Source organism: Leucopleurus acutus (genome assembly GCF_964270905.1).
Source record: "Leucopleurus acutus genome assembly, chromosome: 4".
NCBI classification, from domain to species: Eukaryota; Metazoa; Chordata; class Mammalia; order Artiodactyla; family Delphinidae; genus Leucopleurus; species Leucopleurus acutus.
Window position 1 is genome coordinate 2,079,605 of NC_139146.1, and position 228,102 is coordinate 2,307,706.

At 50.2% G+C, this 228,102-nt stretch overlaps 3 protein-coding genes across 5 annotated transcripts in view; all 3 read left to right on the plus strand.

Moving 5' to 3' along the window:
* The window catches only part of GRK4 (G protein-coupled receptor kinase 4), a 42,205-nt gene extending 34,953 nt beyond the window's left edge, over positions 1 to 7,252 (plus strand). The window contains exons 4-8 of the mRNA XM_082837687.1: positions 170 to 390; positions 4,496 to 4,633; positions 6,186 to 6,323; positions 6,777 to 6,905; positions 7,001 to 7,252. Coding sequence (XP_082693813.1) covers positions 170 to 390; positions 4,496 to 4,633; positions 6,186 to 6,323; positions 6,777 to 6,905; positions 7,001 to 7,033 — 659 coding nt within the window. The 3' untranslated portion in view covers positions 7,034 to 7,252. The remainder of the gene's footprint in view (positions 1 to 169; positions 391 to 4,495; positions 4,634 to 6,185; positions 6,324 to 6,776; positions 6,906 to 7,000) is intronic.
* Positions 7,253 to 31,901: 24,649 nt separating this feature from the next.
* Positions 31,902 to 168,699, plus strand: HTT (huntingtin). Of its 3 annotated transcripts, XM_082838801.1 has the most exons (67): positions 31,902 to 32,251; positions 44,930 to 45,013; positions 52,876 to 52,996; positions 57,396 to 57,455; positions 57,834 to 57,913; positions 59,577 to 59,715; positions 65,153 to 65,294; positions 66,015 to 66,193; positions 69,807 to 70,011; positions 71,209 to 71,256; positions 74,142 to 74,222; positions 78,910 to 79,262; positions 82,147 to 82,270; positions 82,528 to 82,646; positions 84,295 to 84,406; positions 84,658 to 84,795; positions 85,608 to 85,766; positions 85,865 to 85,962; positions 87,016 to 87,155; positions 88,146 to 88,209; positions 88,460 to 88,560; positions 90,921 to 91,067; positions 92,097 to 92,217; positions 93,813 to 93,889; positions 94,915 to 95,066; positions 96,159 to 96,361; positions 98,834 to 98,960; positions 100,675 to 100,802; positions 103,967 to 104,077; positions 106,670 to 106,747; positions 107,120 to 107,343; positions 108,459 to 108,537; positions 108,648 to 108,809; positions 111,312 to 111,367; positions 112,389 to 112,537; positions 114,346 to 114,482; positions 115,961 to 116,077; positions 118,820 to 118,942; positions 119,223 to 119,458; positions 120,536 to 120,678; positions 133,930 to 134,134; positions 140,162 to 140,303; positions 142,791 to 142,970; positions 143,100 to 143,276; positions 143,568 to 143,644; positions 144,824 to 144,962; positions 145,955 to 146,077; positions 147,571 to 147,784; positions 148,190 to 148,335; positions 149,713 to 149,890; positions 150,871 to 150,966; positions 153,310 to 153,497; positions 155,134 to 155,260; positions 156,707 to 156,807; positions 157,762 to 157,916; positions 158,276 to 158,415; positions 158,812 to 158,894; positions 159,372 to 159,490; positions 159,602 to 159,731; positions 161,366 to 161,521; positions 163,776 to 163,966; positions 164,236 to 164,350; positions 164,490 to 164,703; positions 165,016 to 165,121; positions 166,685 to 166,847; positions 167,009 to 167,169; positions 167,969 to 168,699. In XM_082838801.1, the coding sequence occupies exons 1-67, from the start codon at positions 32,022 to 32,024 to the stop codon at positions 168,180 to 168,182; spliced, it is 9,387 nt and encodes a 3,128-aa protein (XP_082694927.1). In that variant the 5' UTR covers positions 31,902 to 32,021; the 3' UTR covers positions 168,183 to 168,699. The 3 variants fall into 3 exon arrangements, with proteins under 3 accessions (XP_082694927.1, XP_082694928.1, XP_082694929.1); XM_082838802.1 differs by lacking the exon at positions 71,209 to 71,256; XM_082838803.1 differs by lacking the exons at positions 71,209 to 71,256; positions 74,142 to 74,222.
* Positions 168,700 to 176,998: 8,299 nt separating this feature from the next.
* MSANTD1 (Myb/SANT DNA binding domain containing 1) lies at positions 176,999 to 183,140 on the plus strand (the record flags this gene model as incomplete). The annotated part of the gene is made up of 3 exons (XM_082838053.1): positions 176,999 to 177,252; positions 181,212 to 181,487; positions 182,900 to 183,140. The coding sequence occupies 3 exons, from the start codon at positions 176,999 to 177,001 to the stop codon at positions 183,138 to 183,140; spliced, it is 771 nt and encodes a 256-aa protein (XP_082694179.1).
* Between the last annotated feature and the right edge of the window lie 44,962 nt (positions 183,141 to 228,102).

Sequence of the window (228,102 nt, forward strand, 5' to 3'; positions counted from 1 at the left end):
ACTGTTTCGTACGGGTGGACTCACGCGCTCTGTGGCCTTTTGTGTCTGCCTTCTTTGGCTTAACATGTTGGCGAGGGTCATCCACGTGGTGACAGACATTAAATTTACAACGTGTTGTTTGGAATTAAGTATGAGGACATTTAATTTAATTTAATTTAAATTTCCTGTGCTCCCGAAGTTCTCAATCATGAAAGGTATACATTCAGTCCTGATTGGTGGGGACTTGGCTGTCTGATATACGAAAGGATTCAGGGACAGTCTCCGTTCAGAAAATTCCGAGAGAAGGTCGATAGGGCGGAGGTGGAGCGGAGAGTGAAGGAGGAGGCAGAGCAGTACTCCGAGAAGTTCTCCGAGGACTTCTCCGAGAAGTCGCGCTCGGGGAGGGCGGGAGTGGGGCTAGGCTTCCGACCGACCGCCGTTCAGGCTCAGGAGGGGCCACCTGGTGCTCCGCGGTGCCAGGGACAGGGCCTTCCTCGGGGGTTCTGATCACGCAGAACAGAGTTCATCGTTTGCTTTCCCCCAAAGGTGCAGCTGAGAGGGAAGGGTGGTGTCGGGTCACTGTTTAGAGCACAGCTGGCCAACTTCACAGGACGCTAAACATGAAACAGAATCTTCGGGGTGCTTTGCAGCGGTAAGGTTCTTCTCTCTGCCCACGTTCCTCAGAACTCCCTTTAACTGGTCGCCAGGGACTGTGGTCCTATCGACACCCTGCCCCGATGGCCTGCCATGCGCCTGGCACTGTCAGTCCCAGGCCATCCTGGATGTAAGGGGATGAGAGAAGCTCTCCTTGTCGCTTAACTTCTCTTAAGCCAATACTCAGGATTTTCTGAGCACATTTTAAACTTCATCTGCAGCCAGCGAGAATGTATTGAGCGTCCCCCATGGGACCTTCCCCGGCACTGAGTAAAACAGGCAGTAATCCCAGCCCTTCTGCCCCCAAGCCCGGTGCTCTCACCCACTCAGGGGAGGCGGCCTGGGAGACGGGCATCTTCGGCAGGGAGGTGGGAGGGGCTGGCCGCGGGGCGGGGTGGGAAGGAGGGGCCGCACCGGGGCAGGAGGCCGGGGGCTGATGGCGCTGGGACTCCCGGGAAGAGACCCACGGGACAGAAGGAGGGGGCCCGGCCCGGGTTTTGTGGAGATTCAGGTGGGAGTCTGAGCCCTGGGTGGTGGCAGAGCGAGTAAGAAGCCGTCGGACTCCGGGTGGACGGCAAGGCCGCGCCCGCAGGATTTGTGAGCCGTGCACGGAGCGGGGAGGGGCTGCAGCAAAGCCCCGGCGCGCAGGCGGGGACTCGGTGCGGGCCGGGCAGCTTGTCCCGTCCTCCTGTGGCGCGCGAGGGTGGGAGGGAGCCGCTGGAGGTGTGCGGAGAAGTGAGGGGCTTCCGGCGCGCCAAGGGCCGCGTGGGCGTCCAGGGAGATCGGGGGTTGGTTGTGTGCAGGCAGGACGCACGAAGCTCGCAGCAGGCGGGGAGTCGGGCTTGCTTAAGCGGGTCTGAAGAAGCAGGAGAGAGGCCGCGGGGCTGGGTGGGTGCAGGGGGGCGGTTGGAGGAGCGACTGTGGGTGTGAGCGGGTCACAGAGGAGAGTGCGGACACGGGGCAGGTGGAGGCGGGCTCCTTGCCGGAGTTAGACACACGGGGGCGCGCGCTGCGGGGGGAGGGCTGACGGGGTGGCGGGGGAGTGGCAGGATGGGGGACGGAGGACCAGGCCACTGGACTGCGGCCACAGAGCGCGGGGCGTGGTCCCCCAGTGGGTGCTGGGGTCAGCCGGTGTGTCTTGCGGGAGTTGACACTGGCTGGGGATGAAGTACCTAGGGGTCCGTCTCCTTTTGTGTCCACATGTGAAGGGACGTGTGCTGGTGGCCTTTCTCGGGCTGCTCACCCTGCTTGGAGCTGACGGCATTCAGTCAGCTCCTCCGTAACCGCCTCCTGGCCACCCTGCTGTTGCTGTTCAGCTGGTAAATGTTGACCCAGTGTCTGCTGACACGTCAGGGTCCGATGGGGCTGCAGGAGCATACAGATGTGAGCAGTGGGGCCGGCCCCTCGGGAGCACACAGTTGAATGGCAAGCCTAAGTAACACGAAAGAAACTAGGGTCAAAAGCAGAGCTTGACGGGTACAAGATAGAAGCGAAGCCTTCAGGGTTTTCCGGATGAAGGGGTGCTGTTCGTGGGAAAGATGGTGGTGTCTGCGTGAAGCCCAGCCTGTGACTCAGGGCCCGGGGTCGAGGCCCAGCCTCCCACCACCACGCGCTCACCCCTCCGGGTCTCGGGTTTCTCATCTAGAAGATGCAGACGGGGGATAACTTCTACCTTATAGAATTGCCAGCAGGATAAAATGAAAGAGTGCGCGTGAAGTGTTTAGTCCCACGGGAATCCTCGGTAACTGCTGAGCAGAGCAACAGCTAGTTCTTAGAGAGTCTGTGAAATTCCAACAGACAGGGCCTGGAGGAGGGGCCACCTCAGGTGCAAGGTCGATGTGAACAGGGCACAGAGGGGGGAGCGTGGGCACCTGCGGGGTCCGGGATGTGGCCCAGCGCTGACTGCACGCGAAGGGGACGGCCCGCCTCTGCCCGTCCCTGCCGGGCCCCTGCCGTGACACCTGGCGTCGGGTACCGCTGGGTCATTTTCAGAGCTCTCTGTTTTCTCGTTTCAGCCCCACAGTGGCTTTCTAGGATATTCTCAGAGCTGCACGGTGGAAAAATTAAAAGTTGATTTCCATGGTGTCCCGTAGTCAGTGGCAGCAGGCAGCATGGGCACAAGGTGCTTTCCGCTGCCCGGCGCTGCCCGGTCAGGCCCCTGGACCGCGTGAGTTGGCAGCAGGCTTGACAGAGGCCTGGAGTCCCTGCGGTGCGGTCACTGCATCTGGCCTGACACAATGTTCAGGTCTGGTCTTAATTAAGGAAGCCTGTCTTACTGAGCCCCGCCCTGGCTCGGTGCTGGAGTTCCCACGGCAGCTGCCTGCAGAAGCTTGAGTCCCGCGGGAAAGCCCGGCACCGAGCCAACTACGCAGGTGTATTCCCATCGGTGGTGTCTGGTAGGAGCCAGCCTGGCCGAGAGACCAGACGGCCTTGGTGTGTGTGCGGCATGGCCGAGCGGGCGGGGCCCGGCCCAGGGGCTGCAGGTGTGTGCAGGGGCGTCGCACACAAGCCGGGAGCCACACGTGGGTGCTGGCTGGGAGTCGAGGCCACAGATCAGCCAGCGTTCCTGTGAGGCACCAGGTGGTGTCACTAGGGCTTTGCAGATCTCTCTCGCATTGTTCAGCTCACCATTGCAGCGCAAACAGCCACAGACCCCTGAGCTAACAGCCAGCTCTGCTCCCACAGAGCCTTATTTACAGAAGCAGGCACCGGTGCGGTACAGCCCTGGGCTGCAGCTTCCCAGCCCCTGGCCTAGGCTAGCTTTTGGAGGCCCAGACCTTTCCTGTGTCGCTTTGAGCAGAGGCAGACCTCTTTGACTGCTAATTGTGGAAGAAGGCCTATCTGAACTTTTGGCAATAAGGGGCATACCTCATTTTTATTGTGCTTCACAAATAGTGTGTTTTTGGCAGATTGAAGGTTTGTGACAGCCCTGTGTTGAGCAAGTCTATTGCCACTATTTTCCTAGCAGCTTTATTCTTTAATTAGGTACAATTTTTTTAGACATAATGCTATTGCATACTTAACAGACTACAGTAGAGTGTAAACGTCACTTTTATATGCACTGGGAAACCAAAAAATTCGTGTGACTTGCTTTATTGCAATAATCACTTAACTCTGATGGTCTAGACTCGAACCCGCGGTATCTCCGAGGTCTGCCCGTTTAAATGTATAAGTAAGGAATACTTTTGAAAGAAACACTTTATATTAATTTTAAGAATATACAACTTTTAGAGCTAGGTTTGCTAAATTTTTGCCTCATCTGAGGTCCTTAGTGATCTGTTTAATTAATAGATTAAAATAGTTTCTAATAATCAACATAACTTGGCGTGAAAGTGGTGTCTGCGAAGTTCCCAAGAGCTTCTATTTCTTGAAAAAAATCCGCTAATTTTTACGTGGGTAAACTTTTCTTAAGGATTTACTTAGCCACCTCTTTTTTTTTTTTTTTTTTTTTTTGCGGTACGCGGGCCTCTCACGCGCAGGCTCAGCGGCCATGGCCCACGGGCCCAGCCGCTCCGCGGCACGTGGGATCTTCCCGGACCGGGGCACGAACCCGTGTCCCCTGCATCGGCAGGCGGACTCTCAACCACTGCGCCACCAGGGAAGCCCTCTTAGCCACCTCTTTATTTATTGATAGCTCAAAGGCAAAACTTCAGTTTCAACTCCTTTTTGAAGCATTGCGTATTCTAAATCAGTAAAATCTGAAGTAACGGGGTTTGGTTGATGCTTTGAAATTTAGTGACTTTGTTTAGGTGGAGGTGCTCTTTGCCACCCCGATTCTTCGGCCTTTTTTGTCATGGAGCTTTCCTGGGTTTTCCCTTTTATCCTTGGAGCTTCCACTGACTCCATTTTCACTCGTCCACAGCTACTCACCAAGGATCCCAAGCAGCGCCTGGGCTGCAGGGGCGAAGGAGTGGCTGAAGTCAAGGGACACCCTGTGTTCAGGGACGTTAACTTCAAGAGGCTGGAGGCCCACGTGTCAGACCCCCCTTTCCGTCCTGACGTAAGTGTGTTGCCAGAGAGCAGCGGGGTGTTGGGGTGTCTGAGAAAACGGATGTTTTCCAGGTAGATTCAGGACCACCCGTCCCGCCCCCGGTGCCCCCTGGCCCGTCCTCACAGGCCCTCCCGGCCCGCTGCCGCCCTGGCTGGTGGAGCCCACCCAGGTCACTGCCCTGCTCAGAAACCTCAGCAGCACCTGCCACCCTCCCCGGGGCGCCCCGCCAGGGTCCCCACGTTCCCGCGGCCCCTTCCCCCGCCCGGAATGCGCTTCCCCACGCCTGGTCTCGCAAGGTCCTGGCTGCACACACTGAGGGCCCTGGAGTGGCCGCTCGAGCCTCCTGGTGAGCGCGTGGCGGGGCCACACGAGGCCACGTCCCCAGGGCCCAGCAGGCCCCGCGCACGTCGGAGCTGGGCCAGAGCAGCCCCCTCTTTGGCCTTGAGCTGCTGCAGGCCTGTGATGGAAACGTGGAGATTCGATCATTCCTCAGGATGTGATGGGGCTGAGACGTGCGGTTAAAATAGTTTTAGTTGTACAGTCAGGATTCATTATGTTTACGTGGAATGTGTTGCGGCAGCAGCGTCTCCCTTTGAGCTCGTCCTCGCAGCGCCCTCCCACCTGCTCCAGGTGCTAGAGTCACGGGGAGGACCAGCTCCAAGACGAGGAAAACCCAGCCGGGGCTGCTCAGAGCCTTCTTTCCACCAGGCCCTGCGCGCCGCGGGCTGCAGCCTTCCCTGAGGAGGGCGCCGGCTGGGGAGTGAGGGGCAGAGGCGCTGGGGCTGCTCCGGGGGTTCTCCTGCATTTAACCAGACGGCCCGGGGGCCCGCTGTCAGCAGCATCTGAGAGCGTCAGGCAGCCTGGCAAGGGCGCAGGATGGGGTTCTGGCCTGGGCTCGGGCGTCCCCTGCACCGTCTCCTGAGGGCCGGCCCCCCACTGGCGGCTCCCACCTCCCCACTGCTCTCAGAAGTTCTGACCAGGGGCCCGGGATCGGCACGCTCCTTCCTTGTCGTGCACAAGCTCGGGCGCTCAGAGCACGCATCCCTGAGCCCTGGCTTCCCTGCTCCAGAGGCGGCGGCCCAGGCTTCACACGCCCTGCCTGCTGGCCTGACTCTGCGCCCGAGGATGCCAGTGCCCGCTGGGGCTGGGGCCTGGGGGCCTGCCCAGCGCAGACGGGGGCCAAGCAGGTGGACCGCACGTGCGCGAGGGAGGCCGAGGGCTGGAGGCTTTCTCTGCCGTGTCCCAGCAGGGGCACCCCGTCCGCCCTTCTCCACCTGCAGCCTCTGCTGTGGCCCGTTTCCGTGCAGGAAAGAGAAGAGGGGGCCTCGGGAGGCTTGTGGGCGAGAGAGTGGGGAGCTGGAGCAGACGGGCCGCGGGGCCTGTGGCTCTGGGGGTTCCTAGAGCAAGGATTGGACGTACTCCACGCCGGGAGGGATGGCGAGGAAAGGAGGGTGCTGGTGTGCGTGCGGCGGCTTCCCAGGCGTCCTGAGCGCCGCTGAGGGAAACAAACACAAACGCAGCGGCGGCCGTCTCAGCCGCGCCTCTCTGTGCTCTGTGACAGCCGCAGGTGGTTTACTGCAGGGACGTCCTGGACATCGAGCAATTCTCCACGGTGAAGGGCATCCGCCTGGACAGCACCGACTGCACCTTCCACAGCCAGTTCGTCACGGGCTGTGTCTCCATCCCCTGGCAGAGCAAGGTACTGCCCGTTGCAGCACGGCCCGCCTAGCTAGTTACAACGACCAAGAAGAACCTTATGTGTGTAGAATGAACAGCTTCCTCTTTAAGATACCTTTTTAGCTATTTTACGTACACATCCATTTGTGTGTGCGCGCACGTGTGCATGTTCGGAGGTAAAATTATATGTGGCAGCTGCCCCTGGTCCCTTCACGGGGGGTGGACAGAGGTGGCCCTCTCGGGTCTGCTGGGCTTCTGCCGCCCTGAGCCCTGCTCCCTGAGCGGGGCTGGCTGGACGGGAGTTCACTGCTTTGGGGGCCACGTTGGCGGCCACGTGACCTCCCCCAAGAGGAGGTCAGGAAGCAGGGGAAGTAGGAGCCGAGGACGGGGGCCAGAGTGGCCGCCGAGCACTGGGCTGGGGGCCGGGTGGGCGGGGCCTCCACCACTCCTCTGTCCTGCCCTTCTGTGGGTGCAGATGACCGAGTCTGAATGTTCCAAGGACATCAACGAAAGGGGAAATGTGGCATTAGATCCAGAAGAGAAGACATATCAACCAGCTCCCAGACAGAAGAGAGGCTTCTTCCACAGACTCTTCACTCGCGGGGTAAGGGCGACACACGTTCTGTTATTATTATTATCACATTATAATGGGATGTGTTAAAAGGAATATTTCACCAAGGTAAAACTTTCTTTGTTCAGCTTTCTTTTTTCAGTGCCTCTTATATAAGATAATTTACATAGTTTGAAAGCCAGCCATAAGGTACAGTTTGAGCCCAGCGAGAAGAATCCTCACAGTGATGTTTGTCATTGCTGTGAAAACTGTTCTGATGCAAAAAGAAGAAATGGCTTACAACACTCGAAAGGAGATCGTCTGTCCACGGCAAAGCATTTCACACTAGACTCAGAAATCAGCATCTTGTAGAACAACCATAAAACAGTGCACATCATTTCAATTTCTGCCTTACGTGTTCTGATTCTTTTTTTTTTTTGGCTGCATTGGGTCTTAGCTGCAGCACGCGGGATCTTTCGTTGGGGCACACAGGCTTCTCTCTAGTTGTGGCTCAGTAGTTGCAGCACGCAGGCTCAGTTCCCCCGTGGCGTATGGGATCTAGTTCCCTGACCAGGGATCACACCTGCGTCCCCTGCATTGGAAGGTGTCATCTTAACCGCTGGATCACCAGGGACGTCCCCGTGTTCTGATCCTTAGAGCTGTCCCATCATTCGCCACGATCACAGGGAAAGATGATTTTCTTTTGAACATGGAAGAGTGGCTTGGAGAGACTTTCTGTGGTAGCATTAAATTTAGGAAGTTTTTCCAAGTCTCCTTGGACCAGTGGATTATCCTGCCGTGAACCCCGTCTGTTCCCGAGGGGTTTATGCCGAGGTTGTCCACTAACATCCATGGTTTTTCAGTATAGACCCAGAGTGTGTGACCACATTTCCTCTGCAAACTGGGGACTGGGCGGGAGTTAACCCCGTCCTTCTCTGGGGCCGAGTGTGTCTCGGTGCAAGTCGTCTCCGGTCCACACCGTGGGGGCCTTCAGTGAACCTGCGGCCGGTGGAATCCATACGGTCGTTCCGGAAGGAAGGAGGCGCGCACCCCGCGCTGCTGAGCTGGGTGGTGAGCGCGGGGTGAGGTACACAGCGTGAGTGCAGGACGCATGGGCGACGCCGTCTCTGTGTGAACCAAGCAGCCCGCAGGACGTGAAGCACACGGGAGCGAATTTAAGGGTTTCCCTGCCTTGAAGTCAGCACCCCGTGCCACGTTTTCACGTCCACTTAAGGCAGGTCAGCGACTTGCATCAGAAAGGCGCCTGACAGGCCTTGTGCCGGTCTTGCGGGCTGCATCAACGCCAGCCCCAGCGAGAAGGAGGGGCTGCCCTCCAGACGGCGAGCGCTCGCTGCACAGCCGGCCGGCGCCACGGAGCCCGTGCCCTGGGCTGCATCCTGCCCGTGAACTGCAATAACCGCGTGTGACACACCCTGAAACGTGCCTGATGAGTCTGTCCATTTCTCTACTTTCATACCTGAGTTGTCTTTTCACTAAAGCTGGATTGAGGAAAAGGCCTCTTGAGGACTCGTGACACCCAGAAAGCCCCAGCTGCAGACGCCTTGTGGCGGGGACTCCGCGTGTCCCCGCGGGGAGGAGGGGAGAGGCCTGGGTGCCAGCCCTGCGGCGTCTGCGCCGAAGGCCCTGCTCCTCGCCCGAGGCTCCTCCCGCGCTCCTCCCGCGGGTGGGCGTCGGTTGGAAGATCTTGGCCCCTTTCCCTTCGTGTTCACCGCCCCGGTGCCTCTCATCGAGATTCCCCTCACCCGCCCTCGGGCGTCTCCGCAGCGCTCCTGTCCATCCTTTGAAGGAGGGTGTTGCCAGGACCCTGAGGTCAGGGCTTGGCCGTCGGGGGCCGCTCTCCCTACCCCTGCGGTGTTGGACGGGTTTCTGTGGCCGTGGCCTGTGAGTGTCCGGGGCTGGGATCCCGGAGCCAGACGTGCTGGAGGGGCCCTGGCGTTGGGGCGAGGGGGCGCCCGGTGTGCACGGGCCTCGGCAGGGCCTTCTGGGGCCAGAGCGGCCTTTGGCAAGGTGAGAGCTGGTGGAGGGAAGAACCGAGAAGCCTCCCGTGTCCTGCGACCCCGCTGGCTGCCCTGCCTCCGCAGTGGGCTGAGGTCAAGGTCACTGTCCCTTGGCTTGCTGCGGAGCCCTTGCCACCTGCCGTGTGGGATCCAGGGGCCGGGCCTCGGAGACTGTAACCAAACAGCAGGGACTTGGTCCCAATGCTGTGACACCCGGAAAGCCACCGCCAGGGCCTGGTCCCGCGTCGCTCTCCCCAAGGGTCATCTGCCCCACCCAGCGCGTTCCAAGGTGTGGTTTGCATCTGCACTGATGGAGCTGTATGCCGCATGCTGGCTGCAGTGGGGAGCCCAGTTGCCTGGAGGCCTGTGTCTAGAGCAGAGTCCCTCCCAGGCGACGTACCACAGACCAGGTGAGGGGAAGGGGGAGCTGTCTGGGGTCTGGGGCCTTGATTTCGGCGGGAGGGAAGTGGCTCGGCCTCTCCCCCACCTCATCCTGCCTCTAGAGGGAAGGTGGCAGGAGTTCCCACCTCCTGGAGGCTGGGAGCACATGCAGCAGGGTTTGGTCCACGCTACCTGCCCATAAAGAGGTTACTAATCGTGGAAAAGCAATACGTGCTCATCGTAAAAAACACAGGAGCGCGTAAAGAAAATAGGAATCACCTTTCTTCCCACGTCCTGTTTACATTCTGACTTCTTCCAGGCCTCCTTCCTCCCCTGCTGGGGCCCTCCTGCCTCCCGCTGTGGATCATCTGGGGGACGTGGGAGGGCCTGGCCCGTCACAGGTGGGGAGGCTGGGGTGCAGCCCACCTGCCTGCAGAGTGAGGAGAGGGGGGACCGCAGGGACGGCCCTAGCCTGGGGGGTCGTCCGCACGCGGGGGCACAGCTACGGGAACCAGTCAAGTCCTTCTTTTTCTTTTCCTTTCTTTTCTTCTCTTTCCTTTTTTTGCTTAAGCTAGTCTGAGTTGCACGTCTCCATGCCCAAGTGAGAGCCCTGACAGAGACAACAAATCCAGGTAAGAATTTTTACAGGGTGTCTGGCAACTTAGTAGATTGAACATGTCTTTTTTTGTTTTCTTTGTTTCTGATTATAAGCAAATGTATATCTATTAAAGAGAATTTTGAAATTAAGACGAGTACACAAGGAAAATTTGTGTTTAATATCAGCCACTGTCCAGAGATAATCCCTAACCGCATTTCATTCTGTAATATATATAATTAATAGTTGTTTCTTGCCATGTCGTTTAAATAGATCTGACTGCTTCACCTTTTATGGCACATTTTGACCATCATTTATTTAAACAGTCCTAACAAATGTCGTTCCCACTTTTCTTGTCAATATGAATACCAATGGGACGGACGCCCCGCACCTACGTCTTTGTACCCACACCTGATAATATTTCTAGGGTAGATTCTCACCAGGGGATCCCTTAGTAAAAGGGTATGAACAATGGACATAAATCCTCCAAGAAAGAGCTAAAATGGTTAAAAGGGTTATATCTAGAAAGCAGGTTCACTGGGACGAGCAGAAATGGAGCAGAGGAATGCTGTTTGCTTTATAAGCACTGCACCTTGACTTTTTTCTGTTGACCACGTTCATGTATTATTAAGATAAAAATAAATGTGACATTGTAAGGATTATTTACTTTCCTCCCAATAAAGCACAGCTATGCACTAAAAAAGGTATAGGATCATTTTTAAAGAATATATATTATTTGCCTTTATGAACAAGTTGCCCTCCTGAAAATTTTTAACCATTTGCCCTCCCACCAACAATGTTTAACAGTTCCTTGCTAAGTTTCACCAAAAACTCAGTTTTGATGAAGAGTTTCACCAGAAACTAGGTATCTTTCATTTCTTTTTTGTGGTAACATACACATAACACTTACCATCTTAACCATTTTTAAGTGTACAGTTCAGTGGTGGTAAGTGCGTTCGCGTTGTCGTGCAGCCGTCACCACCACGTGTCCACAGAACCGTTTCATCTTGTGAAACTGAAACTCTGTCCCCATTAAACACTAACCGCCCTATTCTTCCCCTCCCCCAGCCCCTGGCCCCCACCTTTCTACTTTCTGTCTCTATGGATTTGACGACTCTTGGGACCTCATATAAGTGGAATCATGCGGCATATGTCTCTTGGGTCGGGCTTATTTCACTCAGCATAACGTCCTCAGGGTTCATCCATGTTGTAGCAGGTGTCAGAATCCCCTTCGTTTCTAAGGCTGAATCAGATTCCTTTCTGCTTCTCCATTCATCCGTTCATGGGCACTTGGATTGTTTCAACGTTTTAGCTATTGTGAATAATGCTGCTATGGACTTGGGGGTACAATATCTCCTTGAGACCCTGTTTTCAATTCTTTGGGGCATATACCCAGAAGTGGAATTGCTGGGTTGTATGGTAATTCTTGGTTTAATTTTTTGAGGGGCCACGATACCGTTTTCCACAGCAGTGGCACTATTTTACGTTCCCACCAACAGTGCACAAGGGTTCCAGTTTGTCCATATCCTTCTGAACACATCCTTTTTAATGGCTTTTTGGCTTATTCCAATATTGGCTTATTCCAATATTTTATTAATTTTTTCTTTTTGGCCACACTGCACGGCTTAGTTCCCCAAACAGGGATTGACCCCAGGGCCCCTGCAGTGGGAGCGCAGAATCCTAACCACTGGACCACCAGGGAAGTCCCTCCGATATTTTAAAGTATTAATGTTTCTACCAGTTCCCTATTGTTGGACATTTACGTTGTTTCATCTTCTTGATACTATTAATATTGCTTCAGTTACCATCTTTGTAGCTCCATCTTCGAATGCTCGTCTGATAACGTCCTGAGTGACGGTCCATAGGTATAAATGCTAAGTCAAATGGTTCAGGTACTTAAATCTTCTCGTATCATCTCATTTATTTATTTATTTTTTGGCCACACCACGCAACATGTGAGACGTTAGTTTCCTCCACCAGGGATCGAACCTTTCCCCCTGCATTGGGAGCCCGGAGTCTTAACCACTGGACCACCAGGGAAGCCCCCTTTAATCTGCTGACGGATCCACATCTTCTGACGTTGCCAAATTACTCTTCAGAAGAATGACAAGACTGTATTATAACTAGCAGTTCTTGCAAGGCCTTGCTTCCTGTGTCCTTATCAATCCTGGTTAGCACTCTCTTTACTCACCTTTTCTCGGGTTCTTGCTGAATCTTACTGAATCAACTTACGCTGTTTTCATAAGTTGCTAACTCCAAGTTTCCCGCCTTACCCTGGAGCATCTGAGCCAGGACTTCAGAGCCTGTGATGAAATGCCACCCAGTGTCAGACATTTCCCCTCCTGCTCTGTGCTTTGTCATCCATGAAGCGAGGCATGTGGAGTGAGAGTGTTCCCTCTGTCTCATTCCTTGAAGTCAAACTTTCCCCCTCTTATGCCCTTTGAATTCAGCGCTGAGATCTCAGGACCTCTGCTTGGGTAGGTCCTGGCCTCTTTCTCTTCTGCTTCATTGTGTTATTCCTCTTACCTGCTCACAGCTGAGTGTGAGTGAAATTCTTTAAACACTGCTTTATCACTGGGGCTGAATTCTTACTGTTTTCCATCACGTTTCTTTCCCTTCTCAACTGGAAGATGAGCCCAGCAAAGGGCCTGCATTGTGTGGCAGGGAGGTGGGGGGTGGGGTGTGCTGTGCTTCTGCTTTTTGTATTTCGTGTCTCTTACCTTGAGGGCCAGGCAGCATTCAAGTTGTGGTTTTAAATAGGAAGGAGCACTTCCAGTCTTGATTTTCTAATAAGGAAACAACTGGGCTTTAGAGTGGAGGAATGTCATACCCCATGTAGACCTCATTTTAATTAATATAGCAGTCAGTGCTGGCCAGGCATCTCCTTCAAGAAGTCCTCTTGGGACTTCCCTGGTGGTCCAGTGGTTAAGACTCCATGCTCCCAATGCAGGGGGCCGAGGTTTGATATCTAGTCAGGCAACTAGATCCCACATGCATGCCGCAACTAAAGATCCTGCATGGGGCTTCCCTGGTGGCGCAGTGGTTGAGAGTCCGCCTGCCGATGCAGGGGACGCGGGTTCGTGCCCCGGTCCGGGAAGATCCCACATGCCGCAGAGCGGCTGGGCCCGTGAGCCATGGCCGCTGAGCCTGCGCGTCCGGAGCCTGTGCTCCGCAACGGGAGAGGCCACAACAGTGAGAGGCCCGCGTACCGCAAAAAAAAAAAAAGACCCTGCATGCCGCAATGAAGATCCCGTGTGCTGCAACCAAGACCCGGCACAGCCAAATAAATAAATGGAAACAAAAACAAAACAAAAACACGTCAATCTCAATGCTTTAAAAAATATATATAAAAGAAGTCTCCTGACCCTCATTCCCAGGCCAGGTGAAGGGCCCCTCCCTGGGCTGGAGCTTATACAGGGGATCAGTTGTAGCCTTCATGTTGTTCATATTCTAGTTACCAATAACTAAGGGTAATGTCTTTGTTTGGGCTGTTATATCAGAATACCATGGACTTGGTGGCTTATAAATGACAAATATTTCTCACATTTCTAGAGGCTGGAAGTCTGAGATCAGGGTGCCAGCAAGGGTGGTTTCTGCTGAGAACCCTCTTCCGGGTTGTAGACTGCCAACTTTTTGTTGTACCCTCACATGGCAGAGAGCAGAGAGGGGAAGCAAGCTCTCCCATGAATCTTACAAGGGCACTAATCCATTCATGGGGGCTCTACCATCATGACCTCATCTAACTACCTGAGTAATGGACAAATAACATGATGATTTAAAATGAAAGTAGAGTGAACCATAGAAAGATATTGAAGAAAATCTTCATCTTATTACTGGAGACTAAATTACCAGGTTCCCAAGAGATAGAACTTACGACATTTTGGTCACAGTACAGTACAAAGTACAGTAATAGAGGCGGCAAAGAGGGGAGGAATGGAAGCAGTCAAGAGAACAGAAAATAGTAAATAAGAACAAAAAGGATCAGAGAGAAAATGAGAGCTACTCTGATTTTACATTCTTTGTGGGATACATTTTAAAGACATAAAGAAACTTGTATACGTTTGAATTGGATGCACAACAATGTGAATGTGAATGTACTTAATGCCACCGAACCGTATACTTAAAGACGGTTAAAACGATCAACTTAGGGACTTCCCGGGTGGTCCAGTGGTTAAGACTCCGCACTCTCAGTGTAGGGGGCCCAGGTTCGATCCCTGGTCAGGGAACCAGATCCCGCGTGCTGCTACTAAGAGCCTGCATGCTGCAACTAAAAAGATCCCACAAGCCACAATGAAGATATTGCATGCGGCAATGAAGATCCTGCGTGCTGCAACTAAGACCCAGCACAGCCAAACAAATATTTTTTTAAAAATGGTCAACTTTATGTACTGTATATTTACCATAATAAAAAAATGAAAAAAGTTGAATTGAGTTTAAACTCATTATTTCCCAGCTCTGTGCTCTGAAAGGGAGCACACCTGCTGCCTGGATCTTGGTTTCTAAATACCATTCTCCAGTAAAAGGAGTCAGGGCTCCTCGAAGAAATGGCTGGTTCCACGTCTGAGGAGGCAAAGATGAGCCTGGAACATCTTGTGATATAAAATAAGAACGTGCTTTAAAAATAATGGGCATGTCAAAAGGACACAGAAGTCACCTTGAAGTGGCTTCCAATGAATTTGGGACAATTCGAGCATTAATAAAAGAATAATGATGAAATTGATAATGATATATATATTTTTAAGTGTCTATAGTAAGATTCAAAGAAGAAAAGGAATAGATGTGTACGGGGAGGAAAATGCTTCCTCATGAAAGAGTGCCAGGCGGTTAGGGCAGAAGGAATGAGGGGTTAGGACACTCACCAATCTGCAACTCCCAGCGTGAGTCAGGCCAGCAGCATCAAGAGTGCCAGACCCACTGGTGGAAGGCCTTTGGGGAATAGGGTATTCTCACAGGTCCAGAGAACTATCCCAAGTGACATAGTAATTACAAAGAGAAGAGGTACTTTCATATTGGAGAGATCTGGCAGTCACCCCCTTGACTGAGTGACCAAACTTAGCCCCACAGACCAAGGGCAGCCTGACACCAGGACAGGCCCACCTGTGAAGCTTTCTTCCTAAAGGGTTTGATGGAATCTAGTCAGACCCCCAGACCAGAGCTGTCCAATAAAATATGTAAGTCACACATGTGAATTTTTTAAAGTAAAAAGAAACGGCTTTGAATAATTTTTTAAATTTAACCCGCCATATCCAAATATCATTTCTATATGTAATCAGTATAAACATAATAAGACATTTTACATTCTTTATTCTGTACTAAGTATTTGAGATCTGGCGTGAATTTGAAATTTGACAGCACAACTCAATTCAGACTCGCTATATTTCAAGCGCTCAATAGCCAAATGTGGCTAGTGGCTAAAGCATCAGGCCATGCAGCTCCACACCTACCTTCCAGGTTACAGGGACATAGGAGCAGGTTAAGTCACAGCATGAAGAGGCAGTCAAATCACAATGAGGGTGTTCTGCAAGAAACTGGCCTGGAGTCGTTAGAAAGTCAATGTCCTTTAAAAAACACCACCACCACCACCACCACCACCACCACAGGGGAACTATACATAAAAAGATCCAAACAACCAAGTGCAGCGCAGGAAACTTGATTAGATCCTTGTTTTAAAAGAAGCTTAAAAAAGACATTTGGAGCCATGTGGATATTTGACTCAGGCCTGGATTTTATTTCATTCCATTCCATTTTATTTATTTATTTTTTTGCGGTTCGCGGGCCTCTCACTGTTGTGGCCTCTCCCGTTGCAGAGCACAGGCTCCAGACACGCAGGCTCAGCGGCCATGGCTCACGGGCCCAGCCGCTCTGCGGCATGTGGGATCTTCCCGGACCGGGGCACGAACCTGCGTCCCCTGCATCGGCAGGTGGACTCCCAACCACTGCGCCACCAGGGAAGCCCCATTTTATTTTATTTTATTTATTGGCCGCGCCGTGCAGCAGGCAGGATCCCAGTCCCCCGACCAGGGATCTAACCCGTGACCCCTGAAGTGGAAGCGTGGAGTTCTAACCACTGGACTGTCAGGGAAGTCCCAGGCCTGGATTTTAGGTGATATTAGGTAATTAGGGGAAGGTGGTATCATGGCTCCTACTTTTGGAAACATCTGCTGAAGTATTGAGGGCTGGAGTGTGACAATGTCTTCAACCTATTCTCAACTGATGGAGGAGGGTGTCTACATGCAGAGAAAGCAAATATGACATGATATTAATAGTTGTTGAGTTTAGAGGAAAGGTGTACTGGGTGGTCCCTGGGCTATGTTTTTTTTAAATTTTTTATACATCAGGTTCTTATTAGTTATCTATTTTATACATATTAGTGTGTGGGCTATGTTTTTAACGTTTTGTGTGTATAGGAGAGAAATAAAAAGCGCCCCCAGTCTGTCGTGTGGAGGACGGAGTTGAGGCAGCAGGAGTGGACGTAGGGAGCTAGTTAGGACTGACAGTGGCCTAGGCCAGCTGGACACGTGGAGCCCGAGGAAGTGGACAGATTTGTGCTACACTTTGGACGTAGAAGCAGCAATTTACTACAGTGCAGCCTCATCCACAGGGCTGTAAGCTCCCTAGGGACAGGGGTTTGTTATTTATATCATATCCCCAGCACCTGACACGTAGTAAGGACCCACAACTGGTTGCTGAAGTCAACTGAACTGCTAACCAGTATTTAAAGTAAAAACTAAAGGATGGAAGTTATCCAAAAGGGAAAGTGCTTTATTTTTATTGTATCGATATTTTACTCCCCACCCACATGTCTAGGGTGTAAACCTTGTTTCTGTCTAAAAAGTAACGAGGCCACTGGCAATGGAACTGAAACCACGTTGACAACAACAAATCAAACAAACAAAAACCGAGGAGCCCCAGAGAAACCTTTAGAGGCGATGGTGTGTCTGTTGCCTTGGCTGTGGTGATGGTTTCACCGGTGTTTGCACAGGTCCAAACTCATCAAATTGTATACATGAAACGTGCTTTTTTTTTTTTAAACATCTTTATTGGGGTATAATTGCTTTACAATGGTGTGTTAGTTTCTGCTTTGTAACAAAGTGCATCAGTTATACATACGTTCCCATATCTCTTCCCTCTTGCGTCTCCCTCCCTCCCACCCTCCCTATCCCACCCCTCCAGGCGGTCAAAAAGCACCGAGCCGATATCCCTGTGCCATGCGGCTGCTTCCCACTAGCTATCTACCTTACGTTTGTTAGTGTGTATATGTCCATGACTCTCTCTCGCCCTGTCACAGCTCACCCTTCCCCCTCCCCATATCCTCAAGTCCGTTCTCCAGTAGGTCTGTGTCTTTATTCCTGTCTTACCCCTAGGTTCTTCACGATATTTTTTTCCCTTAAATTCCATATATATGTGTTAGCATACGGTATTTGTCTTTTTCTTTCTGACTTACTTCACTCTGTATGACAGACTCTAGGTCTATCCACCTCATTACAAATAGCTCAATTTCGTTTCTTTTTATGGCTGTGTAATATTCCATTGTATATATGTGCCACATCTTCTTTATCCATTCATCCGATGATGGGCACTTAGGTTGTTTCCATCTCCGGGCTATTGTAAATAGAGCTGCAATGAACATTTTGGTACATGACTCTTTTTGAATTTTGGTTTTCTCAGGGTATATGCCCAGTAGTGGGATTGCTGGGTCATATGGTAACTCTATTTTTAGTTTTTTAAGGAACCTCCATACTGTTCTCCATAGTGGCTGTATCAATTTACATTCCCACCAACAGTGCAAGAGGGTTCCCTTTTCTCCACACCCTCTCCAGCATTTGTTGTTTGTACATTTTCTGATGATGCCCATTCTAACTGGTGTGAGGTGATACTTCATTGTAGTTTTGATTTGCATTTCTCTAATAATTAGTGATGTTGAGCAGCTTTTCATGTGCTTCTTGGCCATCTGTATGTCTTCTTTGGAGAAATGTCTATTTAGATCTTCTGCCCGTTTTTGGATTGGGTTGTTTGTTTTTTTTTAATATTGAGCTGCATGAGCTGTTTATATATTTTGGAGATTAATCCTTTGTCCGTTGATTCATTTGCAAATATTTTCTACCATTCTGAGGGTTGTCTTTTCATCTTGTTTATGGTTTCCTTTGCTTTGCAAAAGCTTTGAAGTTTCATTAGGTCCCATTTGTTTATTTTTGTTTTTATTTCCATTACTCTAGGAGGTGGATCAGAAAAGATCTTGCTGTGATTTATGTCAAAGAGTGTTCTTCCTATGTTTTCCTCTAAGAGTTTTTATAGTGTCCGGTCTTACATTTATGTCTGTAATCCATTTTGAGTTTATTTTTGTGTATGGTGTTAGGGAGTGTTCTAATTTCATTCTTTTACATGTAGCTGTCCAGTTTTCCCAGCACCACTTATTGAAGAGACTGTCTTTTCTCCATTGTATATCCTTGCCTCCTTTGTCAAGGATTAGTTGACCATAGGTGCGTGGGTTTATCTCTGGGCTTTCTATCTTGTTCCATTGATCTATGTTTCTGTTTTTGTGCCAGTACCATATTGTCTTGATTACTGTAGCTTTGTAGTGTAGTCTGAAGTCAGGGAGTCTAATTCGTACAGCTCCGTTTTTTTCCCTCAAGACTGCTTTGGCTATTAGGGGTCTTTTGTGTCTCCATACAAATTTTAAGATTTTTTGTTCTAGTTCTGTAAAAAAACGCCATTGGTAATTTGATAGGGATTGCATTGAATCTGTAGATTGCTTTGGGTAGTATAGTCATTTTCACAATATTGATTCTTCCAATCCAAGAACATGGTATATCTCTCCATCTGTTGATATCATCTTTAATTTCTTTCATCAGTGTCTTATAGTTTTCTGCATACAGGTCTTTTGTCTCCCTAGGTAGGTTTATTCCTAGGTATTTTATTCTTTTTGTTGCAATGGTAAATGGGAGTGTTTCCTTAATTTCTCTTTCAGATTTTTCATCATTAGTGTGTAGGAATGCAAGAGATTTCTGTGCATTAATTTTGTATCCTGCAACTTTACCAAATTCATTGATTAGCTCTAGTAGTTTTCTGGTGGCATCCTTAGGATTCTCTATGTGTAGTATCATGTCATCTGCAAACAGTGACAGTTTTACTCATTTTCGCATTTGTATTCCTTTTATTTCTTTTTCTCCTCTGATTGCCGTGGCTAGGACTTCCAAAACTATGTTGAATAATAGTGGTGAGAGTGGACATCCTTGTCTTGTTCCTGATCTTAGAGGAAATGCTTTCAGTGTTTCACCATTGAGAATGATGTTTGCTGTGGGTTTGTCGTATATGGCCTTTATTATGTTGAGGTAGGGTCCCTCTATGCCCACTTTCTAGAGAGTTTTTTTTTATATCATAAATGGGTGTTGAATTTTGTCAAAAGCTTTTTCTGCCTCTATTGAGATGATCATATGGTTTTTATTCTTCAGTTTGTTAATATGGTGTATCACATTGATTTATTTGCGTATATTGAAGAATCCTTGCATCCCTTGGATAAATCCCACTTGATCATGGTGTATGATACTTTTAATGTGCTGTTGGATTCTGTTCGCTAGAATTTTGTTGAGGATTTTTGCATCTATATTCATCAGTGATATTGGTCTGTAATTTTCTTTTTTTGTAGTATCTTTGTCTGGTTTTGGTATCAGCATGATGGTGGCCTCATAGAATGAGTTTGGGAGTGTTCCTTCCTCTGCAATTTTTTGGAAGAGTTTGAGAAGGATGGGTGTTAGCTCTTCACTAAATGTTTGATAGAATTCACCTGTGAAGCCATCTGGTCCTGGACTTTTGTTTGTTGGAAGATTTTTCATCACAGTTTCAATTTCATTACTTGTGATTGGTCTGTTCATATTTTCTATTTCTTCTTGGTTCACTCTTGGAAGGTTATACCTTTCTAAGAATTTGTCCATTTCTTCCAGATTGTCCATTTTATTGGCATAGGGTCGCTTGTAGTAGTCTCTTAGGATGCTTTGTATTTCTGCAGTGTCTGTTGTAACTTCTCCTTTTTCATTTCTAATTTTATTGATTTGAGTCCTCTCCCTCTTTTTCTTGATGAGTCTGGCTAATGATTTATCAATTTTGTTTATCTTCTCAAAGAACCAGCTTTTAGTTTTGTTGATCTTTGCTAATGTTTTCTTTGTTTCTATTTCATTTATTTCTGCTCTGATCTTTATGATTTCTTTCCTTCTGCTAACTTTGGGTTTTGTTTATTCTTCTTTTTCTAGTTCCTTTAGGTGTAAGGTTAGGTTGTTTATTTGAGATTTCTCTTGTTTCTTGAGGTAGGCTTGTATTGCTATAAACTTCCCTCTTAGAACTGCTTTTGCTGCATCCCATAGGTTTTGGATCATCGTGTTTTCATTGTCATTTATCTCTAGGTATTTTTTGACTTCTCTTTGATTTCTTCAGTGATCTCTTGGTTATTTAGTAACGTATTGTTTAGCCTCCATGTGTTTGTGTTTTTTACGTTTTTTTCCCTGTAATTGATTTCTAATCTCATAGCGTTGTGGCCAGAAAAGGTGCTTCATATGATTTCAATTTCCTTAAATTTACTGAGGCTTGATTTGTGACCCAAGATGTGATCTATCCTGGAGAATGTTCCGTGTGCACTTGAGAAGAAAGTGTAATCTGCTGTTTTTGGATGGAATGTCCTATAAATATGAATTAAATCTATCAGGTCTGTTATGTCATTTAAAGCTTCTGTTTCCTTATTTATTTTCATTTTGGATGATCTGTCCCTTGGTGTAAGTGAGGTGTTAAAGTCCCCCACTATTATTGTGTTATGTTGATTTCGTCTTTTATAGCTGTTAGCAGTTGCCTTATGTATTGAGGTGCTCCTATGTTGGGTGCATATATATTTATAATTGTTATATCTTCTTCTTGGATTCATCCCTTGATCACTATGTAGTGTCCTTCCTTGTCTCTTGTAACATTGTTTATTTTAATGTCTATTTTATCTGATACGAGTATTGCTACTCAAGCTTTCTTTTGATTTCCATTTGCCTGGAATATCTTTTTGCATCCCCTCACTTTCAGGGGAAAAGATATGTGTCCCTAGGTCTGAAGTGGGTCTCTTGTATACAGCATATATATGGGTCTTGTTTTTGTATCCATTCAGCAAGCCTGTGTCTTTTGGTTGGAGCATTTAATCCATTCACGTTTAAGGTAATTATCAATATGTATGTTCCTATGACCATTTTCTTAATTGTTTTGGGTTTGTTTTTGTAGGTCCTTTTCTTCTCTTGTGTTTCCCACTTAGAGAAGTTCCTTTAGCATTTGTTGTAGAGCTGGTTTGGTGGTGCTGAATTCTCTTAGCTTTTGCTTCTCTGTAAAGCTTTTGATTTCTCCAGCGAATCTGAATGAGATCCCTGCCGGGTAGAGTAATCTTGGTTGTAGGTTCTTCCCTTTCATCACTTTAAGTGTATCAGGCCACTCCCTTCTGGCTTGTAGAGTTTCTGCTGAGAAATCAGCTGTTAACCTTATGGGAGTCCCCTTGTATGTTATTTGTCGTTTTTCCCTTGCTGCTTTCAATACTTTTTCTTTGTCTTTAATTTTTGCCAATTTGATTACTATGTGTCTTGGCATGTTTCTCCTTGGGTTTATCCTGTATGGGACTCGCTGCGCTTCCTGGACTTGGGTGGCTATTTCCTTTCCCATGTTAGGGAAGTTTTCGACTATAATCTCTTCAAATATATTCTCGGGTCCTTTCTCTCTCTCTTCTCCTTCTGGGACCCCTATAATGTGAATGTTGTTGTGTTTAGTGTTGTCCCAGAGGTCTCTTAGGCTGTCTTCATTTCTTTTCATCTTTTTTCTTTATTCTGTTCCGCAGCAGTGAATTCCACCATTCCGTCTTGGAGGTCACTTATCCGTTCTTCTGCCTCAGTTATTCTGCTATTGATTCCTTCTAGTGTAGTTTTCATTTCAGTTATTGTATTGTTCATCTCTGTTTGTTTGTTCTTTAATTCTTCTAGGTCTTTGTTAAACATTTCTTGCATCTTCTCGATCTTTGCCTCCATTCTTTTTCCAAGGTCCTGGATCATCTTCACTATAATTATTCTGAATTCTTTTTCTGGAAGGTTGCCTATCTCTACTTCATTTAGGTGTTTTTCTGGGTTTTTGTCTTTTTCCTTCATCTGGTACATAGCCCTCTGCCTTTTCATCTTGTCTATCTTTCTGTGAATGTGGTTTTTGTTCCACAGGCTGAAGGATTGTAGTTCTTCTTGCTTCTGCTGTCTGCCCTCTGGTCCAATTCTTTTTATTAGTGTTTTCAAAGAACCACCTCTTGGCCTGGTTATACTTCTCTGCCTTAATAGTTCTCTGATGCTTTCAAATAGATGATTTTTAAAATTTTGTCCCCTAGTTTCCTTGTCCTTAGTGGGAGTAGGGTTTGTCTCAAATTGCCTAGTTCACCTCCCAGCGTTGGAAGGTCTCCTGCAGAGGCAGGGCGTGGCTGTGGCTCATCGTGGGTACAAGGACACTGGCAGCAGAAGCTCCGGGAAGCACTCTTTGGCGTGAGCCCTCCCAGAGTCTGCCATTAGCCCCACCATATATAAATGGTCTTAACTCACCAATTAAAGGGAGATTTTCAGATTGGGTCACAAGGCAAAACCCAACTCTGTGCTGTATCTGAGACACACCTAAAACAAAGTGAGTGAGAAAGGTTACAATTCAACCATTGACAATGTATATCAGGAAAATGCAAACAAAAATAAAAGCAGCAGTCACAACCTTAGTATCAGACAAGATAGAATCCGGGCCACAAAACGTTAAGCCAAGCAGAAGGGGCATTTTGTAATCGAAGGTACAATTCTCAAACAAGATGAAATGGTCAGAGATAACTTCACCAACAGCCATAGCTTTCCCAAAGCAGAGCTGAGAGGTTTGACCCAGCTGTCAGTCCCAGACAGATCAGACCGAAAGAGCATGGTAAGGTGCATTTTATGAACATGTGTGTATGTGGATGGAAGGATAGATGGATAGATAATGTATTGATGTAATATATAGGTAATACATTCTATATTGATACTAAAAAATGCACTTTCTTTCCAATGCCCATGGAACATTCATGAAAAGGGACCGTATATTGTGGCACAAAGAAAATCCTCATGGGGACTTCCCTGGTGGTCCAGGGGTTAAAACTGTGTGCTCCCAATACAGGGGGCCCAGGTTCGATCCCTGGTTGGAAACTAGATCCCGCATGCATGCCGCAACTAAAGATCCTGTGTGCTGTAACGAACATTTCACACACGTCAACGAAGATCCTGTATGCCTCAACTAAAACCTGGCACAGCCAAATAAATAAATATCTTAAAAAAATATTCTCATAAAAAAGGGGGAAACAATATCCTAACAAAAAATTTAAAAAGATTTAAATATAGTCGAGTATGTGATTACAAATGCAGTAAACTTACAAATTAATAACAAAATCAGAAAACAAACAGGCGTTGGCACCTGGAAATTTAATAGCCTCTTTTAAAGTTCTCTTGGGCCAAAGAGGACATATAATGCAAAACTGCAGAACAACAGGACTTATATATCTGATGCATGGGATACAACTAAAATATAGTGCTCATGGAGAAAATGTATAGCTTTTAATTATATCAACAAAAATAAGTGCCTGGAAATAAATGAATTTGGCCTCTAACTCATAAGGATTGAAAAATACATTTAGGAAAAGCAGAAGGAGGAAAGTAATAGGGAAAAAACAAACTAATGGCTAGGGCTTCCCTGGTTGCGCAGTGGTTAAGAATCTGCCTGCCAATGCAGGAGACCAGGGTTCGAGCCCTGGTCCGGGAAGATCCCACATGCCGCAGAGGAAATAAGCCCGTGCGCCACAACTACTGAGCCTGCACTCTAGAGCCTATGAGCCACAACTACTGAGCCTGCACTCTAGAGACCGCGAGCCACAACTGCTGAAGCCTGAGCACCTAGAGCCTGTGCTCCGCAACAAGAGAAGCCACTGCAATGAGAAGCCCACTCGCTGCAACTAGAGAAAACCGGTGTGCAGCAACGAAAACCCAATGCAGCCAAAAATAAATTAATTAATTAATTAAAAAGTTCACGCTGACTTTTTTTTTTTTGTGGCTATGTTGGGTCTTTGTTGCTGCACGCGGGCTACTCTTGGTTGCGGTGTGCAGGCTTCTCATTGCAGTGGCTTCTCTTGTTGTGAAGCATGGGCTCTAGGCACGTGGGCTTCAGTAGTTGTGGCACATGGGCTCAGGAGTTGTGGCTCATGGGCTCTAGAGGGCAGGCTCAGTAGTTGTGGTGCACGGGCTTAGTAGCTCCGCGGCATGTGGGATCTTCCCGGACCAGGGCTCAAACCCATGTCCCCTGCATTGGAAGGTGGATTGTTAACCACTGCGCCACCAGGAAAGCCCCACACTGACCTTTAAAAAACAAGTCTATACCAACTTCTTTTATGACTATTAATGCAAAAGCCCTTAAAATATTAGCAAACAGTATCCAGCAACACATTAAAATTACTACATCAAGGGACTTCCCTGGTGGTCCAGTGGTTAAGACTCTGCACTTCCACTGCAGGGGGCATGAGTTCGATCCCTGGTCGGCGAACTAAGATCCCACATGCCACACAGTGCAGCCAAAACAAACAAACAAAAGTACTACATCAAAATAGTGGGTTTGTTTTAATAATGCATGGATGGTTCAATATCAGGAAATCCAGTAACATAATACATCATGTTAATAGATCCAAAGCAAAAATAAAAGATCATTTTCATAAAGGCATTTGACCAACTTCAACCCACTTTTTTACACAGTCAATAAAATACATTTGACCCTTGAAGAACACAGGGTTTGGGGTGCTGACCCCCGCACAGTTGAAAATTCGCATATAATTTTATAGTCGGCCCGCCGTATCCATGGTTCCACATCCGAGGAGTCAACCAACCGCGTATTCTGTAGTACTGTGGTATTTACTGAAAAAAAGCCTCATATAAGTGGAGTTGTGCACCTCAAACCCATGTTGTTCAAGGGTAAACTGTAGATCAATCAATGCTTCTTTATCATAATAAAATATATTGACCATCCAGAGGCAGCATCTTACCTGATGAGGGTTTACTCTGGAGGCATTCATGTTAAAATCAGGAATAAGAGAAGGATGACCACTCTCAATAGCATCCGATTTAATATTTACAGGAGGAACTTCCATGTACAGCAAGGACGGACTAGAGAATACGGATCTACCCTCCTGATGAAAATAGCTAATAAAGCTCGGCAAATATCTACGTCAAGAGAGTCAGCAACTTCCGGGGCTGAAAGCCAGGAGAGGGTGGCACCTAGAGAGATGAGCCAAACGCTAGGGCTCCTCCTGCTCTGGGGGGGTTGGAGTCCTGAAACACCCGAAAGGCCGAGCTAAGCTCAAGGCTAGGAGAGCAAAAACCAAACCCAGGGCAGGCCAGGCGGGGCCCGGCCAGCTCACACTCCACTTCCGGGCCCAGCCCGCCCAAGGGTGACCCAAGAGTAAGGGCGACCTGGGGGAAAACCAGCTCTCTAAAATGGGTGGCCTCGACTTCCCCGGCGGTCCAGTGGTTGAGACTCTGCACTCCCAATGCAGGGGTTGCAGGTTCAATCCCTGGTCAGGGAACTAAGATCCCCCATGCTGCACGTGCAGCAAAAAAAATAAATTAATTAATTAAAAAATAAAATGGGTGGCCCAGAGGACTCCGAAACTGGAATTTGGATTAACATGACCTAGAACTTCTAGTGTCCCAAGGAGAGTAGCATTGCAAACAAAAACCTTGCCTGGAGGAAGAAAATACCCTAAGCTGTAAATCTCTTCTATAATAATTTTCAGATACGATGTCCAGTATATAATCAAAGATAACCAGGCACATGAGATGAGGCAAATGAATGAAAATTAGCCAAAACTTCAGACATGAAAAACATTCCCTTGGGACTTCCCTGGTGGTCCAGTGGTTAAGACTCTGCACTTCCACTGCATGGGGCACGGGTTCGATCCCTGCTCAGGGAACTAAAATCCCCCATGCTGTGCGACACAGCCAAAAAACAAACAGGACAAAAAAATTTCCTTAGAGGCTCTAGATAATGGAAATATGCGAGACACAGACTCTTAAACGCTGTGCTCACTATGTTCAAGGAGAAAAGTTGCATAGCTTGACAATTTTGACAGGAAGCTAGAAACTATTTATAAATAGTGACATGGCATACTTTAGAAAGAGATATAAATTCCAGTCCTGAAAACTACAAAATTCCAGAACTGAATGGTTAACATTAAGGGTTCAGCAGTAGAATGGAAACAGCTAAAAAGAGAACTAGTAAAATAAATCAGATGAAACTATCCAGAATAAAGCAATGAGAGGAAAAAAAAAAGAAAATAGAAGATAGGTTGTGGTGAGAACACCAGGAAGAGAGAAGAGAAACGGGCAATATTTTGAGATAATGACCGAGCAGTTTCCAAAACTTGGAAGCCATTAGTCCACACGTTCAGTAGCCAACTATTTCCAAGCAGATTAAATGAAAAGAAATTCTACTGTTAAACCAAGCCAGGGTAATAACAAACACCATAAACAACACATGGTGCAGCCGTAAACTGGAGCCAGTGGGGGAACTTGGAGGCCAAAGGTCATCAGAAGAAGCACCTGTGAAGAGGGAGGAGATGTGGGGATATATGTGTATGTATAGCTGATTCCCTTTGTTATACAGCAGAAACGCACCATTGTAAAGCAATAATACTCCAATAAAGATGTTAAAAAAAAAAAAAAAGCACCTGTCTCCCGAGCTCTTTGCATCCCACGGAGAGTTGTGTTAGCCCCGGGCCCAGATGGCCACAGGATAGGTAGTGCCCCAGGAGAGGGACCTTGCTCCCTGTCGTTCTGTGTATTTATAGGGGAATTGGAAGGGGACAGGGAGTCCCTGGCCAATCCTGCAGCCATGGCAGATTTCAGGCTGTGGGGGAATGGCTTTGCTGGTGAAAAGACCATCCGGATCCCGGACATCTTTCACCAGGGGAACGTGTGCTTCCAAGACTTTCAGAACTGGTCTTGGCCGGTCTTTTGGGTCTTTTGGGCCCTTCCTGCTGAGCAGCCTATGGGGAGATCACTCGACAGGATCCCCAGGGGCATCCTGTAACAAGTGATTGTCTCCTTACACACCCAGACATGGCACGCTGAAACCACAGAGAGCCAAAGACAGAGAGAAAATCTTAACAACAGTCAGAGGGAAAAAGACACTTACCTCCAAGGGAGCAAACATTAAGTCAACTGATTTCTCAACAGTGAGAATGAAAAGCAGAAGACGTGATGTCCGGATCTGTAATCTGCTGACAGAACATACCTGCCAACCTTGAATTATATACCCAACCAAAAATCCGCTAGGAATGAAGGCGAAGAAGAAAAAAGATATTTTCAGATAAACTGAAACTGAGAGGTTTCAGCAATAGAAGATCCACTGTAAGAGAAATTCGAGGGTGTTTTCCAGGCAGAAGAAAATGATCCAAAATGGAAGATCAGAGATGCAGGCACGGATGAAGAGTAACGAAAATGGTACATCTGGGAGTCAATTTAAACAAGAGCTACTGTTCAAAACAACAGTTACTGTATCTACATCTTTGGCAGTTTGTGTACTTATGTAGAATTAAAATAACGTGGCAATAATTCCCTCTAAAGTGAGAGAACCCCTTGGGGGTGACTGGTGGGAGGCCACCGAAGCACCCTCAGGAGTTGCCAGTCCACTCACGGTGCTGCTTCACGTCTCCTTTTTATGACCCAAGGCCTCACCCGCAATGAACTCCCACCTGGTTTTGGATTTAGGGCAGGTGCCTGCCCCCCAACTGGAGTGTACCCCGTTTGTGGGTGTGTTGGGTTCCCTCTTTTCCTGGGCAGAATCAGTCACAAGTGTGTTGCAAGGCTTTCATTTTTAGTTCTCCACTCAAACTTTTACATGTTTTTCCCCTGAATAGTACACATTCATTGCTGAAGATTTGAAAAATACAGAAAAGCAGCCAGATTAAATTTCTTGTAATTGCCCTGCACAGAGAGAGTCACTGTTTTAGACTTGGTGAGCAGGTCTCTTTCTATTTATGTATCGTTTTTCTTTAAAACGAGGGGGGATCGTGCTATACACAGTAGTGTAACCTGCTAATGCATTGCACACCTTTTTCCATGTCATGAATGCTCTTCTAAAACAGGATTTGAATAACTGCACAGTTTTGTCATATGGATATATCGTGCTTCATTTAGCTAATCTCCTTCTGTCCATGTTTCCTTTTGTTTCTTTTGGTCCTAAATATTGCTGTAACCAGTGACCATCCTGACACACACGTGATTCTTTTCTGAGGATAAATTACTGGGAGTGCATTTGCCGTTCAGAGGCTACGTTCATTTTAAGGCTTTGGAGAAAATAAGGCTTTGGAGACAAGAAGCCAAACTGCCTTCCCAGCTGTGTAATCTTTGATTAGTCTGCGACGATGCCAAACTTTTCTCTGAATTAAAAAAATCTGCCTTCTGGACGGTCCCTTTCAATAGGCTTTCCTCTAAGACCTCTTGTCAGGGGTATAGTAAGTTCTCAGCAGACGAGTTTCTTCTTGCCTCAGGTAACACAGCCTGATCTGTTGTGGCCATATAAGGTCTTATACTCATACCCTCATACCCAGTGACTCATACCCTCTCTGGACTGGTCAGAATTTGGGTTTAGGAGCCCATAAACAGAATAATCCGAAGTAAAAGTGGCTTAAACAACATGGAATCATGGGGCTTCCCTGGTGGCGCAGTGGTTGAGAGTCCGCCTGCCGATGCAGGGGACGCAGGTTCGTACCCCGGTCCGGGAGGATCCCACATGCCGTGGAGCGGCTGGGCCCGTGAGCCACGGCCGCTGAGCCTGCGCGTCCAGAGCCTGTGCTCCGCAACGGGAGAGGCCACAACAGTGAGAGGCCCGCGTACCGCAAAAAAAAAAAAAAAAAAAAAAAATGGAATCACGTTTCTCTCCTATAGATATTTGTCTGTGAGAAGTCCAGAGATGGTCTGGCCAGGCTGGAATGGCATCTCCACCCAGTCCTGCCAGCTCCATTGTCCTGGGATGTGGCTTTCATCCTCATGATCCAAAATGACTGCTCAAGTGCCAACCACTATCTGCCCATTCCAGGCAGCAGGAAGAAGACAGGTGTACCCCTTCCTTTTAAGGAGATTTTCTAGAAATAACACACGTCACTTCTGCTTACATCTTACCAGCCAGAACTTACTCAGTCACATGGCTACAGCTAGCTAAAAGGAAGGAGGGAAATGTGGTGGAAAAGTGCCTGGATAAAAACTGAAGTCCTACTATTGAAGGTCAGAGTGGCTATGAGGAGACAACTCTACTACTTAGTGTGATGGGCTGAATTGTGTCCCCTGCAAATTCATACGTTGAGTCCTAACCCCTAGCACCTGAGAATGTGACTGTATTTGGAGAAAGTGTCTTTAATGATGTAATTAAGATAAAATAAGGTCATGAGGGTGGGCCCTAATCAAATATGACCATTGTCCTTTAAGAAAAGAGGATTAGGACCCAGACGTGCATAGAAGGAGGAACAGGCGAGGACACAGGGAGAAGACGGCCGTCTGCACACCAAGTAGAGAGGCCTCAGAAGGAACCAGCCTGCTCACACCGTGATCTGGGACTTCCAGCATCCAGGACTGAGAGGATAAATTCTTGTTATTTGAGCCCCCCATTCTGTGGAACTTTGTTAGCGCAGCCCTAGCGAACTAATACACTCACCTGTTGCTGTGTAACCAATCGCATGGTGGCTTAACAACACAGGATCTCACAGTTAATGCAGATCAGGAATCTGGGCCCAGCTTAACTAGGTCCTTCACTCCCTGGTCTCTCAAAAGCCTGCCTCTCACTTGAAAGCTCAACTGGGCAGGGATCCACCTCCAAGCTCATGTGGTGTTGGCAGGATTCAGTTCTCCCTGGGCTGTTGGCCGAGTGGGCCTCCCAACATGGCAGCCTGGCTTCAAGAACGCGTGTGCAAGCCAAGAAGGTGCAGACAGCCAGCAGGACGGAAGGCTCAGTCTTTTGTTACTTAATCCCAGGAGTGCCACCTTTGCCTATTAGAATGTTAGAAGTGTCAGTGAAAATTCAATTAACAATCAAGTTAAGAAGAAAACAGAGAATTTTATTCAAGCCAAAATGAGGATTATAAGCCAGAAGGCAGGCTCTCAGAAGCTCTGAGAGCTGTTCTGCCTGGTAGAAGTCCAAGACACAATCATATATATATATATATATATATATATATATATATATATTTTTTTTTTTTTTTTTTGCAGTACGCGGGCCTCTCACTGTTGTGGCCTCTCCCGCCGCGGAGCACAGGCTCCGGACGCTCAGGCTCAGCGGCCATGGCTCAGGGGCCCAGCCGCTCCGCGGCATGTGGGATCTTCCCGGACTGGGGCACGAATCCGTGTGCCCTGCATCGGCAGGCGGACTCCCAACCATTGCGCCACCAGGGAAGCCCAATCATATATATTCTTGAGACAAAGGCTCATACATCAAAATGACATACTGACATTTTACAGAGAGTTCACCAAGGATACATAGTCCAGGTAAACTCTTACAAAGTGCGCAGTCAGTACGGCCCCCTCCAGAGTTGGGAAAGAATGCTAACCTTGTAAGAAGTTCCATTGCTAGGTCAGAAGAAAGGAAAAGTTGATCTTTACGGTCCCGCAGGCGTTCCCATCTTGGAGGAGGTCTGGTTAATGGGTAACGCAGATGCACACTGCACAGTAGGGAGGGAGGGGGCCCAAACGACATAGAGAACTTTCTGTTCAAACTTTTTTGTCTTGCTGTAAAATGTAAACCTTAATCAGAAGCCAGCCTCCAGTGACAGCCCACTCTCAAGGGGAGGGGACTATACAAGGTGGTGATCTCAGGAGGGGGTCACTAGGTCATCTGAGAAGTCTGCCAACCAGTCCCTGACAGCCTGGAGCCCCGTCGTTGTGGCCTGTCCTGTGAGGGCTGGCACATGGCTTGGCCTGTGGACAAGGACCTTATTAAATCAGGGAACTGGGACCTCAAGGCTTTGTGGCAAGTTTCTCTGAGGTCCTTCCCCTGAAGCGAGGGCAGTTGCTGTCCCCTTGGGGACAAGGCTTCCTGTGGCGATGCTGGGTTCACCTGACTGCTTTGGGACAACAGGGTCTGAAATGAGGCGGAGACGCGCCCTGTGGCCTAGAACAGGTCGCTGCCCAGAGTGGGCTCTGGAGGCTACATGCTGCTGGCCCCAGGCGGCTTCTCTGAGCGCCACCCACTCCCTGCGGGCAAGCGGACGCCGCCCCTCCGGGTGGCGAGGCTCTGGAGCCCGGGACCCTCCCACGCCGGCCGGCCTCGCTCAAGGGGAGGGCACACCCTTGGGCCGGGCAGTCATGCCGGCGGGGCAGTCTCTGGGGTCAAAGCTGCTTCTCGCTGCCCCAGCCACGGCCTCTCCGGGCAGCAGGCACCGACCAGGCAGGTTTTTGCCACCCGTCCCTGCCCCAGGCCCTCCGCCAAGTTCCTCAGCTCCTCCTCGGGCTGCAGACTGGCTCTCCAGGGCTCCGCTCCTCTCTGGGGGCCACACCTGGGCTCCCGCCTTGAGGGTCCTCTGGCTCCGCGCGGGGCGACCCACTTCCCCCTTCCTCCTCTGCAAGGCTGTCCCGTGAGCCCTCTCTCCGCCCGGGCCGCTGGGCGAGCAAGCACCCCCGCAGGGTCTCCGGCTCGAGTCCACGGCCGGCCCTCCCTGCCAGCCGCCGGGCGTCGGCCGGGGTCTCCTCGACTAGGGGCTTCTTCCCGAGGGAGCATAACGCTCACGACCGCCCCGCCCCCTCCTCGCCGCGCCCCTAGTCCGCGCCCTGGAGGAGCGCTGGGGTCTCGGTGGTCGCGGCGGTCCTAGAAAGCGAGACGGCGGGCGCGGGAGACTGGCTGGCGCCGCGCCCGGCCAATGGCGGAGGCCGCCGCCTCTGGCTGTCAATCTCGCCAGCCGGGCCCCGCCCCACGACGGAGCGTCGCGGGACGCAGGGCCGCGGGGGCTGCCGGGACGGACCCAAGATGGCCGAGCGCTTCGGTTCCGCTCCTGCCCGTGCCTCCGAGCCTCATTCATTGCCGCGCTGGTGAGCGGAACCGCGAGCAGGTCCGAGGGTTCCGGGGGCTGTTCCCGCGGGGCGGGAGGCCGCCATGGCGACCCTGGAAAAGCTGATGAAGGCCTTCGAGTCCCTCAAGTCCTTCCAGCAGCAGCAGCAGCAGCAGCAACAGCAGCAGCCGCCGCCGCCGCCGCCGCCTCAGCCTCCTCAGCCGCCGCCGCAGGCGCAACCGCCGCCTCAGCCGCAGTCGCCGCCGCCCCCGCCCCCGCCGCCGCCGCCGCCGCCGCCCGGACCGGCCGTGGCCGAGGAGCCGCTGCACCGACCGTGAGTGCAGGCCCGCTGCAGCTCCCCGGCCCGCGGCGACAGGGCCGCCCCGTGGTCCCCACCCAGTTCCCCGGCCCCGCGTGGGTCTCCGGCCCTCGGCAGGCGCGGGGAGCCTCGCCGGCCTCTCCCGGAGGCGCCGGGGCGGCCCCGGCCCCAGTCCTCTGCTCTCCCGGCTGCGAAGTTAGGGGAGGAACCGGGGCTGTGTTGTGAGCAGAACTTGGCAGAGCGGAGGCCGCGTCCCGTCCCTCTCCTCCTGGTCTGAGAGGAGGAGGGCTGGGGGCGCAGGATGCTCCGGGAATTGGAGCCGGAGTGATGCGGGGACAGTGGTGACATCATGCCTTGGGACGTCGGGCTGGAGGGCGGGGGAGCGCGCGCGGCCCAATGGAGAGCCTTCTGCGAGGGCCCCTTCAAGCAGCCTGTGGCTCGGGGCTGCAGCCTCAGGGCATTTCGTGTCGTTCGGGATCCGCGGCAGAATGTTGAGCATCAGGGAGAGACCGGCTTGTCTCAGCTCGGGTTGGCCTGCGGGCACTTGAATGAGCTGTGATTGCCAAGTAAGCGGTGAACTGACTAGACGGTTGTTGTTCACGCGTGAGAAGCAATAAAACTGGCTTAAATATTAGGAAGAGTTGACTGCCCTTTATTGCCTGTCCTCAGTTGGAAACAAATGACATGTTGCCGAGGGAGAGGTTAACCGCTGGGGGCGAGTGATGTCCCTGTCACGAGTGTCGCAGTCCAGCTTTGCCGGAGCAGTGGTGTCTGCGGACCCCACGCACGCGTCCTGTTGCTGACATGTGCTACTGTTCGGAAGCGGGGGGTCTCCGTTGCTTGTGCCAGGGAAAGTTTTTGAAACAGAAGAAGAGAGACCATTAACGACACCGTCTAAGAGAACCGAGTACTTTTCCCTGAAGTCTTGTGTGCTGGGTGTTCAGCAGAGGTCAGGGTGTGTGCTCTGCTGCAGTTCGGGCCTTTCTTTCATCTCGGGTCATTTTATTTCTGATCTGGGTGTGTACAGGATGGCGTTTAACGAGGAAAGTTTTCGCGAAGCAGCCCCTCTAAGAAGCGTACCTTCTTCAGGCTGATTCGTTTTTAGTAATGTTTTCTTCGTTATGCGTCTGATATGATCCTTGCTGTGTCCTGAGGTTTCATTAGAAACTGAGACTTTGGGGAGTAATTTTGGCTTATCTGTTAAAATAAAATCTGGAAACAAGTTAAGTTTTCTGCTAAAAGGTGAAAAACCTGTTTGGATGCTGACAGGGGAAAAATGTTGGTTTTTGTTTGTTTTTTAACAATTTGACTTTTCTCTGCAGCAGGTGATTTATAACCATAACTATCCATTCCAGACTTTTATGGTCGTGCTTTTCCTGGAGTTAGATGTCATGGAAGTCCATGCCCTGGGTGATCTTGTATAAAGGCGGGAAGCACCGAGCAGGGCTCTGGGTGGGAAGGAAGGCCTTACTTCCGTCCCTGTCTGCTTGTTCAAACACTTGGTCAGTCTGAAAATATGCTTTCTGTTTCTTATGCTGATTTGACAGAACCTGAATTAGCTTATCTTCTTCAAAATACGGGTGTAAAGAGGTTTCCTTCTTAAGCCAGCTTGACAAAGTAGATACATTTTGTTTCATTATTGTAAGGAAATGTATGATTGACTTATTTTTAAAATTTAGCCTATCATTTTTGCATAAATAATACATTAACATGGTACAAATTCCAAAATTGCAAAAAGGTAATTAAAATGTCTCTCTCCTGTTCCTTTCTCCTGAGTACCTAACTCCATTCCCAGAGGCAAGCTTCCTCCTTGTGTATCCTACCAGATATAATCTATGTATTATATATATGAAGATAGATTTTAAATTTTTTAAAAACAAAAGTACTTCAGAATGGTAACTTTGAAAGGTTCTTAGCATGCTCTGAAATCAACTGCATTGGGCTTAATTATAGTTATTTTAAATAAAATGCATAAATGTTACATTTTCATGTACTTTGCTGTTGAGAAAGCAAGTATTCATTAATTTTGAGTAACGAACTCACTGCTTACAGATTTGGATCTTGGCGTTTCTGTTCAGATGCTTCAGCTGAAAAATCCATGCCCCAAAGTAAGATTGGCCAAAAGCAATTAGAAAGTAACTGTTCTATTTTTATGGCCCTTGCTCTCTGTGGAACTGTGGTGTCACCAGCCACGCTTGGGCTTCAGGTGAAGGATCTGAGTGCCTGCTCCCAGCTCAGCGTATGGGATACAGGGGTTCCGGGCGGTACTGGCTGCAGTCTCAGCAAGGCTGGCGCGCAGGGGAGTGCCAGAGCTTGGCAGGGTCCTAACTGCAATTATGAGGCAGTTGACGTTGGCCTTTGGCACTTTCTCACTCTCCTTCAGATTCCCTCCTAGTTTGTCTCTGATTTTAATTATTTGCTGAATGTCTAATGTGTGCCAGCCAGTATCGTAATAGGTGCAGGGCTACAGCCATGAACAGATAAAGCTCTGCCCTCATGAAGCTTACATTTTAGTGAGGGACATAGACCAGAAACAGGATACATAAGAAAAATACACAGTATGTTGGACGGTGGTAAACAAAGGAGGAACAGCAGCAAAGCAGGGAACGGGGTCTAGGAAATGTCAGGGTTAATAAGGTATTGACGTTTTAGATAGGGTGTCCGGGGAAGGGCCACTGAGATGGTGTCTTTTGAGTAAAGACCAGAAGAGAGTCAGGGATTGCCATAAAGGTATGCGGAGGGGCGTTCCAGGCAGAGGGAGCTGCTCCAAACCCCGCTGACTGAGGAATAGCGAGGCGGCGGTGTGGCCCGTTGAATTAGCCAGAGGGAGACTCTTAGTAGGAGCTGAGGTCAGAGAGGTAGAGAGAGTGCTGTACCAGATAGATCAGTAGGCCCTCCCTTCAAGGTGGAATAAAGACGGTGGCATTTATTCTACGTGAGGTGGGAAGTTCTGGAGGGTTTGGTCCGAGGAGCGGCAGGATTGGAGTTCCATTTTTCAGTGAATACTGGCTGAGAGCTGAGTGAAGGCAGCATGGTGAGGAGCAGGAGACCAGCTGGGAAGCGAGCCACGTGCCCAGGTGAGATGCTGGCGAATTCTGTCAGGTTGTTGGCGGTGGCAAGGTGGGAACTGACTGAATTTTGAAGGTAGAACCAACAGGACTTGTTCATCTCTGTCTGCGAAGCATGACATAATTTAGCCATAGTTGGTGTTATCAGTTATATTCAACTGCAGGTAACAGAAAACTCTGCTGCCATAACTTAAATAGGCAGGAATTTATTATAAGACAGCAGTGTCTGCTTGAGGAAGCTCACCAGTGATTAGGGACCCAGCTTCTTTCTTATGCTTCATCCTCATTCTTTCCCATTTTTGAAGTTGGGTTGTCTTTTTATTGTTGAATTGTGACAGTTTTCATAATATTCTGGGTACTAGACCCTTATCAGATGCATGATTTGTAAAATGATACTCCCTTTCTTGGGTTGTCTCTTCAGTCTTTTTTTTGGCTGAGCCCTGTGGCTTGTGGGGCGGCTTGTGGGATCTTAGTTCCCCGACCAGGGATTGAACCCGGGCGCATGGCAGTGGAAGTGCGGAGTCCTAACCACTGGACCGCCAGGGAAGTCCGTATACAGTCTTGATTACCATTAGGTTTTTCTTTTTTAATTTTTAAAAAAGATTAATTAATTTAGTTTTGGCTGCGTTGGGTCTTCGTTGCGGTGCGAGGGCTTCACATTGCGGTGGCTTCTCCTGTTGCGGAGCACGGGCTCTAGGTGCACGGGCTTCAGTAGTTGTGGCACACAGGGTCAGTAGTTGTGGCTCGCGGGCTCTAGAGCACAGGCTCAGTAGTTGTGGCTCGTGGGCTTTAGAGCGCAGGCTCAGTAGTTGTGGCGCACGGGCTTAGTTTTTCCGCGGCAGGTGGGATCTTCCCAGACCAGGACTCGAACCCGTGTCCCCTGCATTGGCAGGTGGATTCTTAACCACTGCGCCACCAGGAAGTCCCTACCATTAATTTTGTATCACAGTTTCAAGTCATGAAATGTGAGTCCTCCAACTTTATTCCTTTTCAGGATAGTTTTGGCTATTCTGGGCCCCTTGCATTTCCATTTGAATTGTAAGATCTGATTGTCAGTTTCTACGAAGAAGCCAGCTGGAATTCTCTGATGGGTATTGCATTGAATCTGTAGATCAGTTTGGGGAGTATTGGCACCTTAACAATATTAAGTCTTCTGATTCTTGAACATTGGCAAACATTTTATGTAAATGGTACATCTCTGTAGCAACCATTAAGCTCTGCCATTGTAGAAAAGAAGCATCCAGAAGCACTATGTAAGTGAATGTGAGCCTCTGTTCCAATAACATTTTATTAAGGACGTTGAAATTTGTATAGTTTTCACGTCATAAAATATTATTCTTTGGTTTTTTTTTGGGGGGGGTCAACCATTTAAAAATGTAAAAACACTTTTTAGACTGGCCGAAACAGGTAGGCTGTAGTTTGTCCACCCCTAGATTAGATATGATAGGACCACTTTGGGGAAGCATTTCTTTTTTGGTTGCTTTTTGTTAACTAGCTTAAAAAAAATTACACATATACGTTGTAACAACATCTTCAAATAGCACAGAAGGTGAAAAGCAAAGTCTTCCTCCCTGGCTGTCCTAGTCTCATTCCCTAAAAATAACAATTGTTAAGTTTCTTTTGTTTTCTCTGATTTTTTTTTTTTTTTTTTTTTTTTTTTTGGCGGTTCGCGGGCCTCTCACTGTTGTGGCCTCTCCCGTTGTGGAGCACAGGCTCCAGACGTGCAGGCTCAGCGGCCATGGCTCACGGGCCCAGCCGCTCCGCGGCATGTGGGATCTTCCCGGACCGGGGCACGAACCTGCGTCCCCTGCATCGGCTGGCGGACTCTCAACCACTGCACCACCAGGGAAGCCCGTTTTCTCTGATTTTTTAATGCATATACAAGTCCTTTTTTTTTTTTTGCATGAATGAGCTCACACTATATTATTTCACTTAGTATATCAAAGACATTGTTTCATAGCAGTACCTATCATTCTTATTAACTGCTATATAATACTGTAGAATTTCTTTTTAAAAGAGGACTTATGGAGATGTAAAGGCAAAGGTCTTACAGTGTCCTGGCTTTCCTATTCTCTCCTCCTTCAGAGGCCCCACCCCCATTACCTCTGGTCCCTGCAAGTGAGCCAGTCACTCAGTAAACTACCTTGGAATGGAAGTCTTATTCAGACAGCAAGAAGGAAAAATGAACACAGTGCAAGTTGTGTTAACTTGAATCAGTTTGGGTGCTAGAATATGTGTTAGAGACGAGATATGCCATAGATCCTTGCTGCTCAGAGTGTGGTCTCAGGGCCAGCAATTTGGTATTGCTTGGGAGCTTATAAGAAGTACAGAATCTCTGCCCTCCCTTAGACCTACTGAATCAAGAGTCTGCATTTTAACCAGGTTTGTGAGCAATTTATGTGCACATTAAAGCTTGAGAAGCTCCACTGTCGATGATCAGGACCTACTTTTCTGTTGATATAATATAATATAAAATAATATATAATATAAAATTCCATCAGCATTTGGGAGGGAAGACTTATGTTGCTTACATCTGTCCAGGTGTAGCTGAGGCAGTATCATTTCTCTGTCCTAGGGCCATGGAGCATTTGTGTAGCTGTGAAGTGCGGTGTAACACTGACACGTAAGCTGTGGTGGCATTAAGAGCTCCCAGCTACTGGGAATGGGCACTTAAGTGGGGACTGGACTAGATGACCTGGAAGGATTCCTTTCAACTGGGTGCCTGTTGTGTGCCAGGGCCTGTTCTGGGCCCTTGGGTTACAGCAGTGAACAAGGCCAGTGGTGTTAAAGACTATGGAGAAAGACAAAACAGAATAAGGGGGAGAGGAGCTTTGTGGTGGTGTTTAGGGTGCGAAGTGCACTGAGAAGGTGAGGCTGGAGCAGGGGGAGGGGGGTGGGTATCTGGAGGAGGTGAGGTTGAGGTAGAGGGAACAGATGAGCGGGAGTGCTCTCCATGTTGCAGGAGTAGTAAGGAGGCCAGAAAGAGGAGATGAGGGGCAGCCGTTTAGGGCCTGTACCCCAATATAAGGACTTTGGATTTTACTCTGACCAGATGCTTACTTGTGTAGTCAAACAAGTGATACAGCTTACGATGCTAAGCCAACACCAGATGCTGGCTTGGAAGAAACTGGGTCACTTAGTCATCGCTGGTGGGACTATAAGATGGACAGCTACTCTGGAAAACACGCAGTGTCTTGTAGAACTGAACATACAGTTACTATATGACCCGGCAGTTGCACTCTTGGGTGTTTATCCCGGGAAGTGAAAACTTATGTTCACATAAAAACCTGTACACAAATGTTTGTAGCAACTTTATTCATAATAGCCAAAATCTAGAATCAGCTTAGATGTCCTTCAACAGGTGAATGGTTAAACCACTCAGCAATAAAAAGGAACAAACTCCTGATAATACATGCAACAACTAAGATGAATCTTGAGGAAATTATGCTAGTGAAAACAGGCAATCCCCAAAGGTTATATACGGGCTGATTCTACTTATGTAACATTTTTGAAATGACATAGTTCTAGGAGTGGAGAGTAGATGAGTGGTTGCCCGGTTAGGGGTGGGTGGAGGTACAGAGTGGAGGGCCAAGGGAGGTGGGTGTGGTTCTCAAAGGGCAGCTCAAGGGGATCCTCATGGTGACGGAAGTGTTCCATATCTTGACTCTGGTGGTGGATACACAAACTTACACATCTGATGACATTGTGTAGAACTAAATGCACACATCCGCACAGATGAGTAGAAGTAAAACTGGAAATCTAAAGATCAGTGGATTTTATCACTGTTCTGGCTGTGATTGTTTTGCAGAATGTTAGTAGTGGGGGAAACTGAGTGAAGTACACACTGTATTTCTTTTATTGATATTTCTTACAGTTACATGTGAATCTACAATTACCTCATTAAAAACTTTTTCTTAAGAAAGATTTTTAACAATTTATTTATTTATTTTTGGCGGTGCCAGATCTTAGTTGCAGCCTGTGAGATCTTTAGTTGCGGCATGCAGGCTTCATAGTTGTGGCACGCATTCGGGATCTGGTTCCCTGACCAGGGATCGAACCTGGGCCCCCTGCATTGGGAGTGTGGAGTCTTACCCACTGGACCACCAGGGAAGTCCCCCTCATTAAAAACTTTAATTAACAAAGAAGGCCACCCTGGTGGACAGGGAGCAGGAATGAAAGAGGCTATTAAAGTAATCAAATCTGATTGAAGTAATCAAATCAGTCGGGAGGCTGTTGAAGTAGTCAAAGCTGGAGGTGCGGCAGCTTGTGCCGGGCTGGGAGCAACAGTGCTGGTGGTGAGGAGTGGTCACATTCCTTCCTCAGGGGAGGAAGAGCTGCTGGGATTTGCAGACAGATTTTTTTAAAAATTGAGATTATGATTTACATATCATAAAATTCACCATTTTAAAATGTACAACTTAGTGGTTTGTAATATGTTCACAAGGCTCTGCAACCATCACTACTGTCTGATTTCTGGAACATTTCGTCACCCCAGAAAGAGAGCCCCTGTCCATTAGCAGTCAGTCCCCATTTTCCCTCCCCCGGCCCCTGGCAACCATTCATCTATTTCTGTCTCTATGGATTTGCCTGTTCTGGACGTTTCTTGTGAACGGAATCGTACACGTGGGGCCTTTTGTGTCAGACCTTTTTCACTTAGCATAGATCGCATTTTGAATTGCACCTTCGTCTATTAGTAATTGTTACAGTACTCAGTTAAATTACTAGTAAGAAAGGCTTTCACAGCCCTTTTCTGTGATATAGACTGTGTGGTGGGGAAATCGTAGGCCTTGCTTCCCCTAATCAAACAGTACTTTTTCTTTTCGGCCGTGTCGAGCGGCTTGTGGGATCTTAGTTCCCTGACCAGGGATTGAACCTGTGCCCTTGGCAGTGAAAGTGTTGAGTCCTAACCATTGGACCGCCAGGGAATTCCCTTAAGCAGTACTTTTATTTTAAAATTATGCATGAAACATAATTCCAAAATGACTTTGGTGTTCCATTCCTTCTTTAAAAAAAAAAAGATCCAAAAGAGTCCTAATCTTCTAGGAACACTCTCATTAGTATAGTACTTGGTGAAAGTTAGAGAGCAGCTGATGAGGAATCAGAAGACCTGGATGTCTGCCCGGCCATTTACTGCCCTGCTCCTGCAGGCGGGGCAGCCTCTAGACCTCAGTTTTACTCATCGTGTGGGGTGTGTAGGCACCGACTCGAAAATGTGTATGTGACAGTACCTGTGACCACAACTAGCAAGACAAGTGCAAGATAGGTGATGGTTTTCAGTTCCTGGAGTACTCAAGGTCCTCCCTTGCACGCCCTCAACCTGGAATCAGATTTTTCATACATAATTCTAAAAATAAGAATTTTGATGAGAGGGTTTGAATTCCCATTGTCAGAATTAGTTCTTTGATGATCGTTTTAACGTGTTTGTAGCATGCCTGTAGAGTCCTTGACTTTTATATGTTCCTCCTCCTTACAGATGCGTGTTTGTGTACAGATCGCTTCATTACACAGTTGGGGGGGCTGACTGTGGTTTGTTTTCACTTTGAAGGTGGAGTTAAAATAAGCACGTTTACAAAAGCAGCTGAAGGATCAGGACTGTTCTTACCTTGTTTATCCAGCTCTCACCCTGCTCATCCAGTTCCTGCCTAGAGCAGGGCGGTTCTGTTTTCACCTTAATTTCCATACTTACTCTTCTTGTAGAACAAGTCAGTTTGACAACTTAGTTCATCAGCCTAATTAAATTCCATGGGGGAATGAAATAGTTGTAGTTTTCTTAAACTTCCAAGTTGGTTTATTGGACAAAATAAGACGGGAAGGAGGTATTTGAAGCAGGAACCATGGCATGTACAAGAACTGAGTTTGAAGGTGCATGACCGAAACGACTGAGTTATTTCCAGTGGCCAGAGTTCCCACGCAGGCTTCCTGACGGAGGAGAGTAGCCTGAGGCCAGACTATACTGGGCCTGCTTAAGCCGGGTTGGTGTTTGTACTGGGTGGGGGTGTTTGTTCCTTTTGGGCTACATTGCTGCCCTGACATCTTTCAGTGGGTAGTGTTGGAAGGGTTGTTTTTTTCATTTTCTGGTATTTTTGGTTAATGCCTCTTTGCTGGGGTGTCTGAGGGTAAAGTCTGATCCTCACACTTTAAAATGTGGGTATTCTTCAGTGTGATAAGAGAGAAGATTTTACAGGATAAGTATTTTGGTAGCAGTCAGGTGGTTTGTTTTTATGCTCCTCACCCAAAATAGGTACTTAGTAATTATTGTTTAAATTTTAATAGCAAGACTAGTAACCACTGAAGACTTTGTCTATCTGAAGAATCTTATGATTTTAGGGCTATCTATTGAGTATGGAAAAGACAAAAATTTAAATATACTACGGTAGGTTTTTTTTTTTCCCCCTCAAAAGTGTTTGGATTGCTGGAAGATGATTGTGGATGAGTTAGGAAGAGAAACTTAAAACATGTGCTTTCTTTGTAACTGACCATGATAGAACGTGTGCTGCCCTCTTTCTGGCAGTGAAGTCGTGAAAGTCAGGGTCATCAGACGTGTCGTGGTTGACGTCTTGGTCACAGCCAGAGGGGCTGAGGGCTGCAGCTCGGACTCCACAAAGTGCTTGAACTCAAGCCTGTGGGGTTGCCCTACAGTTTCTCTCTTTTTTAAGCTTTGCTGTTTCTACGTTTCTTTCCATCTCTTGGTTATGCAAACTCAAGTTTAAAGCAATTATCATTTATCTTCTGAATCCTGTTTGTAAGACTGACTTAAGAACTTTTGAGTCAGTTTTAACGTGTATGTAACCTACCCTCCTACAGCAAAAGCTTACTTATCCATTCCTTTGTTGTCTGTCTGAAACACCTGCTCCAGTGTAGGTGCTGTGCTGAGTGCCAGTGAGAGAGACACGATGTGGCCCTTGCTCTTAGTGAGTCTGTCATCCCTGGGGAGGAAGTTGCAGGAACGGTTACTACCAACGAGTGTGATGGGGGTGCTGGCTGATGGCCGGGCCTAGGGCAGGGTCCTGGGTGAATAAGGCAGGCTTTCCCCACCAGGAGCTCGGAGGAGGAGCTAGACCCAAACAGACAACAGAAGCATGTATTTTTATTTTGGTGGGTGAGACTGATATTTTCTCTTTGACTTTCTGCTAGTTTCATAAACTTTTGCTCAAGTTCTGGCTTGGGGGAACAGCACAGTAGGTCTTAAGGAAACCAGGCGGCAGGTGCAGAGAGCTGTATTGTTTATTGTTACCTGTATTCTTGTGGTTTACTCCACACGTGAGGAGGGAGACAAGGTTCTTTTTGAAGCTCACATTTGTATTTATCACTTTTCTATTCTGACCATCGTTAAGTAGTGAAGTCCACTCAGTTTAGTGTTTGTCGACCTTTTTCTGATTACCATCCCCCTAGGAATCATTTTAGACCTCACGGTAAGAGGCTACCCAGGGAGGGGCCACTACCTATATAGCTAGGAGCCTGGGTGTATGAATTCAGTTCACTTAAGGCCTCTGACAGATTCTCACTTTGGAAAAGAGTAGTGGATAAGTGAGTTAGTTTGCTTCCTAACGTGCTTGGAGTGGTCAGTGTTCTTTAATTTTCTTGATGGCTGTCTTAAACTAGGTAACCTCTGAGCTGCTGTAATAGAGACTTTAATGTGGTGGCTCAAAGAAGAGAGCATTTAAATTCTCATAGCGCTTTCTTCTTTAAATTGAGGTATTTTATTTATACACACACACACACATATATATAGTAAAATGTACCCTTTTTAATGTACAGATCAGTGAATTTTGACAGTTGCGTAACTACTGCCACAATCAAGATTTAGGACAGTGCCATCACCTCCTAAAGATTCCCCCTGCCTCGTACCTCTTTGCTGTCAACTCCCCCCTCCTCCGCCAGGCCCCTGGAAATTACTGATCACCTTATGTTCCCCTGGTTTTGTGTCTTCCAGAACGTGGCATAAATGGAATTATACTTATGTATCTTGAAGCTGATACGTTGAGATTCATCCTTGTGTGAATCAGTGGTTTGCTGCTTTTTACTGCCAAGCAGTGTTCCGTCATTCGGCTGTGTCATTTATCCATCCACTGGGACATTTGGGTTGTTTCCATCACAGTGTTTTTGAAGTGAGTGACTCATGAGGGTGGGTGGTGAGGGGCCTCTGCCTCTTGTGGTCACTTGGGACTCAGGCTCCTTCCATCCTGTTGCTCTGCAGCCTTCTTGTTGTCTTTATCTGTATAATCAAAAACTGGGTGTTAGGAATGTTTGTTCCAGTCGGAGGGAACTAAAAGGGGGATGCCCAGGGCGAGCCAGCAAGGCAGAAGCTCCACCTGCTACTTCTGTTCCCATTTCATCTGTGAGAACTAAGTCACCTGTCTATCCCCAACTGCAGGGAAGCTAGGCTGTGGAGCTTCTAACCAGGAGGCGTGTGTCCGAGAAGGGAAGGCTGGCATCTTGGTGGGTGACTAGCAGTCCGCAACATAGCTTATCAGTAAGAGTCTCTTTTAGGAAAGAGACCAGTGGGAGACACACAGACACCAGTCCACGTGGTGATGGACTCTTACTGACCAGTCATCGGGAAGCCCCTCTCCGCATGCCTTGGGCTTGTCTTCTCATTCAGGCTCTGTCTGTTCTTCATTTTGGACCCTGACTTTCCCCTTTGGAGACTCTTCCTTGTCCATTTTCTTCCCTGGCCGCATCTGTAGTGCCTTTTGGAGGGTATGTCTTTCGTGGATTTGCATAATTGTAAGAGCCTCTTCCTTCAGGTGTACTTGTTGGAAACTGAGGTTGCATTAGGGATTAGATATAGGTGTTTGTTGGTTAGTTTTTAAATTTCTTTGGTACTAGAATTCCCTCCAAAACTTAGTAGTCTTCTGGTTTAGGTGTTTCTAGTTAGTACCATGTACTGGTGACCTGCTAACACTCAGATCCTTTTTGGATGTAGTTATCAAGCCTGATTTATTTTTTGGCTTCCTCTTTGGATTGACCCTCTCTACCTTATTTCTGTGGTGCCTACCTCAGAGACATCTCAAGTCATAGGTTTGGGTGGGAAGCAAGCACCTTTTATCTGATCTTCTTGACCAGGCTGTTTATCTCCTTTTTTTTGGGCTTAGAAGTCTTACTAGGAGGCTTTTGAGAAAGTGTCTGGGCAGGGGGCTTGTTTCTAGCCGTTTGGGGATAGAAGCAGTTAGCCATTGTCTGAACGTTATTTTACACCTAAGAGTGTGAGGTCTGTGTGGTATGCTGACTGTAGTCAGTACATAAGACTTTGAGAAGTGGCAGCAGCTTGGAATGTAGAGTATTGTGTTGACATCCTTGTGTTTCATTGAATTGCACACTCCGTCCATCCATGTGATCTTGGGTGAGCGCTGTTTGCACTGCAGTTTCTCCTTCTCTAAAGTAGAGAAAGCAGGTGCGTTAGTAACACCCCTTGACTTTTCTACGGAGCCCTGTCCTGTAGGGAACCCTGGGTTAGGCTCATCCCCTCTTCCCTGACCTCAGAGCCACCCTGCCCCCAGCAGGAATGGGTGGTTTACTTCTAGGAGTCAAGAAGCACTACTGAATGAATGAATGCCTTGTAGAAATAGATGGAGCAGATAACACAACACATGCAAACTTCCTTTACTCTTTTTTTTCCTTTTAGAAAGAAAGAACTCTCAGCCACCAAGAAAGACCGTGTGAATCATTGTCTGACAATATGTGAAAACATAGTGGCGCAGTCTCTCAGGTAACTGTACTTTGAACTTCCTAGTGAAAATTAAAAATTTCTGTATTTTCATTCTTAATGGGCTAGAATATTCTTTGTCTCCCCAATTGTTTTAAAACCTTTACAGGACCCCCTTCCCCATACTTCTGGCTACATATGTGGAGGATGTCCAGACACTGTAATGAGTAATGTTTCCATAATCTTACATAGTATCATTGTAACCATTATGATAATTGAACATGTTTATATTTTACTTCTTGCGGTATTTGGAACAACAAGAGCCTGTCTAATTGTAGTGGTCTTTTTTTTTTTAATTGGAGTATAATTGCTTTACAATGTTGTGTTAGTTTGTGCTGTACAATGAAGTGAATCAGCTATATGTATACATATATCCCCTCCCTCTCGGACCTCCCTTCCCACCCCCATCCCACCCATTTAGGTCATCACAGAGCACCGAGCTGTGCTTTATAGCATGTTCCCGTTAGCTATCTATTTTTAAAAAAATAAATTTGTTTATTTATTTATTTATTTATTTTTGGCTGCGTTGGGTCTTTGTTGCTGCTCGTGGGCTTTCTCTAGCTGTGGCGAGCGGGGGCTATACTCTTCGTTGCGATGCACGGGCTTCTCATTGAGGTGGCTTCTCTTGTTGCAGAGCACGGGCTCTAGGGTTCATGGGCTTCAGTAGTTGTGGCACGCGGGCTCAGTGGTTGTGGTGCACGGGCTTAGTTGCTCCGTGGCATGTGGGATCTCTGGACCAGCGATTGAACCCGTGTCCCCTGCATTGGCAGGTGGATTCTTAACCACTGCCCCACCAGGGAAGCCCCACCACTAGCTATGTGTTTTATACATGGTACCCCTATGTTCATTGCAGTACTATCTACGATAGCCAGGACATGGAAACAGCCTAAATGTCCATCGACAGATGAATGGATAAAGAAGATGTGGTGTATATGTATATGATGGAATATTACTCAGCCATAAAAAGGAAGGAAATTGGGTCATTTGTAGAGATGTGGATGGACCTAGAGTCTGTCATACAGAGTGAAGTAAGTCAGAAAGCGAAAAACAAATATCGTATATTAATGCATATATGTGGAATCTAGAAAAATGGCACAGATGAACCTACGTGCAGGGCAGGAATAGAGATGCAGATGTAGACAACGGACGTGTGGACACGGGTGAGGGGTGGGATGAATTGGGAGATTAGGTTTGACATAAATGCGCTCTCGTGGTCTTTTGTTTGCTTTTCTTCAGTACTTTGCCCTCGTCCGACACTGTGGGAGTGCACGTGCTCCCCCCGTGGCTGCTGCCTGCTCATTAAGGCTCTGGGACCAGTGGGATCACGGGCATTGACTGGAGGTCTGCTTCCCTGGCTCGATCGTTCCTCTGTGCTGAACTAGCAGCACCTTCTGTGTAGCTTCGTTGCTAATTCTCCTCATTCTGTTTCCTTTGGACTGTCGGTTTTTCTGACCATTGTTCATAGTAGCTGTGGATGGTAAATATTTTAAGCCTGTTTCTGATGGCTGAGTAGGAAACAGATTTACTTATGATTTCAGAATTCTGTTACCCACATGGGCATGTGTGAAGTACTTCTCTCTTGGCTTTTCTTTCCTTTGGAATAAATCATTCATGTTATTCTCCTGTTGGAAAGAGCTCTTTATAATCTGTTAGAAAAAGCTCTGAGAATAATCATCTTGATTTTAGTACTGACAGAAATTTGGTGATTCATTTAATTTTAATGTCACCTTGCTTTTGTATTTCATACTTTCAAAGCAATTTCACAGTAGAGTATTTCATTTTAGTTGAACTCATTCAGTTTGTGAAGGACAGTGGATGATTTCTGTTTCTATCTAATTTGTAGAAATATTGTGGGAAGAAATGAAGTGACAAATGAGAATGTGTGCTGAGAATAAAAATATAAAAATTCTAAGTTAGCACACTATTGTTAGCATAGCTTAGAAAACAATACGAAGATAAAAGTAGGGGGGAGAAAGCTTGAATTCTATTTCCACTCCTTATAAGCCAGGTGGTTTTAGATAAGTTTAACTTCTTGGAGCCACTGTTGCCTCATCTATGAAATGTAAACCCAATTTATAAGGGTTCTTGTGGGGTGAAGCGACACCCGTGAAACACTGTTGAGATCTACATAGATGTGTTCTTTAGCTACTGAGAGCCAGAAATACATCCCGTCGTGACGCACATTGTCCTACAAACTGTCATTACTTTTGTATGAAATGACGGTAAATGCCCGACAGGCCCCTGGTGCCTGCTGCTGCTATAGCACTGCTGTGCTCACCTGATCCCCAGCATCCAGGTCTCAGGGAGTAACACCTCACTTTGAAAGCTTATGGACCCAGGAACTAGATCTCTTCCAGTCTTAGTGCTTCATGCATTATACTTAGTTTGTTTCTTGACAGTTCCCAATGGAATTGATGGGATGTTGGCTTAGATTCACACATTGGTAGTAAAGTATGTTGAGATGTGTTAAGACTGATTTGTGGTTCAGTTTGCCATCTTAAATCACAGTAGTGACTGATAATAGTTTTTACATTCGTATGTCTATTATGTTTGTATGGAGTAATGCTGATAGTCATTATACTGCTTGTTCTACACAGCAGCATATGAATAGGATATTTTTTGGACCCAGAGAGGTTGTTTCTGGTCCCGTCAGATCAAAGAACAAGTTTGTTTTAAGATACTCTCCATACTTTTTAGGAATTTTGGAGTGTAGAGCTGAAGTGGATGTTTTATATGCGTGTAATGATTTATGAAATCTTCTCGATGGCTGGTATTTCCTGTTATCTCTCCTGAGTGTAATTAACCTCTGGCACGTTCTTACAGCTTCTGTGATACACTGACCTTCTCTCCAGTGGGGTTATTCCGTGGCAGCTTCTGAAGTCTTCATTGTGTATTGTGACTCTTAGTCTACCTAAGCTCTCAAGTTGGTGGTCTGTCCTACTGGTTCCTAAATACACATGAACATCAAAATCATCCGGAAGATTTGTCAAAAATATAGTAACGAAGATACCTCACTGCCCTCTTTCCCCAGCACACTTATATTTTCTGTTCAGGTGGAGTGTGGGGATTTGTTTTTTACAAGTATCCTCTTGGGAATACTTAGGAACCCTCATCTAAGCAAGTGTACCTTGATAAAGTGGTTGGGTAAAAATAAGTATACAGGAATCTATAGATTTCCCCAATATTAGCATAAATCAGTTAGAAAATGTAGTGGTTCAAGATCCAATTCATAGTAGCACCAACATATTAAATTTCAAGGAATTGACAAGGGACGTGCAGAAACTACATAAGGACGGCTATTGACTTTCCTGAAAGGTACAGATTACTACTTCCCTTTCTACATGGGAAGATTTCTTTATCATAAAGTTAAATTTTCTCAAAATTAATCCATAAATTTAAAATGATCTTGATCAGAATTCTAGTAGAGATGTTTTTGAACTTGTTCATCTGCAAGAATCGATACATCACTGTTGCAAAGAAAATCTGAAACCATCAGTAATATGGTGATACCTGGTGTACATGAAATTAAAATAGCTGTTAGACATTAAAGAAGGTATAGAATAGAAAGTGGGAAAGTGTATGTGTGTATCTGTGTGTATGAATTTATGATACACATATAGCATCTTGTATTAGTATGGAAATGATGAACCACTTGACTATTTAGTGGGGGGTATTATGTTTCTTCTTCATATTGCAAACAAACATAAATGCCAGATTAATTACCTAAACACAAAAAAGTGAAATCATTACTATAAAAAGAACATTGAATCTCAGGCTGTGGAATGCTAGCAGTATAAAGGAAAAAAATGTTTTATCTGGAATGTAGTTCAGTATGTCAAAATCCACTTTAAACTGGAAATTACATAAATGTAACTTGGGGAAAGTATTGACAGCATATATATCAAAGGTTTAATAGCTTCTATAAAGAGCAATTATAAATCATGAAGAAAAAGACTATCATCCTAATAGGAAAATAGGCAAAGGCTATGAATAGGCCTTTTGGAAAAGAAGACATGAGGTGGGGCCCGTGAGCATATGGCTGACACTTACTTTGTGCTTCCTGTGGAGGCAATGCTCACACTCACTGGTGGTCAGTGGGATGAGACTAAAACACGAATAAGAACAGTTTCACCTGTCAGAGTGCCAAACACTAAAAAATATTCAGGGGTTTTTCAGAGATGATACAGCTTTTTTAAAAGGCAGTTTGGCAAACACTACCTGTTTGACTTAACTGTTTCACCTCAGGAGTTCATCCTGAGGAAAGTGTACAATGATGTGCAGTGCTATTCATCCCATTAGAAAATTAAAAATAATCGTAATGACTTACCCACAGAATTGAAGAATTAGGATACATTTATAGAAAGGAATATTAGCTAACTTTATAAAAGGTGATTTATAGATATTTATATTTGTGACCAGAAAAGATATTAGTAATATGTTAAAAATTACATTTAAAAAATCATGAAAGATTTTTGCTTCTGGCTGAGTGACAAGGACAGGATCTACCTTCCTGCCTAAAGCAATGGATAATGGATAAAATATATGTAACAATGGTTTTCAAGGCACTGGGCATCAGGCAGTTGTGGAAAAATGGAAAACTACTGCGATGAGCATTATGACTTCCCCAGGTTACTGCCTGGAGGGAGTTTCCCAGCCAGGATGTGAGGAGGGGAAACCCAGGCAGAGCCCAGTGGCTGCTGAGATGGGGAGACAGAGCTGATGGCCTCAGGAGGCAGGGTGGCTGGGGCCCATTGGGGAGAATACCAGAGAGGGGGGAGCGGCAAGGAGCCATCAGCGAGACCTGCAGGGGTCCCTCAGTGCCCTGGGGCTGGGGGTGGAACCACCTGAGGGGATTGGAGGGAACAGGTGCTAAACTCAGACAGGTGCAGGAAGGGCTCCTGTTCCCCCCAGCCAGAGTGGAAAACCCCGTCCTTCCTGGGGTGTTGGGTGGGCTACTCAGAAGGGTTTGCCTTCGCCAGAGGGCTCACTTAGCCCTAGGCTAGGATGTCATTCCAGTCCTGCCTAGTAAAGCTTAAAAGCAAAACCCAAGGTGATCACACTCTTTCAAAGTAACTTAATTGCATTCCAGAGCAAAGTTCAAGAATATTTATCAGAATTCAGAAGTATATAACACCCAACAAGATAAAAGTTACAAGGTCTGGCATCTGGTCAGAAATTATCAGGAATGCAAAGAAGCAGGAAAGCATGATTGACAGTGGAAAAAATCAATTGAAGCTGACCCAGAAATTGCACAGGTGGTAAAATTTGTACACAGAAACGTTAAAACAGTAACTGTAACTGTTCTTCTAGTTCAAGAAGCTAGAGAAAAGATTGAATATGTTAAGTAGAGATAAGACATGAGAAAGCCCTAAAGTGAACCAAGGTAAGAGTGACAGTGGATTTCTCACTGGAAAAAAATAGTGCCAGAAGTCCGTGCAACATCATCTGTGAAGTACCGAAACGGAAAAAACCCTAGAATTCTATACCCTGTAGAAACTTCTTTCTCAAAGACAAAGGTGAAAGAAAGACTTTTTCAGACTTGGAAAAGCTGAAACCATCTATGTCCAGCAGGCAACTACTATAAGAAATACTAAAGAAAGTGTTTCAGGTAGAAGGAAGATGGTACCAGATAGAAGTCTGGATCTACATACAGGATTGGAGAGCAATGGAAATGGTAACTGTAGTGGGTAAATATAAGACTTTCCCTCTTACTTTTAATCTTTCAAAAATATACTTGATGGTTTACAGCGAAAATAATAACGATGTATTTTGGGGTTTACACGTAGGAGTGAAATATATGACAGCCATAGCACAAAGGGTGCAAGAGCAGAAATGGAAATGCAGTTGACCTTTGAACTACATGGTTTTGAACTGCATGGGTCCACTTGTATGCAGATTTTTTTCAAAAAATGCTGCAGTACTACACCACGCGTGGTTGGTTGAATCTGTGGTTTCCAGCCTGCAGATAATTTGTACTCGGGTTTTTGACTTTGTGGAGGGTCGGCGCCTCTAGCCCCTCCAAACTGTCGATATAGGTTGTATCAATATTAAAAGGATAGTAAAGGAATATTATGAACTTCAGTAACTTAGATGAAATGGACAGTTTCTTGAAAGAGGAACTTCTAAAGCTCTCTCAAAGAGAAATAGATAACCTAATTAGCCCTGTATCTATTTTATTAAATTAAAATCTAAAAATCAATATTTGATTAGTTATTGGAGACCTTTTAAGCATGGTTAGAAATGGTATATAAACCTACTTTTTTCTTTTTTAAAAATTGAGATGTAATTGGCATATGACACTGAGTTTGAGGTGCACGTGTTGGTTTGATACATTTGTATAATGCACTATGACGGCCGTAGTGTTAGCTAACACCTTTATCATGTCACATCATTATCATTTCTTTTTTTGTGTTGAGAACAGTTAAGATCTAGTCTCTTAGTAACTTTGAAGTTTAAAATACAGTATTGTTGACTATAATCACGAAGCTGTGCATTAGATCTCCAGGTTTTATTTAAGTAAACCTACTTTTTCAACTGTGAATTTTATGGAGTCTCTATACAAATAAAATACTTCTGATGAAAATTTTGTGCTTGAATTGAGATGTGCTGTAAAAAAGATTGTTATATATCCCAGTAATTTTTTCATATTGATTACTTGTTAAAATAATGTTTTGGATATATTGGGTTAAATGAAATATATTATTAAGATTAATTTTACCTGTTTCTCTTTATTTGTGTGTCTATTAGGAAGTATAAAATTGCACTTGTAGCTCACATTGTATTTCCGTAGCACCACTTTGAGCAGCGCCTGGATGCTGTGCCAGCATCCCAGGGACCTTTCCTCTTTATTCACAGGAGTATTCCACAGAGATGAGGTCTGAAATATCGCTGAGGGGCACATTTTTTTTCTTGCTCGTACTTGTTTGTTGATCACTGCTAATGTGGTTCTTTGCTTTCCCTTAGGCTCCTGGCTCTTCTGACTCTTGGTAGGAATTGTGAGGTAGAGAGAGAGTGGGGAGGAGGCCCTTTATTTCAGAGGACTCTAGACTGAGATGTTTCAAGAATAGCAGCTTTGTCCAGGGGCTGTATTACTGCTGGCCCATCCCTCACTGTGCTGTGAAGTCAGTTTCATGCACATGGCCATGGGTCTCTCTCTCTTGGCTGTGTTTAGCCAATTGGATCACAACTGCCTGACAGGCTCTCTCAGTGAAACTTTTAAAAATCATTTACAAGCATCGCCTAGATTCCAGTTCTTGAGACTGATGGAGCAACAAAAACACAGCCTGACCATGATCATGTTGAGTTTGGAACATACTGAAAGCAAGATGAAAAAGGAGTAAAGGAGTTATATTGGTATATTGATTTTCTAGGTTCTGAGAATATTGTAAGAGTAGAAGTAACTTGTTGGCAGAGGGCGGATGGCTGTCTGAGATTTAAGTATCTGAAGCTGTGTCTTTTTTTCTTTTTTTTAATTGAGTTAAAGTACATACAAAGACAGTGTCTTTTTAAGATTTTTTGACTAAAACTCAAACAAAATAAGATTGTCTTGCAAGTACACTTCTATTTATAAGTAATTCTTAAATTTTAGAATAGTTTTAGATTTACAGAACAATTACAAAGATAGTATAGAGTGTTCCCATAAACTCCACATGCAGTTACCCAAATTATTAGCATCTTACATTACTGTGGTGCAATTTTCACAATTAATGACTCAATATTGGTATACTGTTAGCCTTAATTTTTATGTAATGTCCTTTTTCTGTTCCAGAATCCCACATAGGATACCGGAAACTTCACTATGTTTCGTCGTCATGTCTTCTGAGGTTCCTTTTGGCTGTGACAGTCTCTCTTCTTTTTTTACTTAGAAATTCTCCAGAATTTCAGAAACTTCTGGGCATTGCTATGGAACTTTTTCTGCTGTGCAGTGATGACGCAGAGTCAGATGTCAGGATGGTGGCTGATGAGTGCCTCAACAAAGTCATAAAAGTAAGAGCCCTGTGGACGGTGTTCTACGAGCTGTGACCGTTGTAGCTAAGAGAAGAAACCATGACTTAGGGTTCTTTTGTTTTGAAAGTCCCTTAGGACATCTGCACTGTTTCCATTTATGGTGTGTGGTTTGGAGGCTCTCTGCTGTGTGCCAGCGTGCCGGCTGCACCTGCCCCATCAGAGGGAGTGGGTTTACCCTCGTGCCTGCGCAGGGCATAGGTCAGGGGTGGGCGCTGATGGGGGCCACTGGGTGCTCTTGGGGAAAGCATCACTTTGTTGAGAAACCATGAGGCCTTGAAAGGCAGGGGGACGGGGAGTGGGATCCGCTTTTGGTGTCTTCGTCTCCTGAGACCTGGGTCAGGCAGTACTGTTTGCAGGTAAAGACGTGCCTTCTCTGGTAGCTGCGCTGGAGTTAGTGTGACGTGACTGGAGAGACAGGAGTTCCCAGAAAAGGTTAATGAAGCCAGAAAGCCAGAGCTACCTGGGTGGTAGGTGAGGTAAGGAGTGGGCGGGGGACACCTGTCCTCCCGGTGCAGAGTTAGTACCCAAGACCACTGTAGCTTTAATCCACTTTTCCCTTTTTTTGTTTTCTGCTGCCATTGAAGATAAAGTCTTTCTTCCATAATTCTTACGGTGTTGGAAAACAATCCTTGTTTTTCTCATTCTGCCATTCTCCTAGTTTGTATCCTCAACCACCCTGGGCACCTTCTTGCAGGTCACCTTTGAGTGTGCGGATGAGCCTTTTGAATCTTGTGTCTAAGCTCATATATTGTTCCCACCATAGGCTGACCGGTGCTGAGGAAGCTTCACTGACATAGTTCTCGATGCTTTCTCCAAAAACGATTTCTTGGTAATGGTTAAGGAGGAGATGTATCCTGTTCCCTCCTCTGCAGGGAAGCCCTGCTAATTGGATCTTGCCAGTGCTTCCTGATTTTTCCCTTACTGTTTTGAGTTCCACCCATGGAATTGAGATAAGGCCACATCTTTTCATTTTCCTGGAAGGCTCTCTTCCTAGTAATACTTACTTGGCCAGATGAGCCAAGAACTCCAGCCTAACATAGGCTAGTTGAATATTTCCCTCCTTATTAGGATCTTGAAAACCAGAACTGTTCTTTGGAGTCTCCCCAAGGGCTTTCTCTGGAGAGTGGTCACACTTTACATTGGCCAAGAAATTGTCCTTCATTTTTCTGTCATGCGTCCAGCTTCCTCGGGAAGACGGTCACCCTTTACTCCTGCGTTAAGGAGGTGGGGCACAGGGAGGTTCTGGAGTGAAGGAGGCCTGCGCTTGAACCTGGCCTCTGCTGCCCGCTCGCTGAGCAGCTTCGGGAGATGTACTTCATTCTGCGAGCCTCAGTCTCCTTAACCACAGAGGGAATCGGACGCGGGTTTGTGGTGTGCGTGGGTGTGAGGATCGGGTGCAGTGACGTGCGTGACGGGTTAGCGTTATCCTGCCCCTTGCTGGGCCTCGGAGTGGTAAGGGGCGCTCTTACAGTGAGATTCCTGCTTCCTTAACCAGAGAGGCCGAGGGGCATGCCAGAGCCCCACTGCTCCCCGCTTTCTGGCGTGTGGATCTGTGGGCCATGCTGTCTATGCTCGGGCGCCAGCTTCCCTGCAGACACAGGGTTCTGGCTTCTCCATTGGGAGTTGCCTGGTCTTCTCCCTCCACCTGCATTTCACGTCTCCACACGCCCCCCCCACCCCCCCACCCCCGCAGTGTTGCAGTGGCCACGGCCATTTGACCTTGTTCTCTGCCCGGCAGTGTGTGGGTACCACTCAGGTGTGATGGGTCCACAGCACGTTTGGAGGTGGACTTTTTCACTTACACTTGCTTTTCTCTAGGCCTCAACATCCTTGCTGCTTTTTTTTATTCCCACTGGCAGGACCAGGCTAGGCTTTTTCTGATATTTCAGTTCTTGAGCTCTGATCCTCAGAATCAGGAAACCTAAAGAAGTCACCACAGGTTGCCTTGGTCATGACAAGAACAGGTGAGGAGGGGAGAGAGGACAATATGGCCCCAAACACACAAACAAAGAAGGTGGTCATTTTACCTGAAGGCACATGCTGCAGGGAGAGACCTGCTTCTGTAACTGCCGTCCAGCTAGCCTGGTGTGTGTGTTTGGGGGCTTGGGCCATGGCCCGGTCAGAGCTCTAGGTGCTGGCTTCTCTTCCTGGCCACCTCCCTACTGCCTTCCTATTTCCTCTGCCTTGTTCTGGCCTCCCAGTGCAGAGGTTCCAACTTCTCATGTTGCGCCCCTGAGCGTAAGACGAGGTCAGTCTCTCAGAACCTCTTCTTTCTTCTTAAAGTCGGACATCCTGGGCTTTGGCTGTGCTCTGATGTCTGCTTCCTCAGATGCGCAGGTCTTCAAGGCCAGCAGGCTGGGGATGGGGTCAGGGTCTGGCTGATGTGCTCTCACGGTGGCAGAGGAAGGACAGGCTCGGGAGAACTTGGATGGCGTTAGGCCCGGGTGTCAGGGGTGGAGAGGAACACATGGATGGTCGCTCAGGAGTCAGGTCCTGGACTTGCGCCTTCTGTTTTTCAGAGTATCATTATATGCTTAGGATGAGGACCCAAGAAAATGGGGCATGCTCTGCTTTTCACTTGTGTAGCAAATGCACTGGGGATGTGCTTCAGCTGACAGCATGCTCCTGCCTTCAGATAATTTACAGTCTTGGGGAGGGGGAAGCATGTTTGTACAGGAGTGGCTTAATGCGTGGTATAAGTTCCGAGACATGCTGGCAACTCATCGTGGCGGTCAGGAAGTGGATGTGATTTCTGTCTGGCGAGGCAGAGAAGGCTTCCTGGAGGTGGTGGCTGTTAGGTGAGTGAGGAGATCAGGACCGTCTTAACCCCTGCAGACCCACCTAGGAGGGTGAACGTGTGTGCTAGCAGAGAATGGGAGGTGTTGAGGATCCATTCAGGGGGTTTGTACTTCATTTGGTAGAGGATGAAGAGGAAGAGCTTGTGAAGGTCTTTAACCTGGTCAGAGGAGTGCTTTATTTAGGAAGAGTAGCCTGGGGATGCCGTGTAGCCTGCCTTGGAGTGGAGAGAGACTGTGCACCCAGAATCCCTGCGAGAGGCTGAGTAACCCGGGCAGGAGCGATGGGGGCCTTGAACCAGGGCGGCCTGTGAGGCACAGGGGGCCGCGATGGGCTGGACCCGGCTCTGTGTGTGTTCGCCTCAGTGTGAAGGTGGGGTCAGGAGCCGGGAGGGGTCAGATGGCACCTTCCCATCACCCATGACTGCGAGGGCCCGTTCAGTGCTGTTCCAGGGGCTTGGGGTTTACGTTCCTCCTGTAATAAAATAGGTTTGATATCAGTTTATAAAACATTTATAAAGTAAAATAAAACTTTGATATGCCTTCTGGTTTTATCGGCAAAGTAGTGCTTTAATATATGTTTGTCCATTTTGGTGTGCTCATTTAAGGAATTTCAGTACACGCTGAAACAGCAGAACTAGGATTTTAAAATTTCTGAGACATTATTTGGAACCTCCCAGAAAGTGACCCTGGTTTGATTCTCAAGCTTGCTGAACCTCCGTGAGTTTTACTAAGACCAGCTTGGTTTATAGACATCACATGCTGTACGTCTTAGGAAAGGAGGAGGGATTTTCTATGGAGGCTTGGTTACGTCTTTCTGCTCTTCTTGTGGACGAGACATTGGCAATACTGTTTTGGAAGAGAGGGTTCCCGTGGCCGAGAGCAGGGCACAGAAGTCTCTCCTTCCTGTCTTGAGAAGCCGCCTCCAACGGGGACTTTGTGTCACTGGCGGTGGTTGCCATCAACCATTCTTACTGGGTTGAAATTGGCTGTGTGGCCATTTTTTGGTTTGGCCCATAAGTGAGCAGAAGGGTCAAGAAATGGCTCTGAGGAGCCTACGGTTCCAGCAGGTTCGGAGCGTTGCTGCTCCCTGGGGAGCACCCGTGCATCACTGGTGGACCAGACCTTTGGAAAGGACTTGGGCTTCTGCGTGGAGAGGAGTATTCCCACGCCAGAGCTAGGGGCTCTGATCTGGGATGTCCACCCACCGCCCTGCTGGCCCTGCAGACTCCAGGGCATTGCTAATGTTGGATCGTCCAACAGAATGTGCTTTAATTGAATGTAAGAGCTTTAGAATGAGTTTGAACTATCTACCATTTAATTTTGATACTGTATAGTATTTGATTGTAATGAAAGTTAAATTTTTTCCTTCCATTTTTAAAATTAAAGTGAATGACCTGTATCTAGTCTGTTTGGTAACTTCCTGCATACATATGCTTCTTTCTTAAAGAATAGGTTCTTAGTTTAGTTGCTATTATATTCTGCTTTGCCCCCAAATTGAAATTTTAGCTGCCTTTTCGCTTTCTTTAGAATTGCTAGTAGAATGTGTCTTCCGTGAACAAATCTCTTGTATTTTGTTGTAGGCTTTGATGGATTCTAATCTTCCGAGGTTACAGTTGGAACTCTATAAGGAAATTAAAAAGGTAGGCTTTTGTTTTCCATCATTGAAAAAGTGCTACTGATTCACTGTGTTGAGCAGTGTATGTGAAATTTTATCTTTTATTTGATAAGGAAGTAAATGCTGTTTGGTAAAGTAGACTTTATTGTTTTACTTTTCTTCAAAAGGTTGCTCCTCATTATTTATTAGATGGGATGGGAACTAAAATGGTAGTTTTAAAAAATATCTTTATAATTGCATCCCATTAGACCTTAACATTTCAAAAGTAGTTACACATTTAAATGGCCTTTTCTCTAAAAATAGAAATTAGCAATGAAAAAAATGCTTTTGTTTATTTGAAGTCCTCTTGGTGACTCGTGTCTGCGACTCTTAAATGTAACACGCTGCTTCTTAAATCCCTCAGAACGGCGCTCCTCGGAGCCTGCGCGCTGCCCTGTGGAGGTTTGCCGAGCTGGCTCACCTCGTTCGGCCTCAGAAATGCAGGTAAAGTGGACACTCTGGGTTATTACTATTATTATTATTTTGGGTGGGGGGCCAGCTGCGGTGGATTCTTGCCATCTTGGCTCAAATGTCATTTCTCTAAAGGTCTTCCCTGTCCACTCTGTCTGAAGCTGCCCACCTCTGCCTCTCCAGCTGCAGTACAGGTTGTCCTGATCCTTTTCCTGCGTAAAACTTACGGCTCTCAGGAATACTGTCGCACACTTCATCAGCGTGCTTGTTCGTTTTCTGTCCCACCCTCCCCCGAGAGCTGTAGGAGATGTACGTCTCAGGACAGTGGGGGCATCCCTGTCTGGTCCCTGCTGCAGCCCAACACTGATAACGGCGTCTGCACGTGGTACTTGGCGAAAAGATACTTGCCAGGTGGTTGAAGGTTGAATACTACCTCATTGTTGCTTACTCTAGGGATTATAGAAAACTATGCCTTTGTCTATTATGTGGGTTAAAAATATGAGTGTTAAACTGTGAATAAAGTTTTGACTGATTGAACCAGTTGTATCTTAATGGATTGAAAAACAAAAGAAGGGCCACAGTTTTCAACTCCTTCCTTCTCTCCTTCACTGGCAAGACGTGCTGACATCCATGGAGCCCTTGGCTCTGTCCCCGAGGAACTGGTGGAGTGGCAGAAACCCTCTCTTTTAATATGAAACAGTGATCTGTTCCACTGAGCCTGACTCTAATAAGGTCTTACATGATTGCACACATACAGTCACTAAGGAAATTTCTTTTTATATAACCTTTTTCTTTTACTATCCTTGTTTTGAAAACTTTGTTATATTTCTAAAGCAACACATCCCTAGTTCTCCACATAGAAGCCAAAGTGACCTTAAAAAACTATGATTGGGTCATGTCATCCCTTTACTTAAACTCTTTACTCATTTCCCAGAGCTGTTCAGATAAATCCAGACTCCTTACCAAGGCCCAGGGAGATCTGGCCCCCAGTGGCCCCCGTCACCTCAGACACTCCGTTGACTCATTGGCCTGACTTTGAAAAGTTGGGCATGTCTTCCTTCTGATGTCTGGTTTGTTTTCCCTTGGGTCATCTCCTTAGAAGGGCCCGCCTCCCTCCCTGTACAGTCCCAGGGGTGCACCTGCTTGCTGCTCGTCTCTGCCACTAGAGGACGCCGCCGTCGCCACCAAGTTCTTGTCCCGTGGCCTCGGCTTATCTGTCCTGTGACTGCTCCTCTCCAGTCCTGCGTGGTCTGCTGCTACTCTGTAGAGGGCCAGGCTTCTCTCTAAGGCCTTATTCAGGTCAATGCTTAGAAAAAATTTTGTAATGCTCCCTTTTCAAGAAAGCTTTATTCTTATTTCTTAATTTACTTTTTAAATGGTGTTTTCTTATATTATCTGTTATTTTCTCATTTAGAATCTGATTATTTTAATAACTGTTATAATTTACTGCAAAGAATTTTTAAAACAAGCTTTTGAGAGTCGTGTGTGTGACTAGAGGAGAAACAAAGGATGAGAGCCTCCCAGCGTTTGGGCTTCATCTGCCTTTAGTCTTCTAGCAGAGGTTTGTTTACCTTCCAGGAAAGACTCTCTTGCATGTAAAAACTGGTTTTTCCCTAACAGACGCTGAACTAATCGCTTGTGTTTCTCATTAAGGTAGGCCCTGGATGAGTAATTAGTGTCCCTCTCACACGTGCAGGCCTTACTTGGTAAACCTTTTGCCTTGCCTGACGCGCACAAGCAAGAGGCCCGAGGAGTCTGTCCAGGAGACCTTGGCTGCAGCTGTCCCTAAGATTATGGCTTCTTTTGGCAGTTTTGCAAACGACAATGAAATTAAGGTATGATTGCTGCCTCAGGTCACAAGCGTGGGAGTTGGGCTTTTGCGCAGGCAGACATTTGAGAGTACTTCTCGAGGTAGGCTGTGCGTCATGGTTTAGATTAAAACCTTTTGAGCTCTTTGGAGGCACACTGAGAGTTTCTTTCCACTTCTGCTTTCTTACTGTCGGGTGAAAAGAGGAATAGGGAGAAGGCATTTTGCCAGAGCAGACTGGTTTTGGGGTATAAGATTGACTGCTTAGCCTGGCTGAAGAAAGGCCACCGTCCCTGGACTGCAGGCAGGAGAAAGCTCACCGATGATGCCTTGTGTGTACGAGTGCCCTGCAGCCGTTGGGAACCACTTCCTGTTTGTTTTTGCCCCAACCAGCAACCTTCAAACCCTCTTTAGTGTTTTGTCTATAATGTCCAGAAATCATGACCCTGTCACATGGTCTGAGGATTACAGATTCTTGACTTCATCCTTTTAGCGGGTCAGTCCTGTGTTAGTGTTTTTCTTGGTATTTCCCTCCACATTTCTAAATAACTTGCTTATACTGCTGGTTTTGGATTTTTTTATTTTTTACAATGGAAAAGATGAATTCAACTCTAACCCTTCTTCCCTCTTTTTACTACAGGTATATCAGTATTCAGTGTGTACATTATTATGCCTAAGTAAATAGTCACAGCTAGTTATGTTCTGTGCCGTGGTTATGTTTCTGTGTATAACTCTTTGGTATTTCCGGAGTCAGTAATTGCCTCTTTTTCATTTGCTTATTATTCTTTGGCAATTTCCGTCTTCTCACACCTCCCACCAGCGCTGTGTGTCTCAGTTCAGTTGTGCACATGATGGATAGTTTCCTGGACCCGTTTCCTCCACTGGGGTCGTCCTGGGCTCTGCAGCTGCTGCTCCAGCCTGGTCAGGGCGCCCCTTAGGTCTGTCGCACGGTCATGTCTTGGCTCCCCTGTCCGATGCCTGATTCCTGGCTGCCATGTCTTTCTCTCTGTAGGCTTACTCCTGGAGACGGGGCTTCCTGAGAAAGGCTGGCTGGCAAGTAAATCGTTTGAGATTCTGCATTAGTGAAAATGCCTTGATTTCTCCCTCACGCTTGGCTGGGCGTAGAGTTCTGGGGTGGAAGTCGTCTTCCCTTAGGAATGTACAGGCTTTGCCCCTTTGTCTCATAGTCTCCAGTGGGGCATCCGAGAAGTCGAATGACCTGATCTCTTAGCCTCTGAATGTGTCCTCCTCTAGAAGGTTTTTGCTGTTTTGTGTAGGGGGGAGTGCTGGGTGCTTGATAGACCTTTTAATTTGGAACGTTCTAGCCTTCAGTTCTGGGAGTTGTCCTTATACTTCTCTGACAATTTCCCCCCTTTATTTTCTCCGTGCTGTCTTTCTGAAATTTGTTAGTTAGCTGTTGGTCCTCCTGGACTGATGCGCATTTGTACTATCTTTTGTTTCTATTTTCCATGTCTCTTTTCTGTACTTTGCTAGGAGATGTCCGCCTCAGACTCTTCTCTGGAATGTTTCTTCCTGCTGTGGCATTAATTTCTAAGAGCTTTCTCGTGTTCAGAATGGTCACGTTTTCTGGCACCCTCTTCTTGTTTCATGAATACACTCTCTTATCTTTCTGAGGATACTGATTATAGTTTCTTGACAACTTCCTTTGACCTCCACGTTGTGTGTTTCTTCTCACTTCCTCTGTTCTATTTCCTGTCTTTCTCTTTTATGTCAGCAGTTGTCCGCATAGATTTGAGTGAGCCCCTAAAAAGCTTATTGGAAGCAAGTGTGTGGCAAGCTTTGTCCCCTGGTGGACTTCCTCAGGTAATGGGTAGTGAACCTGCTTTTCCACTGTGGGTCTTTAAATGTCAGTGTCAGTAAGTCTTTTCCTCTTGGGCCAGTCAATATCTCTAAAGAAAAATCCCTCATTCTCCTGCTTGGAGGCATCAGCCCAGCTGCATTTGTCCTGGGACCCTTGGATGGAAGGGTGCTGACAGTCTCACTGGTGAGAATGCAGACTTCTTCTTCATTTCTGTTTTCTGTCTGTGCCTCGTGCCTGTCCTCAGCTGTGGCAGCATCTCTGGGGATTCCCTGTCTCTGCGGGAGACGGGGAAGTGAAGACCACATCCCGGGCTGCCTGGGTGGGAGCGGGGCTTGGCAGTTTACCCAAGGAGCTGTTAGATGAGCAGCTGTTTCGTCCCCACATCCACGCCACTTTCAGATGTCTCTGGTACTCCTAAGCCTGAGCTTTTCTTGGATTTCTGTGGCTTGAGTGAGCTTGCCTTTGGTTGGTGGCTTTCAGTCCTTCTCCCCAGCTCCCAAAAAGGCTTGCGTGGGAACTTCTGCCTGAGGGCTGCAAATCAGTCCGTTACCACTTGTTTACTTTCTAGCTTCCAGAAATTTGCTAATGCCTCTAGTCTGCGCTTGTCCCTGTTCTGTTCTTTTTGTCCTTGTAAGTTTATGCTTTTTAAACCTTGTACATGTGATTCTGGTGGGGTGTCTGGGAAGTAGAGGTTCACGTGTCCAGTACAGCATGTTTGATCAGAAGTTTCCTAACAGGAGCCCTGCGGCGTTATTCTCAGGCTTGCCTGTTAAATATTGAGACTCCCGAGCCTTTTATTTGGCTGGTGTATAATGTACATACAAGAAGCATGTAAATCATACATGTACTCCTTGATGAGTGGTCACAAAGCGAATCTGCCCTCACGGCCACTGCCTAGGTCTGGACATATGGAGTATTACCGGCACCCGGGAGCCTCCTCCCCCTCTCCCTGTCACTACGCCCTCCTTTCTCCACAGGGCTGATCACTGACCTGGCTTCTAATGCCATAGGGTCTGTTTTTAAATTGTAAATATGTAGGACCATACAGTATGTATTCTTTTCGTCTGGTTTCTTTTGCTCAGCACTAAGCTCGTGAGATTCTCCCACGTCACTGCGTGTGTCACTAGATCCTGTGGTTTTTCCCAGCTGTGTAGCGTTCCCTTGGATGAATGTGCTCCAGCTCATCATTTTACTGCAGCTGGACCTTGGGTCGTTTGTAGTATTGGCTGTCGCGAGCGTTACTGCTGTGCCTGTCCTTGTACGTGTCTCTTGGAGCACAGGTTGTGATAGCTAGAAACGGAGATTGTGGGGTTTGTATATGCCACCTTCGGTAGATGCCTCCAAGCAGCTTTTCTCAGTGGCTGCACGAGCTTACACCTCATCAGCGGTGTGTGCGAATTCCAGCAGCTCCCTGGCCTCGCAGAATTGGAATTTTGGTCATTGTAAGTTTAGCCGTCTGCTGAGTGTGTTCTGGAGTCACAGTTTGGTTTAATTTCCATTTCCACTCCTTAAGTACTCTGACCCTGAAGTGGAATGCAGTACTCTTAAATGTATGTCCTGCCTGTGTTTAGAGAAGTGGAGCTATCTGCCCTGTAGTCTAGCGCACTTCCTCCGCTTATGAGAAGAGCTTTTAAGGGTGGTCTAGGTAACCTCCGGCCAGCAGCCTGCTACAGGGCATTCTCGGGACTGTGGGACTTAGACCCAAGGAAGCCCCCTCGAGCTCTCATTCCATTTTACTATTATTCCAAGCTTTAAGTTCACCATGGGCTGACTCTTCATAGTAATGTTTAGCTTTCATTCTGCTTAGAAGTTTGGACTAATATAGGATGCTTCTTTATTTACCGTTTCAGTGGTGTGTGTGTGTGTGTGTGTGTGTGTGTGTGTGTGTGTGTGTGTGTGTGTGTGTGTGTGTTCTCACTCAAAGCAGTTCTTTAAAATGTATCTTTCCTTGAAGCTAAAAAAGTTTGTCAGAGATAAGTTGACTGGTTTCTCCGGATATTGTCTCTGGGGAGAAACTGGAGGCCACAATCCACTGGGGGTGTCCTGTGGCCGGGGGTCTGGTCCTCCACCTCTCTGGTTCCAGAGGTCTAATCTGTGAATTCGCTGAGCGTTGATGAGCCTCTGAGAAACAGTTTATGCCAACACGCAGTTAGGGAGAAGCTTGTTTAAGTCAGATGCCAGGCTGTTAATTGGCTGCTCCTTTGCCGATGGTTAGACTCCCCGGTAGGGCCCCAGTGGTGTCCCTGACTTGCCCAGCGAGGCTCCGTACACGCCCAGCAGTAGCTGGGCCAAATCATTGCTCAGAGCATAGCTTAGAATGGTGGGAAGTAGACGTTCTTAAGTAACATAGTCACCAAACTCCTGCAGCTGGATGGTCACCCCCTTTCATTCTTTGGATAATTTTGTGAAGACTTAAACGGTCATCGTTAGCAATATAGCACCCCTAGAATTATAGCACCCCTCCTTTGGGTTTTCTTGGAGGCACGGTAACAAGTCTTATTCTCTGATTTCTTAGGAAAATAGCTGTGAGGGGTGTGTGGTCTCAGCTCAGTTACGCTGCACACGTTTTCCAGACCTGGGACTGTCTCTTGGTGGCATTAGCAGCACGTTTACAAGCCGTCGTTCAGGCTGGGACCTTGCTGCGATTGGCTAGCACTTTTCTCCTGGACTTCATTATTTACTGTGTGTGGTTTTGTTTTTTTTTTTGCGGTACGCGGGCCTCTCACTGTTGTGGCCTCTCCCGTTGCGGAGCACAGGCTCAGCGGCCATGGCTCACGGGCCCAGCCGCCCCGCGGCATGTGGGATTCTCCCGTCCTGGATCGGGGCACGAACCCGTGTCCCCTGCATCGGCAGGCGGACTCTCAACCACTGCGCCACCAGGGAAGCCCTGCATTTATTTTACATAGTGTTATTCACTGACCCTGGCCCCAACTATTGTGGGGACACCTTTTCTAGAAGTGAAGGCTTTCACTCTCGTGTGGGGACGTAGATGCTGAGCAAGTCCCCACTCAGTTTATAAGGAAATAAATCGACTACATACTTGCAAACTGCTCTGAAATATCCCAGATTTGGTGTGCTTCCTTTCAGCTCTAGGAAGGTCTCAAATTGTTAGTACTTTATGCTCTGCACGAATTTGGAGCAAGTTATGCTTTTTGAAATACATGATGGTTTCTTTTTCTTTTTTTTTAAAAATAGATTTCTTTATTTTATTTTATTTTATTTATCTTTGGCTGCGTTGGGTCTTTGTTGCTGCGCGCGGGCTTTCTCTGGTTGCAGCGAGCAGGGCCTAGTCTTCGTGGCGGTGTGCGGGCTTCTCATTGCAGTGGCTTCTCCTGTGATGGAGCGCAGGCTTTAGGCACACGGGCTTCAGGAGCTGTGGCTCGCGGGCTCGGTAGCTGTGGCTCGCGGGCTCAGTAGCTGTGGCTCGCGGGCTCAGTAGCTGTGGCTCGCGGGCTCTAGGGCGCGGGCTCAGTAGTCGTGGCTCGCGGGCTTAGCTGCTCGCGGCACGTGGGATCTTCCCGGACCAGGGCTGGACCCCGTGTGCCCTGCGGTGGCAGGCGGGTTCTTAGCCACTGCGCCAGGGGAGCCCGTGATGAGTCTCACAGGAGCTTCGTCTTCCGCCTACTGGGACTTGCCTCCACAGGCTCTGCTGAAGGCCTTCATGGCGAATCTGAGGTGCAGCTCCCCTGCCGCGCGGCGGGCGGCGGCGGGCTCGGCGGTGAGCGTCTGCCAGCACTCCGGGAGGACGCAGTACTTTTACAGCTGGTTGCTCAGCGCGCTCCTAGGTAAGGCGCCGGCCTGTCAGCGCGCCCCCCGTGGGGCTGGCCGCTAGCGTTTGCGTGAGACAGGCCTGTGAAATTCTTTCAAGCCAGGCAGCCCCTCGGCTTCTGGACCGGGCCCCTCAGCGCTGGCCGGCTGGGAGACGTGAACGCGCCCCCGTGGGGTCTGGGTGAGGGTTCCAGGAAGGCTCCTGCCCCTCGGTGCAGCGGTGCGGATGCGGCCGGCTGCTCGGACAGCTGGCGGGGCCGTGGCGGGAGCCTTCCCGGGCTTGGCCCTCTGGCAGCACACCGCACCACCTCTGCGGAGCCCCTGAGCGCAGGGAGTCCCCGTGGCCGGAAATTGAGGCTCAGGTCCCTGTGAGGGGCCTCTCTGGAGGGCTGTAGGCCCGGTGAAGGCTTCTCCTCTACTGGGGGCAGTTGTGGAAATCCGTGCTGGCAGGTGCTGCCGGGAGCACACGGACTGACAGTCGATGTGAAAGAGCTGCGTGGCTTTCAGAGGCAGTGAAACTCACTCACTGCAGGGCCTCGCTGAGCTGAGGCTTTAAATGTTGCCCCTTAGAGCCACTCCTGGATTTTGGCCGCTACCGTGATGTTTGTGCCATCTGTTGCCCTCCCTGCCAGCCTCATGATACGGTTCTGCTTTGGATCTCTTCCTGTGAACAAAGGGAGCCACAAGTCTCCCAGCAGCGAATCCGATGTGACAGAATCTTGTTGCTGCCTTTGTAGGTTTGCTGGTTCCCGTGGAGGAGGAACGCTCCGCCCTTCTGATTCTCGGAGTGCTGCTCACATTGAGGTATTTGGTGCCCTTGCTGCAGCAGCAGGTCAAGGACACGAGCCTGAAAGGCAGCTTTGGGGTGACGCGGAAAGAGATGGAGGTCTCCCCCTCGACGGAGCAGCTCGTCCAGGTGGGCGTCCCGCGCTTTACTCTAGTGCTCGTGCGCACGTGACCCACGTTCGGAGACTCAGCTAGTTTGGAAGAGAAGTGGCAGAGCCGAGGCTTAAGAGCGTGCACTCTGGAGCCAGACCCCGGGGTTCAGATCCTAGGTCATGACCCCACCTGTGTGTGGTAGTGATGTCAGGTAAAAATGAAGGCGTCCCTTTACAAGGTCGCCGAGGGTGCTGTTTACGTGGACCTGCTCGCAGCAAACCCCAACCATCGTATTATTTTACTGCAACTATTTCATATGTGTCCCTATAGATGAGGACTCTTTTTTAAAAATTTTAATGACAATGCCCTTGTCATACCTAAAAAAAAGAACACTTTCTTAACATCAAACACCCACGTATCCCCTGTCAGTTTGTTCTTCTGCTCTTTGGAATCAGTACCCAAATAAGATTGGTTGATAAGGATTGTGATTCTCTTTGATCTGACGGTTGCCTTCTATCCCTATTTTTCCCTTAGAGTTCATTTTTTGAAGAAACAGATTGTCCTGTGGAACTCCCGGCAATCTGATTTTTTATTAATTGACCCTCCGTTGTATAAATTAACATGTTTCTTTGTTGTCTGTATTTCCTGTAAACCAATAACTGGAGCTAGAGACTTGTCAGATTTGGTGCATACTTTATAATATATGTAATATCTGAGTTCGGTAGTACCTGTACAGTATTTTAAAATAAGTATTATTGGAGTTGCATGCTCAGAACTTTTTTCTGATTTTTTTTTTTTAAAAAAAGGCTGCTTAGTCAAAAGTTTGGAGACCATTGGTCTAGTGGGGGAAGCAAGCAAACAGTCACTGAATAGCAAGGCGGGGAGTGTAGGGTACTGTAGAGTACATGGCAGGGGGCAGGGGGTGTGCATGACCAAGGTCAGGGAGGCATGCTGGGCAGGCTGTTACGAGCTGATGCTTTTGGGTGAGTAGGATTTGAGCAGACACAGGGAGCTGGGAGAAGAGTTTTATAGACAGAAGCTGCAGCCTTTGCCAAGTCCACAGAGTGAGAGAGTGAGAGTGTGCGGGTGAGGGTGAGCTGGATCCTGTAAAGGTCTCCAGGCTTTCTCACAGGTCAGTAGGGGTGCTGGGGGGAGATGCGTCTAGAGGGATACTGAAAACTGTGTTAAACTAAGAGAGCAGTAATCCTGGGAGGATGGAGTGAAGGGGTATGGGATGTGGTGCTTAATTAATTACAGATTTTCTTAATAGTTAATGTTTCTTCAACATGGTTAAACAACATGGTACCTTGTTGCATTAGCAAGCTAGATAAAATTGTCTGTAAAACATACCTAATCTATTTTCGTTTGACTATTGGCCATTTTGAATTAAATTATTTTGATTAAGAAGTTCAACTCAGCTAATGTAATAATAGTTTGGCTAGCTATATTTAAATAGAATTTAAAATAATCCTGAGCCTGGCTAAACGGTTAAGCAAGTGTGGGCAAAATATAGATACTTTGAGATATGTAAGAATTCAGTTTGCTTTTCATGTGCACTTACATTTTTCATGTATGCTTTTTGAAAAAATTATTTGAAGATGTATTCCAGCAAAATGAGAAATAGATAACAAAAAAAGAGGAAGTCCTGAAAGCCAAGAAACAAAGCACCTGACCCAGGAATGTGTTAGAAGCAATTCTGAGATGACTGGTACTGTGTGCCATTCAGATTAGAAACAGGGAGTCCAAGGAGCTCCTTGTGACCAATGTTATGATTAAGTGCTGGGAAAAAGGGAAGGCATGTGTGTATGTTAAAAGGAGGGGAAAACCAGGAAGATTTATAAAAGTAAGTTATCCAATTATGAAACAAATTACAATGTTGAATAATTTTAAGCAAGTAAGAGATTATGATAAAAGAGAATCCATTTAACGGTTATCCTTGGGACATTCTCTTTCAAGTGACACAGGACTAGTAATAATGAAATACTTCTTTCTTTTTGGGTCCAGTCACATTAATAGGCTTTGCAGTGAAGGATGTTAATGTACACGTGATGAGACACATACTGATTTTTTTTTATTGGAGTATAATTGCTTTACAATGTTGTGTTAGTGTCTGCTGTACAACGAAGTGAATCAGCTGTACGTATACATATATCCCCTCCCTCTGGGACCTCCCCCTCCCTCCCATCCCCCCCATCTAGGTCATCACAGAGCACCGAGCTGAGCTCCCTGTGCTATACTGCAGGTTCCCACTAGCTACCTGTTCTACACATGGTAGCGTACTTACGTCAGTCGTAATCTCCCAATTCATCCCACCCTCCCCTTCCTGCCCACTGTGTCCACACGTCTGTGCTCTACGTCTGCGTCTCTATTCCTGCCCTGCAGATAGGTTCATCTGTACCATATTTCTAGATTCCACATATATGCGTTAATATGCAATATGTGTTTTTCTCTTTCTGACTGACTTCGCTCTGTATGACAGATGCTCAACATCTAGGCAGAGCACGTGCGATTTTAAAAGTTACTACATAAATGTAACCCTTAATATAAAAGTACTCAGGTTGCTAACAGAATTTGGGAGGAGGCAGATGAGGTGAGGGAGTGTGGGTGCCCATTTCCCCCATTTACATAGTAAGAAGTCAAGAGATTCTTTGCTCAGAGCAGACGGCTCAGGAATCGCGGTGTAAAGCTGGTTACCTAGAGCAGGGCTCATGGGCCAGCTACTCAATCAACTCCAGCACCGTGGCAGGAGAGCAGCCACAGACAGTACACACACAGCCGTGCTCCAGTAAGACTATGTGCAGAAACAGATGGAGGGCCACATTCGCCTGTGGACTGTGGTTTGCAGATCTGTGACCTAGAGTGACGGAGGTAACCGTCAGAGGAACCAAAAACAAGCCAGTCAAAGTAGCCACCTTTGAGACTTTTACTTTTTATTCTATAAACCGCTATACTGTCTTTTTAAGAAACGTATATATGACTTTTATGATATTAAAGGTAAGGCTGCCCAACTTGGCAAATAAAAATAGGGGGTACCAGTTATTTGAATTTCAGATCAATCATCAGTAATCTTGTGGTGTGAGTATGCCTGAAATTGCACGGGACACAGTTACACTACAAAATTATTTGTTTATCTGAAATTCAGGTTTGGCTGGGAACTCCGTATATTATCTGGCACCTCTAATTAAAGGGAAAAAGGATAAGTACACTATGTTCATGTAATGTGATATAGTATTAAAAGCACTAATGAAGTTTAATGCAGTGCCTTTAAAAGCTTTGGAAACCCTTTCTCAGTGGCACTCATGACAGTACTTCTCGCGTATGACATGTGTGTTCGAGTAGCTGTGCGCTCCGTGTATTTGGGGCTTTACTCTCCTTTACTGGTCGCCCATTTACGGAGCTGGGGCTCTTCACTAGCCTGCTTCTGCTTTTGTGGAAGTGCTCTGTTTACCTTTAAGGAATTAATGTAACAGTGAAAAAAACGCTGGGACTTTAGAAAACAGCACGGAAGCTATGATCACACTGGTAGAAGGGATAGAGAAGTTTCTAGAGAGTGAAATTAAGGCACAAATTTTCCCAACGTAAGACAAAAACCTGAAACCTAGGACACATTTTAAAAACCATGGGAGTGACACTGGTGTTTCTGTTTCTAGGTGTACGAACTGACCTTGCATTATACTCAGCACCAAGACCACAATGTTGTGACTGGCGCACTGGAACTCCTGCAGCAGCTCCTCAGAACCCCTCCACCTGAGCTCCTGCGAGTGCTGACCACGGCGGGCGGCATCGGGCAGCTCACTGCCGCTAAGGATGAGCCCGGTTGCCGAAGTCGTAGCGGAAGTATCGTGGAGCTTATAGGTAAGGTGTTAGGAAGGTGACTCTTGGAGTCCACCCTGCAGTGTTATTGGCCCCTCTCCTGACCCTTGCGCCGATGCTGTGCTGAGCAACGGACAGCTCAGTTCCTTAGGAGACTTGCGATGCAGGTGTCGTCCTTATTGTGTAGACGGGGGCAGGGCTGAGGTGGGAAGGCTAGGTGGCAGGGTGAGGCCAGCACGTGAAACCCGCCTCCTGCATCTGACTCGGCTGCCTCTGCGTGGCATTTCATCTGTCGTGAAGTGGAAGCATTCGGGAAGGGATTTCCAGGCGCTGTGTCCCTTTGCCAAAGGTGGGCTCTTCAAGTCTTCCTGGAATTCTGGACTCCTTTTCTGCCCTCTGGGCCCTTTTTGCTGTCGCGCCTGATTCTGGAAAACCCCTTCTGTTCCTCGTCTCGTGGCACCTCCTCCGCCCCATCTCTGCTCTTCTTCCCCATGCTCTTGGGCACTGGGCCCTAATCCCGCCCCCGGGTGCTGTGCAGACCTAGCAGTCTAATGTGGAGCTGCCCCTGGGGAGCTGGAAGAGATGGGTCCCTGAGTCGCAGCCTCTAAAACTGGGTCTGGCTCAGCGGCAGAGGCTTCTTTCTGCAGCCTTTGCTGACTGCACGGAGTAGGCGTGGTGCATGGGGTCCGTTTAGTGCAGTGTGGGTGCGGTGTGGCCTTTACCCACAGCATCTGCAGACCAGGGAAGGTTGGCGGGAAGTCTGACTGCTGCCTCGTTTGAACACAAGTGTTTGCCTGAACCATGAGTAGAAAATGTTGATCTGCCTGTCCACTGTCCTTTGTACTGAACAATCCTTTTCTCTGTGGAATGCATGCCTCACAAATAATTGCTGGAAATACTAATTTCTAATGACTGTTTCTAATGAAAATTTGTATTTAATTATTAGTTGACCAAATAATCCGAGATTTCTAATGTTTTTAGTTTGACCTTTTAAATGCACTTTGAGCTCTTTTGCATTTTAGAACTGTATATTTGAGTGTTAATATAATTTTCACGTTGAAATTAAAATTGTAACATGCAGTTTTCATGTTACAGTATGGTAGTTAAGCACCACCTGTAGAAATATGTTCACATATTTTCTAGTTTTAAAGTTGAATCAAGCTTAAAGATTTTCTAATTCCTTCTGGATTTTAGTGGCTTGTTACCTTACTTTCATCTGTCATTTTCTGTGATTTACAGCTGGAGGGGGTTCTTCATGCAGCCCTGTCCTTTCAAGGAAACAAAAAGGTGATTATTTCAGAAATGATTCTTATTTTCAATTTTACTGCTTTTTCCATATTTCTGTAATGTAATTGGCTATGCCTATAACTCTTCTCAGCAGGGTGATTATATGTATAAATGTTGCTGGAATCTGATAACCAGGCCTGAATAGTCCTGTAGGATGGCTTTTTAAAGAATAAATAATTAATTTATGGCTGCATTGGGTCTTCGTTGCTGTGCGTGGGCTTTCTCTAGTTGCGGCGAGCGGGGGCTACCTTTTGTTGCAGCAAGCGGACTTCTCATTGCAGTGGCTTCTCTTGTTGCAGAGCACAGGCTCTAGGTGCACGGGCTTCAGTAGTTGTGGCGCACGGGCTTCGTTGCTCTGCGTCATGTGGGATCTTCCCGGACCAGGGCTTGAACGCGTGTCCCCTGCATTAGCAGGTGGATTCTTAACCACTGTGCCACCAGGGAAGTCCCTAGGATGGGTTTTAAAAGTTGCTTGTGTATCAGAATTAGTTTGTCATATATTTCCTTTTTTTTTTTTTTTTTTTGGTTGTACCATGTGGCTTATGGGATTTTAGTTCCCTGACCAGGGATTAAACCCGGGGCCCCAGCAATGAGAGCACCGTATCCTAACCACTGGACCACCACAGAATTCCCTGTCATAAATTTCTAATGCTTTAGGCCAGGGGTCAGCAAATGTTTTCTGTAAAGGGCCAGGTGGTACACATTTTAGCCTGTGGCCCTTACTGTCTCTTTTGCAATGATTCAACTCTGTCCTGTGGCAGGAAGGCAGCCATAGACAATACTAAGCTAATGGGTGCAACTTCATTCCAGTACAACTTTATTTTACAGAACTGGGTGAGCTGGAGTTTGCCTTCTCCTGCTTTAGGGAATGTTATGTTTATAAAGGTAACTCATCTTCCCAATGAATTTTGTTTAGCATTAGGAATAATGTCTGGTTAATTATTTGGTGAATTTGGGCCTGGCTGTCATTTTCAGACATATTTAGCTTCGTACATACCTAAGTTTCTGATACAGTTTGTTTATTTTTATTTAATCGAAGTGTGTCTGACATGATCTGATAGCTTTGGTACACGTCATCACTTATAGCACCAATTATGTTCTGTTCCAGTCTAGATTTCCATAGGAAAGAATTGCTGTTGTTTTCTATTTTGAAATCCTAAAAGACTTATACTGTTTTTGGGTTTTTTTTGATGTATAATTGACATATAACAACTAATCTTTTACATACAACATACTAATCTTTTTTGTGTGTCATGAGTTGAATATTTAATTGAGAGCCTAATGCCTAATAATTATTTGTAGTATCGAATGGGATCTTAACAGGAATAACATTCTAGCCTTAACTGGATTAAGTAAGCATTTCCTAGAAGTACTTAGAATTAATAATATTTGGGCCATCGTAGTGTGGGATACTTGGTCAAGTTTGAGGTTTTGGTGAAAACACTGAGACTGCTTGAAAACTGAAAGGGTTCCAGGAAAAGCTAGCCTTTCTATTCTTGGACTGGGAAGAGATTTTCAGGCATGCGACTAGATTTCTCCAGCACTTGCCGTGTTTGTTTCTCGGTCACTTTTTCTGATGATGATACAATGACTCGTTGACTAGTAGAGATGTATTTTGTTTTCTTGGGGGCTAGGACGTACAATTTGTCCTCAATCTCTTTTTTGTTTTTCAAGTGTTTTGTTGTTGTTTTTATTTAGAGCTGCAGTTTTCACAGTTTCCTGTCATAGCTGCAGAATTCTTTTTTTCAAGTGAAATCTGCCAGTACATAGGAGAGAGAAAAACAGAGTTGTCGTTGTTGAATGTAAGGGTGAGGGCTGGGGGTTGTGGGCTGGCATCCTGGCAGCAGCCTGGCCCTTGCCCACTCTTCGGGAGAACTCCTTGGAACAGATTTGCAAACTACTGTTTCCAAAGACAGAGACTGATTTCATTAACTCTGAATTCACAGGTTGGAATGTTATTTGCTTTCTCAAGGTAAATCACTTGTTCTGTAATAAAGGACCCTGTTATTTAGTAGATAAGCGAAGTTGCTGTGTTAGTTTCATCTAGATTTTGAGTTTCCTTTGCTTTTTTCTGGGGTGGGGGGAGGACTTTAACATCACATCAGTGTAGATTTGTGGAAATTATCACCCCTATGACTTAATCTTTGAAGAGCAGTGAAATCAGAAATTGGAACTTACCAGTAATTATATTGATAGTGTTGTTTAATGACATTTATATGTAATATAACCAAAATGATTTAATGATCCCAGTTAAATCATGTTAAGACTTTTCTTTACTTTTTTTCTTATTAATATAATTTAGAAACCATGAACTGTGAAATGTATTTTTAGGATTTTGCAAAAGATGAAATATTATTCCATCCTCATAGATCATAACAGTACCTGAGTACTGATTATCAATGATAGAAATCTAGCAGATTAAAAGATAAAATAAAAGTGACTTTTAGCTATAAAAGTTTTATATATAAGTTTTGATGTGCCATTGGAGATATGACACGAATATTCCAAAGGCTAATAGAATTGGTTCTAGCCATAACTTACCATTTTTAAGATTAAATAAATAGTAATATAAATTATTTAACATTAACAGTAGTCTAAGTCAATAAATATTAATTATTAAAGTACTTTGTGGTACAGATTGAGAATCGTTGCTTTTAATTCTTTTTCCGTATAGGTTTATTGACTTTAATAATACTCTAAGTATGATATCTCTGCATTTTTTGTGTTTCACACTCTAGAGGTATAAAGGAACTTATATATAATGATGGACTGAGAGCAGGAGTTAAATATACTTACGATATTCCTCTTGGAATGTACATTTATTTGATTTTCAAAGTTCGTCCTTTTAGCAAGCTTAAAAGGACTCTCGCTACATCATTTCCTAGGGAAAGTGCTCTTTGGAGAAGCAGCAGCCTTGGAGGATGACTCTGAGTCAAGGTCAGACGGCAGCAGCCCCACCTTTTCAGGTAGCTCTCTCGGAGTGGCCGTGGTGTCCTCCTTGCTCTCTCCCCTGCTGCGCCCACCTCCTCCCCCCCCGCACCTCCATGGATCTTGCTCCTGGGAGGCAGCAGTGAAGCCAGCTTGCTCAAACGGTGGATGATTCAGGAGTCTTTTATAGTGTTCACTTTGAAATGTGTGTGTTTTCTTGCATCAAGTGTTTGCTGTTTTCCCTGGTTTAAGCTGTTTTAAAATTAGGTTTATACTCCCTGAGTATAAGTCTTCTTGAGAAGAGGATGGTGGGTAAAGTGTCTCATGAATTGCATGGGTTGTGAGGGGGAAAATGGGATTAAAAATTGTCTGAGGCTCTGAACCAGGAAGAAATAGAAAATATGAACAGACCGATTATCAGTATTGAAACTGAATCAGTAATTTAAAAACTCCCAACAAACAAAAGTCCAGGACCAGATGGCTTCACAGGTGAATTCTACCAAACATTTAGAGAAGAGTTAACGCCTATCCTTGTGAAACTACTCCAAAAAATTGCAGAGGAAGGAACACTCCCAAACTCATTCTATGAGGCCACTGTCACCTTGATACTGAAACCAGACAAAGATACCACAAAAAAAGAAAATTACAGGCCAGTATCATTGACGAACATAGATGTAGTCAAATAGGATTTATCCCAGGGATGCAAGGATTTTTCAGTATCCACAAATCAGTCAATGTGCTAGACCACATCAACAAACTGAAGAATAAAAACCATATGATCATCTCAATAGATGTAGAGAAAGCTTTTGAAAAAATTCAACATCCATTTATGATAAAAACTCCAGAAAGTGGGCATAGAGGGAACATACCTCAACATAATAAGGGCTATATATGACAAGCGCACAGCTAACATCATACTCAATGGTGAAAAGTTGAAAGCATTCCGTCTAAGATCAGGAACAAGACAAGGATGCCCAATCTCGCCACTTTTATTCAACATAGTTTTGGAAGTCCTAACCACAGCAATCAGAGAAGGAAAAGAAATAAAAAGAATCCAAGTTGGAATGGAAGAAGTAAAACTGTCAGTGTTTGCAGATGATACTATACATAAAAAATCCTAAAGATGCCACCGGAAAACTACAAGAGCTCATCAATGAATTTGGTAAAGTTGCAGGATTCAAAATTAATATACAAAATTAATATACACTAACAATAAAATATCAGAAAGAGAAATTAAGGAAGCAATCCCGTTTAGCATCTCATCAAAAAAAGAAAAACAGAAACCTAGGAATAAACCTACCTAAGGAGGCAAAAGACCTGTACTCCAAAAACTATAAGACACTGGTGAAAGAAATTGAAGACAACATAAACAGATGGCAAGATATACTGTGATCTTGGATTGGAAGAATCAATATTGTTAAAATGACCATACCCCCAAGGCAATCTACAGATTCATTGCAATCCCTATCAAATTACCAGTGGCGTTTTTCACAGAACTGGAACAAAAAATTTTTTTAATTTGTATGGAAACACAAAAGACCCTGAATAGTCAAAACAATCTTGAAAAAGAAGAATGGAGCTGGAAGAATCCCTCCCTGACTTCAGACTCTACTACAAAGCTACACTAATTAAAACAGTATGGTACTGGCACAAAAACAGACACATAGATCAGTGCAACAGGATAGAAAGCCCAGAAATAAACCCACACACTTATGGTCAATTAATCTACAACATATGAGGCAAGACTATACAATGGAGGAAAGACAGTCTCTTCAATAAAGTGGTGCTGGGAACACTAGACAGCTAGATGTAGAAGAATGAAATTAGAACATTCTCTAAACCATATATGAAAATAAACTAAAAATGGATTGAAGACCTAAATGTAAGAACAGATACTATAAAACTCCTAGAGGAAAACATAGGCAGAATACTCTTTGACATAATCACAGCAGTGTTTTTCTGGGTCTGTTTCCTAGAGTAATGGAATTAAAAGCTTTTGCACAGCAAAGGAAACCATAAAGAAAATGAAAAGACAACCTACAGAATGGGAGAAAATATTTGCAAGTGACGAGACCGACAAGGGATTAATTTCCAAAATATACAAACAGCTCATACAGCTTCATGTAAAAAAAATATACAATCCAATCAAAAAATGGGCAGAGACCTAAATAGACATTTCTCCAAAGAAGACATAGAGATAGCCAACAGGTACATGAAAAGATATTCATTATCACTAATTATTAGAGAAATGCAAATCAAAACTACAATGAGGTACCACCTCACACCAGTCAGAATGGCCATCATCAAAAAGTCTACAAATAATAAATGCTGGAGAGGGTGTGGAGAAAAGAGATCCCTCCTACACAGTGGGTGGGAATGTAAATTGGTCCAGCCACTACGGAGAAGTGGAAGTGTGGAAGTTCCTTAAAAAACTGAAAATAGAGCTACCATATGATCCAGCAATCTCACTCCTGGGCATATATCCAGAGAAAAGCATGGTTTGAAAGGATACATGCACCCATATGTTCACTGCAGCACTACTTACAATAACCAAAACGTGGAAACAATCTAAATGCCCGTCGACAGAGAAATGCTTAAAGAAGATGTGGTACATATATACGATGGAATACCATTCAGCCATAAAAAAGAATGAAATAATGACATTTGCAGCAACATGGATGGACCTAGAGATTATCATACTAAGTGAAGTAAGTCAGACGGAGAAAGACAAGTATCGTATGTTAGCACTTATATGTGGAGTCTTAAAAAGATGATACAAATGAACTCATTTACAAAACAGAAATAGATTCACAAAGAAAACAAACTTATGGTGACCAGAGGGGAAAGAGCAGGAGAGGGATAAATGGGGAATTTGGGTTTAACAGATATACACACTATTATATATAAAATAGATAAACAAGGACCTACTGTATAGCACAGGGAACTATATTCAATGTCTTGTAATAACCTATAATGGAAAAGAATCTGTAAAAAAAAAAAAAAATATATATATATATATATATATATGCATGCATGTAGCTGAATCACTGCTGTACACCTGAAACATTGTAAATCAACTATACCTCAATTAAAAAAATTGTCTGAGGATAATTTAACTTGAAAGAAATTTACATTTGTTTACAAATAGTTATCTAAGCTCTTTATTCATCTTGTGAAAGATGAGTATTTAGTAAGAAACTAATAATTGGATTAAATGAGAGTGGTTTGGGTTGTATAACCCTGTACAAAATAATATTTTTAGATAACTGAAAATGAGGCTGAAATACTGGGGAAGGAAAATCTGAATAATTTCAGTGGTGATTACTTATTTATTGATTTAGTCTACAAAATAGAAATCGGTTTTTTAACTTACAAAAATAAAGTTAAAACAACAAAAAAATTACAGCTATACACAACATTATAAAGCCCAAGTGCTCATTGACCCACTGGCCTACAGGAGTGACACTGCTAACAGCTTGGTGTAGATTTTTATGTAGTGGTAGTGTATTTATTTATTTATTTATTTATTTATTTATAAATAAATAATTTTACTTATTTATTTATTTGGTTGCACCGGGTCTTAGTTGCAGCAGGTGGGCTCCTTAGTGGCAGCTTGCCAGCTCCTTAGTTGTGGCATATGAACTCTTAGTTGAGGCATGCATGTGGGATCTATTTCCCTGATCAGGGATCGAACCCAAGCCCCCTGCACTGGGAGCGCAGAGTCTTAACCACTGTGCTACCGGGGAAGTCCCCATAATGGTGTTTTGTTTTGTTTGTTTGTTTGTTTGTTTTTTAAATGGGAATTTAAAAACTAAACTAGGAAAATGTGAAACTTTACGCTCCCGGAGAGTAGGACTGGCTTAGAGTTCTTGAACAGGGTCTGGGAAGAAGGAAAGCCCACCTCCAAGAGCACTGCTTGCTTAGAGCTCTGGGCATTTGGTTTTTTTTTGTTTTTTGCTTTTTTAAATAAATTTATTTATTTTTGGCTGCGTTGGGTCTTTGTTGCTGTGCGTGGGCTTTCTCTAGTTGTGGCGAGCGGGGGCTACTCTTAGTTGCTGTGCGCGGGCTTCTCATTGCAGTGGCTTGTCTTGTTGTGGAGCACGGGCTCTAGGCACGCTGGCTTCAGTAGTGTTGGCTCTTGGGCTCTAGAGCGCAGGCTCAGTAGTTGTGGCGCACGGACTTAGTTGCTATGTGGCATGTGGGATCTTCCCGGATCAGGGCTCGAACCCTGTCCCCTGCATCGGCAGGCGGACTCTCAACCACTGCACCACCAGGGAAGCCCTGCTCCAGGCATTTGTGACCACCCAGCCTGTGCCCCTGACCAGGCTGCCTAGGAATCGCCTAAGTCTTGTCTCTGCTCCACGCTCAGGCTGGACCAGTTGCTTAAGAACTGGAGGTGGTAATGTTGCTGGGCAGGGTTCAGGTTTTGCACTGAAATGCCGTTTGAGAATATTCACAGCACTTAAAAAATATCTACTTGTGATCCGTATTTTATCAATACTGTAATATAGTAAAAGGTAAGTAAACAATACAGTAAACATGTTTGAAGGATGCACTGTTGCCTTGCTTTTGAAATTGAGTAGTTCATGTTTCCACTGTATTTCGGGGCTCTTGCGGTTGGAACATTTGCTGCTCGTGAGCTTTGGGGTGTCTTGCAAACCTCTGGCCCCATGCTGGATGCCTTTCCTGGCCCTGTGAAGAGCGAGTGTTTCTTTTTGTCTTCAGCCTCAGCCAAGGGTGAGCCTGGTGGTGAGCTGGCTGCCTCTTCTGGGGTCTCCACTCCTGGCTCAGCTGCCGGCTCTGGGGGTCACGACATCATCACTGAGCAGCCCCGGCCACAGCACACGCTTCAGACGGACTCGGTGGATCTGACCGGCTGTGACTTGACGAGTGCTGCCACTGACGGGGACGAGGAGGACATCTTGAGCCACAGCTCCAGCCAGATAAGCGCCGTCCCGTCTGACCCTGCCATGGACCTGAACGATGGGACCCAGGCCTCCTCTCCCATCAGTGACAGCTCCCAGACCACCACCGAGGGGCCCGATTCAGCCGTGACCCCTTCCGACAGTTCTGAAATTGTGAGTGGTTGGAGGGGGCAGCCCGGTTTCTTCAGAGGGGCCTTCCCTGGAGGCCCAGACCTGGACCCTCCTGCTGGTTCACTCCATTCATCTGACCCACTGATAACAGTGTAGAGGTCACCAGCTCAGATCCTTAACAGGCAGCTCGGCCCCACCTGAGTCCTTCACTGAAGGAAACAGCCCAGTGTCTTTTGTGCCGAACGTGGAGGTCACAAGTGCATTAGAAGTTTCTTAATATCTTGTTGGGCACAGGTTAAGTCATTCTTTTGAAAGTCCTTGAGGAGCCTGTTATTAACAGACCTGTGGTCTTAATGCAGGATGATTAATAACATTAATACTGTGCGTTATTTTAACCCTTTTTGACTTTTCAAAACCTTTTACAACATATCCCATCTTGAGCATGGCTCTGAGGGCCTCTTATCTCTGAGTTAGTGGACGAGAAACACCTCAAGAGTGGTCTAAAGTTTGGTACAGGTATATACCAAATTTTACAGCCCCATTTTATCGAGACAGTTTGTACTGTTGTTTTGCTACTATTGAATGTATTTTATTAAGAATACATATATATATATTTTACTTAAATGAATACAGAAACTGTGCGTTGCAAATCATGAGCTAAAGCACTGGCAGCTCTCCACTTGTCACGTGGATGTGGTTCCTGATGGCCGAGTGGATTGCCGCTTACTCGGCTGGAGAAGGGGGCTCACGGTTGGGGTTTTTAACTAGAAGACCTGGAGGAGGATAGGACAGATAACGGGAACGGTGGGAAATGATTTTAAGTCAGGAAAGGGTGAAGAGTGCTAACCAGTAGGCTGGGAGAAGAGATGGTTGGGAAAGTGCTGGGCTCAGTAGCACGTTAAGTGTGCGGAGGAAGTTTCTGTTGTTTGCTTATTGCACCAGCTTTCATCTTGCCTTTTCACAGTAGATAATTTCTGGGCAGGTTTGCTAGAAGTAGGACTGAATGACCACAGGAGGTTGTGGAAGCCTCCCATCTGGGAGTGCTGCAGCAGCTGTATGTTGTGTGGTAGGGCTGGGCCAGGGACCCACGCCGGGCTGTAGCCTGCAGGGAACTAAACCTCTTCCCTTGATGCTTCTCACACTGGCAGAGTTCTTTCTGATTTATGAGGTGCTTCCATGTCCTTTATTTAGTTATTAGTTATTGGCTGAACAAATGTGCTGAGCATCTGTTATGTTCCAGGGATTGTCCTACAAGCCGCAGATGAAGTAGAGGGCACAACATACAAAACTGCTCACACAAAGCTAATTTATATATTTTTAATTTAATTAATTAATTAATTAATTTAGTTTTGGCTGTGTTGGGTCTTCGTTTCTGTGCGAGGGCTTTCTCTAGTTGCGGCAAGTGGGGGCCACTCTTCATCACGGTGCGCAGGCCTCTCACTGTTGTGGCCTCTCTTGTTGCGGAGCACAGGCTCCAGACGCGCAGGCTCAGTAGTTGTGGCTCACGGGCCTAGTTGCTCCGCGGCATGTGGGATCTTCCCAGACCAGGGCTCCAACCCGTGTCGCCTGCATTGGCAGGCAGATTCTCAACCGCTGCGCCACCAGCGAAGCCCAAAGCTAGTATTTTAGAGTGGGACTCCTCAAACTCTTCCCATTTAGGGCCAGATAATAAATATCTTTGGCTTTGTGAACCATATGACCTGTGTTGTATACTCATCTGTGCTGTTGAAGTGCCAGAGCAGCCGTAAATATGTAAGTGAACGAGCATGACTGTGTTCCAATAAAACTTTATTTACAAAAACAGCTGGTGGGCCAGGTTTGGCACACCGACGTAGTTTGCCTGCCTCTGTTCTAGAGTGTGTGCCTGTGTGGGTGGGGCAGATGATGAGCCAGTAATCAACAGGTAAATAAACACATAGTCAGATAGCGATAAGTGCCATAGAGAAAAATAAGCCAACTGTAGGGGGTCGGGATTGTCCTCATGAGATAGCCCAGTGCGGGGCTTGTCTTGGAGGGAGCCCACCACGACGAGAATTCTGGCTCGGCCATTTACTAGCTGTGTAGCCTAGCACAGTTACGGCCCTTCTTGCCTCAGTTTTCTTATCCACGAAATGAAGAGGATGACAGTACTTACGTTGTTCAGGCTTATGAGGATAAGGGAAATAATACATGTAATGACTTTTGAGCCTGCCTGGGGTGTAGTATGATATTCAAAACATGTTGTTTTTCATTGTGGTGAAACTTCTCATTTTAACCTGTGTGGGTTCTTTTTTTTAAACAGTCTGGAGAGTGGAGGAAATCGTTTCTTTCTTGGTTGTTTTTGAGCAAGTAGCTCAGTTTCTTTTTAATTTAATTGGAGGGATTTGGGATGATTTTTTAAATGATACAGAATTTATTCCAGTAATAATTTAACTTGCATACTGAAGGTACCTCACTCAGTTTTTCAGGTCAGTTACAATTGGATGTGAAAATTTTTTGCTGTATGAAATCATAACCCACATATATGGCTAAATATATGAAATATTGTGCCCAGAACTTAGTTGGGTCATTTCTAACAGTTTAGGGGATAACCTATTGGTAGACTTTTGTCTAAAAGATTTTTCCTCATTTTTGACTTACTGTAAAATTTGCTTGTGAACACAAAGACTTCTGTTTGGATTTTTTTTCTTCTTGTAATCAATTGGAATTGTTTTGGAATTTTTAGAGTTACAAAAGCTTTTTATAATGTAGCAGTAATGCGTGGTCAGTCAGCTCTTGATAATGTGCACGCACGCACCCACGTGTACTTGAAGAAGTGACCTTCGTGTTGGCGTGTGAGATGGGGTCCGTGTCATTTGTGGGGTTTTGCCTTTGCCTTCCACGTTGGAGGGCTTGCCCCTCGGTGGTCGCACTCCAGAACCCTCACAGCCCCTCTTGAACTGTTTAGGTATTAGATGGTGCCGACAGCCAGTACCCAGGGATGCAAGTGGGGCAGCCCCAGGACGAGGACGAGGACGCTGCTGTGGTTCTTCCTGATGAAGACGCGGAGGCTTTCAGAAACTCTTCCATCGGTACGTTGACTTCAGGCCATGTACTACGGAGCGGCCTTGTCTTCAACCCTGACCTCTTATGTCTCAGCTTCTGAGAAGAAATCTCCTGGTGTCTTTGTTTCCTGAGGTGTAAATAGCAAATGAGGAAGATCAATTGAGAAGTTATTATCCTTTTTTTAATCTAAATCCTGTGGTTTCATATTGACTTTGTGTAAATATGTGTATTTGTGTTTTAATTGGAAACTGGTCACTTAACCTCTCTTTCTCTGATTTTGAAGCCCTTCAACAAGCACATTTGTTGCAAAGCATGGGCCACAGCAGGCAGCCCTCCGACAGCAGTATAGATAAATTTGTCTCAAGAGATGAAGCTGCTGAGCCAGGAGATCCAGAAAACAAGGTGAGACACTTAGGGCCGAGACTGCTCAGCATCCCGAGCTCCCGTGAGCATTCGGCAGTGCCCTGGCTGCTGCCTGTCCACCACGCTCTGGGCTTTCCCGTCGCTGAGCTTTTGCTCAGCTGTCTCCCCTTCGCGTATTGACCTCTTCCCGGGTCTGCTCTGCTTTTCTGCCTCTCCAGGTGTGAGCGCGTCCTCACCATCTGGTGGTCATGCATGGCCTTGCAACATTCTTGGTTTTGTTCCATTGAATTGATTTGTTTGTTTGTTTATTTACTGTGGTAAAATACTCATGACAAAATTTACCGTCGTAACCATTTTGAAGTGCACAGTTCAGTGGTACTAAGTGCATTCACACTGTTGTGCAGCCGTCACCACCATCCGTCCACAGAACTTTTCCCATCTTCCCAAACTGGAACTCTGTCCCCATTAGACACTAACCTCCCGTTGCCCCGGCCCCCGGCCCCTCTCACCCACCATTCTGCTTTCTGTCTCTATGGATTTGGTGACTCTAGGGACCTCATATACGTGGAACCATGCGGGATTTGTCCTTCTGTGACCGGCTTGTTTCACTCAGCAGAATGTCCTCAAGGTTCATCCGTGTTGTAGCAGGTGTCAGAACGTGTTTACTACATTTTGCTTTTCTTTCTCCTCATCTCTTAATGGACACTTGGGTTACTTCCACATTTTGTCTGTTGTAAATAATACTGTTATCAGTGAGTGTACAGATACCTCTTCAAGACCCTGATTTCATTTCTTTAGGGTATATGTCAGAAGTGGAATTGCTGGATCATGTGATAGTTCCGTTTTTAATTTTTTGAGGAAACACTGTACTGTTTTCTGCAGCAGCTGCACCATTTTACGTTCCTACCCACAGTGCACGAGCGTTCCATTTTCTCCACATCTTCGCCAGCACTTGCTGTTTTCTGCTCTTTTTGAGAGTGGCCGTCACACTGGGTGTGAAGTGGTATCACTGTGGCTTTGATTTGACTCTCCCTGATGATTAGTGGTGTTGAGCGTCTTTTCGTGGGTTTGTTGGCCACTCATGCGCCCTCTTTGGAAAATGCCTGTTCAAGCCCTTTGCCCATTTTTGAATCAGGTTGTTCGGGTTTTTTTGTTGCTGCTCACTTGTCCATTGAACTGTTTGAAAGTTACCTCTCTTGCTTACCTTTTCCATGTAAGTGTCCTGTATTCCCAGCTAATGTTAAATTGCTTGAGGGCAAGAAGTAGTGTTTTGTACTTAGTCCCTCCATGATGCTCAGTCGCTGTAGCGACCTCGGCTGTTCCTCCTGGGCCCCCTCGCACCAGGCCCACCCCTCGCGGCTTTGGGCTCCCCCAGGCTCTTTCCTCTGCCCGAGGAGCTTCCCCTGGATGCCAGGTCTCAGCTGCCCTCCTGTGTGGCTCCCTCCCTGCACGTTGGGCTCATCCCTGCCACAGCCCGCACGGCCCCGGGTCAGGACTCCCTCTGGCTGGTCTGATTCTGCTCTGCCGTGGCCCGTGAGGTTGGGCACCTGTGGGTGAAGGTAGGCGTCTCTGAATCCCAAGCGCCTGGCACAGCTGCTGTTCTGGAACTATTTGTTGGATGAACTAATGAATCAATGGGTGGGTTCCGTGATAATAAGACAAACAAGTGTCAGTTTTTCTGTTCCAGCCCTGCCGGATCAAAGGCGACATTGGCCAGTCCAGTGATGAAGATTCCGCTCCTCTTGTCCATTGTGTCCGCCTTCTGTCCGCTTCATTTTTGCTAACTGGGGAAAAACACGGTAAGTGTAGAAAGGCAGGTGCAGAGTTGAAGGGAATGACTTTAGGTTTCAGAGGTCATCTTGGGAACCAGCTTCGTGCCTGTTTGCAGCAGACAGAGTAGAATCTGGGGACGAGTTTTGGTTTTCACTGACCGGAGCGGGAGGGAGGGGAAGATGGGAGCAGCTGGTTTCGTGGGTCTAGTTTTGTGTATTTGGAAGCTAGATATGTGCTGCTTTGAAGCTGAAGGTGACCCAGGTGTATTTGTTTGCAGCCTTGGTTCCGGACAGGGATGTCAGGGTCAGCGTGAAGGCACTGGCGCTCAGCTGTGTTGGAGCTGCTGTGGCCCTTCACCCTGAATCTTTCTTCGGCAGACTTTACAGAGCACCGCTTGACACCATGGAATACCCTGGTACGTTCAAAGTTTGTATCTTATTCCTCACGTTCAGTCATTATTTTGAAAACTGTTTCAAACCGTCTTGACTGTTTTAGTTTTAGAGCACTAAGTTTTCTTAGCTAATTTGCGGCATTTGAGGTGTGTTCTCCATAAAACACACAGTCCTGTTTTTAGCTTCCTGGACCCCCTATAGATGCAGCGTTTAGTTGAAACACACACAACAAAGCGATGGAAATCTGGGAACGGCAGAGCTTATTTGCATATGAATTGGATTTATACCCAAAGCACAAATTGTATATAATCAAAATGGCTTTGGGCCACACCACCCAGGCCAGGTGTTCACACTCAGAGCCGGTGGGCACCGAGACCAGCTGGGGCAGCAGCGAGCCAGCCTCCTGTCATGCACGTTCTGGGGCGTATTCTCACGATAGGGTGAACGGTGGGAAGACTCGCTCCCCTAAAGTCATCCTCCCGCCTGCTCTCTGTCTTTCCTTGGGCAAGGGGACAACCCATGCTTTTGAATTTATATTAGGTAAGTATGGACAAGTTTGAGGTTCTCTAATAATTTTTTGAGATGAAACCTTGGAATTTTGATTATTGGCTGACAACCTGGAATTATAATCCAGAAAATCTATTGTGTTGAAGGATGAATATAGAATCTTTAAACCCCGAAACGTTTTTACAACTGATGGTTATTATATTCAAGACTTTTCTAGATTAGGATCACTGCCTCGCCCTCTTTTTCTTTCCTGAGAATTCAGCCTTTGCCCTGAGTTAGAAAGTTGACGGTAGGGACTTGTACAGTGGCCGGCCGTCTCTCTCCACAGAGGAGCAGTACGTGTCAGACATCTTGAACTACATCGACCATGGGGACCCACAGGTCAGAGGAGCCACAGCTATCCTCTGTGGGACCCTTGTCTCCTCCATCCTCAGCAGGTCCCGCTTCCACGTGGGCGACTGGATGGGCACCGTCAGAACCCTGACAGGTAACGTCGAGTGTTCAGCTTTCAGTGCTGTCTCTTCCAGATGGCAGTCTCATGTTCAGGTTCACATGAAGGTGTTTGTTCCTTGCTCTTCCGATCAGGAAATACATTTTCTCTGGCGGACTGCATTCCCCTGCTGCAGAAAACTTTGAAGGACGAATCTTCTGTTACTTGCAAGTTGGCTTGTACAGCTGTGAGGGTGAGCATAGTCATTTGTGGAAATCACTTCTTTGATTAGTGGAAGTTTTACCAATGTTACAGTTAAAATTGGAGCTTAACATTAAATATTTCCAGATATTCTAAACAGTAATAAACATCTGTGTATCCACCACTCAGCCTTAGAAGGAAAACATTGCCAACAGTTAAGGTTTAATAGACTTTGATTTAAATCTCAGAATATTTGTTTGAAGTATACCTTCCCTAAAGGGTGTCTGTACCTTGCTCACATTAAGTGTAAAACCTGTTGAATTAAAAAAACAACACCTCTTTCAGTCCCATAGAATGGATAGAGTTAAAGTGAGGCATAGGGGTTATTTAATCCCCTTTGTTTTTTGTGTCGAGGGAGAGCCCCAGTCCTTTATGTGGTAGGAAACTTTATATCAGCTGGTTCATAAATCACAACTGGCTAGTCAACAGCAGTCCAAGTTAACCAGTAAAAATCAAAACAAAAACCCTACAATTGTCGGATTTATGGGATACCGTCCCTTTGGCCCGGCCAGAATTGTTCCTCAGTGCGAGTTGTTTGCCAAGTTTCAGTCAGTCTGTCTTTGCTGGAGCAGAAGGAAGGGGGTTGGCGGCAGGCAGCAGGCCGTGAGTGGAACTGCCCACGAGTGTGCTCAGGGCTCGGGGGAGGGTGCAGCCTCGGAAGCCCCGTCCTGTCCGCTCGTGCGGCCAAGGGCAGGGTCACGTCAGGAAGGGCTCGGGTGCTGTGTCCCGTGTGCTGGGCGCGCGGCTGAGCTCGGGTTTAGCGGTGGCGGTGTGGCGCGTGGTCGGTGATGGCGAGGCTGGTGTCCGGGAGGAGAGGCCAGGGTAGAGGCAGAGACGGGGGGAAGAAAACGGTTTTGTGGAAGGGACACATTTACTTTGCAACTCGAGTTTATGGAGGTGAGTGTATATGATAAGTGTTTCTGAGAGATGTGGAAACAGGGCAGCATCCCTGTCGCTGTTAAAGGAAGACGGAGCGGGGACGGTGGGAGGGGTCGGCGTGGGAGGGGTCGGCGGAGGCCCACCTGCCGCCCGCTGTGCCTTCCAGCTCTGCGTCATGAGTCTCTGCAGCAGCAGCTACAGCGAGTGGGGGCTGCAGCTCCTCACCGACATGCTGGCCCTGCGGAGCAGCTCCTACTGGCTGGTGAGGACGGAGCTTCTGGAGACCGTGGCAGAGATCGACTTCAGGTGAGTGAGTCGGGCTCGTTGGGTCGGCGAACCACAGCCGCTCCCAAGTCTGAACAGGCGTTGAAGGCCCGGTCCCCTGGTGCCAGTAGTGACGCTTATCAAGTGACCCGTGTCAGCATCGGAGTGGTTTGCACGGCTGCCGCTGCCCGTCTCCTCCTCGACTTTGCCCCCTTCCTGGAATGTTTACGTACAGGCAGAGGAGTGGGGTTTTCCAGTAGTCTTAGTCATCTAGGTGTTCTGGGTGGTGTGAATAAAAGAGCTCGAACTTCTAAGGCAGTGAAGCTTGTGTCACTTGTGCTTGTTTAAACGAGTGTACTTAGCACTGTACTGAACTTAGCTGATGTGTATTGTGTTGCAGTTAAAAATAACTTCTGATGCCTTGCAGTTTTCATTTTCTAAGAGTAAGTTTCCTTTCCAGATGATTTCTCTCCGTGCTTTCTTTAGACGGGAAATGGTCCTTTATTGTCCGGGAATATTGTGCTTTTAAGCCGCCATTTATAGAGTGCTTGTTGCGTGCCAGGCTGGGCTAGGTGACCTCTGTGGGTTACCTTCTCTCATCCTCACAACATCTCCATGAAGTCGGGGTTGCTTTCACCTACGCCTCACAGACAGGACCCTGAGCGGGGCGGGCGGGGACCTTCCGGTCTTGGGGAGGCGCCAGAGTCTCAGCCCCCTCCCCACAGTCTGCCCCTCTGAGCTGATTCTGTAGGGCACTTGGGTCTTTCAAAATAACAGCTGCTTATATCCATTTTGAAGGAAAATAGTTTCCTGAGTAGTGTCTGACTGAGTCCGGAGTCAGGAGAGCAGTGTAAATTCTACTTGTTTGGAAAACATGAGTCTTTCTGCTGTTTTAAGCAAGGCTGCCTCAGAGCTCTTGGTTAATGTGCTGGAACCGGCCGTCTTCCTTGCTCTGTCAGTCGTGCAGGCCATCAGCGGGTGTTTGTTCAGTAACTAAATTGTTTCATTGTGAAATATGTTCTTTTGTGTTAGGTTGGTGAGCTTTTTGGAGGCAAAAGCAGAAAACCTACACAGAAGGGCCCATCATTATACAGGGGTAAGCCGTTCATTTTTGTGAGGCCATGATTTAACTTCCAGGAAGTGCACTCTCCTAGTGGAGGAGAATGTCTTGGAATGCATTCTGTCCTAGATTTATTTCACATGAAGTATTTATTGACATCATGAAAGTTGTGATTGTATGCGTGACTTTAGGACTAGTGATGTTGAGTTCTTCCTCACTGGCTTTCCAAAATATCTGACCTAAAACTTAGTTAATATATCTGTTTTTATTATCCTTCTTTCCAAAGCTTTTAAAACTGCAAGAACGAGTGCTCAATAACATTGTCATCTATTTGCTTGGGGATGAAGACCCCAGGGTGCGCCACGTTGCTGCAGCTTCGTTAACGAGGTACTTACCAAGTATTTTATCTCGTTTCACTTTCTTGGTTAAAGTACTAAATGATATGAGAATGGGAAGAGAGGGGAAAATTCAGAGGACGTGGGGCAGTATTCCTAAATCTTTTGAGCTCACAGTCAGCTACTCTTAAACTATCAAAAAAGGTATTTTTCACTACCTTAAGGGTCTAAAATGGAAATTTAAACAACAACGTACTAGCTTCATATTATAAAAGTAATGCACTTTCATGGCCAGAATTTTGAAATACGGAGACTAGCACTGGAAAAATCACCTTCGGTTCTACGATTGGAGATAACCACTGTTAACATTTTTTCCTGTATATCCTGTGTACAAGTTTCTTTTGCAGAATTGGGACAAAATGTACATGCAGTTCTGTTATCTGATAATTTCCACATAATGTATTATTAGCATCTTCCTGTTGGAAATACTCTTCTAAAAAAGAAATTTTAACTGGCATTGTTGTCTGGGGCGGCACCCTCTATTCAAATATATTCATATTTCTGTACTGAAGTGCATGACATTTCATATAGTGTGAGATAAATAAAGCCTGTAAATATTGTTTAAAAAGCTTTTTAGTTAGTGGCCACCTTTTCACTATGTAGTTGTGATAAATTTTTATATAAATATTATTTGGTTGGATATTAAATCTTTATTGATTTAAATAATGAATAATGGTTCAGTGACTGTTGTTATACGTAAATGTTTATGTGTAATTTTTTTTCTTAGAATTAATTCCTGGAAGTTGAGTTACTAGTCCAGGCAAGCTTTCTGATTTTCCCTAGTAGCTTTATTGAGGTATAATTTTATATCTCTAAAATTTACTCATTTTAAGTGTACCGTTAAATGAGTTTTGGTAAATTTACAGAGTTGTGCAACCTTCACCACAATCCAATTTTAGAACATTTCCATCATCTCAAAAAGATCTTTTGTGCCCATTTGCAATAATTCCCAATTCCCACCTGACCACAGGCAACCACTAATCTGTTTCCTGACTTTAGAGGTTTGCCTTTTCTACATGTTCTATGTAAATGAGGTCACATAATAAACAGATGGGACTTTGGCGTCTGGCTTCTTTTGCCTAGTTTTTGAGATTCGCCCATGCTACGTGTTGTGTTTGTTCCTTTCATTGTTGAATAGTATTCTGTTACACAGATAATACTCTAGTTTATTTATACATTCACCAGGGGGTATTATTATTTTCGCTTTTTGACTACTACGAATCATGCTCTTCATTTCTCCTGGGTAGATACCTAGAAGTGGATCTTTATGGGTTTTGGTACTTGCTGTGAAATTACTGTCCAGAAACAGATCAGTTTACGCTCCCACTCCCAGAATAGGATTGTGCCTCATTCTTCTCACCAAAACAGTATTTCAGAAGAAGTTAAATATGTGCCAGTTGTTCAGGCACTCATCGGTATTTCCTATTAAAGTAACTTTTATCTTGTTTTAAAAGTAATGTTTACTGAACAAAATTTAGGAAAAATGTAAAGGGGGAAATAAAAATCTTTGTAATCAAACTGCTCAAAAGAAAACCAGTTACATTTCGGTGGATATTCTTTTCGGTTTTCAATGTGGTCATTTGCATTTCTTTGATTACTTGTGAGGTGTACCTTTTCGTGGATTTAACTGGATTTATATAACTTACTTGATCAAAGATCTTGGATCTTTACCGTTTTCTGTGAATGATAGTAGTTTATTAAACCTTAGGAAAAAATTATACTTACGACCAGGTCTTCATGGAGGAAAGAGACTTTAAGTAAAGACACTGGGTTTGCAAACTAATGTGATAAAGCAGTTGACTGTTTCTAAAAGTTATGGGCCCGTCTGTAGGTGTGTGAGTGCTCACACGGGGCGTGTGCCGAGTGCTGATTGCAGGGAGGAGCCCATGTGCCCCCTGCATTCTGCCTCTGAGTTCACTTTGGATTTGTGAGGGACCTCAGCTGGAGCTCTGCACCTGGGAGCGTGTGGGACGGTTTTGCAGACAAAATTGCAGAAGAGAGTAAGGGACAGCCCCTGGCATTCAGATCTGCCCTGTACTCAGTGCTTCCTGTGCACCTTGGCTTCACGCACTTGTTGACGCTGATCAAGATGGTTAGAAGGAGAACTTTCAAGGTTTTTTAAATCAAAGCATTTAATTATGTGTAGAGAGATGTATGTAACTGTATGACAGACAGGAAGAGAGTCCAGCGCCTGGTCTTTTCAGAGCGGGTGTGTGGGGGAGTAGCCCTGCGATCGGAGCCTCTGCTCTTAGTTCCCCTGACGAAGGAAGTGTCTTTGGGTGGCCGGAGGGAGGGGATCACAGGTGGGTTTCAGGTACTTTCTAAGGAAAATAAACCTTGCTTTTATGTCAGGCTTGTCCCGAAGCTGTTTTACAAGTGCGACCAAGGACAGGCTGACGCAGTCGTGGCCATGGCGAGAGGTCAAAGCAGCGTTCACCTGAAGCCTCTCATGCACGAGGCGCAGCCTCCGTCTCACTTCTCCGCCAGCACCATAACCAGGTACCCCTGCTAGCCGAGGAAAGCGTGCCCTGGGCTCACTCTAAAGCCTCGTGTTTCCTAGAGAACACGCGTGGAATAGGCGCTCCTCCCTCGATGGGGCGCGTCTCTTTTTCAGGGTCTGCCGCCCCGCCTCTTTATTTAAGCTCTGCTGCAGCCACACAGCAGTGGCCTCGTAAATCGTATGATCGTTTGTTACGGGCCACATACCGACAGCTGTATTTTCCTCTAGGACTCTAATGCTGTGTCTTCTCTAAAAATTTGTCCTTAAAATTTTCACTTTATTTGTGTTACCTATGAAGAGTATAGTTATGTCATGACGTTAATGTTTAGGTGAGCAGGTCGTTAAAGAGTGTCAGTGTTATTTAGGGTTATCGCTAGTTCAGTGATGTGCAATTATTATTATTCACATTTTTTTGTGAGAGTCTTTTAAATACAATTTCAAATGGTTGTACACAGCCCATTCTTTTCGGTGTCTTTTAGACTAGAAGACTAACGTAGACTGTGTTTTTTATTGTTGAGGACAGGACACTGAGGGAAACAAAAGTGAGTCAACGCTAATCCTGCCTGGGCTTCATTTATGTAGTTGGGGAATTAGAATTCATATGTAACTACAAGGAGGGATTGAAATTGACACGTGCCAGGAATGGGGTATGGAAAAGTGGCAGCACTGTAGTGGGAAAGGACTTTCTTTTGTCCAGAATCAGGAGTAGATTCATGAAGGATTTCTTTTAACTTAAAGCTTGAAAAATGGGCAGCTTTGGACACGTAGAGAGATTGCAGGCAAGGCTGTGTTGCAGAGAGCATTGCTCCAGTGCTGTGGTGTTGGGAACTGGAGGAGGAGAGGGGTGATTGCAGCCATTTTCCTAGAATAATGACCACATTTATTCCCAGTCTTTCTTTAACTTAAAAGTCAAGACTGCTTTAACCTCTTGTAGCCTTTAATCTTAAAATTTTAAGTGCCATTTGAATTTTGAAAATGTCATAAGCTTCAGTGGTAGATGATAAGTCTCCACGTCTCTTTCTCATTAGAATATATAGAGGCTATAACCTACTACCAAGCATAACAGACGTCACTATGGAAAATAACCTTTCGAGAGTCATTGCAGCAGTTTCTCATGAGCTAATCACATCAACCACGAGGGCGCTCACAGTAAGACTCTTTTGGTTGGTCTTAATGAGGTTACTTTTCAGTAGTTTGTGTGGTCAATTCTTAACGGTAGGATGCTTGTGTTAGAGCTCTTATATGTGCGGCTTAGTAAGAAATTGTGCTTCTGTGAATAAAACCTGGGTTTATTCCAATGGGAATGGAAACAACTTTTTTTTTCCCTGAACATTAAATATGTTCATTGTAAAAAAATTCAGCCAGGGGAACTCCCCAGCGGTCCGGTGGTTAGGAATTGGCGCTTTCACTGCCGCGGGCCTGGGTTCAGTCCCTGGCTGGGAACTAAGATCCCACAAGCCGCGCGTCGCGGCCAAAAAATTAAAATCAGTCAATCAATCAATCAGCCAGTCTAGGAAGACATAACAAAGAAAAGAAAAACTACCATAATCTGAATTGGTAGTATATCAGAAGTTTAAAATATCTCTAGACTAATTGACTCAGTGACTTTATAATACATACGAAGCGGAAAAAAATCAGAAATGCCAACAAAGATTTTTGTGTAATGTGATTATCTGTATCATTATTTGTGATGCTGAAATTGTAAAAGAACCATAATGTCCAAGAGTCCAAAACTGATTAAGTTCTGATTATAACTAAATTCTGTATAGATGGTGATATGTTTATTATGCACTTATTAACATGATGCTTTGGAGGATTTTGAACAATCTGTAGAATGGCCATCTGGATTATAATGAGTGAAAAAAGGCGCAGTACAAAACTGTGTATGCCTGTGCACAGACAGATCTTGCTTATGAAAAATAATGTTCACATTAAACACATTTCTTACATACTTAAGAAAATGATTGGCAGAAAAAATTTCCAAAATAAATTTTAGGATTATGAATGATTATGCTTTTTAAGATATTCACAAATTTTCTAAAATGAACAGGTCTAACTTCCATAATCAGAAAAAAAGAATGTTACACGAAAGTAGTGCCAATTTGCTGATTACCAGGTTAAATCTTGTCATTTATTTTATGTGACAGAAGGAATGCTTTCATGTTGTGAAAACTCAGGCAATTATGGTTAGACTATCTTGATAAGGATATAAGTGCCTTTCAAACTTAAATATTGTTTGGGCTGTCTGCAGTTTGGTCTTCCCTTGATTTGTTCAAAATATCATAAACATTATTTGTATTTGTTGTGGCCTACGTATGTCAGACAGTGTTCTAGGCTTGGGATGTAAAAACAAAGAGGATCCCTGCCCTGTGGTTCTTCCAGTCTGGTTAGGAAGATGGACATTAATCTGCAGGAGCAGATGGGGTGGGGTGAGCTGGGGTAGGAAGGGCATTCCTGGTGGGGGCGGGGAGCACGATGGTTAAAGTTCGAGCCAGAGGAGGTGCATCACTCCTGGCCTCTCCTCACTGGGATATAATCGACCCTCCTTAAACCTGTATCTCAGTTGTCCAGCTGTATCTTCTAAGGTATGAACTTGTATCATGGGAGGACAAATGTCTTATCGTTAGATACAGATAGCAATTTTGTTTTCATTGTTCGTACTCTTTATAAAGGGAAAAAGGAGGTTCAATTTAATAAACTTTTTTGGTGTTTGAGTGTGATTTTCTCATTCCTTTCTTCTTTAGTTTGGATGCTGTGAAGCTCTGTGTCTTCTTTCAACTGCCTTTCCAGTTTGCATTTGGAGTTTAGGTTGGCATTGTGGGTATGTATTTTCCTCGGCGCATGGCTGTCTACAGTTATGTGATACAAACATAGTTATACGGATCCCTTTCTTCCTTTCTTTTTAAGTCTCACCTTAACAGTTTCACCTTTTGGAAAAATACCCATTGGAATATTTGCTTCTGCCCTGTTAGTTGTGTGGGAAGCTAGAGAAGGAGCTATTGGGAAATACTGAATTACTTTTGATTCTAATGGATGTCAGATGCTCACTCTTAAGCATTTTGGAGGATCTGAGGGTATGATTTGCAGGTTAATTTAAGGGAATTTGCATATGCTGGCAAAAGACTTTTCTAATTGGCTTGATTCTCTCCAAAATTATTCACTATTCACTATGTATTAAAAACTTAGAAACATTTTTCGTTTGAAATCAAATGTGAGCTATCGTGCAAAATTTTGTAATCAATTACAAGAGTAATTTAGGAACTATTACATTTATATTAGCAGTTCTCATTTAAAAATGATTTTCTTCCAGTAGATGGCCCTCATAGCATCTGTGAAATAATTCTGAGTCTTCTACAGCATTAAGGAGTAAGCTTTTGTTATGTATACTGATAACTGAGACAAATTTAGTAACTCACCGTCACATTTGGAAGGAAATCTGCAGATTTCTTGTGTGTGTCAGCGTATGGCCAACTAATTTTGCTTGAAGTAGGTGCGTCCTCTGGTCCCGGGTGATGGCTTTCCTGTGTCGTAGATGCAGCATTAGACCTGACTTCAGAGCAACTCTGGTGTTGGGGTAAACGTGCTAAGTCAGTCGAAAGAGAGTTAAAAGTTATCAGAGTAACCAGTTCCAATACTTCCAGTCAGATCTGCTACCTGATTTCCTTGTCTCGGATGACTTTCATGGGACTGTGGTTACAAGAAAGATGCTAGTTCACAGTAGTAAAATCGCTTTGTGAGCTGGCATGAAATGAACAGTGACGTGCCTTCCTTTTGGTTCATAAGAGAAAGCAAGGCTGTTATCTTAAAATTTTTCTGTAATTCGATCTTGCAAACGTCTGCTTTCAGAGTGCCCCCACTGAGCGCCTCTGATGAGTCTAGAAAGAGCTGTACTGTGGGCATGGTCACGATGATCCTGACCCTGCTTTCATCAGCCTGGTTCCCACTGGATCTCTCAGCCCATCAAGATGCTTTGATTTTAGCCGGGAACTTGCTTGCAGGTATTGGTACTGAGTTGAAAGAGGGATTCTAGGTCTTTAACTTTTGATTTCCTTTTGGGGGGTGGCGGCGGTGAGCGCATGGAGGAAAAGTATTGAGGTCATTGCCAGGGATGGCTTGTTCCTTTAGTCAGAATTTCAGACATTACCGATAGGCATAAATGTGTACTGCAGGCAGCTATCCTGTGCCGAGTATTTTAAAGCAGCCCTTTCCCGATCTAGCCCCTCAGTTAGCTATAGGTAAACTCATTTCTAATTTCATTTTAGCGGGCACCCCGTGCAGGTACTGTCTCAGGCACGGGGCCCATGAGAAAGTATGGCTTGTGGGCTCCGTTCTCAAGTTGAATGTAGGTTTGTAGCGACACACGTCAACAGAAGTTCAGTGGCCGCACGGAGCGGCTGTAATCACTCTCTGTCGGGGATCAGGACAGGAAGCGACATTTATGGGCTGGCAGGAGAGGGAACACCAGACGGGGCACAGCACACGTGAAGGCATGCAGACGTGAGAGATTGTGTGACGTTTGAGTGCTAAGTAATTTTGGATATTGTGTGAGGGCGAGGATGACGATGGAGAATGTGGCTGGTGAAGGATCCGTCTCCGTTAATGAGGACTTAGTCTGTTTGCTCTGGGAGGTCATCGAAGAGCCTCATGAAAGGGACTAACAATCTGGGTAGTATTTTAGGAAGATCACTCGGCTGACGTGAATGTGGATTGGAGGAGAAGTTAGGGAAACCTGTACTTAAGGCAAGATCAAGGGAGTCTGAACAAGATAATGGCTGTGGGTTGTGTGGGAAGAGACCCATTAAAAGAGAGTGAAGGGGGCAGAGTCAGCACATCTGGATCACCAGTTGAACTTCAGTTGTAAAGATCAGGAGGGGCACTGTCACATCCTGGGTGGATATGTGACGGCAGCCTTCATGGAGGTTGGGGACACAGATTCGGGGGGAGATGTCGGTTTCCTGTGGAACCTGAGGCATCAGTGGGCCCCCAAGTGGAGGTGTCCAGCAGACTCTCGACGTAGACGGGTCTGAAGGACTTACGTCTTGGCCCCATGCTGTGGAGCTGGGGAGGTAACGTGTGTGCCCGTATCACAGCCAGTGCCCCCAGATCTCTGAGGAGTTCGTGGGCCTCCGAAGAAGAGGCCAGCCCCGCAGCCACCAAGCAGGAAGAGGTGTGGCCGGCTCTGGGTGACCGGACCCTGGTGCCCATGGTGGAGCAGCTCTTCTCCCACCTGCTGAAGGTGGTCAACATCTGTGCACACGTCCTGGATGATGTGGCTCCTGGACCAGCAATAAAGGTAACTCCTTGCTTGGGCAGCTGTTTTCAGCTGGTGCAGATGGCTCCGTGGGCCTCCAGGCATGCCTCTGTTCATTCATCTGTCCCTTCCTTATCCTCTTTTGCTTTAAATAAACAAAATTGCTCATATCGTGCCACTAGATTTAACACCTAGATGTGCTCATCCAACTTATAGCCCATTCGGTATCGTCTGTCATTTACTATCACCTGTGAGAGGGAAATACCTGGCTTTATTCTTGGGCTTTCAGCGTTGGCCGAGAAAGCTCAGCATTGAAGCCGGTCTCTCCCGAAATGTTTTGCTTTTCTTTGAAGTACAGTTCAGTGAAAACTATTCACACAGTGAATTTAAGATGGCTCAGTTCACTTGTAATTGTATCTGATGGTTCACTCTCTCTCCTGTCTCTTGCACCTTGACAGCTCAGGTTCTCCTCTAGCTGCCAATTTGGTCCCCCTGCTGCTACAAGCTTCTCTCGAGTCCTTTCTCCCAGCTTAACCCCTGAATTAGTGAACTGCTTCTCTGACACTGGCCTTCTTTGCAAAACCTCTCGGGCCCTGGACTCAGTCCACGGCTTCGGCCGTCGATCCTTTAACCCCTGCTGGCCTGATTGCTGCCAGTTCCCCACAGCAACGCTCCCTGCCAAGACCCGCCTTTGACTCTCGTGGGTGCTTCGCAGACCCTGTCTCACCTCCCCTCTGCGTCTCCCAGGACCACCTCTCCTGTACTGAGGCATTCTCTCTGGTTGGCTTCCGAATCCTCTGACCCCCTTCTACTGCCTGGGTACTTCCTAGTTTAGTCTTCTTCCCACCATCCGTGCTTTCCGGGGCTCTGTTCTCAGTCGACCCCTCTCCATATTCTCCGGCCCAGGGCTGTCCAGCACAGCTCTCTGTAAGAATGGAAATGTTCCATCTACACCAGCCGGGACAGTAGCCACCAACCACGTGTGGCAACCGAGCACGTGAAATGTGGCCAGGGCAGCTGAGGAACTGAACTTCTAATTTTGTTTAATTGTCATTAAATTTAAGTAGCCACCTGTAGATCGTGGCTCTAGCGTGGGACCGGGCAGCTCAGTGCAGTCAGGTCTACTCTCAGGTCTTCAATATCTAAGCAGGGCAGACCCCAGACCTGTCTTCGGAGTCCAGTGTGGCCAGCTGCCACGGGTCACCTCTACTTGAGCGATCCATAGAAATCTCATTCGGTCTAAATCTGGACATCTTGGTCTCCTCCCCAGCCGGTGCTTCTCCCCGTCTCTCACTCCCTATTTTTCAAGCTAGAATATGGGAGTCATCACAGCTCTTCATCTTGCTCACCAAATTCTTTGTTTTCTCTCCTGAGTATCTTGCAGAAAGCCCATATATGTGTATGCATACACGCATATACATTTACACACATCCATACACGCACATGTAGATGTACACACTTTTCTCTGTGCTCACTGCCGCCGTTCTGCTCCAAGCTGATGTAGTGTCTCCTTTGCACCACTGCAGTGGCCTCGCTGAAACATTATTAACATATCGTACAGTTACAGTGCAATTCACACACCGTGCACCTCACCCATGTAAAGTGTATGACTCTGTTTTAGTACACCCAGAGTTATTTGGCCATCACTACAATCCATTGTAGAACCCCCAAAGGAGCGCTGTACCATTTGGCTGTCACCCCCCAGCCCTCCCATGTCCCCAGCTCCAGGCAACCACTGAGCTACTTGCTGTTTCTGTACATCTGCCTGTTCTGGACATTGCATGTCAGCGCAGCTACACAGCTGGCGTCCTTTGTGACTGGCTCCTTTCACGTAGCGTGTTTTCCAGGTGCAGCGGCTTCTTTCCCGGTCTCTCTAGCCCTTCCCTGTCAGCCACTGTGCCCTTTGTGCAGACAAGGCTCCGAGGTGTAGGGTGGCCTCTCTCAGATCGCGGAGGGGGTGAGCAGCAGAGCTGAGGTGCCCACGCCACTGCCTCCTGCCGTGTGGGGCTGGGGCGTTCTGTACTGTCCTGTGTATGCAGAGCGTGGGCTTTGTGGAGGGTCCGGGTTTGTTGCCTCCTGCCTCTGCTTCTTGTTAGCTGTGACCTTGAATAAGTCACTTCATCATCGCTGAGCCTATTTCCTCATTTGAAAACGGAGTTCAGAGCCTTGCTCTGTACCCTGTTTCACGCCCTGGCTCCCAGAGAGAGCCCCATTGCTTGCTATTGGAGGTGGCATGCCGGGGCTCCGGGGGCCTCCTGAGACCCCGCCTGACTGCCTGAGGGCTCCTCCGTCTCTGAGCGTTCATGGTGCTCCCGTTAGGAAGTGCTGGGTCAGTTCCCGCCACGTGCAGTTGTTGTGTGGGCTAAAGTGGATGGTACGTGGACGGAGTCTGAGCTTCATAAATGTGGATTCAAAGGAGAGAAATGGATTGCACGGGTGAATGGTAGAACCACATACCATAGTTTTCAGTCCTGTGTTGGTTACTCTTCCTTCACAGTTTGTTTTCTATTTTAGGCAGCCTTGCCATCTCTAACAAACCCGCCTTCTCTGAGTCCAATCCGACGGAAGGGAAAAGAGAAGGAACCCGGAGAGCAGGTGTCTGTACCCGTGAGTCCCAAGAAAGGCGGTGAGGCCAGTCCAGGTGTGAGGCCACGGCGGGGGAGTGGGAGGGGGCGGGCTCGGGGGTGCCTGTCTGTATTACAGTGGTTTAGGACTAAAGCTTACGTTCATGTCAAGGTTAATAGTACAGCTTGGTAGTTTTTGGAAATAAAATACATAGCAATGAAGCCAGAGAAATGGTTTCCCCAGGTGTGGTTTCAGGTATTGAATATTACTTACTGAGTGTACACAGACCACATTTTGGTCTTACGCACGTCTGAATGTTGCTTGCCAATGTGGGGTCCCAGCCGTCTGCAGGCGTCTGGCCCACAGCAGGGCGCTGTGCCCCGTGCTTCCCATGCTGTGCCTCCCCGCTTCTCCTCTTCTCACTGACTGATTTTCAGTAAGGGAGGGGGTGTAGACGGCTAGGAATAGAGTGGGGTGACATCGTTGATTCTGATGTGTGGAGAATTCTGAAATAGGAAATGGAAATTTTACCTGTGGAAGGGCTGAGGGAGAAGTAAAGTGGGGATAAAATCATCTGAGTGAGACGAACCTGAGAAATTGACACACGCTTGGAGGGGAAAGTCTTGGAATAGAAGGGGCCAGAGTGACCATGTGACTCTGCCTATGACGTATGTGGTCCGTGCCACTCTTGGTGGGCACAGAGCAGAGGCGACCAGACGCCTGTCTGCTTGTGCTGCCACCAAGTCCGTTCACATGCCACCTCACAGTGCCGGGGCCGGACATGATTCTCCCGTTCATTTTGCTTATAAAGCGTTTATGTTAAGCATTTTATTAATTTTAAAACTTTATTTAATTTTTTGGCTGCACCACACGGCTTGTGGGATCTTAACTTCCCCGACCAGGGATTGAACCTAGGCCCCAGCAGTGAAAGCATCAAGTCCTAACCACTGGACCGCCAGGGAATTCCCTATGTCAAGCTTTTTTTTTTTTTTTTTAAGAGTTCTGAAAATGCTTATTCATTAGTTCAGCAGTAAAGCATTTTAAAAGAAACTATTTTCTAAGTATTGATGACAATACCAGTGGAAGATTTACCAGCTAAAAAGCTTCAGAACTTTATAAATGCAGTTATCAGTATGTGACTGATCATCGTTCTGATGCATTAAATAAACTAAGGACCCCAAATCATAAATCTTTAAGATCTTACACGGTGCTTGGCATTTAATATTTAGTATCAGCTCAATGATAGTGTGCGTACCTGACAGACTTCAGAGCGTGTTCACATCACCCCTGTTGGACTGCTTACAGGGCTCATGACCTAAGTCGACCAGAGGTCAACCCCATCGTGCCCCTGGGAGCCTTGTGCTCCGAGGGGTTTTGAGATTGACTGAAGGTCACGTCAGTCGTTCCTCTGACTCACAAACAGGCAGCCAGGCCAAACCAAACACATAACAGCATCACACTGCTCTTCTTCTTTTTCTTCTTTCTATTTTATTTTGTCATCTTATGGGCGGTACTCAGAGTCTACTTATGTTCATCAGTCAATTTCTTGTTATTGTGAATTAATCAAAGAGTCAGGAAAAATTTGAATTTCATCCCACTAGAATACAATAAAAACAATTATTACTAGCAGGCTTTTTTAAACTTGGTGTGGAAAAAATCAAAAAGTCAGGAAAAATTTGAATTTCATCCCACTAGAATACAATAAAAATAATTATTACTAGCAGGCTTTTTTAAACTTGGTGTGTGTTTCCTTTTGATCTAAAAGTTTATCTTGTGTGGTGTGTTTAAAGCCTCTCGACCATCTGAAACCTCAGGGCCTGTTGCGGCAACCAAGTCCTCGTCACTGGGGAGTTTCTATCACCTTCCTTCTTACCTTAAATTGCACGATGTCCTGAAAGCTACACACGCAAACTACAAGGTACTGCTTCTTTTGTAAAAATACACTCATTCACACATTTCAGAGGATTGTCAATGTTTTTCTTAAGACTGGAGCTTATAGACATACATATATAAGTAAGTAAGTTAGACCTTTGGGATATGAGTTGCAATTAGCTTTTTCAGCTTTGTCTTTCAGCTTTGTTTACGGTAGCTTCCGTCATACAAAAGTTTAGGATTTTCATTGGGAAAGTGATGTCTTTATGATTTATTGATGCCGTGTCTGGGCGTCCCAAGATTGCCCACGTTCAGAGATCCGCTAGAAGGTCTTGTGGGACTGAGCATGTGGTTGTACTCACAGCGAGGGTTCCTCATGGCAGGGTGGGGAGGACACACAGCCAGCCCCTGAGGGGAAGGATGCCGGCGGAGTCTGGAGCAACCTCTGCCCCCCATGAGGGCCACTCGGAGGACCCCACCCGCCCCCGCCCTCAACTAAAGTGCAGCCGCGTGCTGGTTACAGAGGCTCCCTCTGCCTTCACAAACCAAAATTCACACTCACAGAGGAGAGCAGGGGTCCAGCATCAACACATTGTTTGATAAGGCAGTCCAGGCACAGTGAACCACCCTTAGTGCTCAGGGCGAGTCTGACGTCAGTCTAGGGAACTGTTTACTGGCTGAGTTCCCAGGCACCCCCGAGGGCCAACCTTGCAAGCAGCTTTCTGGAAGGATAGCGGCCTGCTCTTTTGTTTCTCTTGCACAGGTATGTTTCTTACTTAGGACTTTCTCATTCTGAGATGATTATTATTATTATATTTTATTTATTTATTTTTTTGGCTGCGCCACGTGGCTTGAGGGATCTCAGTTCCCTGACCAGGGATTGAATCCTGGCCACAGCAGTGAACGCCCAGAATCCTAACCAGTAGGCCACCAGGGAACTCCCCTTATTCTAAGATTATTAAGGAAAATCTCCCGCGGTTTCATTTAGAGCTTTTCATTGTTTTCTTCCATTCAGTTTTTTGTGTGTTTAGACTATTCTGTCTGCAATTTGTTAGATATGAAGTATGCATCTAACAGGTTTTTTTTTCCAGCTGCCTAACCAGTTGCCCCTACAGTTTCCCAAATAGTCCATTTTCTGGCACTAATGGGTTTTGAAATACTACCTTTGTCACATACTAAATTCTCATAGTTCTATATTTCCATTTACTCCTTTATTATATCAGTCTGTCCATCTGTTCATCCATTAGAAGCACACTTCCTGATTATTGTAGCTTCATAATGTATTTTTGAGGAGATCAGTTACCCCATTTTACTTTAGAATTTCCCTGGATATTCTTATTTATTTTTGCATATGGACATGAGAATAAGCTTATCTAATTCCAAAGAAAGTTGAGAGTTTTTCCATTGGGATTGTGTTAAATTTGTAGATTAATTTGGGGAGAACTGATATCTTACATGCTAAGCCTGCCCGTCCAGAGTGTGAGATGCTTTTTTTTTGTGTTGGAAACTTCCTGTTTCCTCAGAAAGGCACATCAGAAGCACATGAAATTTAAAGAATTTTAAAAGTAATTTTAAAAGATACTTCACATAGATCTTGCACGTTTTTTCATAAATGTGACCCATAGTCATCCTTTTTTTTATTACTAATAGATACATCTCAAGTTTTTAAAAACCATTTACAAACTTTATCTGGTTTGTTTGCTGAAGGATATAGATAAGTTTTAAAGATAAAAGATTTGGAGGCTCTCTTTAGCCGGATGCTTCTCATGTCAAGCTCTAAAGTAGAGGAGGGTATGTTTAAAATCCCACACAGAGAAGATGTTTCCTTTCCACCTGTTCTCAGTGTACGTCATCTTCAGTTCTGGGGGACCCCCCGCCCATGTTCTCTGCAGCATCCCTCCATCCTCTCCTCCCTCTCCATCGTCTCCCTTCCTGAATGCCCTGGACTCCAAGGTGGACCCCTTTACTTTTGGCCTCCCTGGAGTCTCAGAGTGCCGCCTGCTGGTTGAGTTGCTGTGCACAGACTGTGTGTGTGTGTTTGGAGCGGCTGGCGTGTCCTGAGATCTTCCATCACTGCCTCCTCACCTCCTCTGCTGCCCCACGGGGTGTCCTGCTCTCCCGCTCTCCATTGTTCGCTTGACCCTTGGGCTCCCCGCTGCGTTATTTCCCTGTCTCCAAGTCCTTCTTCAGCTCTCCTCAGAGCCCTTTGACCCCAGTTCTCACATCTGTTCGCTATTCAGGAAAGGCCTTCCCTGCTCTCTCCCCGACCCCCACTCAACGTCCTTGCCTGCTGGAGGTGAACCCCTGCCCTCCTGCTTTCCCTGGGACCTGGCGTCGTGCAGTCGCCTGTCCCTGGGTCTTTGGGGGTCTTGCTCCTGGATTTTTCCTTCCTTCCTTGGCCTGTTGTGAACACCCTCAGGTTGATGTGACGGTGGTCACAGTGTTGAGACCCACTTACATGTTCATTTTCTGTGTCTGTCTCTCACCTGCTTTCCTCTCCCTTTGCCCAGAAAGTGTTTCCTCTTTCATCAGGGGTGGTTAGATTTTATTTCAGTGAGCAAATTCCTATCTACTTATTGTAATGTTTTTGTAGGATTTTTGCCGGTTTTTATTTTCATAGTCAATGCCTCCCCCTCACCCTTGTTCTTACATATTATATCTTTGGCCCTGAACCTTCTCCCAGTCTGTTAAATGGGGGAAATTGCTACATAATGTAATTCAGTTGGGTCCTTTAGGATCTTAACTTAATACCTCTTAAGACTAATTTAATATTTTGTTGTAGCCAGACTGAAAGGTTGTGTCTGAATTTGATAATGATTTCCCCCAGGGATCTTAATGGGTGGAAGAAGACATGTGTTTTATATTTTTTGATATGCTGCTTATCAGGCACTGGTTATGATGGGCATTAAACATTCTTTTTCTCATTATGATAGAAGGTTAGGAATTATTTCTTTCAAGTAGCGTCACTATACGTTGGAAGACGCCTTTGAAAATAGTGTTTATATAGCGATCCGGAAGAGTAATTTCCTTTCCAAGGCATTTCCCAGTGCTAAAAACAAGCAAACAAACAGAACCGCCCCCCCACCATCCCCCCATGGTGAGTGTCGCGCTGCCTAGGGAACACACCACAGCAGACAGTGTGCGTCTGTGTTGGGTGACCGGGATGCTGCCAGCAATCATGTGTGCCTTCTCTCCCACCGCTTTCCCGAGGTCACCTTGGATCTTCAGAGCAACACCGAAAAGTTTGGGGCTTTTCTGCGCTCCGCCTTGGATGCCCTCTCTCAGATTCTAGAGCTGGCAACACTGCAGGACATCGGGAAGGTTTGTGTTTCCCTTCTTCTCGTTGAGCTGCAGCTGGCACGCTTGAAGTGCACCCTGGGCCGAGTGCCTCCAGGGCGGAACCCCACCATCCCGGCACATTCACAAAGTGGGGAGAAGGTTCCGCAGTCTGGGCACTTGAGTCTGATTCTTGTCTTAGCCTGAAGTTGCCGGGGGCGGGGTTCTATTTGTATCCTGTTTCCACTTTTTGCTGTAAATTAGCTCAGACCCAGATGAATTAAAAAATTGGTGGGTTTAAAGCTGTTGACAGAGTCCTTTACTTTATTTGACCTTCGCACATGGCAAGGTCAGAGCAGTCTCTGGGGTGTGGCTTGTTCCTCTGGTGCCTCAGGAAGCAGCAGAGCTGTGCTTGAGGCTCACGGACTTCGGTTCCAAGCCCAGTAACCTCCCTGCACCACCCACATGTTGTGGGGACATGTTCAAGCACACGGGAGAGTTAAGAGGTCGTGTGGTGAGTGCCCGTGTCGTGTCCACAACCAGATCCAGCAGTTACTGTTTTGTCCACTTGCTCTGCTGTGTTTGGATCCACCTGTCCAGCTACCGGGGCATCTTAGTTTCTAATGAATTTCAAAGTGAGTTACCAATAGCCCTCGTTAAACATGTGTCTCTTAGAAGTGGAATACAGTGAAGTTCCTTTGTTTTCATTTCTCTCCATCTTTTTTGTTTTCTTTTGTGGTATTTGGGCCTCTCACTGTTGTGGCCTCTCCCGTTGGGGAGCACAGGCTCCGGACGCGCAGGCTCAGTGGCCATGGCTCATGGTCCCAGCCGCTCCGCAGCATGTGGGATCTTCCCGGACCGGGGCACGAACCCGCGTCCCCTGCATCGGCAGGCGGACTGTCAACCACTGCGCCACCAGGGAAGCCCCATTTCTCTCCATCTTTTTCTCGATATGCATAAAGCTTACCTGGCTTTAATCACTGTACACATTGTCTTCTGTTTCTCCTCACTGTCCCTTTTACTTTTTCCACATGTCAACTCAGTGGTTCGGAGCAGTGCTTAGTCCAGGGCTAATTCTTCCACCACCGAGGCAAGGCCTCCCTGGTTCTAGCCGGCGCCCCATAAACCCGGTTAGGGAGAGCAGTCACTGTTCCAGCCCTCTGTGAGTTCGGAGCGCTGTGCCCTCTGACTCTTCCTTACGCACGTGTTGAGCGGCTCCCAGGGCCTCCCCCGGTCTACAGAGTCCTCTCTGGGAGCTCTCTCTTCTTTGGAGCCCTCACTGTTCCCGCTTCCCCAGACTCTCAGCTCCTCCTCGACTCGGGGGGTCCCCTGAGCTCTGCTCTGTCCCTCGCCCTTGTGCCACCACCCAGGAGCTCTCTGAGGGCAGTGAGCAGGGCAGTCATAGGGCTGACTTGCTGGTTTCCCATTTCTCAGGGGTGCCTGTCCTCCAGTGCCTCCTGGTTACTGTCTTGGAACTGTGGTTTCATATATTCATATATTGGGTTTTTTGGGTTGTTTGGCTATAGGGTAAATCTGGTTCCTCTTACTGCATATTGGCCAGGAGTGGAAGTCTCCCTTCATTATGTTGTATGTTAATATCCATGCCCGGGACTTGTTTCCTTGAAGGCCACTAACAGCAGCATCCTCTTCTCACCTGTTTTCAGCGCCTATAACTCAGTTTCTGTTGCACACGGAGCGTTTCATATGTGTTTGTTAAGAGACGTGGTTCTTTGTTAGGCAACTTGTGATGTGAAGGCTCTGGTTGTGATTCTTCTGGTTCGCACTTCTTAGTTGCCTGCTATGAGCTAGTGAAAACAAGGTGACGTGGAACAAACTCAGCCCTGCAGAGTATAGCCTTGGATATCTAGTCCAATAGGAATAAATCAGAATCTTAAAAATACCTGGTCCTGAGTATTTGAAATCAACAGAAATCTGTTGCTTTTTAGTGCAGGAAATATACCAAACAAATGGAGTGAGAGGCTTTTTCAATGTAGTTGGTCTGATAGAAGCAGTGTCTGGGGACCAGGTGGGCGGTGAGGGGGGAGCTGCTGATGCTGGTGCCTGGACCGTTCATGTCTTCAGGGACCTTGGATAACATGGACCTCATTTCTGAGGCTGGTAAAAACAGTTTGTGAGAACAGTCGTTTGAAGGCAGTCATTTTGGTCGTTTTTGCAGGTTGCTGTCGGACACAGGACCTTACGCTAAAGGGAAATGTCTAGGGCTTTTTGTGGTAAATCACACTTGATGTAGTATGTGCTACGTTCAGCTGAACCTCTGCAGGGGCCCCGCAGATGCAGAGCTTTCACCCCTTTGTAGACTCTGAGCTCCTGCCCTGACAACAGGGCTGGATGCCGAGGGCACAGCAGATCCTTGATGCACAGTTTCTGGATGAGTGAGAGAAAGAATGTATAAATGCGTGAAGGGAAGGGTGAGACGTGGCTGCTTAGATTTCCATGCTTTTTACTGACTTTCTCTGCTGGCAGTACGCGAAAAGCTTCTTCTGGCTGTCCTGTGATGTTTACTGTTGTACACAATTTAAACGGAAGCCGTCCAGTGGCCTGCTCTCTGTGCAGAATTCACCACCACAAGTATCTGTGAATTGCTTACTTTAATGTCTTGCTGCCTGTCCTCTGCAGTGTGTCGAAGAGATCCTGGGGTACCTGAAATCCTGCTTCAGTCGAGAACCAGTGATGGCAACTGTTTGTGTCCAGCAGGTCAGAAAGCAGTTTCTTTTAAGCCCTTCACCCCGGCACGCTGATGTAATGCTGCCCGTCGTTCAGAAGGTGGTGCTGGTGGCGCGTCCGGCAGCCCCACCTGTCCCGCCTTTGCTCACTCCGCTGTTCTCCGGCCAAAAGGGCTGCTCCTCCCTCATGGTCCCTGAGGAGGACGCTCGCCCCCATGGGGGCAGAGGATCTCAGAAGCTGTGCTGGCCTCTTGTCACTTAGCTGGTGTCCTGGTATCCCTCCACTGTCCCGTGCAATCTGAAGTTTTGCTAACATACCCAGTTATATATAGGTGGATGTGATATTTGTGTGGGAGATTCTGTGTTACTTCAGATGTTGATGGCTTCAATTCTTCCACTCTAGCTGTTGAAGACTCTCTTTGGGACAAACTTGGCCTCCCAGTTTGATGGCTTATCTTCCAACCCCAGCAAGTCTCAAGGCCGTGCTCAGCGCCTTGGCTCTTCCAGCGTGAGGCCGGGCTTGTACCACTACTGCTTCATGGCTCCGTACACCCACTTCACCCAGGCCTTAGCCGACGCCAGCCTAAGGAACATGGTGCAGGCAGAACAGGACCACGACACCTCAGGGTAACCTTCTGATAGTCTCCTGTGTTCAGAGAACTCTAGAAAATGTGGTTGCTGCAAGGATGCTGAAGGCATGGCCCTGCCTCCAGAGAAGCATGTGGTCCAGTGGGTGAGGTTGCGGGCGCCTCAGTGTCTCGGCAGGGCTGGGCTGGGGGAGAGGAGTGCTGAGCGGGCTTCCCGGGAAGCGCACTCACTGCTGATTCGTCAGCCAGCCAGAAAGGGGACACGCTACTACCCAGGGCGCATGACGACATTTCCCTTTAGAGTAAGTTCCTGTGTGTTGGTGGCGCTTTGGGGGCCTGTAACTCAGGTGGCTCAGTAGTGCTAGTGTGTAGAGGGCATAGGTATTATTACTCTCTGTTTTGTAACTTTATGGCTAAAAGTCTATTTTCACTCAAATTTATAGTTGTTTACGGTGCCTGGAATTACAGTAGTTGTTTCTTAAATTACCATCAATTATTAGTGCATATTTGAGTTACTACTCTGTAGTAACAATAGAATTCCTGGTTTTTCTTTATATAGATGTAGTGATAAAACAGCTATAGTTAAAATACTAGAGTATTTTAGGAAAATGTCCACGTTTTGGGCTTTAATTGGTCCTGTACTTACTATTTTTCCAAGTCTCAGGAATAAGATTCTTTAAATACTTTGTCTAATAATATGGGGTATAAATAAAACAAGCAAGTGTCTGATTACTGTCATTTAATATTGTGTTTCTTAAAAAGAAAAGGGTATAATTGATGTAAAGAAATTTTTTCCCAAGGAAATCAAGTGGTATCTTCTAGATCCCTGAATCTTTCAAATGACCGTCACCTCTCTGGCCCCACTACACACGGGCTGAGTGGTGAGTTTCCTGTAGCAGAGGAAAGCGCTGTCTCGGGTAGCCTGCTGCAGGTGACAGGTTTGATGGCTGTCGGTCAGCTATAAACTCTGTTTCACCTAATTATCTTCACTGAAGGAAGAGCTTGATGCCGCCACACTGAGTGGCTGTTATAGTTCTTTCTGACTCTAAAACGCTCTGATTTTGTGAATTTGAATTAGTTTGACCTGGAGTATAGCTGGATACACAGGAGAGTATTCAAGGGTATTCTTTGCTCACCTTTCTTTCTGCCTGGCAGGTGGTTTGACGTACTCCAGAAAGTGTCTACCCAACTGAAGACAAACCTCACCAGCGTCGCAAAGAACCGCGCGGACAAGGTAACCGGGAGCCGGCAGGTGCACGCTGGGCACGTTGCAGGTTGGGGCCTCCAAGCTGCCTGCAGTGGAAGACTCACTCACGGATTCTTGCTCTCTCTTTTTTTCCGTAGAATGCTATTCATAATCACATTCGTTTATTTGAGCCTCTTGTTATAAAAGCTTTAAAACAGTACACGACAACAACCTCTGTGCAGTTACAGAAGCAGGTTTTGGATTTGCTGGCGCAGCTGGTTCAGTTACGGGTTAACTACTGCCTTCTGGATTCGGATCAGGTTCGTCGCTTTTATCTTTCGTCTACTGCACCTGTTCATAAGTTAATAAAAATGAACTTGGAAAGACGCTGAAGTCTACCTTAAAGAAATGCGCCGTTTTTTCCCCCCACCAGCGGCTGCGTCTCATCTGTCTCACCCACTGGTTGACACGGAAGGCCTGGCGTGCGCAGGCCTCAGCAAGCGTTGCACCCTCGCCCCAAGCTCTCCAGGCGGGGCTCAGCCTTTACAAATCTGCCCGCGGCTCTTCCCGGCCACTCACCCTCCCCCACTCCAAGGTTAATCCGAACTTACATTGTCATTGAGATTTACTGCTGGGGGGACATTTCTGCAGAATCCAGAGTCTTATTTTAGACAGCTTATCAAGGAAGATCAGTTTCAAGCGATCTAAAGTTAGCTCACCTATTTGAAAGGGAATGTGATCTGTTGGGCAGTGGCTGGCCCCCGGCCCCTGGGTCCCCGCGTGGCGGCTGTCTGGGCCGGCCCTGAGTGTCTGTGCTTGCTTCCACCAGGTGAGACCTCCGTGCCACGGGTACGACTCTGGAAAGCTGTGTCATTTTGTGATGCGAATTCTCTTAAAGCAAGCTTCATGCCAGCCAAGTTCACTGCAAAGAAAGTTGCCTTTAGGTCGTCAAAATGTGACTGTCATGGTTGGGCTGTGATTTGGTGCTACTTTCCTATGAGACAGGAAATACTGCAGTTCTCCATTCCCTTCTAGACACCGCTGTATCTGCGGTGTAGCACTGTCGTTGAGGTATGCCTGCGTATCAGATGGGGACTTCAGAAAGATAGAAGAAAGCAACAAAAATCGCTCCGTTTTGGAGAAGGGCTCTGTGTGGCATGACTGAAGAGAAAATTTGATAAAGGCCTGTCTGACCAGTGTACGGTTGAGTGGGGAGCTGTGCTCTTTCTCTGTCCACTGACGGCAGCCCCAGCAGAGACTGGTCTCTAACCACCCACCGGCCACGCACCTTGAGAAACTCACCAGGAGAAGCGAGCAAACACATTCAGGACGCTGGTTTCCCCACAGGTGGTGTTGGGGGGTCACCTGATGAGAGCGGGCTTGGGGCGGGGGCTCTGTTTTGACCCAGCATTTTCATTGTCCCGCCCTCTGCTCTGGTTCTCCGAGGAAAGTCGTCCAAAGAGCCGTTTCCTTCCTTGGGGACGACGCTCACTGCGGGACGGTTCCCGGGCTCTGACGCAGGGGCTTGGGTGGAGAGAAGCCCTCATCTGAAGTGGGGGGCAGCCGTGGCCGAGAGGGAGGCAGGCGCGGACACGCGAGGGGAGCCTGGGAAGGTGGGGCCTCCCCGGGCTTCCCCCGCGCCCGCCTGCTGCTCCAGGGGAGAGCAGAGCCCGGGCTGGCTGCACTCTCAGAGGACACGGGCCACCTTTCTCGGTTTTCCCCCTTCTGACTCGTCGTGGGAGGAAACTGATTCTCTCAGGTGGTGGTCGGTCTCTGCTGGGGCTGCCGTCAGTGGACAGAGAAAGAACACAGCTCCCCACTCGGCCGTACCCTGGTCAGACAGGCCTTTATCAAATTCTGTCTTTAGTCATTCTACACAGAGCCCTTCTCCAAAACAGTGATTTTTGTTGCTTTCTTCTCTGTTTCTAAAGTCCCCATCTGATACGTAAGCGTCGAGAGAGAATTCCGTGCTGTGTCCGTCTCTGCGCACGTGCACAGGGGGTCTGATGTGCAGGCCTCGCCGCGAGCCCAGCACTTTCTGCCTCTTACTTGGTGGCGTTAGGTTTTCTGGCCATGGGCGCTCTCTCCCCACGTTTGTTCCGATTTGTTTCTGTCACTCGGTGCCCTTTCCCCCCAATTCTTAGGGTTCAGTACCTTGACAGTTTTTATGGACAAGGATAGAAAACTATCAATAGAACAGGCAAGTGATTTAACTCAGTTCAGATAGTGATTTACTGAGCACCTGCTGTGTGTCTGTATCACACCCGGGGGCGAGGAGGAAACTGGAGATAAGCTCCATGCTTCGGGTTGGAGAGTGAATTTGGGCACTTGGAATGTGACACAGAACTGGCTGTAAGCCAGTCGTGAGGGTCCTGCCTCTGCTTCTCAAGGCCACCCTCCCCTCCGCACCCCTCGGTACCCAGCTCCTTTGAATGTTGGGGGCGCTGAGGGAGAACTTGGACTCACTTGGGCATCTTTATTCCTAAGCCAGTTTCAGGAAATCTGTGCTGTGCGGCTTGCCGTGAGCTGGAGCGCACGAGGCCTGCTGCTGTGCCTTGTGGGTGCTGCCTGGGGCTCCTGGAATTCATCATCTGTTTCTCCCAACAGGTTTCACCTCAGTGTTCAGTAAATGTGTTTAGAGGGATTTCTGGAAGTGTCTTGAAATTATCTAGTCTGACAGTAGAATACGTTGGAGTCCTTGTGCACAAACAAATTTACTGTCAGGAAACTTGTTAAAGGTTTATACAAATGAGTATGAAGAAAAATAACCTAGTTTGCACATTTTAATTATTGATGTAAAAATTTTATATTTCTGCCTGTAGGTGTTTATTGGATTTGTGCTGAAGCAGTTTGAATACATTGAAGTAGGCCAGTTCAGGTAATAGCGTTTTGTTATTTTAGATTGCTTGTCCTTGTTACGTGATTACATGGAATTTTATGTTATGTTATGTTATCTGCCGCACTGCACAGCACACGGGATCTCAGTTCCCTCGACCAGGGATCGAACCCGTGCTCCCTGCAGTGGAAGCACGGAGTCTTAACCACTGGACCGCCAGGGAACTCCCTACATGTAGGATGAGCATTTATCTTAAAAGGGTTGTTAGGCATTTTTGCTAAGCATTATTTTTAATGGAAATCTGATTAACATGCTGTGGATTTTTGTTTCTAATAAAAATTCATGAATAAGCATCTCAAGACGTGTTGAGAAGTAGTTCTGCATCTGATAATCACGTGTTGTCAGTTTTCATTTCATATTTCAAAGCATTTAATTATAATAGTTTTCTAAGTGAACTCTCATTTGGTAGAGCACTAATTTTTCTAATCTTAGAGAAGACAGTTTTTGGATATAGTTGTCTTTAATAAAGGTAATTATTATGCACTGTACTTATATTAATTGCAGTTTTTCTTTGCTAGACTGTAAGGTTTGAATACTTCCTCTTATCAGTATAATTATAGAAAATTAAAATTGTTCAGTTTCTGAACTAACTGATAAGTAGTTAGGGAAACATAGTGCAGAGGGAAGTGTTCTGAGAGTCCCCTGGGTCTGGAGGCATAGTTTCTTGTTCTTGACCATGTGATTCGAGGCAGGTTACTTTTTCTCCTTTGGGTGTCAGTTACTTTTTCTCCTGTTGGGCGCCTTCTCCAGGCCCTCACTTAGCCCAGGCGCCCCAGAAGACGTGCTGGCCCCACCCCGAGCCGGGAACACGGGAGGACGTCAGCTGGACTAAACTGGGTCCCGAGGGTCCTTTAGCTCAGCGCCCACTCATCCCTCCTCGCGCTCTCCCGTTTTCTCACATGTGCTCTCTCAACCCTGAATCGAGAGTAATTTCATGCTGTTTATATTGGTTATGTTTCTTCATTTTAAAAGGAAGCGTCTAAATGGATGTTTTTGTTTCTAGGGAATCAGAGGCAATTATTCCAAACATCTTTTTCTTCCTGGTATTACTGTCTTATGAACGCTATCATTCAAAACAGATCATTGGAATTCCTAAAATCATCCAGCTCTGTGACGGCATCATGGCCAGTGGGAGGAAAGCTGTGACACACGGTAACGGGACAACCTTTCACTGTGGTCTTCAGTGGTCATCATGTGCTGACGCCACCTTCCACCTGTGTGGACAGCTGCCCAGCGCTCTGTAGGCTGTGCGTGTGTACGCGTGCGCATGTGCACTCTGGTTAGAGATGTTTGAAAAAAGGAGAGAGCACACTCTTTACTCTCAGGAGTATATGATCCACTTAGGTAAACACAGACAGTGAGATAATCTAAGGTGCACGCAGAGTCTGACATAAATACTCTTGTCTAGCCATGTGAAACAAAGAATTTTAAAGTCCAGCTTCTGTAGGGACATTGGATTTCTCGTCCAGTGGTATTGGAAGATATAGTTTGGCCTTGATTCAGGGCCTTCTGTTTTGCCTGGTTATTTCGTAGCAGGTTAAGTGAGGTCCACTGACGACAGTCAGCTGCTCAGGCAGCCTCCTTCCCACCTGTGGAATGAGGTGGTGTGCTTTGGGAAGGAGCTGTGAACCTTTCTTTGCAGTTTTTAAGCTGCTCTTCCTACCGACTCCTCTCTGGCTCCATCGTCAGGAACCTGTAGGCTTTTGAACTGTGATTGGGGTGCCTCCCAAGACCTCGGCTGGCTGCTGCACCCCGGGTCCCCGTTCCGCGTACCGCAGTAGGGTGACCAGCGAGCCGTGGTGCCGGGCATGTGGAGGGGCTGGGCAGTCACCATTTCCCACTCTAGCAAGACGTTCACCTTAGCCATGGCCTTGCTGGGGCTCAAGTCCATGCCTCAGCACGGGGGTGCATGACTGCACGTATGGACTTGGGGTCGCTGGATAGAGTTGAAAGTGCAAACGGCAAATAGAGAGATGACTGAGGTTTCCCAGATCAGAGGGTCTTTGGAGAGAAAATTGATGGGCAGCCAGACCGCCCCGCTCTCTACTGGGAAGCCTGGTTGTCTGTAGAAAACTCAGCAAGTGTGGTGTGTGTGTGTGCGTCACTGGGGGTGAGAGAGTGTGCCTTTCAGTAATCGTGGTGACATGACTGGGCTGATCCTTCTTAATGAAAGGCCTTTCTTAGTTTATTCAAGTGGTGGTGTGAGGCAAATCATTTACTTTGCTCTTTTGGAGAAAGACACGACTTGGGGGAAAACACATTGTCTAATGAGAGAGTGACTTTAATTGCTTGAAACAGTATAGAAATCCAATACTTTGACTAAATGTTTTCCATTGAAAAAGCATTTATTCTCTCTTCAGGTAGATCTTTAAGTAGATTATGCATGAGGATAGAATGTTGCTATTTTTGTTAGTTAGAAGGTTTTATTATTTTGAATTTGACTTTGTGTCTCTTTGTGTCAGAAATAATGTTATGTCACAGAAATCCTAGTTTTTCTGTTTATTATTATTATTTTGTGTGTGTGTGGTACGCGGGCCTCTCACTGTTGTGGCCTCTCCCGTTGCGGAGCACAGGCTCCGGACGTACAGGCTCAGTGGCCATGGCTCACGGGCCTAGCTGCTCCGCAGCATGTGGGATCTTCCCGCACTGGGGCACGAACCTGTGTCCCCTGTATCGGCAGGTGGACTCTCAACCACTGCGCCACCAGGGAAGCCCTGTTTTTTTGTTTTTTAAAATCTTCACAACATTATCAAGTGTCAGAGGAAGACCCATGGCCTTCCAGGATGGTATACAGGTAATTTCACGGCACTCATTGATAACCTTAATTTATGTCTTATCACAAAGCCAAGTATGGGTCAGGGTTTTCTTTATTTCTTGAAAATAATTTGGAGATGTTAGTGCTGTCTTCCGAATGCATCTGTCACATACTGCCTTCTTAGTGGGCCCTTTTGTGCCTACAGCCATACCAGCCCTGCAGCCTATAGTCCACGACCTATTCGTTTTACGAGGAACCAATAAAGCTGATGCAGGAAAAGAGCTTGAAACCCAGAAGGAGGTGGTGGTGTCCATGTTACTGAGGCTCATCCAGTACCATCAGGTAAGAGGAGGTGTGGGGCGGTCGCTGAGCCCTCCTTGTCCCTGCAGGGACAGGAGGAAATGCCACGTGGCTGCTGCCTGTTGTCAGTGAGGGTGGCTTTGTGCCGGCCCTGGGCTCTCGGGCGGTGAGACGCAGGGGGACATAAGGCTTGGTGGGGTCTGTCTTGAAGGCAGTGTGGCCTGGCCGACGGTCACGAGGTCGTTCAAGGCGGTAAGCATGGTGGAGGCCCTCTTTTCCAAAATGAGGACCAAATACCAGTTAACAGTGTCGATCAAAATGGTAGCGTTCTAAAGAATGATTTTTAAAAATCTCAACGTGAAATAATTTAACGACTTTATTTGTACATTTATTTACCACTACGTTGAGGGAGGGCCAGAGGCTTTTTCTTGGCGCTGATTTCTGGCTTCGTTTTCCTTAAGGTGGAGTAGGAATTTCAGGTGGTGTGTGAGGCAGTCTGAAAACAGAAGTCTGGCTTTTTAATGAATTCTCTTCTGTAGCTGGTACGGTTGCCTAGCCCTCACTTATTTTGGTAATTCTTTTTAGCTATTTGTCTTTGAATCTTCATAAAATCGTAAGATTTTCTCGTAGAAACACTTTCTTTGTGCATTCTCATTTTGGTTAATCTAGGTAATGTTTAATGAAATGCTTTTAGTGTTTAATTAAATCCCGTAATTACAATAAAATGTACGACTACCATAAAGAGGTTTGAGAACCAATAACCGACTCTTGGCAAGCATGCAGTTTAGTGGGAGACCTGGAGGGCGGCTCAGCCGGCACAGCGTCCCCGGAGCTCCCGGCCTGGTTTACGGAACGAATGGAGAGGGCGGGTCTTGGATTAGGAGAGTCGGGATGAGCGCAGAGTGGTCCCTGTGGTGCAAGTGCTGCCCGAAGTGCCTCCTGAAGGGAGAGGCAGCTGTGGAGGCGACCGGGCGGCTTTCCAGGGAGCGGGCTCAGCCTGGCCAGCACGCTCACAGATCAGGCTGCGGGCTTTTCTGCCAACAGGCGGGTGACAAGCATTTTCAGCTTTGCAGGAGCTCCTCGTGTCTGCTGTCGTTCTGGAAGCCTTCCCGGCAGCATTTTCACGGTGGTCGTGTGCCAGGGAGACCGTGTTCACCAAAACAGGCTTTTAGGGGTCCCTGTTTAGAAGGGATCACTAACAAACTCGTGCTCACCCAAGGCCAACTCTTCTGAAGTATGGTGTCCTCAGTAGAAGGTGACCTTTGCACAGATGTTAACACACACGAAAGCCAGAGGGTGTCTGCACAACAGTTTAGTCAAGGCTGTGCTTGTGTCCTGCCAAAGGTTGAGATGAGTTTGGCTTTCCTTTCGTGCCTTTCCTCTGGTTGTCAGTCTTGTAAAGCTGTAGAGATGACAGTGCTGTGGTCCTCCTGCGTGTCCCGGGGCCAGGGCTGCATCGGCCCTCCTTGGGGGCACGTGGGCTGGGGTCTGAGTGTCTTCCGGCCGTTCCGTCTGTGCAGGTGTTGGAGATGTTCATCCTGGTCCTGCAGCAGTGCCACAAGGAGAGCGAGGACAAGTGGAAGCGGCTGTCTCGGCAGGTAGCCGACATCATCCTCCCGATGTTGGCCAGGCAACAGGTTTGTCCCCCGCCCCCCGCATGTGGGGTCACCGCGACACCGTGGAAGTGGGTGAAGATGCTCGTGAGAGGTGGGCGCTCGGGGTGGGCTTTTCGTCAGTGCGTGGTGTGTACATTTTATGGTCGTTACTGGTGCCATCTGGGCGAGCGCGAGGCCAGAGGTAGAGACGTCCCCTGGGTCCCAGGGCGCCCCTGGGGAAGTGCTTCCAGGGCTGCATCCTTTCTTGCTCACACCCTGTCTCCCTCACTCTGCTCAGCCGCACGTCCTCTGTTTGCTCTGTAGGGGAGTGTTTTTCCTTATCACGTATAAAGTAAGTTGGCAGTTACCCGTCATTTAATCAGGATTTCTGTGGTCAAACGATGCAGTCAGTGGTTTCCACAAGCGCACTGGAAGGCACTGGTCTGGCTGTGTGTGTAGGATGGAGCCCAGTAGTTGTACGGCTTCTGAACCACTTCTGCCTCCGCCCCCCGTCCCCCCAACCCCCAGCGTCGAGGGCAGGACGCTGTGCTCTGGGTGCTACACCACCCTGGGAGCCGGGCAGCAGGGACGCTCTGAAGACGGTCCCTCCAGGAATCCGTCCCAGCTGCTGGCAGAGCTCTGGGTCTGAAGCACTTTGGGTACAGTCAGCAGATGCCTGTTCACCTGGGTCGGCCTGGCTAGGGAAGCGGGTGCTCTCAGAGTGAGCGTTTAGTTGGAACGGGGTGGGGAGACAGACAGCAGAGGGGAGTAAGCTAGTTATGTGTATAAAATGTCAGATGAGAGTGCTGGAGGGAGGGGAGGTGTGTCGGCTGGGGGTGACACTGTTGAATGGGTGACATCCACGGGGACTTGAAGGAGGTGAGGGATGAGCCGAGCAGATGCCTGGGGAAGAGCTCTCCGGGTGGAGGACTTGGGGGAACCCTCGGAGGGCTTGGTACGAAGGGGGTCAGGGTGAACTTGAGAGTGGAACAGGCGGGCGGGGGTGTAGGGAGAGCCACTCATGGCTCAGGGCCTGTGTGGACCGGGGGTGGGAGCGAAGGGGCGAGAAGGGGTGTCTGCTGGACGCAGCTCAGACGCAGAACCAGTGAGCTTTGCTGACGGCTTAGGTGGGGTGAGGGATGTGAGAGGAGGGGCGGGCAGGTGGCTGTAGCGTGATGGCTTTGGGCGGACCGTGGAAGGAGCGGGTTTCGGGACGAGGTCAGAGCCTGGTTTGGATGTGTTTGGTTGGGACACTGGGTGGCGCCAGGGAGGCTGGAGGAGGCCTTTGGGGTGCGAGCTGGAGGGCAGGCCTGAGGGTGGACGAGGTCGCTGCGGGGCCCAGGGTAGCTGGGCAGTGGGAGAAGGCCAAGCCCCGGGAGGCGAGGGGGCCCATGGACGAGACGGGCAGGAGCAGGTGGCGTGGTATTCTTACAACCGAGGAGAAAAGGTGTTTCCCGGAGAAGGGACTGATCGCTGGGAGCTGCTGCCGGGCCAAGCAGACGGGCCCTGGGAACTGACCCGCACTTGGCCACACGCAGGTCCCTGGGGAGCGGCTTTGGTGGAGCGGAGGGAACAGAAGCCCAGCCGGCGTGCGCGCTGGTGAGAGGGCAGGAGGAGAGAGGGAGAGACGTGGCGGCAGCCGGCCAAGCTGGGGGGCACGAGGGCCAGTGTCCAGCCTGAGGGCAAGAGCAGAGGGGCATTGCCTCTGCAGGACAGGCGGCCGTGCCGTCGTGGCGTCCCTGAGCACCACCAGACCCAGGGCTCCGTGGCCGCGTAGCCAGCAGGTCACGGCCAGAGGGCCTTGCCGGCGGGTGGGCCCCGGCAAGAGGCTCATCTTCCCACCGCAGAGGGGCGGCTCCACGCCAAGCAGGGCGCAGACCTGCACCTTGAGAAAATCGCCCTCTGTGGAGATGTTACTTGTGTATACACACTCGTTAGTAGTGACGAAAGTCATCAGTAGGGGAGTGGTTGAGTGTACTGTGGTAGAGACTTAATTTGGAATATTTTGCAACCTTTAAAAATAATGTTAGGAGGATCTCCCTGCCGGTCCAGTGGTTAAGACTCTGCCCTTCCATTGCTGGGGGGGGGTGGCTGGGTTCGATCCCTGGGTGGGGAACTAAGATCCTGCATGCTGCACGGAGAGGCCAACAAAATTTTAAAAATGTTAGGTTTTAAAACCTGTTGCCTTGGGAGTTCTCCATTATATTTTTAATGGAAAAAAGCAGAGACATTTATAACATGATTTTTCAAAACAACTTAAACAAAAATCTCTCTACATGTATAGGAATGTGGAGAAAGTTAACGAGAAATACACTAATTTGCTAACATTTGTTACTACGTAGCGGGGTAGGGATGGGGTGCCAGTAAAGAAAGAAAAAAGATACAGTATGTATGATACCCATTTAGGTACATTAATTGTGTGTAAAGAGATGCAAGAGAGGCTGGTTCCTGAAGTGCTGATGGTGACTGGGTCAGCGCGGTGTGGTTTCAGTTGATATTTTTCATACTTCTACATATTTGAATTTTTTACAGAAAGCATCTGTGGTTTATTTAATAAAAATCTAAATGCAAAGATTTCCATCGTGGAAAAAATACAGCTGTCTTACAGTGTTGTTCTAAAAAATGTTTACTTGGTTCACTACTGAAGTTAAAATGCGTTTAAGTGCGGGGGTGGGAATGATGCATGGTCAAGGTTATTTGACCTTGAGACAACTGATGTGAGGTATAAAAGTTGGCATTTCAGTTGGCTTACGGGAAAATATCTGTGACGTTTAATTGCAACAGATGCACATTGATTCTCACGAAGCACTTGGAGTGTTAAATACGTTATTTGAGATTTTGGCCCCTTCCTCCCTCCGTCCCGTGGACATGCTTTTACGGAGTATGTTCGTCACCCCAGATACCCTGGTGAGTATCCCGCCTCCTGATGGCATCTTGGGTTCACCACTGTGTGGGGCACCCGGGGGTTTCTGCTGGGGCCAGGGTGGAGCCTTAGTATTTGCATTTTAAGCAGGTTCCCGGATGGTACTGATGCTGCTTGTCGGGGACCACACTGTGAGAACCAATGAGACAGATTTATTGGTGGAATTGTAAACTCAGGGTGATTTTCATAAATGAACTTGGCAATCAGGAAGAACTTAACCGTCTTTTTCCTTTAGCTATAACTTACTTGTCTTCCTTCCTCTAGGCATCTGTGAGCACTGCTCAGCTGTGGATAGCCGGGATCCTAGCCATTCTGAGGGTTCTGATTTCCCAGTCAACTGAAGACATTGTTCTTTCCCGCATTCAGGAGCTTTCCTTCTCTCCGTATTTACTCTGCTGTCCGATAATTAATAGGTTAAGAGATGGGGGCAGTAATTCAGTACTGGAAGAACACAGTGAAGGGAGACAAACGAAGGATTTGCCAGAAGAAACATTTTCCAGGTACGCTCTGTGTCGGAGCCTTCCGCGTGCGTGTCCTCAGGCCGCCGTGTGGTGTTTGGGGTCACTGGGTCTCGCTTCAGCTCTGCGAGGCGGGTTAAGGAGTCCGTGTCGGTGTGTTTCCTCTGCCCAGCCTGCCTCACCTGTGGCCCTCGATCATGCCTGTCTGCAGGAATCAGACCCTCGTTAAGACTGCCCGGTGGTAGTGGGTGGGTGCAGGCGGTAAGGGCGTGGTTGCCTGCAGAGAATTTGAAAACCTAGGAAAACCCACTAAGAGTCAGTCTTATGTTTATTCCCGCCGGGTGCTGGCCACCCTCAACACTGTCAGTAGTAAAATCCCCCTCCCCCAGGGTGGAACGCTCATACCGTGCTCCCCTGGGTGTACTTGCGGCATCAAATCACATCTGCCCTTATCAGTTCTTGGGAAGCTCCTTGAGGGTGGCGATCACAACTCAGGCACTGAAAAGGCTTGTTGTGTAGACGACTGTGTATCCACCTTTGCTGGATTCGGGGTGCACGCTGACTTATACCTCGTAGAGCGTGTCCAGGAAGCACAGTTCCTGAGAACGTGCTCCTTCCTGCCGGGTCCACCGTGATGTCCACGTAGCTGCCCGTGGTTGGTCATCAGGGCCCGGGGCGCCATTGTGTTTGTGGAGATAAATCCAGTGAAACTGCACGACACCCATTTGTCCGCAGGTTCGGCAAGGCGGCCTGTGGCTCCTGCTGTTACATGTAAGCAGGGGCTAAAGTGGAGGATGCGTTAAATTCCTGTGGTGGGTTATCACCCTACTTTATGGTTTATAAAGCTTTGAAGAAACACTGCAGGTCATTTTTCCCTCCTGACAGTCCTTTAAAGGTGGTATGATTCCTGCCATCTCATTAGTGAGGAAAGTAATACGCAGAGAGGTAAAGTGACTTAATCCAGAGGGCTGGCATTGAACACTTCATTTGACTTGCATTTTTACCCTACTGCTCTACCCATATCTACTGTGTGTATTACTTTTACGTGTGTGCCTCCCTCCCAGAAGTGCTCCGCAATAGGCCCCTACTTCACTGTCACCCTTCTCCCTTTCTTTGAAGGTTTCTGCTACAACTGGTTGGCATCCTTTTAGAGGACATTGTTACAAAACAGCTAAGAGTGGACATGAGTGAACAGCAGCATACTTTCTACTGCCAGGAACTAGGCACGCTGCTCATGTGTCTGATCCACATCTTCAAGTCTGGTAGGTGCATCACACTAGTGTTACTAGAGCATCTGTATATCCCCTGCCCTGCCCTGCACACTCGCAGGGTGTAAGGAGGTGCTGCCCAGTGCGAGCTCTGCCCTGCTCAGTGTGCCTTTGAAGACGTTGTGCTGATGAAAACAGTAAACCTGGGCGCTTCCTCCTGTTTTAAAAATTTGGAAAGACAAGATGTTTTTGTTACCTTTACATACGATTGTGGATGAAAAAAACCAGTGCACTCAAGAGAGAGGTCACAAGATCCCAGCCATGTAGCAAGCATAGGAAGCAACCTTAGGACAGTCAGTGTGTTTCAACAGGAATGAGTGTTTTCAAAAGGAATGTCTTGCTAGTTATAGGGTACAGGCATATCCTTTTCTCAGCAAGAAAAAATGAAAGGCAATTCTAATCTCTAGGAAAAGCAGACAGCAAGGAAGTCATGGTCCAAATATGAAGCAAACCTGGAAGTGGTTTGAGTCCTGGAAGTGCGGGGGTAGGTGCTCTCTTTGGGTGTGACTGCCTCTGGTGTGTTTAATTCTGTTGCCGCGTCGTGTATTTCCACGTGTCAGCTCTTTTACTGTGTTGCCTTTGTTTTCTGTGGGGCTCCTTCCCCGCGGCAGAAAGGATGGCCTCTGGTCTCAGCCCCTGCGGGAGTCCTGTGAGGGACTCGTGAGCCCTGGGTGCTCTGGCCAGCCTGGGCTGGGTGAGAGGCTGGACAGCATTCCTTTGGGAGAAGGGGTTACTTTCCAGTAGTAAGGGAAGGGGAGCAGACAGAATAACTGACGGCCCACTGCAGGTGATGAAAGCATACCAAGGCAAGTTTGGAGGAAACACCACAACTGAGAGCAGAACGATAGCAAATGGTCGCCTTAAGAGGGGTGGGGCAGGCACTTGTCAAGGCAGAAGCCCCCATCTGTTGTGGGATTTAAAAATCACGTGTGTATATTACTTCAGTACAAATTAAAACACACACATACCCGCATACATACCACTAGAGCAGAAGATAGTTACCGCCGTCAACCTTTATTCATTCAGCAAAGATGCACTGAGTCCGCCGCCACTGTGCTGGGCCCTGGGTGTGCGGTGGTCAGTACAGCTGACGCGATTCCTGCCTCTGTGGTGCTCAGTCTCGCGGGGCAGACAATACACAGATATGTCACCACAAGTCTTGCTATCTCCTGAGAAGGAAACAAAAGCACAGTGACAGCCAGCACAGGGGTGGGCAGTAGGGGCAGGTTCTCCTAGGGGCTGCTGAGCTAAGGCCTGAAGGAGAAGGAGCTGGCCCTTTGGAGAGAGTGTTCCTGCTGAGAGGGGTGAGGGCTCGGAGGGGCTGAGGGGGCGGGCAGGGACCTGGGCTCGCGCGGCCTGGGAGCAATGGAGACGGACACCTCTGCATGGTTGCTTCACGTACCTTCGGTCGCCCTCGGCACAAGAGTGTGGCCAGAATTTAATTCTGACGATGGTTTACAGCTTCCAGCCACCTTGTTTACTTACCATTGAAATAACTTTCTTTTTGAGGATCTTTTGATTTATGTCCCACCCACTGCGATAAGTCTAAAGTTGAGAAAATAATTAAGCCATATGAAGAATAAGTTGTTTTTAGTATATGGGCCATTTTAATGTTTGGCCATCGGTTGGTTTGGATCTGACACCAGAAGGGTACCAGTTCACATCGAAGGACGGCTTTCTACCTTCTTTGGATAAGAGCAGTGCATTCTGCGGCCCTAGGTGCATCTAAGTGGATTTCCATGGCGTTCCAGTGGATTTCCGTGCTGTTCACTCACCCGTCACTCTAACTTCCTCTTCCTTTTCTCAGAAATCAGGGGAAATACTTTCATGGTTTGTTGCAGTGCTGTCAAGTCCAGCTTCCTGCAGTGCGCAGATGTTTTGTGTCTGCACTAATCCAGTTGCTTCTGGCCACACGTGGCTGATGGGCACTGGAAGTGTGGTGTTGTGACTGCGGAGCTTTTATTCAGTCTAATTTTGGTTAAATTTGAACAGCCATGCATGGAGTGGAATATTGAGAAGGCCGCGCTCTGCTCCGGAGCCCGGGCTGGGTATCGGGGCACGTGGGTTTTGCCACTCGTGTCTTTGGGCATTGTTCAGTTGGTCCAGTATTTGTTAATAAGGGGTGTATGGGTGTGTACAAATGTCTGTTTCTATCTCCTCGTGTATTTTGATGCCATTTCTTTTAAAGGCACCAGGCAGCAGAATTACTGTGTTGGTTGCTTGTGAGATAAAATAATCATCCTGTTTTTTATATAAATAAGGTGTCTTTAGCATCTCAAGTTGGTAATTTTTATTTATGCATTGCTTAAACAATGACAACAGTTTCACCCCTCCGTTGAAAATCGAGATCTTTGAATTTGCCCATTTCAGGTATTATTTCTTAGAACAGGAAGTAGTCTGAGTAATGGCCTTGACCTCTCATTTTCTCTTGTTGGCGGGGGTGGTGGTTTATGAATCCCAAAGTCATTTGCCTATTTCACATTCAATCCAGCATAAACAGAAGAGCCAAGAAAGTTTCCTAGTCTCCATTTTATAGGTTCTGGGTAACTAACACCTCGTCCTCTCCACTGAGGCAGGCCAGATAGAAGCAGAAGGTGGAGCCGTGGCAGGAGGCTGACAGTGTCCATTGCTTTACTGCAGGCAGGGCTGGGTTGAGTCCTCCGGCCTGTGGCCACAGTAAGGCTTCCTAACTCCTCACCGTGTTTTCCAGTCCCCCCCGCACCTCTGCCAGCCCCCACCATGTGCCCTCCCCACTGCCGTCCAGTGCTCGCCCAGCCGAGGGCAGCAGTGGGCGGTGGAGCCATTCCTGACCCTCTCCCTTCCTTCCTCGCAGGCAGAGCTCTCTTCCCAGTGTTTTATGTGTGGGTCAAAGTAGGATTACTAGAAGGAAGAGAAAATGGTCTTCCTGCAGTGATAAAATGGGCACTGATTCAGATTCGTGCTTGGGCCAGGATGGGGCTGCTGACGGTGTTCTCTTAGGGGTGTGTGGTACCTTTTACATGATTATCTCCATCAACCCTTAGAACAACTCTATGAGATAGTTCCCCATTTCTACTGATGAGAGAATTCAGGTTCTGAACGGTCATATGATAAAACCAAGAGTGAAAACCCAAGAATTTTTTCTTGCCCATTATGTCGTGCTGCTTCTTGGGTTGGTGATGGTAAGTGTAGCAGCTGATGTTTGCAGAGCACTTGCTGTGGGCCCGGCACACACCGTGATATCCGTGTTCTAGCTGAAGTAACTGAGTCACGGGGCTTGTAATGCGTGAGCTCCCAGGTGGTGGGATGGTTGGGGGAGGTGTCTAGAGCCTGGGCCAGTCCTCGTACGTCACACACCATCAGCAGTGCCGGTTCCCCCACGAGAGTCTAGCCCCAGGCCAGCACCAGTGTCCATCCAGTTCCTCCGTCTGACATCTCGTCCCCCGTCCTGGTCCCCGTCCCCTCTTGTGTTTGCTCTTCCCATGATCAGTTCTTCCAGTTTGTGTCTTGAGCGTCTCCTTCGTTCACTCACGCTCTCTTCGCTGCACACTCCACGCGGCGAGACATAAACGTCTGTCTTTCCTTCTCACCTAGAGCTGCGCTGCTGATCCAGCCTACGAGGCAGAACAAACCCTTTCTTTGCTCTGCGGCTTCCTGAATTGTCCTCCTCTTCTTGTTTACTACACAGTTTTTCAAAAGAAATGTTTCAGTTTATTGTTGTTGCTTCTAGCGCTCTGCTTTCCCTCTTTATCTCCATCCTCAGCGGTTTGCCTCTTGATCTCATTACCAGAAATGCCTCTGCAAAGGCCACCTGTGGGCTTTCCCAGGTCCTCATCTTCCCGGACCCTGCAGCCCAGTTCCATGGACAGACTTCAGCTCACTGAAACTCCCTCGTCGCTCGACTTCTCCTTCAGTCTTCTCTTTCCAACCTCTTAATTGCATGTGTTCTTGTGCATTGTCAATCACCCCAAAGAGGAGATGTGCGCCTACTTGGCGTCCCTTACGTACTCTCCAGCAGGAAGGAGACACCTTCTTCAGTAGGCGTGAGAGCTTCCCCTACAGGCCTCTTCCAAGTCCAACTTGAGCTGAGGTTTCTGTGGTTAATTCCACACTTGTAACTGAAAGGTTGTACCTTTTGACCACCTTCACCCATTCCCCCCACCACCACCTCTGGCAACTGTCAGTCTGATCTCTGTATCTATGAGTTTGGTTTTTTTAGATTCCGCATATAAGTGAGATCAAACAGTATACATCTTTCTCTGACTTATTTCACTTAGCACAATGCCCTCAGGGTCCATCCATGCTGTTGCAAATGACAGGATTTTCTTCCTTTTTTATGGCTAAATAATATTCCTGTGTGTGTGTGTGTGTGTGTGTGTGTGTGTGTGTGTGTGTGTGTGTGTGTGTCACACGTTCTTTATCCACTCATGCTTCAATAGGCACTTGGTTTGTTTCCGTGTCTTGGCTCCTGTGATTAATGCTGCAGTGAACATGGGAGTGCAGGTATCTTTTTTTTTTCTTTTTAAGGAACACTTATTTATTTTTGGCTGCGTTGGGTCTTCGTTGCTGCACGTGGGCTTTCTCTAGTTGTGGTGAGCGGGGGCTACTCTTCGTTGCAGTGCGCGGACTTCTCATTGCGGTGGCTTTTCTTGTGGAGCACGGGCTTTAGTAGTTGTGGCACATGGGCTCAGTAGTTGTGGCTCACGGGCTCTAGAGCATAGGCTCAGTAGTTGTGGTGCACCGGCTTAGTTGTTCCGCAGCATGTGGGATCGTCCCAGACCAGGGATCGAACTGGTGTCCCCTGTGTTGGCAGGCAGATCTTAACCACTACGCCACCGGAGAAGTCCCGCAGGTATCTTTTTGAGTTAGTAATTTTGTTTCTTTCAGGTATATACCCATAAGTGGGATTGCTGGATCATATGGTAGTTGTATTTTTTTTTTAATAGATCTTTATTGGAGTGTAATTGCTTCACAGTACCATGTTAGTTTCTGTTGCACAGCAAAGCGAATCAGCCATATGCATAGACATGTCCCCATATCCCCTCCCTCTTGAGCCTCCCTCCCACCCTCCCTATCCCACCCCTCTAGGTCATCGCAAAGCACCGAGCTGATCTCCCTGTGCTATGCTGCCACTTCCCACCAGCCAACTATTTTACATTTGGTAGTGTATATATGTCAATGATACTCTCACTTCGCCCCAGCTTCGCCCTCCCACCCCATGTCATCAAGTCCATTCTCTATGTCTGCCTCTTCATTCCAGCCCTGCAACTAGGTTCATCAGTACCATTTTTTTTTTTTTTTTTTTTTAGAATCTGTATATATCTGTTAGCATACGGTATTTGTTTTTCTCTTTCTGACTTACTTTACTCTTCATGACAGACTCTAGGTCTATCCGCATCACTACAAATAACTCCATTTCTTTTTATGACTGAGTAATATTCCATTGTAAATATATGTACCACATCTTCTTTATCCATTCATCTGTCGATGGACACTTAGGTTGCTTCCATGTCCTGGCTATTGTCAATAGTGCTGCAGTGAACATTGTGGTACATGTCACTTTTTGAATTATGGTTTTCTCAGGGTATATGCCTAGTAGTGGGATTGCTGGGTCATATGGTAGTTCTATTTTTAGTTTTTTAAGGAATCTCCATACTGCTTTCCATAGTGGTTGTATCAATTTACATTCCCACCAACAGTGTAGGAGGGTTCCCTTTTCACCACACCCTGTCCAGCATTTATTCTTTCTAGTTTTTTTGATAATGGCCGTTCTGACCGGCGTGAGGTGATACCTCATTGTAGTTTTGATTTGCACTTCTCTAATAATTAGTGATGTTGAGCATCTTTTCATGTGCCTCTTGGCCATCTGTATGTCTTCCTTGGTGAAATGTCTATTTAGGTCTTCCACCTGTTTTTTAACTGGATTGTTTTTTTGATATTGAGCTCCATGAGCTGTTTGTATATTTTGGAGATTAATCCCTTGTCTGTTGTTTCATTTGCAAATATTTTCTCCCATTCTGAGGGTTGTCTTTTTGTCTTGTTTATGGTTTCCTTTGCTGTGCAAAAGCATTTAAGTTTAATTAAGTCCCATTTGTTTATTTTTGTTTTTATTTCTGTTACTCTAGAAGGTGGGTCAAAAAAGATCTTGCTGTGATTTATGTCAAAGAGTGTTTTTCCTATGTTTTCCTCTAAAAGTTTTATAGTGTCTGGTCTTATATTTAAGTCTTTAATCCATTTGGAGTTTATTTTTGTGTATGGTGTTAGGTAGTGTTCTAATTTCATTCTTTTACATGTAGCTGTCCAGTTTTCCCAGCACCACTTATTGAAGAGGCTGTCTTTTCTCCATTGTATGTTCTTGCCTGCTTTGTCATAAATTAGATGCCAGTATATATGTGGGTTTATCTCTGGGCATTCTGTCCTGTACCATTGATCTGTATTTCTGTTTTTGTGCCAGTACCATACTGTCTTGATTACTGTAGCTTTGTGGTACAGGTTGAAGTCAGGGAGTCTGAGTCCTCCAACTCTGTTTTTCTTTCTCAAGACTGCTTTGGCTATTTGGGGTCTTTTGTGTTTCCATACGAATTGTAAGATTTTTTGTTCTAATTCTGTAGTTTGGTAGTTTGATAGGGATTGCATCAGTGTCTTACAGTTTTCTGAGTACAACAAGTCTTTTGCCTCCTTAGGCAGGTTTATTCCTAGGTATTTTATTCTTTTTGTTGCAATGGTAAATGGGAGTGTTTCCTTAATTTCTCTTTCTGATTTTTCATTGTTGGTGTATAGGAATGCCAGAGATTTCTGTGCATTAATTTTGTATCCTGAAACCTTACCAAATTCATTGATTAGTTCTAGTAGTTTTCTGGTGGCGTCTTTAGCATTTTCTATGTGTAGTATCATGTCATCAGCAAATAGTTTTACTTCTTCTTTTCCAATTTGTATTCCTTTTATTTCTTTTTCTTCTCTGATTGCTGTGGCTAGGACTTCCAAAACTATGTTGAGTAAGAGTGGCAAGAGTCTTGTTCCTGATCTTAGAGGAAATGTTTTCCATTTTTCACCATTGAGTATGATGCTTGCTATGGGTTTGTCATATATGGCCTTTATTATGTTGAGGTAGGTTCCCTCTATGCCCATTTTCTGGAGAGTTGTTATCATAAATGGGTGTTGAATTTTGTCAAAAGCTTTTTCTGCATCTATTGACATGATCATATGGTTTTTATTCTTCAGTTTGTTAATATGGTGTATCCCATTGATTGATTTGCGTGTATTGAAAAATCCTTGCATCCCTGGGATAAATCCCACTTGATCATGGTGTATGATGATCCTTTTAATGTGCTGTTGGATTCTGTTTGCTAGTATTTTGTTGAGGATTTTTGCATCTATGTTCATCAGTGATATTGGTCTATAATTTTCTTTTTTTGTGATATCTTTTTCTGGTTTTGGTATCAGGGTGATGGTGCCTTCGTAGAATGAATTTGGGAGTGTTTCTCCCTCTGCAGTTTTTTGGAAGAGTTTGAGAAGGATTCGTGTTAGGTCTCCTCTAAATGTTTGATAGAATTCGCCTGTGAAGCCATCTGGTCCCGGGCCTGCCTCTCCTGTTCTCCCCTCGGCTTCCTTCCTATGCCCCCAAGGACCCACGTGACCTGGAGGGGGCTTTGGGGGGCAGGAGACTGGCCTGGGAGCTCAGCAGGCTCCCCCGGCCCCAGTGGGGAGGGCAATTGCCCACTGCTCCTTTCCTGCTCCTTCCGGAGGGCCCCTCCTCCCGCCTGCCACTCCTGATCTCCCTGGCCTCCCTCCTATGCCCCCAGGACCCATGCGGCCTGGATGGGGCTTTGGGGGCTGGGGGAGCGGCTTGGAAGCTCAGCAGGCTCCCTGGCCCGAGTGGACCAGGCGTTCGCCCTCCACTCTTCTCTGGCTCTTCCTGGAGAGTCCCTCCCACCTGCCTCTCCTGATCTCCCCAGCCTCAGGGGTGCCGATCTTGTCTGGCCTCCACTTCTCCTCCCCCCTTGGTCCCCCTACATCCTACTGGTTTACTCTGGGGTTCCTCCTGTCTCCTTGGGGGTCAGAGTCCCCCACCAGCGGCCGGCAAGCGCCCTAATTGTGGTGAGAGGCTGACTCCGCGTCTTCCCACAGTTCCACCTTGACCCCTCCTCTGGTAGTTCTATTTTTAATTTTTTAAGGAATGTCTGTACTGTTTTCCACAGTGTCTGCACCAATTTACATTCCTATCATCGTGCACAAGGGTTCCCTTTTTTCCCCCGCAGCCTCACCAATACTTGTTATTTCCTGTCTTTTTGATGATAGCCATTTTAACAGGTGTGAAGTGATATGTCACTGTGGTCTTGACCTGCAGTTTCCTGATGATTAAGGATGTTGAGCACCTTTTCATGTACCTCTTGGCCATGTGAATATCTTCTTTGGAAAAATGTCTATTCGGATCCTTTGCCCGCTTTTTAAAATTTTTTTGAAGGCTTTTTTCTTGCTGTGGACCATGTTGTTTTTTTTTGGCAGATATAGTGCTCACTTATTCTCTCCATGTTTAAAAAAGAATTTCAAAATAACAAAATAATTGTATACACCATACAATTCAGGGTAGGGTTGGGCTCAGGGGACCATTTCGTTGTTCACAGTGTGGGCAGAACCCTCTGTGTCCAGACATTTTTTGAGCTAGTTTAGCTTTCAGCTCTGAGTCCTGGTCCCAGTCTTGAAACCACAGAAAGTTAGGGGTTGGAATTTTCTCAGCCACAGGGATGAGGTTCTTGTTCAGATGGGAGGAGAGAGCTTCCTGCACGGGATCAATAAAGCCTCTGATGCAGAAACATGAGGAAGCAAGGGCAGAGGGCACCGGGGCTGAACCAGAGGGGCCTGTCGTGGCGGGGGGAGTCCTCTCCCGGTCCAGCATTTCCCTGTGCTCACCCCTGTGTCTCCTCTGATGCAGAAACATGAGGAAGCAAGGGCAGAGGGCACCGGGGCTGAACCAGAGGGGCCTGTCGTGGCGGGGGGAGTCCTCTCCCGGTCCAGCATTTCCCTGTGCTCACCCCTGTGTCTCCACTCAGTAGAAGGGGCTGCCTGAGAGCAGCAGCAGCCAGTATATTTGGTGGAGGAACTTTCTCCTAGTAGCTTCCAGAACCTGAAGACAGGGCCCAGTAGAACTTTGACTGGATTCATGAGATCCCAGGATGCCTGGGAGCTACAAGCCCTTGATTACTGAGATGACCCTGCCAATGGGCCCAGCTCCTGGAAGGCACGGTCCCGTAGTTTTGCAAGGACAGCCCTTGACCGGGGCAGATGGACCTGCACGGTCACACTGGAGTGGGACAGGTAGACTCCACACTGCTCAGACCAGAAATCAATGTCCCGAACCAAGTGTTCAAAAGACACAAAGCGGACAACCTTCTTAAGGTTGGAGAACACATGGCTAGCCTCAAAGGAGAAACTCTTTCTACACTGCTGGATGGAAAAGGCAAAGGAGAGTAATGATGTATGGCCTGGTTGGCATCTAGAGGTTGGACAGTTAGCCCATATAAACTGTCAGTGTACTGTTGGTCTGTCCACCAGTCAGAGACAAAAATCTCAGTCTTTCCACTGTCCAGGAGTTCCGGCCACAGACCCTCCTCTTCCAGGTCCGACACCTGCCTCTTTTGACACCACCTGTAGGAAGACAGGAAGCTGGTCTGTATACAGGCCCTGGGAGTGACCTCCCAGTTTTCCTCTGCCCGCCAGGCATCTCCTCCAGTCGGCACCGACCATTTCAGGAGGCCTTCGCCATTGGGGTTCGGGAGGAGGTTGCGTCCTATGGGTGTGCTCTCGCAGAAGCGGCCCAGGACACAGGGCCTGGGGTCGTTGGCAGGGGCAGGTAGGTGTGGAGGATGGGTGACAGGGTGGCGTGGCCTCGGGCCAGGATTCTCAGCCACAGGGCCTGGCGGCACCCCTGCGGCAGCGCCCGAGCAGAATGTGTTGGGGCACGTGGCTCAGCACCGTCACAAGCAGCTCCGATGACGGTTGGCCCAGACCCAGCGCCTCCTTGGGTTCGGGGTCCTGAGCGGGGACCCCGGTGGGCAGGCCCCTGGAAGCTGAGGGGTACATGGTCTCCTCTCCAGGCCCGGCTGCCCCTGCTTCTAGGGGGAGAGACGTAGTGAACAGGAGGCACAGTAAGCAGATGATGTACTGTTGGGAAATTACTAAAAATAAAATCCCGAGCTTCTCGCGAGGGCGGAGTCAAGATGGTGGTGTGAGAAGACGCGGAGTTTACGTCTCCCTACAACGTCTCCCCACAACTAGGGCACCTGCTGGATGCTGGTGGGGGACCTCAAGGCCCAAGGAGATGGGAGGAACCCCCAAGCGAACCGGTAGGACGTGGGGGCACTGAGGGGGGAAGAGAAGTAGAGGCCGGACAGGACCGGCACCCCTGAGGGGTGGCTGAGAGGGGCGAGGGGTTCCCACACCCGGAGGGACCCTTGGGGGCTCGGATCGGGGGGTGGGGGGAGTGCGCCCAGCGTTTCCCCCGCCCAGTTGGCCGGAGAAGTCTGCCCAGCTCTTGGGCGGGGTCCTACGCCCTCAGAGTTCCCATCCCGTCCGGGCTGCGCTGGCCTTGGGGGCGTAGGAAGGAGGCAGGCGGGAGGGCACTCCGGAACCTGAGGAGCAGCAGGAGGAGTGGAGGGCATTCGCCCCGCCCACTCAGGCCCCGAGAGCCTGCTGGGCTCCCAGGCCTGGTCCCCTGCCCTGCAAGCTCCCCCGTCCCCCCGCCCACCACACTGGTCCTTTGGGAACCATTTTTAAAGTCTCTATTGAATTTGTTGCAGTATTGCTTCTGTTTTATGTTTTGGGTTTTTGGCCATGAAGCATATGGGATCTTAGCTCCCTGACCAGGGATTGAACCCACACCTGCTGCATTGGAAGGCAAAGTCTTAACCACTGGACCGCCAGGGAAATCCCACTTTGCCCACTTTTTAATTGGATTTATTTTTGTTATTAATTTATGTGTTCCTTATATATATTGGAAATTAACCCCTTATCAGATGTATGGGTTGCAAAGTTTTGTCCCATTCTGTAGGTTGCCTTTTCATTTTGTTGATGGTTTCCTTTGCTCTGCAGAAGCTTTTTAGTTTCATGTAATCCCACTTATTGTTTTTTGTTTTTGTTGCCTTTGCTTTTGGTGTCATATCCAAAAAATTATTGCCAAGACCAGTGTCAGGGAGCTTAATACCTATGTTTTCTTCTTTATGGTTTCAGGTCCTACATTCAAGTTCTTAATCCATTTAGAGTTAATTTTTGTTAGTGGTGTCATAAGCTAGGGGTCTAGTTTCATTCTTTTGCATGTGAAGACCCAGTTTTCCCAGCACCATTTGTTGAAGGGACTGTCTTTCATCCATCGAGTGTTGTTGGTCTCTCTCTGCTCTCCCCTCCTGCCCTCTGTCTCCCTCCCTCCTCCTCCCCATCCATGGGACCGCCTCCTTCATGACCTGCCTCGGTTATTGCTGCAGAGATGACTGGTAACTGCCTCCTTAGGTCCTGTCACTCCATCGTCATGGCTGCCTTGGTCTCTCGTTTCCATCCTCCCTCTAGACACGTGCTTGCTGTCCTGCCAGCACCTCACACTTACACTTAAGGCTGGACTTGTCACCTGGCACAGCTGCTCTGCTCCAGCTTCCTCTTCTTGTTCGTCATTTGTCATTAGAGACGCTCAGACCCCAGCGTCATTGTCGCCCCCCCGGTGGGCCCCTAGCTTCCTGTCCTGTCCCGCCAGTGGCTTCCTCCTGCTGTCGGGACGCTGCCCCCCAAGGCCGGGCACTTCCCTGACGTCCTTCCGGCAGCAGCAGCCGCTTGCTGGTCGTTGGCTCTGTCCAGCGCTGTACTGAGCCCTTCACTTGGGTTTTATGATCTGATCCTTACTGCAGCCCTGTGAGCGGCTGGTGCTCTGAATTCCATTTTACAAGCGAGGAAACTAAGGCCACAGGGGACGTACGGCCAGGGTCACCGAGCAGGCATGGCAGAGCCACAGTCTGATTTCAAAGCCCACCTCGACACTCCGTCACCTGATCTCAGCTCTGACCATGGTTTCCTGCTCCCTGTTCAGTAAAGCCCCACATCCGTGGTCTGCCATTCCCCGCGTGCCTTGGTCTGGCTCCAGGGTTCCTTTGGGACAGCACCTGGCTCTTCCCTCGTGTCCATGACCCACAGGGAGCCCACGCAGTGACGGAGGCACGAGAGGGAGCAGGCCAGGGCTGGGTGGCCTGCGGTGGGCGATGCTGACACGGCAGCAACCGGAGAGAACCCAGCCAGTGCGGCCAGAGAGGAGGCGAGCACTGGAAGCTCCTCGTCGGTGTTTCTGTGTGGCGAGCTTTTGTCAGCCTTCCCCTTGTCTCGGGGCGTGGGTGTAAGCAGTCATGAGGAGTGAGAAGTCTGTGGTCTGTTTGTTTCTGCCTGTTTTAGGGCCCTTTTGTGTTTGCATGTGTTGAAATTTAGAGCAGAAACAAGCTTTTGACTCACCAGAAGTGATGCCAGGAGTCCTCAGCTGGGGGACAGGGAGCCCCTGGCCACCTCCTGTCATGTCCAGTCCTGCTGCGTCCCAGGCTGCACTTCACGGCATGCACGTGTCCCCGTGTCCCTGGGGTGAGGGCCAGTCTAGGTGCATCCAGGGCGGGGTGGAGAGACAGGCGTGTGGAGCTGGCTTTGTGTCGTTCCAGAAGTGGGATAGAATGAAGTCATGAATTCACTCTCTCCTAGGGGAGAGTCTTCCCGGCCCTAAGGAGGATGCTGTGGGAAACCGGGGCAGAGCCTGGCTGGATCTGCTGCTGACGTGCGGGTCTGAGTGTGGGCGCCTGCCTGCGCGGCCACCTTGCCCCGGGTGGTCACCCCGTGCTGGGTGCAGAGGCCCCCTGGCCCTCGGCTCTCAGGGACCTGCCGTTCCCACCCGCGTGGCTGTGGCTTGGGCCGTCCTGGGTGCCGTGACCTGATGGGCTGCATGGTGGCTGCTGCCTTCTCGGTGGAGCTGTGTCCACGGTCAGCACCACTGAGGCTCCCGGCTCGGAGCCCCTGGAGAGCTGGTCACTCAGTGGGGAGGACGGGACAGTGGGGGTGCCGGCTTCCTTGGCTGCTCCATTGAGGAAGCAGAATGTCAGGCTGGAATTTTCTACGTGCCCAAGGCTGTGAACGTGTCAATGCAGCAAAGAGCCCCATGTGTATCTTTTTGTGTAAAAGCTTCAGGTGGCTGCGAAGCGTTGGGCCATGGTGTGTCTCCCCGTAATCGGGTTTATTTTGGCTTGTTTCTAGGGACATTCCGGAGAATCACTGCAGCTGCCTCGAGACTCTTGACGGACGGCGCGGATGGCAGCTTCTACGGCCTGGAGAGCTTGAACGCGTGGGTGCGCTCCATGGTCCCCACCCACCCGGCCCTCGTGCTGCTCTGGTGTCAGATCCTCCTGCTCGTCAGCCACACCGACTACCGCTGGTGGGCAGAGGTGCAGCAGACCCCCAGGTACGCGCGCTCTGCTCCCCGGGAGGCCAGCCCGGGCTCGTGGGTCGGGGCTCGGAGCAGCCTGAGCTCCGGCTCTCTTTTCACGAGGCTTTGTAAAGATTCTGCCGCATGTTAGTCTTTCTGTCACGGACACTCTATTGTAGGGAAAACGTGGTCCGACTACAGGCATTCAGAATAGCCCCCGCTTTTCACATGTGATTTCTTTGACAAGTTCTTTGACACTGTTCCATCTTACGGCCGTTTTTGTCATGCTGTGTCCCTCCTGCTGGGTTCTCATCCTTAAATTGGTTCCAGAGCCAGACATGTTGCGATGGCTTAACTTCATTATAAGTTAAATGTGGTTCTGGTTATTCTTAGATAATGAAGAAATTATTTAGCAGCCTTTCAATACTACTTGGAAATACCTTATTCTTTTTATCATTCAAGAAGACTGGCTAAGTATCTGATTGTGGGTGGCCCTGTTTTTGCAAAAAGTTGTCAGGTCTGAGTCTCTGTTTCTAGGCACCCTCTTGCTCAGCCATTTGTACATATGTGGAAAGAAAAGATTTGATTTCCGCCCCCCCCACAACCCCCCACCCCGCAGCTGGGTCCTCAGTGCAGTGTTTCTGGAAGACTCAAGAGCCAATGGCGAGGAGAGAAAGCTATGGAAATAGGAGACTGCAGGGGCTGCAGGGTTGAGGTCAGCTCCTCTCTGCTCAGCATGGAAAGACAGCCAAGTGAGGCCGCGGGTCCCGCGTTGGCTGGTCCAGTCCTCTCACTGGAAAAGCCAACGTGAGCAGCAGTGTTACACCTCTACCCTGTGCTATATGTTGTGGGACATGCAAAGGAAAAATAATCGCTGCTTCCTGCCCTCCAGGTGCTTACAGTTAGTTGGGGAGGACAGAGCAGTGAAAACATTCGACATGCTTAGAGAACAGTTTAAGCCTGTCATGATGACTAAAGTATTGTAAGAGTCGGAAACAGAAAATCGGTGTCTTCTACTTCAGAGCTTCTTCACTGTGCGTATAAATCAACTGGGGAGCTTGTTCAAATCAGATTCTGATTCAGCAGATGGCTGATGGTGCCTGGGACTCTGCATTTCTGCCAGACTCCTGGGGGTACCAGTGCTCTGATCCATGGAGTGCGCTCTGGGCAGTGAGGCCCTGGGTCCTTGAGGATTTTGCCTCAGAGCGCCCAGGGGGCTGTTCCAAGGACCGAGCCTGTGCTCCAGCCCACTGTCGGACTGGATGGCTGGGCACCGTAGGAATTAGGGTCCTGGGCTCTTGTGTTATTGCAGCCTCCCCAGTAGCCTCCCTGGACACCAAGGACAGGACTTGAGTTAGCTGATAATACTAACAGATGTTGGGTGGGTGGACGGTAAGCGAGAAGGTATCCAACCGCCCAAATGGATCCTCAGCCAGTGTTTCTTAGCTTCTGCCCCACTCTCCTTCTCCTCCTCCTCTTCCTCTGCCTTTGCACATATGGTGGGTGGTGAGGGCAGAGGCCCACCTGGAGTGGGTTCAAGAGGAAATGGGAGGGCAGACCCCAGTCTGATGAATGGAGGGCCTTCCACAGAAGAATCATGTGGGCTCTCCAGCAGTGTCAGTCAGTGTCATGGAAGATACAGAACTGTTGGCTTGGATGAAAAGACGTAAGAGTGCATGACAAATAGGTACAGTTTTATGATCCTTGATTACATTCTGGATCTGGGGGATGAAACCACTAGAAAGGACATTATTGGGTCAACAAGCTACATTTGAATGTGAGCTCTACATAACTTGTTGCTTTTGGTTATGAGTAGTACTTAGGGGACACACTTGCTGAGGTATTTAGGGGTGCAGTCTCTTGACCTGCGGATTACTCTCAAATGGTACAGCCCCCCAAATTGCGTGTGTGTACAGTGTGCATGAGTGTCGAGTGTGTGTAGGGTATGTGTGTATGTGTGGAGCACGTGCATGTGTGTGGCGTGCGTGCCTGAGCGCAAAGGTGGTGACTTACTAGTAGTTGAATCTAGGTGAAGAGTATGTCGCTGTTAATTAAATTATTCTTTTTTTTATATAAATTTATTTATTATTATTTTTTTGGCTGCATTGGGTCTTTGTTGCTGTGCGCAGCTTTCTCTAGTTGTGGCGAGCGGGGGCTACTCTTCGTTGCGGTGCGCGAGCTTCTCATTGCGGTGGCTTCTCTTGTTGTGGAGCTCGGGCTCTAGGCGTGTGGGCTTCAGTAGTGGTGGCTCGCGGGCTTCCGTGGTTGTGGCTCGCGGGCTCTAGAGCGCAGGCTCAGTAGTTGTGGCGCACGGGCTTAGTTGCTCTGCGGCATGTGGGATCTTCCTGGACCAGGGCTCGAACCTGTGTCCCCTGCATTGGCAGGCGGATTCTTAACCACTGCACCACCAGGGAAGCCCTGAATTATTCTTTGAGCTTTTATATCAGCTTGAAAGTTTTCAAAATGAGAGTTAAGGAAAAAAAAATGACGAAAGAGGGACATTTAGAGAGCAGCTCTACACAACGGTTAGGAGGAGTTTCGCTCTGGAGGGAAACAGAGACACGGGAAATGAGGACATGAGAGAGTTTCTAGATGAGAGAACGAATGGCATGGGTGACCCCTTACAGAAGAGAGCGTTATCCTAGAGTTGGCAAGAGCAGATGGGATCTAAGGGACAGACATTGGCTTTATGATATTGATTTATTTTTTGCCAGCTTTTTATAGTTCAACTTACATTTTCCTGATTTCTCTCCATATATTAGCAGATATGGGAAACTCACTGATTCTGGGTTCTCAGCTCAGTCATTATTTCCTCAGGGAATCCTTCCTGACTTCTCTTTGATTGGTGAAGTCTCACTATCTGCTCTTACCCCAACCTTTGCCTCTTTTTTGTGGCATGTGTTGAGACTGTAATTTGACATTTATTTGTGTGATAATTTGGTTAATATCTCTCCCTCTAGATCATAATTCCCACAAGGGCCCTCATAGTGTCCCCAGCACTAACATGAGTTAGTGATTTAATTACCCTGATAATAGAAATAATAATAATGTATTGGTAAAGACCTTTTATATATAGATCACTAGCACTTATATAGCATTAAGTGCCAGATGTTGTTCTGTGGGCCTTCCATTATGATAAGTTATTAAAATGCATGTATATTATAGACAAGGAAACTTCTTTTCCCAGAGAAGTTAAATAACTTGCCCACTATCACACATTAACAGACATGTGTGCATGCATGGTCCCCCAACTCGATTATTTTCACCTATTTTAGCTGAAAGTGTCATATAAGTGTGGGTTTATTTCTGGGCTCTCTATTTTCTGTTCCATTGATCTGTGTGTCTGGTTTTATGTTAACACTGTACTGCTTTGATTACTGTGGCTTTGTAGTATAGTTTGAAATCAGGGAGCATGATACCTCCAGTTTTGTTCTTCTTTCTCAAGATTGCTTTTGGCTGTTCGGAGTCTTTTGTGTTTCCATGCAAATTTTAGAATTTTTTGTTCAAGTTCTGTGAAAAATGCCATTGGAATTTGGATGGGGATTGCATTGAATCTGTAGATTGCTTTGTGTGGTATGAACATTTTAACAATATTAATTCTTCTAATCCATGAGCATGGAATATCTTTCCATTTATTTTTGTCTTCTCTAGCTTCTTTCATCAGTGTCTTTCAGTGTATAGTTCTTTCACCTCCTTGGTTAAATTTATTACTAGGTATTTTACTATTTTGATGCAATTGTAAATGGGATTATTTCCTTAATTTCTCTTTCTGATAGTTTGTTATTTGTGTATAGAAATACAACAGATTTCTGTATATTGATTTTGTATCCTGCAGTTTTACTGAATTCATTGATTACTTCTAACAGTTTTTTAGTGGACTCCTTAGGGTTTTCTATGTACAGTATCATGTCATCTGTAAGTAATGAAAATTCTACTTCTTTCTGACTTGAATGCCTTTTATTTCTTTTTCTTGCCTAATTGCTTTGGCTAGAACTTCCAATACTATGTTGAATAAAAGTGGCGAGAGTAGGGATCCTTGTCTTGTTCCTGATCTTAAAGGAAGAGCTTTTAGCCCTTCACCATTGAGTATGATGTTAGCTGTGGGCTTGTCATATATGGCCCTTATTATGTTTAGGTACGTTCTCTCTGTACCCATTTTATTGAGAGTTTTTATCATAAATAGATGTTGACGTTTGTCAAATGCTTCTGCATCCATTGAAATGATCATGTTTTTTATTCTTCATTTTGTTAACATGATGTATTTTATCGATTGACTTATGGATGCTGAACTATCCTTGCATCCGTGGAATAAATCCTACTTATCATGGTATATGATCCTTTTAATGTACTGTTGAATTCAGTTTGCTAATAACTTGTTGAGGATTTTTGCATCTATGTTCATCAAGGATATTGCCCTGTGATTTTCTTTTTTTGTGGTGTCCTTGTCTGGTTTTGATCATGAGCGTGTCTATTTCCAAAAGATAATAAAAACGAATTACTAGAAGTTTGGAATACAAAGTACAAGTCATTATTTTCTATATGTGTACTCAGCAGATATAGAACTGCTCTATCAATTGTTACAGAGGTTCTGTATGCAGCTCAGCGCTGGCTCTCAGATGAGCACGGGCTCCCAGACCACACTTCCTGGAAGTACCCATGGTTGCCACAGTGGGGTCTGTTTTTGTCTGCTTCTTATTTTGGGGATTAGATCATCATAGTCTTATGATTTGCTTTCTACCTGTCCTACCTTTTGGTGGACGGTTAGGGTCCTGCATACGCAGTCATCTTTTATTTGGGAAGTTCATTTGCTATCAGTAGCTGGCAGTGTCTGTCCTGAGGTCTTGGGGGCTTGCCCTCCTACAAACTGGGACTAAATTTGGCTTGACGTTGGACCTTCTTTGTGTCCACTGCTAATATTTGAACTGCAAATTCTCCCCTTCTCTTTCAGAGGCTTTTTCCCCTATAGCTATGCTATTGCAAACACAGAATTGCAGCTTGAATGTAAGTCATGTTGGGACTGGCAGGAGGGCTGACTGAGAAAGGAAAGGTTTTTTGTTAGTTTTTAATTGACATATAACTTACAGTACAGTAGAATGTACTGTTTTGTACCCGATATAGTCAGGTCACCACCACAACAATCAAGAGTTAGACCAGTATCATCGCTTCAGAGAATTCCCTCCTGTCCCAGTGCAGCCACCCCCTCCCCCTGCCCCTCCCTCGGTAACCACTGATCCATGTTCTGTCGTGATAGAAGTTTTTAAACAATTCTCTTCTAAATCCTGAGGCGTTAACAGGAAGAGTTGACACATTTCAGAATATTCTAGTCCTGGTGTCATCTTCGTCTCCCCTAAGCCTTAGCAGAGACTTGTAGGCTCTTGGCCGCTGAGGTGAGGGGATTGTCTTACCCTCAAGTCAGAGGGCTGTTTGTGAGCATGGCAACTACTGTGTTTTAAGAGTTGTGGCCAGTACTGAGAGTCCCAAAGTTTGTGATTCTCATCTCCTTAGAAAGAAAAAAGACAAGGTGAGAAGAAGTAAAGATGAAGTGAAATAACCTTCACTAGTGGGGAATTAATTTTGCATCAATGCTTTTATACAGGGTTTCCATAATAGCATAGACGCTGTGGGCATGCTTAAGGTTGTAACTTTTCGTTGGTAATTGAAGAGTAAAGTATGGAAATGCAAAGGTTTTCTTCTGTCACTTGACGGCTTTCGTAGCAAGCTAAAACCAGAAATTTCAAAAGCAATAGCTCTGCCATCAGACACAGCCAGTGAGATAAGAGCGCTGATTGAATGTGCAACTTTGTGGTGGATTTTGCCTTTCAGTCAAGCATTTAAATTTTCTGCCTGTTAGATCCTCTGTTTATTTTAGCTTTCCATATGTGCTTTATCATAGCTCAGAAACAGATCACTGAGAGTAGCTCTTACACATCATTCTGATGTGGCAGTATTTAAAGTAACTGTCTGCTTTAGAACTGGTACTAAACGACAGCCATCTTCAGTGTTTTGAAAATAAACCGGCTGTCATCACAGAAACACTGTCAGAGCTTCTGTTGCTCCTTCTAGAAGACGCAGTCTGTCCAGCACGAAGTCACTTAGTCCCCAGATGTCTGGAGAGGACGAGGATTCTGATGTGGCTTCCAAACTGGGAATGTGCAATAGAGAAATAGTACGAAGAGGAGCTCTCATTCTCTTCTGCGATTATGTCGTAAGTTTGAAATTGCGAGGAGGGGCGGGTTGGGGGCTGGAAAACACCTCGCGCGGATGATACTTCTACAGACTGACTTCCACCGTCCGTCACTCCACCAGAATGAAAGACTAAAATTAAAGTTGAATCCTGCTCCCAAGTATAATTGGAAATCGGGCTTGGCGTCCAGCCCTGGGAGTTTAAGTTTGTCTGTAAAAGATTCAGTGGGGAATCACTTGCTCTTCACCAATCGCAGTGCTGGGCGCCTTTGTTGTTTTGAGGGACGCCATGGAGTAACAATGATAATAAAAAGAAGTTACAAGTTTGACTGAGTGAGGTTCTGATTAAAAAAGTTTTTTAATCTGTGGAAAGGGTGTTAGAATGTTAATTGCTGCATTTTTAGATTCCTATTTGAATGACATTCTTTTAAAAAATAACTTCCGTGGAATTTTTGACCATAAAACTAACATCTCTTGTTTAATACAAAAAAATTTACAAAAACCAAATAAGTAAACAGAAGAAAATAACATCTGTAATCATATTACTCAGAGAGAACTCGTTGTTCCATTCTCACTGGGATCTGATACCTTTTCCAGGCTGATAGAAAGTGCTGCCTTCCTTTGGTGCAGACATGGTGCCATGAAGGCCGCTGTCGCTCAGCAGCGCGTTGGAAAAGGAGTAGACTCCTTCACCTGAGCTACTTGTTGAGATCTTTTTTGCCATGATAGCAATTTGTTAATATTCATGTTTTGTTTTACATTCTTTTTTTTTTTTTTGTAAATTTATTTATTTTTGGCTGCGTTGGGTCTTCATTGCTGCGCGTGGGCTTTCTCTAGTTGCAGCGAGCGGGAGCTACTCTTCGTTGTGGTGCACAGGCTTCTCATTGCGGTGGCTTCTCTTGTTGCGGAGCATGGGCTCTAGGCACGCAGGCTTCAGTAGTTGTGGCACGCGGGCTCAGTAGTTGTGGCTCACGGGCTTAGTTTCTCTGCGGCATATGAGATCTTCCCAGGCCAGGGCTTGAACCTGTGTTCCCTGCATTGGCAGGCGGATTCTTAACCACTGCACCACCAGGGAAGCCCCTTGCTTTACATTCTTGATGTTCAAATAGTTTTTCTAACTCGTTCCACTTTTGAGAAATAATTTGATATAGTTATATAATGCTGTTTTCACAGAAAATTAAGACAAATATTTATTTTATGAGTTAATACTATCAAATTATCCCACAGTAAAAGTATTAAGCATTAACCAGATGCCAAAAAATTTATCTCGCTTTATAATTCCTGCCTAGGGTCATGAATTACAGTGAAAAGGCAACATATGTATTGGGTTGGCCAAAAAGTTTGTTTGGCTTTAAGTAAAAATAACAATTTTCGGGCTTCCCTGGTGGCACAGTGGTTGGGAGTCCGCCTGCTGATGCAGGGGACGCGGGCTCGTGCCCTGGTCCGGGAGGGTCCCGCATGCCGCGGAGCGGCTGGGCCCGTGAGCCATGGCCGCTGGGCCTGCGCGTCCGGAGCCTGTGGTCCGCAACGGGAGAGGCCACAACAGTGAGAGGCCCGCGTACCGCAAAACAAAACAAAACAAAAAATATAATAATAACGTTTCATTTTCACCAAGAACTTTTTTTTTTTAATATTTAGGCTGCACCGGGTCTCAGTTGCGGCATGCAGAATCTTTTAGTTGTGGCACACGAGCTCTTAGTTGTGGCTTGCGAACTCTTAGTTGCAGCATGTGGGATCTAGTTCCCCGACCAGGGATCGAACCCGGGCCCCCCTGCGTTGGGAGCACGGACCACCCCCCACTGGACCACCAGGGAAGTCCCACCAAGAACTTTACTGAACAACGTATTCATTAACTGAACAAACTTTCTGGCCAACCCAAAATTTAAAACTGTATTTTTCTCATTTCCTTATAAATCTTACATGCAACTTCTTCCCTTAAGATCCATTTGATCTATGGGAACCATCCATATTTTGGATTCAGGAAATCTATCAAAACTGACAGTTACAGGAAATTCTTTTTTTCTACTGACCTGTCACAAAGCTGCAGCGAGGGTAACTGGAGAATTCCCGTCAGGAGGCTGGACTGAGGCCTGGGCGAGGCAGGGCTTGCCCTGGATGGGAGCACCACCCGCTCTCGTGTCTCAGCTCGGGCCGGTCACGCCGTTCCCACTGCCCTCGGGAGGCGCCGGGCTCTCAGGTGCCCCAGACCGCCCGCGGCCCTGGGCCACGCTCTTCTCCTCCTGTGTCCCTGAGCTGTGCCGCTGGGGCGCACCTCCCTGGGGCCTGACTTTGGACAGCTCGGCTGTGGTGCACAGTTGCGGGTGCCGGCTCTGTGAAGTGTGTTGTCACCTCATCAGTCATGGTGCTCAAACACTGAGTACTTTCAGTGAGGATTATAATTCGGAGTTGGTTTTCTCCTTCCTACCGCTTCCGGCCTTTTCTGCGGCGCTCGTGTCTGCTCTCGCCTCGTCCACTAGAAGATGGCCTTTCATCGTTGTCTTGTCCTCAGTGCCAGAACCTGCACGATTCGGAGCACTTAGCGTGGCTCATCGTCAACCACGTCCAGGACCTGATCAGCCTGTCCCACGAGCCTCCTGTGCAGGACTTCATTAGTGCTGTCCATCGGAATTCCGCGGCCAGCGGCCTTTTCATCCAGGCAATTCAGTCTCGTTGTGAAAATCTTTCAACTGTAAGTCTCCCTGGTGCCGGCTGCCGCCAGCTTTCTCTGCCTTAAACGTGGAGGGCTGGCATTTTTAAACTGCTCTTGCCAGTGGCCAGAACCCTCTGCGCTTATTTCTCTCCTTCTCTCAAACCGCAGCCCACCGCGCTGAAGAAAACCCTCCAGTGCCTGGAAGGGATCCACCTGAGCCAGTCGGGCGCCGTGCTGACGCTGTACGTGGACAAGCTTTTGTGTACTCCGTTCCGTGTGCTGGCTCACATGGTCGACACCCTTGCTTGTCGCCGGGTGGAGATGCTTCTGGCTGCAAATTTACAGGTACTGGGAGAAAACACGGATGTCGTTTTTTACTGAAAACCTGGCAGGGCAGGCGGAACACTTGGCTGGCCCCTCCCCCACGGGGATAGTCTTCACGTGGCCGCCGAGGGGAGCGTGCAACACGGATGAGCTGGTCCTTCCTTGTGTGTCCGATATGGGTGCTTCCTGTACTTCTTCTAGTCCGCCTTTGCCACCAGAGCCGGACATGCCCCTTTATCTTCCGTAAATGAGCACAGGTGACTTTGACTCTTGTGCGTTGCAACCCCACTGACGTGTTCTTGTCTGCTTTAGAACAGCACGGCCCAGCTGCCGGCGGAAGAGCTAAGCAGGATCCAGGAGCACCTGCAGAGCAGCGGGTTAGCGCAGAGGTAACGCCGGGGCCCGGTGCTCCTTGCTTTCTGAGTGTAAAGACTAGGGTTTGCGAGGGCACAGACTCGCAGGATGAGAGGCTGGCGTGCTGTATTGGTGGGTTCACTGCAGAAGGGCCTTGAGAGAGAGCCTTCCGAAATTAACACAGTTGGATCTCAACGTGTACACAGCGAGGACCAGCTGGCAGTGTCAGCCCTGCCGCGATAATGCGCCGTGGCTGTGTGAGGGTGGCGGGTGTTCCTGTGGCCTCCACTCACCATCTGCGATGAGTCATCGATCAGCTCTGTCTTAGCAAAAATCAAAGCCTGTGATCTAATTGCTAAATAAGACCTGGCAGAGCTGAGAGACGTTACCTAGTTCTCGGCGAGAATTGTCTCTACATCTTGTCAACATTTTGTCTCTCTGTGGCTGTTTATCACCTAATTTTGTTTGCAAAGCGTTTTTGAGGCCTTTGCCAGAAATCCTGATGTCTGTTACATGAGTGTATTTCCGTGACTGCAAAATAAATGAAGAGAAGCCTTTATCTTCTCTCCTCCACAGCAGGGAAAACGTTTGTGAGAGAGAATCTGGTTACTGTACTGACTTCAGTCTTAAGAGTAGTTGTTGCTGGTTTCTTTAACCGAGAAGGGGTAGGACTTGGGCAGTACGAGGCTTTAGGTGACTCGTCAGTATGCTGGGTGACTTACGTTGTAATTTGCATCATGAAGTTGTTGTTCTCGTAGCAGGGGGTGAGAGGCGACGCGATCCCTATTTTCGACCCTAGACTTACTCAGGCAGACGAGGAGGGGTAAAAATATTTTGTGCCAGAAGAGGTGATTCTTTTATGAAATGAATGTAAATGGGTATAGGTTGTATATGTGGGGAGATAAAGTAGGAGATTTTGTGCACTGGGATCTTAGGTGGTCCGTTTTGTGTTGATAAACAGTGCCTGTATTAGCTGTTATGCCGTGCGTTGCCTGCTGCAGTGTTTGGGTATAAATGAAATTTCTGAAAAATACTTATGGGACATAAACTGTGGTTGTTACCAGTGAACTGGGGCCTGAATTTGCATCATGACTTGAGTGTCGATGAGAAATAGCTCTGAACAGGAAGTTTCAAACGTGTCGCCTCGCTGTAAGGAGCCACTGTTGCTCCCTCCCGTGCAGCTGTGCCCTAACCCGTGTGTGATTGGATTCCAGACACCAAAGGCTCTACTCCCTGCTGGACAGGCTTCGTCTCGCCACTGCACCGGCATCGCGTGGCCCCGCTCCTCTGGTCACGCCCCACCCGCTGGACGGGGACGGGCCCCTGGCACTGGAGACAGTGAGTCCTGACAAAGTAAGTGTCCAGCACGTCTGGGTGTGACACACAAGGCCCCCTCGGGGCACTGAGTGCCTCTGCAGCAGGTGGCTCAGGCGGCAGGACGTCCTGGCGCTCAGCACAGCCCCTGAGGGCTCTTGACCTGCCCTGTTTCTTGCCAGCAATGGGCACAGTCACATCAGCGACAGGACCCATGAGGTCCAGCCTGGGTTTCTAGCAGGGGGCATGGGGTGAGAAAGGAAGTGCTGACTCGGGTCATTAGTAGGGGCTGAGGGTCACGGTGATTAATGGAGAATCAGGAGACGGGTGGCCACGGCCTGCCCAACTGGCGTGTCTCCCTTTCCTTAACGCCTGCTGACCCGCTGCATATTGACCCACCACCCCAGGGGACCTGGTACCTTGTCATCACCCTCACTGCTCACACCTCAGAGCCGGGGGCCATTTGGGGCCATTTGGGGCCTTGGTGTGCTCCTTTCCTGGAGAGAGTTCATTTTAAATATGAACTTGGAGTCCAAAATCCAGCAGCCCAGGCGTAGATAACAGAGTCCGGGCCACTGTTCTCAGGCATGGTTTGTTCAGCCCCTCCACTGCACTGGCCCTGGGGAGAGAAGGGCAAAGCAGACCCCCCAGTAGAAGGTGATCAGCACGATGCCCAACGAGGGGTGGACAGAGAGGTGGGCCCGCTACCCTCAGTACTTCACTGAGTTTGAGGGACCGTGGAGCGATCGCCAGGTGAGCGGAGAGGGTGTCCAGACAGGTAGCAGCAAGTCCAAAGACACAGCCAGTACCCGTTCCCACGGGAAAGGGCTGTGGGGCGCTGAGCAGCCCGCACAGTGACAGCGTCCAGTTTTACCAGAGCTGTATTCATGGTCCAGGGAGGCCACTTGTCCTTTGGTCTGGGACAGGACATGAGGGTCAGTAGGAGAAGAAACAAGGTGTATCCGGTCAAGTTGAAGCCCCTTGAGAGCCTGCCCAGTCGCCTCCCGTCATCCACCTTTTCTCCTCCCCAGGACTGGTACCTACGTCTGGTTAAATCCCAGTGCTGGACGCGGTCAGACTCTGCACTGCTGGAAGGGGCAGAGCTGGTGAATCGGATCCCTCCGGGTGACTTGAACGCGTTCATGATGAACTCGGTACAGTGGAGCCGCGGGACCCTTGGGAACCCTTTCTCTTGTTATTCACACGTGTTTGATGTGTTTCATTGTCATGTGACCGGATAGCAATGTGCACCACTTACCTTTGTGCCTTAACAGCAGAGACCCTAACCCAGACAGGACAGGATGTTATTTCAGCCACGTTAGAGTCTAAAAGGAGGGGAATTGTGTTTAACTCACCTTTTTGTGCATTTAAAGAAAATAGGTTCCCTCAGGTTATAATGAGTTCTGATTGCTTGTCTCGTGCTCATGAGCAAAAGTACTGGGATGGTGCCACGGTGCCTGATTTAACTGACTTTTTCATGATGTTATGGAAGTTAGTAAGCCCCTCCCTACCTGGAGCGGGGTCCCCTCCCCACTGTGTGCAGTGAGGCCCACCACCCTCACTAGGTGTCACACAGGCCTGCTGTGCGGAGCTGGCCCAGGAGCCCTGGCAGGGCATCCATGTTCCTGTCCTCAGCTGTTGGACTGGTGCTGTGAGGGCCGGAGCCCCCTTGATGGTGTTGGCACAGCCTTGGCAGAGTCCTTCTCAGACCTGCTGGGACCAGCAGCCACCAAACCTTTAGGTGTTAATAGTGCTGCCTGGAAATATGCCAAGTGGGAGGGACGCAGGGACGTGGGGGATGGTAAGGACCGGCAGGTGTGGCGTAGAGAGCTTCAGGGTGCAGCCACATGTTCCCAAGCACTGACCCTCCCTCAGTTTGAAAGAAAGAGCTACATGGGGAAAACAGGAGAACTGGCCCAAAACCAGTTTGCCAAACTCATTTGAAGAGCCCTTCAGTGAAAGCTGATTTGCTGATAAGTGATAAATTTGCTTAATAACCAACTGAATTTTCCAAATTTGCTCATTAGACTTTTAACAGCATTAAAGAAAGGCTCAGCTGCAATGGCTAGGGGTCGATTTTGGTCGCTGACAATGACATGTGCTTTTCTGAATATTAACTAAATTAAGATTGGCCAAAAAGATCCTTAAATGGCTTTAAAAAGTTGGCAAAGCACAGTACAAATTGAAACAGTATCGTATGAAATGCTGTTTTTCCAATCAGACTTGTGGCACTTGTACGACTGCGTTGATTTATTTCAGCTGCTTTTGAACACAACTTGTCTTTTTCACACATTGAGATGTTTGGTGTTTCACTGTTTCCTGGATGGCACATCAGCTTGATTGTGTATCTTCATCAATTAAAATTTCATCATATTAAAGCTTTGATTTCAAATAAATCTGAAGACATAAAAAAAATATTTCTTTAAAATTAAAGTACCCAAAAGCGACCAGAAATACACTTCACCGATCATATGTTAAATGGAGATGTTCATTTATTTGTAACAGAAGTAGAATAAGGTATTCTTTCAAGTGTTTTGGGTGGCGTACTAATCTGTTATCTCAGAAACGTTTGCTTCTCTGCTGTGTTTCTCTTGCCCGACTGAAAGCTCGTAATCGGCATTGTTGAACCTTTAATGCCCCGATTCAGGAGTTCAACCTGAACCTGCTAGCCCCGTGCTTGGGCCTGGGCGTGCGTGAGATCTGTGCGGGCCGGAAGAGCCCCCTTTTTGCAGCAGCTCGCACGGCGACTCTGGACCGCGTGGCCAGTGTGGTTCAGCAGCTGCCCGCTGTCCACCACGTCTTCCAGCCGTTCCTGCCGGCAGAGCCCACCGCCTACTGGAGCAAGTTGGACGATCTCTTTGGTAATTGAAATCAAAGTCCCCTTATTTTAAAACAGCGCTGCAGAGCCAGTGCCACGCTCTGTACCGAGTGAAAATACAGTCAACACTGTCGATCGGATGCACCAAAGGCACTTACAGAGGCCACCGAGAACCTGCACCGGGGCCCTGGCTCTGCGTGTCTTTTGGTGTGTTTGCTGCTTGGCCGTTCCTTGACGTGGCCGAGCTCGGGGCCTGCGAGGAACGCAGGCTCAGCCTCGGGAATGTGGGTCCTGGTCTCACGGGGTGGTGGGCTGTGTGCCCGTGTGCTTCTGGGAGCCATGTCTTTAGTTCCCATCAGATTCTCGTGGCCGGGGGGCAACTGCCTGTCTTTCAGAGGTCAGAGCCTCTGCTGAAGGCTCTTGCCCCCATGGAGGCCTTCTGTTTCAGGGGATGCCGTGCTGTATCGGACCCTGACCACTCTGGCCCGGGCCTTGGCCCAGTACCTGCTGGTGTTCTCCAGACTGCCCGGCCACTTGCACCTTCCTCCTGAGAAGGAGAGGGACACCGTGAAGTTTGTGGTCATGACCCTCGAGGTAAGAGGCAGCTTGGGACCTTGGCGCTCAGTGCAGAGGGAAGAAGCTCCTCCATCCGAAAATGCAGAGCTGTGTGCAGCCAGGCGCCTGCGGCCTGTCCTTCCAGCAGTGACCGCTGTCACATGTCACAGCCGCCCCCGGCTTTGCCGAGCTCCGTCACGCCCCTTATTGCTCCATTCCCCACGGTTGCCCTGTGAGGTTGACAACACAGCCCTTCTTGTCTCTGCCTCAGGGCAGGGGAGCGGGGGCACTCTGAAGAGTCAGGTCTGGGACCTGGGCTCCCGCCCAGGGTCTCCTGAGCGTAGCATGGGGAGTTGCCAGGCACTTACATGTGAATCTTGTTTCCTTGATGCTAAGATACTTTTTTGATTTAGTACAAACCATCCATTTAAAAATTTTTTCCAGGGAAAAAGAAGCCGTGCAAATGTAGTGTGCATCCTAATTTTAGATACTTAGTAAATAATAATCTGAGAAATCTGTTACATTTTACATTGAGCAATAAACCTGATGTCTCAGCTGTGGGGATTGGACTCTGCGTTAATACTTATAAACACCCCAAAACGTGTACATACGTGTGTGCGTTGCCTTTTTCTGCGACTTCTGGAGAAGAGGGTTGGCCTGCACCCTTGGAGGCAGAGGACACGGCTGACCCGGTGCTGACACCCCCTGCCGCCTCCCAGCAGGGAGGGGGAGCGTCCAGAGGGCATTCGCCCAGCTGTTCAGAAGGCGACAAACAAGCGCCTACTTGAGCCAGGCCGAGCCAGATAGTTGTGACCCCTGCCCTTTAGGCTTCAGCGTAGTCGGAAGGCTGGCAAACAAGCGTACGATTACAGTACAGAGTGGCCCCTGCCAGCCATCACGTGCCCGTATGCCCTGCATCATCTCATTCAGGTCTCACTGCAATCCTGGGAGGTGGGCTGTTATTCCCGTTTTACAGATGAGGGAAGCAGGGCTTAAGAGGCTCAGCGACTTCACCCGCTGGGAAGTAGCCATTCCAGCATTTGAACCCCAGCGCGGCTGTCAGGTTCAGCCTCTGTGACTGCAGCTGAGGCGAGGCCCTGGGCAGTGGGAGCCCCGAGGGAGAGCCCAGCCCGCCGGCTGTGTGGCCAGGGCAGCTGGGGCTGGGGGCGGGCAGCCACATCAGGTTGGGCATTCTGCGTTCCACTCCCAGAGTGGGAGTGGGAGGGGGGTACTTCAGTGAGCAGGTGGGTCAGGATTGAACCGGAGGGAGCTGGGGATGGTGGCCCAAGAGCCATCCCTCTGCAGGGAGCTTTGGACAGTTCCTCGACGGCCGGGGGTTCTCAGCTTCCCTGCCAGCCCCTGTGGCAGGAAGGAGGTGTGGGTCAAACCTGCATTAACACGCACCTGCCCCTCCAGGCCCTGTCGTGGCATTTGATCCACGAGCAGATCCCTCTGAGTCTGGACCTGCAGGCGGGCCTGGACTGCTGCTGCCTGGCTCTGCAGCTGCCCGGCCTCTGGAGCCTGCTGTCCTCCCCTGAGATGGTGACCCACGCCTGCTCTCTCATCCACTGTGTGCGGTTCATCCTGGAAGCCCGTGAGTCCATGACCGTGACGGTTTCTTTCCTTTGTCACTTGAACCAGTAATCAGCTCCGCAGATGTAGTCACAGACGTTCATTTTGTGCCACCTGTCTGCCCAGGTGCTAAGTTGGGAATTGGGGGTGAAGAGGTGGATGAAGTATGGGCCTTGCCTCACTCTCCAGTATCTTGGGGTCTACCCTGGAATTTAACTTGAGTTTGCTTTTGCAGTCCTTTTGTTTAGATTTTGGAATTCGAGCTTTCATTAAAAATACTTCTAATTTACGTCCCTTTGATTTCTGGTCCTAGTTGACTGTTTCATCCTTTTAGTCCTAGATGATCATAAGATTAATAAGATTGTATTCAAAAAATTACTTGTTTTCTATTATAGTTGGAATGCTTGTTTCTGTACGGCATTGTAATACTAGTATATTGAAAAATAAAAGTGACTTACTCTTTTCAAGGGACAGTGTCCTTAACAAGGGTCATTAGCCACAATTTTTAAAAATTGGACATTATAGTTTAACATGTTAGAGGGTGTCTTGAAGTTTTGTATTTTTAAATCAAGCATTATAGAGTGGTGTTTTGAAGAGTCATTGTTTAAATTGTTTTCATCTGTGCATTTGTAGTCAACTTGAAAACGAAGATCCAGGGGCTAATTTATCAAAGCCAGACTTCTTGGGGGTTGCATTGATGCTTTTAGCAGTAATGAATCACGAACCATCTGATAAAGACCTCCCAGGTTAGAGGTGGCAAACAGCAGACAGTGGGAAGGACTTGGAACTCCGAGGGAGAAGTCCAAATCCTTGTGCACTTTGGATTAACCTAGAGATTGATACCTGAGTCTGGTGCATCTAAAATGGTCTAAAGTTGATTCTAGGAAATCTAGACCTCATTTGACATAGTCTGTCACTTTGAAACGTTCATGAGGCTGCATGAATGTGAAAATCTGAATGAAAGGAATGGGAATTCTTCTGTTTGCTCTGTTGTGGTTTTAGTTGTGGTGCAGCCTGGGGACCAGCTTCTTAGTCCAGAAAGAAGGACGAACACCCCACAGGCCGCCAGAGAGGACGAAGTGGATGCAAACACACAGAGTACGTCTTACCTAGTGTCTTTGGGGGCTTGACATTCACTCACAGGAGAGACCTTTAAAGCGGTCAGTGTGGACGTGGGAAGCCGCCTGCCTTCACTTGGCTGCGTCCTGGCGCTCGTCCCCGAGTTCGGGGGCGATTCGAGGGGCTGCCCCGCACGTCCCGCTGGCGGGCACCCTCTGCTGTCTAGCTCCCTGTGAACCCCACACTCCGCTGGGGTGTCGTGCTCGTCGGGGAGCCTCCTGACCTCCATCCTCGCTCGCTTTCCCCCCCGCTCCCCGCCTCTGTTTTCGCCCTGCACTTGCTGCTTCTGGGTCCTTTACCTCAGACTCCGAGCTCCTTGTGGGCAGGGTGTCCGTTTTCCTCCTCTGTGTTCTCACTGCTGTAAGTGATCAACACATGTTTGTTGAGTAACGAATGAATGAATAAAAATACTAAGAAACTTAAAGTTAGTGGAAATACCATGTGAATGTTAGGTAACCTGAGTGCCTGTTTCAGCCATATATTTTGGTGGACTTCTAAATGAAAATTCCTCCTCTCCCTGAAGAAAAAGAAAGAAAAGAAAAAAAATGCACATCTCATTCATTTAAACCTATTCAAAATCATTTAAACCTAGATGTAGCCACGTACCTTAGTTTTTCATGTACTTTCTCCCGATTCAGGTATTTTACTCTGAAAATGGTGGCAAGGCACGTTGTGAGGAAAGCTTCTTGTCACCAGGGGCCTCCAGGCTCTTTCCCCAGAGGGTCTGGTGGGAATGCCAACCTGCAGCCTGTCCCACAAAGGGGGGAAGCAAATGCCCCGCCTGGCAGTTCTTGGCCGTCTTTCTTATGGAACACTCTTACTTGGAGTATCGAAATCTTACCCATGCTCTGTTGGCTTAAGAAACATGCCTTTTGAGTAGCAGGTAGATAAATGCTTTGTGTCCTTTCTTGCCAGCTCTTGCTCAACCCCAGTTAACGACAAGAGTGTTCCTGTTGGTGGTGTTAAGATAGGAATTGTTCTTCTTGTTACCCACTCAAGGTTTTACAATTGCACAGCATCTAGAAGCGGTGGTGTTTTGTTCACAGCCAAGCTCTTCCCTGAGCCTCTGTCTTAAGACTCTGGTTCTGCCATCCCCGAGTCTGTGACTTAACGGAGGAACGTGCAAACACTCACTTCCTGCCCGGCCACCTTGTGCTGTGTGGCCTTAGCAAGTTACTACCCTGTGCTTCTGCAGTACGGATAAGAATCGTACTCACCTGATGGGGCTGCCGTAGGATTAAGTCCATTAATCCACGTAGAGAACCCATGACAAGGGCCAGGCTTGCTGTAAGCGCTCAGGGAGTGTCACCGTATTTTAGTTGTAATTTGAGTTTCCATTCCTCTGAAAATAGTTGCGGCTCTTCATGTGGTTGAGTCAGAGCAGGCAGGCCCACTGGCTGGAGCATGTTTAGTTTGGGTTAATATAATTGCGCTCATTCTCCACGGCCCCATTTAGGCTGGTTAATTTCATCCTGGCCAGAGGAGGAAGCGCGCTTTCCTTATCACCTCAGTAGGATGGTACCTCTTAAAAGGTGGTCCCGGAAACGGTATTAAAGTCACCCTTGTTTCTCTCAGTTCAGGGCTCGATTCCTTAAGTCCACTGGTCATTCCTTCTCTCTGTGAAGGAGTTGCCTAGACTGTTGAATCTCATGGACGGTGGATAGTATCCGTCCACAACCCTAAACATTTATCAACTTGGCAAATAATTTTTTGGCACATACTCGATGCCAGGCTCAAAGTGAGGAAGAAAGTGCCCCTGCCCTCGAGGCGCAGTGGTGCTTAAACCCTCAGGACGTGGGGTTTTCCTCAGCGTTCTGTCTCGGGGCTTCTCGGGTAGGACTCGAGGTATCATAGGGCAGCCCATCAGGGTCCCGCCACCAGCCACCAGCACCCCTGATCTTGGGGAAACGGTGAACCGAGGATTACGGCGTGGGTCTCTCCACACCGGCCTAGGGGCGAGCGAGCACAGGGTCCTGGGAGAGCCAGAGAAAGCCAAAGCCCTGGGGAGGGGCTGCAGCCTCCTCCTGGGCGTCAGCTGGCTGCACACGCAGGGTGGCTGGGAGGCTGGGACCAGGTCCCAGGTGTTTGTGCCAGTCTTGGCAGATGTGAGAGGACTGCTTGTTTAGGTGGATGTGGAGGAGGTGAGATCTGCAGGCCTTCAGCGACCACCTAGAGTCTCATGGGCTCCACGTTCCTGGCGGGCGTGGCCGGCGGTGGGGCTGTGCCTACTATCTGCGAGGGTGGGAAGGTCAGGGGGAGGGATGGTGGGTTTGGGGTGTGTTTTGACAGAATGGTCCTCTGTCACCCACGGTGCCTGTTTAGACCCTCAGTATGTCACTGCAGCCTGTGGGATGGTGGCCGAGATGGTGGAGGCACTGCCGTTGGTGCTGGCCTTGGGTCATAAAAGGAACAGCAGCGCCCCGGCGTTCCTCACGCCGGTGCTCAAGAACATCGTCATCAGCCTGGCCCGCTTGCCCCTCGTCAACAGCTACACGCGCGTCCCGCCCCTGGTGAGTCTGTCCCTCCCTTTGCACAGGACCCAAGTGATGGGGACACGCAGGCAGGCCCCAGGCTCGGGACTCTGAGAGTGCGAAGCGGCTCAGATGCCCACTTGCGGTGGCCAGGGCGTTCCTTGGTTGCATTCGTGACACCGGGCTGGTTTCCTCGGGCGTGATGTGGCTCAGTCGTGAGTAGAAATGCTCCGAAATGGGGTGGGGCATCATCACATGACGAAATGAGATTTTTTTTCTCCCACGATGCTGGATGTGATTCCGAGGTCCTCAGGCTCATCTGTTGAACGGGAGAGCAGAAATGATACCTCCTGGAGTGAGCGTTTCCCTTTAGGTAGTCACCCTCGGGGGAAGCTCGGGGGGGGGGTGTGGCACAGCTGCAGCTCCTCTACTCTTTTAAAGCTGGCTTTGGAACCAGGGTCAGGTGGGCGTCGTCAGTGGGACCTGGCTCCACGTCACAGAGGGGCCTAGGGAGGCGGGCCACGGGTGCAGGAAGCTGCGCTGCTGCCCTCACACCTGCTGGAGGGAGAGATAGGGCGATGGGCCGGCACCCGCGGGCTGGAGCCGGCAGGGGGAGGTGGGCCGGGACCGAGAGGCAGGCGCTTGTCGCCGCCTGGAGGGGTGCGTGCCCGCCGGCGGGGCTCAGCCTCTGTGTGTGTGAGGTTCTGCAGCGGCTGCACCGAGGCCGTGGTGCGCCCCGACCCCAAGGGTGAAGAGGGTTTCGCTGTGGGAGCTCTTTCTGGGGAAAAACCCAGTGACGTGCTGTCCTGGGGTCGCTGTGGAAACTGGGAGTTGTGGGCGTTGGCGAAACCCGGCACCCCGGGGTGGGGAGAGCTGGGGAAGTCAGGTGTGGGTCTCAGCCCGGGCGCCGCGCTTGAGCCGTCGCTGCAGTTGTCGAGACGGCTCACCTTTGGGTGGGAGCAGGGAGCCGATGCAGGCGGGCACAGTCCAGAGGCTTCGATGGCTGGCCTGGACGTGGGAGGAGCCGCCCAGACCACGCACGCCGTAGATGAAACTCTGCGAGCGTGGGCTTGAACCCACGCGGCTCCACGACCCTCCCACGGGACGTTCAGGAGGGTTCGGGGAGCAGGTAAGAGGCTGAGAGGGCGTCTTCCAGAGGCCAGTGGGCGCTGGGGCTGCGGGGGCCAGCCGGCCACCTCCTCGAGGCCCACGTGGCCGGCTTTGGGGATGCAGAGTGCGAGCTCTGGCCGGCTGCGGCCTGTGTCCTCCGAGGGGGTCGGCTCGGCCGGTTGGGAGCTGGGCTCCTGCTGCCGGGGCAGCCTCGGCCCCTCCGGTGAGCGTGGCAGCACCAGACGACAGAGCTGGACTTGACGGAGTTTACAAACGGCTGGCGTGGCTCTTGTCGTGCCTGCTCGCGGTAAATATTGCTGTGTGTGGCCGAACCTCACGTGCTCCTGCCAGCCTCTAAGGGTTGGGGGCACCTGCGCGGGCGGCCCTGGGCAGGTCTGGGAGCCCCCGCGGCACCAGCGCCCAGGGCCCTCCCTCCGCCGTGTCTGCGCTCAGGAAGAGGTGGCCCGCCAGGGAGCTGCGGCTAGAGAAAGCGTGTTTCCTGGCTCCCTCGCGGTTCGGCCATCCTGACTTGACTCGGGAGACTGTGTCTCTTTCATCCTCTCAGGTGTGGAAGCTCGGATGGTCACCCAAACCAGGAGGGGATTTTGGCACCGTGTTCCCCGAGATCCCCGTGGAGTTCCTCCAGGAAAAGGAAGTCTTCAAAGAGTTTATCTACCGCATCAATACGCTAGGTAGTCCGGGTCTCCCCTCCGATGTGGTTACACGTCATCATGTGCCTGCCCTGGGGGAGCCAGGGCTGCAGTAGTGGGACCCGTCTTCTCCTTTTATTCCACAAAAGAGTTAAGGCATAACGTAATCGTGAATACGTTCTGTAATGTACACAAAGGTGTCACGGTGAAGAGTTTGATCCAAGTGTGTGTGTGTGTGTGTGAGTTTAATGCCAGATTTTCATGCGTCAGGCTTGTTTCCGGTCAGGAAGGATACCCTAGTGATTGGTAATGCTAAGGCACATTCAGCCTTTGTGTAGCACCTAAGCTAAAGGGCGGCAGTTGATTCCCTCTGAGTGCTTCCTATGTGGTCACTGGTGCCCCTTTTCTCGGATGCAGAACCAGGAGCCTGGGCGGGATGGAGCCAGAGGTGGCGGGGGGAAGTAGGCTTTAGGTGGGCAACACTGGGCTTCGTGTAGTGTGGGGCAGGTCATTTTAGCCTCTGGCCTCAACACCTGCATTCTTGTCACTTGTAGCCCTAGTACAAGTGACATGGCCACCTCCACCTCCAAGGTCACGGGTGGGGACGTTAGCGCAGCCCTTGAAACAATCGTTCATCAAACAGCACCTTGAGTGCAGCTTGTGACGATGGTGCTTGAGGGTGGCCCCTCAGAGATGCCTTCCCCGAGGGCTTGAGCGCACACACCCCCGCTAGATTACATTCTTTTTTGTGTGTGTGTGGTACGCGGGCCTCTCAGTGTTGTGGCCCCTCCCGTTGCGGAGCACAGGCTCCAGACGCGCAGGCTCAGCGGTCATGGCTCAGGGGCCCAGCCGCTCCGCGGCATGTGGGATATTCCCAGACTGGGGCACGAACCTGTGTCCCCTGCATCGGCAGGCGGACTCTCAACCACTGCGCCACCAGGGAAGCCCCTAGATTACATTCTTTTTTTACCTACTGTTCTTCTTGGTGGGGTCAGAGGGACCAGCGCTTTGACTTTTCTAACAGCTGTACTGAGGTGGAATTCACACAGCACACCCTTCACCCACTCAGAAGTGCAGTTCTGTGGTCTGGGGTGTACACTCAGTCTGGGGATGTGATTTCTGGAGGACTGTCCAACCCTCTGGTGAGCAGGGTAGAAGCGGCTCAGACCCCATTTGAGTGTAGCCTGCTCAGATGTCCCTTTACTTCATTGCGTCTACACAGCAGGGCTCCAGAGGGTGCCTCTCGCCGGGCTACCTGGGCTGAACTCAGCCTGGCCTCTTGTGTGCCTTTGGACCTGTGTGCTTCGGTCTCGTCACCACTGGGCTCGGCCCGCAGTGTTGCCGCGTCGCAGCGCTGCTGTGAGGGTCCAGGGAGCGGCTGTATGTGGCGCCTGGGCCAGTGAGAGCCGGAGGGCCCAGCTGCCACATGGCATCGAAAAGTCTGAGCAGCAGGGGACCCTCTGTCTAAAGTGACATTTGCATTTCTAGGGTGGACCAGCCGTACCCAGTTTGAGGAAACGTGGGCCACCCTCCTCGGTGTCCTGGTGACTCAGCCCCTCGTGATGGAGCAAGAGGAGAGCCCCCCCGAAGTAAGGCCGCGGGCGGGCGCCGGTGTCTGCTGGCCGGCGCACGGGCACTTGCAGCAGCTCGCGAGCCGTGCGTGCTGGGAGAGGCAGGGCAGCAAGCTCTTACTTTTCTGTCTCACCGTGTTTTTAAAAGGTAGCCAGATCATGTCATGACTGGTGTTCCAGAGCAGGAATGAGCCTCCCCAAGGTCTGGGTACCCTAGAATCGCGGCCGGAGTGCCTTTACCACAGTGCACTGCCCTTTCAGGGTCAGTAGCATTATGTCCTTTCTTGAAAATATTTTTCAGTTTTGTTTCTCAATATTCAGGGTACAGTGGGTAGCAACATTTCATCAGAATGAGAAGGCACGTCATAAAGGCCACACATACGTACCTGTGTTCATTTCTCTTGACCGTTTTGCGAAAATTTTATCAGGCTTCTTGGGGTATTAATGCATATTATGTTACTTTAATATTAATAAAAAAACATGTTCAGATAAAGCAAAGCCTGAAACATTAAGTCATGAGACACGTTTTTAATTCTGACAGAAGGTATGGTATGAACGCCCGGAAATGGCAGTTCAAAGAGTATGTATGTCAGGAATCATCAGGTTGTCTTTCACAGGTGTGGAACTAACAGGGTGTCATATGCAGAGTCCCTAAAATCAGTGAGGAAATTTAAGGACAGTTTCTTAAAAGTAATTCCTGTTTGGAGGTTTGTGCCTGTAGGAGACCTTGCTTTCAAAAGCAGCCATTTGCCCATCAGATTCATCTCAAACCACAGATGTGTGTGGGTTCTGGTGAACTGACGCAGACACAACAGGACCCTGGCTGGGAAGGCACATCCCTCTGTCGCACTCGGGGGGGGGGCCCGCCCTCAAGGCCACGTGGCTGGACAGCCACGGCCCGCAGCTTCTGCCCACAGGTGGGGCAGCGTTGTTGCCTGTGTTGTGACTTGGTGACGTGGGCTCCCCTTCCAGGAAGACACGGAGAGGACCCAGATCCACGTCCTGGCCGTGCAGGCCATCACCTCCCTGGTGCTGAGCGCGATGACGGTGCCTGTTGCCGGCAACCCAGCCGTGAGCTGCCTGGAGCAGCAGCCCCGGAACAAGCCCCTGAAAGCTCTCGGCACCAGGTTTGCCCGAGAAGCCGCGTGTCTCCAGGGGCGGCCTCGGTGGGAGCAGGGAGGCGCCAGGGTGCCCTTGCCTTTGCTGCCGGAATTAAAGACAGAAACCCCGTGCGGGGGGTGCAGACCCAAAGTGGCTGGCTAGCTGAGGCCTGATGACTCAGGCATGCGGTGTGGAGGGCAGATTCCGAAGGAGCTGACAGAGCACCTGTGCAGGGCCTGCGGACGGGAACCGCCCACAGAGGGTGTGGGCCTGGGGCTTGGAGGTGCCTGTGTTTCCTTGAGGCAAAGCTGGGGGAAGCCTGGCGGTTTCCACTTGTAAGATTCGGAGGAGCCAGATGTCCTGTAACCTTTGTTCTGAACCTTAGGTTTGGGAGGAAGTTGCGCATCATCAGAGGAATCGTAGAGCAGGAAATTCAAGCGATGGTTTCAAAGAGGGAGAATATCGCCACCCATCATCTGTACCAGGCGCGGGACCCCATCCCTTCTCTGTCTCCAGCTACTACAGGTACCTGTGGGGAGAGGGCCGGGTGTCCCTGGGACTTGCGGGGAGGACGGGTTGAGCGTGGGTGTCAGCTTATGCCCTGGGCCGGTGGGCACAGCTGGACAGTCCTGGCGCCGAGGCGGGGCCCCAGGAGGGCCCGTCCACCAAAGCTGTCGTCTGGGCTCCCAGAGGGCCGCCGGCTGGGTAGTCGCCTCCTTCGCGGCTACTGACTCTTAGCTTTTACACCTCAGCCCACAACTGGTTCCTGTTCAGAGTCTGAAGCTGGTCCGTTACAGAGAAAAAGTGATAATTCAGCATCGCCCCGCCGGCCCTGCCGGCTTAACGGGTTGTGAAGGGATAGAGCACCCCCGAGCCGCTCGCGGCTGTGCGGGCGGCACTCACGCGCCCTTGCTCCCGCAGGTGCCCTCACCAGCCACGACAAGGTCCTGCTGCAGGTCAACCCCGAGCGGGAGCTGGGGAACACGAGCTACAACCTCGGCCAGGTCAGTCCCCCAGCCTCCGTCCAGCGCGAGGCCCCATGGGGCGCGAGGGGACCGGGGGGCCTGTCGGGGTTCTCAAGCTCCTCCCCACCGCGCCCTCTGCAGAATAAGCATGGCATTCTGTTGCATTTGTGGGGGGCTTTGTTAAGCAAGTAATTCAGAGAAACGGGGTCCTCAAGTGACTGCCAGTGAGGACAAGTTTTGAAAAGAGGTCTCACATTCTGGTTCAGTTTTGTGCCGAGACCTCACGCAGATGTCCCTTAGGAGTGAAAGTGTCCTTCCCTAGAGGCTCTTTCCTTCCCTCTCCTCGGCCGCTCCCGCCCGGCGCTTCATCAGGCCCTGAGTCCTGAAGGCAGAGCGCCCGGCAGCCCTGCTGAGTGCCGGGGGCTGCTCGCCTCAGGGGCGCCGGGCCGCACCTGCGGCTCCGCGCCCCTTGCCTCCGGCCCTGAGCGTCAGCTCCCTGTCCTGTGCCCCTTGAAGGTGTCCATCCGCTCCGTGTGGCTGGGGAGCAGCGTCACGCCCCTGAGAGAGGAGGAGTGGGCCGAGGAGGAGGAGGCCCCCGCGCCGTCGTCCCCGCCCACGTCTCCAGTCAGCGCCAGGTTCCCGTCTGCCTTCTGTGTTCAAGCGCTCGGAGAGCTCTGATTAGTCACTTGACTTTCTGGGCTGTTTCTGGAAATGAACCTCTCATCTCTGTTGGGGGGACATTGCAGGAAACACCGGGCTGGAGTCGACATCCATTCCTGTTCGCAGTTTTTGCTCGAGTTGTACAGTCGCTGGATCCTGCCGTCAAGTTCAGCCAGGAGGACCCCCGTCATCCTGATCAGCGAGGTGGTGCGGTCGGTGCGTTTGCCTCCCCCCACCCCGCCTCCCGCCCGGGGTTCCCGGCCTCTGGGCGCCCGTGCGGGGACGCGTAGACACAGGTGGAGGATGTAGTAGTTCTGGAGCCAGTGAAGGAGTGGTTTCCGCTGGTCCAGTCCCTGGCAGCGACACCCGTCAGTCCAGCGGGGGTGTCGTGGGGATGGCACGTTAACCATAAGGTCTGAAGGGTCACCGTCCTTGTCCACGTTGTCTCCTCGGGGGCTTGTGACAGACGGTCCCCTGACCACCAACCCACCGACCACCCAACCACCAAATTGGCGCTTGAGAAGCACCAGTTTAGAGCAGTTGTTCCCCAGCTGTCGGCCAGGGGGTTTCTCTGCATCCTTGAGATTGGTGGGGACCCCAAGGAGCGTTGGTGTCTGTCGGTGACATCCATCCGTGCTTGCAGTATTGGAAGTCACATCTGAGAAGGTTTAAAAGTTACTTATTCAGTGCTGGCTTCTCTACGTCACCCAGGTTAGCCATCCAGCAAGGAGAGATGCCCAGTTACTGGAACCGTCTTCTTACCTGTGCAGCACAGAGTTTTTATTATTTTTACCGAGAGATGTCTCTTTTAGGTAAAGACAGACTTTTTTTTTTCCAAGTCTGTTTTTCTCAATACTCCTTTAAAGTTTTCTAAATTGTTTCATATCTGGTCAAGTTGAGATTTTTAAGAACCTCATTTTTAATTTGTAATGTAAGTTACAAATTGATTTTTTCAAAAAAGTCAACAAGTTTAAGTACTGCTAAAGAGCTTAAATTTTTAAAAGTTATCCATTTAAAAATAATAAGGATAACAGTTTCTATTTTAGAATAATTTTTTTAAATTAGTTCTTGTACGCTTTTGCAAATCTCTTTAATGTCTGGCTCATTAGAAGTCCCCTGAGGGGACTTCCCTGGTGGTCCAGTAGTTAGGACTCCACGCTTCCACTGCAGGGAACGAGGGTTCGATCCCTAGTCAGGGAACTAAGATCCCACATGCCGCATGGCGCGGCCAAGACACTTGTATCTCCTCTGCACTCAGTCTGTTAATAGTAAGTAATTCCTAGAAAATACCACTGTACAGTTGGGAGAGCACAGGAGAGAAAGGCAAGTAGGGTCTTAGCATTTTTAGGAAAATAGTTTTGACCTTGTGGCCCTGAGAGGCTCACCTGAGAAGTGCTCTTTTAGGTGACTTGCTGAGTGTCCTGCTGGCTTGTTGGTTCAGCTCACCTGGGGCCTCTGAGAAAGGGCCGACCCCAGCCTTCCCTCACGCTCCTAAGGAAAAAGGGCCTTCGTGCCTCATCAAAGTGTGTTTTTAGACGTAATGTGAACACTGAACGTTTCGGGGAGACAAAAAGAATCATCGCCAAAGCGCTAATTTCCGAAATGATCACCCATTTCTCCGTTCCGGGGCTTTGGGTAGCTTCGCCGACGGTGGCCTGGGGGTGGGTTCCCACGCGGCAGCAGTGTGTGCGTACAGGCACGAGGAGGACGTGCGGGTACAGGGCTACAGCGTAGTGTAGGTTTCCGGGTTTTGTTGGTTGCTTTTCCCGGTCAGGGCCCCTGTGAAGTCCCGCGTCGCGCACTTCCCATAGCGTAACTCGCCCCTTCCTGCCCGAATGTCCCGTCGCCAGCTTCTCGTGGTCTCAGACTTGTTTACGGAGCGCAGCCAGTTTGAGACGATGTACCTGACGCTGACGGAGCTGCGGAGGGTGCACCCTTCGGAAGACGAGATTCTCCAACAGTACCTGGTACCCGCCACCTGCAAGGCGGCCGCCGTCCTCGGGATGGTGAGTGGGAGGCGGCGTGGGGCCTGGGCGCGCGTCGCTGTGGAGCGCGCGGTGCTGGGCGAGCCTCGGCTGGGGCTCCTGTCCCCTGGTCCCTCAGGTTATCCCGGTGCCTGGCCCTGGACGGGCTCGGCTGTGCCGGCGGGGCAGCGGGGCTGGCTCCTCCTGGACGGTCGCCCGCGGCCCACAGCGCCCCACCCTCCTCCCCCGTGTGCTGCCGCCCTCCGTGCTCCCGGTCCCCAGGGCCTCCTCCCGGGGCCGTTTGTCTCTGACCCTGTGCTCCCACCCCCGGAGCTGGGTCCTGTGCTCTGTTCTGAGCCCGGGGCCCGGGCGGGCCTCCTCCTGAGCCTCGTAGCTGTGCCTCTAGCTGATCGGGACTCGCCACCTTCTGTGGCCACATCACCCCGCGGTACAGACGCAGGAAGTACTGACCGCGGGCCCGGCCATGTCTTAGAGCGTGTTAAAATAGCAGCCCTGCCGTTGAAGGCAAATAGCGTGACTCCAGGCCACGTGACATCCGCCGGTCACTGCTGTTTCTCACTCATGTCTCCTGGAATCCAGCTCTATGCTAGAATAGAGACTCGTTCCCTGAACAAACGCAGGGGTGGCCGCCGTGAGCCGGGCATTTGGGCCCATCAGCGAGGGGCGGGGTGGCACCCAGGTGCCTCTCCCACATCCCACACCCATGCTGTCTGTCCTGACTGCGCTGCCATTTGCGGAGCTCCCCCTCGTGCCCCACACACGCTGTGTACAGGCTGGCGGAGGTGGGGCCGCCGTGATCCCACCTGCTCCCGAGGAGGCCAAGGCAGGGAGCTGCTGACTTGCTCCAGGTCGCACAGGACGGGGCAGATGTGGGGTGTGAGCTGGGGTCTACGACCGGAACCCTGACGGTCCCCTCCTTCCCGACTGTTCCCCCATTGAATTTGTGCCTCCGAGCCAAGGCCCAGAGCAGGTACCGTTCATCCTGAGTGGCCTTCGGCCCTGGGGCCACCGTCCAGGGAACAGAAACAATGAGTCCCTTCCGCTGAGCAGACAGCTCTTCCAAGTGTCGGCCCTCTGGGTGTGGAGAGGGAGGGATGTGCAGCCAGGCTTGAAGGGGTCCTTTTGTCCTTGCGGGAGTTTCAAGTGCTGGGTCTGTTTTCATGGTAATTGTGTTTGTGCTCTGGCCTAGATCCCTGAGGTAAATGTTGTGTTGTCAGTAAATGGAACGGGTGATCGTGGTTTTCAAGAAGAGGCTTAGGCAGGATGGCACGGAACGTGGACTCCCGGCCGGTGTGAAGGGCAGCGCACTTTCCCTCAGGGCACTCTCTCTGCACGTCGTGGCCTGTGCCCCTGTGCCCCGTGCAGCACCGGCGTCCCCGTTGCCCAGTGTGGTGGTAGCGGTGCCCTGCAGCGGGTCCTGGTGGTGGTGGTGGCCCTGGGTGCGGGCAGGAGGGGTAGGAGTCTCAGCAGTGTCACGTCCTCGGGGGCCACAGGACAGTGCTGGGGGGCTGCCGGGCCGGGCAGCCTCTGTGGCTTTTGCAGAGCGAGACAAGGCCCTCGGCCAGCAGTGGCCGCCTGTGTCTGGGCAAGGTGGTCTGTGAAGAGCAGTGGTCGCCATCTCTGCCTTGTGAAGGGTCTTCTCTGATACAAAGCCGATCTGAAGTGCGGAGTGTGGTGCTGAGTGTTTAGGTCCCTACCCCTCTCCATCCTGCTTAGGCTGCTGAGGGAAACCAAGACCATTTTCCTACAAGTTAGCATAGGCTGCTGTGCGGGTCCCCAAGGCCACACCAGGAGGACACGCAGGGCTCACGTACACTCAGGGCTCTGATCCATCACAGCGAAGGGCCGTGAAGCAGAACCACCGAAGGGAGAGGGCCTGGGGGCGAGGTCCAGAGGAAACAGGGGCTAGCTTCCAGAGCCCCGTCCCGTGGAGTCACGCGGGCCACACTCCACCCCCAGCGACACGCTGTCCCCAGGGAAGCTCGTCAGACGCAGAACCGGGGCTCTCATTGCGGGCCCGCAGGCTCCGCAGGCCCCTCTGCCGGGCACACACCGAACTCCAGCCCCGGGGAGGGGGGAAGGGTGTCAGCACAGACACAGCAGGGGAGGCCCAGGGAGCCCCCCATCCCGACACCCCAGCTCCCGGACGCCAGCCCCGCACGCAGGCCTCGCAGAGGGCTCTGTTCTGCACACCGGCCCGACCGCAGCGCGAGGCCAGCCTCTCTCGGCGCCCCACGGCACTGTGAGGCTAGCCTCCGCGTGTGCTGCGCCCTAGGACAAGGCCGTGGCAGAGCCGGTCAGCCGGCTGCTGGAGAGCACGCTCAGGAGCGGCCATCTGCCCAGCAGGATCGGAGCCCTGCATGGCGTCCTCTACGTGCTGGAGTGCGACCTCCTAGACGACACCGCAAAGCAGCTCATCCCGGTCATCAGCGACTATCTCCTCTCCAACCTCAAAGGCACAGCCCAGTGAGTGGCAGCGGCCAGGACCTCCTGCTGCTGTCTCCCTCCAGGGCTTCTGTCTGACCAGAGGTGGGGGGCTGTGAGAAGTGACGTTGCACATTTCAAAGCGTATGTCAGCCCCCGGCCGTATCATGGGCAGGGGTCAGCAGGAACCCAGGCGGGCACCCTTCTCACAGGGACAGTGGCTGCGGTCACTGAGACAGGAGGATACCACGTGCCATCAGGCGGGAGTAGCCACCACGCGTGGCTGAGCCTGGCCCTTGTCTCGTTCTCAGCTGCGTGAACATCCACAGCCAGCAGCACGTGCTGGTGATGTGTGCCACGGCCTTCTACCTGATTGAGAACTACCCTCTGGACGTCGGGCCGGAGTTCTCCGCATCCATCATACAGGCAAGCGGGAAGGGGTGTGGGCTCCGTGCTCTGGGACCTGTGCAGCAGGGCCCGTGGTGGTTTTCATCTGCGGGAAGGTGCGTGAGCGACAGGGGGCCCGATGTGCCTCTTTGACTGGGAGGGCTTCCTTCCTGTCCAGATGTGTGGGGTGATGCTGTCTGGAAGCGAGGAGTCCACCCCGTCCATCGTTTACCACTGTGTCCTGAGGGGCCTGGAGCGCCTCCTGCTCTCCGAGCAGCTCTCCCGGCTGGATGCGGAGTCCCTGGTCAAGCTGAGCGTGGACAGGGTGAACGTGCACAGCCCGCACCGCGCCATGGCGGCCCTGGGCCTGATGCTCACCTGTATGTACACAGGTGAGCAGGGGGCCACCTGTGCCCGGCGGGTCAGTGCCGCTGAGCTCCGGACGCACGGGACGCAGACCACAGGCCCCTCCAGTTCTCAAGGTTGCAGAGCTGTGCGGGTGTCGGAACCCCGCCTGGGAGCGGGTCTGCAGACAGACCCCTGGGCCCTGTGTGGCTGGGCTGGGCCCTGGGGCGCTGGGGGCTCTCGCCACCTGGTCTCAGATCATCTCTAGGTGTTTAGTAAACTCCTGTGTGAGTTCCAGGCCCTGTTTACAGAGCCTGTCCAGTTTTACAAATGAAAAGAACTGACCGGCTTTGTTTCAGGAAAAGAGAAAATCAGTCCAGGCAGAACCTCAGACCCCAGCCCTGCCGCCCCTGACAGCGAGTCAGTGATCGTGGCCATGGAGCGTGTGTCTGTTCTTTTTGACAGGTAAGAATGGAGCCTGCCCTGCCCTGCCCTGCCCTGCCCTGGAGCGTTAGCCGGGAGCTGCTGCTTCCTACACACCCGCTCTGCTCTCAGCCCGCCTGTGCCCTGAGCGCGCTCGCGCTGCCCTCGGGCTCTGCTCCAGCCGCCAGTCCTAGGACCCCAGCGCCCTGTCCCCAGTGCCGGCGTGTCTGCTGAAGGCGAGGGGCGGTGCCGGTCATGTGGTGGTGTCGGGAGGGCCTGTACTGAGACTGGGCGTGCAGCCCTGGTCGGCAACGGGACTGGCCATCAGACCTGCTGCCTTGTGAGAGGAGCCTTGGAGCCACGTTTGCAGTGGCTCAGAGGCTTCGGTAGACCGTGGTACAGACTTAAATGACAGACGTCTTTGAGAGCCTGCCCCCGACGTGTGTGCCCTTGTGTCCAGGACTGGCTCAGTTTGCGGTCCTGCAGAATGGGTGAGGGGGCCTAGTCCGGCTTTGCCCCAGGCCTCCTGGTCCAGGCAACATGCTGTGTCTGTGGCCTTGGGGCAGCCGACTCCGCACCACTCAGCCTGACAGGTCTGGTCAGCTCGGTCAGCAGGAGGCCATTTGGGGTTTCACAAGAGCACACTTAGCAGGACTTTCTCCGTCTGCTCTGGCCAGGTGAGGGGCTGTGGGAAGCTGAGCGCGTGGGCTGTTTTCACGTTGAGCGTTGAAAGCGTTTACAGTCATTCTTCCCTCGCATTCTTTGGGCCCCTCCACGGTGGGCAGAGCCGCCCACGCAGGCCCCTGCCCACGTGGGGCTTGCATTCCCATGCCTGCTGGTGGGATAAACGCTTCAGCCAGTGCAGTGCCGGCGTTCAGCCTGACCACCCTCCAGACACGCGGGGGGACGCTGGCTTGACAAAGCTGACTTTCAGTTGTGAGTGTCGCCCACGCTGGGCAGCGGCTGGCGTCTGCAGGCAGGTGGGACAGGCACGCCTGGGCCGGTTTCTGGGTCCCTTCTGGTGCTTCAGTCACACATAGCCTTCCTGTACGGTCGTCTCTCGGTGCCCACGGGGGTTGGTTCCGGGACCCCCACGGATTCCAAACTCTGCTGATGCTCAAGTCCCTGGCACAAAATAGTGGAGAGCACTCCGCCTCCGTGTCCTCGGGCTCTGCCTTCACCCAGCCAACCGCGGAGTGAAATGCGGGTGCGGAACCCGCGGATACGGAGGGCCAGCGGTGTGTGCTAACGGTACGGTAGCGTGAGTAGCCTGCTGGCCGCCTGCCCAGCTGGCACCTGGAAGGACGCTGCCCAAGATGCCCGCTGAGGGTGTGTTGAGGGGAGGTGGCAGGAGGGCACCAGGGACAGGCGGGAGAGAAGGGGGCCTGGCGAGACGCTGACAGGTTCCAGGAGCGTGTGGACACTGGTGAGGACAGGCCCGAACGAGGACGTGGTTCTGTTACGACTGACTTAATTCCCCCATAATGCCACTGCCCCAAACCATTTCTGCTTGTTACTCCAGGACCCCTTTTTGGCTTGGGGGCCCCCGCGCGGGTGGGGAGCCCTGGGCAGGGCGAGGCTCTGATCTGTGTCTCCTCCCTGCAGGATCAGGAAGGGGTTTCCCTGTGAAGCCAGAGTGGTGGCGCGGATCCTCCCCCAGTTTCTAGATGACTTCTTCCCGCCCCAGGACGTCATGAACAAGGTCATTGGAGAGTTTCTGTCCAACCAGCAACCGTACCCGCAGTTCATGGCCACCGTAGTGTACCAGGTGAGGGCCCAGTGCAGAGGAACCCCCAGACCAGGTGCCTACTACCCTCTGAACGTGTCGGCCCCGGGGACTTGCCAGTTCCTCCCCTTGAAGCCAGCCACCACTCTTCCCCCGAAGCCGGTGTTGACGGGGTGGCCCCCTGGGGCTCTCTGCCCTTGCAGGTGTTCCAGACTCTGCACAGCACAGGGCAGTCGTCCATGGTCCGGGACTGGGTCATGCTGTCCCTCTCCAACTTCACGCAGAGGACTCCGGTTGCCATGGCCATGTGGAGCCTCTCCTGCTTCTTTGTCAGCGCTTCCACTAGCCCGTGGGTTTCGGCCATGTATCCTTCCCTGGGTCCTGGGGCCCCGCGGGACGTAGCACTCAGGGGCAGCACTTCCGTCCACATCCAGGTTGACGTTTGCGTTAAGGTTTTGGAAACCTAAGCTCTGCAGAAAGCCCAGGTGTCAAGGTGTTGTTTACCTTAAGCCCCAAGAGAGTAAGCCGTGGACAAGGAAACAGAAAACCATGTGTTCCCCATGCTGAGCGGGAGGGGTGGGGGCGGGGCCGGGGCGTTTCTCTGAGGAGTGTGGGGGAGGGACCACCCCCCCCACCCCCCACCCCCACCCCCCCCCACCCCCCCGCAAAGAGCTCCTCCCGCCCACTCTGGTCCGTGCAGCTGGGTGTTTCCCTCGTGCTGCTTCTCTTTATTCTTTGTCACGTGCCTCATATCACTCTCTTGGGTAAAAGCTTAAGTGAAGATCCAGTTCCCACCCCCAAGATGCTGGCTGCTAAAGGGACGTTTCCCTCCTGTCAGCCGCCCCCTAAGACAGACCGCAGAGCCTCGGAGCAGACAGCCGTCCTGGCGCTGTCAGCGGCCCTGGAGGGCGGCACGGCTCTGCCCTCGGCGCACGGGTGCCGGGCCAGGGAGGTGCTGCCCAGAGGAGCGCCCTCCGCGGGGGGCTCTGGCTTCCCGCAGCCAAGGTGGGAGGCAGCTGCCACCTCCACCCCGTCCGCGGCTTGGCTTGGCACTCGGTGCTCCCGGGCCGTTGGCAGACCTGTGTCGGGGCAGGGGTTCCCGGGGAGGACGGGAGGCAGGTCCCCCCACACTTGCAGCCTTGCGCCCTTAACCGCCCTGCCAGCCTTCCCCACGTCGTGAGCAGGATGGGCAAGCTGGAGCACGTGGACGTGCACCTCTTCTGCCTGGTGGCCGCGGACTTCTATAGACACCAGATAGAGGAGGAGCTCGACCGCAGGGCCTTCCAGTCTGTGTTCGAGGTGGTCGCGGCGCCAGGAAACCCGTATCACCGCCTGCTGGCTTGTTTGCGGAACGTCCACAAGGTCACCACGTGCTGAGTGCCCACGTGGGCGGAGGCGAGGTGGCGCCAGGACTCGGGGCCCCGCCTGCACCGCGTGGCTCGGCCTCACCGCGTGCAGGGAACGTGTGCAGGAATCTTGGGGGTTGGGCCTGAGTCCTTGCAGGGGCAAGAGCAGCCGTTGCTGACCCCCGTGCTAGAGCTAGCGTTAAATGCCAGTCGCCGGTGTGTGCTTCCTCACGTGCGGCCTGTTCGCTGTCACCGGGTCCCAGCTGCTCCCGCCTCGGCTCTCGCAGGTCGGCCGTTAGCCCCTCTGCTGTCCCGCAGGCGGGAGGTGATGCCACGGGCCTCCCAGAGCACCCCCCGCATCTCCCCAGTGAGGCACGGGGTCCTGGGGTCTCGCTGGCTCCTGCAGGCCTGCGTGCCGCGCTGGCATCGGGCCTGGGTGGGGCGGGGTGGCTGGGAGCACGATGGCCCGCGCCGTTCTTCCCTGTCTCTGTTTTCTTCTCAGGATTTAAAGTTTAATTATATCAGTAAAGAGATTAATTTTAAGGTAACTTTCTATGCCCGTGTACAGTCTGTGCATTGCCGAGTCTGTGCTGCGTGTCACGGCCTCCGAGGAGGTCGACGGGAGCCCCTCCCTCTCCCTCCACGAGACTTAACTCTGGCGTTCCTCTCGCCCAAGCCCTAGTCCCCCGACACGCCGCCCTTTTTTGTGCATTCACGTTTAGGGAGGTGTTGGCGTGCAGATGTCTGACCGGGAGTTCCCCCTGCCCCCTTACGAGTTGGGAAGGTTCCCCCGTGGCTGTCCTGGTCGTGGGCAGTCAGCTCTGGGGCACAGATGGCTCTCAAGGCTCTCCCACTGGTGACGGGCGGCTCCTGGGCACTTAGCCGACCAGGCCGGCCCGCCTGGCCGTGAGCAGCCTCCGTCCTGACCAACACTGTCGTCCCCCCGCTCCTGTCCTGACTGGGGCTGCGCTCTACCCAGGGGCTGGCCGACGGGTGTTGGGATCCGAGTCCCCCGTGTCCCTCCTGCACAGTGGGGCCCAGAGGCTCGCCTGGTCTGGCAGCCCCGAGGGTGTAACAGCGTTAGTTGTCTGCGTCCCTCTTGGTCAAGAGCAAAGCTTGGAGTCCTGGCAACTGCTTGAGAAAGGCCCAAGCACGTCCTCAGCTCCCTTTCAGTCCATCCACGGGGCCTCCTTTCAGCACAGGCGGGTGCGGATCTGTGCCCACTGGACCAGTGGTGGGGCAGGAATGAGGCCAGCCAGGGCCGCCACTTCTACCCCAGGCCCCGGCCCCTGGACCAGCTGTTTCTGGGCCCAAAGCAGCCACATCATCAAATGCACACGAGGCGTGGACAGTCGAGTGCCCTTGGCCAGGGGCTGGTGGAGCGCTCACGGGCGGGGCTCTTCAGGTCCCCAGAGGCAGCCAGTCATTTGGTCACCGTCATACTGGCCAGTTTGGTCATGAGCTCAAGTGCAGTCAGGTTTGGGGTGTTTCACTGGCAGGTGGAGGTGACTGTGAAGCTGACTTCCAGAGTCTGCCAAGGGGAGGAGTCCTTCGGTGCACGGTCAGCTACCCTCGCGTCTGTGCGACATCTCACCATGGCGCACACAGCTGCGGGCGCAGACCCAGGCCGCTCCCACCCCCAGAGCTGCCGTGGTTTGAGGCCGGCTGGGGTCAGAGTGTGCGGCCAGGGGAGGCTGTGGGAGCCCCCCCTCAGAGCAGCCCTTGGCTTTTCCTGCCTGCCCCACCAGCGCCCGGCAGAGGCCTCGCCCGGCCAGGGCGTGAACAGTAGAAACGGGTCAGAGGTCCAAGTAGGACCTTGGGGAGGATCTCCTGACTCTGAACAAAAATTGAGAAAAGTCACCACTCTCTCTCCCTTTTCACTTTGGACTCCCACGTTATTTCAGCAGCTCCGAGATAGACGCATCGCAGGCTGACGTTGTCCCTGCTTAGATGTTTACGCTTGTTAGAAATAGCACTGTGAATGTAAAACTGGGAACCGTTCCCCTTAGGAGTCATAGCACCGGGCTCAGCTGAGTTTGGTGGGTCCTCCTTGTTACCACGTGACCTGTAACAGCCAGTGCTTAACGAGGGGGCTTGAGCCCAGCTCTGGCCCTAGGCGCCAACCCAAAGACTTGCCGGTGTGCCCCCGAAGTGGATATGAGTTTATGAGTGAGATCGCTTTACCCGTGGATGAGTACGTGTGTAATGTGTGTGTATGTATCTGTATTCATCAAGACACAGACAGGCGAGGCCTCTAAGAGTGGCCATCAGTTCCCTGTAGAAGCCGACCTTCCTTAGACCTGCCCTGTGGAGTCGGCTGCATGGGGTCATTAAAATCCCACTGAGAAAACAGTCCACCTTGTCAGCTCTCTGCAGAAGGGACTGACGTTCCCAAGTTCCTGAAAGTCTACGGCGAGCACCAGTCCTACTGCCAGTCCACATTCTGTTGAAAGTATCGTTGATGTGATCGTCAGGTTTGTTTTGTTTTTTTGGGGGGTGTTTTTGTTGTCCTGCTGGTGACACAGGGAAGATCTGAGTGAAACCAGCGTAGGGCTGGTGGGCGATGCGCTTGCGCGCCTTCTCGGAACCGTGCCTCCCGGGGCGGCCCCGGGCCAGGCAGGGGCTCTGCAGCCTCCTAGTGCCCTTTACCGCGGGCTCTCCCACTCCTGCAGCCCTGTATCCTCTCAGGAGGAAGGAAGACGCTGAGGCGCCTCCAGACACCCACAGCGTGGCATCAGAGGAGGCCCTGAACCCCAGAGGGCCCCCTTCGTGGCCGGGCGTCACTGCCCAGCCCTGGGGCGCGGGCGGCTCATCCGTGGAGCCTAGGGGAGCCCCTGCTGTCGGCGCGGGTTCACGGAGCTGCGCTCGGCCGTGCCGCAGGGAAACTCCTCCGGGGCCGCGTGGCGTGGGCCACTTGTCTGTGGTTTGCAGGTGTGGACTCGGTTCCATCTTGATAACGTCTCTTCCTGGCACGTGGCCTCGCTTTGTCCCTCTGCGCCGTGGCCGAAAGTGTAGCTCCCGGCCAGGGTGAGACTCAGGGCCGTTCTGCCCGCTGGAGCGACAGGCGGGGATGCGAAAACCACCCCAAAGGCCACCAAGGCTCGCTGAGGAGCTCGGGGTGCCCCCGCGAGGAGGGGACCACGGGCCTGGGCATGCGCTCAGCAGGGAGGGGCCGCTCAGGTGGCGGTGACAACCGGAAGGGGCCTGGAGGGTTCGGGGCACTCTTCCCCTGTGCCTGGCACTTTCTAAAGCAGCTGAAGCAACCCACTCCCCTCGAGCGCATGTGGGAGCATCTGGCCCCAGACAGTCACTGCAGGGTGGCCCCTGGCCCTGGAGGATTGTGGCCGTCGTGGGCCTGCCGAAGGTGGTTGGGCTCTGAGCTCAGTGGGGCCGCCTGCCCGTACTCGCTGCCTCGAGCCGCGGCGGAGTGGCCATCGGCAGGGGTTTGAGCTCATGCTGCACACGCGGCCGCGAAGGCTGCAGCGGTTCTGGTGGACTCTCCCAGGGGCCGTGGGGTTTCGCCCGGAGCCCTACCCTGGAGGGGCGGTCAGGGCTGGCACAGGTTCTGGGGGGCTCACTCGGGGGCCACGACCTGACTTTTGAGCCCCTCACGGTCTAGCTGCCCCTTCCGCCTCATTGGCCATTGGCCCCCCGTGCTCCTGGGCGACAGCGTGAGGCGATGCTGCCCTGTCTCTTTGAGCCGGTGAGTTCTTCCCGCCTGAAATGCTAGCTCCTCCTGGAAGTCTTCTCCACTCAGCTGAGTGGGCACCGTCCTTCCCAGCCCCCGGGAACCCCAGTAGTGAGCGTCACAGTCATCTCGGGGCGCTGGTGATTGCCCACCAACCTGCAAACACAGAGACCCTGGGCCGCGGGCTGCCCCGGGCAGGCGCTTCACAGTGTCTGCTGAAGTTCCCCCAGTTCTGGGAAGTGGGCGGCCCCGAGCCCGACCGTGGTGGGGGCCCCGAGAGACGGCCGAGCACGGGTGGACTGGCCCCTGCCTGTGGTCACAGCCGTGTGACCGCACACGCCTGCAGACAGGGTGTTGGGATGTGCGCAGGCGCCGCAGGTGTGGGCAGTGTCGGCAGGAAGCTGCTTGGAGAGCGTTTAGCTGCTGGGCCTCGTGGACGGGCCGCACGGGTTCGTTTCCACCTGAGTTGCTCTACGCGTTTGGGAAGAGCATGTCGCCTCCACAGGTGTGTCTCCTCTGCGACACACCTCCAGGGCCCCTTCAGCTCACCCTTCAGAGCTGCCTAAGCTCTACCCGCCCCTCCCTGGTCCAGGCGAGGCAGCCAGACCCTGGCCGGCACACCTGGTCCACCTGCTGTTTCCAGAAAGGAAATGCCCCCAGATCCCCTGGAAAGAAGCGACGGCATGTCCCCCACTCACCCTCGAGCCACCGTGCACAGGTGCCCTCGGTAAAGGGCAAGACCCCTCTTGTCTTCAGAGGAAGCCCTTGCTTCCTGACCTGACACCTGAGAGCCCTTCTGGGTCTGGGGGTGCCCGGCCCAGCCTCACCCCTCAGGGTAGCCTGGCCATGGGCCCAGGCACCGCCGCACGGGGCATTCTGCCAGGGCCCGGGGCCTGTGGGCACAGGGTGGGCCTGCTTTATGGGGTCACCAGGGCTCTTGGGAAACCATGAGGGTGTCCTGCAGTTTCCACGAGCTTGGGGGCCTCAACGGCCTGGCTTCTCCGTCTGGACGGCTCATCCCCACTGGCCTTCCAAGCAGGAAACCCGGGGTCCGTCACGGCCACGTCCTCTAGGGGCCTGACACTCCCAGGCCTTCACCCTGTGCTGTGGATGGGACGGACCCCTGGCCAGGCCTCCACTCACCCGGCCCAGGGTGTGCTCGGAGGCTGGCTGGCCCAGTGGAGCCGTTGGGTCGGGGTTGGGTTCTGCCTGCTGAGGCGGAGGACTGAAAGTTACGGTCTGGGCTCCCGTGCACACGGGGAGAGGATGGTGGTGCCGGCACGATCGTCGCCCCCTGGCACCAGGGAGTCCATCCTCCCGACCTGACCTCCTTCAGCTCTGCCCTGCCCGCGCCCGGGCCTGGACCCATCTCCCACACTCCCTGTGCTTCCCTGCCTCTGCCCAGCTGGGGGGTCTTCCTCGGCCAAACCCCTGCCTTCGGAGACGGGCTCAGCTCACCGCTGCCTGCTCCCAGGAGGTGCTGGAGGCCCCTGAGAGATGCCCCTTCCTGCCCTGAGCCTCCGCGGGGGGAAGCAGAGGCCTGTGCCGAGGTTCACAGCCCTGCCCAGCCGAGGGCACGTGGGCCCACCCGTGGGGCCGCGGGGAGCTGGGCCTGCCTTCCCCACCTGCCTGGCTCCTCCTCGTCCTTGGACGCCGAAAGTGAGGGCTCTGCTTCCGGGAGCGTCCCCCGGGCCCCCCTCTCCAGGGCTTCCGGTGCCCCTGAAACCTGAGAAGAGACGGTTGGAGCCCAGCCTTTTACCCTGACTCTCCTGGACGTTTGGCTGGAGGCCTAGCAGGGGGCGTAGATGCCTCCTCCGAGCCGCCTGGCTGCCAGGACCCTGAGCACGGGCAGCGATGCCTCGGGCCACAGCTGCCCTGCGGAGGCATAGGGACCCGCTGTCCTGGGGTTGCCCAGGCCGGGTGCCCTGGGGCAGCAGCTTTTCCTGATGACGATTCGCCAGCCCCAGCCAGGCCAGCACAGGGGCCTCTGCCCTCTCCCAAGGCTCCAAGGAGGGTTTGGGTGGGGGGAGGGGGGGGGCCGTGGGAAGGGGTCCCAGGGCCTTGGAGGTGCAGCCTCCAGCCGCATGTCTGGCGGTGGGTACTTGTCCAGAGAGGACGACTCCTGTGCTCTGAGCCCCACTGTAGGTGAGGACAGGGGCTGGGGGCAGGGGGACGGCCCAGTCACAACCTGAATTGGTGGAGCTGGGTCTGAGACCCTGAGCCGGCTTTGCCTGCCTCTCCCTTGGTCCCCCTGGCCCTGGTGCTGGGATGCACTGAGGCAGCCCTGCTCTGTTCTTGGAGTCGTGGTTGAAGAAAGGTCCCCCTGGAGGATGGTCAGGGTTGGCACAGGCTCTGGGGGACAGAGAGCCAGCGCTAGGGCCACTTGGTAGGTTGAATCCTTCATCTAGGGCGGGGCGGGGGGGAGGTTTCCTGGAGGAGGTGGGACTTGCGGTCACTGGTTCACTTGGCAAGCACTACTGAGTGCTCTGTGCCAGGTACCCAGGCCGGAGGAGTGCAGCAGTTGTCAGCCTTCCTGGGCGGTGCTGTGTGGTGTCCCTGTGTCCCCAGAGAGAGAGGGGCCTCCACCAGGAGCTGATGGCAGGCCCGGGCCCTGACCCAGGGACCCCTGCTGCCCTCCCCCTCTATACTCCAAGCTCTGACTGCGGGGGAGGGAGGGAGCCCCAGCCAGCCCACCCCATCCTGAGCACCTCCCCTCCTTCCGCCTAGTGCTTCAGCCTGCCTCGCAGGGTGTCAGAGGGCGAGCTCTGGGCACGTGGGTGCGGGGGGGGGGGGCACCTGGGCGGAGACTCGGGGACGCCTCGCATCGCAGGCTCAGCTTCCCTGTCCTGGGACGGCTTAGACCAAGAAGCTCCTGTCATAGTCAGGCCCGAGGAGGGTCCTCTGTTGAAGGTGGAGGTTTTCGGCCTGGACTTTGTGAGCCCTTCCCCCCGAGTTCAGGCCACCCCAGAACCCCGAGGATGCCAGGCAGGCTCACGGATGGGCACGCTGGCCCGTGGGCCTGGGGGTGGGGCGGGGGCACCACGTGGCCGTTGCGGCCCGTCCAGCCGGTGTGAGGGCTCTTGCTGGCAAGCCACCTGCTTGAGTTTTACCTTCAAAATGTTCAGTCCCGATGCCTTAGGTGGCCCTTCTCTCTGAAGCCCCCGCAGGCTCCACTGCTCTGGTCTTCTGCCCGGCTAAGGCTTGGTCCCCTGGCCAGTCCCAGTGGGCACTCAGTCCCTAGGCCCTGCCGAGGTGGCGGCCCATCCCCAGCCTGGCTCTCAGGCCCTGCTGTCCTGCCCTCCCCGTTACAGCCCCACCACCTCTCACTGCCCGTCCTGCACGTGCTCTGGGCCGGGCGGCCTTGCTGCCTCTCTTGGCCGGTCCTTCTGCAGAGCTCTCCTTCATCCTACGCTGCACCACCTGGCTGGTGCTGGAGGTTCATGTCCCTGTCCCCTGAGCCTCAGTCAAACACTGGCGGAGGCCTGCTGAGGGTGGGTGGCCGGGGACCCCAGCCAGTGCCAGTGGTCGCTTTGTCCAAGGTCAGCGTTGAGGGGCCTCTTAGGAGAGCCAGGGAGCAGCAGGGGCGTTTTCCCAGGACCATGGGCAGAGGAGGCGTGACGGTGTCCTTCACGGGGAGCCTGGCGGCCACTGTACAACACAAGTCAAACCCAGTCCCGAGCCAGCCTGCCTGGGTTCAGAGCCCAGCTTGGCTCCTCGACCACAGCATGACCTCACCTTTGTCCCTCAGGCTGTTCATCTGGAAAATGGGAATAACAGCAGTGCCAGCCTCCCTCGCAAGAGTGCCGTGAGGATCAAAGTAGAAGACACAGACGTACCAGACGTACTGCACTTACAACAGTGCCCAGTCGCCTTAGCAAGCGTCACAAAGCTGGAAGGCAGAAAATAAATGGCTGGCTCAAGGCAGGTCCAATTTGCAGGAGGGAAAAAGGGAAGAAGGACCAAAGTGTATTGAATAGGAAGACTTCAGAGAGGAGCTGATGCCAGAACAGGGTTTTGAAGAATGAATAAGAGTTTGCCAGTAAGTCCGAAGGTGAAGTCTAGGCAACCTGCTGGGAAGGGAGGGGATTTACTTGAGGTCAGTCCTTCGTTCGTTCACTCCTTTATTCAGCAAGGCTTCCCCGAGCTGTTTCCTGCGGGGCCGTGGGGTGCAGGAGCAGCCGACCCAGCCGAGTGGACCGGGCAGGTCTGGGTGTGGATGGGGCTGATTGATGCAGGGCGATCAGGGCTGCGGTGGGGCTGCCCATGGTGGGAGGGATCCGCACCACCCGCTCCCAGCTACTCTCTGGCCTCAAGCACTGTGCCGGCTCCTCAGCCCACCCCACGTGTCACCCAGGCCAGCAAGCATCCCGCCTGCGAGGAGGGGAGCAGGCAGACAGTGGCCGAGCCAGCGGTCTGCTCGGGGCCGGAGCCCTGCCCCCGCCCAGCCTGGTGGTGGTGGCGTTTGTACCGTAAGCGTGAGCGTGTTGGCCGGAGGATGGCTGTGTGCAGGGCATGCAGGTGGGTGGGTGTTGGTGCACACACGTGTCTCTGCGGGTCCCCAAGAGTGTGTTCCTGTGTGAGTCTCCCCATCTGTCTGTCTCTGCCCCTGCCACCCCTCTGTCTGCCGTCTCTCCTCCTCTGGGTCTCCTCATTTGTTTGCACCCCAATGCCTTACCCTGGGCCCTCTCTGGGCCCCCGCCTGTGTGAGCCGGGGCGGGGCAGAGGCGGGGGCTGCGGCCTGGACCCCACCTCTCAAGAGCCCGGTCTGCCCAGCGGAGGTGCCTCGTCCGGTGGCCTGGGCCGGCCAGCCTGGCGACAGGGCTGGGGCGCGGGGCTGGGCCGGGAGCCCGGGCCGCCGGTTTGGGGTCTGGCTCGCTCACTGCAATGTTGATGGCCCGTCAGGGCGGCCCTGATTCCTGCGCTTTCAGTTAAAAGGTTTCTGTTGTTGTAGCTTATGCAGTTGCTCTGTTGCTATGGAAACGTGACATCAAAATGACGTTTCCCGTTTAAAAGCTTTTAACTAAATTCCTGCCTGTCAGATGTAGGCCCCATTTTGAGCGAGGAGCTGCCTTCCAGGAGCGGGGCTCCCGCCGCCGTGGTGCGCAGGCCCCACGCGGCCCGGCCCGAGCGCGCTCTTTAACCCCGCAGGTGACCCCGGCATGGCAGCGGCTGAGGTGCCCGGCTACCTCGTGTCCTCGCAGACGGAGAAGCACCGGCGGGCCCGCAACTGGACGGACGCGGAGATGCGCGGCCTCATGCTCGTCTGGGAGGAGTTCTTCGACGAGCTGAAGCAGACCAAGCGCAACGCCAAGGTCTACGAGAAGATGGCCAGCAAGCTGCTGGAGATGACCGGCGAGCGCCGGCTGGGCGAGGAGATCAAGATCAAGATCACCAACATGACCTTCCAGTACAGGTAGGCCCGCGGCCACCGCTGTCGCCGCCACAGAGCCCCAGGCGCCCCAGGCTCGCTGGGCAGGCGGTCCGCACAGGGACACCGCCCCCCCCCCGCCCCCGCCCCGGCCAGGACATCCCCGGAGCTGAGTCAGGAGGGGGGTGGGTCCTGGCTTTGTGTAAGTGAGAGGGGACCAGCAGAAGCCATGGGGGAGGGGAGGGGGGAAACCGAGGCACAGGAGGGCCGGGCTGGGGCTGACCCCGGCTCCCCAGGCCTCGGCCAGGGCACCACCCCCCAGGCCCGCGGGCGACTCCCACTCGGCCCCCCAGCCTTGGCTCTGCTCCGCAGGGTGGCGGGTGCTGCTGTGTGGGCGGGAAACTGAGGCCGGAGGAGGCTCAGCCGCCAGGCCCGCGAGCCGGCCTGTCCTGCCGCTCTGTCATCTTCAGCATTCGCTGAGCCTGCTGTGAGCACAGCACAGCGCTGGCCTTGGGGCCTGGGCGGGGCGTGGAGGGCTCAGCAGAAGCCCTGAGTGCCCGGGAGGGTCCGCTCCCGGGAGGAGGCCCCCTGCCCTGGCTGCCGTGGGAGGAGCCCGGTCGGGGCCAAGCGCGCGGCTCCGGCAGGGGCAGCTCTGGCGTCCGGGACGGAGCCCTGTGGCCCCATGTGCCCAGCACCGTGGAGTGTGAGGCCAGGCCTATCTGCAGGGGCTCACGGTGAGGAGAGGGTCACAGGGAGGGCAAAGGTCAGAGGTGTGGCGTGGGTCAGGGCAGGTAAAGGTCAAGCAGCAGCTGGGCTCTAGGGGGAGAGTGGCACCGAGAGCATGGGCCCTGGGGGCGGCCTGGGCAGCCCCCAAGAGCCTGTCAGTGTGCGGGGGTGGGGGGGGAGGGGGCCGTCTAGGGGGCCGTGCCGGGACCCAGCTGGTCCCGGCCCAGGCCACTTCTGGCCCTCCTAGTGGCCGCTGTGGGCAGGGGCACAGAGCTGCGTGTGGACGAGGCCCTGCAGGTTGGCCTCGGGCACCTTGAGCCACACCGTGGGTGAGAGGACCCTCACCCCGACTCCCATGCCCACCTCGAACAAGCAAGGAGAGGCCTCACCCCTCCTGGCCTGACGCTCCCAGCCCGTCTGGAGCCTGGGGACGTGCAGGGGCTCCCCAGGGCCCTGGGCAACCAGAGGCTGTTTCAGTTGCATCCATTTAACTTTTTCTGGCCCTTGGAGGTCCTGAGCCTGGCCTCTCCGAAGGCCCATTTCTGACCCCCAGCTTGGCCCCCAGCCAGGCCCCGGGGTGGAAAACAGGCGGCTGCTGGGGTCCAAAGGCATCCGAGGAGTCGCTTAGGTAAAGTCTGTCAGATTCCAGTCACCGGCTCCTGACAGAAGGGCCGAGCAGCGTGTAGGCGCACCTGCCCCCCGCCCCCCACCCGCCCCTGCCCGGTGAGGAGGGAGCTGCGGAGGTGACGCAGGCTGTCTTACTCCTGTCTGACTCCATAGCTCCAGGGCCCTGACTGGTGTCTAGCCGGGTCATTCATTATTTATCCTGAAAGCTTCTTCAGAGTCCCAGGGGAGGGATTCTGTTCCATTCCTGGAAGAGGGATGTGGGCCCCAGAGGCCACAGGAGATGAGGGTATGGCTGAGAGGGCCCAGGGCCCCCTCGCGGACAGCACTTCACAGTTTAGGAAGCACTTGCACACCGTGGTATCTGTCAGCTCCCGTACACCGATGGGGAAACAGAGACCCAGAGCAGGAGAGGGACTTGCCCAAGGCCACACAGCCCCTCACAGGCCAACGCTTTGGCTGCACGACTGGTTCTTTCTCCCCCCGCCACCCAGAGCCTCCCACAGCAGAGACTTTAGTTATTTTTTCACGACAGCTTTTTTTTTAAAAAAACAATCCTTGTTTGTTTGTTTATTTATTTATTTATTTATTGGCCGCACCGCAGGGCTTGCAGGATCTCAGTTCCCCGACCGGGGATTGAACCTGGGCCCTCGGCAGTGAAAACACGGAGTCCTAACCTCTGGACCGCCAGGGAAGTCCCGAGACAGCTTTGTGTGTGTGTGTGTGTGTGTGTGTGTGTGTGTGTGTGTGTGTGTGTGTGTGTGACCGCACAGGCTCAGCGGCCATGGCTCACGGGCCCAGCCGCTGCGCAGCACGTGGGACCTTCCCAGACCGGGGCACGAACCCATGTCCCCTGCATTGGCAGGCGGACTCTCAACCACTGCGCCACCAGGGAAGCCCCGGAGACAGCTTTTTATATATTAAGATTGTCGGGGGAGTTCCCTGGCGGTCCAGCGGTTAGGACTCTGTGCTCTCACTGTCGCCGCCCAGGTTCAATCCCTGGTTGGGGCACTAGGATGCCGCAAGTCGCTCAGTGTAACCGGAAAAAAAAAAAAAATGCTGGTTAAGGAAGCCTGGGGGTGGCCAGGTTCCGTGGGGGGTGTTTTGTTGGCACACCGTTCAGGTGCTCCCCATGCCAGGGCGGGCCTTTCCTTATTTCTCCGAGGAGTGGGCTGGCTTGAGTTGACAGACCAGGAGCTGGGGGGATGCCTGCGGAGGGCCTGGGGGGGAGCCCGGGCGGGGGCTGGGCCCCGAGCACCATCGTCCACCCGCTGTGCCCATGTCCGTGTCGCCCTCCGCGGGATGGACGGTGGTCCGTGGTCAGGAGGCTGGAGCGGCCTGCTCGTCCCCACGTGGCCTGTCCCGGGCTTCCTGCTGAGGACAGTCTGCTTGCTGGGCGCTGCTCCTGCTTGCTGGGCGCTGCTGGGTCCTGCCTCGCCCGCCTCTGCCTGCTGCCCTGAGCCACGCACCTCCGCGGGGGGCCACTCTTTCAGGTGGTCAGCTCGTTATCTGCAGTGACCAGTGTGACCGGCGGCCGCACCCTGGCAGGGAACCCCTTGTCAGAGACAGAGGCCGTCTGGCCACGGGGCGCTCTGTTGCTCAAAGGCCTCGCCACAGCGGGAAGAGCGAGGGGCAGGAACATGGGTGCTGGAAGCTGAGGCCAGGGGCCCGGGAAACCCCGTGGCCTCTTTCCTGGCCTGGCTGGTGCTGCCCAGCTGTCTTGCGGCCGCCTCTCCCCATCCCTCACCTCCCAGGGGACAGCCAAGGCCCAGGGACCTTCAGGTTCCGTCTGCAGGGGAGGGAAGCAAGATGCAGGGCCTCGGATGGGCTCAGGCCCGCAGTGGGCAGAGCCGTGCAGTGCAGACCCTGGGCCTGGGGCCCGAGTGGGGGTGGGGGACGTCAGGCAGTGTGGGAAGGGACCCCGTCCGGCCCAGCCCGGGTCCTCCTGGCACCTTCAGCCGAGAATATCTGACAGCTTGCTGTTTGCCAGACACCGGGCGTTGTCTTCTTAAATCTTCCCGAGAGTGACGGCCACGTGAGGAGTTTGCTTTGATCATCCCCATTTTACTGATGTGAAAATGGAGGCTCAGAGAGGTTAATGGACCTGCTGATGGTCACACAGCAAAGCGATGGCGATGAGAGGCAGACTCAGATGTGCTGGACACTGAGGCCTGTGCTCTTACCTTCTGAGCTTCTTGCTGCCCAGGGCGTCCTCTTAAGAAAAGCGCGTTTATTATACGACCGTACTTTACGTTTGCGTAACACATTATATTACGTTTTATTCCCATGTTGGTATTATACCATATATTTGGTTATTGCCGGTTAACTTATTAAAAAGCAGCATTTGTTCATTGCAGAGAGTTTAGAAATGCCAGAAAAGCAAAGAGAGGACGAATGAGCCCAAGGTCCCGGCACTCACACTGGGGCACGTGCATCCTTTCCAACATCCAAGGCGGTGTAGGTCCCGAGCCTGACTTCTTGCTGAGTCCCATGTCACCTTGGCCCTGGGGCCTGGCCGATTTTTCTGGGGAGGCCTGGCTGCCACGTGGCTCCCCCAGGTCCGGAGCCCCCGAGTGCCCCTCCGCCGAGGGCCGGGCGAGGCAGGGCCGGGAGCAGCTGTTTCTCACCCTTGGCTCTTGTGTCTTTCGTTTCAGGAAATTAAAATGCATGACAGATAGCGAGTCCGTCCCGCCCGACTGGCCCTATTACCTAGCCATTGATAGGATTCTGGCCAAGGTCCCCGAGTCCTGTGATGGCAAACTGCCGGACGGCCAGCAGCCGGGGCCCTCCACGTCCCAGACCGAGGCGTCCCTGTCGCCGTCTGCTAAGTCCACCCCTCTGTACTTACCGTATAAGCAGTGCTCCTACGAAGGCCGCTTCCAGGACGATGGCTCCGCCAGCTCCTCCAGCTTACTGTCCCTTAAGTTCAGGTAGTGTGTGTGCTTCCCTCTCTTGCCTCCACACCAGCGGGGCCGGGCACCCGCCCTCCGGAGAGGGGGCTGAGGGCCGCGAGGGGGCTGTCCTGGCGGCGGCATCCTCGGCCGGCCCGGGCCGGCCGCGGAAGCCTAGGTAGTATGCACCAGCCCCCAGGGGCAGGGAGGCCAGAGACAGGAAGGCAGGTGGTTCCCGAAGCTTGGGCTGTCATGTCCACAGACTGGGTGCATCTCCTGCTCCGTCACCGCTTAGCTGTGTGGAAAGTCCTTGATCTCTCTGGGCCTCAGCCTCCCTCTGTGAAATGGGGATAAATCAGGACCTTCTCCAAGGAGGGCTGGGATTAGAGGCGAGCGCTCCCGCCTTCCCTCGGCCTCTGGCTCTTGCGCTCCCCCTACCCCAAGCAGACCGTGCCCTGGGGTCCCCTTCTCCCTGGCCTGGCCGGGCCGGCTGGTCTCTCAGCACCGGGGAGGGGGTGTCAGGCTGAGCCTCCAGGGTGTGCTCGGAGCCTGGCTGCAGTGGGGGGAGGCAGCCCCTCTGCCGTCCACGGCGTCCTGCCAGGCATGTGCTGACCCTGCCTAAAGATGCCCTCAGTCAGGTGTGCGGGAGACACACCCCTGTGGTGTGGGGGCCGGGGAGCCAGAGGAGGTGACGTTTGGGCTGGGCTTTCACGGATGAATAGGAGTTGGCCAGTGGGGGAGAGAACAGGAAGAGTGTGGATTTGAGCCGTGGCCCTGCCTCCCCTGAGCCTGGTCTCAGGTCTGTCAGATGGGAGTAGGGTGGGGTGAGGAAGGCATCTCCGGGGGCCCCTCCAGTCTGACACCCCCATCTGGGGGGCTGCTGCTCCGTTTGTTCTCAGCAAAGACCCCAGACAGAAATGCCTTTGCTGGTGGCCAGGCCGAGTTGCAGGGAAGTCTGAGATTTACGGACAGTTGTTTCCATGGATTGAGCCCAGTTCCCAGACTGACAGCTGCCCCAGGCATTGCACCAGGACTGGGACGTGGGGCTGTTCTCCCTCTCGGGGCCGAGCTCTGCTCTCTGCCCCTGAGGTTGGCGGGGTCACGAATCTTCTGCACAGAAGCAGAGGGCCTGGGCTCGGGGACGGGCAGGATCTTGGGGCCTGGTGGGGTTTGGCAGCTCCCTGCCCACCCGTGGGGGCCGGTTAGACCCGGGATGCCCCACCCCCGAGCAGAGAGCCCAGGGTATGCCCACCCAGCTCAGCGGGTTTGGGGGTGCTCTCGTGGCAGGGACCCCCCGCCTCCTAAGCCTGCACCCCCTTCGTGGTGGGAGGGCCCAGCCCTCACGTGCGTGGACGGTAGCCCAGCACCCCGTGTGCCCGGTGGCGGCCGGGAGGGTCGGGCAGGCCCGGGCTCCGTGGCCAGCCGTCCACACGCTGGCGCTGTCCTTCCAGGTCGGACGAGCGGCCCGTGAAGAAACGCAAGGGACAGGGCGGCCACTTGCAGAGGAAGAAGCTGCGGCTGCTGGAGACGATGCTGGAGGAGCAGCGCCGGCTCAGCCGCGCCCTGGAGGAGACGTGCCGCGAGGTGCGCCGCGGGCTGGACCAGCACAGCCTCCTGCAGGCGCAGGGCCTGCAGCTGCAGGAGCGCATGATGAGCCTGCTCGAGAAGATCATCGCCAAGTCCGGGGTCTAGGCCGCCCACCGGCCCCCCGCCGCCGCCGCCTCGGCCTCCAGCATTAAAGCCCCCCGGGCACGCGGCCGGGGCCCCGGGCTCACTGCAGGGCAGCTCCCGGGAAGAGCCTCCCGGAATCTGCTCTCCAGTATCGTCGCTGTCAACGGTACTCGGAACGGCTTTTGATGTTAAACGTGTCATTTTCATCACTGCCTGGAAGCGGAGGTCACGGTGCAGCCCTGGAGGGAGGCGCAGGCGGTCCCTCCCAAGACGAAGCGGGTGGACGCAGCGCGGGGGCAGGTGTGTCCCCCTCCCTGGGTCTGCTGCGTCGGCCCCGAGAGCCTCGAATACCCGGGCCAACCCCAGAGGCCCGCACCGCCTTCAGCGGCCTTTTCATCTGTCCCCCCCGGGACGTTGGGCGTCCCGACAGCGCTAATAACAGTGGTGACCCTGCCCTCTGGGGACACCCTGTCCTGTTCCACCGTCTCTGCCCAGGGATGCGGCGGGGATGAGACGAGGCCCAGCCTCGGGGAGCTGACACTCGGGGGGGCAGGCAGGCGAGTGAGTGGAGAAGCCAGGTAACAGCAGGTTGTGAAAGTGCTGGCAGGGCAGGGCCGGGCTGGCCGTGGGCGCACATAGCCGGCAGCCATCCAGGGGCTGCCTCCCCGGGAGGGAGAGGGGCTGGGGGGGGAGCCTCAGCACTGCGAGATCTGCCAGCAGGAAAGCCCTTCCAGAGCCCCCCCGCCCCCCAGTTCCTCCTGAGTCTCATCGGGGCCCAGGTGGCTGAAAGAAGGCACCACAGGAGAGCCGGGGGTTACGTCTTGTTCAGGGCCTCCCTGGGGACGTAGCCTGGGACGCTGCCACTCCGTAGCTCTGAGGACGCTCTTCCAAAAGAGTGGGGAGAAAGAAGCCTCTTGGTATGTGACTTTGGGTAGGAGATATGGCAGTCAGGTCCCAGTGAAAGGTCGCAGCTAGTCACAAAGAACAGACGTCTCAGTTAATGGCTGTAGCGCTTTTCTCTGTATGGGAAGAACCGGATTCATTAAAACTTGCTGAGATACACGTCTACCTGTCCGAGGGCCTGATTGTTTGTCCAAAGCACAGAGTACCCTGCCACGGTCTTCACGTCCTCTGTCTGGAGTGTGGAGGGCTTCGTCCTGTCACCTTTTTTGGGGGGTGGGGGCCACGCCGTGAGGCGTGCGGGCTCTTAGTTCCCCGACCAGGGATCAAAGCCGGGCCCCGTGCGGTGGAAGCGCAGAGTCCTAACCACTGGACTGCCAGGGGAGTCCCCATCCTGTCGCCTTGATCCCCTCGCAGGGTGCGCTGTGGCCCCACCCCGTGCAGCTGGGTGATGGGCAAAACCCTCCGTGGCTCTCTGTTTTACAAGGAATGCCTGGTTCAGCCCTGGACTAGCAAGTTGCTGCCACACAGCAGGGTTCTGAGGAGACACAGTGGGTGAGTTAGTGACAGGTGACTTATGGGGTGGAAAAGCTCCTCTGACTGTTGCTCAGCAAACTGCTGGGATTTTTTGTGGGGCTGCGGGGTGGGGAGTGGAAGCCGGGGCCCTGCAGGAGGCTGCCGCAGTCTCCCTGTGTGACAGCCACCAGCTCATCTGAACCTCCATGACCCTTGAGGGCAGCCAGCCAGTAACCAGGGCTCTGCTGGTGTCAGAGCACCCCCAGTGAGCCAGGTGGTGTAGACGCCTGTCTGCTGGAGGGAGGGGCTGGGTGTCCTGTGCAGCGTGGAGGGCGGGGCCGGGTGGGCAGGACGGCCCGGCGGGATCCCCTCGGAGAGCACGTGCTGTGGACTCAAACCATTGCACTTTGGGACTGAAGAGGTGGTGTGTCTGGGGAATGTTTACCCGGCTCTGCAGCAGGGGTGGAGCCCTGCCGTGTCAACTTGCAAGTATTCCCACGAGCCCCAGCTGCCAGGAGTGCGCTGCTAGGTGTGCCCTGCCGGGTGTGCGCTGCCGGGTGTGTGCTGCCAGGTGTGCCCTGCCGGGAGTGTGCTGCCGCGTATGCCCTGCTGGGAGTGCGCTGCTAGGTGTGCCCTGCCGGGTGTGCGCTGCCGGGTGTGTGCTGCCAGGTGTGCGCTGCCAGGTGTGCCCTGTGCTCACTTGCACCATTATTATTTTGTTGCTTGACATTTATCACTAATGCATTAAGACAAACAAAATAAGCAGGATAAGAGACGACATGAAGAAATTAAAAATACCTTTATTTTCAGGTAATATTTTTATATACCCAGAAAACCAAAGTATAGAAAAGATCAAGAGCACATTAAAACTACCCTAAACCCGTTAAATATGCGGATGGAAAAATTCACAGTTATGATTCAGAGCTATAGAATATCTACCAGTGAATTCAAGCAGAAAGGTATAGGATTATATGAAGAAAACTATTCAGTCTCATTGAAAAATGTAAAACAGGCCTCCCGCCTTCTGAGCTGGCCCACACTCTGTCTGTGAAGTGTGTTTCTCCCAAGGCTGTCTCACCGCTTTATTTTTTTTCTTTTTTTTTGCGGTACGCGGGCCTCTCACTGTTGTGGCCTCTCCCGTTGCGGAGCACAGGCTCCGGACGCGCAGGCTCAGCGGCCATGGCTCACGGGCCCAGCCGCTCCGCGGCATGTGGGATCTTCCCGGACCGGGGCAGGAACCCGCGTCCCCTGCATCGGCAGGCGGACTCTCAACCACTGCGCCACCAGGGAAGCCCTGTTCTCACCTTTTGAGACAGACTGCATTATGTCTATGGAATGTGTATCTCTCTAAATAAATCCACTTCTTACCTATCCAAAAAAAGAACATTTAAAACAATATCTGAGCGTGTGGAGAGACTTAGCATTCTCCCAGAAACTCCAAAATATAATATAATTTTATTAATGTAATCCCAACTCTGCTCTCAATAACACTGCACTTCTTTGTTTTGAAATGGGTGGAATTATTTTAAAATTCACATGAAAAAGGAATAGGGCAAAAACTCCGAGGCTGATAGAAGTGGGAAGACGTGCTCAGCTCCAAGGAGGCATTGGGAAAATATGAAATTAAATGCGAACATGCATTTCACACTCGTGAGATGGGGAGAACGTCAAGAAACGAAGACTCGGGCACGGCCGGTGGCCATATAGACTGATGCAACCATTCCGAGGAGCCATCTGGCATTTCCTAGTAAAGCTCGTCAGCCGGGCCGTTCCCACACGTGCCAGCCCAGGGCTGAGTTCTCAATCTGGGGCCTCAGGACCCCCATAAATAACACTCCTCAAAAGTATTGAAGATGCCAAGAGCTTTTCGTTTATGTGGGTTCTAACTGCCAACATTAATACCTGTTGGAGTACCTTATTAGAAATTAAACCTAAGATTTAAGAAATATTCACTTCAAAATAACAATAAACTCACTACAATGGTAACCTAAGTAACAATTACGTGGAAAATATGTTTTCCAAAACAAGAAGTTTTAGCGAGAAGAGTGGCATCGTGTCACCTTTCCTCAAATCTCTGGCTTCAGAGAGGTCAGCGTCCACTGTGGCACATGGCTTGGTTGGAAAATGTGAGAGAATCTGGGAACTCCAGACTCACACGCTTACACGTTTGGGAAAGAAAGGAAGGTTTAATAACATCTTCAGGTCACGGACGTTCTTCCTCGTGACGACACCCAAACTCAACAAGCGGTGGTCCCTCTCGGGCTGGTTGCAACGTGGAATCTGAAATCGTATCGATGAACTTTCACTTCTGTCTTACTGGAATCCATCTGTCCGTCCTGCGCCTGGACCAGTCCTTATGCACACTTGTTCCTGTGGCATCACACACTGGGCATTTGGAAGATAACGGATCACCAAGCAATGGAAGTGACAGTCATGTATCAAAGTGTCGCTTTTGTGAATGTCACCATCAGTCTCAGCAGAAAAGTCTTTAGTTTGGTAAGTTGGCGAGCTTATGGTGGTGGATGCAGGTTTTTCAAAATCCCAGTCTTTGCATGAAAGCTTGAATTTTATTGTTGGTCACAAACACTCCGTTTTCCTTGAAGGGACAGGCTCACTTTGTCGTTTTCAAGAAAATGTCTGCCAGGTCTGAATAATCAGAGCTTCTATCAGTCCTTCCTTCAAGTAAAAAGTTGTTGCATTAAAATGTGTGTGTATTTTTCAGCCAGCAGCTCAAACAGCTGCACACGTGCTTTTCCCCAACCTCCCCGCAGGCCTGGAACTGAAGTGCTTTGTGTGTATCTGCCATTTGGTCACACGGCAGATTAAGCCATGGACTCAAGGGCCAAGATTTGATAGAATTAACCCTTCTCCAGCAGGTGCTGCCTCTGAGGGCCCCAGGCAGCTTTCTGACACTGTCTTCTGGAGTGTTCCATTGGAACCGTGCTGGCCAGAACTCCTCACCCCATGTGCTCCCAGGGTCCCAGGGTCAAGGGTGAGGTTGTGTGAGGCTGGGAAGGCGGAAGTGAAGCGGAGGCCAGGATGCTCTGAAGGCTGCAGTGGCTTGCGGTCGTGGGGGGTTAGGGGCATCGACGCAGCAGGGGAGAGACACAGCTGTCTCAGATGTTCCAGTTTGTCTGGTGCAGTGTAACTGGCCACGTGAGCCATTTCGGGGAACTGGTTCCACGGCATTTTGGGGGCACCTGCTCAGGTTCAGGGGCTGTGATACTGTGTCCCTGCCCTTGAGGAGCTGAGGACAGACCTCAGTTCCTTCATTCAGATCTCTGCTGTTTGGTGTCAAGGTTGATTCAGGTTTCCCCTGTAACAGACAGTGCACCGAAGACCCTCCCTCCCCTCCCCCGTGGCAGAGCCGCTAAAGGCCCGTCAGTATCCATGCTTTCCTTCCTCAATGACAAAATGCTTATATTATTCTGGGCAACAATGTTCCAACTAAATCTGACCAAAGTCCCTTGCAATTTAGGGTGGCAAGTAAGGCATCTGAGGAAGTTAGGTGCAAACTCTAGGAAACCTCCTTAAGAAAGTGATAGGCAGGTATGTGGGTTTTTCTTGCCCTTTCCCCACTTTCTCCTGCTTCCTGCCCAGCAACAGGGGAGATGGAGGAGATGTCTGGCTCTCCAGCAGCCTTCCAGGACTATGAGGCCCTCTTGAGGATGAAAGCCACAAGCCCAACAGAGCAGAAAGACTGAGGGCCCTGGCATCTGCCTGCGCCGTGAAGCTGCTGTGTGGGCCTGGCTTCTCTTATGTGAGAGAGAAATAAAATTCCATCCCATGTCAGTGTTATTTCTGGCCTCTGTTTTTTGCAGCCAAACTCAATTTTTAACAGAGAATTTAGTACCAGAAAGGGGAAAGGGTATTGGCAACAGCGGCTCCTGGAACAATGTACCAGCCAAGTGGAGGCAGCTGAATGGGGGGCAGAGGGGTCACGAGGGCCTACCCATTGCCGCTTGGAAAGCCGGTGACACGCGCCATGTCACGGGGATCGTGTGGCCAGACTGCCACCCACCTGGCCCACCTTGGCAGGCAGACACACACAGGCAGGCTGGCAGCGCTGGGGGGATGGGGGGAATACGTGCAGAACCCTGGTGAGAGCTGGGCCCTCTTGGCACCTTGAGCAAGGCCCCAACAGCAGAAGGGGAGCCCGGGGGGCGCGCAGCATCCTAGGGCCAGGGCCCCTCACGCCATGCGTGTACGGGGTCCCCGAGTCGGGATAGGGGAGGCCGGGAGGGCCGCAGGTGTGGGCAGGGCCCTGGGGACCCGGGCTGCTCTCAGCTCAGAGGTCACAGTCAGCGTGGGGGCCTCGCTCCCCGGGGAGGGCCCGGCACACAGACCCCGCCCTCCCTCCTGCTCCAGCTGCCGTCTCATTTCACATCCACAAAGTGCCCTCAATGCAGGCCTCGCCCCCCAAGCTTTCCACCAGCTTCTGGAACTTTCCCATCTTATTACTCGGTGTGTTACTACTCCTGTCAAGCCCACAGCTCAGGCTGCCGGGGGTCTGGGGGCCCGCCTCTCCCCAGCTGCTTGCCCCGCAGGCCACGAGCTCAGCTCACAAAAGCCCATTACTGTTGAAATTTAGATTCCGGCTTCATGCCTGACCCCCACCTCCCTTATTTTCCAAAACGCCTTCGTCTTTTCCTGTTCAGAGGACTTTCAAGAGACCTTCCAAGTTCTCCGGGAACAGTGCGGCTCCCCAGGGTGCCAGCTGGCATCTCCTGCAATTATCCTTAAATTATAGGGACAATTTTAATTTCACAATAATTAGAAATATCAACTGCAGCTCAAGCCTTCGAAACTAATGGAATTTTAATGGGCAGCTGCTCAGGTTACAGCCAAGGATAGTAACACTCCACCACTGTGCGGAGGGGGCGGCTGCAGGCGTCCGTGCTGGGGGGCGCAGGGCGGGCTGGCCGATGCTCTGGGGCCGCCCTGGAGGCTGGGAGGTGATGGGCGCACCCAGTCCTGTGGACTAGAGCCTGCATCCCGGACTTTGGGCCCCAAGCTCAGTGTATTTCCCTCCTGAAGATGCAGCCCGGGCCCAGGTCCGCCCACCGGCAGCCCCCGGCACGCTTGGATCCGAGCTCCTTCCCCCCCGAGGCCAGAGCCCACCCCACCCTGGCGCCCACAGGGTGGGCCACGAGGAGCTTCCTCTGAGGGATCTGGGCATCGTGATGCTCACCCACTCGTGTCTCTCCTCTCCGGATTGCAGTCCAGTGTCCGAAAACCATCGTTTCACGTGTTTGGTCCAGTTTTCAGTTGTTTGAAGTGGGTGGGCACGGGTGGGAGAGTGATTCCATCCAGACCTGTGACACCACTGGGGTGGAAAGTATAAGTTAGTGGTGCCTTTAGGTGGGCAGATGTTTTGCTTTTGATAAAATCAAAATTACCTAACATTTTTCTTTTATGGCTAGAGTTTTTGTGGTGTAAGAAATCTTCACCAAGGTCATGAATTTATTTTCCCACATCCTATTCTAGCAGCTGTGATGATGTTTGGATCTTTGATCCAACTCAGATTAATTAGTGTGTATGAAGTGAGTTAGATATCAAGGTTCATTTTTCTCCATGGTTATCCAGTTACTCCAACACATCCCCCCACGGAATTTTTCTGGTGCCTTTGTCAAAAATCAATTCACTGAACACGAGTGGGTCTAATTTCTAGACTCCGTTCAGTTCTGCTGGTCAAATGTCCACATCATCATGATTACTGACTGTAGTTTATAGAAAGTCTTGAGGTCTGATAGTGTGACTCTTCCAACTTTACTTCTTTTCTGAAATTGTTTTGTTTACTACAGATCTTTTGCGTTTCCTTATACATTTTAAATCAGCTTGTCAGTTTGTATCCAAAAAAAAAGCCTGCTGAATTTTGATTGACACAGCATAGATCTATAGATCAACTTGAAGAGAATTGACATGTTACCAATCAATATTGAATCTTGCAATTTTTGAACGTGATATATCGCTCCCTTTGGAGAAATCTAATGCATACTTTATTAAATCTATTCCTCAGTATGTAAATTCTCCAATTATTCGTTGGTAGTATATAGAAATACAATTGTCGTTTGTATCTGTAGCTTGCAACCCTGCCAAACTTGCTTATTAGTCTAATAGCTTTTTAAATAAGTTCCTTAGGACTTTCCAGGTTTATAACCAGGTTTGCTGTGAATAAAGGCAGTTTGCTTCTTGTCCTGTAACGGGTATGCCTTTTATTTTTGTTTCTTGCTTTATTCCTCTGGCTGGGACCTCTAGGACAATGTTGAAAAGAAGTTATGAGAGTGGCATCATTGCCTCATTCCTGAGCTAAGGGGGAAAATTGTCTTTTACCAATGAGTATGATGTTAGCTATAGGTTTTTCATAGATGCTCTAAATTTATTAAATTGAGGAAATTGCCTTCTATTTTTAGTTTGTTTAGAGTTTTTAATCACAAATGTGTACTGAATTTTGACAAGTGCTTTTCCAGCATTTATTGAGATAATTGCAAGATTTTTTTCCTTTATTTTGATAACGTGGTGAATTATAAGGGTTGCATTTCAAATGTTAAATCAACCTTGCATTGCTGGGATAAGCCAAACTTGTTCATGGTTTTATTTATAGTAATATTTTGCTGAGGATTTTTATATCTATGTTCATGAGGACATGGGTCTGTACTTTCTCTCTTCTCATTATGTCCTAGTCAAGTTTTGGTGTCAGAGTTATGCAGACCTCACAAAATGAGTTCAAAAGTGTTCCAACCTTCTCTGTTTTCCAAAAAAGTTTGTGTAGGAATGGTGCTATTTCTTCCTTAAATATTTGATTCACTCCAACAACGTATGGTTCTGGGATTTTATTTGTTGGTAACTTTCTATATGGAAAATGCTGGCTTTTTTCCCTAAAAACTTATTATGAAAATGTCAACCACTCAGAAAAGTGGACAGAATTGTATAATGAACAGTCATATCCATTTCCTAGGTTAACATCTTGCTGTACTTTCCTTAGCAGATATCTATCCATCACACCATCTTATTTTTTTTTTTTTTTTTTTGCGGTACGCGGGCCTCTCACTGCTGTGGCCTCTCCGGTTGCGGAGCACAGGCTCCGGACGCGCAGGCTCAGCGGCCATAACTCACGGGCCCAGCCGCTCCGCGGCATGTGGGATCCTCCCGGACCGGGGCACGAACCTGTGTCCCCTGCATCGGCAGGCGGACTCTCAACCACTGCACCACCAGGGAAGCCCATCTGCTCTTATTTTTATTATTTCCTTCCTTTACTTCATTTCCTTCATTTACTTTAGGTTTAATTTGCTGTTTATTTTCTTGCCTCTTAATGTAAGGCTTAGATCATTAATTTCAAACCACTTTTTGTCTGTTTAAACACTTGAAATTGAAACCACAATTTTTGATATACTGAGTTTTTTACAATTCAGTTTAATATATTTTTCTAATTTCCCTTGTGATTTCTTCTTTGACCTTTGGATTATTTAGAAGTGTGTTACCTAATTGTCAAAAGTTGAGTGATTTTCTAGGTATCATTATTGATTTCTGTTGTCAGAGAATATATGCTGTATGACTTCAGTCCTTTAAAATTAACAAGATTTATCTTATGGCCCAGCATATGTTGTCTCTCGGAAAATGTTTAATGTACACTTGAAAACAATCTGTATTCTGTAGCTGATGGGTGTAGTCTTCTATACACTTCCTGATTATTTTGATTTTTCATCAATTTATGATAGAAAAATGTTAAAATATTGCTATAAATCTATTAAATTATTTGTCTATTATTATTGTCTCCTCTTAGTTCTCACAATTTTGCTTCGAATATTTGAAGATGTAGCCACTCCAGCTTTCTTCTGGCTATTTTCCCATGGTATTTCTTTTTCTATCCTTTCACTTTCAATCTAAATGTGTTTTTCTATTTAAAGTGTGTCTCTGTTAAACTAGAATATAGCAGGTTTTTTTTAAAATCCAGTCTGACATGTCCTGCCTTTTAATTGGAGTGTTTAGCCTATTTATATTTAATGTAATTAGTGATATTGTAGGTTTAAGTCTACTTGTAATCTTACTAATTGTTTTCTGTTTGTCCTATTGGTTCTCTGCTCTTTTATTTCTCCCTTTCCTATCTTCTTTTGGATTAACTGATTTAAAATTTAAAAAATTTTATCTCCTCCATTGGCTTTTTAGCTACAATGCTCTTTGAATTATTTTTTTAGAGGTTGCTCTAGGGATTCCAATATGTATCCTTAATCTACTTTTTTTTTAAATCTTTTTTTAATTAATTTTTTTTAAATTTATTTATTTTTGGCTGCATTGGGCCTTCGTTGCTGCGCATGGGCTTCCTCTAGTTGCGTTGAGTGGGGGCTACTCTTCATTGCCATGTGCGGGCTTCTCATTACGATGGTTTCTCTTGCTGCGGAGCACAGGCTCTAGGAGCGTGGGCTTCAGTAGTTGTGGCATGTGGGCTCAGTAGATGTGGCTTGCGGGCTCTAGAGCGCAGGCTCAGTAGTTGTGGTGCACGGGCTTAGTTGCTCCACAGCATGTGGGATCTTCCCAGACCAGGGATTGAACCTGTGTCCCCTGCATTGGCAGGCGGATTCTTAACCACTACACCACCAGGGAAGTCCCCCTTAATCTACTTTGAAATCATATTATACTACTTCATGTATCATGTAAAGACCTTTCAACATACAATTCCATTTCCTTCCCATCTTTTGTGCTACTGTTGCGTATAATTTACATGTACTTTTATTATAAACCTCATAAAACATTGTTATTATATTTGCTTTAAATGTTCAATTGTCCTTTAAAGAAAGGAAAAACAGGGAAATGGGTCTTTCCTATTTACACACATATTTACCATTTCTAGTGCTCTTCATTCCTTCGTGTAGATCCAGGCTTCCATCTGGCATCATTTCCCTTCAGCCAAAGAACTTCATTTGGCATTTCTTGCAGCATGTGTTTACTAGCAACGGATTCACTTTTGTTTACCTGAAAATGCCGTTATTGTGTCTTTATTTCTCGAGGCTATTTTCACTGGATCTAGACTTCTCAGTTGACAATTTTTCCTCCCAGTCTTTTAAAAATGGTGCTCTTTTGTCTTGGGGCTTCCGTTGTTTCTGATAAGAACTCACTCATTTTTATTATTTTGGTAATGTATGTAATATTTTTTTCTCTAGATGTTTCTAAGATTTTAGTTTTCGTTTTCAACAATTTGTGTCTAGGTATGTTTTCTTAGTATTTATCCTGTTTGGAGTTTGTTGAATTTGGAGATCTAGGGATTGATTTTTTTTAAAAATCAAATTTGAGAAAACCTTGGCTGCTATCTCTTCTAATGTATTTCCCCCATTTTATCTTTCTGGGACTCCAGTTACACATATGTCACACCACTTTATATCATCCCATAGGCCACAGCACTCTTTTCCTTTTACTCAGTCTTTTTTCTCTCTTTGTGATTTAGTTTAGCTTATTCATATTGATCTGTCTTCAAGTTCACTGAAATTTTCTTTTTCAGTGTCTAGAAGCCTAGCCAATCATTTTTTATTTGAGGTACTGTGATACTGTAGTTTTCAGTTATTAAACTTCTTTTGAGATTTTAGAGTTTCCATTTGTCTTCAAAAATACCCCATCTCTTTATCTATCATTTCTTTCTCTGTAAATTCTCCTACATATTCATAATTTTTTTAACATTATGTGTCTGTTAATTTCAATTCCTGGATTATCTGGGGTCTACATCTTTTGACTGTGTTTTCTTTTGATTATGGGTGAAGTTTTTCTGCTTTTTCACGTTTCTTATAAATTTTTATTCCATTGGAGACATTGTGTGTAAATGAACAGTGGTGACTGATATGTAATGTTTTGTTTTGATTTTTTTCTGTTTATTTCCCACAGAAGGCAAGCTGTTTCCTCAGTTTGGGTGGGGAGCCTATCATTCAGATTCCTACAAGAGTCAGGGTGGCTCTGGAACTGGGACACACCTGCTGTCAAGCCTCTCCTTTCACTTGCTTTACAACATTTGAGTCTGGGTGGGACTTGGTGATTTGTCATCTAAGACGGCTGGTTTCTCTCCATCCTGGCTCCTCCGTCCGCTGCTATGTTGACCAGACTCCTGTGCCAGGTGTGGACGTTGCTGCCATAGTCTGTTCTTTTTTTTGTTTTCTTTTTTACATTTTTAACTTATTTTATTGAAGTACAGTTGATTTACAATGTTGTGTTAGTTTCTGGTGTACAGCAAAGTGATTCAGTTTTATATATTTGTGCATAAAATATGTATATATATATTCTTTTTCATATTCTTTTCCATTATGGTTTATCATAGGATATTGAATATAGTTCCCTATGCAACTATACAGTAGGACCTTGTTGTTTATCCATTCTATAAAATATTTTTTATTGAGGTATTTTTACTTGTCATAATATTCATCCATTTCAAGTTATACAGTTTAACAATTTTTTTTTCGGCTGTGCCACGAGGCTTGTGGGATCTTAGTTCCCCGACCAGGGATTGAACCTGGGACCACGGCAGTGAAAGCGCAGAGTCCTAACTACTCGACTGCCAGGGAATTCCCTAATTTTTTTTTTTTTAACATCTTTATTGGGGTATAACTGCTTTACAATGGTGTGTTAGTTTCTGCTCCACAACAAAGTGAATCAGTCATACATAAACATATCCTAATGATTTTTTAAAGTAACTTTACTGAGTGATGCAACCATCACCATAAATTAGTTTTGTTTTTGTTTTTTAATTGAAGTATCGTCGAATTACAGTGTTTCAGTTCTACAGCAAAGTGATTCAGATTTTTTTTTAAGATTCTTTTCCATTATAAGTTATTACAAGATACTGGATATAGTTCTCTGTTCTATACAGTAGGTCTTTGTTATTTATCTATTTTATATACAGTCGTGTGTATCTGTTACTGCAGTCTGTTCTTGATGAAGAGCTGTCTTTCTCCGGAATTCAGTTCATAAAAGTTTCCTTGTACCTACTGGTCTACTAACCCCATAGAAAAGTATAATTATTTTTTTCCCTGGATTTTTCTTGTTGTTACCATGGGCGTGGAAGCCTTTGCCACCTTCTACACCCGAGGTGGAGGAAGCACCATTTTCTTTCCTTATTATGCTCCACATTGAAAGTGCTTAAGTTAAGATAGAAGACAAATTCACACATTTGTCAAATCCTTCCTCGCAGGTGGGGTGAACGCCATACATTCTCACATAATAAATGCTGTTTCCCGACAGTGCTGATGTCCATTTGCCTTGCTTTCCTTCCTATTTCTATTCACGCTTGTTTCCAGAGGTTCCCAGAAGTTAGCAGAGCATTTGCTGCAGTTTCCCTGAGAGCTGAGGAGCATTTGCAACATGGAGTGTCCATAGCCCCGTACCTGTAAGTGCATGTGGCACGGAACCTGACTGCGACAAGGGACCCTCATTGCAGACCCCCAGCAGGGTGGACACTGGACACCAAAGCTGTGAATTGTTTATTTAAGAAGTTCCATTAGGGCTTCCCTGGTGGCGCAGTGGTTGAGAATCTGCCTGCCAATGCGGGGGACACGGGTTCGAGCCCTGGTCTGGGTGGATCCCACATGCCGCGGAGCAACTGGGCCCGTGAGCCACAACTACTGAGCCTGTGCGTCTGGAGCCTGTGCTCCGCAACAAGAGAGGCCGCGATAGTGAGAGGCCCGTGAACCGCGATGAAGAGTGGCCCCCCTCGCTGCTGTGTTGGGTCTTCGTTTCTGTGTGCGGGCTTTCTCTTGTTGCAGAGCACGGGCTCTAGGCAGGCGGGCTTCAGTAGTTGTGGTGAGCAGGCTTCAGTAGTTGTGGCTTGTGGACTCTATAGAGTGCAGGCTCAGTAGTTGTGGCACCCGGGCTTAGTTGCTCTGCGGCATGTGGGATCTTCCCAGACCAGGGCTCGAACCCATGTCTTCTGCATTGGCAGGCAGATTCTTTTTTTTTTTGTGGTACACGGGCCCCTCACTGTTGTGGCCTCTCCCCTTGCGGAGCACAGGCTCCGGACGCGCAGGCTCAGCGGCCATGGCTCACGGGCCCAGCCACTCCGCGGCATGTGGGATCTTCCCAGACTGGGGCACGAACCCGTGTCCCCTGTTTCGGCAGGCGGACTCTCAACCACTGCGCCACCAGGGAAGCCCGGCAGGCAGATTCTTAACCACTGTGCCACCAGGGAAGCCCTAGCTTCTGTCATTTTAGATTAAGAAATGATCTCAATTGAAGAGAGATTTGAATAAATTGAGTAATATTTTGGTATTTTAAAAATAATATCTCAACATGGAAAATTTGAAATAAGAACTTTCGAAATACTCTGTGAAGCTAGATGTAATTTTAAGAGATGGTGAAAATCTTCCTATGTTATAGTGATTTCTATGGTGAGATGAAAGTAGTTTGTAATAATTTCTGTGATAACAATAATGTATCGTACGCCACCCCATAATATTTGAACATGATACGTAAAATCTGTGGTTCTTTTCCAACGATAAATATTTGCTCTAAGAATTTTACTCACAGTTATGTTTGCTTCTGCCTCAGCAGAGAAAAGTTTCTTCAAATTGAAAATACAACACAAATTATGTGGAAATCTGAATTGTAGCAACATAATTACAGATTTTGCTGAAATGAAGGCAGGAAAAGTTACTTTTGTAATAACTATCATTTATGATATTTATCATAAAATTTAATTAATCATTCATGAATAGTGTATTTTTTCTGTCATTACTCATCCATTCACAGTTGACCCATCAAAGTCCCTAGACATAAGCAACAATACATAGTTTTGATAATTTGATATTGCGTGGTCATATAAAAACCATAGCTTTAGAAGATATACAAATGGCCAACATGCACTTGAAAAGATGCTCAACGTCAGTAACCATCAGAGAAATGCAAATCAAACCCACAGTGAGGTACTACCTCACACCCATCAGAATGGCCATAAAAAAATAAAAAACAAAAAACAGAAAATAAATGTGTTGGTAAGAATGTGGAGAAATTGGAATCCTCGTGCAGTGTTTGTGGGTTGTGAAATACCGCTGTGGAAAACAGTGTGGCGGTTCTTCAAAAAATTAAAAACAGAATTATCATCTGACCCGGCAATTCTACTTCTGAGTATAAACCCAAAAGAATTGAAAGCAGGGACTGGAATAGATACTTGTACCCCATGTCCATAGCAGCATCATTCACAACAGCCAAAAGGTGGGAGCAGCCCAAGTGTCCGTGAATGGGTGGATGGATGGATGGATGGATAAACGAAATGTGGTCCATCATACAATAGGATATTATCCAGCCTTGAAGAGGAAGGAAATTCTGACACATGCTAAACATGGATGAACCTTGAGACATTATGCTCAGTGAAATAAACCGGTGACGAAAAAACAAATACTGTATGATTCCACTAATTCATATTAGTGGAGTCAAATTCACAGAGACAGAAAGTAAAATGGTGGGGCCGGGGCAGGGGGATGGGGAGTGAGTGTCTAATGGGGACAGGTTTCAGTTTGGGAAGATGAGAAAAGTTCTGTGGACGGATGGTGGGGACGGCTGCACAACAGTGTGAATGTACTTAATACCACTGAACTGTACACCTAAAAATGGTTAAGATGGTGAATATTATATTTGCTTTGTTTGTTTTTTTTTTTTTTTTTTGGCTGTACTGCGTGGCTTGTGGCTTGCGGGGTCTTATTTCCCTGACCAGGGTTTGAACCCGGGCCCTGGCAGTGGAAGCACAGAGTCCCAACACTGGACCGCCAGGGAATTCCCTATGTTTGTCTATTTTACCAAAATTAAAAAAAAAAAAAATTGGAGAAAACCCCATAGCTTTAGCTCTTTTTTTTCAATTTTGTTGTTTTATAGGAATTTTGTCAAGGTGGAAGGACAGAAGGAAGGCATTTTATTGAACATTTTACTGACTTCAGTTATATTTATTAGCATTCAGGCAGATGTGGTGTGTGGTTCCCATCTGCACTGTGACTCGGGGGCCCTGAGTATTAGGGATGCTGTGGAAGAGCTGAAGGCTGGCAGGGACCCTGCCCCTGGGTCCTGGTGTCCCAGGTGGCTTTAAAAAACTCCTATAGACTGGGGGCTTAGGCAACAATCATTTATTCCTCACATTTCTGGAGGCTGGACATCTAAGATCAAGGCGCTGGCAGATCTGGTGTCTGGTGACACTTCGTGGCTCATAGACTGTGGCTGTCTTCTTGCTGTGTGCTCACGTGGCACCAGGGGTGAGGGAGCTCCCTGGGGGTCTCTTTTCAAAGGGCACTAATCCTATTCATGGGGGCCCCACCCTCAGGACCACCCACCTCCAGGACACAAACGTTCAGACCACAGCACCAGCCCTTAGGGTTCCTGCCTACGTATGAGCCACAGCTGCAGACACTCAAGTCACCCACCTGGAAGGTCCCACCTGTCTCAGGACCCTGACATGAAAGTCCAAGGCAGCAGTGACCAGTGGGGCTCCGAGACGGCCCTGGAGGAACCTGGATTCAAGAGGACGAGGCCTGGGGACCCTTTGGCCTCAGGTGAGACACTCCCCTTGGTCTCACGCAGAAGGGAGCACAGCCCCCTGAGACAGGCACGCAGGGCCGGGATCTGAACCTGGGTGGGCGGGTGGTCATCTGATGGGCGGGTGGTTGGGTGGGTCCCTTTCCTTTTTAAAGCAAAGGAAACATAGCAGCCTCCCCAGGAGGCCATGTCTCTCCTGGGCGGACACAGCCTGTCCTGGGGCCCCAGCAGGCCCCCTGCTCCTCAGGGAGGGAAGGCCCGGAAATGCACCCTGTCACCTTGGATCTGAAAGGGATGAGATTGAAAAGCGTGTGAAAACTCCGAGACTTCCTGCTCTTGGGGGTGCCCAGGGCGCAGACAGGACTTTGTGGAATCGTCTATTCCTTCTCAGTTCTTGCCCTATCGCTGTCATATTAGCAGAGGCAGCCCCAGGGCCAGGGACTGCCTCTCGGGCGAGCCAGGAAATCCCATCACAGGACCAACTGGGAAACGTGCAGAGTCCAGATTCCTTTAGGTGTGAGAGGCAGTGCCTTTGTCCAGCCTGGGTGTCTCCCTGGTTATTCGTGACGTCCGTCAGAGGTGGGGGGACTGAGGGCTGCGGGGGATCCAGGGACGCAGGACTTCTGATGCTAAAGCCTGGAAAGGCCCAGGTGAACTGGGACAGCTGGTCCTCATAAAAGGGAAAGGTCAGACCTTCACCCCGCAGTCTGAAACGTTTATTTCCTATGCACGTGGTGGGTGGGAAAAGCATTTCTCACCATAGAACCAAAATGCAACTTTCTTTACTTTCTCCCTCTTTCTCTTCGCAGCCCGTGCAGGGGGGCAAACTTCCTAGGTCCCTAAAACTTTCTGGTGGCGTTAGGGTTTTCCGCTCACTCTTACATAAAAGGCAGCTAGCTTTCCATCACTTAAGTGGCAAATATAGTCTCAATTCAGAATCAGACCAAATCAGTGATATCAAGTCTGAGATACTTGAAATCAAATCAAAGCCTCCTGCCCCGGGCCAGCCGGGGGCTGGAATCCTGGGACGGGGCGAGGTGAGCGTTTCCCCTTCCCCAGTCTCCTTCTCCCACTGTGCCCCAGCTAGTTGCCACATTTTGTTTTTCTTTTCTTTTTTTTTAAAGAAAAATTTAAAAAAATATTTATTTATTTAGGCTGTGCCAGGTCTTAGTTGTGGCACGCAGGCTCTTTAGTTGCGGCATGCAGACTTCTTAGTTGTGGCACGTGGACTCTTAGTTGCAGCATGCAAACTCTTAGTTGCAGCATGCATGTGGGATTTAGTTCCTCTACAAGGGATTGAACCTGGGCCCCATGCATTGGGAGTATGGAGTCTTACCCACTGGACCACCAGGGAAGTCCCTAATCGCCCCCATTTCTGTCCCTGCAGGTGGAATGGAGGGGGTGAGGGAGAGGGAGAGGACGGAGGGAACTTCTGGGGTCTGGGCCTGCCGGCACAACATTCCTCTCTCTGCAGGTACTTTCATGGGTCCTTGGGTGAGTCCACGGGTGGACGGGTGGGGACCCCCCCGGGCACCCCCTCCTTCCTCGGCCCTGAGGAATCAGGGTTCACTCCTGTCCTTGCTGTGGGCCCTCTGCCTCTTGGGGTGGCAGGCAGACAGGACAGTGATGCTGGCCCCGCGCATGGTCCACGGGATTCCTGGGCGTCCTTGTGCACACGCAGTCAGGGTGTGGGATGGGCTTGGTGGCCCGGGACACAGGACACAGAGTGACACCTGGATGTGGAGGAGGCATCAAGTCTCCCCCATGCTGGGTGGGACCCGCAGCAGGACACCCCAAAGACACCCTTCTCCACTCCCTCCAGTGGACAAGCGGTCCGGCTGTCTTGCCTTTGTAAGCTCCCCCTCGGCTCTTCCTCACCCCCTTACTCATCCATCGCAGCTGTCACACTGTCACCCGGATGCAGATGGACCCTGGCTCTGGCCTGCCCGTGGTGGGGCTGGGGGCTTTCCCTCCTGCTCGGTCTCATCACCTGACAGGTGGGATAATACTAATAATACCCACTCCACGAGGCCGGCTGACTAGGTGATGCCAAAAAATTCCCCACGCAGAACCTCTGTTGTCTCCATAGAAAACGCAGGAAGCACCCGTCCGAGGGGCGCCAGCACGGGGTGGGGAGCGGGGTGGGAGGCTCCGGGTCCTTACTGAGAGGTTACCCTGGGGCTTTGTCGTCCCTGGAGGTGGACGTGGGCGGCCTTACAGGCAGGCGTGCGGTCTTGTTCCTCGGCTGGTGCGAGCGTCCTGACGCCCTGATCCCACGCGGGGCTCCCCGCAGCCTGAGAAGGAAGCTGTCCTGAGGAGCGCGCCTGTCCCCCACCTGCCCCGGACCTGAGCTCGGTGGCGTGGGTCCGAGGGTGTCCGGGTCCCAGATAGAGGAGGGTGCATGACATGACGGACAGGGCGACCCTGCCGGCCTCGCGACGTTCCTCCCGGGGAACAGCGGGAACAGCCTCACGCGCCCCGTGGCCGCGCTCCAGCTCCTCTGGGGGCCCTGCAGGGCCACGGCGCGTACTGAGCACTCCCGAAGCTCAGAGCAGCTCAGGAGGCACGAAGGGCAGTGCGCCCCAAGGTTGGAGGCCCGGCCCGGCGCCACACCCTGGAGAAGGCTTGGCACCATCTCCGGGAGCCCGGGTCCCCACCCATGGCTGTGAACGGGCAGAAGCGGGGCCGATGGAGTAGAGAGGCCAGGCCGGGGAAGCACCCGGGGTGCCCGCGCCCAGAGGCGCCCTGACCTGGTGCTCAGCCTGCCCAGGGGAATTCTGCACAGGCCCGGAGTCTCCCCAGGATGCGGCCTCGCTGCGCCAGGAGCATGGGCTCGTGCACACCATAGAGAGGGATCAGAAAGGGGACGTCGCCGTTCCAAGTCCTGGTCTTAAAGGTGAGTTCCAGACGCTGCCTGCTCACCGAGGCCACCGCCGAGCCGTCTCGGAATCGCTGTGGGACTCAAAGTGCAACGTTCAGAAATTACTCCCCCGACGTTTTCCTGTCTTGAGGGGGTGTTTCTTATTTATTTCTTGTCGATTTCCCGTGGAGGAAAACACAATCTCCTGACATACATTGTCCCCCCTCCCCGTAGGTATTTTTCCAGCAGGAGGGGTTCTGTTCCAGTGTGTTTAGGCGGTTGGTGGAGAAGAGACATTTCAAAGTGGGGACTGCCCGGGAGGGGACATTCACGCTGCGCAGGGGCCTCCCTTCCTGCTCCGTGAACTTGCCTGAGGCCGGGCCGCCAGTCCCCAGACCACCAGCAGCCCCGCGATCCTTCTGGGGGTGGGGGCAGTGTGTTCTGGTTGATTATACGTTCTGTTTCCGTAACAATATGGTCTGTTTCATTAGTGCACACTCTATTTGGTAACAATGTCCCTAATTAATACAAGTTCTATTTAGTGACAATATGCTCTATTTAATTAATTTCATGTGTTCTGGTTAAAAACAACATAGGGCTTCACTTGAGTTATTTCGTCTGTTCACTGATCCTAATGAATTCCAAAACACAGGGCGGAGGGAGGGTGGGTTCTGCAGACCTTCGGGGCTGGTCAGCTTGCCTGCCTGCAAGGGAGGGGCTCACGAGGGGCCACTCGGGGATTTCAGGTGGGGACAACATGTGAGCAGGGCCCGAGCTGGGGCACTCAGCCCCATGTCTAACTCGCTGGGGTCCCCCAGCTGCCCTAACCCGCTGGGCTCCACACCAGCCTTGCCCCTTGGGTCTTGGCCTGGCGCCCCTGCCCCTCCCTTGCCTACACCACGGCCTCCAGTCTCTCACACCCACTGCTCCTCCTTTCCCAGGGCCCTATCCCTCCCCAAGGTCGGGGCACTGTCCCCACTCCCCAGCATCACCACCACTGCCCCTTTCCTTTGTCCCTCCACCCAGCCAAGGGCTCTTCTGGAAACACAGCTGCCTAGTATCCTGGATGTGGTTCCCAAACTCCTCCTGAAGTGGCCCTGCAGGCCTCTCTGCCCGACGGCCCCCATGGGCCATGGCACCTGCTGGGCTGGTCCACCTGGAGTTCCTGGAGCCTCTCCTGTCCTGGACGTTGTGTCCCCCAGCCTAGCACGTGCCTGGTATGCATGGGCACTCCCACCCTTCTGATGGTCCTTCCTGTCCAGGAGCTCCAGGGTGGAGGGGGGTAGTTTTGGGGGTGTGGGACAGACCTGAACTTGACCCCTTTACAGAATGTTGGGACGGTGGCACGTGGGTGTATGGGTCTGGTGGGTGCATGGGAGGGGTGTGTGGGGTGGAGGCGGGTGTGACAGGTGATGGGTGTGGGAGCCGCTTCCCAGCAGGCCGGTCAAGGACAGGCAGGCGGGACGAGAACCGGCTCAGGAGGGTGGAGAGGACCTTGGACCCCGCTAGTTGCTTGACCACTGGAGCTCTGATCTGGCCTTGTGTCTGGCTACACCAAGGGTGCCTGGCTGTAAGGCCCAAGGTCCCATCCCCTTGACTTCTCGCAAGGCAGGAAGGGGCCTTGTGGAGGGAAGCCTGGAATGCCAGCCTTGGACTCAGACAGTGGATGTCTTCCTGCAGACGGTGGGGTCCCCGGGAGATTCTGAGCAGGGATGGTACAGCAGACGCAGGCTGGGGAGAGCAGCCTGGCAGTGTGTGCCCGCCGGCCTTCCGGCAATGGCTCAGGGCGCGGGAAGGGGCTGCGTGGCACCGCGTCAGCTCCCAGCACCCTCCCCCTGCTCAGTGGTGACCTGTGCGGGGCCTGCTGGAGGGCTAGACTCACAGTGGCCTTGCAGGTCCTTCTGCAGAAGGGCTCTGAGCCCCTGAACTGAGATCTAGAGGCGGAGGAGGGGCTGCGGCTCTCCATCGGGGCCGCTGCTGCAGCCTCCTGCTCACCAGCCCTCCTTTCCTTTAATTGTGGAAAATGACCAGCACCCAGTGACCCGCCCATCTTTCTTGCCCCAAGAACACCATCACCACAGACCCCCAAGGGTCAGGCCCCGCCAGGCTGCCCACTCCAGTGGCTCCACCACCTTTCCGAGCTGTGACATGAGGGACCAGCCATGGCAGCACCTCCACTGGCAGCCTCAGCCTGCAAGGCAGCTACTGCCAGGCCCCTGGATGTGCTGTGCTCTCCAGAGAACATTCCCTAGGCTAAGTGACCATACGCTTTATCACCCCGCATAGGGCTCCTTGTGGAGACAAAGGGGTTAGTAATATAGACTGGGAATGCAGCCGGCAGGTGTCGACGGGGCAGAGTCACTTACCTCTGCCAACCTTGAAAATAAAATGCCCAGTCAGTTATTTTACCAGCAAGACAAGTTCATTCATGAACAGCGGAGGAATTGCAGTTCGGGACGTGCAAGCTATGGCAAAACCATGAGCAAGTCTAGTAAACCAAGGAGAGGAACTTTATAGAGTAAAAGGGAGGAAGGTGGGAGGGGCAGCTTTGAAAGTCCATTATAGGAGAGCCGCGGTTAAGGGTGGTGATGGTTTCTCATTGGCTGAGCAGTGGAGGCTTCTCATTGGCTGGGCTATTGCCGGGTGAAGAGAAAAGCTTCCTCCTGCTGGGGAAGTAGTGACCTTCCTGTTGGAGACGCAAAGTACTCTCTTCCTGTATGGGGCCTGTAGTCTCCCAACTGCATGAGAAGTCCCCTTCAAGGCTTCCCAACTCTGTTTTATTTTATTTTTTATTTTGTTTCTGTGTGTCTGGTTCTTTTTTGTTGTTGTTGTTTTGTGTGTTTTTTTTAGCCACACCATGGGGCGTATGGGATCTTAGTTCTCCGACCAGGGATTGAACCCGTGCCCTCGGCAGTGAACTGCTGGGGAATTCCCCCCAACTCTATTTTTTGTTGTTGTTAATTTTTTTTAAATTTATTTTTGACTGCATCGGGTCTTTGTTTGCTGTGTGCGGGCTTCCTCTAGTTGCGGCGAGTGGGGGCTACTCTTCGTTGCGATGCGCGGGCTTCTCACTGCGGTGGCTTCTCTTGTTGTGGCGCACAGGCTTAGCTGCTCCCCACGGCATGTGGGATCTTCCCGGACCAGGGATTGAACCCGTGTCCCCTGCATTGGCAGGCGGATTCTTAACCACTGGGCCACCAGGGAAGTCCCAACGCTATTTTAAATGAGGTTTCCCTTTGTTAGTTTTCACATGTCCCAACACGCCTCGGCCTGCATCTCAGCCCAGTGACCATGAATGAGGGTGTGAGTGGTCACCGTGGAATCGCTTCCTGCTGTCATGCTGCTCATCACCAGCAGCAGGGTCCACACTGTCTTCGCACAGGTTGGGAATCCAGTTCCAAAATCCTTTCCTGATGGTCTGCCTTCTGGAAGGGTTATACTGGATCTACCGGCCTCGGCCGGGGCTCCCCAGAGCACAGAGCCTGCAGGGACGGGTGGAGGCATGCGGGACTGCCCCTACAGCTGGCGCAGCTCCTGGCCTTCTGCTCAGTGATGCAGATCGTCTCTGGGCTGCCCTGTGAACAGTTCCACTTTGAGCAAGCTGACCCCGGGTGAAACCCGGACCCTTCTTTCTCAGTTCTCTTATTGCCCAGCTGTTGGCCCTTGGGAAGCTGGAGGGGGCCCACTCCCCAGGGTGGAGGCTTCCTCTGAGTCTGGATGTGGGGTCCATGCAGCAGAGCTGTATGGTTCACCCGCCCCAGACCTTCTGCAAGGCCAGCTTGGCCAATGCAGGTAGAGGAGGCTGCAGCAGTGCTGCTCTGGGCTGTCCCTCACTGTTCACGTGTTAAAGCCCTTACCCTCCAGGTGATGGTGTTAGGAGGTAGGCCTTAGGGATCAGGCCATGAGGGTGGAGTGCCTGTGATGGGATTAGTGCCCTTATAGGAAGAGACATGAGTGAGCTTTTGTCCTCTCTCTCTGCTCTCTGCCATCTGAGAAGACAGCCATCTGCAAACTAGGAAGAGGGCGCTCACCAGACCAGGGATCTGTCCCCACCTTGATCTCGGAATGCCAGGCTCCAGAACTGTGAGAAATAAACATTTGCCGTCTAAGTCCCCCAGTCCATGGTATCTGTCATAGCAACCTGAGCCGACAAGATAAGAGGCGTCCAGCGCTCTCTGCTGGCTCAGAGCACAGGTAGGGCCGAGCGAATCTAAACCCCACATGGAACACCCTACGTCCGCCCTGTTAACTGCTACGCCAATAATACTACAGACTGGTGGCTCAGAAACAACAGAAATTTATTTCTTGCACGTTGGAGGCTAGCAGTCCAAGATTCAGATGTGGGCAAATTCAGTGTCTGGTGAGGACTTGCTTCCTTGTTCACAGACGGGTGTCTTTGGTCTGTGTTCTCACATGGCCCATCAGGTGAGGGAGCTCTCTGGGGTCTCTCTTACAAGAGCACTAATCACGTTCATGGGTCTCCACTCTTATGACCTCATCACCTCCAAATACCATCACATTGGGGAATAGGTTTCAACATGTGAAGTTGTTGGGGGGACACAGTCCGTAGCTGTGTTGTTGTAGAGACCGTTGGCCCCAATGCCCGAGAGCTCACCACTACCTGCCCTCAGCAGAGCACGGCAGCCCTTCTGATGGCCAGCACACTTCTGCCAACACAGGTCCGCATCCCCAGATGCTATCGAGCTATTTCATTTGCAAACATAAGGGGAAGATGCATCCTGACAACATGTCAGGTAGTGAGAAATTTGTCCTCCGCTGCCCTTTTGGGAGCACTGAAGGGAATATGAAACATAACTGAAGATTTTCTGATTTTTCACAGTCAGCCGAGGGGGCTGGAAGTGTGATGGCTGGTGATTTAATATACAACAATATACAATTTAATATACAACCCAGCAGGCTCCAGCCAGGTTTGGATGCCGGCTGCATAACTGAAAGTCAAGGCCTGACTAGTCAGGAGCCCTGGGCTTGATTTTCCCCACACTTAGCTTGTACAATAAATGCCCAGCAGACTGTTTCCTGAAAATACTCTGGCCGGTCACTATGACTAACGGGAATGGGACTTCCCGAGTAGGGACCGCTGAGGAAGAAGACAGCTGGAGGGGAGGAGAGCCAGCCCTGGACGGCCTCCCCGGGCACAAGGCCCAGGGTCTGGACAGGTGGGAGGGGAGCAGGCGCCCTGGGGACCACCAGGCAGCCTGGGTCGTGCTGGGCACCTGCCTGGCCTGCCTGGCCTCTGCTCCCTGTTGGGGGACTAGGGGGCCGCTGTGATCCGCGGGGGACACCACACTCCCTTCCGCAAAAATAAAGTTATTTCCTGGTGGAATACGGTCTGATGATCATCAAGGTCGCGGAAGGCAGTCGAGAGGAGGGGGCGGGGTCCTCGAGACGCGGGGCGCGGAGGAAGTCTCAACGCACCTCCCGGGACCGGGGGGGCGGGGTGGGCGCGGGAGAGAACCCGGTGCGGGAGGGGATACGGGCCGACGGCGCAGGACGTCCACGGCCAGAGCAGTACCCGCCACGTCTCCCGGGTAGCGGAAGTCCCGCCCCTGTCCGGGGGTCCCCGCCCTTCAAGATCCGCCCCCTCAAGATCCGTCCCTCGTCTCCTTCTTCCCTTGTCCCGTGGAAGCACCGCCCCCCATCCCGTCCACTGGACTCCTCGTCCCAGCTACATAGACCAAGCACTCCGGCCCCGTGCTGAGAGCCTCCCACGACCTTGGAGGCCACGACCCCGCCCCACCTGCCTCCTGGAGGTCCCGCTCCTCCCACGGCCCCGCCCCCAGGAGGTCCCATTCCTCCCTCGACCCCGCCCCATCAGCCCCTCCCCTACCAGGCCCTGCCCCTTCACCGGTCCCACCACAGATGGCCCCGCCCCCGAGAGATACCTACCCGTCCACGGCCCCGCCCGCATTGGCCCCGCCCCCGAACAGCCCCTTAGGCCCCGCCCACGCGCTGGTTTCGCCCCCCTCCCATCGACCCCGCCCCTCTCTGCGGCCCCGCCCCCTCCCGGCCCCGCCCCTCGGCCCTGGGAGACAGCGGAGGCGACCGTTGGGCGCGCGGGCGGAGCGGATCGCGGCCGGAGAGCGAGCGGCCGGTAGGTTGCGGGCCGGGCGCTGGCCGCCCCGCCTCCGCTTTCTTTCTTCTCTGGGCGCGCGCTCGCGCCCTCCGCGGTCCGCCCCGCCCAGCGGAGCGGAGGGTGTTGGGGGCGGCCGGCTCCTCAGGGTCGGGGCCGCCCGGCCGCCGCCGCCCTCCTTTTGTTCCCGGGCCCGACTCCGGCCGGGTTGTGGGGACGCCGCGGGGCCGGCCCTTGGCGGGACAGGAGGGCCGGGGGTCGGGGCCGGGCTGAGCCGCGGGCCTGCAGTGCCCACCGCGTTCGCTCGGACGGCGGCCGAGCCCGCGCGCCCCGGGCCGAGTCCGCACGGCTCCCGAGTTTCCTGTCCGATCTCACGGGCGGCCGCATTGTTTGGCCAGAGGCCGCCTCCAGAGACCCCCAACTCTGGAAATCCACTGCAGCAACGCAGTGCATTGCCGTGCCGGCTTCCCGGTGCAGGCTCCGTGCTGCAGCTCAGGGGTGGAGGGGTGAGACTGGGAGGCCCAGAGTTGTGGGTGTAGACAGAGCGGCCCAGAGTTGTGGGTGTAGACAGAGCGGCCCAGAGTTGTGAGTGTAGACAGAGCGGCCCAGAGTTGTGGGTGTAGACAGCATCCCAGAGTTGTGAGTGTAGACAGAGCGGCCCAGAGTTGTGGGTGTAGACAGAGCGGCCCAGAGTTGTGGGTGTAGACAGAGCGGCCCAGAGTTGTGGGTGTAGACAGAGTGGTCCAGAGTTGTGGGTGTAGACAGAGTGGTCCAGAGTTGTGAGTGTAGACAGAGCGGCCCAGAGTTGTGGGTGTAGACAGAGCGGCCCAGAGTTGTGGGTGTAGACAGAGCGGCCCAGAGTTGTGGGTGTAGACAGAGTGGTCCAGAGTTGTGGGTGTAGACAGAGCGGCCCAGAGTTGTGGGTGTAGACAGAGCGGCCCAGAGTTGTGGGTGTAGACAGAGCGGCCCAGAGTTGTGGGTGTAGACAGCATCCCAGAGTTGTGAGTGTAGACAGAGCGGCCCAGAGTTGTGGGTGTAGACAGAGCGGCCCAGAGTTGTGGGTGTAGACAGAGTAGTCCAGAGTTGTGGGTGTAGACAGCATCCCAGAGTTGTGAGTGTAGACAGAGCGGCCCAGAGTTGTGGGTGTAGACAGAGCGGCCCAGAGTTGTGGGTGTAGACAGAGTAGTCCAGAGTTGTGAGTGTAGACAGCATCCCAGAGTTGTGAGTGTAGACAGGGCGGCCCAGAGTTGTGGGTGTAGACAGAGCCCTTGGGCAGGCGACCCCCCTCTCTGTGCCTTAGTTTCCCCATTGCTGGGTTGGGTGTGTAACGGGACCTGCCTGTGAGGCTGCTCAGGGTTGTGAGTGGATCTGCGTGGTCAGTGTCCGGTACTTTCACGTGCTGTGATGGGAAGGGCCCTTGTGAGGCCGGGGGACCTGCAGCGGGACAGTGAGGCCTGCGGGCAAGGCGCCGCTTCCCCAGAGACCCCCTCAGCACCCAGGTCTGAGACAGGAGCCCAAGTAGGCAGTGGGGAGAGGGCGGTGAGTAGAGAGAATATGTTTAAAGTTTTACTTTAGAAACATAGTGGTCACAGCGTGAGGTTTCGTCAGAACGCCTTCCGACCCAGTGGTCTTGAGGCCTAGAGATAACGGGCACGAGGTGGCCGGCACAGGACCTGGGCTTCAGGGATGCTCAGATGGGGACAGCCCATCGCTGAGGCGCCCACAGCCAAGGCGCTGGGTGACCGCCTGTGGGCTGGGATGGGCAGAGGAGGACCTGGGCTGGACGGACGTGTGGAGCTGACCGGTGGGCGGGCGCTGGGTGGCAGTGTCCTGCGCAGGGTCAGGAGGTGAGAGGCAGGCACTGAGTGGGCCTGTGCAGCCGAGAGGAGGGGGCCTGGACACTGCTGCGCCCCAGGGTCAAGGGCAGGCCTTCTTCCCCCTCGTTCTAGAAGGAGGGCATCTGAGAGGAAGGGGCCAGTGGCCAGGCAGAGGACAGCTGTGGGCTGGGAGGCCGGGACCAGTGTGGCCCTGGCGGAGGGGCCGGCCGGCCAGGAGGCGGGGGAGGTGAGGGCGGTCAAGGCTGGCTGCCCAGTGGAAGGAGTGGCCGGTGCCGCCCGCCCGCATCTCCCACAGCAGAGGTGATAGCACGTTCGCGTTCTGATTATATTGTCTTTTGACACTTGTCTTTGTCTGAAACGGGCCAAGCAAAAGGGTCAGGATGAAAGAGAAAAGAGTGTGTTAGTGAAGACTTAACACATGCTGTGTAGCAAGTACACAAAGCACAGCGAAGCCAGGGCGTCTTACATTTTCTTTGGAGGAGTTCCCATAAACCTTTTACTTTCTAGTTAGCACGTGTATGCGTTTCCCATGACCGCTGTAACAAATTACCACCAGCTTAGTGGCTTAAAGGGCAGAAATGTACCCCTCGCAGTTCTGGAGGCTGTCCTACATGCCTCGGCCCTGGGCCCCGTGTCCCACTGCCCTGGCGCCCCTGCTTCCGTCCTTGTGTCCTGTCTTCACACCTCCCTCTGCCTCCCTCCCGTGAGGACACCTGTGGTCACACCTGCGTGTGGAACCCAGGGTCCTTTCCCAGCAAGGGCTCTTTAAAGTAATCCCACCTGCCAAGTCCCTGTTGCTTATGAGGTGACATTTACAGTTCCAGGGCCTCGGACCCGATGTCGTTGCGGACCACCCTGACTACTTTTGGAAGGACTGTGGTCTTTCCCGTCCTGGGCTGGGGAGCAGCCATCTCGTACACCTTCCCCGACTGGGCGCTGCCGCTCCTGCGTCCAGAAGGGCCTCGCGGTGTCCCCTGCTGTGCGCCGGAGGAGAGGCCGCAGCTGTCCCGGGAGAGAAGATGAGCTTTGCTTGGGGTTCAAGTCTGGCAGATCACTCGTTTTTACTTTTGGGGGTGGTGGTTACCAGCTCCTTTGGCCATCTGACAAGAGCTGTAGTCAGTCCTCAGAAGTACACTTAACCCACGTGCACGTGCAATTTTAATACAGACGCAAGTTTACCTGCGGTTTTTGGGGGTTCACCAGATTCATCCCCGAGATCATGTACTCCAGGCAAGTAAAATGCCTAGTTTGTCCTTTCTGCTTTCTTTGCTCTCTTTTCCTGTGGCCTTACTGTCCCCAACCCGTCCCCAACCCTGTAATCAGGTGATATCCCGATGTGTCTCCTTCCTTGGTTTTTTTTTACACACACCATGCTGCACCATTTTTGTCCCTTGACAGTGGCCATCCTTTTAGGACACCAGATGAAGAGCTAAGCCTACTGATTAAAGAATCAGACAGCAGGCACTCTCCTGTCCTGCTTGTCCCCATCTCCAAGGGGCAGTCATCTCAGGCATCCTATTTTCTCAGGCATTTACTGCCCATTTAAGCTGCTAGTCTTAAAATGTGTGTATTTGATTTCCCTCTAAGGTGCGACGGAGGGCTGGCTCTCCCCTCCGCTGCACCACTGCTTCCTCTCCCTCCATTTCCCAACTTCATCACATCACCTTCTTTTGGTTAGACTAGTGTCCACTGCTCACATGTTTGTTACTGAACCACACGGTACCTGAGCACAACTCCTTTCTCGCTCAACCCTGTCGCTCTCCTGTCAACCTCTCTCTCCTCACCCCAGCACGTGCCCTGCCACACCCTCTTGTGGTGGCCCTTGTTGAGGACTTCGCTCCTGGCATCCTGCTTCCTGCCCCACTCTGTCCTGGCCCCATGGGACCTGCACGCCTGCGCCCCTGTGTCCCCACGCTCGGGACCTCTGTTCTCTGTCTGGGCTCACTCCTTGTTCTGTTGAGTGCATATTCACGATAACTAAGAAACATTAGCTAGATTTTTCTTTTGCCCCTGATTCTGAAAGTATCTTTGTTTCACTCTTCAGTTAACTTTTAGTTTAGCTGGGTATAGAATTCTACTGAAAAGTGTTTTCTCAGAATTTTGAAGATGTTGCTTCATTGTGTGTAGTTTCCGGCACTGGTGGAAGCTGATGCCATGGTGACTTCAGGTCTCTGTGTGTGATCTGGCCCCATAGGAGCTTCTCTTGTTCCCCATGTTCTGATCTATCAGTTGATGACGTACGTTCTCATCACTGTCCTGGGCCAGGTGGCCCCCTTCAGCCTAGGCCTGACGTTTTGTGTTATTCTTAGTTTCCTTTCCTTCATTCTTGTGTCTCTGGAACCCCTTTTATTTGGAGGCTAGAACTCCTGGGCTGACCTTCTAATCCCTGATCTTCCTTCTCCTCTTATTGATCTCTTTGATGTTTGGTCTGCTCTTGGGAGATTGCTTTGCATTGTCTTCTGACTCTTCTGTTAATTGTTTTATTTCTGTTATCCCTTTTATTGTTCAATAGTTCTTTTTTATTTCAGTTTTCCTTTTCTGTTTATCTCTTAGAAGGTAATAATTAAGGATACTTTGAGTTTTTATTGTCTTTTTTCTTTAATGGTACAGTTACTTTTTTTTTTTTTAATTTAATTTATTTATTTATTTACTTTTGGCTGTGTTGGGTCTTCGTTTCTTTGCGAGGGCTTTCTCTAGTTGTGGCAAGTGGGGGCCACTCTTCATCACGGTGCACGGGCCTCTCACTATCGCGGTCTCTCTTGTTGCAGAGCACAGGCTCCAGATGCGCAGGCTCAGTAGTTGTGGCTCACGGGCCTAGTTGGTCCGCGGCATGTGGGATCCTCCCAGACCGGGGCTCAAACCCGTGTCGCCTGCATTAGCAGGCAGATTCTCAACCACTGCGCCACCAGGGAAGCCCTATTCTGTCTTCTTATCTTTCTTTATTCCCCCCTATTTTTTACTAGACTATATCCTTCATGAGAACAAGAATTTTCTTTTTAAATAAATTTATTTATTTTGGGCCATGTTGGGTCTTTGTTGCTACGCGCTGGCTTTCTTTAGTTGCAGTGAGCGGGGGCTACTCTTCGTTGTGGTGCACGGGGTTTTCATTGCGGTGGCTTCTCTTGTTGCGGAGCATGGGCTCTAGGCACACGGGCTTCAGTAGCTGTGGTTCACAGGCTCTAGAGCGCAGGCTCATTAGTCGTGGTGCATGGGCTTAGTTGCTCTGCGGCATGTGGGATCTTCCCAGACCAGGGCTCGAACCCCTGTCCCCTGCGTTGGCAGGTGGATTCTTAACCACTGCGCCACCAGGGAAGTCCCTTGAGAGCAAGGATTTTTTTTTTTTTTCCTCAGTATTATTCATGGCCGAATTCAAACACCTAAAATTGTGCCTGGCACATGGAGGGAACACTGTATGGTGTTCAGATCTCCTATATTACTGATTTTTTTGGGGGGAGGGTAGGGATTCTGGTCATTGTAATAATTGTTGAGAAAAGTGTTAAAATCTCCAACGTTGACTGTGGATTGTGTATTCCTGCCTTGAGTTCTTTCAGGTTTTGCTTTCTGTATCTGAAGCCTTGTTATTAGGCTTGTACACTTTCGGGACGATTTGTTTTCCTGATGAGCAGAGCTTTTGTTTTGAAGCCCATTTACCTGACACTGATGCGCTCCCCCAGCTGTCTCATGTTTGCTGTCTGCACCTTATGGCTTTTCCATCCGTTTACTCTCAGCCTGTTTGTATGCTGACATTCAAAGTTAGCTTCTCATAAAGCCCATTTCATACTTTCTGCTTTTGAATGTGAGTGTTGTTTTCCTTTTCCATTTCTAGTGTTTTAACTTCCCCCAAATTGAAAGTTTTTAGTAGCTAATAAATAAATAATAAACACAAACTTTTCCAAAGCAGTTTTGGGGGGGAAGGGGCATAAATAATATTTGGAACACTCTTAATACCAATTTTTAGAAAGTGTTCATTATAGAAATTATTTGAATAGATACAGAGTAAACAGAAGAATATAGTGAACGCCCAGGTACTGTCACTCACCTGTGACGACTGTGGACGTCCGGGCCTGCTAGTCTCCGCTTGACTCCACCCGCTCCTCACTCCTCTTTTGTCGTAGCTTTTCATTTCCGTTCCACGTGCCTATTAATAGGGCTGATTTGTGTCTCCACTTGTCTCTGTTTGTCCTAGTTTTTGGTGGTGTTGCTGTTTTTCCTTTCCTGTCTTGTTTTGGGTTAATTGAATGCATGCATATATGTGTGTACGTACACAAAGGTGTGTACATGTTTGTATCTGTGTATTGCATGTACCAGATGTGTATTTATCTGTAGTAAATATACACACCTATTTTCTAGTATTCCATCTTAATTCCTGTCTTGGCTTTTTGGCTGTACCTCTTTGCATTATTTTTTACTAGTCTAAAATATGTATACTAACTTACTGCAGTCTGTTTAGAGTTAATTGTGTAACACTTTAGAAAAAGTGTTAAGAATTTTATAATAGTAATAAAAGTTCCATTTATCCCCCCTTTGAGCTATTTGCTGTCATTCGTCTTGTATCTACATATGTTATAAACCATATAACACACTGTTATAATTTTTGCTTTAAAAAGTCATACGTATTTTAAAGAAATTAAGAGAAGGAAAATAATATGTCACGACATTTACCCGCATATTCACCATTTCTGTTTGCTTCGTTCCCTCTCGGAGATTTGAGTTTCCATCTGGTGTCCTTTCTCTTCAGCTTGAAACACCTCCTTTAGCATTTCTTGCCTGTTGGTGACAGATTCTCCCCATTTTGGTTTATCTGAACTGTCTTCATTTCCGTTCAGTTTTAAAGGATCTTTGTGCTGGCTGTAGAATTCCGGTTTCTCCTTCCCAGCCCTCTGGTTCGCTTTGTCTTCCGGCTGCCGTTGTGTAGATGTCAGCCTCGCCATCGCCGCCTTGTCCCCGTGTGTCACGTGGCGTCTTCGCCTTTGACTTCCAGCGCTTGGACTGTGATGTGCGTATGAGAGTTTTCTTTGTATTTATCCTGCTCAGGGTTTGTGGAGCTTCTTGGATAAATAAGTTGATAATTTTTTTACCAAATTTGGGGAACATGTGGTCATTGTTTGTGCAGATATTTTTTCTGCCCTGTTTGTTCTCCTCTCCCTCTGGTGCTCCTATTACATGTACGGTTGGTGTTTGTTATTGTCCCACAGGGCATTTAGGCCCTGTTCTAATTTAAAATTTTTTTTCTCTTTCTCATCTCCTTTTCTTCCATCTCCAGTCTAAATTAAGTCCATTTCATTCGATGAGTTTAAGAATTTCAGTTACTGTAGTTTTTATTTCTAGAGTTTCCACTGGCTTCTTTCCTATAGTTTCCATTTCTCTACTGAGATAGGCCACCTGTTTGTTTGACTGTATCTTCCATTAAATCCTTGAACACACTATATTAGCTGCCTTAAAGTTCTGATCTGCTAATTTCAACTCCTAGGTTACCTCAGGATCAGTTCCCACTGGCTTCTCTGTCTCTTGACTGTGGGTTGCACCTTCCTGTTTCTGTGAACATCTAGTAACATCTGACTGTGCCCTGGACATTGTGAGTGATCCACTAGCGGTTGTTTTCTCTGAAGAGTGTTGACTCGTCGGGGCTCACACTGACCTCTCTGCATCACATCTGCTGCTGTGCCTGGACTCTGGCTTCCTCCTCGGAGGCTCTCTGTGCACAGGCTGCTCGGGGGCTGGCCGAGGGCCTGGGCAGAGTTTACCGGCAGATTTCAGGGCTTCCTCTCTCCCCAGCTACCTCCTGTCTGAGACACTGAGATGTTCCCCTCACTTTACAGCCACCTGCCATGCCCAGACTCCATCCTGTGACTAGAAGCTGGGGGATTGCAGCTTCCACCTGAGCTCCAGACGTGTACAAACACACACCTTACCCAGCGCAACCCTCTTCTTATAGAGGATAGCTCCCCTCCGGTTCCTGCCTGCTTTCATAGCCCTTCAAAGAGCTGGTTTTATATTTTGGGCCTGGTCGGAACTTGATTCAGCAGCACAGGCGGATGCGTGAGGCTTTCACTTCACTGACGGGCCTCCTGGCGCTTTGGTTAGTAGCCAGGTGTTGGCCTTTGGGGTTTACTTCTTTCGCATCTAGAGAAGCAAGTAATTGGGGAGTGAGCCACTCCAGCCTAGGAGAAAGCTCTTCCTTACCAAGTCTTAGACACACAAAGCAGTGTGGGGAGCGTGTTGGCCGGCGTGCGCCCCTCGCTGCATCCGTCCGACGTGAGCCGCCGAGGGGTGAGGACGAGGGTTTTGTCCGCTGACCTCTGGTGGGGGGCGGTCCTGCTGGTGCGGGTTGCCTCGACGCAGGGCTCTGTTTGGTACCTGCTCTTCGCCCCACCCCGGTGTCTAGCTGGACCTCGGCAGACTGCTTTTCTGTGCCAGTTTCTGTCTGTAAAATAGGGTTAATGATAAGGCTGTTGTGAGGATGAGCTAGAATAACGAGTGTGAAGTGCTGGGGACTGTGTGGCCCGTCGGATGTTCCTGGTGCTGTTAGCGTGGCTGCTGTGAGTGGACGTGCGCCTGTGGGCACCTCCGCGTCCAGCCCCTACTGCGGGCCAGCCTGTGGCTCCGCGGCTCGTGAGTGCAGTCCCGAGGAGCCCGGCCTGGGACACACTTTACCTGGAGGCATTTGGGCAGTGTGAGGTGCCCAGACCGCCCCCTCCCCAGAGCCCCATCCCTAGTGGCCTGGAGCCTGGCCAGGAGCGTGCACCTAGCGTTTCACAGCCGGTCCACTCTGCACCGCGAGGGTGGGGCGGCCGGGCCCGGGCTGGGGGGCTGCTGGGCCCACCTTGTGTGAGTTTCCTGGGGCCGTGGAACAAAGCACTGCCAACTGGGGGGCTTACACCAGCGGGGATTTATTCTCGCTGTTCTGGAGGTGGATGTCCGCATCAAGGTGTGGGCAGGGCCCAGCTGGGCTCCCCCTGGGGGCCTCCATTGTCGGGAGATCCTTCCCACCTCTTCCGGCTCCTGGTGGCTGCTCGAGGCCCCTACGCTCCTGTCTCTGCCTCCGTCTTCACGTGGCCTCCCCTGTGTCTCAGCTTCCCTCTGCCTCCCTCTTATAGGACACTTGTGATGGCATTTAGGGCCCCCTGGGTAACCCAGCACTGTCTCCTCATCTGAGAATCCTTCACACAAGCCCATCTGCAAAGACCCTTTTTCCAAATAAGGTCACATTTGCAGGTTCTGGGCATTAGGACCTGATGTCCTTGGGGCCACCATGCAGCCTACCACACCCTGCCTGAACCTGGAAGGTGAGGAGCCCTGTGGGATCATGGGCAGGGGATGCGCCTCCTGCCACGTGGCCTGCTCTGGCCACGCGTCCTGCGTTGATTTCTGAGGGCTCTGCCCGCCACCCGCCCGTGTGCAGGCTGAGCCCGTGTGCAGGCTGAGGCGGGTACTGGGACTCTGTGCGCTTGCAGATTTCTGTCTCCTTGAGAATGACTGAGAGAGACGCCGAGCACAGAAAGGTTCCCGTCTACCCCACTGAAAAAGACAATAAGGGCAGTGCAACACCCTGTGGCTTCCTCCTCTTGACTCCTGTAGCGAATGACCAGATTTGTACGTGGCGGGATGTTCTGTAGGAGGCCTGAGAAAAGACCCACTTCTTGGAGAGGAGAGTGGTTCTCTGCCGGTGCTGGCCTTGGGGTGAGCGAGGAGGCGGGGACCAGGCAGCCAGGTGGGTGGAGGGTCTGGCTGTGCCTCCTGTCCTGGGCCGCCAGGAGGGTGGCAGGACAGCCAGGTTCCGGCGGGGGGCTGCTGCCTCAGGACTGGGGGGCTGTCCCTTCATAGATAGATTCACCGGATAAAAACTGCTGTGCGATATTTGGGACACAGTTATACTAAAAAGTTGTTTGTCTTTTATCTGAAATTCAGGTCTAACCGAGTGGCCTTCCTTTTCATTTGCTACAGCCAGCAACTTTATTTATAGCGCCCCCCGCCCAGGTTTAAAAACCACAAACAGAAATAAATACCAGGCAGAGCTGAAAAGGGCAAGTCAAATAGCAACAGGAATGGAAAATTGAGATGGTTTAACCTTCAGTATTTCAATTTGTAGAATTTGTTTCTGGAATCAAAACTAGCCCCGCAGTTCATCAGCTGTAGAGCCTGAAACATTGTAGCCCCTGCTTGTCCTGTCTACTTTCTGGAAGCGGTAAGGCCGGGCTGGCGCCCAGAGCAAGCCAGGAGCTCGAGGGCTGGGTCTGCCCGCCGATGGCAGGGGTAGGGTGTCACCGCTCTCGGGCCCCTCCGCTCAGCCCTGGCTGCGGGGGGCTGGGTGGGGGCGTGGTAGGGCGCCCGGCCTGCCTGAGCTGCTTGGTGTGGTGCTCTGGGCAATCGGGATTTCTGGGGCTTCCGGCCTCTGTGTGTTCTAACCTTGTGGCAGGTGGACCCTGCGCTGACGTTCCTGCCACTCCTTACGGCTGTCTTGTTCCGCTTCCCCTGCCCCCTCAAACCTGCCTCCTGGCCCCTTCTCCCCCACCCCTGACTGTGCACCCACAGTGGCGTGTGGACCACTGCCCAGGGCTGGGAGGGGAGGGGCTGCTGAGCGAATGGCAGGCGTGGCCCAGGTGTGGGTGTCCTCCGCTGGGCTGCCGGGTAGCTGGGGGGTGATGAGGCTTGGGGGAGTTCGGGGGTCTGGTGGGGGGGCTACCTGAGCCAAGGAGCGGCGGAGGGAGGGAGGGGGAGAGGGTAGGTTCAGGGAAGAGCAATTTTTCAAATGGAGTCAGGGCTACCGTTGCCCTCCTGTGGGTCCCTCCAACTTCCGTGTGTGATGGTACTGGCCCGTTGAGCTGTTTTGTCCCCCAGGGTGGTTGGCCCTGGGAGGGCGGGGCCGTCACTGGTCACCTGATCGTAGTTGTCTACTGGTGCTGCTGTAGAGGCCACTGGACAGTTATTGAATGAATGAATGAGTGAATGAATGAATGGGCGAGCAGGGAGGTCATGGGTGGTGAAGGTGGACCTGCCCGGGGTGAGCGTTGAGGTTTGGACCCTGGGCGGCAGCCGGGGAAGATCCCGGGCTGGAGCAGGGTGGGCTGTGGATGTGCGGCCGGCAGGTGTGAGTAGGGTCTGCTGCAGGTGCTGGCAGCCCAGCCAGCCTCTCCCCTGCCTGTCTCCTGCCCCTGTCTCTGCCGCCATCACGCTGCCATCTCCCACCTGGATGTCCGGCTGCCTGCCTTCTGCCGAGCTCCTCCTTTCCTTAGTTGAGACCTTTCTTAAATTCCTTCCTGTGTAGAAAGGGTTCTTATTGTGATGGGAGTTTAAAAGTTACTTCCCGATGCACCTGCCTCAGTATCTTCGTTATGCCCATCACACTGGAGAGTGATGCAGAGTGGCAGCAGAGGGTCCCTGGTCAGCCAGCGATCAGGCCCCACGTGTGCTCGGGAGACGGTTTTTAGGGACACAGGTGCCTGGTTACAACATAGGTGTCTTTTGTGTCCTCTCAGGCTGCAGGGTCTGTGCCCCTCAGTGCCTGTGTGAGCCTAGCCGGTGTGAAACAGTGCTGCCTTCTGCTTGTCGGAGGCCTTACGCCTTTGAAAAAAAATTTTTTTTATTTTTAAAAATTAATTGTTTTATTGAAGTATAGTTGATTTACAACGTTGTGTTTTACACTTTTATTTATTTCTTTTAGATGAGAGAGCTCTCACACATTTTTTTCTCTTAACTGGTTATCATTTGGATTTTTCGTGATGTAAACTTTACAAAGGATTAGAATCACCCAGAAGGATGTAATATAGTAATATTTTTGCACCAGTAAAATGGACCTTTGTAATTTAAAATAGTATCTTTTCTGCTAAATCTAGACTTTCTTCTCCACACTTTGAGAAAAGGAGAAGTGCTGGTGAGGGGGCTGCTTGGTTGAGGCCTGGCGTAGGCAGGGGCACCGGGGACAGAGATAAAATATTCAAGCCGCCCTGCAGGTATCCTGTTCCCACAGGCCCTTCTGTTCTGAGCGCTTCGGGCGCTCGCAGGGGTCCGTGGGTCTCCCTTCCTTGGGGGGCAGCCCTCTCCTTCCTCCGCAGCTGAGCTGTACTCGGCCCGTCCCCTAGAGAGAGCTCAGTGCTGTAAAAAGAACACCCCGTGATGTGTTCTCTTGAAAGAAGATGGAGCTAGATGAGTTTTTTTTATTTATTAAAAAAATTTTTTTTCCTTTTTGCATATTTTAAAAAAATTCGGCTGTGCCAGGTCTTAGTTGCGGCATGTGGGATCCTTAGTTGTGGCATGTGAACTCTTAGTTGCAGCATGTGGGATCTAGTTCCCTGACCAGGGATTGAACCTGGGCCCCCTGCGTTGGGAATGCGGAGTCTTAGCCACTGGACCACCAGGGAAGCCCCTGGAACTAGATGAGTTTAAAGCTAGTGTTTTAAGCTTTCTTTGCGTGGTAAGTACGACATCGGTTCACATTCACATCTTCAAGTTCACATTATGTTCGGAATTCCATTTCCTTTTAATGTTATTAGACAGTGAGTAATAATTCAGTATACATTTTCCTGATGTGTTTAAATGTTCTTAAGGTTGCCAGTCTTTCATTTCCCCTCTTTCTTATTTTTTCTCCTCTTTCCATATTACTTGTATTTGTCATATTTCCTAATTCTAAGAGCTGCTTTGCTGTTTAGTAAGTTCTTGTCTCCATTGCTAGTCGATGGGTGGCTGCCTCGTGATGACCTGACTCTTGCTGAGGCTGACTTGGGAGCAGGAAGGGACGTGCCCCCGGAGGCCAGAACCCAGGCATCTGCTCTGTGTCCCTGCAGCCTGGCCTCTTGGTTTCTCTGGGCTTAAAGTGTTAAAACCCTAAGAACTGACATTTTGAAAAAAACCCACGCAAAAATCTCTGCATAATAACAAAATGCTGAGGTGGAACATTTTATATGTGGTACTCTTCTGTTCAGTCTATCATAAATTATTCAACAACCATGCATCCTGATAATTTTAGGGGCTGCTGACCTGCTTCCTAAACTTAGATTAACGTGCAAATTTGGGAGATGAAGCTACCAAGGAATTGAGGTAGACTGTTCGAGAACCAGGTGGATAATTTTTGTTAGCAGAAATGCTTCAGGGGAGGCCAGTTTCTGCACAGGCATTTGCTCGTGTGCTAGTAGTAAAAAGTGTGGTTAAGAGCGCAAACTGAAACTGGTCGGCCTGAGTTTGAATCCTTACTCTGTCTTCGGACATGGTTGTAGGCGAGATGCCTGAGCCTCGGTTTCTTCATTTGTCAAACGGGACTCTGTTATATTTAGCTTGCGAGACTGATTGATTAGGTGGTCATCCAAAAGTAGTCATTTTCATTAGCCAGTTTTTCCCATTCCTGGTCAGTTTACCTCTGATTTATGCAGCATGATTTCCTTAATCACCTCATCACAGATTAGATTTGAGGGAAAAATACTTAATCATGCATTGCTGCTTAGAAATAGGTATAGCGCTGTATTGTGTATATTTACAGCAGGAATGGTGACAAATCAAGTGACGACATTCATATTTTGGATCCCGCGGTGCATGAGTTATTGCTGCCATGTAACGGGTCAGCCCCTGGAGCGACAGTGTTTTCTGCCTCCCCGTTCCTGTGGTCAGGACCCCGGGTGTGGCTCAGCCGGGTCCTCGGTTCCAGGTCTCACACAGGTTGTGATCAGGGTGCAGTGGCTGAGGAGCCACTCCTAAGCTCACTGTCTAGCAGTTGGTGGCCTCAGAAGATCCCCTTCCAAGGTCACAGTGTGACTGTTGGCAGGCCGCACGACCGTGCTGGCTGGTGGCCGGAGACGTTGCTCTTTGCCATGTGGGCTGCCTCTCAGGGCAGCTCACAGCCTGGCCGCTGACCTCCCTCGGAGCGAGGCGGGCAGGGAGGCGGTCTTTGGGTAGCCTGTCTTGGCAGCGACATCTCATCCCTTTTGCCGTATTCAGTTTATCTGAAGCGAGGCACCAGGTGGAGCCTGCACTCAGGGAAGGGGGCTGCCAAGGGTGGGACGGCTTGGGGGCAGGATCCTTGGGGCCGTCTCAGAGGCTGCCTGTCTGTGTCCAGCCCACGCCCCAGTGGTTCACGTCACTCGCACGTACAAAACACACTGCCCCCAAGACCCCTCCACGATGGCATCAGCTCAGAGTCCAGAAGGCCGTCATCCGGACGGGCTCCAGGTGTGGGTGAGGGTCCCCGGCTGTAGTTGCTTGAGTACAGCTCCAGGGGTGCCCTTCGTCTCCATCTGTAGACCGGAACTGTGGTGCAGCATTGGGACAGGCATAGGGTAACCACTGTAGACGCTCTTCAAAAGGGAGGGGGAAGGGAAGGCGTAAGGGGTCACAGGCACACAGCAGCTCTGCAATCCAGCCTGGAAAATGCTGGAAATCGCTTCACTGGGTCTGAAGATTTGGGGGTAGTGGCTCTCGCTCTGCCTTCTGCGCGCCTCGTTCTTCTCTTTCCCTTTTCGTGAAGGCAGCGCGCGTCTGCAGTTGAGTCATTCTCTCGGCCTCCTTCCCGCCAGCAGGCTTTCTGGGATCCAGTGGCCAGTTTTCATTTGTACTGCCTGTGACTCTTTCAGTTCAAGCTGACAGTGTTTCCACGGAAACCGTTTTCTTGAAAACTTTGTGGGCCTCCTGTGAGTCTCATTGGTGTTCACGCCATCAGACAAGAGCCATCCCTCAGATCTCTCTGAGATAAACCCTTATCTGCCTTGGGCCCCTGCAGGGTGAGGGACGGTGCCTGTGGGCATCCTAGAGGCCCAGATGTTCAATGAGAAGGTCTCTTTACGGGGCGCTGTCCATCTCTTCCGCCTTTCCTCACACGCAGCAGCCTTCACGCGGCATCACGTGCACTAGGACTCTGCCCTGAACAGAAGGGGAAGGTGAGGTGAGGCGCTGGTGTTCGGGGACATTCGGGTTCTTGTGGGGTGGGTTGCTCGGAAGAGAGTCAGGTGGCAGGAGGTGACAGTGATGATGAGTTCAGAGCAGGTGTGGAGAGGAGAGGAGGTGGATGCAGGCGAGCTTGCCCAGGGGGACAGCTCAGCCGTGCAGGAGGAGTGCAAGTGGGGTGAAGACAGGGCCGCTCTGGAGGTCATCCTCATGGCAGGTCCGTGTCTTCCCTCTCCTGTGTCACGTAGATTCAGTTAGGCTAATTGGATTTTAATTTGGGGGCTTTCTGTATGCATTGCTTGTGAACATATGATACCATATACTCAACAAGTTCCTGGCCCTGTGGTCTGAAAACTCCTGACCGTTGTTTCCCTCCTTAAGTAGAAATGTGTCAGTCCACTCTGGCACGTGAACCTCAGGACCATCCCTCAGGGTATAGGTCGTGTACTTGGAAGAGGCAGGTGACCCGAGTGGAGAGCGACCCGTGCTGCTGGCCGCCTGACCCAGCCCACTGTGGCTCCCTGTTTCTCTTGGGTTGGATGTTTGCAGGGACTTGGGTGCCTGGGAACTCTGCGTGTCTCACCTGATGGGCGGTTCGGCTGCCAGCTGTCCTTGGAGGTGTTGGGCTGGGCTCAGGGGTTCAGGGCTGATGAGCTTTGGGAATAGGGAATGAGGGTGGGATTCTAGCTTCATTTTAGGGAAGCAATGTGCCAGAGTGGATTTTCGCGTTTTCTGATGTCTGGCTCCCTCGGATCCCTTTCCCTCTTCTGAGCTGGTGCTGATCCAGACCTCCGTTGATGGATGTGGTGATGGGGCGAGCCTCACCTTCTGCCCTGGACTTGCAGTTGGACGTGCTTTCGTGCGACCAGGGCAGGGGGTCTTGCTGAGGTCTCACCCCCTTGCTGATCCCCATCCCAGCTCCGGCAGAGTCTCCTGAGACCCCACGGCAGTGGTGGGGGCCTGCCGCAGGGCACAGGTCTCCTCTGTTTTGTCCTCACGCTGGGGCAGGATTGATGTGGGTCTGCAGAGAGAAGGCAACCTTCATTTTTGTACAGCTGGGAATTAGGTGTTCCTGATGACAGTGGCCTGTGTAGAAAAACCCATTGCCCTCTTCAGTTAACTTTTTTTTTTCTCCTTACAAAAGTCATATCTATTCTTTTTAGAAAGTTTAGACATTGTGGACTAAAGTAAATTCTAACACTTAGAGACAGCGAGGCCATGTCCCGGACAGTTATCGGCTCAGCAGGTGCTCACTGAGCCTTCTTCCCGCTCCAGCGGGCACAGGATGTGAGCACGGAGACCTCCCGCTGCACCTGCACCCCCCTGCACACCTGCACACCTGCACCTGCACGCCTGAACCCGCACCTGCACAGCTGCACATGCACACCACGTGTCATCTGGGCTAGTGGGTGGTCTGGGAGGGACGTTCCAAAGGGGAGGGTGCAGGCGAGGCTGATGTAGGGGTGAGGGACTCGAGCCCTCGGGGAACTGCCTGGGGTCCTACGTTCTCCACCGGGCCCTGTGACTCCTCAGACCGTGGAAGAGTTAGGGTGAGCCTGGCTTCTGCCTGCCCCCCAGGAAAGGTGCTCTGTGGTCTCCATTGTACAGGAGCAAGGTCATCATCTGACCAGTGTCACACGAGTGATATGGCTGGGCCCCCAGCATTCAGCTCCGCAGTCCAAGGGCCCTGACTGGAATGGTCTCCTGTGCTCTGTCTCAGCTATTTTGCACAGGCAGAAGGTGGGCCCCAGTGTGGACTCCCCAGGACGGGCTGCCCCCAGGATGGGCTCCCCCAAGATGGGCTCCCCCAGGATGGGCTCCCCTAGGATGGGCCTCCCCAGGTTGGCTCCCCCTAGGATGGATCCCCCCAGAATGGCCCCCCAGGATGGGCTCCCCCAGGATGGCTCCCCCCAGTATGGCCCCCCCCAGGATGGCCCCCCAGGATGGGCCTCCCTAAGACGGGCTCCCCAGTATGGCCCCCCCACCCAGGATGGGCCCCTGGAGGATGGGCCCCTCCAGGATGGCCCCTCCAGGACAGGCTCCCCCCGGACGAGCCCCATTGTCTCTGTTCCTCTTCCCAGCCTGCACAGCAAAGGCTCCCTACGTGTTTGTGGGGTGGACATGGACAGACGGCTATCAGTAGAGCTATTTTAGTGCCTCTGGTGTTCAGGAGAGGGGTGTAAAATTCTGCACGCAGAAGACACTGCCCAACCAGAGGTCCTCTTATAAAGAGCCCTCCCTTCTTTTTTCAGAGGCCAAGAAGTCCTTTCGGGGGAGTGTGGCACGTGCTCCTGGCGTGGTGTATCTGGACTCCGGCCACCGACCAGCAGGCGGTGGAGGGTGGTTCCGGAGGACCGCCCGCAGCGCACCTGTCTGTGTGTCTGGTTGTCGAATTCAGTCTGTGCCTCTGCTGCCGTGTGCATGGAGGCCAGGGCCCAGCCCTCCTGGGGCCACCCCGCACTGGGTGGGAGGCTGTGTCATGGGTGAATAAAAAGAACCCCCCGAGTCAGGCAGATGGGGACTCTGCTTCCGGCTGAGGGGTGTCCGGTCCCTCCTGACGGCTGGCGCAGGGGTGGCTGTGGACTCGCAGTGCCTTGTCTCAGCGCCTCCCTCGTGTGTGCGTGACCATCACACTCAAATGGCCGGACTGGACGTGCTGCTGTTTCTGACTACCCTCACCTTTTAGAGCTGCCACAGGCTGAAGATCTGGCCGGGGGTACATTACTAGTACAGCTCACTCACGTAAGTGCCTGGTGAGCATGGCCGGTGTACCCGCACCTGAACACCCAGCCTTGGCCTCCACCTGCCTGTTGCCTATTCAGCAAGTGTGCGGGAGCCGTAGCACCTTGAGGGCTGGGCTCTGCTGTCCTCAGACACCTGCTGGCAGGTTCTCTTCCTTCATGTGAGACCTTTCTCTCTGAGGGTTTGGTGGGACTTCTTCACTTACCCCGCTTAGCACTTGGTGGGCCCTTTGAATTGAAGGGTTCTTGTCTTTCTGTAGCTCTGGGAAGTGTTCCATTAATTTTTGGACCAACAAGGCAGAGAGGTGTTATTGGGCAAACACTGACCACCACGAATGAATTCAGTCAGTCCATCCACCCACCGTTCATGCATCCCCCAGTCCCCATCTGTCCATCCCTCCATCCATCTATATATTCATTCATCCCCATCCCACACCCACTCGTCCATCCCCCATCCATCCATCCATCACCCCATCCACCCATCCATCCATTTATTCCCCCATCCCCCATCCATCCTTCCATCCTCCCATCCCCCATCCATCTCCCCATTCTCCCATCCATCTCCCCATTCCCCATCTGTCCATCTGTCTATCCATCCACCCATCCACCCGTCACTGTGTCCACTGGCACTGTGGTAACCAGTTTCTTGCGCAGAAGCAGCCTGGTTGCAAACCATTCCTTGAGATTTGGCATAACTTGTGGCTTGAGACTTGGCAATGAACCTGCAGTGCTTTTCTCTGTTTTGGGGACCTGAGCACGGTGGCCTGTGTCCCCTGAGTTGTGGGGGGTGGGACTGGGGGGAATCTTACCTTTGTTTAAGCTGCTATTGGATCCCGCTGCTATTTCTTCCAGTTTCTTTCTCTCCTTTCCCACTTCTTTTTTTTTTTAAAGTCAAATGAGGTCAAATATCCCACCAAATGCTAAAATCTGGCTTCAATTTCAGCTGCCTCCAAAGTTCTCCAAAGAGAATTTTGTGTTTTCCACATAAGCTACAATTTAAGTCATCCAACCCCAAATATACCCTACTCATTTGGGAAAACCCTTTCTGGCTGCCCTGTGGGTGATGCAGTGACAGATGAACAGAGAGGCTTTTCACTGAATTTATCCACTGCTTTCCTTCCCCTGATAGCCCCTGGATCCATCCTCTTGGTCTCTTAGCTTTCCTGTGGTACTCCATCTCCTGGTCCTTCTGTGGAAACTGCCCCGGACTGTCCTCCAGCCCTGGGTTACTGTGGATTTTTTCAGACTCTGTTGCCATGGCTGTTTCCTGTTTGTGATAACCTTTGCTTGAGGCTGCATCTTTTTGTTTTGCTTTATTTTGTTTTTTGCAGGGCAGATATTTTATTTATTTATTTATTTAATTGAAGTATAGTTGATGTACAATATTATACGTTACTGGTGTATAATATTATATGTTACAGGGGTACAGTGTAGTCAGTCACAATTTTTAAACGTTATACTCCATTTATAGTTATTATAAAATATTGGCTGTGTTCCCTGTGTTGTACAGTATATCCTTGTAGTTTATTTTATACATAATAGTTTGTGCCTCTTAATCCCCTACCCCTATATTGCCCATCCCCACTTCCCTCTCCTCACTAGTAACCACTATTTTGTTCTCTGTATCTGTGAGTCTGTTTCTTTTTTGTTATATTCACTAGTTTGTTGTATTTTTTAGATTCCACATATAAGTGATATTTATTGTAATATAAATGATATTCTGCATGTAAGTGATAAGCATTTGTCTTTCTCTGTCTGACTTATTTCACTTAGCATAATACCCTCCAAGTCCATCCATGTTGTTGCAAATGGCAAAATTTCATTCTTTTTTATGGCTGAGTAGTATTCCAATGTGTGTATATACCACATCTTCCTTATCTATTCATCTATTGATGGACACTTAGGTTGCTTCCGTACCTTGGCAATTGTAAATGATGCTGCTATGAACATTGGGGTGCATGTATCTTTTTGAATTAGAGTTTTTGTTTTTTGGGGGGTATATACCCAGGAGTGGGATTGCGGGATCATATGGTAGTTCTATTTTTAGTTTTTTGAGCAACCTCCATACTGTTTTCCATGGTGACTGCACGAATTTACATTCCCATCAACAGTGTACAAGGGTTCCCTTTTCTCCACATCTTCACCAACATTTGTTTTTTTTTTAATTTTTAAATTTTTGGCTGTGTTGGGTCTTCATTGCTGTGCATGGGCTTTTCTAGTTGCGGTGAGCGGGGGCTACTCTTCGTTGCAGTGGCGGGCTTCTCATTGTTGTGGCTTCTCTTGTTGCAGAGCATGGGCTCTAGGCACATGGGCTTCAGCAGTTGTGGCATGCAGGCTCAGTAGTTGTGGTTTGCGGGCTCTAGAGCACAGACGCAGTAGTTGTGGTGCACGCGCTTAGTTGCTCCATGGCATGTGGGATCTTCCTGAGCCAGGGATCGAACCCACGTCCCCTGCATTGGCAGGCGGATTCTTAACCACTGTGCCACCAGGGAAGCCCCCAACATTTGTTATTTGTGTTCTTTTTTGTGATAGACATTCTTTTTCTAGAATTAAAATTTTTTTTTATTGGAGTATAGTTGCTTTTATAATAGCCATTCTGACAGGTGTGAAGTGATATCTCATTGTGATTTTGATTTGCATTTCCCTGATGATTAGCAATATTGAACATCTTTTCATGTGC

Coding starts and splice junctions, on each gene's coding strand:
- HTT (XM_082838801.1), top strand. CDS start 32,022: ATGGCGACCCTGGAAAAGCTGATGAAGGCCTTCGAGTCCCTCAAGTCC. Junction 74,223..78,909: donor CAGCAGCCCCACCTTTTCAG/GTAGCTCTCTCG, acceptor TTTTGTCTTCAG/CCTCAGCCAAGGGTGAGCCT. Junction 118,943..119,222: donor TCGTCACCCCAGATACCCTG/GTGAGTATCCCG, acceptor TCCTTCCTCTAG/GCATCTGTGAGCACTGCTCA.